We start from the raw sequence: 243793 nt of genomic DNA, 5'->3' as shown, positions 1-243793 counted from the left end.
TGAGACAATTGAGAGAGAATGGTGGGGAGTAGAAAGAGAGAGACTGGAAGAAACAGGCTGGGAAAACTGGCGGAGACTGGTGGGAATAAGATGGGGTATTGAGAGACTTGTAGGAACAGGGTGGAAGTTCAGAGAGAGACGGATGGGAAGAGGATGTGGGCGAGAGATAGGGGGACTGGGAAGAGACTGGTGGGAGGATTGTGAGAGACTGGTAGGATAGGGTGGGGGGATTGAGAGACTGGTGGGATTAGGATATGAGAGAGGGAGAGACTGGTAGGGACAGGGTGGGGGGATTGGGAGAGAGAGATTGGAAGGGATGAGGGCCACTCATTGGGACCCCCTTTGCTGAGGATCTTTGGTAAATTCTGATTCCACGAGTCTTGGTGCGTGAAAGGTTGGCCACGTCTGGTCTAGATAAGTGGTCATGGTGTGAGGCTCAAAGTGAGCAGATGTGGGAAATAGTTTGTGGACAGGCTACTTGTCCATAGGTAACTGGAAATCTGGTTGGTAGGTGGGAGATTGTTAGGAGAGAGGCACTCACAAGAGAATAAATCCATATGATGCAGGGATGTGGAGAAGCTCTGGAAGATTTATTTATAGGATATTATAAAATATTTAGGAAGTAAAACAATCCTCTAGGTCAGCGATTCTTCAGTTTTCCAGAGATATTTTTTTCTTTAATCTGACAGCAAATTACAGGACTGAGATGGGCTGGAGAGCTGTTTACATCTAGGAGTGCTGTAGACTGATTAGCACCAGCATCCAGAACCATCAGTTAACTAAGATCCCCCCTCAGTTTAATGTCTGACTGCGCCACGATTAATCAGAAAGTTCTGGTCCTGCTAACAAGATCAGATTTCTGCTTTCCTCTCGCTGCATTGTCTTGTGAGCAGAGAGCATGGGCTGTGCAGACATGGGAGTTACAGTCAGGGAGAGGCTGAGCTCAGACAGGAAAAGAGAGAAAAAAATGCAGTGCAGAGAGGATCAGGGGCGAGAGACAGACATTTCATGCATCATTCATTCTACCAGCAGTAAAGCCAATCCAAGGATGGGGAAATACTGTGAAGTGTAGGAAGTGTGTAATTAAGATGTCTGGTAGCAGAATCACACCCCCATCCTCTCTTTTCTTTATCCCCCCTTCCAAAGCCCCTTTCACTCCATTTTTTCACTTGCTCTTCCCCCTGATCCCCTTTCCAAAGCCCCCTTAACCCCCTCACCCTCTCTCCTTCACTTCTTCCCACCAACTAATTCCCTCACTCATCCTGGCTCCCCCCCCCCCATAAACCCCTTGGTCACTCAAATTATTTGCCCCTCCCAAGCCCCTCACTCACCCTGATACTCTCCATGGTTTATTCACTCTTCCCAAACCCCTCACTCCCCCTGATACATTAGCTTCCTCCCTTCTTCCACCACACAAACCCTTCACTACTCTCATCCCCAGTTCACCCCCCCATTTCTCTTGGTTCACTCCCCAATCAATCAGTTTGTTCTGTTCCCTCCAGCCCACAATCTCAGGTTAACACTCTACAAGACCTCCCCATGCCCATGGACCCCCTCACTCAGAGGGTAATATCGGCAAACCAGGAAGAGGAATAGGACAGTGACTCTGCAGTGTTCGTGATACATCCTCCCTCCTTTACTGCGCCTGAGCATCCTGCTTTGAACCAAGGGGGTCAAACTGCACCATTTAGGTCTCAGAGGAGGAGGGAGGAGGATGCACTGAAGGATCTGCAAGGCCTCAGTCCTCCTCCTCCTCCTCCTATTTCTCCGATAGGAGCCAGAGAGTGAGGAGATCCAGGGGAGGGGAGCGGGAAGATTGTGCTGTCCATTGCCACCAATATGTCTCTTTGGGGGCAGGCAAGTGGGCGAGTAAGGGGTTAATGCAGAGCTGGAGAGCACAGCCTGAGAGAGAGAGGGGCAGAGCTGGAGAGCAGAGCGTGAGAGAGAGAGGGGCAGAGCTGGAGAGCACAGTGTGAGAGAGAGGGGCAGAGATGGAGAGCACAGCATGAGAGAGAGAGGGGTAGAGCTGGAGAGCACAGCATGAGAGAGAGAGGGGCAGAGCTGGAGAGCACAGCATGAGAGAGAGGGGGGCAGAGCTGGAGAGCACAGCATGAGAGAGAGGGGCAGAGCTGGAGAGCACAATGTGAAAGACAGAGGGGCAGAGCTGGAGAGCACAGCCTGAGGGGGGAGGAGCTTGAGAGTGCAGAATGAGAGGGGAGGAATCAAGTTCCATACAGACAGAGCTGGAGACTACGAGGGAGGGGCGGAGTTCAGGGTTCACGCTGGTGATGCAGGCATGGGGCAACTTTCCTCTTTATTGTATTCAGATTATTTTAATTCATTTGTACTGAACTGAATTCAGTTGCTCCTCCTCTGCCACCTCTCCTCTCCCCTCACCATCAGCCTCACATGGTCTCTCCCCCCCTCTTGTGATGTTATGATGACAGGAGGTGACATAATAAAAGGCAAAGCTGCCAGGGTATCTGTTATGCAAAGGATGACAGTAAGCAGTGAGCATTTCTGCTGATTGGGGCTCTGGATAGCAAGAGACCAAAGGACCTGAAGCTCCTGGAAGTAAACCACAAGCAAGAGGAGAAAGGGAAGGAGCATTGACTCAACATGGAAAGGAACTACAAGCGAGAGGAGAAAGAGAAGGAGCATTGACTCAACATGGAAATGAACTACAAGCGAGAGGAGAAAGAGAAGGAGCATTGACTCAACATGGAAATGAACTACAAGCGAGAGGAGAAAGGGGAGGAGGATTGCAGCACAGAACAACTCTACCTGGAACTGAATATTGTAACAACTCCTCCCACCCCTCCTTCCAATGCTCCCTCTGCTCTCCCTCCTCCCTCCATATCTCCCCTCCTCCCTCTCTCATCAATCTCCCTGCCTTATCTCCTGCTCTCCCCTTTCCATCTTACTTTTTCTCCTTTGCTCTTTCCTCTCTGCCCATTTGCCTTTGCTGTTCTCTAGTTTTCCTTTCCTTTCTCTGTCTTGTTTATGATTTCCTTTTCCCTCTCTTCTCCTTTTAGCAAAACACTTTTAGTGGTTAATATTATTTCCCTCCCATGTAAAATTCCCTTTTATTACCATTAGAGTCATTGGTGCTGAGGGTCCCTGAGGGAGACAGCGCTGTGGGTTAATAGGGACAGACAGAGTTTGTAAAGCTAAGGAAGCGCAGCCAGTTGTACAGTCTGAGCTGATCTTATCAGCACCCTCAGAGCTGACTGAGACAGGTGCAGCATTCAGCTCTGCAAAAAGGTTCACTTAAAAACCAGTTGGAGTTACTGTGAAATTCCTTTTCTTCTTCCCCTGCTTGTAATGCAGTTTATTTAAAATCCTTTGGGTTCACTGTTCTGCCTTCATAACAAGCTCTGCCTATTAGCACTGTGGATCCTAGGTAAGTGAGGTTTTCAGTGATTCTTGTATTTTGTGGATGTACAGTCTTTATTTGTCTGGATTCTGTGAAACCCCAGGTTTAGGGAGTCACAATGTCCTCAGAAAACCCTCATGAAGGAGCAGGTGGTAGGGTACTTGGGAAACCCAGTTGGTGGGTGGGAGGTTGTCAGGAGAGAGGCACAAGTGCAGGAGCAGGCAAGGCCTCTGCAGTGCTTGCTAGGACCTTCAAGATCCAAGCAAGTGAGCAAGGGTTTAACTTCCAAGTGTCAACTGATGCAGCTTTTGCTTTACTTCAGCTATGAATGTTTATTCCAGGGAGGTAAAGGAATAGATGTGATGTGTGCTCTTCATTCCTGCCATGAATATTTAATTCTGGGTGGCTGGGGATGGGAGGCTGCAGGAAGGAGCCAAGGATGAGGCAGAAGCTCTTGTGCCACTCTCCAGTCCTTATGAACATTTAATTCAAGGAGAAGGTGGGGAGATGAACCAAAGCTGTGGCAGCAGATCCTGCTCGCTCCTGCCATGAACATTTGATTATGGGGGGGAGGGGGAAGAGTCATGAACCTCTGGTTTGGGGCTCTGGCAGTGGCTGCCTGGGACTGAGCTGTGGGTCTCATCTGGGTCTGGATGTTTCACAGCCTTGACCTAAATAATCAAAGTATGCAAGGTCTGGCCAATCCCATGTGAATTTTAACCTGGAGGTTTGCAGTGATAATGAATGCAACAGTACACATCTAGATTTGCTTTGTTTATTGCCCCCTCAAAAATACCCATGCCTGCTTTTTGTGAGGGCACGTTGTTAAAGGAAAACTCTGCATATAGTTTTCCCCCTGTCCTAACCCCAAACCAGAAATATTTACAAAACTACATGGGGAAAAGCCCAAGCCTTGATATCTGCTCCTACATTTACTTGTGTAGAGGATGGACAATAACCAAACAGCCCATTTCTGTGGATAAAAGAGCGCTTTACCCCCGGAAATGACTTTCATTATTGTCCTCCCTGTATATAATGGTGATGTGCGTTCAGCCTTACACATTTTAAAGCCTGAACCTTTCTTTAACAGATGAAGAAAAAAAGCAAGAATGAAGAAGACCGAATGACTGTACCCCCTCCCCTCCCCTCCCCTTGAGTGACTGCTCCCCCTCCCCTCCCATCCCCACACCTTGTTCTCCCCTTACCCTATTCCCACCCCTGTAACTCCCTCCCCTGCCCCCATTCCTCCTTCCCCGTGTGAATGTGCATGAATGTGTATGAATGTGTCCCCTCACCTTCCCCCCCCACCAACCTCCCACTCCCTTGCCCCTTCCATCCTTAACCCCCTTCCCCTTTCCCGTTTCCCACCATCAATCCCATTTCAGAACCCGGTAAGTTACAGCTACAGTCTGTCCGTTTTTTTAAAATTACCCATCTTCTCCCAAATATTCCTGAAAAGTATTGTCCTATCTCAAGTTTGCCTGTCTTGTCCAAAATGTTTAAAAAAGTAGTTCAAGGTCAACTCTGGGGCTTTCTAGAGAAGATGTTAGTGTTTCATGCTAAACCTGCAGGTTGCAGGAAGGGCTGCAGCATGCAGACAGCACTCACTGTCCCTTGATGCAGCCCTATAGGATTTCCCTCTTCTTTGTCAGCCCTGGTTATGTCTTTGTTACTAGTTTTAACAGGATGCATTCATTACGGCCATTTATTTATAGCAGGGAATTCTGTTTATTTTATTCTTTGTACACTGCATTGATTTCCTTTTGTGATTAATCAAGGTAATAAATCATAATCATAATTAAAAAGAAAACTTGACAAACAATCCAACAGGAAATCAGTAACAGAGAAATGAACAAAACTCAATCTCCAGAGCAAAATAAAAATAATCTGAGTGAAATTAAACTGTACAGGCTCTTTTAAAGAGCCAAGTTTTAAGGCTTTTCCTAGAAATCCTGAATTCTTTCTCACTATCAGGCCGATACAGTACAGTGCACTCCGACGGAGCGCACTGTTAGCCGGCATTTGGACGCACGGTTTGGACGCGCTAGCTTTACCCCTTATTCAGTAAGGGGTAACAGCGCGTCCAAAACACGCGTCCAACCTTCCCCCCAAACCTAATAGCGCCCACAACATGCAAATGCATGTTGTGGGCGCTATTAGGTATTCCCGCGCGATTCAGAAAGCACAATGTGCAGGCAAGGCGCACATTTTGCTTTCAGAAATTAGCGCCTACACAAAGGTAGGCGCTAGTTTCTGCCGGCACCGGGAAAGTGCACAGAAAAGCAGTAAAAACTGCTTTTCTGTGCGCCCTCTGACTTAATATTATGGCGATATTAAGTCAGAGGTCCCGAAAGTTTAAAAAAGTAAAAAAAAAAAAAAATTTAAAATGGGCCGGCGGCTGGCAGGTCGAAAACCAGACGCTCAATTTTGCCGGCGTCCGGTTTCCGAACCTGTGGCTGTCAGCGGGCTTGAGAACCGACGCCGGCAAAATTGAATGTCGGCTGTCAAACCCGCTGACAGCCGCCGCTTCCGTCAAAAAAGAGGCGCTAGGGACGCGCTAGTGTCCCTAGCGCCTCTTTTTACCGCCGGCCCTAATTAAAATAAATTAAAATACTGAATTGCGCGCACAGGAGAGGGGAGAACAAGGTTGGGGATTTTACTATATCGGCCCGTATGTAAAGACAGGAAGAGTATTCCAAAATACGCAGCTAAATAGGAAAACCCCCTCTTTCTTGCATGCTCCAGACAAATTTCTCTAGGAGAGGGAACTGGAAGTAATGCCAGCTGAGATTAACGTAATCACCTTGCAGGTTCATCAGGAAGTAAGAGAGGCCATGATAGCCTGCAAATTAGCCTAAGAAAATAAAAATAAATCTTTGTACTAGAAGGGAAGTGAGGAGCAAAACTTAATGAGTTATCAAACGTGAGTCCTAATGAAGTAACAGCATTTCTAAACTGAATAGAAGGAAGGAAGTGAATTTAATCTACATTTTTAGTAAAACAAATGCCCTCCGAGTTTCCTGGGTTTACCTTTATCTTCTTCTCCCCTATCAATCCCTGCCCCTTCCAGGTGGTGAGGGAGAGGAAGGTGAATAGAGACATTGATAATAATAATAATAATAATAATCTCCCTTGATCTTATAAGGCTTTTTTTAGACCAGAGTGTTACATTTTTTTCCTGTTAAATTTTTTTTTCTTTTGAATTTCTAACTTAGTTCTCTGTACCGCTACATGACGAAATTGATGTTAAATGTAAACCGGTATGATTTGTATCTCTACAAGAATGTCGGTATAGAAAAAATAAAAATAAATAAAATAAATAAATAAAGTATTTTTAATGCACCTAAATGGCAGATGAAATTTAATGAGGGCGAGCAATCCATTCCTTGGGATTCTGCTGACCTGGATTTGCCACTCGCAGACAGGATGCTGGGATTGATGGACCTTTGGTCTGATCCAGAATGGCATTTCTTATATTATTTATCTAGCTCCAGCAGCAGAGAGAGAATAACTGATGTTATTCCATTTATTGTTAAGTTCAGACACATTATCTAACCTTGCTGGCCTTTAGATGTAAAGTATTATGCAATTTACAAACTAGAGGCATCATCCTCTCACTGGCAGTGCGGGCCCGATTGATGGTGAGGGTGCACAGTCCGCATGGAGGGACATTCTTGTAAGATGGAGCAGTGAAATTGCTCTGTGGGAAGGAATTACCTGCTGGGGGATGCACGATGGCCAAGGTTTGTGCTCTATCACTGGCAGGTCATGGGTAATAACCACAGTGTATGTAAGCCCCATGGGAGGGGGATGGGGACATGCAGTCAAAGACTGGAGAAGAGGGGTGAGGTCAGGGATCATAAGGGTGGGCCTCTGGGGTTGGGAGGGGGTGAGGTCAGGGGTCATGGTAAGGGTGGGCTCTGGGGCTGGAGTAAGCTGTGGGGTCAGGAGAGGGGTGAGGTCATGGTAAGGGTGGGTTCTGGGGCTGGAGTAAGCTCTGGGGTCAGGGGAGGGGTGAGGTCAGGGGTCATGGTAAGGATGGGCTCTGGGGCTGCAGTAAGCTGTGGGGTCAGGAGAGGGGTGAGGTCAGGGGTCATAGTAAGGGTGGGCTCTGGGACTGGAGTAAGCTTTAGGGAGGGGTTAGGTCAGGGGTCATGGTAAGGGAGGGCTCTGGGGCTGGAGTAAGCTTTAGGGAGGGGTTATTAGGTCATGGGTCATGGTATGGGAGGGCTCTGGGGCTGGAGTAAGCTCTGGAGTCATGGGACAGGTGGGTATTTTTTTTAGATGAAGGGGCAGGTCCTTCAATGAAGGTAGATTCTCTGGAGCTGCTCAGGGTAAGTTTTCAGGAAGCTGCTCAGTGCTGAACCGGCTAAGCTAAATTTGGGAACATTTCCAGCCGCCATGCTGTGATTGAAAATGTATCCAATAAACGTAATTAACGCTTGTGGCCACTCAGCAGCTCTTCTGAAAACTTGCCCCTTACCTTGTATACAGAAATGGACACAATTAACTTTGTGATAACCAAGATCAATGCCTGTACCGCAGATGGAAAATAGGACATCAGGAAATGCTCACACATCTCCTTTCTTTCTCTTTCTGGTTCCGCTCGTCCTGCCAACTTCTGCACCGGTGCATTAGATTTTCCTTTGCCATCCCGTATCCCGTGTGTGTGTGGTGTGATTGCAGTGAAGACAAGGTAAGGAGCCTTTGCAAACATCACTTTGTGCCCTGTAATACTTTTAAAGGTCCGTGGTCAGCGGGCTTGTCCGGCTGAGTTTGGAATTTAGAAGGACAAACCGCAAAGTGTTAAAATTGTGGGCCAATGAATGGTTAACTTACCTGGATAAAAAGAGATGACCGGGTGTGGGGGTTATATTTAGCTGGGTAGCAGCCCTGAAGTTAGCTAGATACACTTACTCCACTGTCTTTGGATCTATCCAGCGGGAACTCGTACCTGGGTAAGTCCAGCTAACTTCCTGCTCTCGGCACCGCTGCATGGACCTATTAGTTTATAAATATAAATGAAGAAACGTTTTGTTGGTATTCAGGGACTTCACAGTGCTAATCAGTGATTTCTCAGAGACGAGGAGTCCCTCAGAGCACAGGGAACCGTCTGCCATCTATAGTTACTCCAGTGAGCCATAGCAAATGGTTTAGTCCACTCGCTACCCTAAACTAGGTCCTCCTCTGGGAGGAGCTTAGACCTTAGAAAAGGCACCCAGAAAAGACAAAATAATAAATATAACAACTGAGGAATCACTAAATAGCAGTCAGATGTTTATTTATTAGCACAATCTGTGGTCAGAAGACCTCATTGATTCAGATGCTGGTTGGTTACTCCAGCTCTACCTGACACAAAAACCTGAAAGAACTGTGTGAGACTTGGTGCAGGACCCTGCTGACACCCAGTACTAACTCACCTGTCACTAATCCTTCATAGAACCAGTGCTAATAAATGAATGTTTGTTATTATATACAAGAAAAGGATTTACAGTTAACGCAAAAGGCTTGAAAAACTGGAAACAGCAAAGAGGAAAAAAGAAAAAGGACAGTAACTGCTGGTACTTAACAGTTTGTCTGCAGAGTGAAATGCTGCATCCTTCCCAGTCAGATATGAGGGTCCTGTGCAACCTTTTCCTGTCACCCCACAGCTGTACTTCCCAGCTGAAACAGGTCTCTCTCTCTCTTTCTGCTAATTCCAACTCTCATTCTCTCAGCCCCTTCTGTCCCTTAACAGATCCTCAGCAGCAGTGCAATGTCTGCTGAAACGAGCATCTCTCTCTCAGTGTTACAGCCTCTCTCTCTCAGAGCCTTAGCAGCAGGGTGAAGACATCGGTCCTGGGATTCATCCCCTCAGCTCCAGCTCCTGGTGCCAGTGGAACACTGCGCTCTTATACTGCCGCCTGCTGACCGGCTGAAGATCATCTGAATAAAAAAAAAACATTCTCTCAATATACCAGGCAAATTATACTAACAATTACAACTCCTGCTCATCGCCAAGAATAATTTTCCAAGTGTGTGGCTCGACTTTTGTGCTGTATCCGAGGGACATTTGAATTTCTGCTGACTCCGCCCTTCCAGCTCTGCCTCAGCTCCATCCCTAAAACACCTCTGCTCGCTGGCTGTAAAAGACTATTGGTTAGAGCAGTGGGCTGGAAGCCAGGGTTTAAATCCCACTATCACCACTCTTTGTGGACCCAGGGTCAGATTGTGAGCCCATTAAGAATAGAGAAATAACTACAGTACCTGAATGTCATCCACTTTGAAGTGCTGAAAGTTGGAATATAAATAAAAAATTAAAAAAAAACCCTCAGGCTCCTGATTGATTTACCAAGTAACCTCTACAGTACTGATTCAATGACCCATTTCTTTTTTTTGTTGTTTAAACATTTTTATTGACAATGATAACAAATGAGGTTCATAACAGTAACTTTACAATTCAATACAAATAATGGAATACACAATTGTCAGCAATGAACTAGCATCCATAGCTAAGGTTTTATGATAATTATGATAGTACATTCCCCAGTCCCCTTCCCCCTCCCCCAGCTACCAGGTATACAACATTGGGGAAAAGAAAGAGAAATACATAGGAAAGGAATGGAGATTTACAATATCATGCTAATCAGTTGCATAAAGGGAGCATTCTGCTTATATGGAAAGAATATAAAAGTTATCCAACATACGTACATGACCAAACATATGGTAATGCCACCCACACAGGTAATATACACCAAGACCTGAATACATGCCGAGAATGCTATGTGGATACAGTTATGCCGATTGCTGAGCTTCCAACCACTGCAGATATGGATCCCAAACCTTATGAAAAGCCGGCAGGCGATCCAGGTGAACCGCTGTGAGGCGGCCTAGTTGATAGCATGCATGTAGTCTGTTTTGTATTTTAGCCAAACTGGGCAGTGTGCTGCTAATTCTGTACGAGCTGCAATAAAAATTTGTAATGCAAATCGTTGTGTCTCTTTATTCAGCCCCTGTATAGGTGCTCTCAGTAATACATGCCAAGGTTTAAACTCTAGTGGAGTGTGGAGTATCCGGGATATCCAATCTATAATCAATGGCCAGAAACAAGCCAACTTAGTGCATTTCCACCAGATATGATAATAACTTCCCCACACCCCCTCCAGCAGTACTGTGAGACTGCTGGACGAAATTTATGGAGAGTAACTAGCGTATAGTGCCAGCGATATAATAATTTATAGCAATTTTCCTACAACCCAGTGGAGATGGAACATTTACCAGCCGCTAGGTATATGGAGTTCCACTCCGTATCTGATAAGTGGTCGAAATCAGATTCCCACAAGGCACGATGTCTTAATGAGCTGGTCTTCTTACCATTAAGAAGAGTATACACTTTGGAAATCACATCACGTAACACTAACACATTTCTGCAATAATGCTCGAATAGATTACCCTATTTGAGAAAACTGGAACAATTGTGACTTAATACAAATACTATCCCAAAAAGAAAGTCACATGAAAAAAACACAGTTCATTGGTTTACCCTCATAGATGGGCTAATGTACACTTTCGCTAGTTTAGCGTTTATAACTTTTATGCCGAGAAATCTCTGGCTGCCCATTCAAAATTCAATCACAGGGTAACCGTTTTTTTGAACCGTGATTAACACTGCCGCTTATGTGCTGCCGTTTCTTTAAAGCAGAACTTTCAAAAAAAGATTTTTCACAATTGTTTTAGAAACATTTTTTTCTTTTTTTTCAAAAATCTCCAATTATATCCGTATTTCCCGTCAGATTAAATGATTGTACTTATCTCATTAATGTAGCAAAATTGCTGCAGTCCATTGAGCGTCTTTAACTCGCTCTGCTAATTTCTGGTTAGCCCAAGTCTATGGAGCGTACTGAGCTCGCTCTGTCGTGCAATCAAGACAGAGCGAGCTCAGTACGCTCCATAGACTTGGGCTAACCAGAAATTAGCAGAGCGAGTTAAAGACGCTCAATGGACTGCAGCAATTTTGCTACATTAATGAGATAAGTACAATCATTTAATCTGACGGGAAATACGGATATAATTGGAGATTTTTGAAAAAAAAGAAAAAAATGTTTCTAAAACAATTGTGAAAAATCTTTTTTTGAAAGTTCTGCTTTAAAGAAACGGCAGCACATAAGCGGCAGTGTTAATCACGGTTCAAAAAAACGGTTACCCTGTGATTGAATTTTGAATGGGCAGCCAGAGATTTCTCGGCATAAAAGTTATAAACGCTAAACTAGCGAAAGTGTACATTAGCCCATCTATGAGGGTAAACCAATGAACTGTGTTTTACATGTGACTTTCTTTTCCGAATAGATTATCCGTCAACCGCAAGGTGCCACTGCGTAAAGTGGAGTTTAGCGTATAGTAAAAGATCTACTGCATCTAAGGAGTAGTGACTTTGAAGCTGCGCACTGGTCATAAGAGTGCCCTGTGATTGCACATTTTCCCACTTAATAATCCCTGTCGCTTTCCATGCCAGTGAGACTTTATTATGATGGGAATGTGGTAAGAGAGTATTAGTAAATAAGTGGGTCGTGTTCGAGTATAGTTCCTTACCTACTAAGAGCTCTTTTCATTGACACCACACTCTAAGGGTGGTGCCCAGGGAGCTTGTTAGATAACCAATAGGACCCCAGGTAGATTGCGGTTGCCATGGGATTATCGATATCGGTAGCTCTCCTAACGGGCCTGCTCCAACATGACCCATTGTGGTATCTCTGCTGTTTGGTGTAGCACTACCAGTGCCCTTGGCTGTGCTGCACTAAAATACCATGCTAGATTTGGTAATTGTAGACCACCTCTGTTTTTGGGGAGGTACAGGGTAGTCCTGGCTACTCGAGGGGGTCACTTGCGCCAAATAGAACCGCATATCATTTGCTGCCACTTTTTGAGAAGAAAGGAAGGTATATAAATGGGGATGGTGGTGAAAAAGTATAACAAACGGGGTAAGATGTTCATTTTGATAATTGCCAATCTACTTAGCCAAGAGTGCGTGTGTTGTAGCCAACAGTCAATATTCCCTTGGATAGTACGGAGAAAAGGAGTGTAGTTGAGTGCGAACAATTGATCAGTATGTGGCCCGAAACGGGCTCCCAGTTATTTCACAGATGAGTTCACCCATTTAAATAGATATCTTTGTCATAAAAGTTTGACGACATCTTGAGGGAGCGTCAGGTTTAAGATTTCGATTTGTCATAGTTGACCTTCAATCCAGAGACTGAGATAAACTGAGCTAGTTCCTGCATTACTCCTGGTAGAGAGGAAGTTGGGTCCGTTAGTGTTAGCATAACATCATCAGCGAATAGCGATATTTTGAAGTGATTGGAACCCTTCTGGACTCCATGTATATTGATGGCCTGTCGAATCCACGTAATAAAGGGTTCTGAAAATAAAGCAAATAACAGAGCGGATAAGGGACATCCCTATCTAGTGCCACGTCTAATAGGACATGGATTCCCGTATCGACCATTAGCCTTCACCCTGGCATGAGGACACTCATAAAGTTTCATTAACCAATTAATAAATGGAGTACCAAAGGCCATATGCCGTAGTGTCTGAAAGAGAAAGGACCAGTGCACAAGGTCAAACACATTTTCCGCATCCAATGAAAGGCGGACAGCGGGAGTGCGCTCATGATGAACTAGATTTATAATGTCCACTATTCGCCTAACATTGTCCGCCACCAATTTTCCAGGGACAAATACTATCTGGTCAGAGTGCACTACGCCTGGTAGCACACTATTTAATCGTGCTGCAAGGACTCTAGCCAGAATTTTCAAATCAATATTAATGAGTGATATGGCCCTATAGGACCTGCATTGTGTTGGGTCCCTCCCCGGCTTGGCCAAAACTGATACCCGTTGTATTGGCCTCTTTAGAGATTAGGTCCTTTACCTCTTAGGGCATTGAACATATCTGTTAGTGGGCCAGCGATATTATGGGAAAACCGACGGTAGTACATACCAGTGGATCCATCCAACCCTGGTGCCTTTCCAGGTTTTAATTTTTTTATTGCCTGAAGACTTCGGATGGCTCTATGGATTTGTCTAAAAACTCCTTTTGAGAAACTAAGAGGGTTAGCAGTGATACTGATTCCAAATACTGATCAATTGCAGAGACGTAGATTGACATGTCTTGAGAGTATAACTGTTCATAAAACTCTGAAAGATTGTCTAATACCATCAGAGTACGTAACTGAACGACCCTGAACATTTTTAACCCCTGCCACCACTGTTTGTGCCCTAGCCGCCGGTAATTGATTCGCCAGATATCTTCCTGCCTTGTTGCCCCCTTCAAAAAATTGCTGTTTTAACATCATCATATGGTGGCTGTAGGCCATATTGTCAAGAGATCTTAATTCATCCTTAACCCGCAATAAATCGGTGATAAATGGGTTCAGACTGAGTGGCACTAAGTTGTTGTGACAGTGTCGCAAGGTCGGCTAGTAAGGAGGTTCATTTGCTCTCTCTCTCCTTATTGCAATGAGCAGCTCTAGCGATAACTAGCCTGCGGATCACCGCTTTGGAGCACTCCCATATAGTGAAAGGGGACATGTCATCAGTTTGATTTTCCCGGAAATAATCAGATATTTGATTTTCCAAGCGACACGCAAAAGTCTTATCTTTAAGTATGCCGTTAAGTCTCCGGGGGCGAAATCCTGGATTAGGGTCTTGTATGTGCAGGTCTGCCTAAACCGAAGCGTGGTCAAACCATGTTATATTAACAATTCCTACATTACCTATCATATTCTGAGAGTGAGCAGATATGAAAAGATAACTATGTGTGTGAGTGAAGTAGCATGTATGTGAATGATTGAGAGCCTGTATATGTGAAAGAGAGTATGTCTGTGATTGAGAGCCTGCCTGTGAGAGAGAGAGAGCATGAATGTAAGTGTATGATTGAGAATCTGTTTGTGTGAAAGAGTATGTGTGTATGATTGAGATCCTTTGTGTGTGAGAGAGATCATGTGTATGTATGATTAAGAGCCTGTGTGTATAAGTAAGAGAGACAGCATGTGTGTCTGTGTGTGATTGAAAGCTGGTTTAGGTGAGGGAGCATCTGAGTATGTGATTGAGAGCCTGTGTGTAAATGAGAGAACCAGAGAGCAAGTGAGTCTGTGTGTGATTGAGAGCTGGTTTAGTGAGGGAGCATGTGAGTATGTGATTGAGAGCCTGTGTGTAAATGTGTGTAAATGAGAGAAAGAGAGAAAGCGAGAGCATGTTTGTAAGCATGTGAATGAGAGTGTGTGTGAGAGAAAAAGACAGCATGTATGTGTGTGATTGAAAGCCTGTGTGTGTAAGCGTGAAAAGATAGCATGTGTGTAAATGTGTAATTAAGAGCCTATATAAGTGAGAGAAAAAGCATGTGTATATGTGAGTGAACAGGGTAACCGCGGCCATGCTTTACTGTATCAGCCCGATAGAGCCTAAATTTAGCTTCCAGAACCCCCCTCCTGCACCTTCCTATGTCATTGGTGCCCATATGTACTAAGATAGTGGGTCCTGTCCAACATTCTCTAAAATGTTATTGAGGTGGCACATGAGGTCCACTATCTTTTCACCAGGCAAGCAAGTAATAAAGCAATCCTCACACACACCAGCCAGCCAGGAAACTAACAAAGCATCTTTTCTAAGTATCTCCCTAAATAGAACAAATCAATAAACTTTATCATAAAATCAATCCACACTATTATTCTTGGAACACCCAATACTACTCACATTCACAGCATTAATCTCACACCAGGATTAGGTGATGGTCACTGTATGGCAAGAAGTGTGTGCATTTTATGTGCATCTTTGCTGCTTTCCTAGTGTTTGGCTATTGGAGTTAAACCAGACTCCTGGGCTTGGCTCACCTGCCTCTAGGGAGAGGCATGACCGAGTGACACTTAGAGCAGCGATTCTCAACTGGTGTGTCGCCAAGCACTGGCAGGTGTGTCACGTCTCTCGGTGGCCCACTGCCCCATTATACTTTCCTTCTCCCTTTTTCAGCCCCCGCTGGTCAATTGGAAGCCTCCTTTCTTCCTACCCCCACTGCCCAATGGTAAACCTCATTCATTCTGCCTGCCCCCGCGCAGGCCAATCGGAAGCCTCCTCCCTTCTACCTGCTGGTGGGAGTAGGAAGAAGGGAGGAAGCCTTTGATTGGCCGGTGAGGCAGGCATCGCATAGCCCAGGGGTGGGGTGGGAGGAATGGAAGTGTTGAATTCCAAAGCAAAGCCGCCACCCGACCCCGATGAAGCAAGGCCGCCACGGGAGCTCATCCCTGTAGCAGTGAAGAGGAAATCCGACCCCAACCGAGGCCACCACGGGAGCCCATCCCTGTAGTGGCGAAAAAAGAAAGCCCGCTGGAGTAAAGCTGCTGTGGAACTGGAGACCATCCCTGCAGTAAAGGAAGAAGAGGTTTTTCGTGAGAGTTTGTGTGTGGGTGTGAATGAGTGCCTGGGTGAGAGCTTGTGTGTATATGAGTGCCTGGGTGAGAGCTTGTGTGTGTGTGTATGACTGCCTGGGTGAGAGCTTGTGTGTGTGTGTGTGAATGGGTGCCTGGGTGAGAGCTTGTGTGTTTGTATGTGTGTGTGTGTGTGTGAATGGGTGCCTGGGTGAGAGCTTGTGTGTGTGTGTGTGTGTGAATGGGTACCTGGGTGAGAGCTTGTGTGTGTGAGTGTGAATGGGTGCCTGGGCAAGAGCTTATGTGTGTGGGTGTGAATGGGTGCCTGGGTGAGAGCTTGTGAGTGTGAATGGAAGCCTGGGTGAGAGATGGTGTGAATGGGTGCTTGGGTGAGAGCTTGTGTGTGTGTGTGTGAATGGAAGCCTGGTTGAGAGCTTGTGGGTGTGAATCGATGCCTGGATGAGAGCTGGTGTGAATGGGTATGAGAGCATTTGTGTGTGACTGAGAGCTTGTATATAAGAGATCATGTGTGTGATGAGAGAGACTGGTCAGGGAGGTGATGTGTTTCTGTGTGAGAGAGAGAGACTGGTCAGGAAGATGACTGGTGTAAGAGAGACCGAGACTGGTCGTGGGATCTAATAGGGGGTGTGGGTGTGTTTGTGTGTGAGTGGCTGGTTGTGGGTGCTAAGGAAGAGAGGACTGTGAGGACAGAGCTTCAGCAGCCCTTGCTGCTTCTGGTGAGTGCTATTGGCCTGGAAGGAAAAGGAGTAGGAGAGTTGAGGAGAGGGTAAGTAAAGGTGGCTTTTAAATTTTATTTTTCTTGATTGACTGCCATTTTAATTATTGGGTATTATGTTTTGAAATATTTTATTGATATTTGGACATGTTTTAATAATTTTTATGAGTTTTTTTGGGGTATCTCTGCTGTGTTCATGATTTAAACAAAAAACATTACAGCTTTTTTTTATCTGTTAGAATCTATCTCTTAGTTAGATTTAGTGTCACATATAATCTCTGTTTTGATAAGAACATTGGGACATAAAGAGCTGGCTATCAAATTAAAACAAAGGACCAACTAAATTCCAGAAAGGTCCGGTTGTACCTAGTTTGGGGTGTGGCTATCTCAGAACTAGAGAGAAGTTAACTGTGCAAACCAGTACCTCCATTGCAAGCAGTGCAAGCAGCGCACAGCTTGGAGACTGGCTATTGCCTGGGCAGATAAGTTTTTTCATGATTAATACTAAAATTATTATAGTAGGCTTCTGTGTATAATTGCTTCTGTGTATAATTGCTTTCTTTTCATTATAGTCAGATATAAAAAGTGTATATTAAGCTGTTTTTTGGGTATCTCTGCTGTGTTCAAGATTTAAACAAAAAAAAACATTACAGCTTTTTTTTATCTGTTACAATCTATCTCTTAGTTAGATTTAGTGTCACATATAATCTCTGTTTTGATAAGAACAATGGGGCATAAAGAGCTGGCTATCAAATTAAAACAAAGGACCAACTAAATTCCAGAAAGGTCCGGTTGTAACTAGCTTAACCAAGGTTTAACTGTTTAACACCCTCCAACCCTACCCCTCTACCTACCCACCCCTAGGTTTGTGTTTCTAATATAGTCTGCCTAAATTCATTGTTGGCAACAAGGTAAATTAGTATTTCCCTAATTGCTATCCATCAAACAAACCAAAATGAGGACTATCCAAGGCAACTGTTGTGGAGCCTTTATTTGAGGGTAATCATATGGAAACTTAAGGCTTGCCCCCATTTGTTCAGAACTCTCTACCTTGGAAAAGGAGCTGGCTGAAATTAAAGCTGAATTAGCTTCAATAAAGAAAGTCTCAGCCACTTTACATTATTCAGGAATTAATTTCCCATTACCACAGAATAACCAAAAGTCAAGGAAAAAGATATTTACTGTGGGCTCAAGTAGGATAAGACCTGTGACCCACAGACACCCATTATTGACAGCTGTGCAGCCCATAACTCTACCCCCCCCCCCCCCCCACTCACACAGGGCATTAAGGAACTTAAAAAAGTCTGGTAGAATTAGACCTGTGATCAGGAGACACACACTGTATCTAGTGCAACAAGTACAAAATGCCTTCTCTGTATTAAATACTGAAGAAGTTCTTGAGAAAAAGATTGAAGTGTTATCTGAAAAGAGAGAAGAAACTCAATGCATACAGAATTTCCAGATCAGAAACCAAAGAAAAAAGCTCACTGTGATGGATGACTCTGTCATCACAGGCACTAATACAAAGGGAAAAGTGGATAACAAAACTCAACTAAAGAGGTCACAAAAGGAGTCCAGGAACAGCAGTAACCTGAACGAAGAAAGCTGGAAAGCTATGAGCACAAATGCTCGTAGTTTGGGCAATAAAATCCCAGATCTGCAAGCCCTAATGGTGGAGGCGGACTTGGACATTGTTGCTGTCACGGAAATGTGGTTTACGGAATCTCATGACTGGGATACGGAAATACCAGGCAAAACTTGTTAAGGAAGGACAGAGAGGATAGGAAAGGGGGAGGAATGGCTCTTTATGTCAGAAACAATATCCAAGCATGTGAGCTGCAAGGAAGATGGGGCAATGAAGAAGCACTATGGGCCGACCTAAAAAAAGATGGGACATCCATTTTTATTGGAGTGGTTTACAGGCCTCTAAACCAAAAGGAAGAGCTGGACAGAGATCTGGTTGAAAACATCCAAAAGATAGGAAAGAAGGGAGAAGTGGTGATCGTTGGAGACTTTAATATGCCAGATGTAGACTGGAGAATCCCATCTGCAGAATCTAATAATAGTAGAGAAATAGTGGATGCCCTGCAAGTAGCTTTGTTCAAACAAATGGTTATGGAACCCACGAGAGAGGGGGCTATACTCGACTTAGTGCTCACTAATGGAGATAATGTCTCTGATGTCCAGGTAGGCGCCCACCTCAGCACCAGTGATCATCAAACGGTATGGTTTAATATCACAAAAAGGATACGGAAAAGAAGCACAAAGACCCAAGTTTTGCAGTTCAAAAACACGGACTTTGATGAAATGGGGAAGTACCTGGAGGAAGAACTAAAAGGCTGGGAGAACGAGAGAGATGTGGATCAACAGTGGACCAATCTAAAAGGAGCAATTACCAAGGCAACTAATCTATATCAGGCCGATACAGTAAAGTCCGCGGGAGAGCGCATGCCCGCTCTTCTGGCGCGTGCACCGGCCACTCTTCGGTGCGCGCGATTCAGTATTTAAATTAGGCCTGGTGGTAAAAACAGGCAAAAAGAGGTGCTAGGGATACTAGTGCGTCCCTAGCGCCTCCTTTTTGACAGGAGCGGCGGCTGTCAACGGTTGGACAGCCGACGCTCAATTTTGACGGCGTCTGTTCTCAAGCCTGCTGACAGCCTTGGGCTCGGAACCCGGACGCCGGCAAAATTGAGCGACGGGTTTTCGGCCCGATAGCCGCGGGCCGAATTAAAAAAATTTTTTTTTAACTTTTTTTTACTCTTCGGGACCTCCGATTTAATATCACTATGATATTAAGTCGGAGGGTGCACAGAAAAGCAGTTTTTACTGCTTTTCTGTGCACTTTCCCAGTGCCGGAAGAAATTAGCGCCTACCTTTGGGTCTGCGCTAATTTCTGAAAGTAAAATGTGCGGCTTGGCTGCACATTTTACTTTCTGTATCCCGCGCGCATACCTAATAGGGCCATCAACATGCATTTGCATGTTGAGGGCGCTATTAGGTGCCGCGGGTTGGACGCGCGTTTTCCTCCCCTTACTGAATAAGACGCGTCCAAGAGCAGGCTAACAGTGCGCTCCGTCGGAGCGCAGTGTACTGTATCAGCCTGTATGTTAGAAAAGCAAAGAAAAGCAAAAGAAAAATGAAACCTATCTGGTTCTCAAAGGAGGTGGCTGACAAAATAAAGGCTAAAAGAACAGCATTCAAGAAATATAAAAGATCCCAAAGGGAGGAGCACAAAGAAGAATATCTGGTAGAACTGAGGGAGACAAAGAAATTAATCAAGACATCAAAAAGTCAAGCGGAAAAGAGGATTGCCAAGGAGGTAAAGAGAGGTGACAAACATTTTTCAGATACATCAGTGAAAAGAGAAAAGTTCAAAGTGGTATAGTGAAATTGAAAGGTGGAAAGGATCAATGTGTGGAGAAAGACAAAGAAATGGTAGAAATATTAAACGAATACTTCAGTTCTGTGTTCACTAAAGAAGACCCTGGAGAAGGACCGCCACTAGTTAACAAGAAACTGGAGGGGAGTGGAGTAGATGTAACTCCATTTACAGTAGAAAATGTATGGGAAGAGCTGGAGAAACTGAAAGTGGACAAAGCCATGGGGCCTGATGAAGTTCATCCCAGGATACTGAGAGAGCTCAGAGATGTGCTGGCGGGTCAGCTGTGTGACCTGTTCAATAGATCCCTAGAAAAGGGAGTGGTGCCGAGTGATTGGAGAAGAGCTGTGGTGGTCCCGCTTCACAAGAGTGGGAACAGAGAAGAGGCTGGTAACTACAGACCAGTTAGCCTCACTTCGGTGGTGGGAAAAGTAATGGAGTCACTGTTGAAAGAGAGAATAGTGAACTATCTACAGTTGGGAGAATAGCTGGACCAGAGGCAGCATGGATTCACCAGGGGAAGATCCTGTCAGAAAAATCTGTTTTACTTTTTTGACTGGGTAACCAAGGAATTGGATCAAGGAAGAGCACTCGATGTCATCTACTTGGATTTCAGCAAAGCTTTTGATACGGTCCCGCACAGGAGACTGGTGAATAAAATGAGAAGCTTAGGAGTGAGTGCTGAGGTGGTGGCCTGGATTGCAAACTGGTTGACGGACAGAAGACAATGTGTGATGGTAAATGGAACTCTCTCTGAAGAGAGAGCGGTGTTAAGGGGTGTACCGCAAGGATCGGTGTTGGGACCAGTCCTGTTCAATATTTTTGTGAGCGACATTGCGGACGGGATAGAAGGTAAGGTTTGTCTTTTTGCGGACGACACTAAGATCTGCAACAGAGTGGACACACCGGAAGGAGTGGAGAGAATGAGGCAGGATTTAAAGAAGCTGGAAGAGTGGTCGAAGATATGGCAGCTGAGATTCAATGCCAAGAAGTGCAGAGTCATGCATATGGGGAGTGGAAATCTGAATGAACTGTATTCGATGGGGGGAGAAAGGCTGATGTTCACGGAGCAGGAGAGAGACCTTGGAGTGATAGTGTCTAATGATCTGAAGTCAGCGAAACAATGTGACAAGGTGATAGCTAAAGCCAGAAGAATGCTGGGCTGCATAGAGAGAGGAATATCGAGTAAGAAAAGGGAAGTGATTATCCCCTTATACAGGTCCTTGGTGAGGCCTCACCTGGAGTACTGTGTTCAGTTCTGGGGACCGTATCTCCAAAGAGACAGAGACAAGATGGAGGCGGTAAAGAGAAAGGCGACCATAAAGGTGGAAGGTCTTCATCGAATGACTTATGAGGAGAGATTGAAGAATCTAAATATGTACACACTGGAGGAAAGGAGGAGCAGAGGTGATATGATACAGACTTTCAGATACTTGAAAGGTTTTAATGATCCAAAGACAACGACAAACCTTTTCCGTCAGAAAAAAATCAGCAGAACCAGGGGTCACGATTTGAAGCTCCAGGGAGGAAGAGTCAAAACTAATGTCAGGAAGTATTTCTTCACGGAGAGGGTGGTGGATGCCTAGAATGCCCTTCCGGAGGAAGTGGTGAAGACCAGAACTGTGAAGAACTTCAAAGGGGCATGGGATAAACACTGTGGATTCATAAAGTCTAGAGGATGTGAATGAATGTGGAAAAAAGGATTTACATTCACAAAAAAACGGGGAGTAGCTTGCTTGATACGGCGGTTACTACCCCAAACCAAATAAGCCTGATACTTCACTTTCAATGCATAGCCAGCATAGCTCTGTGCTTCAACGGCAGGGGAGAAAGACTGATACTTCACTTTCAATGCATATCCAGCATAACTCTCTGCTTCAACGGCAGGGGGAATGAAGAAAAGTGGATCTATATACAGATAACAACCAACAAAGACTGAATTAAATTGTCTGGGTAAACAAATAAGCATGGGTGTAGCTTGCTTATTGCGGCGGTTACTACCCCTAACTAATTAAGCTAGATATTTCACTAAGATGCAGCTCCAACACTGCTCTCTGCATTAATGGTGGGAGTGGAAGGGAAATAGAACCAAAAGGTTACTAAGAGCCAAGAGTAACAGATAAGTATGAGAAAAAAAAAAAAACTGCGAAGCTTGCTGGGCAGACTAGATGGGCCGTTTGGTCTTCTTCTGCCATCATTTCTATGTTTCTATGAGTTTTTAATTGTTGGATATTATTCTGTTCAGCAGCTGTTTTGTAACATTTTTAATATAGCTTTACAATTATTTCTGTGTGAGGCTTTATAGCAGCTTGGCTTATTCTGTTTTCCCAATAGGAAATGTATTAGTGTTTAGGGCCTGGTTTAATAGTTTAATTTCTTAGATAGGGTTATTACTGTTGAGTGTGTTCCAAAATACAGGTGTAACTTTGTGCGGGTTAGTTTGTGTGCCTTATTGCAAATCCTGAGAGTCTGTTAGGTGCTATATTTCTCTTTCCATTTCTCCAGGTTCGCACTGCATGCAGAGTGGCTTTTTTGGTTTTCCATTCCAGTTTCTGTCTCCATATTTATAATTTGTGTTTTTTCTGTACTTGGTGAAGGTCAGTTCTGGGTGGGTGACCAAGGTGAGGTATTTTACTAGCATGTAATCATTTGTATCAATCTTATTTGTCGTGTTTTCTCAATAGGATATGCATTAATTACATTTAGCCCCGTGATGGTCACATGTTCAGTGTGTCACGCATGTGAGAACCATATGTCGGAAGTGTCCTGACCAAAAAAAGGTTGAGAACCACTGACTTAGAGGATGTATTTCATGTAACCTACTTGTATTGCACTGGGCCCATCTCAGCTCAGCTAATCTGTGCTATATTAGAGCCCTTCCAGCTCACTTAGGTCCGGTGCAGGATGCGTTATCAACTCAGATTACCTGAACTATTTTGCACCCTTTCCAGTTTGGATAATCCATACTGCATTCAATCTGTACACATTTTAGATAATCCATATTGTGTGCTTAGAATGGATGAGAAGCTTGAAAACAATTATAAATTCCATGCAAAGTTATGAAATAGAGCATTTTTTAAATTATCTGTTCTTCCAGCCTATGTGCTGTGTACTGTGCCAGAGCAACTATGATACAGAGAGCCCTATTCCATAATCTAACAGAACATAACATTCACAAGTACTGGAAAATTTAAAAAATAAGTTTATTATCTGATGTCAGTTCCAGGTAACAAGCTCAGGCTGACGTAGCAAGAGAATCAACTTTGAAGGTTCAGTTTTGCATTCATTATACAATCTAGCACAGGTATTTTACCAAGAAAAAAAATATGTGTCTTTATATTACAGCATTTAAATACATCATAAAGGGTTTCATGTACATGCAGAATTTCAGGAGTGGCACTATGTGATTTTTAAATAGAAAAATAATAAAAGGACACAGCATGTTCTGAAGAATACAGGTCCCCAACACAGGCCAAGTCTCACTGTACAGAGCAAGGGGCAGCAGGGACAGGCATTGCTACTTAAAGCAATGGAAATACAAAGTATTCAAGGGCAATTTATCAATGACTGGAGATATACTGCTAACAGCCCGCCTCGCTTTAGTGGCAGCTAGGCTAGCCCTGCTCTAATCACAATCGGGCCGATTCAGTATGGTGCGCTCGGCTGAGCGCACCTTTAGCCCCGGTTTGGCTGCGCGTTTTCGACGCGCTATTTTTACCCCCTATACAGTAAGGGGTAATAGCGCGTCAAACACGCAGCCAACCCCCCCCCAAAACTAATAGCGCCCGCAACATGCAAATGCATGTTGATGAGCCTATTAGTTATTCCCGCGTGATACAGAAAATAAAATGTGCAGCGAAGCCGCACATTTTACTTTCAGAAATTAACACCTGCCCAAAGGCAGAAGTTAATTTCGGCCAGCACAGGGAAAGTGTACAGAAAAGCAGAAAAAACTGCTTTTCTGTACACCCTCCGACTTAATATCATAGCGATATTAAGTTGGAGGCCCCAAAAATAAAAAGTAAAAATCAAAAAAATTAAAAATCTGCCTGCGGGTTGGAAGACAGACGCTCAATTTTGCCGGCGTCCGTTTTCCAAACCCGTGGCTGTCAGCCGGTTTGAGAACCGATGCTGGTAAAATACCATGGGCCCTAATTTGCATATCTTTTTTTACTGAATCGCGCGCCCAGGAGAGTGGGCGCTCGCCGGCTCTCCCGCGCGTCTTACTGTATCGGCCCGAATGTGAAAGGATGCTGTGCTATCCCTGCTATAATAGTATGAGGGGCTCCACGACTGGCTGTGGTGGTCCACTTCTACTGTAATTTAGTTACCGTTGTCTTCCAGAAAAGTGTGGGTGAGTAGCACTGCTCTAACACTCTGGGGTTGTGAAAGGACAGTTATATAAGTTAATACTCACAACAGTGATCCAGGAGCAGTAGTAGGTGAGGGTGATTTGGCTACATTGTCACTATGGTTTCTGATAATCTTATTATAGTGAACCACGTTTGATCAAAATGCCAATAAACGTACACCTTTAGCAACAACAACCCTCATACGTGTTTTTCAGAAAATATTTTCTGAAACTCGCCAAAATGCTGAGAGGAGTTCTATCCGCAGAGGAACATTTAAATTGAAGCCCGAGCCCCTGATGAGTTCTTTAAACGAAACACACGCTGTGTCGGGCGTTGGGGAGAAAGCAGTTTAAGGCTGAAATTGCGGTACACATTTGGGCGTTTTGGAGAGGGCACATGAAGTTAAAGTGCCTTTGCGATTCAACATCACGATAAGTGTTTTTTTTATTTTCTTCATCTGTGGATACACTTTGCAGTGAACAGATTATGTGGGGAAAAAAAGAATTAATTGAAAAAATTTTTTAAAAAGAAACCGTTAAGGTTCACATTTCATTTTGAAAAATACCTACTATAAGCTATCGCAACAAACCCGATGATTATATGATATTTATGATGAGCAATTTACTTTATAATGGGTTACAAATCCCATATTCATTTAAGTGAATAAAAAAAACACATGTCTCAAGTATAAAGATTGGGCTCCCATATGAGGGTTGTTGTTGCTATAGGTGTACGTTTATTGGCATTTTGAACAAACGTGGTTCACTATAATAAGATTGTCATATTACTACTACAGTTTATATCCAGTTGTTAAGAAACTATGGTTTCTGAAGCATATTGGGTAGGGCCAGTCACTGAGACCCAGAGTCCAGCTTGTATCTATTTCTGTGTGTCCTGCAGGGGTTCTGATGTCTGCTCCCATACCTGGGCTTCTACACGAAGTGCTGGCAGTACCCAAGAAACAGGCAGCTGCTTTGAACTGCACAAGATACAGTAGGAATACACTCTGACACCGTAAAACATGTAGGTGTTTCCAAAGTGTAAAAACAAAAAAAGCCTTAAGTTAATATCAAATAAAAAAGGATTCAAATAAACTCAGTAGTGACTCTTCTGTGATGAGTTAAAAATGAGAAGAAAACTGATAAACTCTGGAATTAGAATTGCCCAGAAATGGCAAGGAGATAGGTGTATATGATACATATTGCCTCTCTACTCTAGTATACACTGGGAAAAAAAACAAACTGAGTGTTTCCCTGCAGTGAAAGGAGACAAACAGTACTTGGATGTGCATTAAACTCCCTCACTGATGTGGATGTTCTAATGTAGTTGAAACTTTGATGGAGTTTTCTTATAGTTGCTGTTTTGTAAATTTGTTTTGACCTGGCGGTTGGTGGCCAAGAAACCCTGCAATGGTGGACCCTTTATCTGGCTACTAGGTGTCACTGTTGCATGATGACGATGACGCCTTTGCCCCCAGCCAAAGCCAACCCAGGGATCAGAGGACCTAAGCTTGGAATCAAACCTGTTGGCAGTGCACAGCACAGCCCCTGAACCAGCGCGCTGGCCCCCCTGTAGATAGCTGTGGTTGTACACAGTGCACCACCTGTGCACGCAGCAAGGCCTGGGCAGCAGTCACTCAGATGGGAATGTTTTCTTTTCAGCCGTCGTTGCATGCTGCAGCGGGCCGTACCCACAAAGGGGCGGGGTGCGGTTCCTCCATCTGCTGGAGAATGCTTTCCGGTCCTAGTTTGCATTAAAAATGTCTGTGTCTGTCTGAGACTTCTTGCAGCGAGGAGAGAGACAGTGCTGCCAAGCTCCCATTCTTTCCAGCTCCCCTCGCAATTGAGGTGCATGCTTTCTTAAACGCAATCAATAACTTTTAGAAATCCATTCATTAGAGTCTAGGTAATGTACGATAAATCTGGACTAAAGGGCATCCTCTTCAGGTTTCCCAAAGTTTCACAGGTGCCTTTGCTTTTCATTAATCACTTATGAGCTGGTTTTCCAAATCTTCCAGTCTGGCTGTAAGCTGAGCAAGTGTTTCTTGTTAAGGAAAGCCAAACTGCAATGAGGCTGGTAATAGGAAACCCAGGAGCCCTATCCAGCAGAATCCGTCCCATCCAGAGTGGAATTTCCAGAGGTATTCACGGACATAAAGCCCAGTTTTATGTATGTGAATGGCTTACTAAATTAGCCCAGGGTTGAATGCGTGTAACCCAGTTCCACATGTACTTCTTTCTTTTTTTGAGCACGCCATTCCAAGAGGTGGAGTTGGAGTGGAGAAGGTATTTACACACACAGTTTTCTATTTAAAGTATGCACTTAGGGCCAGATTTTCAAAGGGGTACGCGCGTAAGCTACACACGTACCCACCGAAAACCTGCGCATAAGTCCCAGGGCTTTCCTGGGGGGGGGGGGGGGGCGTGTTGCGGCAGGGGGCGGGGTCGCGGGCGTGGTTCCGGCCTGGGGGCAGTTTGGGGGTGTGGCCGAGGCCTCCGAAACGGCTCCCGGGCCTGGGAATCGCGCGCCGGCGACCGGCCCGGCGCTCGCAAGTTATGCCTGCCTGCGTAACTTGTGCAACAAAGGTAGGGCTGGGGGGGTGGGTTAGATAGGGGAAGGGAGGGGAATGTGCGGGGGGGGGGGGGGGGGGGTGGAGGGAACTGAGGCAGGCTGCGCAGCTCGGCGCGCGCAGGCTGCCGATTTTGCACAGCCTTGCGCGCGCTGATCACGGATTTTAACAGATATGCGCGGCTACGCGCATATCTATTAAAATCCCGTGTACTCTTGTTTGTGCCTGGTACGCAAACAAAAGTACGCGTGTGTGCAAATTTGTAAAATCTACCCCTTAGGGTACATGCATAAGTTACACTCTCCGCAGAGGAGATGTAACTTTGCGCGAGTGAATGTGAGCCCATACTCTGCCAATTTCCCGAGTGTTTTCAAAGCCAGCATATGCGGGTAAGTTTGCTTGGAAAATGTACATGCAGGCTGCTCTAAACTAAACTTACCTTCACAGATAGCAATTTTGAAAAGCATGTCTGCAATACAGAGGCTATTTGGAACTTGTCCCTTAAAAGCAACCCCTTATCCTAATCTGCTGCCTGGCTTTAGGAATCTGTACCCTGCCAGCCTACCCCGATATTAAGGATACTTTTGCACCCCATGCACATGGTTAGAAATATGTCCTCTATGACAGTGTGCGTACTTCTAGCCACAGCAGAGAGTGGCATGGCCAGGATGGAGAAAGTAAAGTACCCAGAATACTCTGGAAATTCCTGTGTGCACTCTAACCTGCATATTTTAATATAGATGCAAAGTACCTGCATTTCCCAGCAGCCATGAATTTTCCATGAGAAACTCTGCAGGTTAACCTGCAAGCTGCCTAGAGCATTTGAACATTTCCCCCATAATATATTATGGTATGCATTCATACACTGCCTGTATCTCAGTGCTGTCATATAGGAGGGATATGAATTGATACAGCATTGAGATACAGAAGGGATATGAATGGATACAGTAATATATTACAGATCCAAACTACAGGAGGAATATGAACGGATACTGTGATATATCTCGGTCCTTCTATTAATACTTCCCATAGAAGGCACGTTACCAGTGAGCTGATAATTTGTGCTTGTAGAGGAGTAACAGGCAGCAGATAGAAGGAATAGAACACCAGGCTGTCTTTATAGGGCACAGATTACAGGTCCACTATCAGACCATGCAGCTTCTACCCCAAAAGCCCTTCCTTCCATTTGCCCTAGCGCTAAAAAGAACTGCTGCCACCATCCAGGGAAGGATATGCTTTCCAGCCAAGTTCTCCAGCACTGTCAGGGTACTGCTCTGGAACTCAACAAGATTCTCACAGTCGCACAGATTCTTTACTTCCATCTCTCCTTTGCTCTCCTCTGCAAAAACAAATATTTAAACGTGGATTATATGCTTTAGCACGTGGCATAAGAAAACAGCATAATGGTATACAAGATGGAGTAGTAACTAGTGCATCGTGTACCCAGTATCTACAGTAGCAGTACAGCATTATATGATATAGAGTGGTTATTACTACTGTTACTTATTTTTAAAGTGAACTGATTAATTTCCTTGTTCAGCAGCTCTTTGAAAATCTACCCTCATGCTATGCAGTATAGAACAATAAATGCTATATACACTATGGTATAGAATATCGTATAATACACAGCATCTATATACTATGTACACAATATCTGATGATTGATTGATTTATTTATTTATTTATTTATTTATTTATTTACATTCTTTTAATATACCGATGCTCAAGACAAAGTCTTATCATACCGATTTACAGCAGAACCAGGGGAAACCATTTAATTAGAAGAAAGAAAGTTACAATCAACAGGGAGTACAATTCAGGACAATTAAGAGAGAAAGAATTAGTTTAACATAACGCTACTAAGGAGTAATGCAAAATAGCAAAAAACAGTTGATTAGCATGGGGTGCAGATTTAGCAGCTAATTTGAATATGCAGTTCGAGCATAACAGTTCCTTTAGATAAGGGGCAGGGGGAGCATCAGAAAGGGGCGAGGGGGGACAGGGGCCGGAAACGGGGCAGGGGCAGGGGATAGGTTATAGGATCCAGGAGAGGAGGGAAGGTGATAAGGGAGAGGTGTGAGGGTCATTGCTAGTTGGGGAGTGACCCTTCAGGGGAAGGCTTGAGAGAACAGCCATGTTTTCAGTTTCTTTCTAAAGGAGAGACGGCATTGTTCCTGGCGTAGATCTGGGGGTAGTGAATTCCATTGATGTGCTCCAGCGGTAGACAGTGCTCTTTTTTGAATGGCGTTGTGAATGGAGGATTTGTTTGGGGGAGCCTGGAGAGATCCTTTGTATGCGGATCTGATCGGTCTTGTGGAAGAATGGAGTTCGAGTGGGATTATGAGTTGGAGGGAGGATTGATGGTAGATGGTTTTGTGGATGATGGTCAAGGTCTTGAACAGTATTCTATAGTTGATGGGTAACCAGTGTAGGTTTTTAAGTATCGGAATGATGTGGTCCTTACGACGAGAATTTGTAAGGATCCTGGCTGCGGTGTTTTGTAGAATCTGCAGTGGTTTAGTTGTGGAGGAGGGGAGGCCGAGCAATAGCGCGTTGCAGTAGTCAATCTTTGAAAACAGTATGGCTTGAAGGACTGAACGGTAATCATGGAAGTGTAGGAGAGGTCTTAGCTGTTTTAGAACATGTAGCTTATAGAAGCATTCCGTTGTAATATTGTTAATGAACTTTTTGAAGTTCATTCTGGTCTCCAGAATGGCACCGAGGACTCTCACCTGGCTTACTAATGGTATGATTGGGTTGCTGACGAGGGGGTTATTATCATTGGGAGAGATGACGAGGAGTTCTGTTTTGGATGTATTAAGAACCAGATTGAGACTAGAGAGTAGGAGGTTGATGGAGTGAAGGCAGCTGTTCCAGAAGTTTAGGGTGCTGGAGGTGGGATCTGTGATGAGGATTAGGATCTGCACGTCGTCTGCATATATAAAGTGGGTAAGGTTGAGACTTTCTAGTAGCTGGCATAGGGGTAGCAGATAGATATTAAACATGTTAGGGGATAGTGAGGAACCCTGGGGTACTCCTTGATTGGACAGGACGAGGTGGGATTCTTTATCATTTATTCTAACTTTGTAGTGCCTGTTATTGAAGAAGGATTTGAACCAGATGAGTGCAGAGCCTGTGATGCCGATTTCCGCCAGGCGGTTGATGAGGATTGAATGGTTTACTGTGTCGAACGCTGCTGAAATGTCGAGAAGAGCCAGTAGGTAAGATTGGCCTTTTTCAAGACCCATCAGGATGTTGTCTGTTAACGAGAGTAAGAGTGATTCCGTGTTTAAGCGTTTCTGGAAACCGAATTGAGAAGGGTAGAGAATGTTGTGGGAGTCAAGGTAATCTGTGAGTCGGTTGTTGACCAGTTTTTCCATTAGTTTGGCGATAAATGGTAAGTTGGCAATGGGGCGGAAGTTTACGGGGTTGGCTGGATCCAGGTTGGGTTTTTTTAGTAAGGGTTTTAGAGAAGCAGTTTTTAATGAGTCCGGGACTGATTCTTGAGCGAGTGAGCAATTTATGATGTCTGCCAGTGGTTTGGCTATGGTGTTAGGGATGGTAAGTAAGAGTTTGGTAGGTATTTGGTCTGTTGGATGTGACAAAGGCTTCATTTTCTTGATTATAGATTCGATTTCCAGGGAGGATGTGAGTTCAATTGATTCTAGTATCGGTTTATGGATAGATGGGGAAGGGTTTTGGACAGGTGGAGGCTGGGTGTTTGATGTTGTCAGAGGTGCGAATAAATTTTTGATTTTGTTATCGAAGAATAAGGCCAATTCCATAGATTTGTTTTGGGCTTCTTCTTCTGGGATGATTGGAGGAATAGGAGTGGTGAGGGCTGCGACATATGAAAATAATGTTTTTGGGTCGAACAGAAAGCTATGTATTTTTTTGGCATAGAAATCTCTCTTAGTACGTAGTATGGTGATCCTGTAATGGTTCATAGTGGTTTTATAGGAAGCCTGAGAGGTAGGGGAGGGGTCCTTACGCCAGCGTTGTTCTTTGTGTTGAAGGTCTTGTGATAGATAGATAGTGATAGATGGGATGTGGGTTTGCCAAAGTCTATATTAATGTTGCCAGAGGGATAGATGGGATGTGGGAGTGATAGATGGGATGTGGGATGTTGTCCTGCAGTGATAGATGGAATGTGGGTTTGCCAAAGTCTATATTAATGTTGCCAGAGCTGAGATACAAAATTATGCTTCCAGCTTTGCTGTCAAACTAACAATTGCATTCCGATCCTGGTGGCCCTGGGGGTTTTCAGGGGTAGCAGGTGGGGCAGGAGGGTTCAGGTTTGGGTTGCAGAGGGGAGGAGGGAGGAGGCATAGAAGCTATATTCTGGCTCTCTCATACATGACATCACTTGATGCCCCATTTTAGCTTGAAAATCATCCTCACTGCTGCGCATTGCACAAACTGTAAAGCTCTCTACAGATACTTTGGGAAACCCACATCCAGTGCATAACAATAATCTATGATATTCAGGGCTAATGCCTCGACCACTACGTGAAAATCCATGGGGGCTAAATAACTGTGCAAAGGTTTCACCATATGGAGTTTATAAAATGCTGATGTAGTTATATTCTTGACCTGACTCCGGAATGATAACTTCCCATCTATCACTCTCCCCAGGTTCCTGGCTTCATCTGAAACACAGATCTCCAACTGACCAGGCACATTTATTGACTTCTAGGGATGCTCTCTCCTCCAGAGCCATAAAATAATAGTTTGGTTCTCATTTATTTATTTATTTAATATATTGTTTATGAATTTTAACAAATATTTTCAAGAAATACACATCTTGATTGAAATCAGAGATACATATCAAATCAAACAAGGAAATATATAGGAAATTAAACAGTATTCTCTGTACTAAATCAAAGTCCTCAATATGGGATCCAATACCTCAACCTCAGGTATTATTTTTTTTTTAGAGAGGAAAAGAAATCTGCTGTGCAAAGAACTAACACATTACTTATTATGGACCTAAATACCCAATTATCACTCAGTTACAATTGGAGAAGAGCTGGTTACTGGTACAATCTTATCTAACAGAAAAGAAGAAAGCTAGTCTGGCAGGAAAAAAATATAAGAACCTTGATATTTTACTATACATTTACAAGGAAATTTTAATAAGAATAGGGCTCCAATCTCGGAAACCCTAGTTCTCATTAATTTTTCTGAGTTATCCTTGACAAATCTGGAAAGATACTAATTTTATAGTCCATGAAGTTTTCTAAATGATGATTAGAATACATCCTTAATGTCCATTCCTTATCCACTTTAAGAAGGAACGACACAACCAAGGTAGCAGGAGTAATCAAATCCTTTTGAGTAGTTTCAAGAATTTCTATAAGGTTTAATTGTGGAGGCACAGTTGGTGTGAAAACTAGAGATGTGAATCGGAACTGGAATCGGTGCGGATTCCAGTTCCGATTCACATGTGGATTTTTTTCATCGGCCCGATCGCGGTTTTGTTTATCGGCTGTGCCTGAGCCGATAAACAAAAACCCACCCCAACCCTTTAAAACTAATCCCTTTGCTTCCTCCACCCTCCCGACCCCCCCAAAAACATTTTACAGGTACCTGGTGGTCCAGTGGGGGTCCCGGGAGTGATCTCCCGCTCTCGGGCCGTCGGCTGCCACTAATCAAAATGGCGCCGATGGCCTTTCCCCTTACCATGTGACAGGGTATCCGTGCCATTGGCCGGCCCCTGTCACATGGAGGGAGCCTGCCAATAGCACGGATACCCTGTCACATGGTAAGGGCAAAGGCCATCGGCGCCATTTTGATTAGTGGCAGCCGACGGCCCGGGAGCGGGAGATCACTCCCGGGACCCCCACTGGACCACCAGGTACCTGTAAAATGTTTTTGGGGGGGTCGGGAGGGTGGGGGAAGCAAAGGGATTAGTTTTAAAGGGTCGGGGTGGGTTTAGGGGTTATTTTTGTGTGCCATTTTTCCCGCCCTCCCCCAAAATGATAAGAGAACCCCCACGATCAATATCGTGGGGTTTTCCTATCGTTTCGGGGGAGCCCCCGATTTCTGACGATTTTGAAAATATCGACGATATTTTCAATCGTCCGAAGCCCGAGTCACATCCCTAGTGAAAACTTGAATTCCTTTCTGATCTTTAGAATCCTTTCTCTTAAAGGGAAGGATACAGTGAACTCTTGATGTTAGAGGTAATGTCTATGCTGGAACTTTTAGGATTTCAAGCATATATTTCTTCCACATAGCCTTTGCAGGGGTTAACCGATCCCTAGGGAAATATATGAACCATAAATTTTTCCCTTTCATAGAATTTTCCAAGTTTTCTAATCTTCCAGACAACTGGTTTTCCTTAAACAATGAAGCTTGAGATAATGATTTATTATTTACGTCCTGCTGCAAATAATTCGATAGTGTTCTTATGGGGCAACATTTCTTTTTCCACATTTCTTACACGCAGGCTGATACAGAAAATGTCACGGGCGAGCGCCCAGGCCACTCTCCTGGGCGCGCAATTCAGGAGGGTGGCCTTGCAAATTAGGGCCCGCGCGTCCCTAGCGCCTCTTTTTGGACAGGAGCGGCAGCTGTCAGCGGGTTTAACAGCCGACGCTCAATTTTGCCAGCGTCTGTTCTCAAACCCGCTGACAGCCACGGGTTTGGAAACTGGACACCGGCAAAATTGAGTGTCCGGTTTTCAAGCCGCGGGCCGATTTAACATTTTTAATTTTTTTAATTTTTGACTATTTTTAACTTTTGGGACCTCCGACTTAATATCGCCATGATATTAAGTTGGAGGGTGCACAGAAAAGCAGTTTTTACTGCTTTCCTGTGCACTTTCCCGGTGCCGGCAGAAATTAGCGCCTACCCAAAGGTAGGCGCTAATTTCTGAAAGTAAAATGTGCGGCTTGGCTGCACATTTTACTTTCTGTATCGCTCGGGAATGACTAATAGGGCCATCAACATGCATTTGCATGTTGCGGGCGCTATTAGTCTCGGGGAGGTTGGACGCACGTTTTCGACGCGCTATTACCCCTTACTAAATAAGGGGTAAAGCTAGCGCGTCGAAAACGCACATCCAAATGTGGGTTAACAGTGCGCTCCACCGGAGCGCACTGTTAACCGATACAGTACAGTGCGCTCCACCAGAGCCGATACCCGTCAGGCCGATACAGTACAGTGCGCTCCACCGGAGCGCACTGTACTGTATCGGCCTGACGGGTATCTATATTCCCCAAATAAGTATAGACCGGGGCCATTTGATTAAAGATATTTGAATTGAGAGTCTGAATAGCCCCCCATATTGAATCTAAGGAAATCACTGTTGGTCTTACCAGATCTGTTTTTGTAAATTCAGGCAATACCAGCGCTCCTCCAGCTGCTGGCTGAAACACAATGCTTCTGGGCTGTTCCCTGGCTTCCGATGTTAACAAGGAACGTTCAGAAGCTACCTCTGGTGTTCCTGCCTCATATTGCTCGCGCGAGGTCCGACCATCATCAGGTACTAAGGACACGCGGGACTGGGTGATAGGCCTCCCTTCTGCAGGATTAGTCGGGGCTATCCGTTCATACGGGGACAGAGTAGTACGTAGCTCAAGGGAGCTTTCGGGTAAAACTTCCTCCCGAAAACCTCCCCATGAGACCGCTCCCGGTTCTTCCATTCTCAGCGGGACATGGGCGTCCATTGGGCCAGAAATAGGAACAGAAGATGTCGGCAAGGCTTCTCTCTCTCTCTCTCTCTCTCTAGCCCGCCTCTTTCTTGCTGAATGAGGCATACTGGAGCAAAAAGGTAAAACGGCCCGCACGGAGCAACCTCACGCATAACCAACAGGTTTGGCCATCTTGGATCCTGTTTTGTTTTCATGTAGTAGCAATTGGTTATTTACAAACCATGTTTTAATGGTCTAACAGCATTTTATATATCTGGACTCCAGAAATACTCCTGATTGCTCACCGGGGATAAAATAATTGGACATCATCTGCCTAAATTTTGCATTTTAACTTAAGGTCCTTCATCAACACTCCCAAAGACTGTATAAATATATTAAAAGGGGGGGGGGGGGGGGCGGAAAGAGCCAACGCTTGTGGTACACCTGTTGGCAATTTGCACCAATCAGATTCTGTCCCTTTAAAAATAACTTTTTGCTGCATCTGACAAAAATGATGTAAACCATTGCAGAACCCGTCCCCCTATCCCAATCATTCTTAGTTTTTCTAATAACAGCACATGAGAAATCATGTCGTAAGCAGAGGACACATCTAATTGCACTAATATTTCTGTGCAAGCGCTATAAAGGTCCTTAAAGATTTCATCCAACAAGGAGACTAACAGGTTTCCATTCCTCGAAATTTCCTGAGCCCAAACTGCCCACTCCACTGTTTACCCTTTTCCACTGGGATTACCCTTTCATTGCTCCCCACTTCTATAACAAATACTATCCGATCAACACAACCAGGTAACAACAAGAGCCCCCAAATTAAGTACCAAAACATTTGGCTCACTGCCATACTCATGGCCGAGAAAGAGGCAGGCCCGCCTCTGGCCATCCCCTCTTATCTCCAGCATTGGACATCACCTGTCGTGGGCATGGGCGGGGTTTCTGCATGCGCTAGCGTACAGTCAGTTGGACAAGGTAAGACTTGTGGAAAGTACTTTAGAAAAAGTTTAAACCTTTATGAGCTCTTGATGACTGGTGTCCTGAATGTTGTTATTGCATTTACGGGCCGATACAGTAAGGGGCGGTAGAAAGAGGTGCGTTAGTGCCCGGCGCACCCGTGTTTGCGCACGCACAGTTCGGATCACCTACCGCTCGATACTGTATTTAAATGGCATGCAAATGCAAGCCGCGTCCAACCCGCGTCCAACGCGCGTCCATGAAGCGCAATCCATTTTACTGTATAGGCACTATACAGCACCTATAAGTATCCTGGGTGCGCTAGTACCTGTCACTTCAAATGTCATTTCAAATGACGTTTGAAATGACAGGTACCAGGAAGTGGATGGCTCTCCTACAGTCCCAAACCAACCCAATCCAAGCTCCAGCAGAGAGAGACGAAATTTAGCTGCCCAGTCCCAAACCAACCCAATCCACAGAAAAAAAATGATTTTCGCACTTAGCCACCCAGTCCCAAACCAAACCAACCCAATCCAAGCCCCAGCAGAGAGAGACGAAATTTAGCCGTCCAGTCCCAAACCAACCCAATCCACAGAAAAAAAATGCTTCTCGCACTTAGCCGCCCAGTCCCAAATCAAACCAACCCAATCCAAGCCCCAGCAGAGAAAGACAAAATTTCACAGTCCCAAACTTTCCCCCAGCCCTCGCTCACCTGCCCTGGCCACGGCCAAGCAAGCCCCCAGCAGCAGCAGTAGAAGGGCGGCGAGAGAGAGCGGCTTCAGCAGCCCCGCCGGCGAAGATGAATACGTGCACGCCTGTAGGTCCAATATGGACGCTCAAGGCAGCGAAGGCGCATGCGCACACGTTTGGGACTATGAAATTTCGTCTTTCTCTGCTGGGGCTTGGATTGGGTTGGTTTGCTTTGGGACTGGGCGGCTAAGTGCGAGAAGCAGTTTTTTTCTGTGGATTGGGTTGGTTTGGGACTGGACGGCTAAGTGCGAGAAGCATTTTTTTTTCTGTGGATTGGGTTGGTTTGGGACTGGGCAGCTTTTGGTGGTAGAATCAGATAATTACATTCTTGTGAATACAGACAGTGCAATGGAATGTATGGGATCATGCTGAGCCTTAAATACCAAGGTTAAAGCTTTAAATTGAATATGCTGAACAACCAGTGAACCACACTAACGCAAGGGTCAGGGTAGGCGGTAAATTAGTAGGTTAAAGACGCAGCAAGATAGCAGGTTAAAAAGGCGATAGTTGGGGCGCACTTTACTGTATGGGAGGGAATAGCTAATCGGATCGTTTACATACATATACATGTCGCGGGCGGAAAGGGATTCGTGTTGGGTTAAAGAAGCGGTAAGGATCGGTAAAAACAGATAGTGAATCGCGGGTTAGACTTACGCGGCGAAATTGTGAGTACACAGCTGGTTAGAAACGGGGTAACTGCGGCCGCGCTTTACTGTATCGGCCTGTTACTGTTTTTGAGGTGTGAGATGCAGGGCCATCTAAGTCTTGTACTAATGTTGCCCTGCAATCCAGTCTTTGACTGCCAACTAAAAAATGTTCTCTTGCATGAGTCGATACCTTGGTAGTCAGTTCACATGCTGTTCTCTCCTAGAGTCTGGGGCCTATATTTATATTTACATACACTGTTTTAAGTAATATTTTTACTTTAGAAAACTGTACTTTGAATGTCCTCATTCATGTAAAATCGGTTATTATAAATGCATACTTTTTAATTGTGTTTGGGGTGGCCAGGGGAAGGAAGTCAAGGTTGGGGCTAGAGGGAGGCATAAGGCTGAAGGTCTAACTAGAGTGCCTAATACCTTTGCATACAAATCATACTAGTGAGCTACAGTGATCAATTCAAAGGATAGAGTATCCTACATCCCAGAACAAATACGATTACAATAAGTGGTACAGTATTCTTCAATGAAACCCCAGGATCAGATGTCATGAGGCTTTAAACTATTGAAGAAACCTTGCCTGTGAGTGAGAGAAAAGACATGAAGTGGCGGAGCAGCCTCGAGGTTAAGGTAGCAATCTGCAAACTGGGGAGGCCAGGATTAAAAATCCCTCTTCTTTCAGTGATGCTCCCTCTACCCTTGAGCATGTAACTTCACACTTCATTGCTTCAGGTATGAACTTAGAGGCCAAGGCACCAACTAGGTTAGCAGACGATTTGCTTGTAATTTTGCTACAGATGCTAATTATTCTCGGCATCTGTAGGAAAATTGTGTGAGGCCTTTTTCACAGGTTCCCGGCTTTAGGAATGCTCGAAACACTGCAGGAATTGAAAGGAGCCTCACAGACTGTTCAGGGTCTTCTCCACCTCCCCCCAAATGCATTGAAAGTCCCAAGTGGCTTTATTGGCCCCACACCTAGACCCCTGTTCTCCTCACAGGCTGAAAGTGTAGGTTATACTTGTGGCAAGACCCCTTACCCACTCAACATCATACAAAACTCCAGTTCGGGGTCCATAACCCACACCCATTCTCTCATGCTCCCAGAGCGATGGGGGTTATTCTGGAGGAGGGAGCTATCCACACTCGCTTTTACTCTGCTGCCCCCACTTCCAAAATGGCACAAGCAGGCAGGGAGTTCCTTCGACACATGCAGGCAGAAGAAATAGTCCTAGGGTCTCTGTTTTACAATTTTTGTCTTGAGATCTCTACATGCATTATTACATTTTAATAGGGAGCATTAACAGTGTGAATGGTTGCCCAAGCTCTGGTGGGAGCTTCAATCTGGACAGAGCTGTAGTCCAGGGAGATGGTCTTCTAGGAGGAGATGGTAACTTAGGGATGCTACAGTGTCACTACTTACCAGGATGGGTAGAGAATGGCAATAATTATATCATTGTTACCAAAGTGTCTAAAAAGTACAACCAGATATCATCAAATGCATTACGGGTAACATGCAAACAATAAATTATATCATAGAATATGGACATTACTGACACAATTATGGTTCCAGGGTTTTAATATAAGATTACCATAGTTATTTCTAAAACACAAAATGCCAGGGCAGATGTGAATATACCTGGGCAGATGTTAATCTTTAGTTCTTCTGCAATGAAATTGATTGTAGCGAAATCTGTAGAGTAAAAAAAATGTTTCTCCACCGGCTCAGAGGCAATTTCTTTCAGCTCGTCTTCCACAGCCTTCCCAACGCCAACAGCATACATAACAATACCTAAAATGGACAGCAAATATGATATATGTATATTATTGTCTCTTCATTTTGTGGTAGATTTATATCTATAACAGTACTGGGAAAATACCAGAACATTCTCCACTGATGAAGAAAATGTGATATTCTCCCCGTCCCCTACATTTCTTGTCTACCCTTGCATTATCTTAATCACTCTGTGTATTTTCTCTCCCATCACTCACCTCACTCCCTACCATCCATTGCCCCACGCTGCATTCTCCTCTCTCTCATTCCTTATCTCACTCTTGCATTTATATTTGTAAGGCAGACTACCTAATCAAAAGTTCAAGGCAAGCTGCACAATACATACACACAACAATGATAAATAAACCAGCAAGCTTTCATCCTAGGTTTAGAATGTAGACATTTCCAGCCAGGGGAGCTTCCAGTGGGAGTAAAGTTTTCCTGTCTGATAGTTCAGTCCTTCCGCAAAAGGGTGAGCATTTGCTCTGTGGTTATAAAGAAGACTCCATGAGTCACCAGGAAATCATCAACCAGCAAGTGTTGTGCTACCTAGGACAGGAGAGGGAAGATTATCTTTCCTTTCCACATGAGAAGGTTAGAGGAAGCTCAGCAAGCAGAGCTCAGAAGTATTACTTTTCCAAGTTCAAAGGCAGAAGGAGCCTTATCTGGGGACTGAATGCAACCAACCAGGTACTGTGATACTAATTGTCTGTGGAAGAATCTCCTTGGGCCTCACAGCATGGAGCCATCCCCCACTGGAAGAATCCTGATCCAATTTTTCCCCTACTCTACAATATTTGAAGGAAGGCTCTTGCCTTCTACAAGGAGTGACCTGAGAAAGGGGATAACAGATACAATAATAAACATAAACAATAAAATCAAACCATATTAATAAAAAGCAATACAATCCTATTCTCCACCCCCAGCCTTCTCCTCCCTTCCATCCCTTATCTCATTTCCTGCTTTCTCATCTTGATGGTCCTTTCTCACTTTCCCCATTCCTCATTCATAACTTCCATTCTCTCTTCTCCCTTGTTCTTTTCTCACTTCTCTCCAGTTCTGCATTCTTTCTCCTAGCCCCTTCCCTCCCCCTTTATCTCAAGATTCCTCTCTTCAGTCCCTCCTACCCCCTTACCTTCCCCTTACCTTCCCTTCTCCCTCTATTTCCTTCCTTTCTCGTCTACCTCTCTCACAATTTGCAACTCATTCTCTCCTCCCTTCTGTTCCCGTCTATCACTTTTCCAATCCCTGCCCCCTCCCAGCACCTTTCCCCCAACCATCCCTTTGCTTTTTCCTCTGCTACCTGCTTCTTTAGCTTTCTTGGCCCACTCTGTGATATCGTCCTGGGAACGTCCATCAGTAAACACCAGTCCAATTCTGGGCACGTTTTTGCTGAGTGGCCGGGCCCCCTCTGCCTCTGAGAAGCTCTGCTCCACCATATGTTTTAGTGCCAGTCCTGTCATGGTCCCCTTTTCCATGTACTCAGTCTTCATCACTGCATTCTTGATCTCCTCTGCTGTGCTAAACTGGCTCAGAGGGAACTCTGTGCGCACACGACTGGAATACTGCACCAGCCCCACCTGTGTCCCACCGGGGGACACATCCAGGAAATCGACTATTTTGGTCACAAACTCCTTCACCAATTGAAAGTTCTGGGGCCGAACACTCTTGGAGCCGTCAATAACAAAAACCAAATCAACGTGTCTTGATTTACATCCTGAAATAAAAGATAAAGATCATTAAGGCAGGAGAATAATGTCCAGCAATGTAAGTGTAGTTCCTCCCTCCCTAACACCATGGTCAGAAAACTCTAGCAAGTGAGGGGTCTCTGCTCTTTATGATGTCAAAAGGATACTTTTTTCCTATGTTGAGGACAGCATCAAATAGAGGCTCAGTTTGGACTGGGAGTAACGTGATAGCCTGTGTAAAAGGCTGATGCAATATCATCACGTAAAATACGTGCATCTAAACTGGGCTCACGTTTTTTGAATGCGTGCACATCCACCTCTCCTGGGTGCTTGATGCAATAGGCAAATGAGCTGCCGTGCTACAAGGGATGTGCAATGGAAAGTTTGTGCATCCCTAGTGCTCTGCGTTGGGTGCCCAAGAGAGTTGGTAGGGCTGTTCCCGATTGGTCCTTTTCACTGACAATAGGCAGTAAATGAAGGAGTGAATAAATTCATATTAAGTGCCCAATACTTAATATTATTCACTCCTTCACTTACTGCTGGCAGGCGTTCCTGGACTGGAGGGGGGGAGGAGGATTTGGAGTCTGGCAAGGGCTGTTTTACCACAGGGAGTTCAGATGCGCCATTTCAGGTAAAAGACACCCAGGTCTGGCCCTGCTTGGCCTATTGGGCCAGACCTTGGGGATTCTGTTTTCTGTGGTTCCCCCTATGAGGAACCACAGAAAGCAGGATTTTGTTTGTTGTTGTTGAGCCCTTGAGCACGGCACAATTCTGCTTTCTTTGGTTCCTCCTACTTGGTATTATGTCAGTATTAATAGGAGAACTCACACAAAGCAGGATGTTTTGGTTTTTTTCCGGTGAGCCCTTGAGCATGGCATGCTTTAATGCCAGCTCCTGGGCAGGTGCTAAATTTGCCTTGGCCATGCTGCAATTTTTGACATTGCAGGGTATTAGCTAATAGCCTCATCTAAATGGAATTTGCATATGATGAGCACTATTAGCTGTGCGCTCGATTGGACACGTGTTTTGGATGCTCTAATCCCCATATTGCATCGGGGGTTATATTAGTGTTTCCAAAACTTTTGTCCAATAGAGTGTTACCCTGTGCGCTAGTCTGAGCGCACTATATTGCATCGGCCTGTAAGTTTTTTTTTTAGCAGAGGTGGTTTCTGGAGGTATTGCTATCCAGGGAAAAGATGCAGCGTGTCTCTGTTCATGATCGGGGCCGAGCTCTCCAATAGCCTGTGCTTGAGCTTGTGTGTTCACTATAATTAGTGAAGTGCAATTCTACTGTTACTACTATAATACATTTCTAGAACTCTACTACATATACACAGCACTGTACAAATATTCATAAGAGATAGTCCATGTTCTGTGGAGCTTACAATCAAATCACAACATATAGACAAAAGAAATCTGAGATTCAGGAAATGCATTTATTACAATTGAGAAGGTTAAGACCTGGAACAGCCAGGCTTTAACAAGAGGTAATAGCAACTTCAGAAAGGAGGGATTTTAGGTGAAATATGGCCAGAGAGAGTGACCCACCACCTTAGGAAGACTGTTCCAGGTATACAGTGTAGCATGGTGGAAAGCATGGAGTCAGGAGCTGATGACAGGAGAAGGGCACAGATTAGAGCAGTGTACCCGATGAACGGCAGACACAGGGAAGGGTGTAGGGATACTGATATTGCTGACCAACAAGAGATTCATATGCAGCAAGCTGGTGAGCGGGAAAGTTATCTGGGAAAAGTTACCCAGATAGCGTTTGCCAGATATTCAATGGAACTTGTCCAGAGAAGTGTTCTGATGAATACAGCTAGATGAAGTTATTCAAATAACTGCAGGACAGGTATTTGTCCACCAGACTTCCCCAGTTCCTTTGTCCAGGACGCTCTGAATATCAGCGCAGTACTGCAGTGAAACTGCAGCCAGGACTAGCCCCAGCGCCACCTCTTCTCATCAGATTACATTTTGTATGGGTAGCAAGTCGCCCAGGCAAAATCTAACCAGGGAGTGGGGGGAATAGTCAGATCTCAGATTTTGTCCGGCTGATTCCAAAGTTAGCTGGACAAACCCTTTGAATATTGACTTGTTCCTCTGTTTTATGTGAGTTAATGAAGTATGAAATTATGAGGTCTATATTCAGATACAATCCAGATAGCAAAATTAACCAGATAACTTTGCAAGCACATTCAATAGTGCAGCCACACTATTGAATGTTTCCGACTATAACTTTAGCACAGCTCTTTGACTCAACCTGATTTAGGGGGTTATTTCCCAACTGGCGTTATGGCCTTTTCACATCCGAAAAACGCCTTAACGCATGCAAAAAGCACCATAACGCACGGTGTGATGCTAATTTTGAAAAGGGGGAGGAGTTTTGTCAAAGTGGGCTGGGGCATTGAGCTGTGCAATGTGTGAGAGAGAGAGAGAACCTAGCTATAAGGCCCTTCAAGTAGTTAGGTATTTATATCTCTATAGGAGGCCCACCTAGTAACGTGAGGTGAGGTTTAAGTAGTAGTGTAGGGGTTAGGGGCCACTTTGACATATAGTGTGAGATGTCCGAACAGAACAGTGCACTCTTGTGAAGATTTGATGTCCTTCGGCTCTGGCATAGTTGCAATGCATAGATACTTTTTACATGCAAACCTTGTAGATAATTTTCAAAGAGAAACTTTGTACGTTTTTCCATTTGCATATTGTCTACAAAATCCATGGGTCAAACATACTCATGGACTTTGCACCTGCTTGTTGCCTGGGCAAAATTTTCATGCAAAAAACCATGCGTAGATTTGACTTTCAAATCTATGCAAGTTATTTGCTAGGAATGTGCATGAAAAAAATGTCATTTTGTGTTGCAATGTCATTTGGATTGTTTGCTGTTATGTCATTTCATTACAGTTTGTTGTTTATATAACATTTCCATTGGAATTAATGGGGGAAGAAATAAGCAAGCTATTTTTTGCCTATAACCAGTGCCCCTAACCTCCCTTGATTATTGGCAGTGGGAGAAACCACATAATAAGCTTGTTGCCACATAACTGACAACCTGCCACAGAATAAACATACCTGAAGCTTTTCTACCTCTTAATTCAATCTTTTGAAGAAAGCTACAACCCCTTCAGCCTCAGATCACTCTGCTCCTGCTCTAGACCTTCCCCACATAAACAGCCTGCAGGGAACAAGAGTGTGGGAGAGGCTAAGGCTGCAGTGCAGTGATATTCATTCCCAGTCCTTGAGGACCGCAAACAAGTCGGGTTTTCAGGATATCCCTAATGATTATGCATGAGATAGAGTTGCATGCACACTGTATGCAAATCTATCTGATGCATATTCATTAGGAATATTCTGAAAACCCAACCTGTTTATGGCCCTCAAGGGCTGGAAGTGAATATCATTGCACTAGCAGATGAAAGAAAAAGCACTCTGCTCGCTAATCCAGACTCTTTCCTTCTGTTGTTCCCTCTACCCCCTTCTTCTGTCCTGAAAGGAACAGGAATGGAAAGGTGAAGGTGAAGTCAGGAAGGGAAAGGTGAAGTTGAAGTCAGGAAGAGAAAGGTGAAGGTGAAGTCAGAGAAAGTAGTCAGAATGTTTGATCCCTTAAAGATCTCTTAAATCAAATCAAAGATTATTTTTATATAATTCCTGGATGGAGTGATTCCCCATTAGAAGAATTTCATCTTTATACAAAGGTTCTTGTATCTGCATATGTGATTAGTCTTATACAATTTATAAAGAATTGGATATATTTTTGGAAGTTTGCAGCTGCTGGTGTCTTACAGCTGGCAGACAGCATTAATTTCAAGTCATAGAAGCCTTGATGACGGACACTACTGCTGATACTTTTCAAAACTTGGGCTAATTCAACCTCTTTTTGTAACTGTTACCATGTGTCCAATATATGTGCACATATCTTTCTGTGAAATTAACAGCATGACGAACTGCTGATGTTAAGGGCATTTTTAGCATTCATAAGCTCATTATACTTGAAAGATGACAAATACTTTCTAAAAAAACCCCCACAAAAAGAATAGTTATATTATTTCAATTCAGAATACAAGTGACACTTTGTAACTTATTTGTCTTAACTTGATAAATTGTTCATTTTTGTACTTGGCACTTTTTATTTATTTATATATACTTTAAATATTGTTTAAAAGCAAACAACATAAATGATTTCAATAAAACAGTGACTTTTTTTTTTGTATAGTCAGTGGTGTGAATCTTTATGCAAAATTATACAAATTTGCCACATAATTACTGCAGAGATTTGAAAATTCTGCACAGAATTTGCTAGGGATGTGAATCGTTTTAGGACGATTAAAATTATCGTCCGATAATTTTAATATCGTCTTAAACCGTTATGGAACACAATACAATACAGATTCTAACGATTTATCGTTATAAATCGTTAGAATCGTGAGCCGGCACACTAAAACCCCCTAAAACCCACCCCCGACCCTTTAAATTAAATCCCCCACCCTCCCGAACCCCCCCCCCAAATAACTTAAATAACCTGCGGGTCCAGCGGCGGTCCGGAACGGCAGCGGTCCGGAACGGGCTCCTGCTCTGAATCTTGTCGTCTTCAGCCGGCGCCATTTTCCAAAATGGCGCCGAAAAATGGCGGCGGCCATAGACGAAAAAGATTGGACGGCAGGAGGTCCTTCCGGACCCCCGCTGGACTTTTGGCAAGTCTCGTGGGGGTCAGGAGGCCCCCCACAAGCTGGCCAAAAGTTCCTGGAGGTCCAGCGGGGGTCAGGGAGCGATTTCCCGCCGCGAATCGTTTTCGTACGGAAATGGCGCCGGCCATACGCGTATGGCCGGCGCCATTTTCCGTACGGAAAATGGCACCGGCAGGAGATCGACTGCAGGAGGTCGTTCAGCGAGGGTTCCGGCGCCTCGCTGAACGACCTCCTGCAGTCGATCTCCTGCCGGCGCCATTTTCCGTACGAAAACGATTCGCGGCGGGAAATCGCTCCCTGACCCCCGCTGGACCTCCAGGAACTTTTGGCCAGCTTGTGGGGGGCCTCCTGACCCCCACGAGACTTGCCAAAAGTCCAGCGGGGGTCCGGAAGGACCTCCTGCCATCCAATCTTTTTCGTCTATGGCCGCCGCCATTTTTCGGCGCCATTTTGGAAAATGGCGCCGGCTGAAGACGACAAGATTCAGAGCAGGAGCCCGTTCCGGACCGCTGCCGTTCCGGACCGCCGCTGGACCCGCAGATTATTTAAGTTATTTGGGGGGGGTTCGGGAGGGTGGGGGATTTAATTTAAAGGGTCGGGGGTGGGTTTTAGGGGGTTTTAATGTGCCGGTTTTTCGATTTTCGATTTTTCGATTTTTAATGATTTTTAACGATTTTTCACGATATTTTACCCCCCCAAACGGCAACAATACGATTCCCTCCCCCTCCCAGCCGAAATCGATCGTTAAGACGATCGAGGACACGATTCACATCCCTAGAATTTGCTAACTCTTGTTGCAGAAACTTGAAAAATCTGCTGCAGGAAATCAGGAGCTCTCTGCATATAACATTATGAGGAGAGGTAGGGGAGAGAGAAATAATAGGAAGAGAGTGGCTAGACTAAGGAACAGAGTAGCTGCTCTCTGCTCTGACCTGTCTATTCTAACCTCACCCCTCTCTTCCATTCTCTACACAGTATAGGACAGGAAGGGAGGGGCCAGGGGAAAACAACAGGTGGCAAGGGGCTGGATTAGGGAGCAGACTAGTTACACTGTCTGCTCCAGCCTCATCCCCTCTCATCCTGTTTTTTTTTTTTTTTTTTGCAGGCTGTCTATGCTTGGGGACATCCCTGCTTAATGATTGGTTCTGGCTCCTTCCCCCTCCCCCCTGACAGGCTCAACAAAAATAGTGAAAAATAAAAAAACCCCACATCTTGGAGAACTGGAAGTGAAGCAGCTCTGGAACAAAATGACATTACAGTGTGTCTTTACTTTGGATGGCAATTGATACAAAAAAAAAAAAACATAGCATATGCAGTTGATGTTTTTATGTCTTTTTAGAGCAATGGCACATCTGTACTAACACCCTCTCCCCAGCCGGGAAAGCCACCCCAACTCTGCCCAGCAAAAAAAAAGTATGCATGCTGTGAAGGCCTGTTCTATAATTTTAACCAGGCAGAGGGAGTCAACTTTGGATTTTTACCAGGGGTAATGGCTTTGAAAATTGTCCTCTCCCCTTTTCTCATTGTGCTGTATTGCAGGTGGAGCATGAGTTCGCTGTGCCTCTGACAGTGCGGTATCGTCCTATCATATATACTCACGGTTACACGTCTTTCCATCCACCTGCAGTTGCAGACCTGCCGGACAGTCGCAGTAATAGGATCCAGGGGTGCTGATACACTTGAATTCACAGCCATGGTCAATAACGTTGCAAATGTCATTAGCTGGAAACCATAAATAGCCTTTTCAAGTTTTGCAGAGAGCTACCTAGAGACCTAGAAGAAAAACTCGGATAACCTATAGCACAGTTCAAAGCTGAAAACTGTGTGTTGTCATGGTACACTCAAATCTGATTTAAAGGCTCAGCCTGGTGCCATGTGAAAGGTTCCCTGTTCTATCCCCGGGTTGGGTCTTCTGTTCCCTACATGGGCTGGAGATGCTGCGAATGCAGTGTTCATAGCCCCTGGAAATAGAGAGAAGGGGGTGATAGTCACAGCTCAAGGGTGATACCTAATAGCCAGATTCAGGCCCATGATTGCAGAGTTCCAGAAGAAGCCTTGCTGCATAGCCACTAGATGAGGAGTGTCGCTCCAATAACCAGACCACGTGTGTTAGGGGGAAGGAGAGAGATCATAAAATAGGGGGGAAATCCCATGGTAATTGTGATTGAAGGCTTATGGCGCCTGGATCCCAGCACTAGTTCTGAATGAGTTGAAAGCCCAAAGGAGCAGGAGGAAATTACAGGTTCAAAAAAAACCAAATTCAGATTTCCTGGTAAAACAGTCTTCATTTTGGCATAACAGATGCTGAAAGTGGGAGATAATTTGACCCAGGAGGCTGGATGTTACAATTTTCCAGCAGAGCACTCCAGAGGCAAGGCCCAGCTTCCTAGAAACATTTCCTAGCTGGGCTCACCAGTCTGCCATGAGACCAAATTATCACAGGATCATAGATCGTGGGCAGGGAGATATGGTGTTGTGCTTGGCCCTGAATTCTGCCTCCCAAAAGCATTAAGGCCACAATTAGCTGTGCAGCACACCACAACACAGGTATCCCTGCCCATGTTCTGCACTCTGAAGACTAAGGATGCTCCCTTACCCTGGGCATCCTGCTGCTCCTTTCCTGCTCTCCTTCATTGCATTTTCTTCCTCTAGACCTCCACGCTCCACAGCTCCTCTCATGCAGCTCTGCAGAGCTTTTCAGCTACCCGAGTCAGCTCTTCAGTCATTTCTTATTTGCTGAGGTCAACCTATTTCTAGAACCGTATATCAACCAATAACTCTCATACCTGTAAACCTTTGACACCTTTATATCCGTCCTTCATACTCTTTCTCCTACGTCATTCTCTTCCCCACCACACTCATGACTATTCTTCACCAAACCTTTCTTCTTTCCCCATACCATCCAACTCTTCCCCTGATCTTCAGCTTCCAGACCGTCATCTGCCATTCGTCTCTTGCTCTTCCTATATGATCTCCTTTTCATCTCCTCCTTTATCTCTTTCCTACGCTTATGTTCCTTCTCTCTGTAACTGATTCTGACTTCCTAAACAATCTTTCCTCTGCTCATCCACCTACTGCATCTCTTAACCCCACTTTCAGGGCGATGCAATGTCGGCTTGCATAAAACGCGCGCTCAGTCAACATGAGTGCCCTTTCTCCTAACATGAGCCCAGCCACCTCTCCTGGGCACACGATGCATTATTTAAAATGAGGGGATGCGCTAAAAAGGAGGCGCTAGGGAAAATTGTGCGTCTCTAGCACCTACTCCGCATTGGGCGCAGAAGAGAGGTGGCTGTCAGTGCAGGTTAGGAAAACGGATACTCAATCTGAGCGTCCCTCCCCTTGCTATCGGCACAAGATACACAGCCTGGACTGTCTATCTTGTGTGCCTATATTGGGCGCCCAGAATTTTTTTTCAACACATGTTTTTTTACTTCAATCTGTTTTCTCTGGTTCTTCCTACTTAGTATTGCAACGATACTTAAGTGGAGGAATCACGGAAACCAGGAATTTTTCTTTTTCCACTAAGCTCTTGAGCGTAGCATACCCTTTACTGCAGCCCTGGGCTGGCGTAAAATTTGCTGTTTGCAATGGGTTCATTGGCCATGCGGGAACTTTTTTGAATCGCAGGGATTAGCTAATATCCTCATCTACATGGAATTTACATGTGATGAGCGCTATTAGCTATGCGCTCGATTGGACGTGCGTTTTGGATGCACTAATCCTCGTATTGCATCGAGGGTTATGTATGCATGTCCAAAACGCGCATTAAGCCGTGCATTGGCTGCAGCATCACAGTATTGCATTGGACTATTTATCTCCTCCATTGCCCTTTAATCTCTTCTTTTCTTCTTGGTTTATACCAAGCTATCAGCTCTTCTGCGTGCCCGCTTCTTTTCCTTCCCCCTTCCCATTGGCCATTGTTTTCACCATCATGAAAAAACCCATCCTTAACCTTCTCTCCTTAGCCAGCTACTATCCAATCCCTCTGGCGCTGTTCTTTTCTAAAAATGCTCAGCTTTGCTGCCATTTACACTTTTTCCCTTATAGGTTCTGTCCAGTGTGACTTGACCATGCCATCCTACTGAGATGATTCTAATCTAACTTTTTTCCTCGTTTTTACTCATGTTTGTCTTGCATTTCCTGCTGCTGTTATGATGAATCATCCTACAGTTCACTCATCTCCCCAGTTCCTTGTGTACCTGATTCTTTCTTGTGTTTGTTTTCAGGAGGATTTTTTTTTAATCTAGAAGTTTCTGCTTTCTTTGGGCTTTCTGGCTCAATTAGAAGCAGCATCTCAGGAGATGAAGCCCCAATAATGTACATTCACAATGACTAGGGCCACAGACCATGGCTCACTCCAGACCCCTGTATGTGAGTAGCCTGAGTCTGAATATTAGGCGTCACTGTTGTGTGACTGCTGAGATACCCTTCCTTCCCCCAGCAGCCCCCCTCCCCCCGAATCACTGTGTACAGTGTCTCCTCAGTATCTCTAACCCCAATCAGCCCAGGGAGCAAACGCCAGGCTTGGGAATTGAGTCCCAATCTTCCATATGGTAGTGATGGCTCTGCTTCTATCACTTGTTGCTTATGATTACCTTGTTAGCAAGCTTTCTGCTTCCCAAATGATTACAAATGGGGTTCCTCATAGGCCCTTTTCATTCACTTGTATCTTTGGGTCTGCCATTTCTAGCTTTGGTAGGTATTACTTCTACTATTACTTATCATTTCTACAGCAGTACTCAACGTAAGTTCCTGAAGACGTCCATAAACTGCCATTAATCAAGCTGCCTTAGGGAATAGCCACTGCTATTACCGGCATTAGTAACATGGGATCTATTTATTGTTTGTGTACTTGCCACGTACTTGTAACCTACATTAGCCACTGTTGGAAATGGGATGCTGGACATAATAGACCCTCAGTCTGACCCAGTATGGCAACTTCTTATGTTCTTATGTACAAAAACACATAAGAGACAGTCCCTTCTCAGTGGAGCTTATAACCAACTTCTATGCAGATGATTTCCAACTTTACCTGTGCTTTCCATGTTTTTGATCACCTAGAAGAATCTATTAATGGAATCCTGTCATTTACAGAAGTGAAAGATGGAGCCTCTCTACTTGACCTCCTCTTCTTCTCTTTTTTCCCCACCTACTTCAGACACCTTGTACGCTAAACCCGCAGGATCCTCGATGCCAGCCTGGCATTTTGTTTGCATGCTACACAGATCCAGCTAATCCACAGCTACTAAATGCTAGATTTTCCTTACATTTGTCTATTAAATCACTATTAAACAGCATATACTGTACATGCCTTGGCCCTTCGCTCAGCTGAATTATGGAATTCTTTACTCCTTGGTCTCCTACAGTGTGCATGTTGCACTAGACTCATTTATGATATTCTGACAGAACCTCGTTGTTCCACAACCTTCACACCCAGTTTTGTATGCATTTTATCCTAACTCTTTGCCCTAAGGTTTTTCTTCCACTCTATGTTCACTCTTTTTTCTCTTTTTTTTGCTACCTCTCTTCTTTGTTTCCTCTGTTCTCCTGACCAGGTTCCCCTATACCAGGGGTTGTCAACACCGGTCCTCGAGAGCCACAAATAGGCCAGGTTTTCAGGATATCCACAATGAATATGCCTGAGATAGATATCCACACAATGGAGGGAGTGCATACAAATCTATCTCAGGCATATTCATTGTAGATATTCTGAAAACCTGACTTGTTTGTGGCTCTCGAGGACCGGAGTTGGCCACCCCTGTCCTATTCCATGAAGGAAGCAATAGCCATATACTTAGTAGCTCAATTTGCCCATCCATTTTGGGAATATGTGATGTCCTACATACCTTGGCATGTTTTTCCATCATCCTGAAGTGCATAACCCTCATTGCAGCGGCAGTAATAGCCATTCAGCACACTGACACACTCGTGTTGACAGCTGTGATTTCCAAAGGAGCAGTAATCAATCACTAGAAAGGGAGAATAACAAGTATATTCAGAGAAATAATAAGAATAACAAAGTGCGTACTGAATGCATCTTTCTCCCTCTCCTCTCTGCCCTCTTCCCACACACAGAGAGGCCCACCACCGAAAAGGTACAGTACAGGCAGGAACAGAGCAAGCTTCACACACACAGGCCCATCACAGAAAAGACACAGCACAGACGGTACAATTCTCAGTTTTATCCTGCCACACATATGCACACACACACACTGCTCATCATAGAACAAATACAACACAGGCAACAGCAGTGCAAGTTTCTCTCACACACATACATAGGTATTGCTCACAGACGAGAACAGGTACAGAACAATAGTAGCCCTTCAGACACTACTCTGTAAATGTGCCTCTCAGGGAAATAACTCTAAGGGTACAAATGGCACTCCATTTGCTTGACTCACTCACTGCTTGAACACGGCCAGCTCATGCATCAGTTATTTTAATGCTGCACAATGGGACGTGAACTGACAGTCTAGCTCATTTCCCATCTTTGCTGGGATGTGCATATATTTGTCTTGTAACTTGTTTTGCTGGCGGGGAGGGATCTTTATTAGCTGGTGTTACTGCTGTACTGTTGCATATTGTGATATTCTATACTGTTTCTTCTAAAACATTAAATATAAGATTAGAAAAATAAACAAAATAATGAAAAACTGTGTTTGTGCATAAACACAGCCTGTTAGAAACAGAATATAGTAGCACTGTAGTATTTAGTAATAGAAAGTGATCAGAGCTTTTCTTCTGTTGTACTTGAAGCACTTTTTTTCTTCCGTTTCAGTCCCTAGGAAATGACAAATGGAGAAGGGCCGGATTAGAGTGTTTCGTCCGTCGGTCGCAGACGGCTGAGACCGCTCTGCCTCACCTCTCTTCTACCCTTTTTCTCCTCCCTTGGAAGGATGGCTGCCTCCGCTGCTGGTTGCCGAAACCCTCGGCGTCTCCGAGACAGCATGGGCATCCCCGTCCGCCATGCTTCTTCCTGAAGCCTCCTAGGGCACACGCGCGCACGCTGTCTACGTTTTTGAATACGTCATGGCGGGAACCTTGGGGGCGGCCCCACCGCAAGACGTCAGTACTTCTGGGTATTTAAACCTCCGCTCCGCTCCAATACAACGAGTTAGCAAGGACTTTGGTGTTGCATCCGTTGGTCTCAGATGGCTTCGCCTGACATGCCTCACCTCTATTTCAGCCTTCTCCACCAGCCTCGGAAGAATGGCGTCCATAGCATCTCCTTGCTGCACCCTCCAGCTTCCCTGGAGCAGCTCTGGTGCGGTGTTCCGCCATGTTGACCTGAGGCCTCCTAGGACGTGCGTGCACACACGCCTCACATCTTGTAGCAGTGTTGGCGCGAACCTCAGGGGCGTCTCCCTCGAGTGACGTCACTGCTTCCGTATTCAAAAGGTTGCCCATTTGCTGACTCTTGCCGAGTTAGCAACAGATTGGATTCGCTCCGGTCTGAAGCTGCTCTGCCGCTTCTACTCTGCTGGAAGCCACCTTCACCCTCCGGGGTTCTACTAACCTGGGTACCCGCTCCTCGGGGGCCCTTTGCTTATTTCCAGGTGCCTATCCTATATACAGGTACTCGCTCCTCAAGGGCCTGTGTGTCTATCCTGGTGCCTGCTACCAACTCTTCAACCTGCTGGAACACTACCTATCAGCTACAGAGAGTGAGTACAACTTCTCCCAGTCTGTCCATCTACAGCTCCTCGCTGCTCAACTGCATCAGACCCTAAACCACCATTGTGGAACAGGTCTCCTCTGCCGAGGATTACAGAGTATTAATATCTAGCCTCTCTCTCCTGCTCATTGGGAACTCTATCTACTCAGCTACCAGGGAGTGTGTTATAACATCTGCCAGTCTGTCTCTCCTACAGTGCCTTACTGGACATCTGCTATGGGGCCTTACACCACCATTGTGGGACGGGTGTCCTACGCCAAGGATCACAGACTGTTGCTATCTACTCTCTACTGCCACCTCTGGTGGACCATGCTAGCTGTATAATAAGAGATACATTCTCTGTGTTTGTGCATCTGAGTCTAGCCTGGTGCTTCAGTTCCCTACGGGGCTCCTCCCCGTAGGAGATACCATCACTGTTGCCCCTGAGAATCCATCAAACACCTCGATATCATAACAGATTGCTAACTCCATGGATTCGGCTCAGCTCACCACATTGCAGGCCATTCCAGGCCTGGCCCAGCGAATCACTGAACAACAGAGCACGCTGGAAAGCTTGACTGTGGCCTTTAATCTACTGCACTCACAGATGAATGCTTCTACTACCTCAGGTAAAGAAGAAACACTGCTAGACGTGACGGTTAAAACAGTTGTACCCCTCTCCGCTCCTATTCGGTTCTCTGGAGAAGCCTGGAGATGCAGGGGATTCCTCAACCAATGCTGTATACATTTTGCACTTCAGCCTAACAATTTTCCAATAGCCTATGCCAAGACTACGTATACCCTGTCTTATCTGGACGGAAGAGCACTAACTTGGGCTTCTCCGCTGTGGGAGCGTGATGACCCCATCCTGAAGGACCTTGCTGGGTTTTTGGAACTGTTCAAATCCGTACTTGATGACCCAGCCAGGTACACAGTCACAGGATCCACATTGGTTCATCTACAGCAAGGTAATAAACCTTTACCAGACTTCGCCATCGAGTTTAAGACTTTGGCTTCAGAGTTGAACTGGGATTCGAGATGCCTGAAGACCCTTTTCTTTGAAGGCCTGAACCTCTGACTGAAAGATGAATTGGTGGCTCGAGAAATGCCTGAGACCTTAGAGGACATGATTTATAACATCTGCCAATCTGTCTCTCCTACAGTGCCTTACTGGACATCTGCTACGGGGCCTTACACCACCATTGTGGGACGGGTCTCCGACGCCAAGGATCACAGACTGTTGCTATCTACTCTCTACTGCCACTTCTGGTGGACCACACTAGCTGTATAATAAAGGATACATTCTCTGAGTTTGGCATCTGAGTCTAGCCCGGAGCTTCAGTTCCCTATGGGGCTCCTCCCCGTAGGAGATACCATAACTGTTGCCACTGAGAATCCACCAAACACCTCGATATCATAACATTCAGTTTTGCTACTCTGACCGCTTCTAAGCTGCTTGCTTGGATTCCTCTCTACCCTCCAGAGTATCTCTCTCCTACGGAAGCTCTGGGTACCCGCTCCTCGGGGGCCTCTCATTTCTACCTACCCTTCGGGGTTCAACTGCTTAACCTTAAGGACACCCGCTGCTCAGGGGTCCTGTCTGCTTTCTTTCAGGAACCCTCAGTGCTCCTAGGTACTCGCTCCTCAAGGGCCTATTCTGCTCAGGGTATCCTGCACCTCGGACCATGGGTCCTTCTCTTCATTCTACTACCGAAGGAAGTTTATCAGTACTGCCACTCTGTGAGTATCAATACGCTCCAGCTCTTCCTATTCCACCCTTCAGGTTCACGGCCTATCCCGTCCTGCGGAACACTACCGGACATTTGCTATATCTGGGTGATACCATCTACCACAGAGACTGAGCTTACTGTGATATCGCTGGACTACAGTACTGTCCATTCCTTGGGCAAGATTCAACCTTATCAACAGCAATATAATAAAGCTTTCTTTCCTTAGTGTCTGCTTACTAAGAGTCTAGCCAATCGTTGTGGTTCCCCACGGGGCCCCTCTCCGTGGGAGGAGTCATCGCCACTTCGACCGAGTCCACAAATATGCCATAAACCCAACATAGAGAGCAGAGTTGCTCTTCTCTTCTCTGACCTGTCTTCTCCAGCCTCACCGACCCTCCTTCTGTTCCCTAAAGCTGTCTAGCAGGGGATGGGTTGCAGCTGGAAGCAGAAGGCTGTTCTCCACCAGTGCCTCCAATCCCACTCAGCAGACAACAGCCCTCAGCCCCTTCCTCCCAGGTGTTGCTTTTTTACCTGGGGACAGGAAAGGAGGGGCTAGAGCAAGCACAGCAGTAGAGTAGCAACTTTCTGGGGATTCAGAACTCAGCTGCCAGAAGAGGGTGGCGGGGAACAAGGAAGTGAAGGCTGAAAGGGAATGAAGTGAGAAGGGTGAATGTTGAGAGAAGTGTGGAAGGAGAAATTTGTTCTTATCTGATAATTTAGTTTCTTTGAATCCTGCCAAACCAGTCCAATGAATGTGTTATGCTCACCAACAAACAGATGGCAACACAGACTAACATTAACTGATATCACCTCTTATAAGCTCCAGTGCTGACCTCAGCCTGCCAGTATTACCTGTAACAAGTTAATTCACCTAATTTTTCTTATCCCTCCAAACCAGGGGTTTCCAAGCAATATAAACGAAGAGGTCACTATTCAAAAGTCATTTAGACGGATAACTGAAAAGTTATCCGTCTAAATGGTAAAACAGCAATGTTCATCGACGTATGTGGCCATATTCTAGCCACACAAAATGTAGCCGCATGAATCGGGGGTGGGCAGGAGGCATTTCTGGGAGGAGCGGCGTTAACTGCATAAGTTATGCAGCTAACTCTGATCACACCGTAGGGCTGTCCTAAAGTTAGCCTGTTATATTTATCCAGCTAACTTTAAGATAGCTGGGTATATTCAGTGGCACTGCCACTCCGCTGAATATCCCAGTTAAGTTAGCCAGTTAGGTATATCCGGCTAACTTAACTAGCCGCTCCGTGGCTGAATATCACCCCCTAAAAGACAAACTACATATGGTACAACCTCAAAGAACAACTTCTTTTCTCTGTTAATGTATCCATATACATTTCTTCACCTAATCAATATTGCTACATTGAAAGAAACTTTTGGCAGAATAGGAAGGGCTCTGGACTGTTCTGACTGGATTCAAGGAAAGAAAATTATCAGGTAAGAACAAATTTCTCCTTCTTCTTCATCCAGCCAGACCAGTCCAGATAAATTAGATGTACCAAAGCTACTCCTGACATGGACAGGATACTGCCAAACGCATTCTTGGTACCTCCAAGACGAAGGAGGCCTCCTTCCTGACTCACACATCCATATGATAATGTTCTGAAAATGAGTGTAAAGAGGACCATGTTGCTGCTTTACAAATGCCCTGCAGTGAAACCAAGCAGAATTCTGCCTACAATGACGCCTGTGCTCTAGTGAAATACACTCTGATCTTCCTGCCCCTTGTAATGTGTGTCAACCCTTGTGGCTGTGTTGAGGTTGATGCAGCCTATTAGGCGAACTCCATAGGTCCTTACCGACAGCTGGTGGAGCTATGCTTTAAGAAATTGGACTAAGCCTTCATCTAACCAACCCCTTTCCCCTTGGATTGAGCCCTTGGGTTCCAGTGGCCAGCAGAACTTAGAAGAAAATCTCTGTGGGCAAGGTGTGGGTGGTGATCCAAGGTCAGGCAAGGGTCATAGGCAAGCGTCATATGAGAGTGGATAATGTCCAGGCAAAAGTCAGAGGCAGGCGGCAAAAAAGAGTAATTAATGTCCAAGCAAAGATCAGTACCAAGAGTCAGTCCAAAGGGGAGACAAGGAGATGAGAAGAAGAACCAAAGCAGTAGGATGGGCAGAAAGTCAAGGCGAGCTGGGCAAGATGAGGCTAGGTTGAGCTGGACAAGACAAGGCAGGCTGAAGAGACGATGCAAGGCTGGGCTGGAGAGACAAGGTAGGGCAGGCAGGAGAGACAAGGCAAGGTAGGCTGGAGAGATGAGGCAAGGCAGGAAGCGGGACACAGGAACCAGGAATGCAAGAGAAGCAACACGGACTGCACCAGGAATGCAGGAGATCCATTGCTGAGGCAAAGTAGGGACATTTGGAAAGCTCTTATATAGGGCTAACACTGTTGATGTCATCAATGAGTGCTGTGGCCTTTTCCCGCTGCGGGCCCTTTAAATATCATGATGATGGGTACACGCATGCCTAATGAGAAGAGCTAGAGGCAGTGGTCCCAATGTCATCCTGCCACATGTGAGAGGTCCAGTGGTGCCTTGCCATGGAAGGGAGGCCCAGTAGCTAGCAGCATCCGGGGGGGGGGGGGGGGGGGGGGGGGGGGATGGCAATTTGTGGGGATGTCCCGAAAGCCACTAAACGTAATACCCCTATCAATGGTACACTGCAGTATTCCTTGATCCAGTGAGATAAAGAAGCTTTGGTTTCTGCTTCTACAATTTTTGAACCACTGAACAAAGAAAAAGACTTCCTGAAAGGATGTGCATCCTTCACATACTGCAAGAGAAACCTTTTCACATCCAAATGAAGCTGTTTATACTCCTTTTCACCAGAATCTTTACTAAAAGATGGCACTTGGTTAAGATGAAAGGCTGAAACCGCCTTTGGAAGAAAGAAAGACACCAAACGAATATTAACCATGTCTCTCTCAAACACAAAATGGTTTTCTACAAGTGCCTGCAAATCTGAAATCCTTCTGGCCAAACAGATAGCCACTGCCTTCAGAATAAGAAGTTTCAGCAAAGTCTTCCTAATAGGCTCAAATGGAGAACCTGCTTAGAAAGACAACACCAAGTTTAAATCTCAAGCAGGAATGGGATCCCTCACCAGAGATCTAATATGTCCGACTCCTCTAAGAAAACGAAATACATGTGGATGGGATGATAAAGACCTCCCTGATACTTAACCCCTATAGCAAATCAACTTGAGCCTTCAGAGAATTTAAAGATAATCCCTTAGCCAGGTCTTCCTGTAAAATTCTAGAATGTAAGGAATTGATGTACCCCTAAATACTATTCGTTTATGTGAGCACCATCTTTCAATAATTTACCAAATTCTCACATATGCCAAGGAAATAGAAGTTTTTTCTAGCACTTAACAGAGTATCTACTACTTAGTGAGAACAACCCTTTCTAGTTAAACAAGATCTCTCAAGCACTAGGTCATGAGACAAAAATCAATCCAAATCTTTGTGAAGAAGTGAACCTTAAAATAATAGATTCCTGCACTGAGGCAGCCGTAACACTTCTCCATCCAGTAACCTGACACGATTAGCATACCAGGGGTGCCTCAGCCAATTTGGTATTACCAGAATTATGAGTCCCCGATGACCTGAGACTCTGCAAAATTCTGCCCACCAGAGGTCATGGAGGAAACACATATATTGCCTCTGATGGCCATTCCTGAATTAAGGCATTTATTTTTATTTAAAAAAAATTTCTAGCCCACACTCTACATTTTTTATGCAAGGCGGCTTAGAAAAATTAAAACATACATATTAACATTTTATTACATAAAGTAAGCAAAATAGTCAATTACAGGTATAGAATTGTACCATGGTTGTCGGTGCCTGGTATGATGGAAGTTAACTGTTATGCCTTAGCAAACAAAAAGGTTTTTATGGCCTTTTTAAACATTTTGGTGCAAGAGGTCTCACAAAGGGCATCAGGGATGGAATTTCACAAAAGTGGTCCTGTGATCGAGAATGCCCTTTTTTGGGTCATGTCTAGTCTGGCAATTTTCTGAGTTGAAATTTCTAAAAGATTTTTTGTTGTGGATCATAACAGTCTGGAAGGTTATAAATATGAAGGGCCACATTAAGCCATCCTGAAGAATCTTTGCGAATCTGATTATGAATAATGGCTAGTATTTTATATTGTATTCTGTATGGAATTGGTAGCCAATGAAGATTGAGCAGAACAGGAGTGACATGATCCCTAAGTCATGTTCCAGTTAGTATTCTCACTACAGCATTCTGAATTTTTATAGGGATCATAGGGTAGTTGCAGGAAGCCTGAGGTACAATGAATTGCAGAAGTCCAAATGATGCAATATAAGAGACTGCAGAACTGTTTGAAAATTTTGATGCTCAAGAAGTGGTTTTAGTTTTTTAAGCAGATGTAATTTGTATAGAGATGTGGAGACTACCTTAGAAATATGTTGATGCACTGATTAATTGGAATCCATCAAGAACCAAAGATTTCTTGCTTGATAAGCAATTAGAATAGAATTGCCCTGAAAGAGAATAGATGTTGGAACATTAATGAATGGAGGTTTTATTCCAGACAGGAGCAGGGTTTCGGTTTTACTGATGTTTAGTTTGAGCCAATTGTGGGTAAGCCAGCGGCTAACAGAATTCATGCACAGTAGAACCAAGTCTAGAGTGTTTGATCAGCTGACATTGTAAGGGATGAAAAATTATATGTCGTCCGCATACAATTTGTAATTTACCCCTAAACATGCCAAAATTTTGAAAAGTGGAACCATAGAGATGCTGAACAAAACTGATGATAAAGCAAATCCCTGTGGGCACCAGAGGAAATTTGTACTCAATCTGAACTTATGGAACCAATTCTGATTTGGTGTATGAAGAGAACCATTTCAATACCAATCCTTCTATACCTATTGAATTTAATCTGGATATGAGAATTAAGTGATCCAACTGAAAACCCTTTGTGTTTTTGCATTTTTTTACTGGTTGCTAGTAGGTCCATCAGAGGCTCCCCCTAACCTGCGCACAATCTGATTGAACATGTCTTGGGGTGGTGTCCATTCTCTGGGGTCCAGGCAATTGCGACTGAGAATGTTTGCCTAAACATTTTCCAAACTGGCTATGTGCAATGTAGAAATGACTTTTATTTTATTTTCTGCCCAACAGATTAGGAGCTCCATTCTCCTACAATACTTGAGAGCTCTTGTTGCCCCCTTGATGATTCATGTACGCTACTGCAGTTGTATTGGCTGATAAGATCCTGACTGCTTGATCTCTGAGAGAGGAAGTAAAATGCAAAAGAACTAACCAAATCGTCCTGGTCTCCAGATGACGGGTAGACTGGATGGGCCATTCAGTCTTTTTCTGTCACTATATTTCTATGATTGATAGACCATGTGGCCTCCTCTTCCAACCATACTTCTTGAATGGCCTGCCCGAGACAAAGTGTTCCCCAACCTAACAGGCTGGAATTCATTGTCACAGTTACCTAAGATGGAGACTCGAGATCTACTCCATTCTCCAAATTCCTGGTGTTCAGTCATCACCGCAAAATCACCTCATCTGCTGTGGAACAGGGAATCTCACCAAGTACTCCTGCAACTGAGGGTCCCAACTGGACAAAAGGCTTTCTGAAGAGGTCACATGTGTGCTCTTACTCATGGGACTAGATCCAAAGCTGCCACCCTAGAACCCAACAGCTGAAGATAACTCTGTACCATTCAGTTCCTGAATGTTGGTAAGAAATGAACCTCAACCTGCTGCTGCAATTTCTGAATTGTTTGCAGCATCAAATGAACACAACTTAACTTTGTGTCGAACAGAGCCCCTAGATATTCCAGGGACTGAGAGGGTAGTAAACTGCTCTTGGAAAATCTCACCACCCTCTCCAGATCCTGAAATAACTCATGTATCCTCCTGCTGGCTGACATACTCTCTCAGTCTGACTTTGCTCAAATCAACCAATTATCTTGATATGTGTGAACCAAAATTCCTTCTTGGTGCAGCACTGCTGCCACTTCAGCCTGAAACTGAAAATGACCCCCTAAGTGAAGAATAAAGAGGAAGGGATGAATGCTTGGGGAGTTGGCATGAGTTGAGAGAGGAAGAGAGATGAACCAAAGCCGGGAAAGAAAGAGAGAAAACCAAACATGGGAGGTGGAGAGGGGAGACAGAAAGGCACCAGTGTGTGTATGTTGTGGGGAGGAGGAGCAAGAGAAGTAATTGCATCAGTGGGAGAGGAGAGGACAGAGAGAGAGAAAAGCTATAGTAGTGCCTCTCTCTCCCCCTCCCCTTGCTTTTCTCCCTCCCCTTTCCACATTGCTGCTTTTTTATCACGCTCCCCCCACTGATACTTTTCTCCCTCTCTACCTTCCTTCCCCCAGTGGTGCTTTTTGTATGCATTATGGCAGCAGAGGAGGCACCAACAGACAAGAGCGCTGCTATTTTATGCCTTATGCCAGCGGGAGAGAGGAAGGAAAGAGGGAGGACTGCGCCAATGTCTGAGCTCGGTGGCCAGTTACAAGGGGTGGAGGTGAGGCTACCCCAAGACTATGAGGCTCCCCAAAGCTTGGTACCCCTGGGCAGTTGCCCTGATTTCCCCCTTGCCCCCTGCAACTAAATACTGGTACCTTTCTTTCTAGAAAAAAAAAAAACGCTGAAAGGAATAATAATTTAGCAATTAGTATTTATTTATATTCCACCAATCCACAGATCTCGATGGATTACAATAAAATGTGCATAATCATGAATCTACAGACAATCAAAAATATAGTAAACAGAACACACACTAAAATGACCCAGGATTTATAACTTTGGCACAAAATTAAAATAACACATACAATATCATAAGCATAAAAAAACCCTGCAAGTCTCTGGAGTGATTTTAATTGGAAATGCCATATGGAAAAAATAGGTAGTTAGACTTTTCCTAAAGCGAAGTAGATCTTTCTCTACCCTGATTTCTTCAGGCAAGTTATTCCAGAGGGTGGGACCTTCAATTTTAAACATCCAATTTCTAGATTCAGAACTTATGGAATTTCGAAGAGGTGTTGTTAAGATGAACGGAGAAGGCGCTTTGGCTGGTAAGTTTGAATTGCCAACCAGTTGTCAGATAGGGTCAGCTTTGCTTGGGCTTTAAGTAAGAAATGTAAAGCCTTAAATTTGATCCACCATGCAATTAGGAACCAAATTAGAGCTGTGAGGATGGCAATAATATGGACTTTTGGAGATGACCCATAAATTAAGCAGGTAGCGGAGTTCTGTATTAATTGCCACATATTATTTATTTATTTATTTATTTATTTTTGGTTTTTATATACCGGAAGTTCCTGTATAAAATACATATCACTCCGGTTCACAGGTAACTGAAATAACTACCGCCGTGTGGCGGTTTACATGGAACATATCAAACGATTTACATAGAACATTTCAAACGATTGCTATATAATAAGTCGAAAAAAACAAACTAAGTTCACCTATGAAACATATAAATAAGGCCAATAATAAATAGTGTAAAATAAACATTGCATTAATGCTATAGGACAGTAGGTTGATTATATCTTGTTCTTAGCTCTCTGGGAATGCTTGAAGGAAGAGCCAAGTCTTGAGTTTCACCTTAAAAGTGTTATGGCATGGCTCGAGGCGGAGGTCTGGAGGTAGTGAGTTCCAGAGTGACGGGCCCGCTGTGGATAAAGCGCGTTTTCTCAGGGAGGATTTTGCGGGTTGGGTGATCAATCTGTTTTGATATGCCCTTCTCGTCGGCTTTTTAGAAGTGTGTAGTTGGAGCTGGAATGTTAGGTTGAGTGGGGAGATGTTATGTAGGGCCTTATGAATCATCATGCTGGTTTTAAACTGTATCCTGTATTTGATGGGAAGCCAATGGAGGTGTTGGAGGATCGGGGTGATGTGGTCTTTTTTTTTTGGCATTGGTGAGAATTCTTGCTGTGGCATTTAAGACCATCTGTAGGGGTTTTGTGGAGCAGGCGGGAAGTCCCAGCAGGAGTGAATTGCAGTAGTCCAACTTCGGGAGAATGATGGCTTGGAGTACTGTGCGGAAATCTCTGTAGCGTAGAAGTGGCTTTAGTTTCTTTAAAACTTGTAATTTAAAGAAGCATTCTTTTGTGGTGTTGTTTACGAATTTACTGAGGCTGAGTCTGTTGTCTAGGAGTACACCCAGATCTCTGACTTGAGGTGAGGTGGTGTATCCTGATGTGTCTGGAGAGTTGCTGGAGCTAGGTGTAAATAGTTCCGGTGCTATTATTAGGATTTCCGTTTTGTTAGTATTTAGGACCAGGTTGAGGCTGGTTAGAAGCTCGTTGATGGTTGAGAGGCATTTATTCCAGTAGTTCATGGTCTTGTGTAGGGTGTCTGTTATGGGGATGAGAATTTGTATATCATCCGCGTATAGGAAGTGGGTAAGCTTGAGGTTGGTAAGAAGTTGACAGAGTGGGAGAAGATAAATGTTGAAGAGGGTGGGGGAGAGTGAGGAGCCCTGTGGTACCCCCATTTTGGCTTGAATGGGATGAGACTCTTCGTTGTTTATCTTGACTTTAAATGTTCTGTTCTCCAGGAAGGATTTAAACCAGTTGAAGGCTGCTCCTGTGATGCCGATGTCTGTTAGACGTTGTAGTAGGCTAGAGTGATTCACGGTGTCGAACGCTGCGGAAAGATCCAGAAGTGCGAGGAGGCAAGGTTGGCCTTTTTCAAGATTGAAGATAATGGTGTCCGCTAGTGTGGCTAATAGCGATTCGGTGTTCTTTTTCTTCCGGAATCCAAATTGGTTATTGGAGATGATATTGTTGTCTTCTAGGAATTCAGATAGTTGTCGGTTGACGACTTTCTCCATAATTTTAGCTAACATTGGAAGGTTTGCTATAGGTCTGTAGTTAGCGGGATCTGTGGTGGGAAGGTTGGGTTTTTTGAGGAGCGGTTTGAGTATTGCCAACTTGAGTTGGTTGGGAACTTGGCCTTGGGCGAGTGAACGGTTAATGATATCTGCCATTGGCTTGGCTATGGTGTCAGGGATGGAACTCAGCAGGTTTGATGGGATATGATCTAGAGGATGAGAAGATGGTTTTAGCTTCTTAAGGATGTTTGCTATTTCTAAGGTGGATGTGGGTTCCAGAGATTCGAGTTCTGCTGTATGTGTGTTGGGTTGAAGAACGGGTGCTATATATGTTTGCGAATTGTGGTTGCTTGTGAGGCTTGTGTGTGGAGATGTCCCTTTGAGAGGGGCTACGAGTGTGGTGATTTTGTTGTCAAAGAAGTTGGCTAGTTCATTGGCTTTTTTGAGAGCTTGGTCATCAGGGATGCTCTGTCCAGGAGGTTTAGTAAGGGCTGAGACATAGGCGAAGAGGGCTCTTGAGTCGAATGAGAAGTGGTGAATTTTTTGGAGAAGAATTCTTTCTTGGTTTTGTTGATTTCGTTTCTGTATGTGTTAAGGCATGATTTGTAGTTGAGGAGTGTTGTTGTAGTTGGGTTTTTTCGCCATTGGTTTTCCTTGCATCTAAGCTCCTGTTTGCGAGACTTCAGCTCTGTGGTGAACCAGGGTTTTCTGTTGTCTTTGTCCGGGTTGATGGATTTTGTTTTTTTTGGACACACTTGATCGGCGACCTTGTTAGAGATATTGATCCATGAGGATGTTGCTGAGTTGGTGTCCGTAAGGTCCAGGTTCCTTAGTTCCTTAGTCAGGTGTTTGCTGAGAAGATCTCCTGAGCATTGTTTTCTAACCGAAATGGTGATAGATTGATTTGTTTGGTGAGGCGGCTCATAGATCTCTATCATAGAAGAGATGATTCTGTGGTCGGACCAAGGTACCGCAGTGCAGGTAGGGGTGGAGTGAGATGACAAACCTTCGTTTATAAAGATAAGGTCTAAAGTATGACCCGCTTTGTGGGTGGGTTCTTTTACAATTTGTCTGAAGCCCATATGGTTGAGGGAGGAGAGAAGAGTATTGCAGTTGGGGGAAAGAGGTTGGACATCTACATGGAGGTTGAAGTCTCCCATCAGGATGGCTGGTTTTCCAGAGTTTAGGTGTTTTGCTGTTAGTTCTATGATAGGGGAGGGGTCTGATTCAAGAAGTCCGGGGGGAGCGTAGATTAGTGCAATGATCAAATGTTTAGAGTTGAAAAGTGCAAATTCAATATTTGCTATGGAGTTGGATGTCTGCAGTGTCAGACCTAGCAATTTCTTGGCTGCTAGAAGAAGGCCTCCTCCTCGTTTTTTATGTCTGGGTATGGACAGTATGTCGTAAGTCTGGATAGGCAGCTGGTTAATTAGGGCTATGTCGGTGGGTTTTAACCATGTTTCTGTGATGGCACAGATATCAGGTTTTGAGTCAGATAGGAAGTCATTGAGTAAGGTAGTTTTCTTAGATATGGATTGAGCGTTGAACAGTGTGATTGAGAAAAGTGCCAGGCCTAGACATTGGGTTATGGGTGTCAGCATGATGGGCCTGATTCTCTGTTGTCGGTTATGGTGGGGTGTGGGGAGCTTAGGTGCTCTCCACCTTTGGTTGTGAATGATGGGGATATTAAGTGGGAGCATTGTGGTGGAAGGATAAGCGGGCGTGTAGTCAGTGGACAGGGGGCCCTCAAGGCTAGAAGTATCAGGATAAGGGTGGAAGTATCAGCGAGGATCTGTGGCAGCTCACGTCAGGCAGCAAGAGGGATGAATCCGTTGATAGGGCGAGGTCTTCTCAGACTGAGGAGGCTGTGTTGGTCTTACCTTGTGGGCAGGCTGGGAAAGGGACCTGGCTTCTGGGCTGCTCTACTGGGCTGCCCGAAGGGGCGCACAAAGGGGCTAGCCCCTTTGTCGTGCTCCTTCGGCGTGCGACGCTCGGCGTGCGACGCCTAGATGCTGCGGTCACGGCTAGGTGCCTCGTGGTCGGCGCGGAGGGCTGCCGGGGGGAAGGGTGCGATCAAGGCCTTACCCCGGTGGGTCTCGGCGCCGGCTGCGCAGGCCTCGCACGGTCGGTCCCTCTGGAGCAGTTCGGTCCCGCAGGAGCAGGTAAGCAGAAGGGACTGTTTTTTCGTCGCCGCGGTGGATTTAAAGGGCTCCTGGCCCTGCTGTTATTGGCGGGTGGTTTCTCTCTTTTTATTGGCTGCTTCCAGCCCGGAGGAGGGCTGAGGGCGGCGCCTTGGGTCACGGCTAGGTGCCTCGTGGTCGGCGCGGAGGGCTGCCGGGGGGAAGGGTGCGATCAAGGCCTTACCCCGGTGGGTCTCGGCGCCGGCTGCGCAGGCCTCGCACGGTCGGTCCCTCTGGAGCAGTTCGGTCCCGCAGGAGCAGGTATGAGTTAGGTATGAGTTAGGTATGAGTTAGGTATGAGTTAGGTATGAGTTAGGAAAACCCCAAAAAAGAACATTGCAATAATCAAGTGTAGACAGAATTAGTGATTGTGTGACTAAACGGAAATCAGCCTGATCATGGAGGGTTTTCAATGAATGCAGTAAGCGCAATTTGTAATAGGACACTTGGATTAATGAACTAAAATGATGAGTCTTATTTGTGCCCCCAAATTCCGAGCCTGTTTCTTTTAGGTAATGGGGTCCCATTAAAGGAAACATTTAGGGGAGCTGTGTCAATCTCAGTACGTGATAAGAGAAGAACTTCCGTTTTTGACATTAACACTTACTGGTAATAGTAAACGTAGTAGCAATAGAAACTGTAATTGTAATAGCAGTAATTATTGATGAAACCATAAGGGATCACTAGATGGCGCTGTAGATATGGAAAAAGCATTGAGGCCTATTCTAACAATGGGACTTGAGGTTCAACATTAATTTTTTTTTTCTAGGAGAATTCATTCAGAGGGTTCCTATTGTTCATAATGGAATTTTTCCAGAACAGGAAGGGTACAAAATGGCCCAGTCCAAAAAGGGGAATGGATTAGGAGGGGGTATAGAATGTGCTCCCCATGTGGAGCTGAGAGGAAGCTGGCATGGGAAGAGATTAAAACAGATGGAGCATGTGTAGCAGGTTCCAGCCTCAGTGATGCCTCGCTGCCTGTGGGTGAATTCTGAGGAGTTTCCCGAAGCCCTCAAGGAGTGAGTAAGCTGGAAGAGTTTGCTGAGCAGTAGAGAAGAAGAAGTGAAGTCTGGATACTGGAGTTTGAAGGCCACAGGACCAAAGGTAAAAGGTGCCTGCAAGAGCTTCAGCACAGGGTGAAGGAACTGCACCTGCCGAGGGATGGGGTGTTTTGTCTGGATCCAATCTTGGTGGCTGTGCGTAACAGAGACTTTATTTCTAAGAGACTTTGAGCTAAATCCTGGAGCTGCAGAGGGTCTGGAGCAAGAAGCTTGGGACTACGTGACCTGTGAGAGTGACTCTGGACTACGTGACCTGTGAGAGTGACTCTGAACTGTTTTGTTTTTTTTAGGGGGGTGTCTAGTAAGCCCCTGTGAAGAACTGTAAATTTGAAAGCTTGAAGGAGTTGGGACCCACAGCAGATCTGAGAAAGAAGAGAGTGCAATGTTCTGGTGCATTGGGGAATTGTCTTACTGATTGTCATTTTTTAGCTAAAACCAGTGAATTTCTGCAGTTTGAACTGTTTGCTGATTTTTTTAGATTTTGACCACTGAACTGTGCACTTGTTTTGTCCATTTTTTGCTGAACAAATTAATTTACAGTAAAGATTTATTTTTTTGGAGAACAAGTGGATTGTATGAACAATGTGTTTTTTCAAGGTAACTATGACCCAGCTTGGTCCTGCAGAGGATTCTGCCCCCAGCTCATACCCTGTGAGAGAGAGAGTTCCCCACCCTGGAAGAGCTACCACAATGCTCCCCAGGGCTGAGAAGGTAGGGTTACATTCTTAACAGCAGTAACTACTAATTATAGTGGTAATTAGAAGAGGTCTTTTAGTGCACTGTGGTAGCTGAAGCCAGTGTTGCTCTATTCTTGGCAGATGGCTCATATACCACAGGTTAGGCTGGTGGTCAGGCACAAAAGGGAGGAAAGCAGAGACCTAGTTCAGAGAGGAGCAGAAGGGAGAGACCTCAATGAAAGCAAGTGGGAAAGGGAGAGCTGGCGCAAGGACGTTAGGCACTCTAGGCAAACCTTCAATCTTGCAGCCTCCCCCTTTCACACCTGCTTATCAATGGCAGCTCTGGCACAGCATCTCCCTTTACTCTCTAGCTATGCTCATCATCCATCCCTCGCTCTCCATCTCACCCTCTGCCAAGTCCTGCATCTCCTGCCCTTTGACCCCTGTCCACATTGCCCAGGCCAACAGAATCTGGCCTCACCAGCTCAGTAGTAAGATCTATCCCCATGTGTCTGGTGTCATCATGTAAGCTCCTCAGTATGCACCTCTGGACCTTCTGGGGCAATACTAGTTGTGTATTTGTGTTAGATGCAGGGTCTTGCGTGATTCAGTACATCAAGTCATCTCTCATCACTAGGCAATCCCATCTCTCGGCAACAGGGGAACATCTGAGTGTGGTGACACCACAGACATAGCTGGCCTGTGCTACTTCTCAACTCACCAGAGAGCCACAAGGCCAGGGTCAGATCTCTGAGCTTGTTGGAGATCAGATTTCCATAAAGAGGGGAAACCTTCTCCCTTCAAACTGGCAACTTTGCTTTAGGCCACTGGCAGGGCAGTGACGGAAACACCCAATGAAACAACTTCTTCTATGTTATCTGGGGGTTAACACGAGGCTTTTACATCATCCTTTGTATCCATTGGTTTGTGCCTCTCTCACTGTAGGCCCTTCATGACAGAGTATCAGCATAGGAGTTTTTGCTGGGACAATATTTTTAGTGGCGGAGTGACCTAGTGGTTAGAGCAGCGGGCTGGAAACTAGGGTTCAAATCCCACTGTCACTCTTTGTGACCTTAGGCAAGTCACTTTACCCTCCATTGCCGCAGGTACAAAAATTAGATTGAAAGCCCTGTGGGGTTAGGAAATACCTACAGTACCTGCATGTAATCCACTTTGCTGTGCACTTTGAAGTGCCGAAAAGCGGAATATAAAAAAATCTAAATAAATAAATAAGTCATATATGGCTAAAACGGCCAGCCATTGGTGTCCCATTGGTTATCCTCCTTGAACCAGATCTCTGACTTGCCAATTATATCTACCTCTTCATTCAGTGCTGTACATTTTAAGTCTCCCATCTTATATTTTAGACTTCTAGCATTTGTATATAGATATTTCAATGTTTTTTGTTTGTATTATCAGTTTACAGGGGTAATTTAGAATCTTTCTGCTCTGTCTGTTCTAGACTTAAAAGCATCTGGGCTACTTTAGCATTTATTGCAACCTCTCTAATCGGGATGCCCTAACTTACCTGATTTGGTAAATTCCACAGGGCAGACACCGTCCCTTATGTGTGCCTGTAAGATGCTGCATGCATCTATTAGTGCTATAGAAATAAGCTGTAGGAGGACAGAGAACAAGGCAGTAGGGAGAGAAAAGGTAGAGAGTGAGAAATATAGTAGAGATAAGGGAATAGAATATGAGGGAAGTATTCAAGGTGGGGGGAGGGAGCAGAGAGGAAGGGGGTGGGGGTAGATATATAATAGCAAGACAATGATGGGCAGGGGAAGTGCTGCTCACTTACTTGTGCACGTCTTCTTGTCCTGGTTGAGGTAATAACCAGAGCGACAGCGGCAGGAATATGAGGAGGAAGAACTGGCACAGATCTGCTCACAGTCATGTTTCTTCTCAGCACAAAAGTCGATGGCTGCAAAGTAAAGAACCCACATGTTACCCCTTGCCTTTTCTAGAGGTCAGCGCTATGCATCCCAGCAGCCGACGTCCTTCACTCTTCTCCTGTCTAACCCATGGGATGAGACCTGGGAAACTATTATTTGATCTGCCATTAATTTATTTGATGCTGACGGTCTTCCTCCAAGCCTTGACTCTCATCCTGGTGTGATTACAGATCCTTATCTTTTGCTCATTTACTGTGAGGGTTCCACACTCTTTGCAGTATTCCTCAGCATTAGAAATCCCTGGTTTTGAGCCTGTAACCATTTGCCTCTTAACCATGCTAGCGTAAATGCAAAATCTCATGAATGCTAATGAGGTAATGGGACATAAATGGATGCGTAGAGCCTGGCTAATCTTTTTTTCTGATTATCCTTCATGTGTCCCCTAAATGCTTTACAAAATGTGTTAAACACTGAAAGCCTGCATTCATAGGATTAAATGTGATGCAGCGGGACCGGACTTCTCTCTAATGAGGAGCAGGGCCGGTGCTAGCTTTGTTGCTGCCCTTTGCAATTACTTTGCTGCTCCCCCCCCCCCCCAATTCAATTAGTCTCTGTCCCAGGCCTGTCAAATAAAGCTCAGCTCCCTCCAGCAATCTATATTTTTAAAAACTGGCACACGTCCACTCCTCCACAGAACACATGATCAAGGGAAGGGCAGGGCTGGCCCATTCCAATAGGTGAACTAGGCAGTCGCTGCCGCCATTAGGGGGCAGCAAAGAGCAACCACATAGGGCCACGAGCGGCACCTCTGTATGTGTGTGTGTGTGTGTGTGTGTGTGTGCGTGAGTGAGAGGGACCGTGTGTGTACATGAGAGCAATGGTGTTAGTGAGAAAGCCTCGAGTGAAGCGTGAGTTTTTAAGTTTTTAAATTTTTTAATGGTCTTACAGGCAGGGTTCCGTAGTTGGGATGCAGAGCTGTATTCTACACCACTATACCGTTACTGGTCAGTCCGAGGTCTCTCCCTTAAAAATGAAAATTATCCGAGCCGGTGTCGCTGCTTCCTGCCGTTTTTCTATGTGAGCTCTGCAATTGGCAATTACTTAATTGCTGCATCCCAACTATGGAACCCTGCCTGTAAGATCATTAAAAAAATTTAAAAACTTAAAAACTAACGCTTCACTTGAGGATGGACCCTTCCCCAACACATGCGTATTGAAGTCTCTCTCACCTTCCCACTCTTCCCAACATCCACCTTTAAGGACTCTCTTTGCATGGGAGCTTTACCCATCACCTTCAAGATATGAACACCGATCTGTCCCCCTGACGCAGCCCTGATGCAAAACACAGCCGTGTCGGGGTTCTTTTTTCTGAATTATAAGAGGATATTGTATTAATCTGCTTATGTGCATGTGGTTTTGTTAACATAAAACAAAAAATAATAAAACAATTTTTGAGATGTATTGACCAGTGATTTCTGTCTAGCCACACATTCTTTATATTGCTTTTGTAAGGAGCACCAGGTTCCCTTGCTATTCATTATTGTCCTTTTAAGGCCAGGGCATTAGTGGAGTGAGTGAATAGTATGATAACAGTTCCAAGTACATCCCCATAGGAGGTGCCAGATTAGACTGTGCTAGTGTTCCAAAGAGTTCTGTCAGAATGGTGATTGCAGAGGTTCCCAAACCTGTCCTGGGGCGCTCCCACTCTGGGGCTGATGCAATATCATGCAGGTAAAAAGGTGCGTCCAAACTGGGTGCCCATTTTTTGCAACGCGTGCACATCCACCTCTGCTGGGCACCCGATGCTTTATTTAAATGAGCTGCTGCATTAAAAAGGATGCGCTAGGGAACACTTATGCGTCCCTAGCGCACAAAAGCATCGGGCGCCCAGGAGACATGGCTGTGCACACTCAGCATCGAGCACCCAGACCAGCACCAGTGACTGACCCGACCAGATTCCCTCCCCACCCCCCCGCAGGGTTGTTCTCGATTGGTCCTTTTCACTGACACTTGTCAGTGAAAGGACCAATCCTCTTTCAGGACTGCCTTCTCAAACAGGGTTGGTCCTTTCACTGGCATATGACAGTGAATGGACCAATCAGCCCTATGAAGGAGTGAATAAATGACTATTAAATACTGGCACCTTCCCTCTGACAGTCACTGGAGCCACTTGGGCTAGCACTGCCCAACCCTGCTACCCCGAGCTGGCCATAGGGTAGCATTTTGAGCATCAGGGCAGCCACCGAGCTGTTCACCCCAGCAGACATTTCACACACAACCTGCCACATCGCTGTTTATGGGCTGGGCTGCACACTTGGACTCTGGATCAGCTTATCACACGTGACATAAGAAATTGCCATGCTGGGTCAGACCAAGGGTCAATCAAGCCCAGCATCCTGTTTCCAACAGAGGCCAAACCAGTCCACAAGAACCTGGCAAGTACCCAAATACCAAGAAGATCCCATGTTATTGAATCCAGTAATAGTAGAGGCCATTCCCTAAGTCAACTTAATTAATAGCAGTTAATGGACTTCTCCTCCAAGAACCTATCCAATTTTTTTTTAAACCCAGCTATACTAGCTGCACTAACCACATCCTCTGGCAACAAATTCCAGAGCTTAATTGTGCATTTAGTAAAAAAGAATTTCCTCTGATTAGTCTTAAATGTGCTACTTGCTAACTTCATGGAGTGCCTCCTAATCCTTCTATTATCCGAAAGTGTACATAACCAATTCACATCTACTCGTTCAAGACCTCTCATTATTTTAAAGACCTCTATCATATCCCCCCTCAGTCGTCTCTTCTCCAAACTGAACAGCCCTAACCTCTTCAACCTTTCCACATAGGGGAGCTGTTCCATCCCCTTTATCATTTAGGTCGCCTTACCTGTTTCTAGTCTTTTAACCAATTTGTAATCCACGAAAGGACATCGCCACCTATCCCATGTCTTTTTACTTTTCTTAGAAGCCTCTCATGAAGAAATTTGTCAAATGCCTTCTGAAAATCCAAATACACTACATCTACCGATTCACCTTTATCTACATGTTTATTAACCCCTTCAAAAAAGTGAAGCAGATTTGTGTGGCAAGACTTGCCTTGGGTAATGCCATGCTGACTTTGTCCCATTAAACCATGTCTTTCTATTTGTTCTGTGATTTTGATCTTTAAAACACTTTCCACTATTTTTCCTGGCACTGAAGTCAGGCTAACTGGTCTGTAGTTTCCCAGATCGCCCCTGGAGCCCTTTTTAAATATTGGGGTTATATTAGTCACCTTCCAGTCTTCAGGTAAAATGGATGATTTTAATGATAGGTTACAAATTTTAACTAATAGATCTGAAATTTCATTTTTTAGTTCCTTCAGAACCCTGGGATGTATACCATCTGGTCCAGGTGATTTACTCTCTTCAGGTTGTCAATCAGGCCTACCACATCTTCTAGATTCACCGTGATTTGGTTCAGTTCATCTGAATCATTACCCATGAAAACCTTCTCCGGAATGAGTATCTCCCCAACATCCTCTTCAGTAAACACCAAAGCAAAGAAATCGTTTAATCTTTCTGCGATGGCCTTATCTTCCCTAAGTGCCCTTTTAATCCCGTGATCATCTAACGGTCCAACTGACTCCCTCGCAGGCTTTCTGCTTCGGATATATTTAAAAAAGGTTTTCTATGAGTTTTTGCCTCTACAGCCAACTTCTTTTCAAATTCTCTCTAAGCCTGTCTTATCATTGTCTTACGTTTAACTTGCCAACGCTTATGCTTTATTCTATTTTCTTCTGTTGGATCCTTCTTCAAATTTTTGAATGAAGATCTTTTGGCTAAAATAGTCTCTTTCACCTCATCTTACCATGCTGGTAATCGTTTTGCCTTCCTTCCACCTTTCTTAATGTGTGGAATACATCTGGACTGTGCTTCTAGAATGGTATTTTTTAACATTTTATCAAAGTTTCCCTTTTTCTATATTTTTTTTTTTTTAAATCCCAATCCAGGAATTTTCAGCGCTGAAAATTCCTGGATTGGGATTTTTTAAAAAATATATATATAAAAATTCAAGAAAAATTTTAAAAAAAAGGTGGATGATAGAGAAGACCGGCTGATTTTGATTATAAACACAGCGATTGGCTTGCTGACACCTTCATGGAGGCTATTTATAATATTGATATTTGCGTTCCCATTTTTTGATTACTAGATTATTGCTTGGGTAACCTAGCTGACTCTATTTTCTATTGTGGTAATTGAAATCTCCCATTATTACTGCACTACCAATTTGATTAGCTTCCCTAATACAAACACACTAAGTTCTGTTTATTAGCTGCCTTACTGACTATTTAAAACACAAACACACTAACTTCTGTTTATTAGCTGCCTTACTAACTATTTAAAACACAAACACATTAAATAATATACCACAATAGTTCACTTCTCCCCAATACTTTTAAAAAATTTCCCAAGCAGAACTTACTGATTCCTTTCAGCCACCAGCAAGGTGATCTTCTCCTCTCAGTGCTCCCACTGGATTGTGGGTCACTGAGCTCTTCACTTGCAATATATCTTGTGCTTCTAAGGTAAATTAGTACAAACAATCCCTTTGGAGAGTTACACTACAGTTAATTATCCTGATTAACAAATGATGGATTCTAACCAAATCAATCACACAACCTTAACATTTCAGTTAGTCAATCTGAGTGACTCACTGCTGACCTGATTAACAAATGTTTGTACCTAATCAAACCAAATCACACTACCTTAACACCTTTCCAAGGTGAGTAAGTGAACTTTTCAACCTTTTTACTTAGGTATACACTGGGCCGGATTTTAATACCTATGCGCGGGCGTAGATATGTGCGCGCAACCCGGCGCGCCCAAATCTATGCCTGATTTTATAACATGCATGTGCCGAGCCCTAGGGGAGCCCCGATGGCTTTCCCTCTTCCCTCTGAGGCTGCTCTGAAATTGGAGCGGCCTCAGAGGGAACTTTCCTTCCGCCCCCTCCCACTTTCCCCTCCCTTCCCCTACCTAACCCGCCCCCCCAGCCCTACCTAACCCCCCCTAACCTTTATTCCATAAGTTGCGCCTGCCTTCGGACAGAGGCCTCAGTCCCGCTCCCACCCTGCCCCTTTCACAAAGCCCCAGGACATACTCGCGTCCTGGGGCTTGAGCGCATTGCCGGGCCTATGCAAAATAGGCTCTGTGCGCGTAACCCCCCAACGCTTGTAAATCCAGCTGGATTTACATGCATAGGGCTTTTAAAATCTGCCCCATTGCTCCTAGCTTATTTCTAGCTTCTGGCTACTTTTATTTTTTTAATACAAACACACTAACTTCTGCTTATTAGCTGTCTTATTGATTATTTAAAACAGAATCACACTGAGCAGCTGCAGTGCCTGAAATGTGTAGCCCGGTGGCTCATTATGTATATATTTATTTTTTATTTCATTTGGAGTGGTCCCCCCTAAGAGCCAAAGAAGGCTGCGGTACTCGGCCTGATGTGGAGCTGCTTAAACAGGACTCTGGGTTTATATGTGTGTTTTTGGTCAGTGGCAACTGGGGACCGACCATATGTGCCAGCTCCTGGTTAAAACATGTGCATCGGACACATAGCAATTTTTTGCATCTGGGGGTAATAGCTAATAGTCTCATCTACATGCCATATACATGTGTTCAGCGCTATTAGCTATGTGTTTGTTTGGATGCGCTAATGCCCATATTGCATCGGGGGTTAGTCTAGCACGTCCAAAACGGGCATCCAACCAATCGTTAACCTGTGTGCCAGGCTGGACGCATTTTATTGCATCGGCCTATCTGTCAGGTCTTCAGGATATCCAGAGTGAATATGCATGAGATAGAATGGCATGCATTGTCTCCAGTGCATGAAAATTTATCTAATGCCTATTCATTGTGGATATCCTTTTTTTTTTTTTCCATTTATTTAATTTTCCATTTTCCATTGTTAGAATCCTTCCATATAAGATTGCATTACATAATATCACATATTAATTACTCATACAATCTTAAACACTAAAGAAATATTTATCTTTTATATAAAATCTCTATTAGAATAATCCCCAATAGCAAAACTTATAATGAGGATATGCAAATTACCATTAAAGATATCACCCTGGAGTGGCAAACAATATATATTTAACAGGAGCTCTGATGAAAAAATTTGAAAGAAATAGGCTTAACATAATACAAACACTGATATATTTGAATTTAACCTTCTATCTCTAGACATTTGGAGAGGAGGTTACTGGCCTACAGGCTTCAATAAACTGCTTTAACTGTTCAAGTTGGAAGAACACAAAAGTTTCATCACCTTTCTTTAGTAAGCATTTACAGGGATACCGCAATGAAAACACAAAACCTAATGAAATAACATCTTGTCTAAGTGAGAGAAATTCTTTCCTGCGATATTGAGTAATCGGGGTCATATCTGGGTATAGCCTAATTTCCTGATCGCAAAAATTCACAGGAAATTTCCTGAAATAATTTCGCATTACGTTCATAACATCTTGTGTTGTAATAAATGAGACTAAAAGGACTTTCCTCTCAATTATTTCCACATTGGATGATTCTAAAAACCCAGTCAAATTTGATGGTATTTCAACATTATTCTCATTTCTAGCAGTTGCCCTGTTTGTTATAAATCTGCAAAAATTAATAGAGGGAATATTTTGTTCAGAGAAACCCAGGCAAACTGTTAAAATTTTTTCTAAAGTAGTATATGGCATTTCCCCATAATATGGGGGAAATTTAGAATTCTCACATTTAACTTTCTCAGTCCATTTTCTAGTGATTCTAGGCGTCTCGAAGATGTTAACTGTTCCTTTATGATAGCAGAATTGACTTTAGCGTTAATTTGAACCTTGTTTTCAATCTCTGTTATCTTGTTTGTCAAAGTGGTTCCCTGTTCTTGAATCCCCAATATCTTCTGTTGTATATTATAATTAAGGGAGTCTACTTTCCTCTCCAATCTGGTTAGTGAGAGTCCCTGGCCTGCAACCAGGTCCCATATGGCTTTGAGTGTCACAGCCCCGGGCCTCGGTGACCCCAACGCTGACTCACCAACAGGGTCCGGGAGGATGATGTTCTCTCCAGCTACTAGAGCCTCCCCCTCCTCCACCGGGGACTCTCCCGATGCACCAGACCCCACTCCAACTATCTCAGGGTCCACCTGCACCCAGCCCGGCCTTTCTCCCTCCGCTGCTTCAGGGTTCTCTCACTCCAGCTCTAGCGCTCCGGATGCGTCATCCGATTGCGATTGAGCAGGAGCCCTGACGGGGTCGCGTTGCGCTGGAGGTGCGCGAAGGTCAGGACTGAGGGACGTCTCTGCCAGCGAAGCACTCCGCTCTCCTGCTGCAGGGCTCGCAATGGCTTCCTCGGCTCCCTCCAAACTCACTGTCTGGGTCAGGAAACGCACGATGTCAAGCTGGCTGGGTCCAGGTAAGGGTTCTGGAGGGAACACCCTCACCTTTCCCTTTCTCTTGGAAGGCATTATCAGGCAAAAGAAAGCTTTCAGAAGAGATTCAGAGATAGCTGGCGTTTCACTGATCCGTTATGCCGCCATCTTGGTTTGCCCTCCATTGTGGATATCCTTAAAACCCAACTGGAGGTGATGGTTTGGGAACCACTGATATAGTGCAGGAGGGACACCAGCAGTGTTGGATCTGTGTGTGTCTTGGGAATCGCCAAAATGAAAGGCTTGTAGACTTACTAAATCCATTTATTAGTTATTTTATTTGTCCTTTTACAGAAGCACCCATGAGGGGTATAAAATAATCATTAAAAAATACAATACATAAAACATTGAACAAAACAAACAGACATTCTCCCTGATTGTTGGAGAGTAAGCAGAAGGAAGTACAACTGAAGCTTTCTCAACTTATTTTTTATCTAAGTTTCAGGTCTTGGACTTGGAAGGAGTGGCAAGTTTCCCCAGGTTAGGGAAGATAGCTCTCACTCTTAGGGGTGAATTTTAAAAGAGTGGCTCACATTAAAAGGCCCATATTCACGAATATCTGTGCCAGGTGCAAGCAACTCATAATTTAAAATGGCCCAATTATGAGCATACATGTGCATGCATGACCCTTCTGCTTGGCTATCCTCACCTTGGCAATAGGTCTACTACTTTGTGTAGCGTGAGTTGCCCCAGTGGTTGTTCCTGTGTTCCCAGTCTTCGCCTTGTGGTCAGTTGTTGGTTCTTCTGTGTCTTCTGTTTCTGCAGGCCTGTGCTGCTCCTTGCCTCACTGCCTGCTGCCCCGCCTTGCCTTACCTCGGACAGATCTCTGGTTTTGACTTCAGCCTGTGATCTCGATTACATTTGAACTCCGCCTGACACTGACCACTGCCTAACTCTTAACCACGCTTGAACTCAGTCTTCCACCAAACACTGCGTGATGCCTGACCATGTCTGAACACAACCTGCCTTGACCGCTGCCTGTCTCCAACTATGCCTGAATCCAGCCTGACTTAGACCCTGGCCTTTGACAGTATCTTCTCCATGGACATCCAGCTCATCAGTAGAGGCCCCTGCCTAAGACCTTCCAGCCCCGGCACCCAAGGGCTCAACCTAAGGGGAACAAGGGCTGGTATAGGTAAAGCTCCAGTTGGGTCTCTGCCACAGCCAGCTCTGCCAACAGACAGTGGGGACCTGCAGGGCTCCTCCCTGCATGTTGGGCCAAGTCCACCTCGGTTCAATGGTCCACTCCCACAACAGATTGTCGAGGCTATGGACCTGGTGGACTTGTCAGCGTTATAGGCCATTCCTGGCCTATCCCAGAAATTACAGGCACTACACACAGCCTTGGAGCTCGTAGTCACAGACAAGAATATTCTTGCTGCTCAGTTGGACACCTTGTCCGTACCTGCTGCTCCACTTCCACTAGTAGTGGTACCAGCATCGACCTCAGTAACCAACCGGCTATTACTACAATTACCAGCTCTGCCCCGGTATGCCAGGGACCCCCAGAAATATCAGGCCTTCTTGAATCAATGACATATGCACTTTGCCCTGCAGGTGCCCCTATTTGCAGACGATTTGACTAAAACCACTATGTCCTCTCAATATTGGACGAAACCGCACTAGCATGGACCTCCCTCCTCTGGAAGTGTATAGACACTTTGCTGCATAATCTGCAGCAATTTGTTGACCAATTTAAGACAATCTTTGAGGAGCTTGGCTGGATGACTACCATAGGCTCTGATTTACTCCATTTCCTCCAGGGTTCCAGGATTCTGGCGGAGTATGCTATTGAGTTTAGGACTCTGGCCACAGAGCTGAATTGGCAAAGAGACAACTTGCTCATGATGTTTCTGGAGGGCATATCACCACAAATCAAAGATGAGCTTGCTGCCTGAGAGCTGCCTACTTCACTGGAGGTGCTCATTGACCTCATCAGGAAAACTGATAGACACCTTCATGAAAATGCTTGAGAAAACCGCTCGAAACACAAGGATATTTTGGACACCGCCTTTCCATCCTACACTCACCCATGACATAGCAACGCTGGTGCCCCATTCCCCAGAAGAACCCATGCAACTGGGCTGATGTCGCCTCTCTCCTGAGGAAAAGACCCGATGTAGACAATTAGGTCTGTATTTATATTGTGCGGCCCGAGATCATATCCTAGCTCAATGACCCAAGAGACTGAGAAGTGTACAATGCCTCAGTCAGTTGAATGCATGATCCTTGGGCTTATACCATTGTCGCCTCAGTTCACCGTGCCAGTCACTAAAAAACAGTCTCAAGTCTGCTTTGCCACCCGGGCCTTGATAGACTCCGATTCTGGGATTGAATTTCATACAAGACCTGATCAAGCAATTCCAAATTCCTACTGTGCCCATGCGTCCATCCTTGGAGATCTTGTCCACCTTTGGAGACCCCCTTCTGGGACAGGTGACCCAGTCCACAATGCCTCTCAAGTGCATATTGGGTCCACACACACGGAGCTCATGCTATCCAGAGCCATGAGCCTGGTTATCCTAGGCTTTCTGTGGCTGCAGAGACACCAGCCACAGAGTATTGGTCCATGTCAGAAATTACCTGCTGTGGACCTAGAAATACCAGATCCTGTATGGAAAAAGAAAACAATCTGATCATGAAAAAGCTTGAATCCCTTACCACTCAGAAAAATGAAGAGATTTTAATTCTGTAAACTTCGACTTTGAAAAGTAAAAGAAAGGAATTCTATACCTCTATCTCGTTCTATCTGTCCAGATTCTGAGAGGGAGGGAGATGTCTCCATCCTTGTGAGGGGTTCTGTACCCCGTCAAGACAATCCAGAAGAGATTATCCCATTGCTTGCGCCTCTGTTTCGGTCCCCATAATTGTAGGAACTAGGGGAAAAAAACAATTGTTTGGTTTAAGAAGCTACCTCCCAAGCCAAGAAATTCATAAGGGTGTGAAGGATTCCTAGCAGCCGACACCCCCGCAAACACAAGGCCTTGAGAGGGGTGCTTAAGTGGGGGGGGGGGGGGGTACTGTTACACTTGGCAGTTTGTGAGCTAACCCCACAGACCGTCGCTTTCACCTCTACCCCGGTCCAGTGCAGCTATCCGACAGGGCAGAACACCGCCGGCATTCGCAGCAGGGATGCCACCGACAATTCCTGGTACAGTGCATCCTCCTTAGGCACTCATGCGCCTCCTTTCTGAATTTAAAGGGATCATGGTGGGAAAAACTCTGCAGCCCCTCCTGATGAGGTCACAACCCATGGCCTTTAAAAAACCCTTTTGCCCAGCTATCCGTGCTTTGGCACTAGGTCCACTATCTTGTGTAGAGCAAGTTGCCTCAGCAGTTGTTCCTGTGTTCCCAGACTTTGCTCCTGTGTTCCCGGTCTTCATTCCTGTGTTCCTGCTCTTTGTTTCTGCGTTCCTGGTCTTCATTCCTGCATTCCTCATCTTCATCACCTGCCTGTGGTCTGTCTTCAGTTCTTTGTCAGGTCTTCATCTTGTGGTCAGTCTTTGGTTCTTCTGGGTCTTCTGTGTCTGCCCCGCCTGTACTGCTCCTCGCCTCCCTGCTTGCTTCCCTGCCTTGCCTTTCCTCAGACAGATCTCTAGTTTTGAATTCAGCCTGTGATCTCGCTACGCTTGAACTCCGCCTGCCACCAACCACTGCCTGAAACATCTGAACGCTACCTGCCTTGACCGCCACCTGTCTCCGATTATGCCTGAACCTAGCCTGCTTTGTACCCTGGCCTGTGACTCCATGGACATCCAGCTCGTTAGCAGAGGCCCCTGCCTAAGATCTGCTGGCCCTGAACCCGAGGGCTCAACCTGAGGGGGAATGAGGGCTGGTATAGGTGAAGCTCCAGTTGGGCTTCTGCCACAGCCGGCTCCACCAGTCGACAGTGGGGACCTGCAGGGCTCCTCCCTGCATGTTTCGCCAACTCCACCTCGGTCCAAGTGTCCATGCTCTTAACAAAAATGGGACAGAGTTAGGGCATGTCAGGGGCATTCCGGGGGGGCCAATATTATGCACATAAATTCTGAATTTGAAACCATCGAATGCAGCGCGCATTGGGGTGTTACCTGTACATATTTACTTTCGCTCTTGTTCAGGTGTAAGTCTGAAAAAAACTTGTTATAGCCAAAAACTGACCAAGTGAGGGGTCCAAGGATGAACTGGGGGGAGTGCAGGCTGAAGAATCAGAGGGTCTGGATGACCTAGAGATAGACTGGGCCAGCTGGTGGACTAATTGGTCAAATTGGCTCTTTCCTTCATGCGCACATGTTTTAAAATTTGCTTAGCTGAACCTGTTAAAGCCGACAAATTCCTAAGAAAGATATGTGGGGCACACATACACGTGATAGGTGTATTTTAATCATATGTACCTGCACAGATGATTTAAAATTCCTGCATATGTGCGCATGCGTGCACTCATTTTAAAGTTACCAATCCTGAATTCATCTTCAGGGTGGAGTAGATTATTTAGTTTATTTTTTGAGTCTCCAAAAAGAATTTCAGGAACCTGTGGCAATCCAGTATATTTTTGGGGGTGGAGAAGGAGTTTTTCATTAACTATTTGAGCTAGTGTGCATGCACCAATCTGACCCTACAAGGAAGAGAGAAAGGACAGTCCATCCAGTACAGCTAAAGCAGAGAGAAGATGGAAACTGCCCATCCAGTACTAATTCCAAGGGCACAGGAGGAGTCTGTTTTGCAGTGCAACAGATCGGAGTCAATGGACTACAGGTACCCAGGGATGTCCTAGGAAGAGGAGCAATCCCTAGAGCCAGCCTCATAAGAGATCACAAGTCACCATTCTGTAGGGGGTTTATTAACTGATGACTCAAAGATTTCAAACATTTAGTGGGAAACTAGACATTCAGAAGCTGCTGGGCAGTCCAGGTCCTGTGGTATCATTTGTGGGTTATTTCAATTCACTTGTACCTCCTGGGATGACGTTTTTACAACTTGGGAGGTTCTGGCTCAAATTACAAAGAGGCAGTGTGTCCTAGCGAGCATCTGAGTACCAAGCCAAGAATCCCGCAGAGCAGCACCTTCATCAGGTTATTTACCTTGGGCAGGATTTGTTTCCATATTAATGCTTTCTCTAAGCGCAGCACTTTTTTTTTTTTTTTTTATACAAGTATGACTTTTAAGCGTGTGCTTAATGTTGCTCAATTACTCTTGAGCTTCTTGAATGAGAAGCTCATCATTTCTCATGTACATTCACATCCAGGATGAGGGGATCTGGCCCTAACCTGATTCACATGGTACACGGACTCCAAGAAAAGGGGGGGAAAGGTCAGATTTGGAATTTCTACGTGGAAGCATAACAGCAAAGTATTCTACCAGCTTCCCAGGGTAGTGTCATTATTTGGGCGGCGGGGGTGAGGTTTTGGGGAAAGAGATTGCTGATTAGATGACAGTCGAAGAGGGCTCCATCCTGGAAGGTCGAACCTCCCCCTAAAATCAGTAGGTCCTGCTGGAAGACTGTGTAATAATGGTCTCTGTATTTAAATTATTACATAATCCAAGCACTTCCATACATTCTGCAAGACTGGAAATAGACAATACTTGAGTGGCTAGCTGTAAAAGAATAATCCCCATGCTGCAGTCTTCAGAGGACCTCCACTGTTCATGCAGGGTCCGCTGGTAAGGCAGCATAGCTGGGGGTCTTCCTTCCAGCTTAGAGTGTCACTGCTGTGATGGACCAGGCTCCCTTCCAGAGAAAAAGCAGCACTGGGGACTTCCCTCGCAGAACATCAGGAGCCTGCCTCCTTTCCAGTCTCCTGGAGATCAAAGTCAGGGTTGGTTTTTCCTTTTCCCCTTGGCACAGCAGCATTACCAGGGCTGGCTTTTTCCTCCCTCTTGCCCTTAGAGCCGGCTCTTCCTCCGGCCTCCTGAGCAGCATCGGCAGCACTTCAACTGGATGGGGAGGAAGGGAAGAGAGAATCAGCAGCAGGGCCACATCATGCCCGCTCCAGATCTAAGGAAGCACAGCTAATCTGCTGCCCGAGCTACTTTCTCCCCCTTTTCTACCCTCCGATCCCTTGAAGGTATCTGCTCTGGATAGGAAGCATGCTCCAGGGCGGGGAAAAAGGAGCAGTTGTGGGAATGACATGAGCCTCACTGTCCCCATGCTGGCTTTACTGGTTCCACCGCTGCCAGGAGGTGGGAACAGGGATAGAGGTGTAGCCCTGTCCCAGTCAGTTCTTTAGAACAGGAGCATACATAAGGCTCACAGATTAGGCAAGGCCCCATGACCTCCCAGGGTTTCCGCTCAGGGAGGAAAGAAATGGTCTTTCAAAGCCCTTAGGGTTTTCTCTTCTGCTCACCAACCCAATCATTCCAAGAATCACTAAACTGGTTCAAAAATAAAATGTCTTTACTGACATTGATGAGCAGGTACAATCAAAGTTCAAAAGCTCGAGCACACCAGGTAATAAAGCACCACACTGCAGCACGTGTCCAAAATTTAAAAAAAATAAACTCAGTCTCCTTCAGAAAATCCACCCATCTCCTTCAGATCCGCTCCCTGGGGAAGGGGCCCTTCCTCCCCTGGGTCTCTCCTCAGTACCCATTTGGTGAGGAAATCTATCCTCTTTCCTTTCCACAGCATCTGTTACTTGGCTGAGCTTTGTTGTTGGACTTTTTCTGTGCCAGGAAGCCTCCTTTTCCAAGAGCTCCCACGGAAGACCAGACCTCCTCAAACACACTTCACAGCCAGGGATGAGGTATCTTCCTTCCCCTCCCCTCCCAAGCCTTCTCTTTAGCTGCACGCACTGGAATCCCAGACTCTCCCTCCTCCTGGACTCCTAGTCTCTTTCCTCTCAGTAAGGCCAGACATAATCCCGTCCCAGAGTCCCAGCCACCTTCTCTGGACAGGAACAGCTTCACTTTCTGTCTCCTGGAATCTTCCCTGTGAAGGGATCAGGCCCACTCGCACCCCTCTGTGAAGAGATGGATACCCTGGAGAACTCCAGCTCCTGCTGTGCATCATATGGGTCCAGATCCTTTTATTCAGTCTCACCGGGGAGTGGCACAACTCTTCAGTACACCTACGTACTCTAATATCACTACAGGGGCAGGATCTTGAGATCTCTGACACCTGTTGCTGGCAAGCAGGCCTGTGGACGCCACTGCTGCCATATCAGTAAAGGACATCACTGCTAGTAAGGGGCAGAATTTGGCACCCCCCTTACAGAGGAATAAAGAGGAGAATGAAAGGAGAATAAGAAGAGCTGGGAGACTCAGAGGGGATAGCAGACAGGAGGAAGGGATAAATGATGGAGATAGGCTGAGGCAGAAGGAAGCTGGGTGGTAGGAGAAAGATGGAAAGGGGAAATGAGGGAAAGATGGGAAGGGACTGAGAAATTGGAAAGAAAGGAGCTGGGGCTGGTAGATAGTGAGGAGGAGGATTAGGAGGTAGGAAAGGCACAAAGAAAGAAGATGGGGTGAGAGATGGTGATGTTGAGACTGGAGAGAGACAGTGGTTAAAGTGGCCCTGGTTATCAGTGTGGCACCAGCAACAAGAGACAAAGTCATTACAGGACCTGTGAGCCAGCAAACACTCACAGGCCCTGCAGTGGTTCTGCCCCTCACAGAGGTTTCCTAGGTGACAGGAAGACTGCGCGGGAGAAGGGAATTAGGTTGCGCGCGTGCCAGCTCACAGGCCCCGCGCTGATTTTGTTTCAGGCTGCTGCAGCTACCTCTCCTGCTGCTGCTGCTGCAGAAAGATGTGAAAATCTGGGGAGCCTAGTAGGGAGGAGGGAGAGAGAGAGGCTGCTGCTGGGCAGGGTGCTGACAGAGGGGGCTTCTGTTTCTGAGCAGAGGATTGAGGGAGAAAGGCTGCTGCTGCTTCTGCTAGGGAAAGGGAGGAGGGGGCTGGGGTTGCTGGTCAGGGGGTTTGGGGAAGAAGGGGCTTCTATTGCTGAGCAGTGGGTTGGAGAGAAAGAGAAGCTGCTGGGCAAGGGGTGAGGGAGGGAGAAGAGGGAAAGCTGCTGGACAAGGAATGGAAGGGGAGAAAGTGGGGGATGCAGGGCAAGGAATGGAGTGGGGAAGGAAAAGGGGGGATGCAGGGAAAATACGGAGGGGGAGAGAAAAGGGGATGCTGTGCAAAGAGTGGGGGAAGAGAAAGAGGCAGGAAATGAGGGCGAGAGGGAGGTGCTGTGCTTCAGCCGCCACCACCAGAGGAGAGAGTGCTGGATTAGAGTAGTCACTATGAGACGAGTGGGGGAGGGAATAATTCTGAACGTCTGCCCCGGGCACAGAAAAAGCTGGTCCCAGCGCTGCCCCATCCCACCCAAACACCCCCACTCCTCTCACCACACAGCCCTTAGCATCCCTGGGCCTCACACAGACCCTCCTGACCACCAAACCCCATGCAGCTCACCGCCTCTCCCCAATCCTCCACCTCCACAGAGCAACTGCAAGAGCAACGGCGACACGCACACACGCGTTTGATGAGATGGCATGCGGGGCCGAGCTCACTTGATTGTTTTATGTTTGTTCTGAAAGTTTATTCTGAAATAAATGTCTGACAAGGTTTGATGTTTGCTAACAGTGATATGTTGTATTAGTGGAATAGAAATGTCAATAAAAAATAAATAATAATAAACAGATAATGGAATCATAAAATGTGCTCTTTTTAAGTTTCCATGCAATTCTTGACTTGTTACACTTCGGTTTTAGTTGAAAATTTTGTTTATGGATATCCTTATTTTTTGTTTTTTCTCTTTTCTTTTTTTTTTTAACAAGTAATTAATCAGTAAGAGCACCCCACGAGGTTCCTGTTGACCTCATGTGACATGGCTGTGGAAAAGCTGGTCAGATGCCAGTGACGCACCATACTAGGTAGAAAGACTGTTGACTCCACTGTATACACCTGAGTCTGAGCAATGGCTGCCTCTGCTGGTCTTTGATTCTAAAAAACATTTCCAATTACATATATTGTAATACTTTTATTTCATACCAAACAACCCATATAGTTTATGAATAATTTTATGGCACTTATAGGACCTTTGTTCAAAGTAATTAATGGATATAATACAGCAAATCCCCATTATCCAGCTTGCATGGGGAACAGTCCGTGTGTTAAATGAATGTGCAGCTATCTGAGAGTCCCCTGCTTCCTGCTCCAGGCAACAGCCAGCAGGCAATAGGAGGAGAGTGGGGGGTAATACACAAATGTACAGAGCAGAGAAAAACCACTCTGCTCTCTCATCCAACTCCTCCCCTCTTGTCGGGAACAAGAGGGGAGGGGGTGATGAAGGAGTAGAGAAAGCACAGAGCAGAGTAGAGCACAGCTACTCTGCTCTCTTGTGTTGATCAGCATTCTGAAAAAGGAATCCTGGATTTACCCATCTTGGTTCATGTTTGTGCAAATATTCACAAATCTGAATTATTCAGGAGGCAAATTTCAAACTAACAAAGTAAGTACCCATGAACTTTGCACCTGCTTTATGTACAGTAGATTTTGTTTGGAAAACAATGTGCATAGATTTCAAAATACAATCTACTTGCCTTATTTTCCAATCCCACCAAACTATGCCCCAGGGAATGCCTCCTTTAAATACTGCTAAAAGTCCACATGTACTTTCAGCCATATGGAGGGAAGGACATTTTCAGACTGTCAACTGTGTTTATATTGCAATTTACCAAAATAAATGGCTTTGAAAATTGTCTTCCTTGTGTATTGGAACAATTCATCAAATATCCAGATCCAAAGCAGGTCAAAATACTCTAAACCAGGTGCATGTGGCGACTCCTGTGAGCCAGTGAATGGCTTGGGTTTCCCGTAGCTGAATGATGAATCCAAACCCATTCCAAACTGGGGATGTTCACTCGGAACCAGTTCTCCTATTTCTCATTTAACCTCTGAACTTTGCTTTACCAGATCTGTCTTGGGCAGTCCCTCTGCTTATAGGCCTTTTCATGAAATGAATAAAACAAGACACATTTCACTGGATATTAGTATTGTTATCCTAAGAGAATCTTCCTTTATAGCTTGGGTTAGTGGTCCATGCTGGGGTAGTAACGACATTTATAATGTTTTCCTCTTACGTGAGCATGTTTTCCCATCCTCGTTGAGCTTGTGGCCCAGGTTACACTTGCAATAATAAGAGCCAGGGACGCTGACACAGGTGTGCTGACAGCCGTGGTCCATTTCTGTGCACATGTCAACACCTGAGAGATAGAATATTGCATGGACAGTGCATTCTATTGCTTCACAATTTCATTATTCCAATTAAATGCTTCCAAGTCTATGTAGTTCCAGTGGGTTTCCATTAAATCTAAGGGCTTAGGATTTTTTCCTCTGTTTAGTTATAATACTCCTTGTGTGCATTTGATAGGTCTCTCCCCACCCTGCCCCAAATTTGAGAATTTGTGATAAATTGAAAGGGAGGGTTCTCTTTTTCCTTTTTAGTATGGCGACTCTCTAGTCGACTACTAAATGGCCCTAGATCCCTACCCATTGACTTCCCAGCTTAGTAGGGACACCATGCTTACACAGCCCCTCCTCTTGAGGCTGGCTGTGATTGGTAGTCTTAGTCTACTTGTGGGGGCTAGGAGTAGGAGCAGTGTGGACTTTTTTTTAGTTAGTTTTTGGAGAGTGAGGAGCTGATTTTTGTTTTCCCTACTGGGTTGGGCCTACTTCCCCAACCTGAAATATTTGCATTTATTTTTTTGCTTTCTTTGTTAACTGGTTCCCCCTAGTTTATTGTAAACCGGTACGATAAGACCTTGTCTTGAGTATCGGTATATTAAAAGAATTTAAATAAATAAATAAATAAATATTTAGAGGAGACTCCCCTTCAGTACAATCCTTGCCTGACAGGGTCTGCCTCCATTTTGAAAGACAGACTTGATTAAGATTTTTGGATATTTAGTTACTGGTGTGAAACCAGGAACCCTTATGGTGAAGATAGTCCCCGGATCCAGAGGACAAGAGTTGAAGACCTGTGAGCCCTCCTTCTAGGTCAGAGGAGAGGCAAGATTAATGACAGCATCACCCCAGCCAGAGAGACGTTTTTGGAATTGCAGAAGGTTTCCCCTTTTTGTTGTGAAAAGGATCCTGTTCCACTCCTACTCACAGGGAAGCTGATCTAGTGTAGCTGGTTTCTGTGTGTATCAGAATTTTCCCTCAGAGAAGTCACACCTATTGGAAGTTCGAGAAGGAAGAACATCAGGAGACCCTCACTAGGATCTCCACCCTAAAGGACAAGGGCACAAGCTGTGGGCAAGAGACAGAACGTTGAACTAAGGTAGGATTTTTCAGGGATTCAGGGGATTCCCCACAATAGGATTTCCCTAACGCACTGGGACCGTTTATTCATTAAGAATAAAGTCCCTCATGAGAGGCTTCTAAGTAAACTAAAAAGTCATGGGATAGGAGGCGATGTCCTTTTGTGGACTGCAAACTGGTTAAAAGACAGGAAACAGAGAGTAGAATTAAATGTTCTGTTTTCACAGTGGAAAAAGGTAAACAGTGGAGTGCCTCAGGGATCTGTACCTGGACCGGAGCTTTTTAATATATTTATAAATGATCTGGAAAGGGGTTCGACAAGTGAGGTGATCAAATTTGTGGATGAAAAAAAATTATGCAGAGTAGTTAAATCTCTAGCAGACTGTGATAAATTGCAGGAGGACATTGTGAAACTGGAAGATTGGGCTTCCAAATGGCAGATGAAATTTAATGTGGACAAGTGCAAGGTGATGCATATAGGGAAAAATAACCCTTGCTATAGTTACATGATGTTAGATTCTATCTTAGGAGTTATCACCCAGGAAAGAGAGCTAGGAGTCATAGTGGATAATACATTGAAACTCTTGGCTGAAGAGTAACCTAATGGTTAGGGCAGTGGTCTATGACCCAGGGAAACCAGCATTCAAATCCCTCTGTCACTCCTTGTGACCTTGGATAAGTCACTTTACCCTCTGTTGCCTCAGGTACAAAATTAGGTTGTAGACCCTGTAGGGATAGGGAAATACCTAAAGCACCTGAATGTAATCTGCTTTGATGTACACTTTGAAGTGCCAAAAAGTGGAATATAAAAAAATAAAAATGTACTGTGGCGGACAAAAAAGCAAACAATGTGAGGAATTATTAGGAAGAGAATGGCAAATAAAATGGTAGATGCTATAATGACTCTGTATTGCTCCATGGTGAGACCACCCCTTAAATACTGTATGCAATTCTGGTTACCACATCTCAAAAAAGATTTAGTTGCACTGGAAAAAGTACAGAGAAGGGTGACCAAAATGATACGGGGCATGGAATGGCTCCCCTATGAGGAAAGGCTAAAAAGGTTAGGGCTGTTCAGTTAGAAGAGTCAACTGAGGGGGGATATGATAGAGGTCTACAAAATCATGAAAGGACTTGAACAGGTTAATGTAAATTGGTTATTTACTCTCTCAGATAATGGAAGGACTAGGGGGAACTCCATGAAGTTAGCAAGTAGCTCATTTAAAACAAATCGAAGAAAATTCTTTTCACTCAGTGCATATTTAAGCTCTGGAATTCATTGCCAGAGGATGTTGTTTGGCAGTTAGTGTAACTGGGTTTAAAAAAAAAGTTTGGATTAGCTCCTGGAGGAAAAATCCATAAACTGCTATTAATTAATAAGCAATAGTAGCTTGAGATCTATTTAATGTTTGGGTATTTGCCAGGCACTTGTGACTTGGATTGGCCACTGTTGGAAACAGGATACTGGGCTTGATGGACCTTTGGTCTGACCCAGTATGGCATATCTTATGTTCTTATGTAAGAAGCTGAGATAAGGACACAAGCCCAGAATCAGGAAGACTGTAAATATTCCCATTGTACAGTTTAATTTGTGGAGGCTGTAATGGACATTGATGGACGTTTTTTACATAATTAGTAAATTTTATGTGAACATTCAGTCTGTGATCAGCCTGTTTGTCCCTGCTGTAACTATCGAAAGAGAAAGGTTAAAGATACACTCACACTCATTCCACTGCCTGGGCCAAGAAGGACTGCCTTCACCCCCATAGAAAGAATCCACCCCTTGGGATCTGCAGTGAGGGGAATTATGCCTGAGAAGACAGCCCCAGAGAATACTTTTATGGCCCTAGGGGAAATAGCAAACAGCCAAACCCTGAATAAAGGGTTACATTAGTATTTTCTTACTGGCCAGTATTTGACTATTATTTGTATTTCCCAAAATATCTTTCCATAAGTATATTTGGTCTTCATTCACTTTGTTGATAATTAATAAATAGAATTTTAAAAAGCCTTATTCACAGTAACATAAGAAAGGGTGAATGATCTGCCTTGATGCCTAGGTGGCCTGTATCTGGGTTTGAAAGGTGGGGAGGTTTTCAGGTTTCTGCTGTACATTAGCAAGGGACCAGTTCCTTCCTGACATGGTAACATTTGGGATTCTGTGCCTCAACAGATGCTGCCTTCCCTCCTGGGTGCGTTTCTTATCACCTTTTGTTCATATGTTTTCCTCTGACTCTGCACTGGACTAAAACATTTTGGGAAGTTGCAAAATACAAGATATGTAATAAATAAACTGTATCACCGTGGCATGTGTCCACCACCCATGCTGCACCTGAACTATCTGCCACTCACCACATAGCTTGCCCTGGAACTGTTTGCCAAACCGGTGAATGAGGTCAAAGGATTCCACCAGGAAGACATGTTCTTCCAGCGGGTAGGAGGCCATGGCACGCAAGGAGGTCATCTCTGCTCTCTGAACACCCACAGCGTAAATCTCAATGCCAGCCTGACGGGCCTGTGCTGCCACTTCTGTCACGCGGTCTTGAGGCCTCCCATCTGTTACAATGACCGCCACGCGAGGAATCCTCTTGGCCAACGGCCTGGCCCCTTCCTGCTCAGTGAAAGCAAAGTTCATGGCATACTGGATGGCCAGGCCAGTCATGGTGCCCTGTGCCAGGGGGATGATGCTGCTGATGGCTTTCTCCATGTCTGCCCTCTTGGAGAATGACTTGAGCGAGAAGACGTTCTGCACCTGACTGGAATACTGCACCACGCTCACTCTTGTAGCATTGAAGCCAACCTCCAGAGAATGGATAATTTCAATCATGAACTTCTTCATGGTCTCAAACTCAAAGGGACGGACGCTGCGAGAGCTGTCAATGATGAACACCAGGTCCATGGGACCAGTTTTGCATTTTTGTCCTGGAAGAGATAAAATATGTTTATGTTAGATTCCTGGTATGAGATGCTTCTTGTATGCTGATAAATAAATAAATAATAATTTAAAAAACCCTATTGCTTCCTTTCAAAACTTCTAACTCCTTAAAGCAATGTTGATCGGAATCCACATTAATGGGCATTGCCAGCCAGACAGAGAGCAATATGGAGAGTGTGATAACCTGGATCAGATACGTGGCCACTGATAGACCACTAAAGTCTGTACTGTATGTACAATGGAGAGTATTCCTAGGAAGGGGAGGTGTGTGTCTAGTCACTGAGTGAAACCCTAGGGTCCTGGGAAGTTTATAAAAGTGCCTCTCATGAGGCCTGAGAAGGATTTCAGAGACTGAGGAGCTTCCAGTCTTCGAAGTTATCCCTTAAGGACTTATAGGCTTAGGATCTGCTGAGGTAATTTGCTTGAGGAGCAGTAGAGAGCTCCTTCCAGTATGGCTGAAGACCATCCAGGATTATAAGGACCCCAAAACCTTTGGGGACACCAGTTCTGCCTGGGGAAGCTCACAACTGAAGAAGTATTGTAAGAAGACAAGTGTTTCCTTGTCTTAAGCAAAAGAAAGACCTTGTGGGGAGCCTGAGAGGGAAGAATCATTTGGCACTCTAACTAAATATTGGGCAAAGAGAAACTGGGATTAATAACTGTGTGGGTTATCTGTGATTTGACTGGGAAGATGTTTCTAATTTTTCCTATTTTTTTTGGAATGCCACTCTGTGTGCACCTTCTGGTTTTGGTGTGTGAATCCCCACCTCCTTGGGCCCCAGAGCTATTTCCCTTCTGGAAGATCCTTGGTTCCGAGACTGCAGATAGCTTTTTCCCACCCCTACAAAGCCTGAAAGTGATCTGGGTCACAGACGTAACAGGGATCCAGATTGGATAGTGAGTCTTAGGCTCCAATTGAATGACAGCAACATCTTCTAAGAGACTTTACAATATAACATAATTATTCTATGTAAATATTCTATGTAAATATTCAATCCTAAACTGCTCTGTTATCTTGCTCTAATTTCTTTCCCTCAGTTAGATTAATCCTGTTTTATGTAACTTTATGACCTTTGCACTTGTTTAATGTTCTGTTTTTTGATTCACACCCCCTGTTATCTGTAAACCAGCATGATGTGATTACTAATCACGAATGCCGGTATAGAAAAATGCTAAATAAATAAATAAATAAATCAATCAATCAATCTATCCACGCTCCCACATGGCTGCACGTGCTCTGCAATGCTCTCACCTGCAGCCTGTGGTCTGGCTCCCAGCCTGCTTAAGCAGAGCAGAAGTACAGCTGCACAGAGAATGGCCTTCATCCTGTAGTTCCCTGGTCCTGTCTGAAGCCAGCAACAATTCACTGCATGAATAAGAGGAGGAAGAGATTTCTTACTCGGCGATCAAATTATAGAACATTTTGTAAGCAGCATTTATGACAAGATCTCAAAAGTCAGTTTTTAGAGAATAAAGTATTGGTGGTGGTGATGATGATGAAATAGCTGTACAGCAGGATAAAATGTTATTTCAGTGGTTTTGAGCTGATCACACATTTGGGAATAATTTTCATTATTGCAGGATTGGCTACAGATATACAGTGTTTCTTCCCCTCCCCTGGATTATTCATAGAGAGCGGTTAGGCAATCAAAGAATGTTGCGAGTTGATGGAAACCTGGTCTGTTTCAACCTAAATGTACCGAGGTTGATATTCAGTGCTATTTAGCCATATAAGTGGCCTCCACTTCGCAGGATAACTATCCAACTAAATAGTTATCCGACACTAAGTGGTGGGCAGGATGGGGGTATTCCAGGGCATAGCTTCTTATCCGGTTAACTTGGTCAGATAAGTGCCGATATTCAGCCTTATCTGGCTAAATTTGCTGGACAAGTTAGACCTGCTATTGAACAGGCTAAAGTTAGCCAGATAAACTTATTTGGTTATCTTTTAGATAGTATATTCATTGGTGTGGCCGCACGGATGAATATCCCATCTGCCTTTCTCTTCACTTTCCTGCCCCTAAGGATCCTCTGTGCTCACCTGTTTGAATTCTGATGGGAAACCATTCCAAACACTGTACCATGAAAAAGCAGTAGCTGAGATGGGGAGTATCTGAGTATGGGATGCCTTCTCAACAGACACACCTTCAGAATTCTGAATTATCAACAGAGAGAAAAATAAAGTGGAAGAGACACAGAGAAAGGTGAAGAAACAGAGTCAGCTGGAGAGATATGAAAAGACAGGATGAGCGAGAAAAAGACAAAGGGAGATGGAATTTGTCATTTTAAATACTTGTATCATATCTGCCCTCACTCATCTCTTTACCAAGTGGAAGAGTCCTGGGGGGGCTCGGTTTCTTCTCATACGGAATTTGTTCCATACTCTTGATCCTCCTCTTTACCTGTTCTAGGTGTACTATATTCTTTTAGAGATGGGTTGATCTGAGCTGAGGTCAGGCGAGAAGCTCGCTGCCTATAAGATCTCAGATACAAGTCGATTGTACCTGGCACATCTCTTACAATACAATTAAACAAAAAAAACCCAACCAAAATCCTTAAATATCCCAAAGTGTGCCGCATCGGATCAGTACATCAAGCTATCTCCGCACACTCCTACAGCGTACGAGCTAAGTTTTGGATTTTCTGTATTTAATTTTTGGTTCAGTGTAAAGAACTGTTTTGGTGTTAATCTCATCACGACACAAATCATCACAATGAAGGAGGGTTCATGGTTACAATTGAAGGGAGGAGAACTATCAAACAAACATGCATGGCAGCAGATACACGCGTAAATAGCTGCGAGCAGATATCTGCAAGTATTTTGTAACCCATGCGTACGATATACATGTGTATGTAGGCTTACGCATGAATACATGCAACGCATTGAAACCATGTATATCAATGCATGTACTTTTCCTACCTATTTTTAAAATATACGTGCATATGTTTTACACGTGAAAGTAAAACAGGACTTACTTGTGTAAATCGGCCAGTTTTAAAATATGCGTGTGGGTGGACAAATTTAATCAGTTTACCAATTAATCCCATCCCTTCTCCAGGTCATCGAGGTCTCTCCTGGGTCTTCAGCCTGAACTCCTCCCAGTTCACCCAGACCTCCCACCCAATCAGTGCTACACAATAAACACGTTTAAGATCACTTACGCTAGATAATTAACAGGTGTAAATATATGTAAGCTGGCAGGTGCACGTATGCATGCACGCGTCTTTTAAAACAGCAGCTTACATGAGTGTTGGCCTTGCCCCATTTTTTACACGTGGATATGGGTGTGCAAAAGTGAAAATACTGGTGTATTTTCAACTTTTATAAAATACAGAATAGGCGATTTGATGCTACCTTACGTGGCTCTATGCTAATTTTTCCGTGAGTAGAGTTTTGAAAATTCACTCCTAAGAGTGTAACATGTCTGCACTATGTCATATAAAGTCTTTTCTTCCTCTTCACCACCCACATTGGGATATTTAAACATCTGGATGGGTTTTTTGTTTAATTGTCTTAGACTATAAACCCAGCTGCCTCTTTTTTTTGTTTAGAATAACATCTCTTACGATACCATGATGATATCCAGAATGAATATGCATGAGACAGATCTGCATGCAATGGAAGCAGGGCATAGAAATTTTTCATGCATTCATTCTGGATTATCCTAAAACCCAGATTTACTAGGCTGTCCCTGAGGACTGGGTTGAGAAAGTGTTCTAAAACATGCAGATGAATTCGAAACACTGAGCCGTATTGGGTTTACAACATTTGAACTTGGGAAGTATCAAACTTCATGTATTATTTGAAAATTAAAACATTTATAAAAATGTTTTTGGACTGTTGGGACCAATATGGGAGACACGGCTAAGTGATAATATCCTTATGTATGAAAATCCCTAAACTTTATGTACACATTATTGTAGCCCCCATCCCAGTCAGCTTTTGGGACAGGGGCACACGAGTCATGCAAAGCCCCTTGATCTCCTGCACAGGGGGAGAAAAGACAGTCTTTTTAAGGCCCTTAGGGTTTTCTTCCACTTTGGGATTATTCTGCACACCAGTTCAGCCATACCAAAAATCACACTCCACTCCAAAAGTTTTGTTCAGAATAAAAGCTTCTATGGAAAACTGGTAGGAGGGAAAAACCCCCCAAAATCCCAAACTCTGGAGACTCCAGCAGCAATGCTCAATATGGTAAAACAAATTCCACAAAACACGACAAAAGCAGCAACAATCTCTTGTCACACACTCCACAAATCTTTCCCCAAAGGTAAGCTCTTATGGGCAGGCACTCTTCTGCCCTGGGCCTTCCAGTACCTTTTAGGGGGCAGATCGTCTTCTCCTGTCTGTTTCTCTCACTTCTGTTTCTCTCTCTAAAACCTTGGTCAGTCTGCAACTCTATGGATTTTCCCAAACAGGTCGTCTCCCTCTGAAACCTCCCCAGTCCCCTCATCCAGCAGTCTCCTGAATTTTCCTTGTGAGACTCCTCAGACTCTTCTCTCCAGTTCAACCTGGTCTCCCAGGAATACTAAATTTCTTCCTCTCTCCAAGCACTCCTTTGAGCAAAAGAGCTCACGCCTGATCCTATCACTGTAGGGGGATAGGCCCATCAAGTATTCTCTGCACGAAGAGACGCTCACTCTCTCAACCTTATAGTTGATGTTCCAGTTCTTACCCGTACAAGCAAGCGCGTCTCAAGTGAGACCGCGCAGAACAAAAAAGAACATAGAAGCCAAAAAATAAAGAGCTGAATCACAAAGGATGTTCTTGGACGGTTGCCGTGCAGATACTGAAGTATATCCCCTGAGGCAGGACTCTGTCCGAAACACGATCGTGTCGGGATTGGAACCATCACTGGATGAGTATTAAATTTCTTCTTGTATCTTGCAATATGGTGAGCCAAAGTTGGTGACTAAGAATTAGGTGCTCCAGCAGTACGTTGGACATAAGGATTTTATTAAATGGACAAAAAAATTTAAAAAATTCGTTGTAATAAAAAGCAAGGTGACCCTATACCATATTAGAGTCTGTGTTTAAATACAGACCCTTAGAGTAAGGGGTCTACATATGCAGTTTGGCTAGAGAATTATGTTAAAGTGTCATTGACTAGTTGAACCACTGTTGAGAGTTGTAGATACACATTGAGGTAACTGGAATACATTGGTGTTGGGGTAAGATTTGTGATCTAGTTCTTACCCGTGCCACATGGGCATAGGAGTTCTGTTTCCTTAACAGACCCTTCTACACCTCACTACACTGACATCACACATAGGGGCAAGGTTCTAGTGAGACTTCTGACTTACACTGCTGGCAATGCAAACAAACAGAACCCGCGAAAGTGAAAAAAACACTACTACAGACCAAAAAATATCACTCTTCAAGAACAATATACTCCTGTCATTATTTCAGAAAAGACTACTTTGCATGAAGCAGACCTCATAAACAAGGGCACCAACCCTGCACCGTGTTTCCCTGGTGCCTTATTTGCTCCTATGCAAATATGTAGTGCCATTTGATTTATAATCATCAGTCTGGATAGAATATAATTTCTGCAGATTCCTTGGTTATATTGCTTTAGACAATTTTTTTAAAATTGCAAGTAAAACATGACCTTGGTCAAAAGGTTATTCTGAATCGAGGTATTTATATTGTTTTTGTAGAGTGAGATTTTTTGGTCTGTTACGCTCCTGGCAAACAGACCTACTGAGACTGCTGCCGCCATAAAGGTAAAGGGAAACATTGTTAGTAAGGGGCAGATTTTGGCACCACCTTACATTATAATAGCAATGTCTTCAGTGAGAGAAGGCTGTTTATTTCAATGGTTGTAAGAAATGAGTGGATAATGTGATGCTGCTTTGGATGGATGCTTTGTTGCCCCAGCGACTTCAGATTGTGGGACTTTTGAGTTCTAGAAAACTGACAAAATAACATAAACTAATGCTGGCCGAAAGCGCTGCTCTGCATGGGAAAAACTCTCTATAACAGAAGGAGGAAGATTCCTGGCTCTTCCTGGATTTGTCTCCATTAAACAGAATCAGGCCATTCCAAGGAAGATGGAGGTCTTCTGTATCAGGCTCAGATGGCTTGCAGAGTGAATCTTATTCTTTGCTGCTCTCACAATTCCACGCAATAATGTCCTATCTCGAAATCAAGCAATAAAGCAAGCCCTACTGGATGTCTGCTGAGAAGACCATACCATTAGATTAGGTAGAGATATAAATAAATAAATTAATGACGTGTTCATAACTCCCCCATGTGGGCTGCTGTGTTGGTTGCTTCCTACTGATATTGAAGAGGAAAACAGCTAGCAAGGGTGTGGATTCTGAGTTTCATAAGAACATAAGAAAATGCCATACTGGGTCAGACCAAGGGTCCATCAAGCCCAGCATCCTGTTTCCAACAGTGGCCAATCCAGGTCATAAGAACCTGGCAGTACCCAAAAACTAAGTCTATTCCATGTTACCATTGCTAATGGCAGTGGCTATTCTCTAAGTGAACTTAATAGCAGGTAATGGACTTCTCCTCCAAGAACTTATCCAATCCTTTTTTAAACACAGCTATACTAACTGCACTAACCACATCCTCTGGCAACAAATTCCAGAGTTTAATTGTGCGTTGAGTAAAAAAGAACTTTCTCCGATTAGTTTTAAATGTGCCCCATGCTAACTTCATGGAGTGCCCCCTAGTCTTTCTATTATCCGAAAGAGTAAATAACCGATTCACATCTACCCGTTCTAGACCTCTCATGATTTTAAACATCTCTATCATATCCCCCCCGAAGTCACGGCATTCGCTCATGCGCCTTCGCAGCTTGAGCGCCCAAATTGGACGTGCGTTCATGCACCTTCGCCGGTGTTTGGGCGCTCAAGGGTCAGGGGTGACGTCACAAGCTGCAAGATAGCGCTGGGGAAGCAGTGAGCGACGGAATGGAGGGAGGCAGGCAGGCAGGCGAGCCGGAGCTGCCCTGCATGCAGGTAAGGTAGTGGAGCCGCCGCCCCGCCCCCTCCCGCAAACCTCCCCCTGGCCCTGGCTCTGCCGCTCTGGCAATCTTCCAGTTGCCTGCCGGTGTAATTTTTTTGGCATGATGAACTCGCACCGCCTGTATGTCCCATTTGGGCGCTCAAGCCAGCGAAGGTGCCTTGAGCACCCAAATTGGACGTGCGTTCATGCACTTTCGCCGGCGGGGCTGCTGGAAGCCGCTTTCGCCGCCGGCTGCCCCCGGGAGGCAGGGGAGCCGTGGTGGGCACCTTGGGAGGAGGGGAGAGAGGACTGGGGCTGCTGGAAGCATGCAGTAAGTTTACTTTAGTTACAATTTCTATTTTCTTAATAACATGTTGAGTCGATTTTCGCCCTGCGCCTTGCTTCGGGAAGGGGGGAGAGAGGACTGGCAATCTCCGATGCCCGAGCGTAGGAGAACCATCCACTTCCTGGTACCTGCATTTCAAATGTCATTTGAAATGACAGGTACCAGCGCACCCATTTTACTGTATAGGCACTGTATAGTGCTCTATACAGTAAAATGGATTGCGCTTCATGGATGCTTCTTGGACATGCTTTGGACGCGGCTTGCATTTGCATGCCATTTAAATACTGTATCGAGCGGTATGTGATCCGAACTGTGCGCGAGGCAAACGAGGGTGCGCCCGGCACTACCGCACTCTTTCTACCGCGTCCTTACTGTATCGGCCTGCCAGAGAGTTCCAGTGACTCTTGAGAGGTTGGGTAAGGAATGCATTCCTGGAAGGAGGAGAGAACAGGAAGAAAGGAGAACTGTGTTAACCACTACATTATCATGAGGCTCTGGGAGGAGTTTGGATAAGAAGCGAGAAGCCTTTTCTTGACATCTGGATTAAGTTATGAAAAATGAGTCTTTGAATTATGCCATTTAGACTAATTCAAGTATCATGCCCAGCAATTTGGGAGGAAGCTCCAAACCTGCCCCTGAAATTGAGACCGGATGTGGAAACAAAAGATCAAATTAAACCATTAGTAAGAGTCACAGATTTATTGGAAAAATGAGAAGGTAATGGACTGTCTTGAATAAGGGCTTGTAACTAGTTAGTCATTTCACCTTACAATCAGTAAAGTAATGTTGGAACCACATTCATGGCTCAGCAAAGCCTCTTCCCTGACAGGGAAACCTGGACAGCAGTGGGACTATGAAACGTATAGGAAGTTTGAACATCCTAATCCCTGGACTTTGAAATCCTAGTGGAGGACCTCAGCCCAGGGGTTACACATTGAATGGTGTGTAAAGATATGCTTAGTACATTTTAGTTCCAGTACTAACCTCAAATACAAATGGAGCAGCTATATTTATTTAAGGAAACTTTATTCTAACCTGGTATACTAAGATCCCAATATTCAAAAGCCCTCCGCGCCTTAATACCTGACCTGAACAGTGAAGCACTTAGACTTTTGAATTGAAACATTTTACTCTGCTCAATGCCTAAAGTTAGACTTTAAATCACGGGGCTCTTAAATGTAGGTGCCTTACAAGGGTCGTGGGCAGGGACAGGGAGAGGACAGGTTACAAATGTAGGGACACTGAGGTTCATCTTCAAAAGAATTTAGCCGGCTAAATGAATATTTGGGCACTTAGGATATATTCTAGCAGGCTAGTAAGATAGCTGGCTAGAATATATCTGGATAAGTTAGGGGCATACCGAGGGAGTAACTGGGAGGAGTTGAGTTAGCTGGCTAACTAAATTATTCAGCTAGCCAGATAACCTAGCCAGCTAACAGGATCATTTATCAAATCGTGTTAGGGCCCTAACACCCAAGATAACGCCCTAATGCATGTGATAAATACTGCATCGTGAAATGCATATGCAAATTTGAGAACTTTATTCAAGTGGGAGGAGTTTGAGCAGAGTAAATGGAAATGAGGGCTGGTTAACGTTGTGTGCGATAATGTAACGCACACTATCGCAGGATTTAACGCTGGAAATAACTATACCTTTTTCCTGAGTATTATGCCTTCGATAGTTGTGTGTTACGGTCAGAATAGGATTTATTGCAAATCTCATTTCTGAAGGGGGGGAGGGGGGAGGGAGAGAAAAAGAGAACCTCGGAGGAGGCACACTTAAATCTGAACTTTTTATACCACTATAAGAGGGGGCATTATAACTAGGGCTGAGGTTTGTTGGGTGAGTTGGGTTTTAGGGTGCAGTACATGCACAGTCATACGTACCATCAGTGAAGATTTAATGTGATTTGGAGGGATGAAAGGTGACAGAAGAGTAGATTTGTACCAAGTTCTCTCTACCTAGCTTGATTGCAGATAGATGGAGAATGCAAAAAAAAAAAAAAAAAAATCTTCACTGATGGTAACTGTGCTGTTCATACAGATGACTGTGCATGTTAAACTGCCCCCCAAAACCCAATTCACCATCCAAACGTCACCCTGAGCTATTAGTGCCCCCTCTTTCAGTGGTATAAATAGTTAATTTTTGGTGAGTCTCTCTCTCTCTCTCTCTCTCCCTCTCCCTCTCCCTCCCCCTCCCCCTCCCCAGCAGCCCAAAATGTGATAACAGCTGACCTTATCATGGGTGCTATATAGCAAAATGATGAAGTTCAAGTCAATAGTATGGCTGCATTATTGAATATACCTCCAAGGTTAGTCAGATAAGTTTATCCAGCTAGCGTTGCTATTCAGACTGTGTCTGAATATGGATCTCCCCATGCCTAAACTTGGAGAGTCAATATCATGTCTAAGTAAGTTTAGAAGCCTTAACACCATTTAAGTACCTATATTCAGCTGCTTTAAGGGTTTTAGTTAGGAGCCTTATTTAGGTGCTTTTGTTTCAGCCATGTAAGGTGCCTTAAATAAGGCACTGAGTGCTCTTTGCATATCAGGCGCTAAATGCTGAGGCATCCCCTGCTTTTCAGTGTCACATTGTTTGGATCAGAGTAAGTGGAATTAGAGAAAGACTTTTCATCTTGCTGCTGTGAAAGAAAAGTTGGGAATGATTCCAGGGAAAGCTTTGGATAAGGTGATAGCTATTTTCAGCATTTCACATTGAAACTCGAGCTAACTCCCAAGCTGAATGGACAATAGTGCCCTTGTTGCTGTGTGTATACAGAGAGCACTGCACATTACCTGCATCTGTTCCATGTTATTTCTGGATTTGACAGGGGGGGATAGGGGAGTGTGGGAAACCGAGTTATAGGGGGAGGATAAATTTCCCTGCTGCATGGCTATGGATCTGTTAATAAATCCAGCAGTATTAATTATAATTGCTGCCTTATGCATAACCTCCCCATCCACCTTGTAGGATCTCTTTGCTTGGCTTAGTTACTGTATTTATTTTATTTATTTACAATTTTTTATATACCACTTATACTGGTTTTCCATACTAAGTGATACACAACTGAATAAGCATGCATAATAAAACGTCATAAAACATAAAATCCTAAACTACAGAAACAGTGCATCAAACTAAAATATTACCTTCAATAAAAATACAGAATAATTGATGGAAAAGCCAACTGAAAGCAAGAAGCTTTCAGCTTCTTCCTAAATAGCTTATAGTCATTGAGTTCACAAAGCTCTCATTCCACCGTGTAGGTTTTAGCAACTATCAGGCTCAGGCTGGTCTTGAACCTACAGCTTATGGGTACTAAGGCACCATTGTCTATGACAAGCCATGGGATTACTCTGCTGCAGTCCACTTACTGCTATCTGTGCATCTGTACCATTTTCCTATCTTCTAATTGTCCCAATAGGGGGGTCATCCTAGAATGGCCCCTATTGGCCAAGGTATTTCTTCTGCACCTTGGGTTATGTTCCCTGCTGGTTCACTGACTGATGGCGGTTGCTTATTTCATTTATTTATTTATTTATTTATTTGCAGTTTTTATATACCGACATTTGTTTAGTAACCTCACATCGGTTTACATTCAACAAAAAGTTGCAGCAGTACTAAATAACAGGAGGTTAGCACCAGTGCATTACAATTAATGAATAAACATTTCATGGTTGCTCTGTTGGGATGCTTGTCTCTGGACTTCCTGGAGTCCTGCACCAAACCTTGTTTGCCATGCAGTCCTGTGCCTTATTTCTTGTACCTTGTGATTCTTCTTGAACTCTGATCCTTGACCTTGCCTGCCTGGTTTTTACCCAGGACTGCTCACCTTAAAGGTACAGCAAAGAATAAACTAACCTTGTTCAGTTCCTTCCTGCTAGTTGGATCCCTTTCCATGATGGCTGCCTGTGTCTCAAGCCAGTGGTTTCCTGACAACATGATAAAGTAAATGTAAGGCACACTTTATAGGTGAAATATTTTAAGGGCTCCTCTGGGTTTCCTTATAAGAGCATTATAGGAAACCTTGTGGATGCCCAACAGAGTAGGATGGTGAGGGGGAACCCTTGTCAGATTTCCTTTGCTCGCTTAGGCCTCAAGTCTGCAAACTGCCTGAAATGGCTGAAGATGCTGAGCTCATGACGCTTTTTCTCACACGGCTGGGAGATGTTTGGTTATGTCTTGTGAAGATTTTGAAATATCGTCACAGCACTGAGGCCTTTGATTTGTGTAAGTGTGCGTTCTCAGGAAATGTGAAAGCGAGCCTGTGCAAGGCGGGGTCGGCCTCCTCCTTATCATGGGCTTGCCTGAGAGCTGTGGGAACAGCGCACCTGCAGCGCGGGCCAGGCAAGGAGAGCAAACAGCGGAAAAAAAAAAGGAAATAGTCTGGAGACCTTGGAGACCCAACCTCAGGTATCGCCTGGCAGCTGAAAGCTGATGACAGACCGTGCCATACACGTAGTCCTTGTCAGCCACCCTCAGAGCCTAAGCACGGCTCTTCTCCTCACTGAGGAGCACCCTGAGGGCCTCACTTGGGCAGAACGTTAAGCTTTACCAGCTCATTTTTTTACTTCCCATATCTGAAAAATATAATCTTTCTTCCTAAAATAAAACTAACAAAAAAATGATGCATGAGCAGAGGCAGGAAGGGTAGATGGGACACAGAGGCCTTCTAAAGGAAAAGAGGCCGAAGACTGAAGAACTGAATGCAGTCATCCCAGCCTTACATTGCGGACTGCCTGCTCTGGTACCCTGCAGATATCGCTGCAGACTCTCTGCTCAGGTACCCTGTGGATATCGCTGACTGAAGCACTGCTGCAGACTGTTTGCTCCGCTCCCCTGTGGACATCGCTGAGAGAAGCACCATTGCAGACAGCTTGCTCTGGAGTCTCACAGTATGGAGCAGACAGAGCCAGAGCAGGAGAAACAGCGTAAGTACAGTTCATAACATGCAATAGCAGCTGCTAATCACTTGTAATTGTTTCCTGAAAGAAATATGTAAGAATCAAAAAGTCTTGCTTCGCTCTGGACTGTGTACTGTCTCAGCACACAGCCTACATATTTATGATGATTGTTTTTAGTGCAGAATGTATGGAATACAAGTTATTAGAAAACCAGTTTTTAATGTAACAAAGTCTCCTCCTGTGAAAGGTGGCAAATGGACACCATCACAGATTGAACTCCATTTATCTACAGTGTAGGTAGCAGCAGTGCAAATTTCCCTCACACACACACACACACACACATACACTGCCCCATCACAAAACTGGTACAACTCGGTCAGCAGCAGTGCAAGCTTTCCTGACATATTCTGCCCCACCAAAAAAACAGGTATAGAACAGGCATTGTCAGTTCCAGCTTCCCTCACACAAACTGTCCCATCACAGAGCCAGTACAAAACAGGCTGCAGCAGTGTCAGCCAGCTTCCCTTACCATACTGCCCCACAGCAAGGGCAGCAGCTGTGGGGCAGTATGGTCCCATCACAGAACAGGTACAGCACAGGCAGCAGCAGTGCATGCTTCCCCCTCATCCTGCCCCACCAGAAAACAGTTACAGCACAGGCAGAAGCAGTAGCAGCTTCTGTCATACACACACACACACACGGCCCCACCTCAGGACAGGTACAGCACAGGCAGCAGCAGTGCAAGCTTCCTTTATACACATACACAGGGCCAGATATAACAGTTTGGCACTAAATTTAGAATTACCCACTAAAATAAACAACATATTATATGTATTTACATGAATAAAATATATGTAATTTATCATTTCCAACTTGTATTACAAATTTAAAAGGCAGCATTAGTCCTCTACTTCTTACACGCAATCCCTTCTCCTCCATGGCCCCTTCTCAGGTCCTGTCCACGCCCATCTCCAGCCAACCTCGCATCTCATTTCGCCAGTCATGGGCCTGGCAAAAATCTTCAGACAGAGGTGGCAACATGAAGGGGTCTGTCAGGGAGCCCTGTAGTAGTCCAGCCTCTTGCCTGGTTTCCACGGTAACAGGACGCGCCAGTGGGAGGAAGGGGTAAGCCTGCTGTAGGGGACCCCCCCTGACTTTTTTTTATCCTACTGATGCTGCAGCACACCCTGAAGATCTCTGATGCTCAGGGCTGTGGCCTAAAGCGCCACAGGTGTGGGGGTGGCAGCGGCAATGACCTGTCCTCCTTCCTGCCCCTACAGTCCATGTTACACGCTTCCTCTTCTGGAGTGCAGGGGCGGGAAGAAGGAGCGATCATGCCACAGCTGACAGAAGCAGCAGCAGCAGCAGCAGTACTGGCCCTGTGTCTGCGTGGCACTCAGGAGCAGGGGTAGTGTGGCCGGGACTCGGGAGAAGAAGGAGGCGCCGCTTCAGCTCCATGTCTGCGCGGCACAAGAAGCATTAGGAAGATCCACACCCCCGGCTGCAGGAGGAAGCACCATTGGCCCTGGTCTGTGCAGCATTCAAGAAGAGGAGCAGTGTGGCCTGGGGCCCGGAAGGAGGACGAGCAGCAGCAGTATTTGCCCTGGGTCCACGTGGTGCTCTGGAGCAGGAACAGCATGGCCTGGGGCCCGGAAGGAGGAGCAGCAGCAGCTCCGGGTCCAAGCAGCACTCAGGAGCAGAAACAGCGCAGCCTGGGGCTAGAAGAAGCAGGAGGAGCAGTATCTGCATGGACTGTCAAAAGCAGAAGGCACAGCGGCATCAGTTACAGCAGCCCAAGAAAAAAGAAGGGTCTAGTGGGCCGCCAGGGCTGAAGGAATCTGCTGCTGCTGCTTAGGTGTCCAAAAAGTGGGAAAAAGTGAGTGAATGAAAGGGCATGCATGTTCTTGTGACTGAGCATGTGTATGTGTGCATGTGAGATCATGTTCCTATGAGTGAGCATATATGTGTGTGTGTGAGTATGTTCTTAAGACTTAGTGTGTGTGTGTGTGAGAGAGTCCATGTTCCTGGGAGAGAGCATGTGTGTGTGAGAGAGAGAGAGAGGGGAGAAAGTTAATGTGAGTAGCAAACCCCACTCCTTTCCCCCTGCTAATCTACCACAATCTCAGGGCATCTGAAAATCTAGAGTTCCCAGGTATAGAAAGTTGGGGATTTAAAAAAATCCTTATTAGTTTTAAATATTGCGTGTTGTTTGATGTGTCTGCTATTTTTAAATATTTTATTGGTGTTTGGAAAGTTTTATATGAGTTTTTAATTATTGAATGTTCCATTTGTCAGCTGTTTTGAAATATTTGTTCTTTTTTTTATTAGTATGGTTTTACCAGGGCCGGTGGAAAGGTGTCCAGCCGCCCTAGGAGATGACGGCATCACCTCATCCCTCTCGCTTTCATTCTCGCTGTCATCACAGTCAGCCTACCCACCGACCTCCCTTTACATACGCAAACTCCTCTGCGCCGCCTCTCCAGTCTCTTTCGAGTTAAAAACTGCTGCCCTCTCGTTGTGCTATGGTGCCTCACCCACCTCCGGCGCCCTAGGCGACCACTTAACCTGCTTAATGGTCATGGGTCATGGGTCATGGGTTTTACTATTATGTTTTGTATTTCTTGATTTTATTATTTGACATTAAATGAGGAATTGTAATATTTTCTCTTTTTCTACTGTTGCATTGCATACAGAGTCTGGTTTGTTGCAGTTTCTAGTTCTCTTTTTGTCTGCATGTTTTTATTAATACCTTATGGTCTCTTTATTCTATATTTAGTGATGGTCTGTCTGTTTCCTGCACATATCACTGAGGTAAGGAATACTGCTAGCGTGTAGCAGCCTGGCTTGTTCTGTTTCCTAATAGGAAGTATATTGGTGTTGTAGGGCCTAATGTAATATTGGCAGTGTTGCCTTTTGATAGATAGGGTTGATATGTTTGAACGCTGGCAGTTAGTGCTGTTTTGATATGGGAGATTTACTATATTATTATTGTAATTTAGTTTAGTCATGTTTTTCTGAGGTCCAAGCCCACATCCAACACATGTTACAACAGGCCCAGTTCCATATTGGTTCCAAGTGTCTTTTTTTAGCAGGGTTTTCTGCTCGGCACCTCAGCAGTGCATGTAAATTGAATATACATGTAGTAAGTGATATTTTTACCTCAGAAAACTGTACTTTGAATGGCCTTTTTCATGTAAAATCTATTATTATAAATACATAATTTTGTGTGTGGTGAGAGCGCAACTGGGGGGGGAAGGGGGTGAAAGGCTGTGAGGTTCACCTAAGGCACATGCCCCGGCTCTGCTTTTGCTGGCAAGCCAGGCCTAGGACCAGACCATGTTTCTTTTAGCTTTGAGGTAAATTTTCAGATACTGGGTCTCCAATGTATGCAGATTTATCTCATGAGAACATAAGAAATTGCCATACTAGTTTAGATCAAGGTTCCATCAAGTCCAGCATCCTGTTTCCAGCAGTGGCCAATCCAGGCTACAAGTACCTGGCAAATACCCAAACACTAAGTACTACTTTGTAAGCAGATCCCATGATACTGATGCCAGTAATAGTGGTGGCTATTCCCTAAGTCAACGTGATTAATAGCAGTTAATGGACTTCACCTCCAAGAACTTATCCAAACCTTTTTTAAACCCAGTTACACTAACTGCACTAACCACATCCTCTGGCAACAAATTCCAGTGCTTAATTGTGCTTTGAGTGAAAAAGAATTTTCTCTGGTTTTAAATGTGCTACTTGCCAACTTCATGGAGTGCCCCCTAATCCTTCCACTATCTGAAAGAGTAAACAACCAATTCACCTTTACCCATTCTAGACCTCTCATGATTCTAAAGACCTCTATCATAACCCCCCTCAGCAATCTCTTCTCCAAGCCGATCAGCCCCAACCTCTTCTCATAGGGGAGCTGTTCTATCCCCTTTATCATTTTGGTCACCCTTCTCTGTACCTTCTGCAGTGCAACTATATCTTTTTTGAGATGCGGCAATCAGAATTATACTCAGTATTCAAAGTGCGGTCTCACCATGGAGCGAAACAGAAGCAATATGACATTTTCCGTTTTATTCACCATTCCCTTCCTAATCATTCTTAACACTATTTGCTTTTTTGACTGCCGCAGCACACTGAGCCGACGATTTCAATGTATTATCCACTATGATGCCTAGCTCTTTTTCCTGGGTGGTAACTCCTAATATGGAACCTAATATCGTGTAACTACAGCATGGATTATTTTTCCCTATATGCAACACCATTCCTTTCCATAACATTTATAAATACATTGAAAAGCACTGGTCCAAGTACAGATCCTTTAAGAGGAGTGAAGAGGCATGCGCCCACGCCTAGAGGAACCCCGGAGGCTGGGAGGCAGAGCCAAGTCATGTAGCGGCGTCCTGCCACATGGAGGAGGAGAAGGCAGGCCTGAGATGGTTCCTGCCGCAGGAGGAGTCCCGAGGCCGTGCTCGGCCACGTAGGCGGAGGGAATCCCGGTGGGGACTTCCCCGCTGAAGACGGAGTCAGCGGCGTGGCTCCCAGCCGCAAGGAAGAAAGAAGGCACGGCTTGGTGGTGTGGCTCCAGCCGCGCAGGAGGGAAGCAGCAACAGGCCATTCTGAAGGACGCCGGCGGCTTCCATAGCTGCGAAGAGCTGCAGCAGCTCCGGCGACGGCAGCGGAGGAGGGTGAGAGCCTGTCCGCGGGATGGGGTCCACGGACAGGATCGTAACACTCATGAGGGACTTTGTCAAACACCTTCTGAAAATCCAAATACACTAGATCTCTGGTTCACCTTTATCCACGTTTATTAACCCCTTTAAAAAAATGAAGCAGATCTGTGAGGCAAGACTTCCCTTGGGTAAATCCATGCTGACTGTATTTCATTATAGCTTGTCTTTCTATATGCTCTGTGATTTTGATCTTTAGAAGAGTTTCTACTATTTTTCATGGCACTGAAGTCAGGCTCACTGGTCTATAGTTTCCCGGATCACCGCGGAGCCCTTTTTAAATATTGGGGTTATATTGGCCACCCTCAAGCTTTCAGGTACAATGGATGATTTTAATGGTAGGTTACAAATTTTAACTAATAGATCTGAAATTTCATTTTTGAGTTCCTTCAGAACCCTGGGATGCATACCATCTGGTCCAGATGATTTGCTACTCTTTAGTTTGTCAATCTATCTACTACATTGTCCAGGTTCACATTGATTTGGTTCAGTTCATCTGACTCATCACCCTTGAAAACAATTTCTGAAACTGGTAGCTCCCCAACATTCTCGTTAGTAAACACAGAAGCAAAGAATTAATTTAGTCTTTCTGCAATGGACTTATCTTCCCTAAGAGCCCCTTTAATGGTCCAACTGACTCCCTAACAGGTTTCTTGCTTTGTTATTGTGGATATTCTGAAACCCAACTGCCCTGAGGTGCAACATAGGCAGCAGCAGTGTGAATTTTCCCTCACCCCACCTCCTCACTACAGAACAGGTACAGCATGAGAAGCAGCAGTGCCAGCTTCCCTCACACACAAACACACTGCCCCACCACAGAACAGGTATAGTACAGGCAGAACTAGTGTGGACAGACTGGATGGACCATTCTGGTATTTTTCTGCTGACATTTACTATGTTACTCTGTTAAAATAGTTCACATGAGAGGGATTATCCTGGCCTTGAATCTTTAGATATGGGATTATTATTTTTGTTGTGTTATTTTATATTATCTATGTGTTTTATATCTGCATTTGTTGTCCCTAGCCTATGTTGCTATTTGTAGTTAGTGAGAGGTGACAAAGGGTACTGGTAAATGGAGTTAACTATGAGGAGAGGGACATTACTAATGGTGTGCCTGAAGGATTAGTCTTTGGACCAGGTCTTTTCAAAACTTTTGTGAATGACATAATGGGAGGATTGTCAGGAAAGGCTTGTCTTTTTGCTGATGATACCAAAATCTGCAACAGGATGACAACCAGGAAGAGATGGAAAATATGTGAGATCTAGCAAAGCTCGAGGAATAGGCTAGGGTCTGTTAGCTAAGATTTAATGCTAAAAAATGCATAACAATGCATTTAGGATGCAAAAACCTAAGGGAGAGGTAAAGTATTGGAGGTGAAATTCTTATAAGCATGTAAGAACGGGATCTGTGGGTGATTATATCTGATGATCTTAAGGTGGCCAAATAGGTGGTTAAAGGAACAGCAAAAGCCACAAAGATGCTTGGCTGCATAGGGAGAGGAATAGTCAACAGAAAAAGGAAGGTGATATTGCCCCTTATAGGTCCCAGGGGAGACCTCACTTGGAATACTGTGTACAGTTCTGGAAACCGCACCTTCAAAGGGATAAAAACAGGATGGAGTCGGTCCAGAGGGTGGCTACTAAAATGGTCAGTGGTCTTCGTTTTAAAACATATAGGAATAGACTCAAAGATCTAAACATGCATACCCTAGAGGAAAGGTGAGATGGGGGAGACATTTAAATATCTCCAAGGTTCCATGGGCAGGAGGCAACCTCTTTCAATGGAAAGGAGGCTCTAAAATGAGGGGTCATGGGATAAGGATGAAAGGGGATAGACTCAGTAGTAATCTTAGGAAATATTTCTTTACAGAGAGGATGGTGGATGCATGGAATAGTCTCCCAGTGGAGGCGGTGGAGACAAAAATGGTATTTGGATTCAAGAAAGCATGGGATAAATACAGGGGATCCCTGCGGGAGAGATGGGAACTGTAAAGCTAAATTAGTTGGGTGGTTGGTCAGACTAGGTAGGCCATATGGTCTTTTTCTGTGTTGTGTTTTGGACATCGAGTTGTGGACCCTTGGTCTCTACAAGAGATGACACCTCCCACAGGGCAGAGCCCTGCGGGGACTTGTAGAGATAGGCTAGCACTTAGGCAGAGATGGACACAGAGAATGTAGTCTTTACATAAAGGCAGAATGTTGCGATGGGCGCAACATTCTGCCTTTATATTTCTAGGCAAGCTATAAATTAATAATGAAAGGAGTAAGTGATGGATCAGTTATGAGGAACTGCATATGGACTCCTGTGAGATTCCTGATCAGAGGACGCTTATCCCAGGTTTCTTGATCTTTATGGAAGTTAGTCAGATCTGTGTGTTTTGTAGGAATGTGAAGATGCATCGGATCAGAACAGGGTCCAAAGTGTTTGTGACTGAAGGGGTTCTATTACCAAGGACAGTGGTCAGCAGGAGCTTCTACAGACAAGTCCTTCTAGTAAAATTTCATATTAGAGCCACAAGACTGAAGAGGATTTAATTTGTGTCCAGTGTGCCCTACCTTAGACATTCAGAGATTTCAAGAGAGGATTCATCAAAAGTACTCCGATACCAATAAGAGGATTCCTTAAGGCCTTGGAAGTTCCCTGGGAGCAACCTGAAGGGGTTTTGGAGTTCAAGGGGCAGATCCAAACTGTTTAGATGACTTAATTTGGATTTTTATTTTTGTGGACATCATCATATTCATCAAGGCTTTTCAGTAAACTCTTTAATTTTTGGAACAACATATTCTGGTTGGAAGCATTTTTATTTTTAGAACATAAGAATCACTAGCCCTAACAGATATTAAGCAAATCATCCCCCTTTCCTGGAGGATCGCCATGGAAATCCATGGCTTCCATGATGGCCCAGAAGCTGCCAGATGTGCCTCCTTTTTTGGTCCAAAAAACTTCTCTAAGGAAAAACTGTCTTTCAGTCTTCTTCAAGTGATTCTGCAAGTCTTAAAAATCTCATGTTGAAAAAATAGATTAGACCATTTATCGGATGAAAAATGGGCGAATATGATGAAACAGTCTGATCTGGATCAACTTCAGAACTCCAGTGAAGCAATGCTCTGATAGCACCACTGGAAGAAATATTGGGGGACTCAGAGATCTTTGGGATGGGTAGCAGGGGGTTGGACCATGAGACCATAAGAACATAAGAAATTGCCATGCTGGGTCAGACCAAGGGTCCATCAAGCCCAGCATCCTCTTTCCAACAGAGGCCAAACCAGGCCACAAGAACCTGGCAATTACCCAAACACTAAGAAGATCCCATGCTACTGATGCAATTAATAGCAGTGGCTATTCCCTAAGTCGACTTGATTAATAGCCATTAATGGACTTCTCCTCCAAGAACTTATCCAGGCCTTCTCCAGAGTTGTTTTTTTCCCTCATAATCACTGCTTAACCAGTGATATTCTTTGGGCGGTTGTGGCTTGGGAAACAGCCAGTGGGACAAAGGTGGCAGACTCTGGCTATTTTCTTACGTGCAATTGTACTTACAGTGAAAAGCAAAACAAAATATAATGTAGCTCAGTTCTGGTAGCACTCACACATTAAACATAGCAGGTCTTCGCATACATTTGGTTCCCGCCTGTTCCCCAGGGCCTCTCTAACCTTTCTGGGCCCTGACTTCTTACAGTAGGGTGAGGGGGGTGGGGGGAGGGGGCATCCCTTTACCCAGAATCTCTTGCAGTGCTGATCATTAAAGAGCACCGGGCCCAGGGGCGGCTCAAGGCAATCTGCAGCCTGAGGTGAGGGATGATATGGTGACCCCCCTCTTCCCTCAAGGCACAGGACAGGTCAAATCATCAAGAGGGGCAGGGGCTCTCTTTGTAGTTTGGCCCTTTCGGTGATTTCAAATGCTGCAGAAGGGGGACAACAGGGGGTCAGAGTTCCCAGAGGAGTGGCAGATGGGGTGTCAGTGATAATGTTTCTAGGAAGCTGGCAACCCTGCCATACTCCCAGGAACCCTAAGAACTGCCTCCCGCCTTTTCCCCAGTATTTTCCCCTGGAGAAGTGGGAGATGGGTGAATGGTGGGGGTCTTTGTGTGGCACATTATTTCCAGGCCTGTGCAAGGACATTAGGTACCATTGGTGAGCTTTGCAGCCTTGTGCCTGTGCCCCCCTCCCCAGCTTTTATCACACACAATTAAAAATTCTGCATTTATAATAATCAATTTTACATGAAAAAGGACATTGAGAGTATGGTCTTCTGAGATAAAAATATCACAGCCCTACAAAAAACACACTTGGAATGCATATGGTATTAGGCTTATAGTAATGCAGGTTGGGTGCGGGCTTTACACTCAGAAAGCCCAGAATACACTGAATTACGATTACAATATTTGTAAACCTCCCATATTAAAAGAGCACTAACTGCCAGCCCTCAAATAGTAAAAATCCTAACTATGAAAAGGCAATGTTGCAAACATTTCATCAGACTCTAAACATCAATACACCTCCCATTAAGAAAACAGAACAAGCCAAGTTGCTATAGATCCCTACACAGAAACCACGTGGCAGCAGAATGCCTCACCTCATTCATACATGCAGAACACAGACAGACCCTCCCCAAATACAAAATAAAGAGACCATAAAGTAAAAACAAAAATGCACTGGAAACCTCAACAAGCCAGACTCTATGTGGAGCAATAATGGAAAAATAGAAATGCCATTTCTCAAAACAATAAAACGTAAATTATAATAGTAAAAACATACTAATTAAAAATATTTCGAAACAGCTGATGAATAGAATAACAGCCAATAATTAAAAACTCATAAAAATAGAACAATTTCCCAAACATCAATAATATTTCAAAATTGCAGACATCAAATAACATCCAATATTTAAAACCAATAAGGATAAAAAAAAATCCCTGCTTTACATAAGTGGGAACTTTTGATTTCCAGTCACTCTGAGATTTCCATGGATTATTACAGGTACGGTGCAAGAGTGGGAGAAGAGGGCAGGGAGGGTGAACTTTCTCCTTTTATATACACACACACACGTTCATGCTCTCTCTCAGGCACACATATACATCCTCTTTCACATGCACATAGATGCTCTCATACAGACACAGATGCTCTCACATATACTCTCTCTCACATACAGATGCTCTTACATATGCTCTCACACACACTAATAGATTCTCTCACACATGCACTTTCACACACACACGGATTCTCACACGCATTTTCATACACACAGATGATCTCACGCATGCTCTCACACATGAACACAGATGCTTTCACACATGCTCAGTCACACACTCACATATGCTCTCATACATGCTCTCTCACATACTCATAGAGATGCTCCCATACATGCTCTCTTTCACACCGCTCTCTCTCACAAACATACACAGATGCTCACATGTTCTTTCAAACACACAACTCATGCTCTCTCACCCACACGCACATGCTTTCTCTCATACACACCCATGCATATGCTCTCTTACAAGCTCACAGTCCTGGTCAAAGAGGTGCTGTCTCTGCTTTCCTGCCAGCATTTAACACTGCATTATCCCAAACATGCCTTCCCAACACACTTTCACATTTTCTCTTATCACTAATGCTGAAGCCATTTATTACTTTCACCTACAGCTGCTACCTCACCCTCAGGTCAACCCAACAGGCTGAGACATTTCTGATTTTCCCTATTACATGGACTTGTAGCTCTAATTTTCTTAGAGTGAATTATATTCCGCTCTTTTCAAGTGTACAGAAATCCATGCGGGAATAAAAATACCAGAACTACAAATCTGTGCACGGAAAGGGGACGTAGAGCCAGGACTGGATCTCTTAGGTTAACTAACCTGGGGGTGAGATGGCAAATCCTACCTCCAACTCATCCCAATTTCAGGTGCAGGAAATCCCTGCCCCCTCCAGCAGAAAGCAAGGGGACAGGAGGGAGCTAGAGCGAGAGGTTCAACATCAGACTGCAGAAATCTGAGCAGCCCCGGCCCACCACCCACCCTACGCTCCAATGTTTGCTGCTCAATTTAGGCCACTAGACCAGATGCACAAAAAGGAGGGGGGGGGCCCTCTCCCCCACCCCTCCATGCTGCCTATGTAAAAGAATAAATCAGACTTTAACCTTTCGGGTTCTGCACTTGGATGTCACTGATCTGCCTGATCAGCTACTCCTGCTGAAAACAAGTCCCACTGGCTGCCTACCATGTATGAGAAGGGAGGGGTGGACAGGGAGCTCCAGATGGAGGGGCTGCTCACAGGAGGCATGGAGTTGCTGCGCAGACTCCAGTCCAGAGCGTGCGGACAGGCAGGCATGGAAATAAGGGAGGAGGGTGGCGATTGGGAGGAAGAATCCTCTCTTGCCTCTTAGACCACTGGCATGTTGTGCTCCGTCAGCAGCGTGCAGGGCCTCCTCTTCTTCTGCTGCTGCTGGCAGCGGGTTGGTCTCTGCCAGTGGTGAGCAGTAGGGATGTGAATCGTTTTTTGACGATTTAAAATATCGTCCGATATATTTTAAATCGTCAAAAATCGTTAGAGCCGCGATACAATAACAATTCCCCGATTTATCGTCAAAAAATCGTAAATCGGGGGAAGGGGGAGGGGAAAGGGGAGGGCGGGAAAACCGGCACACTAAAAAAACCCTAAAACCCACCCCGACCCTTTAAAAAAAATCCCCCACCCTCCTGAACCCTCCCGACCCCCCCCAAAATGCCTTAAATTACCTGGGGTCCAGAGGAAGGGTCCTGCTGTGATCTTCCACTCTCGGACCTCCGGTGCTTGTAGAAATGGCGCCGGCGCTACCTTTGGTTTTTCCGTACGGAAAAACGATTCGCGGCAGGAGATCGCTCCCGGACCCCCGCTGGACCCCCAGGGACTTTTGGTCAGCTTGGGGGAGCCTCCTGACCCCCACAAGACTTGCCAAAAGTCCAGCGGGGGTCTGGAACGACCTCCTGCAGTAGAATCGTGTTGTCTACGGCCGGCGCCATTTTGCACAAGGCGATGCAAAATGGCGCCGGCCATAGACAACACGATTCGACTGCAGGAGGTCGTTCTGGACCCCCGCTGGACTTTTGGCAAGTCTTGTGGGGGTCAGGAGGCTCCCCCAAGCTGGCCAAAAGTCCCTGGGGGTCCAGCGGGGGTCCGGGAGCGATCTCCTGCCGCGAATCGTTTTTCCGTACGGAAAATGGTGCCAGCCATACGCCGTATGGCCGGTGCCATTTTCCGTACGGAAAAACCAAAGGTAGCGCCGGCGCCATTTCTACAAGCACCGGAGGTCCGAGAGTGGAAGATCACAGCGGGACCCTTCCTCTGGACCCCAGGTAATTTAAGGCATTTTGGGGGGGTTCGGGAGGGTGGGGGATTTATTTTAAAGGGTCGGGGTGGGTTTTAGGGATGTTTTAGTGTGCCGGTTTTCGATTTTCACGATTTTCACGATATTTAAAAAACCCAAACGGCGACGATCCGATTCCCTCCCCCTCCCAGCCGAAATCGATCGTTAAGACGATCGATCACACGATTCACATCTCTAGTGAGCAGGGCTCTCTGTCCTTCTTCTGCCACTGGTGGGTTGGGCTAAGCCGGCGGCGTGCAGGGCCTCCTCTCCTTCTTCTGCCCCCCAGTAAGTTGAGCTCTGCAGCACGGGGCCGCCTCCATTTTCAGAAGAGGAGAAAAAGCTAGCCAGGGTCCCTTCCCCAAAGTACTTATAAAATAACTTTATTTCCCCCTCCGTAACTGACTCGTACACTAAGGAAGGGTTACATAATAGCTTTCTCTCCTCTTCCCATCCCAAGGTGTAGGTCCTTTGGACTAGGCGTGGAAAGGAGTCCTCTCCGGTACCAGTAAGGGGTGGCTGGCGTGTTTAGCTGTTTTCCCCTCATTGTACTGTGAGCTGTGCATTGTGTGCCAAACAAACCACACTCGGACCACATAGGCAGTGTCCAAAATAAATCTTTACTGATACGGTTTTGTTGAATGGCACAGTTAAGAATGGCAAATCACACACCACAGACTCTACTGCACTTTTTCCCAATTACAGCTCCTTTCTCCTCTAGCTGTGCCCTTAGACTTTATTAAGCCAGGAATCCATCCACACTTCTGGATTAGATTGTGCAAGTGGTCCCTCGGGGTACGGGCCCCTTGGCTGGATGGCACAAAAATCTATTTTGGCACAGAATTCAATGTCTCTATTCCTCAGGGCTCTGGTAGATGCCGGACGGGTGTCCTCCCTTTAATGTGGATCTTTTACTCACAGTTAGTAGATTCGTCTTCTGGTGGGATACCTGGTGGTAGGAATCCTTGGTGGATTGCAGGGTTTGCCAGTCCCCTTGATGGGCAGGAAGAGGGGCAGAACACACTTCCTCCCAGATGTTGCAAAAACAAATCTTCTTTCCCCAACTTCGTTAATCAGGAAATCCTCTGCAGCGGGTCACCACCTTTGTTGGGCAGATCTTCCCTAAACACTGGGCGACTTCAGCTCGGGGTTCCCCAGTCCCTGGCTTCAGAAAGGCCCAGGCCTCCAGCAGGGCTCCTCTAAGTAAACGGTCAAAAGCCCCACTTAGTCCCAGAGCAGCCACACTGCACCTCGTGAGGAGAGTACAGCAGCGGAGTCCTTTGGCCTGTCCTGGAGGGGTCCCGAAGGGTTTCTGAGGCTCCAGGTAAGCCCAAATCCACCTTAGAAAAGATACAATCTCTGACTTCCAAATAATACTGCCCCAGAGCCTATTGCAGAGCTCTGCTTTATAACTTCAGGACCAAAGGTATCCCATTACAGCTCCGCCAGCAGGAGGGCTCTCCATGAATGGATACTCCCCTAATTATTTCTCTAACAAGACCTATTAGTAACCCAAAAATGGGAGAAAATCAGTGGGAAAAAGACAATTCATTTTTCTCCACTGATTTTCTCCCATTTTTGTTTGCTATAATAAAGACTGAGAAATTCCTAGGAAAATTAAAATAAAAACTAAAAATGAAGCTCCCTAGGGATATGGAACGTGCTGAAGGGAATCAGCACAGCAGAAAAGGGGAATTGTGAAAGCTGGGCAGGAGTGAGTACGTCCCCACCACTTACCGGCCACTGTGCTTCTCCACCCATCCCTTGCTTCCTACTGCTGCTAATCCTGCAGGTACGGAGCAGAGCTGCCAGCTCCTTTAGCCCACCATCTAGCTGTATTCAGGAACTCTCGGGGTTTGACTCAAAGATTCCAGAATTCTAAATCAAATTGCCGAGTTTCTGGGCAAACTCCGGGAGGCAGCTGAGAAGGCCTGCATGGGCCCCAAAAGAGGACGTTCTGTAGCATGGGCCTATATGGGCAGGAAGAAAGAAGAGCAATCACTGCGTCTGTTTAGTGCGGCGGCAGGAGTGGAGGAGTCATTCCCAGGTCTGGCCCAAGGAGCTGCAGTGTGCCTAGAAGAAAGAGGAGAGCTCCTATTAGCTGCACTGGTCCAAAGGATGAGGCTGCTGCTCCTGGGTGGGGGGGAGGGGGCAATAGAAAATGAGTTTGTGTGTATGAGCATGTGTGTGAGAGTGAACCTGTGAGTGTTAGAGTGTATGTGTGTGTGTATATATATATATATATATATATATATATATATATATATATATATATAGGAAAAAGAGGAGTGTGTGAAAATGAGCTGGTGTGGCAGAGAGAGAAGTGAGAGTGAGCATGTGAGTTGGGGAGACAGAGAGTGTGTGTGTGTGGGGGGGGGAATAAGAAGAGTGAGAGTGTTAGTGAGCATGTGTGTAAGGGAGAGTAAGCATGTGACTTTATTAAGAGTGTATATATGATGGAGCCTCTACCCTCCACCCCCGGCTAAGCCATGACAGTCTAAAGATCATCAGAAATCAAAATTTCCCAGGTATGCCTCTAGCTCCCCGGTGCACGTGCAGAAAGTCAACGAGAGGAGAAGAGGACCTGCTGGGGCTGTGTACGACACAGAATTCTATGGGGACCAGAGGAACCTGAGAAATGAATTTGGACAGACCTGTAATTTAAGGGGGCTGACGTGCTAACTGTAAACTTTGTTTCACAGGCAGTGGAATGGGGTGGATCCCCGGGGCCATGGCCCTACTAAGTTCTTATCCCACATGGTATCAGCAAGTAGGGCACTTGAGGGGAACAGGGGCAGACATTTTTCCACTGCCCCTGCTGTATTAGAGCTAGTTAGGAACTGCCATCGTTAACAGGCAGAGGAGCCTGAAGCTCTGCAGGTGGATGGCGGACTCTCCACAGGAGAGGTTCCTGCACCCTTATAGGGAAACCCAAGCTGGGGGGAGGGGAGGAACACCCCAATGAAGAGGCTAGAGGGGGCCAGCCCAGTAGCAAGACCAGGAGGGACAGCTGTACCCAGGAAGTACCAATGGTCTCTGCCAGTGCTCCAGCGCAGCCACAAGTAAATCGGTGTGTCATGGAACAGCTGGATGGAGCCAGCATCCCCACAGCTGTGGGTAATGCAGCACCGAGAAACCAAACCACCCTGTGTTTTTGGGGAGAGACAGAACCTAGACCGAGTCTCAGACTCTGTCTGCAGTGTTCCTGCTTGGTGTGAATTGTGCATATGTTGGACCCTTGCTGCATGAACCTGCCTTTGTTGCATGCCATTGAACCCACAGCCTCAGGGGCAGAAGGGAGAGAGGAAACCCAAACGTGTGACAATATGCCTTCCTCATAAATGGAATATGGCACTCAAAGGCAGGTCTGTTCTGGGAGGCAGCACAGAAGAGGGATTCTTACAGGAGGGAGCAGCCTCAGGAACAGAGCACTGAATGAAATCCTTATGGCACTCCTGATTACAATCTGCTGGAGCACACAGTAAGTTAATTGAATGCAGATGTTAAACCCTGCTACTGTTTGGCAGGGGTCTGAAAAGAAATGTTGCGCCTGAGAAAACTGCCTCGGAGCATTAATCCCAGCTACCATAAAGTCCACACTTAGCCGGCTTAGTGGTGCTGAATAGCGGGCCCTATATTATTATATTCTAAGAATTTATTCTCCCTTAAACTTTCTCTAAGATTTACTTGTGAGGGCAGCTCTGCTGCAAGATCCATTCTGCTATGAACAATAAAACCTATGGTGGTTTCCTATTTCAAATTTTTGCTGTTGGTGCAATCTAATATTCCACACCATTTTTGGGTGATGAGGATGGGATTCTGCTGCTGCCGGCAGCAGAGGAGCAGTTCTTGATTGGTAAATCTAGAACCATCAGCCAACACTCAGAAAGCAACACATTCACCTGCAACTATGGCCACTGTTGATCACATTCAGGAATTTGATGAGGGACAACCTAATGTGGGAGGCTCTTTTGCAGATTGCCATTCTATTTGGAAGAAAATAAGATCTTTGAAAAAAAAAAACATTTCTCTTGACAATGTGGGGGGAAAAACCATACTCATCATATGCCTGCTGGTCTCACCAGCCTGGCTGAATACTAAGACATATGAGAAGATCGTATACTCTGCCATTGCACCACATTTCCCATGCTCAGTTTTAAACAGATAGCATAACTCAGTCTTTAACTCGCAGAGGAGGCAGCTTTTTCAACTCAAAACTTTATTAGCAAGCAACCAGAGTCTTATCAAAACTTTATACACGTAAATAGAGTCTTATTGTAAATAAACTGGAGAAAACAGCAATCAAAGCAATCTGGATCTTAGAAAATAAAGGCAGGCGAAAAGAGGATTCTCATCTGAAGAGAGAGGGCAGAACAGCAGCTGACCCACACAAACAGAGCTGAGCTGACCGGACACACAAGGAAAAGCTCCCAGGTTTCCCTGCTTCCAAGTCAGAGGTCAACACATTTGAGCCAACTACACTAAATACAACAGAAACAGTAAACCTGCAGACCACCCACCAGTTGGCAGTATAATAGTAAACAATTAAACTTTATGTAGAAGGACAACATTAGCAAACAGAGAGCCGGAGAAACAGGACAATAAATGATAAAATGAGGAAAATTGTTAGAAAAAAACTGAAAGGTGCAGCTGCAAAGGTTAAAAGTGTTCAACAGGCTTGGACATTGTTTAAAAATACAAACCTAGAGGTGCAGTCCAGATGTATTCCATGCATTAAGAAAGGTGGAAGGAAGGCAAAACGATTACCGTCATGGTTAAAAGGTGAGGTGAAAGAGGCTATTTTAGCCAAAAACCATCCTTAAAAAATTGGAAGAAGGATCCATCTGAAGAAAATAGGATAAAACATAAGCATTGTCAAGTGAAGTGTAAAACATTGATAAGACAGGCGAAGAGAGAATTTGAAATGAAGTTGGCCGTAGAGGCAAAAACTCATAATAAAAACTTTTTAAAATATATCCGAAGCAAGAAACCTGTGAGGGAGTCGGTTGGACCATTAGATGACCAAGGGATTAAAGGGGCTCTTAGGGAAGATAAGGCCATTGCAGAAAGACTAAATGAATTCTTTGCATCCGTGTTTACTAATGAGGATGTTGGGGAGATACCAGTTCTGGAGATGGTTTTCAAGGGTGATGAGTCAGACAAGCTGAACTGTGAACCTGGAAGATGTAGTAGGCCAGATTGTCAAACTAAAGAGTAGCAAATCACCTGGACTAGATGGTATGCATCCTAGGATTCTGAAGGAATTAAAAAATGAAATTTCTGATCTATTAGTTAAAATTTGTAACCTATCATTAAAATTATCCATTGTACCTGAAGACTGGAGGGTGGCCAATGTAACCTCAATATTTAAAAAGGGCTCCAGGGGCGATCCGGGAAACTATAGACCAATGAGCCTGACTTCAGTACCGGGAAAAATAGTGGAAACTATTCTAAAAATCAAAATCGTAGAGCATATAGAAAGACATGGTTTAATGGAACACAGTCAACATGGATTTACCCAAGGGAAGTCTTGCCTAACAAATCTGCTTCTTTTTTTGAAGGGATTAATAAACATGTGGATAAAGGTGAAACGTTAGATGTAGTGTATTTGGAGTTTTAGAAGGCATTTGACAAAGTCCCTCATGAGAGGCTTCTAAGAAAACTAAAAAGTCATGGGACAGGCGGCGATGTCCTTTCGTGGATTACAAACTGGTTAAAAGACAGGAAACAGAGAGTAGGATTAAATGGTCAGTTTTCTCAGTGGAAAAGGGTAAACAGTGGAGTTCCTCAGGGATCTGTACTTGGACTGGTGCTTTTCAATATATATATAAATGATCTGGAAAGGGATACGACGAGTGAGGTATTCAAATTTGCAGATGATACAAAATTATTCAGATTTAAATCACAAGCGGATTGTGATACATTACAGGAGGACATTGCAAGACTGGAAGACTGGGCATCCAAATGGCAGATGTAATTTAATGTGGACAAGTGCAAGGTGTTGCATATAGGGAAAAATAACCCTTGCTGTAGTTACACGATGTTAGGTTCCATATTAGGAACTACCACCCAGGAAAAAGATCTAAGCATCATAGTGGATAATACTTTAAAATCGTCGGCTTAGTGTGCTGCAGCAGTCAAAAAAGCAAACAGAATGTTAGGAATTATTAGGAAGAGAATGGTTAATAAAACGGAAAATGTCATAATGCCTCTGTTTTGCTCCATGGTGAGACCGCACCTTGAATACTGTGTACAATTCTGGTCGCCGCATCTTAAAAAAGATATAGTTGCATTGGAGAAGGTACAGAGAAGGGCAACCAAAATGATAAAGGGGATGGAACAGCTCCCCTATGAGGAAAGGCTGAAGAGGTTAGGGCTGTTCAGCTTGGAGAAGAGACGGCTGAGGGGGGATATGATAGAAGTCTTTAAGATTATGAGAGGTCTTGAACGAGTAGATGTGAATCGGTGATTTACACTTTCTGATAATAGAAGGACTAGGGGGCATTCCATGAAGTTAGCAAGTAGCACATTTAAGACTAATTGGAGAAAATTATTTTTCACTCAACGCACAATTAAGCTCTAGAATTTGTTGCCAGAGGATGTGGTTAGTGCAGTTAGTGTAGCTGGGTTTAAAAAAGGTTTGGATAAGTTCTTGGAGGAGAAGTCCATTAACTGCTATTAATCAAGTTTACTTAGGGAATAGCCACTGCTATTAATTGCATCAGTAGCATGGGATCTTCTTAGTGTTTGGGTAATTGCCAGGTTCTTGTGGTCTGGTTTGGCCTTTGTTGGAAGCAGGATGCTGGGCTTGATGGACACTTGGTCTGACCCAGCATGGCAATTTCTTATGTTCTTATGACACTGTGAAAGCAGGACAACAGCAAACAAATAGGAGATCACCTGTGGAGAAAGGACACATAGGATGCTGAAAGCTTATTTCTCACCTATTCCATCCATCACTGCGCAGAGGTTTTAGCTTCACAAGTGAATTAAAGTTGTAGTGAGAGCATTGCCACTTCTATGGCTGAGCTGCGCAAAATCACGGAACATTGCAAATTCTTAAATGACATCTGGTCTGCCAGGGCCAGAAAGAAGCAGTCCGGTGCTGTTTCCTTGCCGAGTGAAACCTGATCCTTGCACCAGCACAAGGAAAAGGCTTTGACAGCTGAAAAGGTGCTTTAGCACATTACAAAAATCCAGGTCACAGCAACTGATGTGGACATTGCCAGGCACAATGAGACAGTCACTCAGGAGCCAGCCCAAGGGGCGCTGCTTCAAAATTCCTGTTTTAGCTATGGAGGATAGCATGGACACTTTGTATGCAGATTTAAAGGAGCAGAAAGTTGTTGTTTTTTCCAATAAGAAAGGCTACACCAACTTTACCAGTGCTAAAGCAAAATGGAGATTTGCAGATCTGTGGAGATTAGGGGGATGAATTTCAAGGCTGTTTCCGGGCAAAAAAACTCAGTTTTATGTGTGTAAAGGGCTGTACTATAATAGCCTAGGGCTCTGTGCCATATAAATACAGTATGTGTGTAAGCCTGTTAACATGAACTACAGAGAGGCATTCCAGGGGGCAGAGTTGGTACTCGCGTGCATATGTTTGATTTTATTGCAAGCTACCCCACATAAATTATGCCTGCAGGTGTAACTTTATGCAAGGTAATGCGTGCATGTACTCAGCCAATTACCTGAGGATTTCCAAAGCCAACTGAGCACATAAGTTTACTTTGAAAATATTTGGCAGTCTGAATGGACAACGTACGTGCAGACTTTACTGCTATGCATGCTGTTTGAAAATTACCCTCTGTAAGTACACTGTTAAGGCGCTTAAAGATCACCTGCACCCTCTGTCTTCTGTTAACCAACTCTTTGCCATATTTGCTAGAAGGAAAGTGTTTGCAAAAATTGGCCTTGCACACACCTACCAACAACTAACATGGATGAAGGAGCTACGGATTCCGATATAATCATTACTCAACATGGAGCTTTTGGAGTCAAACATCTCCAATTCTGAGTCTATTACCCCAGGCATCTTTCAATGCTTCATATAAACATTATTAGTTGGAAGTCAAGATGGTGCATGCCATCTTGGTTATGGGAGCATCAGAGGCCAAACTCTCTGTGCAACTTAGGGAAATTCTACATGAATTTTCTGTATTTTTCTTGCTTTGCTTTTGGGTGTTACGGTTAATCACTCAATCCCCACAAATAAATGCCTTTTTGTTACCGAATACTAATGGCACCACCTATGTAATGTACGACCCATTTTTTATATAGGTGCCCTATTGTAAACCGTTATGATGGTGAATAACTTAATGACGGTATATAAAAACTCTTAAATAAAATAAATAAATAAATAAATAAATTTGATTATTTCTGATTTAATTATTTTTATCCTTGTGTGTTTATGTATTGTTTTATATGTTGTATTTTGTGTTTATGGTTGTAGTTTTATGAGTATTCATTTTATTATTGGTTTCCCTTATGGGGGGTTTTAAACTCATGTTTTAATTACTGTTTATTTTTATTGTATTGTTATATTATTGATTATACCTCTCTAGAGGTGCTTTATATATGTCTAATAAATGAAATGAAATCAGGCATTTGAGTGAAGAAAGATAAATATGAAATTGGGACTACTAGACATTTTAGAGAAGACAAAGTAAAGAAAATCCATGATGTCTCTAAACTGACTTCTACAGATGAGCTTAGCTCATTTTTGGGAATGCTCATTTTCTATCATAAGTTTCTTCGGCTAAAGTCAACACTCCCTGAACTGCTGCACAGCCTTCTTCATAAAGGGGTGCCAGATGCTTTGCAGAATGTTAAACTCCTAAAATCAGACTGTGTGCTCATTCACTATGATGAACAGAGGCCTCTCATAGTCACCAGCGATGGCTTCAGCAAATGGTGTTGGGGCTGTGCTGACCCATGGTTGCCAGATTGTGTGGAGGCACCAATTACCTACTATTTTTAAACCTAGTTATCACCTGATAGATGCTCGCTTTGATAGCTAGTGTTAAAAAGTTCCTACATTACATGTACAGATGGACTTTTGAAATTCCTACAGACCACAATCCTCGGGCATATTTTCCAAAGATAAGCCTACACCCCTAGTGTTGTCATCATGGATGCAATGTTGGAGTATCATGCTGAATGCATGCCTATGACTATTCCTTGATGTACAAGTCTGGCAAAGCCATTGCCCATGTTTATGCCTTGAGCTGTCTGCCCTGAGGAGTACCAAACTTTCTTCCACCTATGGCTAAGGTTTTGATGCTAGAATTCTTCCTGATGCCCCTTTCCAGGTTGACCAGATAGCTAAGCTGACTGCAAAGGACCCTGTCCTGGCTCATTATCTCAATTGGGCATGGAGGGAATAATCAAGTGGTAAACTGCCTGAAGAGTTCAGACTATTTTCTAGCTGGCAGTATGAGCTATCAGCCCATAAGGGATGTCTCCTTTGGGGAAACTGTGTTGCTCCAAGAAAAGATCGCTCTAGTCATATTACATGATGCCTGACCTGGAATTTTGCATATGAAGGTGCTGGCCAGGAACTATATCTGGTGGCACATGCCAGTTGTTTAGGTACAAGCAAACCAAAAGACTCAACCTTCCCTTGGGAAATGACTAAGAAACCATAATCAAGGAACCCCATTGACTATGCAGGCCTATTCCAAGGGAAGAACTTCCTTGTGGGATAGATTCTTACTCAAGATGTGTAGAATCTTAGAAGGACTATCTTGGCATGTTTGTGCTTTTAAGCTGTCAAGCTAAATTGCTTTGCGCTGGCCCTTTTAGAATTAGCCAGAAATTATATTTGTGCTGTGAACTGTAATGACTGTAAAGAGGATGTTGGGGAGGTACCCGTAATGGAGAAGGTTTTCATGGGTAATGATTCAGATGGACTGAATCAAATCATGGTGAACCTAGAAGATGTGGTAGGCCTGATTGACAAACTGAAGAGTAGTAAATCACCTGGACCGGATGGTATACACCCCAGAGTTCTGAAGGAACTAAAAAATGAAATTTCAGACCTATTAGTAAACATTTGTAACTTATCATTAAAATCATCCATTGTACCTGAAGACTGGAGGATAGCAATGTAACCCCAATATTTAAAAAGGGCTCCAGGGGCGATCCGGGAAACTACAGACCGGTTAGACTGACTTCAGTGCCAGGAAAAATAGTGGAAAGTGTTCTAAACATCAAAATCACAGAACATATAGAAAGACATGGTTTAATGGAACAAAGTCAGCATGGCTTTACCCAGGGCAAGTCTTGCCTTACAAATCTGCTTCACTTTTTTGAAGGAGTTAATAAACATGTGGAAAAAGGTGAACCGGTAGATATAGTATACTTGGATTTTCAGAAGGCGTTTGACAAAGTTCCTCATGAGAGGCTTCTAGGAAAAGTAAAAAGTCATGGGATAGGTGGCGATGTCCTTTCGTGGATTGCAAACTGGCTAAAAGACAGGAAACATAGAGTAGGATTAAATGGGCAATTTTCTCAGTGGAAGGGAGTGGACAGTGGAGTGCCTCAGGGATCTGTATTGGGACCCTTACTGTTCAATATATTTATAAATGATCTGGAAAGAAATACGACGAGTGAGATAATCAAATTTGCAGATGACACAAAATTGTTCAGAGTAGTTAAATCACAAGCAGATTGTGATAAATTGCAGGAAGACCTTGTGAGACTGGAAAATTGGGCATCCAAATGGCAGATGAAATTTAATGTGGATAAGTGCAAGGTGATGCATATAGGGAAAAATAACCCATGCTATAATTACACAATGTTGGGTTCCATATTAGGTGCTACAACCCAAGAAAGAGATCTAGGTCTCATAGTGGATAACACATTGAAATTGTCAGTACAGTGTGCTGCGGCAGTCAAAAAAGCAAACAGGATGTTGGGAATTATTAGAAAAGGAATGGTGAATAAAACGGAAAATGTCATAATGCCTCTGTATCGCTCCATGGTGAGACCGCACCTTGAATACTGTGTACAATTCTGGTCGCCGCATCTCAAAAAAGATATAATTGCGATGGAGAAGGTACAGAGAAGGGCTACCAAAATGATAAGGGGAATGGAACAACTCCCCTATGAGGAAAGACTAAAGAAGTTAGGACTTTTCAGCTTGGAGAAGAGACGACTGAGGGGGGATATGATAGAGGTGTTTAAAATCATGAGAGGTCTAGAACGGGTAGATGTGAATCGGTTATTTACTCTTTCGGATAGTAGAAAGACTAGGGGGCACTCCATGAAGTTAGCATGGGGCACATTTAAAACTAATCGGAGAAAGTTCTTTTTTACTCAACGCACAATTAAACTCTGGAATTTGTTCCAGAGAATGTGGTTAGTGCAGTTAGTATAGCTGTGTTTAAAAAAGGATTGGATAAGTTCTTGGAGGAGAAGTCCATTACCTGCTATTAAGTTCACTTAGAGAATAGCCACTGCCATTAGCAATGGTTACATGGAATAGACTTAGTTTTTGGGTACTTGCCAGGTTCTTATGGCCTGGATTGGCCACTGTTGGAAACAGGATGCTGGGCTTGATGGACCCTTGGTCTGACCCAGTATGGCATTTTCTTATGTTCTTATGTTCTTATGTAACCCTGAGGCACACCAGTCGATACTGGAATGGACCTCCTGCACTCGAATCGTGTTGCCGTACGGCCGGCGCCATTTTGCAAAATGTTGCCGGCCATATGGCCATTTTGCAATACGGCAACACGATTCGAGTGCAGGAGGTCGTTCCCGGACCCCCGCTGTACTTTTGGCAAGTCTTGTGGGGGTCAGGAGGCCCCCCCAAGCTGGCCAAAAGTCCCTGGGGGTCCAGTGGGGGTCCGGGAACGACCTCCTGCACTCGAATCGTGTTGCAGTACGGCTGGTGCCATTTTGCAAAATGGCGCCGGCCATATGGCCATTTTGCAATACGGCAACACGATTCGAGTGCAGGAGGTCGTTCCCAGACCCCCGCTGGACTTTTGGCAAGTCTTGTGGGGGTCAGGAGACCTCCCCAAGCTGGCCAAAAGTCCCTGGGGGTCCAGCGGGGGTCCGGGAGCGATCTCCTACGCTCGTGACGTCGGGGGACAGGAACCAAAATGGCGCCGGCGCCATTTCTATCAACGCACCCGTGGCCCGAGAGTGGAACATCACACCGGGACCCCCCCACTGGACCCCAGGTAATTTAAGACATTTTGGGGGGGTTCGGGAGGGTGGGGGATTTATTTTAAAGGGTCGGGGTGGGTTTTAGGGTTGTTTTAGTGTGCCGGTTTTCCCGCCCTCCCCCGATTTACGATTTACACGATATTTAAAAAAACAAAACTGCAACGATCCGATTCCCTCCCCCCCAGCCGAAATCGATCGTTAAGACGATCGATCACACGATTCACATCTCTATTAGGTTCTATCTTAAGAGTTACCACCCAGGAAAGAAATCTAGGAGTCATTGTGGATAATACATTAAAATCGTTGGCTCAGTGTGCTTTGGCAGTCAAAAAAGCAAACAGAATTTTAGGAATTATTAGGAAGGGAATGGTGAATAAAACTGAGAATGTTATAATGCCTCTGTATTGTTCAATGGTGAGACCGCATCTTGAATACTATGTACAATTCTGGTCACTTCATCTCAAATAAATATATAGTTGCACTGGAGAAAGTACGGAGAAGGGTGACCAAAATGATAAGGGGCAAAGAGAAGAGATGACTGAGGGGGGATATGATAGAGGTCTACAAAAATCATGGAAGGACTTGATCAAGTTAATGTAAATCAGTTATTTACTCTCTCAGATAATAGAAGGACTGGGGGCACTCCATGAAGTTAGCAAGTAGCTCATTTAAAACAAATTGAAGGAAATTCTTTTTTACTCAGTGCATAGTTAAGCTCTGGAATTCATTGCCAGAGAATGTGGTTACAGCAGTCAGTGTAACTAGGTTTAAAAAAGGTTTAGATAAGTTCTTAGACGAAAAATCCATAAACTGCTATTAATTAATGAGCAGTATTTATTTATTTATTTAGACATTTTATATACCGATGTTCCTTGTAAAAGATCACAACAGTTTACAAAAGTAACATTCATAGCTATAAATCAACAAGTAATGACGGGTAACAGAGGTAGTTTTCATAAATAGGCATTGACATCTATCAAACGAATTGTTCTGATACATTTGACTCAAGGTTTAGGACATGGTCGAGGGTTAAAGAAAATTAGAATAGAATAAAATAAAATAATATAACGGATTTCACATTTTAGTCATTGCATTGTATGGATTCTTTCATTCTCTTCATGATTCAATTACCGGTAGTATTTTTTGACCTTCTTGTTATTGTTTCTTTCTACATTCAGCTGTTTTAAGTTAGGTTATATATATTTTTTAATAACCATGTTTTTAGCTCACATTTAAATATCTTTCTGTCTGGTATTACCCATTTCATCTCAGGTAGGGAGTTCCATAGCTTTGGATCCGCAATGGAAAATGCACAAGCTCTTACTTGCATCAGGTGTGTTCTCCTATTGTGGGAACAGTCAATAGTCCTTTATTTTGAGATCTTAGTAGCTTGAGATCTATTTAATGTGTGGGCACTTGCTAAGTGCTTGCGACTGCTGGAGACACTGCTGTCTCCAGCCACTGCTGGAGACAGGATGCTGGGCTTGATGGACCCTTGGTCTGACCCAGTATGGCATGTTCTTATGCCCCAGCATCTAATTGCTTCCCAAAAGCGCCACAGTCCTATCTAAGGACACACACATACACACAATGGCACCTTCCAAGCTGCTCTCTCCTCCCTTCCTGGTCCTCTGGTTGTAACAAGTGGAACTTATAATGTTGCAACATGTGGAAAACATATAGAACCTTGGCATATACTCATTATGGAATGTGAAGAACCCCCATCACCCCTTTCTTAAAATGTATGTTGAAAAGCATTCCCAAAACATGCACCTGCAAGCTTTCCCCATTCGTTTCTGTGCAATCTGTTCCCTTCCAGAAATTGCAGAAAATGAAATCCATGGGCAAAAGATGCACCATTTCAGAAACTTGCAAGCACACTGATTTACGGACATTTTGCACTTTGTTTTGTCTTTCTTTTCCCTGTACCAAGATTTGTGTTATTTTGTAAAAGATTTTCCAAGCACAGTATGGCATATCTTATGTTCTTAACCCAACAACTTGTGCTTGGAAAATCCTGCTACAGTACCTGCTTGGTTCCTGCCTGCTTGCTACAGTACCTGCTTGGTTCCTGCTTGCCCGCTATAGTACCTGCTTGGTTCCTGCCTGCTCCCTATAGTACCTGCTTGGTTCTTGCCTGCTTGCTACAGTTCCTGCCTGGTTTCAGTGCCTGTACCCAGTTACAGTATCACTACTGTCCTAGTCTGGTTCCAGTTACCTGTCCTGATCCACAACCCGCCTAAGTCCCAGCGGTTCGGCTCCTACGGGCTCCTCCCGGGGGAGCACCAGCTTCCAAGGTGAAGAGCATCTACGTTCCGCCTGAACATCTGCCTCCCGGCCCGCTGTTCATCAGAGACATTGTCCATCTTTTCCTAGTCTCCAGCAGGTCGGCCCAAGGGTCCACTAAACTGAGACTCCCACAACATCACTTACATTTTTTCCAACATTCCTTATGTTGGTAAAACATAAAAACTGCAAGTAAAACCTTGGCTATGAAGCACTGGGGACATTTTCCCTTTCAGGTAAAAGCTCCAGCTCTTGTTGCAGGAGATTTCACATGTACGATTTTTTTTCCCCCTTCTAGAAGTTGCAGAAAATTAAATTTTGGGGCAAATGATGTGCTGTTTCAAAATTCTACTAGCAAATTGATTTGCAGACTTTCTGCATGCTTTTGCTCCAAACTTATATATGGCTCTCAGTCTTTATTGCAAATCTTGTGCCTTTGAGAAAACCCTAAACATATCGAACATAAACACAAACCCTACCTCAAGATCCAAGAAATAAATCACACATCTCAGGATGCCTATTTTAGCCTCACAATAAGAACATTTGATATTATCACATTCCTACAAAAATAATATAGTCAAAAGCAGCAAGAATCTTGTCTGCAATACAGAAATTCTTGGCTACTTTCAACCTGCCCATTAATATTGAAGCTATTACTGGTAAGTAGCTCCCTAAATCATTTATGCTATATGGGAGTGAAATCTGGAATCTGTACAGGATGAGACAGACCTCCAATAAAAACCTTGTATCTTCAGCTCTACAGACACATGAACACCTCCAACAATGGGTAAAGAGCAGATTGAGAATGTGTCCCCTTATAACTCATTATAGTAATGAATATTCAGATTCTGATATCACAAAATAATGGTGGAATTATCAGGCACAAGCCATTATTTAAAAAGGGAGACTACCATAAAATGAGGAAATGAATTAGAAATAAACTAAAGGGAATTGATACAATAGTTAAAAGTTTACAGGAGGTCTGAACATTGCTTAAAATTACTATATTGGAAGCAAAGATAAAATGTATTCCACACAATAAAGAGTCAAAGGAAGACCAAATGACTGCCAGCATGGTTAAATGATGAAGTGAAAGAGGCAGTTAAGGACATCTTTCAGAAAATGAAAAGCAGACCCAAATGAAGAAAATAGGCAAGAGCATAAGCACAGGCAAATTAGATGTAAAACATTAATAAGGCAGATCTAGAGAGAATTAGAAAAGGAAAAAAAGGGAGGGATGTGGGAGCTGTGAGGATGTTCACTGTCACTCTGTGTGTGTGTGAGAGAGAGGGGAACTCTTAGGTGTGCGTTGTCACTCTTTGTGAGGGATGTGGGAGCTGTGAGGATGTTCACTGTCACTCTGTGTGTGTGTGTGAGAGAGGGGAACTCTTAGGGTGTGCATTGTCACTCTTTGTGAGGGACGGGGGAACTGTGAAGGTATGCACTATTACCTGTGTGTGCGTGAAGGATGGGGGACCTTTGTGTGCACTGTCACCTCTGTGTGTGTGTGTGTGCATGTGTGAGGGATGGGGGATCTGAAAGGGTGTGCACCATCACCCTATCTCAAAGCATGAGGAATGGGGGAGCTCTGAAAGTATATACTATTAAAGCTATCTGTGTGTGTGTGTGAGGGATAAGGAAACTGTGAATGTGTGTACTGTTTCACTGTCCATATATGTGATGGCTGAGTGAGCTCTGAGGGTGTTCACTGTTACACTATCTTTGTGTGTAAGTGATGAGGATGCTCTATGCTCTGAAAATATGCAGTAATCCATGAATATGCGTGCATGTGTGTGTCTGTGGCATGAGGGAGCTATGAGGGTCTGCAGAGTCACTCTGTGTGAGGAATGGGGATGCTCTGAGAGTCTGTGTGTGTGTGTGTGTGTGTGAATGCCAGGGATGGGGATTCTCTAAGGTTGTGCACTAACACAGTCTCTATGTGTGATGGATGGGCAAGATCTGAGGACTTGCACTGTTACCTTATCTCTGTGTGTGATGGATGGGGGAAAATTAAGCATGGGCACTGTCAGTTTGTCACTGGACCAGATTTACAAAGGCTTTTTTTCTCATTCTGTGTGGGGGGATAAAAGCTTAATAAATCAAGCGTTATGTGAGAGTTGGGGATGTGCCTAGTCTAACTCTTTGAAGCTCCTCTCTCAGCTCCCTTTTCCCCTGTCCAGGATTACTGCTTGATGAATTTGCCCTGTCTCAGGATCCTCTCACTCTCCCCACCCCCGGTTATTGGTAATTATGGAATTCCCTGACCTAAAGATTTTCTCTCTCCCACCTTCCGCAGGTTGCTGTTTGGGTTAATTTCCGCTCTATCTCTCTCCTGAGCCCCCTCCCGGATTGCTGAATGTGATGAATTTCTCCGGTCTCATGATCGTCTCTCTCACCCTTCTCTCTGGGTTCCTATAATGTGATGAGATCTCCCAGTCTCAGACACCTCTCTCCTGCACCCTCCCCAACTTTCTTCCTCCGCCCTGGGTTGCTTTATCTGATGATGAGTTTCTTAGATCTCAGTCTCTTCTCTCCCTGGCTTTCCTCCTTGCCTGATCCTAAGCGCTTCTTTCCGTCTCTCACCCGGGGAAGCTGCGTGCAATGACTTTACCCAGTCTCAGGTTCACCTCTCTTTCTCTCCGCAGTGGTGCAGCTCCTGGCTTCGGATGCTCCCTGCGCCCCGGCCTCGCTGCTCTGCTCCCGGGGCTCCCTCACTCACCTCGGCCAGCTGCAGAGCTCCGATGACTGGCTGAGGATCGGCTCCTCCTGCTGCTTCAGGTACAGTTACGGCCAGATGTCCCGGGGAGAAGCTGCGGCTCCGGTTCTGCGCCGCGCGATGAGCTGCGCGAATTGGTGCAGGAGTTTTCGGCTCCGGTCCTGCCCGGGTTGTGCCCCCTCGCTGCCCGCCCCCGAGTGCAGAGCTGGCACGTGCCGCAGGCTTTAACTCCCGGGGACACGCCCCCCCCCCCTACCCCTACCCCTCGCCCACCGCCCACTCAGGCCCCGGCCGCCGCGGTTTCTCGCTGATTGCACTCATTCCAGAGCAGAGCGGCTTCAAGTCCCGGAGTTCCTTGTTCTTTTCATCCTAAATCCAAAGGTTGATTGAGTAAACTTCCAAATCCCTACAAAAGATGTTGGGCCTTGGACTAGTGTCCATGGCAGTGCGGCACCGAAAGGGCCAGGAGAGTTGAGCCTGAATGTAAGGAGAGGGAGAAGATAAGAAGTGCCATGCTGGGTCAGACCAAGGCTCATCCTGTCTCCAACAGTGGCCGATTCAGGTAGCAAGTGCCTGGCAGACCCCATAAAGCAGAGCGATTTCCTGGTTATTGGCTCTCGGTGATTGTAATGGATTCAGATTCACTTTATTGGCATGACAATTTTACAAGTGCCGGCAAAGTAATATAGATAATGATTAAAGCAAAAGATTATGGGAAAAGAAGGGAGAAATTACAAAACAGTAATAAGTCGGGTAGAGGCACAGGTTAGGGGAAACTACAGCATCAGAGATATGTTTCCGGTTTTGGTGCTGGTCTGTACTGTCCCTATAGTAATAGCTTTCTTTAGTCTACTTGGCTAATAATGTTTTATGGACTTTCCCTCCAGGAACTTGTCCAGACCTCACTATGCTAGTCTCCTTGACCATGTCCTCTGGCAACAGAGGACACGTTGATGGAAAGGAAAGAGCAATGTTAGACCTAGAAAAATGTGCCATCGACCCACAGACTAACACAGAGGCAGCCCCCAGAGAGCTGGAGGAACCAAGGGAGGACAGGAAGGTCCTGATGAGGGAAAGGCATCTTGTCTCTGACCTGTATGAGTGTGAGGCTGGGGGCCAATGCCATGAATCACAAGACATTGACCATGACTGATTTTCTGGACATCCATTTCCAGCCACTGGGCAACTGGCAAAGTTAGCCAGATAAACTTAGCCAGCTAACTTAGGGGGTCATTTTCCAAGTGTGCGAAAGGTGCGAAACGTCCCTTATCGCGTGCAATACCAAGATTGGGGCGGAGTCGGGGCAGCACCGGGGCCGACGCCACGAAGACTTCGCCGACAGCGAAAGGTACGCACCTTTATCGCTGCCAGTTTCGCGCCGAATAACTACACCTTTTATGGTGTAGTTATTCGGCACGACGCCGGCAGCGATCACACCGTGGAGGTACGATCACTGCCGGCTAGCGCAGGACCGCCCCCCCCACTTCGCGCCCCCCGTTACCGCGGGATTGAAAGAGCCCGGCGGTATTAGTAAATCCAGCCTTTAGCGAGGAAGGTCAGTGGCATGGGCATGCCACTGAATATACCCAGCTACCTAAAAGGTAGCTAAATAAGTTTATCTGGCTAACTGTAAGACAGCTTTCAGGTAGTCCCTAAGATCTGGCTAACTTAGCTTCATAACGCATCCCAAGACTGCCCCTGACACAGCCGGATAACTGTCTAGTCCCAAAAAAATTAATCTGGCTATGTCAAGGATGGGAAATCCAGCAGGATTTTCAAATCCTGGCTTTTGCCCAGGTAAGTGCCAGACTTAGCTGGACAAAGGCACTGAATATGACTGAATCTCTTAGATTTTAGAGTGTCTAAGACACATTTGTTCTCACAGGCTTTTGATTCATTTTATGTTCTATTTCCATAAATCTTCTGCACATTTGTGACTTTTATTTTTTTTGTCTGAGTTTTACAGTTGATCTGATAACTAACTTTTGTCGTTTGGTTTCATATTTACAGTAGTTTTTGCGGTGTTTTACTGTGGATACTCCTTTTGGAAGGTTCTTGTTTTTCATTACTAGTATCCCTTTCTGGCTTGCCTTTCTTATTTTTAAATGTTGTCATTTATATTGTATTGTTATATTACTGGTTGTATCTTACTAGGAATGCTTTTATATACTGCTAAGTAACAAGTTTATAAAATGAAAATGATATGAAATGAAATTGCATTGTTGATGGGAGTGTCTTTTAAGAAAGGCTGAATCTGAAAAGAGCTGTATTGTAATAATTATTTGAGACATTAAGAATTTAAAAGTAAGGTTTCTTTTTTGTCAATTATAAGCACTTTGCAAGACAGTCAGGGCCTGGGGGAGGGGAGCATCTTGTAATTAGCAACTCAAAAAAGACTTGAACACACCAGACTAAGGTGCTCACTGTAATTCCCTCCCACCCTCCCCCTCTACCCACCCAGCCACCCCAGGGCTTGTTCTTCCAATATAGTCCACCTGGATTAAGAATTGGAAACTTGTTAATTTAGTAATTTAACAATTCCTTAGGTGTTCTCCATCAAATAAATTGATCAAAATGAGGACTATCCAATGTAACAACTGTGGAGCCTTTATTTTGAGGCAAATCATCTGGAAACTTAAGGCTTGCCCCACTTGTTCAGACCTCACTTCCATGAAAGAGGAATTGGCTCACCTTAAAGCTGAATTAGCTGCAATAAAGAAAATATCAGAAACTAACAAGAAATCCACACCCACTCTACAGTATAATTCAGGAATCATTTCACCATTACCAAGGAGAACCGAAAAGCCCATGAAAAAGTGTTTTACAGTGGGCACAGGTAGGGCAAGACATGTGACCCAAAGACACCCATTCAGGATCAAATGGATTACTATGGGCTCTGGTACAGTAAGATATGTGATGAGGAGACACACACCCTCTCAAGTGACACAAATACAAAATGCCTTCTGTGTATTACATAATGTAGAAGCTAAAGCAACGGAGATTGAAGAGGCATCTGAAAAGAAAGAAGAAACCCAATGCACGCAAAAATTCCAGAATAGAAACAATAATCATCAGACCAAGCTCATTGTGCTGGGTGACTCAGTCATCAGAGGCACTAATTTGGGAACTCTTTTCGAGGGGAACACTATAGTTAAAAGCTTTCCAGGATCATTGGCCGGTAGAAACATTATTCAAATAGTCAATGCGATCAAAGAAGAAAGCGAGGACTCTGAAACTGATATTATCATCCATCTGGGAACCAACAACCATGCTGGAAGATTGGGCATCCAAATGGCAGATGAAATTTAATGTGGACAAGTGCAAGGTGTTACATATAGGGAAAAATAACCCTTGCTGTAGTTACACGATGTTAGGTTCCATATTAGGAGCTACCACACAGGAAAAAGATCTAGGCATCATAGTGGATAATACTTTAAAATTGTCAGCTCAGTGTGCTGCAGCAGTCAAAAAAGCAAATAGAATGTTAGGAATTATTAGGAAGGGAATGGTTAATAGAACGGAAAATGTCATAATGCCTCTGTATTGCTCCATGGTGAGACCGCACCTTGAATACTGTGTACAATTCTGGTCGCCGCGTCTCAAAAAAGATATAGTTGCGATGGAGAAGGTACAGAGAAGGGCAACCAAAATGATAAAGGGGATGGAACAGCTCCCCTATGAGGAAAGGCTGAAAAGGTTAGGGCTGTTCAGCTTGGAGAAGAGACGGCTGAGGGGGGATATGATAGAGGTCTTTAAGATCATGAGAGGTCTTGAACAAGTAGATGTGACTCGGTTATTTACACTTTCGAATAATAGAAGGACTAGGGGGCATTCCATGAAGTTAGCAAGTAACACATTTAAGACTAATCGGAGAAAATTCTTTTTCACTCAACGCACAATAAAGCTCTGGAATTTGCTGCCAGAGGATGTGGTTAGTGCAGTTAGTGTAGCTGGGTTCAAAAAAGGTTTGGATAAGTTCATGGAGGAGAAGTCCATTAATGGCTATTAATCAATTTTACTTAGGGAATAGCCACTGCTATTAATTGCAACAGTAGCATGGGTTCTTCTTAGTGTTTGGGTAATTGCTAGGTTCCTGTGGCCTGGTTTTGGCCTCTGTTGGAAACAGGATGCTGGACTTGATGGACCTTGGGTCTGACCCAGCATGGCAATTTCTTATGTTCTTATGGAAACAGCATCCAAGTGGTACAGAGAGGTTTCCGCTCTCTGGCGAAGCAGATTAGTCACATGGCGAAGACTATTGCCTTTTCATAAGTCTTACCTGGTCATGGAAAGGGGAAAGAGAGACTAAGCCATATATATATAAATTCAATACATGGCTCAAAACCTGGTGTAAAGAACAAAGTTTTGGATATATTGGAGGCTGGGGCAATTTATGGAACAGAAAAGGACTCCATGTCAAAGATGGCTTACATCGGTCTGTGGCAGGAAAAAGGATACTAAGGGTAAGTTCAAATCCTATGCCATAAGGCATTTAAACTAAATGACGAGGGTGGCAGAAAGACATCGGAATGTCACCCACTACAACAACAACAAAAACAAATACAAAAACAAAGGAAAAGGAAAAGGGTGAAGGGGATAACAAAAGTGAGCTGAATAAGGCAAAAACCAAGTCTAAGAAAAGCAGTAAACGGAACGAGAGACACTGGAAAACTATGAGCACAAATGCTTGTAGTTTGGGCAATACAATCCCAGACCTGCAAGCCCTAATGGTTGAGGCAGACTTGGACATTGTTGCTGTCACGGAGACGTGGTTCATGGAGTCTCATGATTGGGATATGGCAATACCGGGATATAATTTGTTAAGGAAGGTCAGAGAGGACAGAAAAGGAGGAGGAGTAGCTCTTTATGTCAAAAACAATATCCAGGCAACTGAACAGCAAGGAATAGGGGGAAGAGAAGAAGCATTATGGGCAGTCCTAAAATAAGAGGATGTGCATCCATTTTTACTGGAATGGTTAACAGGCCTCTGACTCAAACAGAAGAACTAGACAGAGAGCTGATTGAAGACATCCAAAAGGTGGGAAGGTAGGGAGATCTGTTGATTGTTGGAGATTTTAATCTGGAGGATCCTTTCTGCGGAATCTAACAGAAGTAGAGAAATAGTGGATGCCCTGCAAGGGGCTCCATTCAAACAAATGGTAATGGAACCTATGAGGGAGGGAGTTATTCAGTTATTCTTGACTTAGTGCTCACAAACGGGGATAGCGTCTCAAATGTCCAGGTGGGGGCCCACCTTAGCACCAGTGATCATCAAACGGTATGGTTTGATATTGCAAATTAGGATATGGAGAAGTTACACGAAGACCCAAGTTTTGAACTTCAAAAATACGGTCTTTGCTGAAATGGGAAAATTCCTGGAGATGGAACTTGAAGACTGGGAGAAAATGGGAGAGGTGGAACAACAGTGGGTGAAACTAAAAGGAGCAATTACAAAGGCAACTAATCTATATGTTAGAAAAGTTAACAAAAGCAAGAGAAATAAGAAACCGATCTGGTTCTCAAAGGAGTGGCTGATAAAAATAAAAAGAACAGCATTGGAGAAATATAATGGATCCCAAAAAGAGGAACGCAGGGAAGAATATCTGGTTAAGCTGAGAGAAACAAAGAAAGTAATCAGGAAAGCAAAAAGCCTGGCGGGAAAAAAGGATTGCCAAAGAGGTAAAGAGACTAAGAGGTGACAAAACTTTTTCAGATATATCAGAGAAAGGAGAAAGGTCCGAAGTGGTATAGTGAAACTGAAAGGTGAAAAGGATCAATGTGTGGAAAGAGATGAAGAAAAGGCAGAAATATTAAACAAATACTTCAATTCAGTGTTCACTAAGGAAGACCTTGGAGAAGGACCATCGCTGGTTTACAAGGCTGTGGATGGGGGCGGATTTGATAAAACCCTGTTTACAGAAGAGAATGTATGGGAAGAGCTAGAAAAACTGAAAGTGGACAAAGCCATGGGGCCTGATAAGATTCATCCTAGGATACTGAGGGAGCTCAGAGATGTCCTGGTGGGTCCACTGAGTGACCTATTCAATAGATCCATGGAAACGGGAGTGGTGCCAAGCGACTGGAGAAGAGCGGTGGTGGTCCCGCTTCACAAAAGTGGGAGCAGAGAAGAAGTGTTATGAACACTGCCCACGGAGCTAATCCCCGCGAGCAGGCACTCACCTTCCCCTCATGCTGTTCCCGACGTGGCCGGACGCCGCCGAAGTCGGGCCTTCCCGTGTGGCTGGAGCCGCGGACCTGCCTTCATCATGCAGCCCGGAGGCCGCTCACTTTGCCTTCTTCACCGCGGCCAGAGCCGCAGACTTCTCTGCCTTTCTTCGTGGCTGGAAGCTGACGCTGTCATCATCTTCGCGGCAGGAGGCCGCATCCCCGAGCTGGATTAGCGGCTGGAGCCGCCCCTGGGGTCTCCTGCAGGGGCTGGAGCCGCTGCCGTCATTGGGGCCTGCTTCCCAGGCCCAGCCCTGCATCTGCGTCTTGGACATCGGTGCAGGACCGCTGTCCACGGTCCTGCACAGCTTCCTTCCTGCTTCCTCTAGGCGCACGGCCGCGTCTCTCTTCTGTATTTAAAGGGCCCACGGCCGGATATGCCCTGGGCCCCACCTAGTGACCTTTTCCTGTTGCAGCCTTATAAAAGGTCTGGTCTTGCCATTGTTCTTTGCCTTTCATCGGAGTGACTTCAGTCTGGAGACTCCTGCCTGCCAGAGCTCCGTCAGGTCTTCTGTCTTCTTCGTGGAGCTCCTCGTCTCGTCGTCTTGTCATCTCTTCATGCCATGTCTTGATTGCCTGAGGTCTCCGTCCAGGTGTCCTGGTGTCTCATCTCCTGATGTCTCGCTTCCTGGTGTTCTAGCCCTCCTTGGTGTTTGTTCTCGCTCCGGAGCCTTCTGTTCTGCCGGCCGTGGATCTCCGGGTGATGCAACTTCGTCATGGGAGATGCCGGCAGTGGACTGGTGTCCTGTGCTCCTGAGCCGTCTTGTCCTGCCAGCTCTTGTGGAGCTTTGGATGACATCTGGCTCCGTCGTCGAAGTTCTGCCTTGGCTGGATTCTTCCCTGCACTTGTCCTGCTCTCCTCGTGGTCCATGACCAGCCTCCTTGGGCTGTGTAGGGCGCGTAGTGGGACAGGATGGTCCGCGACCAGCCCATTGGGTCCGCCCGTGAAGGTGGGCTGAGTAGGGTGCCCTGAGAGACAGTGCCAATGTCTACCTGCCCAGCTTCTCGTCTCGTCTGGACTTCATCAAGTTCCTCGTCTTGCCTCTGATGCCGTTGCATCAGCCTTGGTGTCATGTCTTCAACAGCCCTGGTGTCATGTCTTCAATAGACTTGGTGTCAAGTCTTTGCTTCAACCCTGGTTTGTGATGCCGTCGCAACCTTGGTATCATGTCTTCGTGTCAAGGCCTCCATCTGCCCTCATCCTCAGGCCGGCCTGCTGCTCCATGCTGATCCAAGCGGTAGGTCCGAAAGGGCTCAGAATGGTCAGAGGACCGTTCTCCTACCAACATCATCATGTTGTTGGCGCTGGGAGCTTGCAGGCCCAGCAGAGGGTAAGACCGTGTCTCTGCCATCCTGGGACACGTTGCCAACCCTTGGTTCGGTCCTGGATCCGTCTGGGGTCGAGCTGAGGCCCAAGGGCACATGAAAACACCCACAACCTGCTATATAACAAGAAGCTGGAAATTACAAGCCAGTTAGCTTCACATCGGTGGTGGGAAAATTAATGGAGACTCTGCTGAAAGAAAGGATAGTTAACTACCTACAATCTGGTGGGTTTCTTGATCCAAGTCAGCACAGATTCAACAGGGAAAGGTCCTGTCAAATGAATCTGATTGATTTCTTTGATTGGGTGACTAGAGAATTGGATCAGGGAAGTGCGCTCAATGTGATTTACTTGGATTTTAGTAAAACCTTTGATGTGGTTCCCTATAGAAGACTCATGAACAAAATGAGAAGCTTACAAACTGGTTGACGGATAGAAGACAGCGGGTGATGGTAAATGGAACCTACTCTGAAGAGTTAAGTGGAGTGCCGCAAGATTCGGTGTTTGGATTGGTTCTGTTCAATGTCTTTGTGAGCAACATTGTGGAAGAGATAGAAAGTAAAATTTGTCTATTTGCGAATGATACTAAGATTTGCAACAGAATGGACACGCCGGAAGGAGTGGAAAGAATGAGACATGATTTAAGGAAGCTTGAAGATTGGTCAAAGATATGGCAACTGGGATTCAATGCCAAGAAGTGTAGAGTCATGCATCTGGGATGCGGTAATCTGATAGAACTGTATGCGATGGGGGGTAAAGCGCTGCTGTGCATGGAGCAGGAGAGGGCCCTTAGGGTGATAGAATCTAGCAATCTAAAGATGGCAAAGCAATGTGACAAAGCAATAGCTAAAGCTAGAAGAATGTGGGGCTGCATTGAGAGAGAGGAATATCTAGTAAGAAAAAGGAAGTGATAATCCCCTTGCACAGGTCCTTGTGAGGCTTCACCTGGAGTACTGTGTTCAGTTCTGGAGACCCTATTTCAAAAGGGACAGAGACAGGATGGAAGCGGTCCAGAGAAGGGCGACCAAAATGGTGGGGGGGTCTCCATCAAATGAGTTATAAGGAGAGGTTGAAGGATCTAAATATGTATACCCTGGAGGAGAGGAGGAGCAGAGGAGCTATGATACAGACCTTCAGATACTTGAAAGGTTTTAATGATGCACGATCAACAACAAACCTTTTCCGCTGGAAAGAAACCAATAGAACTAGGGGTCACAAAATGAAACTCCAGGGAGGATGACTCAGAACTAATGTCAGGAATTATTTCTTCACGGAGAGGTGGACGCCTGGAATGCCCTTCTGGAGTAGGTGGTGAAGACAAAAACAGTGAAAGGTTTCAAAAGGGCATGGGATAAACACTGTGGATCCCTAAAGACAAGGGGGGGGGTGGGATTGTAGTAAGAAGCATGGGGGTAACTTGCTGGTGTGGGGGATACTACCTTTAACAAATAAGACTTCATATTGTTGATACAACTCCATTATTGCTCGCTGCTTCAATGGCAGGGGGAAAAGAGGAATTGGATTCAGACAACAACCAACAAGGACATTGAACTGTACAGTCTAGGAAAATAAATAAGCAAGGGGGAAACATGCTTGATGCGACGGTTACTACCCTTAACCAAAAAGCCTGATACTACATTTCTGATGCAATTCCAACATTGCTCTCTGCTTCAACAGCAGGGGGCGAAAGGAAATTTGACTCAAACAGAAACCAACGAGAGCTCTGACCTTGGCGGTCTGAATAACTGATAAGTATGGGAAAGTGATAACTATGGGAGCTTGCTGGGCAGACTGGATGGGCCAGTAGGTCCTTTTCTGCCATCACTTCTATGTTTCTATGTTTCTGTGAAACCAAGAGGATCAACTTGAGTTATTGCATTTACATCCTGTGAAATACAGCCTTCTATTCATATCTAAATCTCTATCTATATCTGTAAGGGTGTCCCAGACGTGTCCCTTACTATAAAAGGATTTAATGTCATCACAGACTGATGTCTAGAGGCAGGCCTCGATTTAGACACAGGCAATATAGGCAACTGCTTAGGGCACCAAATTTTGAAGTCGCCAAATACCCAGGCCTAAGAGATGCTTTCTTCCATTTATTTTAGGGCCTTGTACCATTGCCACTTCTGGCCAAACAGCCCTCCCCTGCTTTGCAATCTCTGGTGGTGAAATCCCCACTGTCCAAGCTCCTAGGGGGTGGGTTACTCTATCCTTTCCCTACGGTGCTGCCTGTAGGCACCAAATTCCTAAATCCTGCCCTGTCTAGAGGTGTGTTTTGGTGTTAAAGACTGTTTCTACTGGCACTGGTGTTAAAGAGAAGGAGTAGGTTTCTGCACAGCACAGGAGTCCAGAAGATTCTTTGTTCTTTCCTTCTGCTCTCCTCTGGGGAATGAGGCTGGGGCTGGAGGCTGGAATGCCCATGCCTTCGAGAAGAGGGAGGAGAGCTTGGAGTCCAGGTGGATTCTGAGTGAAAGCATCAAGAGGTGATCCTTAGGTCCATGAGGTCCATAATGAAAGCCTAGCTGGCTAGCTAAAGGGGGCCGTTTACTAAAGGTTTTCTCCCATTTTGTGACTATGGGGAAAATGCTTAGTAAATACAGCCCTATGTTAGCTAACTTAGGCCTAGATTTATCATTTATTATAGCGAAATGATCGCCCGTGGCCAAAAAAGGGGCGAGGGGGTGAAAATGTGCAGCCGGGTGCATTGCGGCAGTACGGTATCACACACCGAGTTTGCAGCTGCGCTAAACACTTTCGCCCCCGTAGCACCAGTAGAAAAGGTGTAGGTATTTCTGATGCTACTGCCGGCGATAATGTGTGAAACATTATAGCCCGCAGCACTACTGGCCCCTCATTTTACTAAACCCCGCCCAAACTCCTCCCCTTTCCCTTATTTACATTCTAACATCACGATGCAGTAGTTATCGCCATGATAATGGCCCATCGAGATTTGAAAAATGACCCTCTTAACTGGGATATTCAATATACCTAGAAAAACTTCAAAGTTAGCTGGATAAGCATAGCCAGCTAACTTATCTGGCAAGTGTAATTGGATAAGTCTCAATATTGGGTTGTTTTTTTTTTATATTCTGCTTTTCACACTTCTTAGCAGATTACATTCAGGTACTGTAGGTTTTTCCCTATCCTCAGAGGGCTTATAATCTAAGTTTGTACCTGAGGTAGTGGAAGGTAAAGTGACTTGCCTAAGATCACAAGGAGAAGCAGTGGGATTTGAACTCTGGTCTCCTGCTTCATAGCCCACTGCTCTAATCACTAGGCTACTCCTCCAGTCCACTAAGCTAATTTAACTGGATAAGTAGCTTTTCCGGCTCCACCCATTCCACCCACTACTTAGCTGGCTAACTACTTAACTAATAAGCAGTTATATGTCTAAGTGGTGCAGAATATCTACCTCCTTGTTTCCAGAGGAGATTATCTTGTCTGTTTTAAGAGGCAATTTGCAGGTTTGTGGATTTACCTGTTACATCCGTCGGTCTCAGAAGGCTTCGACCATTGTGCCTCACCTTATTCTTGGCTCTCCCCACTAGCCTTGGGAAGATGGCCACCGCCCCCGTCTGTAAGCCGCATTCTCCGGCATCCCCGGAACAGCTATGGCAAAGCCTCATGCCATGTTTCTCTTAAGGGCCTCCTAGGATGCGTGCGCATACGCCACCCACGTCTTTATCCACGTCATGGCAGGAACCTCGGGGGCGTCCCCCTCGAGTGATGTCACGCCATCCGGGTATTTAGCCTGCCCTTGTTTGCTAGCTCATTGAGTTTGCAAGGATCGTGAATAGATGGAAAGCCTCCGGTCTGAGCTACTCTGCCGCTTCCTTGCTGCCGCTAGAAGCTCTCTCTGCCCTTCAGGGTATTTCACTAACCTGGGTACCCACTCCTCGGGGGCCCTTTACTTTCTTTCATGTGCCATACTGAAATCAGGTACTCGCTCCTCGAGGGCCTGCTCTTCCTGCCTTGGCACTTGCTACCATCTTCTTCTGCCTGCTGGGATCGCTACCTATACAGCTACCAACTTACGCGCTCAAAACTTGCGTCTAAAGCGGGTTAAAAACCGCACAACCATGGCCGCGCTTTACTGTATCAGCCCGTTAGTGAGTAATCTATCTTGCCAGTCTGTCTCATCTACAGCTCTGCTGCACTGGGAACCTGCTACCGGACCTCCCTATTCTATCTCTGTGAGACGGGTCTCCTCTGCCGAGGATCCCTGGACTGCTACCTCTGGATCTACTCACTATTGCCACCTCTGGTGGAACACATCAGCTATCTCTGTATTTGTGCGTCCTGAGTTTAGTCTAGTGCTGTGGGCGCTATCATCACCACAGCACCCAAGAATCCACTCAAACACCTCATAACCATAACATTACCCCAGAAGTTTCTGCTTCCAAAAGTAGAAGCAGAGGCTGCCAGCATGTGGTGTTTCAGAGGATTACCTACATTGAAAAACCCTGGACAAGAGAAGGATTTCATTTTCAACCAGGAGAAATTTCATGTTCCTGCTTGGAGAGAAAAATAATCTGCAGACATTTTCAGATAGCAACACAGGAAAAGTCCTAGTGGTGGGAGCATTTCTGAAGAATACTCTGCTAGAAGTGGGATGTGATTTATTACCTGCCTTTATGAAAAATGTTTTATTTTAAAACCAGACAGACAACAATGTTAAAACATATCACAAAGGAGCAAACTTAAAGGAATAGAGTCAAGGAGCAGTTAAAGGGGCTTCTTTACAAATAAGATACCCTATGCATTGCCTGCCTTTTGGAATAAGAAATTCACCCAAGGTAGGGTACATACAGTCAGTGACCCATGGTGTAGCAGCTTCACAACTCTAGTCTGAAGAAGTATTCAATAAGGACTAAGTTGAATAAATTAACAGCAGGATAAACTAGATAAAAATTTTTTGAAGGACTGGCCTTGAAATCAGTCAATCAGTAGTAACAGGCCTAAGCTAGATAAAAATACAAAACAATAGGTTGCAGGATCATGTTGAAGGCCCTCAATCAATAGAAAACACCTTCATACACAGTACATTGTAGCAGCACACGAGAGGCATTCATATAAGTTGCCAAGCAGATTTAGTAGTGAGTTTAGCTTTACTATATGTAGGGAGTAGGTTTCATTTGCTTCCAAGATGGAGGAAATTTTGAGATTGGTATTAAAAACCTGGTGGAAGAGCCAGCTTGATCATGCTTCCTGAAGTGATAGCAGTTATGCGTTTGGCGGAGCTCTTCTGGGAGAGACTTCGATAGGGCAGGTGCTGCTCCCAAGAAAGTTCATCTATGGGTATCTATTCTTTTGATTTCTTTTATCATCAGAGTCGTTATGGAGGCTCCATGTGAGGATCTGAGAAGTTTGACAAGCTTGTAGAGAAAGACAACATTTCTCTCAGGTAACTAGGTTCATTTCCTTAAAAATCAGCTTCAGGATTTTGAATTTGGTTCTATAGGGAATTGGTAGCCAATGACATTTTTGTAGGACATGTATGATATGATCACATGGCTTGGATCTCTCTATGAGCTGTGCAGTGGAATTTTGATTTAGTTGGAGTTTATGATGGGCCTTAGCTGTTAAACCTTCATACTATGTGTTGAAGTAATCTAACTGTGAAGTTACCGTGGCAATGGACTACAGTGACTAGGTTCTTCCTCTCAATAAGAAGATAAATCTTTGCAGTGTGCATATTTCAAAGAGGAGCTTGATTGGTTTTGGGTCCAACAGGACTCCTAGACTTTTAACTTGCATTTTTAGGGTGAGCTCAAGCATTACAAATGGGATTTTCAGATCAGAGATCTGCTTGTTTGTGTCATATATCCAGAGAATCTCTATTTTATTAGGATTCAGATGGAGTTCATTGCTTTAGTTTGCTCTTGAATGACTGTGAAACAATTTGCTTTTTCATTACTGTTGGTGAGTCTTGGTCCATTGGTAGTACAAGCTGCACGTCATCAAGCTGCACGTCATCAGCATAGTATAAACTTTGTGAGACCCACAAGTTAAGGCTCAAGGTCTTGATGAGTTATCAGCAAAATGTACAGATTGTTGCCTAGCCAACAGACAGGAGTTAAGCCAGGTTACAGACCTTGCCACCTAAATCGGCCTCAACTCATCATGATAGCATGATATTATGGTTTACAGTGTGAAAAGCTGCTGAGAAGTCCACTGTAGTATGTGAGGAGATCATCCAATAGAGCAACAAGGTCTGTCTTTGTTCCATGGCCTTGTCTGAATCCGAATTGGTAAATGTCCAACCATTTCTTTAGTTGAGTTTGCACTATTTGTTCTACTAGTTTCCCCAGGAAGGGAATGCTTGATACTTGCCAATAATTTTCCAATTTGGATCCAGGGTGGCCTTTTTTAAACAGAGGATTTATCATGGCTTTTTTCAGATCTGTAGGTAGCAGTCCCTCTGAATGGCAGGTGTTTACAATTTTGGCTGCCCAGGTTATGAGGCCCCCACTTGCCAGCTTCACTAACTTGAATGGATAAAGGTTAAGAGTGTAGGAGTCCCTTAAGTCTAATGATCCAGAGATTATCTTCATGTCCGCAAGGGAGATTGTCTTAAGAGTTACAATGGAGGCTCTTGATTTTGTTCTCAAAGAAGGCAAAGTTGTTTACTGTTGAGATGGGGGTTGTAGAAGGCCGTTCACAATTTTAAATAGTTGCTTGGTTGAGTCTGGAGATTGTTCAATATTTTAAGCTAAGTATTTTTTTGGCCTTTTATGGTTCTGTGGTATGCTGTCATTTGTAGTTTGCATTTTTGTCTGTCTTCTTCGAGGAGTATTTTGCTCCTCAGTTCCTAGCTGTGCCCCTAAGTCAAGAGAAAAGCTAGACTAGACGTTATATATCTATCAACAAGTAGATACATTTTGTTCTAGTTTCCATAAGGAAAATGACCTTTTGAGATCATTGAGGTCCACATTCAGCCACTGTGCACGTCAGCAAGTTAGCCGGATAAATTTATCTGGCTAACTTAGCTTATATATTTAGTGGTGCTGTTGCACCGCTGATTATATCCAATTATCCTAAAGTTAGCTGGGTAAGTCTAGCCAACTAACTTTAGGACAGGTCTATGGCAGTGTTTCCCAACTCTCTCCTGGAGACACATCTAGCCATTCGGGTTTTCAGGATTACCACAATGAATATGCATAAGGTACATTTGCATACACTGGTTCTCTAATGTAGGCCAATCTATTTCATGCATACATTACAGAAATGACTCTTTAGAAAATTTGTTTATGGTGCTTAAAATTATATGCACACACAAATTGCATTCCAGGGGTGGAGTCTGGGTGGGTTTGGGACTCGCAAGCATGTTATAAAATAGCCTGGCCACATGCACATGTGCCCCAAATTTTAAGTGGGCACGTGCAAGTGCATGCAAATGCTGCTTCTACCGCCAATGCCATTTCCAGTTTTACCAGTTCATTCCTAGTTCACCCAGTTAAGAGATAGGTCTTCCAAACCCCCCTGGTTTAATAGCCTTCACTCCTCCCAGTTATTCCTGACCCTTAAAACCCCGATGATCTGCCTATTTATCTTTATTTTATACCTTAAACGGCATTCATAGCAGAAGTAAAGTGAGGTGGCAGGGGGCCTCAGCACATGTCAGATTGCGTAAGTATTTACGTGCACATCTCAGGTTCATGCCCTGAAATGCCAATGCCCTGCCCATACCATGCCCATGCTTTGCCCCTTTTTGAAAACCTTTGAGATATGCACACAGTGGCATTTACACTTTTAAAATCTGCTCAGCGCACAGAAGCCCGACATATTCGCACATCCCCTAATCAATGCGCATGTTGGGCTTTTATAATTCACTTTTAAAAGTGTAAATTCTCTCAGCAAAATTACGTGTATTTAATAGCAGGTGTAACTGTGTGTGTGTGTGTAGTTTTGCTGGGATATTTTTCTAAGCACAATTCCACTTTGAAATATAGTGTAATTTTTGCATATGTTTGCCAGATAACTTGTATGCAGTGTTACAAAATATCCTGTAAAGGCCAAAACTGCTATCACACAACTATAATCAAACAAAAAAGTGGAAGCAAACAATTATGCACTATTCTTCAGAAAACAATACTAATTCTAATTATCAATTTTCACAATCTTAAATGTACTGTGGGCCTGATTTTCAAAGCATTTACATGCTTCAAACTGGATTTAACATGTGTAAATACACTTTACTCATGTAAGTGGGCTTTTGAAAATTGATACAATATAGGGCATTAAAATGTCCACAGGTTTTACCTGCGTTAAGTGCACTTAACATGAGTAAATGGCTTTTGAAAATTGCTATGATAGTATGTTTCATTTACATATGTCACTTTTGAAAATTCACCTGTTAATGTTTAATCTTGGTGCACCATGTATTTTTTTTTTAATTATAGTGAAACACAGTGAGTAGATGATTAGACTTGAAATGAAATATTTAGACTTGAAACATATACAATAGCCCTTATGGAACTACATGTTCTTTCTACAGATACCCATTTTAATATTTCATATTTCATATTGTGAAAACTGATAACTGTTTTAGGAAGAATACTGCATCATTGTTTTCTTCTGCTATTTCATTTGTTTGTTCATTTAACATGCACTAAACAGGAAGTGGCGCCAGGAATGTGTGTTGCTAGGGCAACAGTCATGCAGGCAGTAATCTCTAAGTAAGAAGTCCCTGCTCCCGCACGCCCAAGGAACACCCCCCACCCATTTCCACATTTCCCCTTATACAGTGAGAATGTTGAATGAAAGCCAAGGTATTGGGCCAGGGGGGAGGGAGGGCACTGTGCCAGCTCCCTTCCTCCACTCCCCCCCTACTGCCCAGACCTTCTTTCTCCCCCCCTTCCCTGTCCAGCCTTCACGCAGGGATGAGGTAGGCAGTGGTCTCCTTCAGCGGCTGGTGGGATGAGCTCTGGATGGGTGGACAGTGGCCTGTTACCTTTGGCTGGAACCACGAGTATTTTTTAAACTCATGGGCTAGTTGCTGGCATTTCCTGGCTGCTGCCTTCACAAGATCAGCAGCCACAAAGTGCCGGTGGCCTGCCCCTGGAGTTTCAAAAATGCTGGCAGTGCCTTAAGCACGTGACATGTTTCTCCTGTCTCTGGAGCCTTGAACCGTGGCAAATACATGAAAAGTGGGGCAGAAGCTACTGGAGATCACTTCTGCCTTTGAAGGGGACCCAAGACCTTCAATTTAGGGTAAGGATGGCAGGAATGGGTTTGCCATTGGAGATGTGCAAAAGTTTGGACTTGTTGGGTGGGGTCAGAAAAGGGTGGGGCTTAACTTTGGGCATTTCTTGTGGAAAAGAGGGGAAGGGACTGAGGGCCATTTACTGTAAAAGGGAGCTTGTGGGAGAGAAGAGGGATTTTCTTACTGGCGGGTTATTTGCCTTTTAACCAGCAAGGCTAAATGATAGCCTTGCTGGTTGCTTTTTTTTTTGTATGGTTTGGAATAGGAGATAGCACAAAACGAAACAACGCCATTGACATGTTAAATGTCATGTTTAAATGACAACATATCCCTATCATTCTGCTTGTTCTGGACTTAACAACTCCCAGAATAACTGTCTGTGCACTTGGAACCAACCGGGAGTCTCTATATATTTAAAGTCAATTATAACCGAGCATTTTTCACTCTGATAGGTATGTTCGATTCAAACATATACCGTATTACTGAGAATGTGCACACAATCATCCAAACCCAAAACAGAGGAACGTTCACAGGAAAACTAGCCAGTTGATTTCACTATTCAATCCATTGGGGGTAACTGAATGTAGAGTGTAAACCCATCTCTTTTCTTGCTGTAACAAAAGCTGATAAAATTATTTTCCCTACCCCACTTCGCAGGTTACGTCTCCCCAATCCACACACATAGATGAGTATGATCATTCCAGAGTTAGATTTCAATCTCTCGATACAGTATAACAAGGCAATACAACTTTGATCTGGAATAACTGTATGTTCCTTTCTTTTCAGATCCAGCTCTGATCGGATGGATCCAATGAGGGATGGTGTGTACAGGTACCTACAGTTTCCAGCTGACCAGACTGTCCTGATTTTGCATGCAAAGGTTGCACAGAAATCATACGGGAATGAAAAAAGGTCAGAATTATACTCCGTGCCAGTTTCTGGAGTTTTGCCATCCTAATGAACCTGTGCTTTACTAGCCCTGTCTACAATGGGGAAACCTAGACTATGCTCTATATTCCAGATATTGCTCTACCAGGACTTTTCTTAGTTCTGTGGAAATGACAGCAGAATTATAGAACCTCTATGGATCCTAAAGAAAGCTGAATCCTTTGCATATAATGACACAGAAGAATTAGTAACCTTTCTGATCTCAAAGCTCATGCGCATTCATATCTTTGGATAATTCCTATGTTGCTTCAGTAAAAGATATCACAGCCTACAAATAATCCAGAAGACAGAGAAATATTCCATTATATAATAGAAATGATACTGATATTATACACTTGGATTTTGTCATAGAAGGTAACACTATGGGCTTGTCAAAATGATTAGGTAGACAGGAATATGTGGGGGAAAATATTCAAATGGGGTAAAATTGGGTTGACATTTTGCTAATCTATTATACTTGTTTTCTTGAATTTGTCATTCACTTTCAACACCATCGACCATTAAATTCTCATACCTACATTGCCATCTCTGACTCAGTCTTCGACTGGTTTTCTTCCTGTCTGCCCAATTGCAAATTTAGGGAGTCATTTTCAAATAAGCCTCTATCGCACGCGAAAAGTCCCTTTTCGCGTGCGATAGCATGCTGGGGGCAGAGTCGGGGTGGCGAGGGGAGGAGTTGGGGTGGCGAGGGGAGGAGTCGGGGTGGCGAGGGGGCAGACTCGGCGATGTCTTCGCTGGCGGGATAAGGTTAATAACCTTAGCGTCGCCAGTAACGCGCCGAATAGCACCACCTTTCATGGTGGTGCGATTCGGTGCGAAAGCCGGCAGCAAAGACACCGCGGTGGTGCGAAGACTGCCGGCTTTCGCAGGCCCACCCCTCTATTTTCTTACATTTGTTCTTTGCGGGCCCTTATTTCTTCTTTACATTTGTTACACACTTTTGCTAATGGCATATGGAGCTTTCTTTTTATATTATTAATTTGTATTGATTTTAATATAAGCAAAACATAATTTCCCCCCCCCCCAAAAAAAAATGTATGGCCTTAAGGATCCGCTATTAAATTATTAGGTGCTGCTACCATCCAAAAAGGTAGAATCAAAAATGGAAGGGGATAGTAAGAATGTTAACATAAAAAGAAAGAAGGGAGGCCGAGGGAAGGCTGCCATTTTGAAGTGCTCAAGAATTACTTGAGAAAGGCGTCCGCATCTCTTCAGAAGTGGTGAGGACACTCTCATAGGCAGCTGTGGGCATCATTTCTTTGAGCCAGCCTGCCAGCGAAGATATTTCTTGCAATATCCAAATTCTCAACATCAAGACCAGAGCTACAGATAGTCATCTTTTCTGAGAACTATTGATAGCTTGGAAACCTGAAAAGTCTTGCAAAATATTAACTGCAAGGTCTAAAGAGAGAGGTTGATTTAGGACACCAGTGATGCACCATTGCACATCAGCACGGTATATGTACCAGAGATTCACCTGCTTGTTGGCATCTCCAGCAACTTGCAGGGTCTTTCAGTCCTGCTTTGTGCAATGGTTTTCATTGTCTAGTACTAAAGATTATTTATTTTAAATTGTATTAACATCGCTTTGGTTTCTCTAATCCCTTAAAGTGAGCTTGTGAGTTGTCTCATTGATCTTCTGAAATGATATTGCCAATGTCCTCTGCCCACCCTTCCCTCAATCATACTTGAGCACTTCACAATGGAATATTGTCCAGGAGCAGTTTGTAGAAAACAGAGAGCAGTTGTTTTGTGAGGCTTTAATTTCTTCAAGAACTATATGAATGGAAAACTGATCAAAGGACTTCTCTCAAGATTTAAGTGCTTGATTATTACATCTTTCAGTTGAAAATTCTTATAAAATTGGTTGAGCTGTAATTGAGAAACCGTGTTGTTCTGAAAAAATAGAGCATGCGTCTCTTTTTAAGTATTAAATGCCTCAGTGTATCTCCCTCTCTGCCCAGGCTGAACACTTTATAGATTTGCTGCCAGTCTTTTATGTTGGAATTTTCTCATATCAGAGTGTTGCTCACCTTCTTTGGGTCAGTTTCCATCATCTTGTGGATTCTATTCCAAATGTTTCTATTTAGAATCCAAATTGGGTTTTCCTCTGAAGATTTTTTTCAGCATTCAAGTGTATCTAATTAGTTTACAACTCCATACTTCTTTTTCCAACTTGATGCATCATTTTTTTATTCCCCACTTCATCCAAGATGTCTCAAAGGGCTATTAATGAATTTACCCACTTATATAGTTCAAAGTTTGAGCATTTGAGACCTGTTCTATTAATAGGGGTTTGAAATCTAGGCTCTGAGCTCCCTCATATAAATTGTGGAGTCTGTGAAAAATTGCTTGTGGAGTCTGTGAAAAATTATTGTGTAAAGGTACCCGGATTAGTAATTAAGTGGTGGCAGAATCATCATCTTAAGTAGTTGAACCTTCTCCCAGAAGGAGATCTGTATTTTATTCCATAAGCTCAATTTTTACTGACTCCTGTCTATTAAAGAAAACAAGTTATCCTATACTAGATTCCTTAATCTTGGGCTTAGCCAAATGCCAAGATATTTCATTTTATTAGGTTGCCAAGTAAGCTGACACCACTGCAGCGTGAACTAGGATGGTATGGAGAAAACATCAGGACTGTGCTTTTACTACAGTTTATTTTGTATCCCAAAACAGCCAAACCTTGTTTAATAACATTCATTAGTTCTTTCACAGAGTTATCTGGATTGGAGATCCAGCACCCTGGGTGAGCGGAAAATCCTTAGGGTAGGTGTGAAATGTGCCAGAGTTCTCCCTAGGGTTACAGAAGGGAAAAATAAGCGATAAGAAATGAAGTACCCTCTACATATGCTACTAGTAATGTGTCCGTTTACCTTGGTCCAACTTTGGTTATAATAGGATTATGGTGTTACAGAAAAGGATGGCACTGTTTTTGCCTAGCGGGTTCTTGAGGATCCCTGTGGGCCTGCTGGCTCTTTCAGTTCAACAGAGCCCTCGGTCACCATGGATACTGGTCTGCCAAGGGAATGCTCTTAAGCACATGCCAAGAGGCACCTGGGAAGAAGGATGGACTTTACATACTTTACGGGAAATCCTGTGGCTTCCTCTGAATATTGCCTTCCGTAAAGAATTCAGAGATGGGATGTGAGTACTGCTGAGCATATGGAGGGAGAATGACTATGCACCAAGGGTTTTTGGAGCAAGAGAGAAAGATCTAAATGTACTGCTAGAGAAAGAGGAAGAGGAAATTCCGTTTATTTAGTGGATGTTGTTTCTGCTGCGGAATCCTGTGACTCATCATGATTTTAATTATTGATTGACTGCTGGTACCCCAGAAGAATAAAAGTCTTTTTTTTACAATTTTGAAATAAATTCTAAAGACTGTGGATATGAAGTTTTGGGTCTGCTAAAGACAGGTAAAGATTATTGTGCAGGGGTGCAGTCTGATGGTCCTAGAGGGGAAAAGTGGATTTGGTATTTTTCCCTGTTGCCCTTAAACCTCTTAGCCAGGTCCAGTCCAACTATCTGTCATTGTATTTTTCTGAAACAATAGAGCTGGTGCCAGGGCTACAAAAACCCATCAGATCTCTTTTTTGTGCCCCAGTCTGGGGTTATAAGTGCATATTCAATATCCTCTTCTTTAATGCCCTTGCCCTCCCCTTGCCTTTTCCTTTGATGCAGTTGAAACTCAACCAATCTAATCCCATTGTATGGTGCTCTGGCCATCCGACCACTGTGTAAAGCCTGTATATTTTTGATGAATAGATCTCCCTGTAACCCCCTGTACTGGGGACCTCTCATAGAACATTCTCAGCACTGAGGCTATTCTGCTCTTCAATTTTCATACTCTCCCAATAGCCACAGGCTTGCAGGACACTTGACTTCCCTGGGGTGGGGGATAACCTCCTGGATCCGAGGCATTTTGTTACAGTCTTTAGAGTAGATAGTAAAAATCACACTGGAAACATGCAGGTGTTCCAGCAAAACTTTACTAAAAGGTTTTCTTAAAAATGATGCGTGGTAATTTTTACAAGTATCTTTCCTTTTTGCAAAATACATAAAACAAAGTTACATTTGGTAAATGTGTCTGGATTTTTCTTCAATAATAAAATCTCAAACTGATCCCTCTCTACCCAGGTGGTAGTTGGGGGCTCCTTTCAGGAAGATCTTTACAGTTGGGATAGCTGAACACTATTTAACCTCACATGTACCATACCTTCACTCAAACATCCTGGTATGAACTCCTTACACTTGGTATATCTGAAGGGTATGTTTTACTCTAATCCCTGGATATCAGATAGCTATTTACAATGGTTATGCACTGGATGGGTGTCCTGACTCCCCCCCCCCCATACTTGATTTTGATTCAAAAGCCCCTCCTGACCTGATTCCCACCCCCCACTTCAGTAGAAAGTGCAGGGTTGCAATTCCCCACCCTGACTCCCATCTACATCATTCTTACCTCCTAAAACTCGGCCCCACTTGCAGCTGGCAGGAGAAATCGCTTTTCACTTCTGCAGCTTTGCTTTGTTAGCTACCTTATTTACTATGCAGCTATTCATTTCACTTGGTGAGGTAGCCCAGTGTTTCCCAGCCCTCTCCTGGAGGCACACCTAACCAGTTGGATTTTCAGGATATCCATAATGAATATGCATGAGATAGATTTGCATACATGGATACAGGGATATCAATATTTTCTCAGAAAATATTGATATCCCTCTAAAATGTTACTAATAATCCTCTGAAATGTTGTTAATAAGTTAGTACGGTTAACATAGTTACTCTTCTTCTCTCCTTCTACTGCCATTCCATTTCCTACTCGCTCATGCTGACCACCTCTCTCCCTTTCTTGCCTGCTCCCCTTCCCTTGCTCCCTGTTCGATGTAACTTTCTACTTCCGTGAGTTGATTGTAAACCGGCATGATGTGCCATACGATTGTCGGTATATTAAAAGTGATCAAATAAATAAATAAATAAATACATTGGAGACCCAAAGTATGCAAATCTATCTTATACATATTCATTGTGGCAATTCTGAAAATCTGACTGGCTACATGTGCCTCCAGGAGAGGGCTGGGAAACGCTGCGGTAGCCAATCCCCGTTAACAACTAAATTCAGAACAGGGCTTGTCCCCTTCACTGACAGGGCTTGTTATTGGCTATTTCTCATGTTGCAGAGCCTAGGAACCAAGGTTTCTCAATTTCCTGTGTATTTGCTTAGTGTGACATATTGTTGCAAAGTGGCACTTATTAATTTTTGCCTGAGGCTGGGCATGCATTCATGAACAGATTATCTCTACTGGCTAATGGTGTCCCAGATAAAAATCATTTAATGTTGCCCCCCTCTTCTCCTCCTCTCACACACATACACTCACACATATACATTCATTCTTTCTTTCTCTTTCACATATACACAAACACACACAGGCTCTCATAGCTCCCACTCCACACATACACACACAGGCTTTCACATACCCCTTCACACACACATACATAAGCTCTTTATCACACACACCCTCTCTCACACATACACACAAATGCTCTCATATACAAACATTCTTTCTTGCTCCCTCACATGTTCACACATTGCTTTTATTCCTTTACATACCATTTTTCTCTCTGTTTCATACACATCCACACAGACTCTCTTGCTTTCATTCACACATACACACACACTAAGGGTTTCCTTCTGGGCTGAGACCCTGTCTGCTGGGTCTCACTCTTTGGCCACCATGGGATGGAGTCCATGTCTGCCTACCAGGCTCTTCTCTTTTGCTGCTGAGGGATGGTCCTCAGTGGCCCACTGGGCCTCTCTCTCTTCAACTAATGTTGATTGGGGTCCGCGGTGGCTGTGCCAGACCTCTCTTTTTGGCTGCTGTGGGATGGGGTCCATAGCAGGCCCACTGTCTCTCTCTCTTTCTTTCTTTGGCAGAACAACTTCAGCTATTGGGTCTTCTGTGGCGCCCCTAGTCTCCTGGCACCCTGGGCGACTACCAGTTCATCCTATCCTAAAGCAAACCCTAATCACTCCCTCCCAAAGACAATTCTATCTCCTCATCGCATCTCTCAGTCCCTACTCTCCTCCCTCTTGAATCCCAGAGTCCTGATCTAGAAGGCTATGTCTCCAGCCTCTTGGAGGCTTCTCTGTTTCATGTCCCTTTCCAGTCAGCATGAGAGTGGGTCAGATGCTTTGGCATGTCTAGCTGCTCCTGCAGCCACTGGCTTCTTTCTCTTCTGTGCCGGTCAGATCAGTTGATTCACTGATGTTAGATGGAGAAGGAGCAGCAACAGGAGCGAGTTAGAAGTGATGGATCTACTGGCCTAGTCTTCTGCTGGCTGGCTGATACAAAAGATAGTGTTGCCTCTTGGCTCCAGTTTGGCAGGGAAGAACAATGAATAACATTTCTTTGGTCCCTCATGTGCTGGATCATATGGGGGATGGGGGCAGTGGCAACTGGCTTATTATGTGACCCCAGCCAAATAGGAGGCATGGCCTAAAAATATCACATCAGAGGCTGGGCTACCATAGTGGCTCAGAGCCTCTAAAAGCACAGGGCCCAGGATTGCTGCACCGATTGGCTCCCTTCCAAGATACCTATGCACTTCCTCTATGTTCTATGTACTTGGAGACTGGTTCTGTGCTTTAACCAATTCATAGGGCCTAGTCATCTCTTTGGCTGTGGATAGCATCAGGTATTTCTTCATTTGCAGTTTCAGTGAGATACCTGTGTCCTGAATTCCAGTCACCAAGCTGTCCCAGATTTGGTCCTCCTTAGTAGCTCCAAAGACAGTGTTCACTCTGCTCATACAGCTACTTCCGAGGTGGCCAACTCTGGTCCTCGAGAGCCACAAACAGGCCAGGTTTTCAGGATATCCACAATGAATATGCATGAGATAGATTTGCATGCACTGTCACCATTGTATGCAAATGTGTCTCATGCATAATCATTGTGGATAGCCTGGAAACCTAGCCTGTTTGTGGCTCTTGAGGGCTGTAGTTGACCATCTCTGAGCTACCTAATGAAAGCTTCCCCTTCCCCTCAAGCTGTCATTGTTGATGGAAAACTTGCTCTCATAGACTTTTATTGTGTTTGGGGATAAAGTACTCTTCATACTTTTCCAGGACCTTCTCAGGGCCCTAAAAGCACAGCTGTATTCTGTACACCATACAACGACATGGTACAGGTACCATTTTCCACCCAAAGCCAGTGAGGCAGGAGAAACTGTGAGGAACTCAAGCCCCTTTCTTCATCAAGCCCCTTTCTTCCCATGAAGAGATAAGTCTGGTCCAGGTGAGTGGAAGGTTTACGGGAAGGTGGCAATTTTGTCAAACAAAATTCAATGAAAAAAAACACATTTTTGGGGGGGTTCCTTTTAATTTACTTTTTAAACAAAATGTGTTTCATAGCTTTTTTCATTTGGTTTAAAAATGAATGCACACCTTTACTGTTTATTTAGTTATGGTAAAGCTCCATCACAGAGAATTTTGGCCCTACAGTTTGAACAGGAACAGTGAACTTCTTTATTTATTTCTCAGCATGCCTTCTGGCTCCCCATAACGTCATTATTACTGTTTTTTAAAGTTTTATATTTACTAATAACTTTATTAACACAGCATCTGGCTGAACATTACACATGTTGATCTACTGAACAATATACTTCCAATCACACACAAGGCAATTGGATCAGATGGGGATACATCATAGGATATTAAGGGAGCTTAGAAATTCGGAATACTCCACTGTTCATTTGTTTTTGGGAAAGATGAATTGTTCCACGAATTGCCTTGTCCACTTTCTGTTTTGTTAGTTCCATGCAAACAATCTCCTCTGTCAATTCTGTGATTTCTACCCTTCTACCATTTGTACCCCCAATGTGGTGATATTTTAAGTTAGTGACATAAGAACATTTATTAAATTGTTTTTTTACTTGCCTAGCTAAGGTCATTGGTAATTTAGGTGACAAAGGAGATGTCTCTGGGCCATTACTTTGAAGTCAGGAAACTTAGAACAGCTAGGGGAAAACAAATGTCTTTTTGAAAGACACCAGAAGAGCAATCAACTCTTGTTTTTGATGGGCACTTGAGAGTTGTATTTTCCTTTGAAAAGTTAGTACATGGTGGGGAGTAGTATCTTATAACTGTAAATTAAGAAGTATGTGATCCTATTGTCTAGAAGCCATTTGTTGGTCAACAGTGACACCATGTGGACTTTGCATCAGAGTTTAGTTAAGCAGTACATTACATAATCATATCCATCTAGCCAATAAGCTAGATGGACTAATGAGACTTTTTAACTAATTACATATAAAAAGTGGGCCTTTGTTTCAGAGACAGATAAAGGCAGAGAGGGATGGGGTACAGGTTCCTACAGTTTCCAGAAATCATACAGGAATTAAAAAGGTCAGAATTATACTGAGAGCTAGTGCCTGGAGTTTTGCCATTCTAATGAACCTTCTCACCTCTTATTGTACATTATATAATGAAAATGATACTGCTATTATATACTTGGATTTTCTCATAGAATTTAACACTATGGACTTGTCAAAATGCTTAGACAGACAAGAATTTGTAGGGAAAATATTAAAATGGGGTAAAACTGGTTTGACATTTTGCTAATCTTGTCTTCTTGGATTTGCCATTCACTTTCAATACCTTTGACCACTAAATTCTCTTACCTACATTGGCATCTCTGTCTCAATCTACAACTGGGTTTTTTTTCCTGTCTGCCCAGTTGTTCCTTTAGAGCTTGATTCCTCAAAGTATTTTCCCATAGATACTGAATAAAAGAAAAGCCTCACTAAATCAGGCCCTTCATGTCTTCTTTAATAATAGCATAATCCTCATATCCTATTAATATTAGGCAAACTTAGTTTTAGGGAATAATCGGAAGATTTGTCATGATTTTATTTAGAATAAAGAGGAAATATTTTACTTCATTTTGTGAGGGTTTGGACATTATGTCCATGAGGCAAGTTTGATTGCCTGATCCATGTGCAGGGCCATATTTAGACAAAGGCTACATAGGCACATGCCTACGGTGCCAAATCCTGAAGGTGCCCAAAAAACTGGGACTCCTCCTCCTGCTGCTGTCTGATTTCCAGGGAAGAAACCCACCACCCCAGTCTTCTGCCTATGGACTTGATAATCTTAAATCCCCTTGGAGTGCTGGAAGTCATCATGGATTCCCCAGTCATCCTGCAACTGGATTGTTGAGAAATTCATCCAAGGCATTATTAATCGCGTGGGGTTGATCTGACAAATCATATGCTATAGTCTGGCTAGAATTTAGATGGCGATTTTGGGGACTCAGTCTTAATTTTCTTGAACTGAGAATTGAGGGAAAGGGCAGGGTTTGTATTTTTTTCTGTTTCTAATTTACAAAAAGCTAATTTTTCTATCCTTTTCAATACTAATAAACTTTGCTTTACTATAATGCTATGGGTTTCTGTCTGCTATAGAGTGTAAGAGTCTACATGTGTTATGTAAATATGCATGCACTGATTTTGATTATATTACTTGTAATAGTAATGTTTTGCATTTTTTATTTTATATTTTTTCTGCTCCAGCCTTTACTCCCCGTCCCTTTAGTTCTGTGGGCATGTTGCACATGCCCTTTATAAAGCTCACAGCTGAGAGGTGGAGTTATTTATGTGGTCCTTCCCATAGTTGAGGGTTCACAATGTCTATATCTCTATCATTTGTATCTCTGCAGCTTTTTATACATGCAAAGAGTATAGTTGTTGCCAGGACCAATATTAGAGGTATGCAACTTGTAAAGTAAACAGTTATTTTTTGCTTGGTGGTTAGTTTCTTGGTAAGAATTAAAAGTGAATCTTTGTATTTCTTAATTGACCATCTCCTGATATAAGGAACTATGCTTATATATTTTCTAACTTACATAAATAGATAAACATCCAGCATTTACATGGCAGGAAATATAATTCCCTCTTCTGCTGCACATTCAGCACTGATATTCTCTTCTATATGTGTCGTTATGAATTGGGTACATTCATGGTGACACAAAGACTATGGAAACCCAAATAGAACGGTAACAGAGCCTCCATATTTTAGGTTTAAATTTATTTGCTTAAGGTACAGAACCTGGCCTTGAATGTAAACCTTACTCAAGGCTGACCCCCCTGACAGTTCTGCATTCCTCTGGGGAAAGGAAAGAATCTGGGGTTTTTAGCTCTCCTGCAAGTGACTTACACATGCACAGCATGAAAGAGATGTGCTTTAGGTCTGATATCTGAGGATTAGGAATCAGAAATGTCATGGTTGCTAATTCTCACTCTGCTACTGACTGTGTCACCTTGGGTGAGTCACTAGGAGGGCAATATTCAGAGCCATTTCTGCACGTATAAAAGTATATGGCTACAAACCTTGGTTTGCTGAATTTTGAAAGGGAAACTTTATAGGGAGTTTCCCTTTTGAAAATTAGATTGCAGGCCTGATAAGCATATAAAATCATATTTTGATGATTGTCTCCCCTGTGTGAGTAAAAGTATGCATATTCTTTACAAACAAAATGGGGGCAGAGACAAATCGGGAGAGGCAAATTGTCCACATTTATGCAAAGCCCACATGTACTTTTTACCTGTGGTCCTTGCACCAGTTTTCAAAGTCAATATACACGCATATTTTTACTTTGAGAATTGCCCCAGGAAAGGTACCCACAGAGATGTGCACCAACCAAAATTATTGGTGTAGTTCTTTGTCGATAAGCAGAACTGAAATAGCCATGACATATGGCTGATTTCAATCAACGGTGCCAAACAGGCCCATCTTTCAAAGCTCAGTAAAAGTCTTATTGAGCACGGGTGGAGGTTACCACAAACACACTGCCTTGTAAGCCCCACCGTCTGATTTTCTCCAAGCTTCCAGATGGGCTTATGATCCTTTCCCTCATAGTTTCCTTAATTTTCTTCTGCCTCATAGCAGATCAGTTTTTTGTTTTATCACTGCCTCAGCAGCCTCTCAACAGCACTTTTAAGTGCTACTAAAAAAGTAAGATCATTTTTCCAGTATATTCGGAGAGGGGCCTAAGAAGAAATCAGCCATCAGCAGCTTCAAGATTTGTGTCTGTGAGAATCAGATATCAATTATGAATACCCATGAGGAATGCTACAAGTGTTTGGGGCCTGACCATGACATGGCTAATTGCTATAACTGCGGTCATATGTCCCCCAGGGCTCAACAATATTGGATCTGGAAAATGAGGAATCTCTGGAACACGCGCAATGGATAAGCAGACCCATGAGTCTGGGCATTAGAGCTATTCGTCCTCCTGGATCTGGAAGTCCTCTGGTTCTCATCGTGCCAGATCGAGTATGTGCTCCTTGTATATCCCCTCGACAGATAACGCTTACTTCCTCCTCTCCCCTGAGGCTCAGGGCTCCGGATCTGCCTGAGGTCTGAGGTCAAGCAAAAGCACAGAACCACTTGGCGACAGATAAAGCGTGGAAGACAATACCTGAGCAGGGCTCATTCTCGAGGTAGATTCCTTCAGAGCAGAGGAGTAAGACACCTCATTAGCCCCCAAGCCAGTGGAAGTGTCTTCTTTTATGGCACATAAAGTCACTACAGTGCCGAGCAATCTTTTTTTATCCAGAATCTGGTGCCTCCAAGGCACCATTGGTGGTAATGCCGGCTAGTGCTATCAGCATTGCTAGGTCAGCAATGCTGGAAGTATAAGCTACCAGCATTACTGTGCTGCTGACATAGCAATGCTAAAAGCGCTGGCCGGGATCGTGGTAGCATGACCCGCAAATCCAGCTGAAGATAATCATTGGAAAATGTACTGGGAGGGTGAGGGTTAGGGTAAGAGGTGGGGGTGGGAGGCCAGTTCTGGCCCTTCAAATTTTGCTTTGAAGGGGTTGGTAATAAATCAACCAAATGAGACAAAACCCACTGAATCCCAATAAATCCACGTTGATGAGGAAACAACTACTCAAAAAATTGAAACTCACATATAAAAAATATGTGAAGATGGACAGTGGTTGTTTTAGAGGTTCCCAATCAGGTTACTCAATGTGCTTGAATAATCATTAACAAACCACCAACCACCTGATAATTTTAACAAATGCAGTACCCCCAAAAAGCGAGAGTGAATTCTTAAAAACAAAATCTCTTAATGTGTTTTATTCAAAAAAAGTTACATCACCGTTTTTCCGTTAGAAATGATGTTGCTGTACATAAACTCCAGATGTCCAAAAAATTATTTAAGTCTGAATAGTTCTTATTAAGCTTGAAAAAGTTCTCCGTGCCATGCGCCCAGAAAATGTGAGTATAGTCTTTATGTATAGGATTTAAAATCTTCCACACATCTACAACTTTCAACTGATTACCCAAAAAAGAAATGCCCTTATTCATCCCCATAGGTAGAGGAGCAGAAGCAGGAAATTTATCTAGACCTGGATCAACCACACAATTGAAATCTCCACCAAGAATGACTGGAGCCTCTCCAAGGGACAAAATCAGGAGACTAATTTGACAAAAAAACCCCCAAAACATGAGCATTTTATTGGGTCCATAAATTGAGGATAAAATTATTAATGTCCCAAAACGTTTACCTGTAGTAATAATAAACCATCTATCTGGGTCTGAAATAGAATTTTCTAATTAAAAAGCCACTCTTTATGCAATATTATGGCAACACCACTACTTTCAGTTGTTTCTGAGGCAAAAAAGATTTGAGAAACCTATCGATGCTTTAACTTTGCATGTTCCATATCAGTAAGATATGTTTCTTGTAAAACAGCTATGTGCACTTGCAATCTTCCTAAATGAGATAATACCTTCTCTGTCTTAATCGGAGTATTAAGGCCAGCCAAATTCCAGATCCCGTATTTAAGGTGGTACACGATAAAATACCAGTGAGAACATTATCAAATGACATTTCACTTAGCTGCACTGGCTGCCGCCTCCTAGCCTAAGCTGCAGCAAATACGTAAAATGTATTCGTTTTAAAAATGTATATTCCGTTGATCCATAAATCTCAGCGAATTCCAATATAACACACATAGGCAAAAATAACAATACAATCTTTTCAAATCAATTGGAACAAACAAATACATTCAAAAATACATTTAAAAATGTCTTAATTAAAGAACTGAGGTTCTTACTAAATTACACGGTGTAACTGCTAACTAACCCTAAGAGACTGAACGCCAACGCATATGGGTTTTTAATAGCTTCCTGAAATGAAGCAAATTCTTCTCAGTCTTTCCTTATCACGTCAGGTAGCTTGTTCCATAAGAAAGGAGTGGCTGCACTGAATATTCTCTCTCTGTCTGATATGGCACAGGATCTATTCTTAAGCACTCTGAGATGGGCTCGTCAGAAAGCTGTGTTTCCCTGTCAAGGCAGATAGTCGCAGCTTTTGGTGGGGGGGGGGGGGGGGGGGTCCAGGCAAGCCAGTCATGGGCTGCCCAGGCCCTGTGGTGGGAATACCTGAGCCTTAGGAGGGTTTGCCCATGTGTGGGGATTTGCGTGACAAAGTTGTGACCTCACTGACTCTGTTTGGGACTGTCTTGTCGTCAGGGTCAGAATGGCCTTGGTGTGGTGACAGACTGGATGTCCTTGTGAGAACAAAGGCAGTCTCCTTGCTTGCAGTGGTGGACGGACCAGGAACGCCCATCTGAGGTGAATCTTGGAAGGACATTTCTTGCCAGTGGTAGCTCTGATGGTCCAGAAGCAATTTGTTGGATGCTATCTGATCTTCACCTTTGCCATTCAGATATTACCTTGTTGTAGTCTGGGTACTTAGGTTCTGATTTTATTATTGCCAATTTAAAAAATCATTGCCCTGGGTGATTTTTTTTAAATCAGGGAGGCGGGTAATAAATATATTAAAATAAACAAATAAATAATGTACTAATCCAATACAGCTGTGGCCGTCCTTATTCCATCATTATATCATCCCTGAGTGTGTGGACTGAATTTAATATCAATGGTGAATGCATCTGCTTATCCCTGCCTAGATTAATATGAGTTTGATGTATAAATCAGACATTTTCTAATTATCATTTAAGAAACCTCAGATCAGCAGCAGCCATTAATTTTGTAGTCATGCAAAATTTGTCAATCATAGTTTAGAAAACCTCTTAGCCAAAAATCATGAGGTTAATATTCAGCAGCACGGCAAGCGATCAGTTTTTGTGGCTAAGGTTAGCTGGATAAATTGTCATGAAAGTGATGTGCTGCCAATTAGGTGATCCACTGAATGTAGACTGATAAAGTCCTCGTTAGCTGGATAAACCTTATTGGCAAACTTTATGACTGCTCTCTGGAAAAACAGAATTAGCCGGATAAATTATCCGGTTAATGTAACTCCGCCCTGGAATGCTTCCAACTTGTCTGGCTGGAAATTTATAACTTTCGATTTGTCCGGCCAAATCTCATACTTAACTGAACAAACCATCTGAATATTGACCCCCATACTTTTTAAATGCAATAATAACAAGTACTAGATGAGACCACATCACTGAAATGATATGCTGTATCTTTCATTAGTTGGAAACATTATCTCAGCAAAGAGATTATGCTTGATAATACTTTACATATTACAACATGACTTAAGGTAGTATTGCAGAGCTGGCCAACTCCAGACCTCAAGAGCCCCAACAGACCTGATTTTAAGGAAATCCATAATGAATATGCATGTGATAGATTTACATACAGTGGAGAGAGTCCATGGAAATCTCTCTCATGCTTATTCATTGTGGATATCCTGAAAATCAGACTTATTTATGGCTCTTGAGGATTGGAGTTGGCCATCCCTGTGGTACTGGATGCCATGAAAGTTCAGCACTGGTCTGGAAGAATCCATCCTCTAATAAAATGCACCCAGACTTCACCATCCATATTCACAAAGTCATCTGCTTCTATCAAAAGAAGACAGCTATTTCTGCAGCTTATAATGCAAATGTAAATGTTTTACTATATGAGAGATTAAATTGATCTATTAAGCCGGGCACTTAACAGTTCTGCATAGCAGATGATATATTCATGGAGAGGCTCCATACATAGAAAGCAGAGCTGTAAGTTCATGCTTACAGTGGGATAGAGCCAGGGCTGAATAGGCTCACTGTAGACAAATGGAAACAACCAGGGGAATTTTGTAACATTGTGTACTTATGTGCATAGGTTCACTTTGAAAATTATCCCACCAAATCTACTTATGCACATATCTGCTGTTTAGTGCGTGCAAATGTTTTGGAAAAAATTTCTGTACACACATTTGGATTTCCAAGCGTATGCATGTAAGTTCCAACCTCTCTCTAACTCCACCCCCAGAAACACTTCCGCTCAGTCCAGGTAAATCTACACATGAAGAGGACATGTAACTTTATCCATGGCCAATTGAAAGAATGCCCATTTCTGACAGTAAAACACTGTGGAAGTGCTTTTAAAAATTACCCTCCCTAAGATGAAAGAGCAATATGCTCGCAGCGATATAAACTATTTTTCTTACATGCAATAGAGACATTATATAGTAACACTTTCCTCTTTGGATTTGACCTTGTCTGTTAGAGATTCATTGGAAGATGTTTTTCCAATATGGGGTGCGAGGGAAGTTAACCTTACCACACATTCATAAGGCACTTGAAAAGCTGAGTAAGGAGGATTGTTTCGATTTAACTCTTCGCACTCACACCAGACTTACTAAAGTCTGGCTTCAAGCATCTACCTGAGTTATCTTCTAGTGTATACATAAGGGAGATGCAGTACAAAATTTTTGAGATGGGCTTTTGTATCTCAGTCTCTGGCATGTAAAGCCAAACTGGAGGAGACTGAGATATGTGAGAAATGTAAATCGGCAGTGGGTTCCTTATCTCATGGTTTTTGGTGTTGTCCTTTAATTCAACACTTTTGGGCTAAACCTATAGCCTATTTGGCGAGGGTCGTGGGTTATGACATTCCTGCAATCCCTATCTCTCTGCTCTTTGATTGTTTCCCTTGTCTGATTTATTTAAATGCAAGGGAGATTGATTTTTTCGTCCGGAAAGCACGAGTCATAGGCAAAAAAATACCGATTTTGCTGCATTGGAAAGAAGCTACTGCACCTTCTTTTTTGGCAATGGCGCAATTCGTTCCATGAAATGAAGCAAACAGAAAGTAAAGCCTCTACATCTTCCTTTAAGCGCCGACAGTTATTTTTAGTGACTTGGGAGAAATGTGTTCAAAGCTTGTCTCCTAGAGTTAGGAGTGTGACCCTGAATAGTTAATTTTGGAAGGTTTGAGAGTGTCTGGGAATGGGTTCTAAGTTAGAAGGGTAAAAAAGGGGGGTGGGAAGGGATGGGGAATTTAAGTAGATGGAATATGAGCTATGTTTACGATCTTTGCTGTTCTTGTGAATAAGTGGTTGCCTTGTAGTACAGGACAATGGGAGGGTAATGGGGGAGGTGACAAAAATGAAAATGTATATTGTTCAATCATTCATAAGAGTCAATGTACTTCAGAGCCCAGTTTGTATACTTTATTGCCTAATAAAAACATTTTGAACTAAAAATTGTCCTCCCTGAGGTCCATATGGTCACTGTCCGGACAGCAAAGTTAGCCGGATCAACTTATTTGGCTAACTTTGGAGGTATATGCAGTAATGCAGTCACACTATTGAATATAGCTGGCTATCTTAAAGTTAGCTGGCTCACTTTAGGAAAGCTCTTTGACCTAACCAGACTTCGCTGGCTACATTACCTAGCTAACTCTGAATATCAGAGTTAGCCGGTTAACTCAACTCCTCCCAGTTACATACCTGGAGCACCCATAACTTAGCTGGCTAAATTCTAGTCATCTAACTTATTAGCCTGCTGGAATATAACAGGATAAGTGCCAAATATTCCTCTAGATCAGTGGTTCTCAACCCTGTCCTGGGGGACCCCCCCCCCCCCCAGCCAGTCGGGTTTTCAGGATATCCACAATGAATATGCATGAGAGAAAATTTGCATGCACTGCCTCCATAACATGCAAGTTTTCTCTCATGCATATTCATTGTGGATATCCTGAAAACCCGACTGGCTGGGGGGGGGGGTCCCCCAGGACAGGGTTGAGAACCACTGCTTTAGATAGAGACTTTCTGATTTATCCAGCTAAATGCTTTTGAAAATGGACCTCCCTGTGACCCTACACGAATAAAGAGAATCTGAGAACATTGCTTTGAGTCTGAGAAATATATATTTTTCCTTACAGGTTCTTCTGTCCCCCTCCTTGCATTTACCTCAGTGGCTCAGGATGGAAACTGAAGCAGGAACAGTTTAAAGGTGAGACCGGAGACAGCAAGACACTAACCTAATTACTCAGCTTAAGATTTCACAGCAGCTAAATATAGATCTTCCCTGATCAAATCTTTACTGTATAACTGGCAAAAGGGTTGATAGGGATTGCAATTTTATAATTGTTTGTGGTGCGATAGAGTCTGCACAGATGTTACACCAAATTTTCAAAGCAAGAGTATGCGCTTACTTTTGCTCTGAAAATTTGTGCGTAAATGCCCAAGAGCACAAACAGATTAACTCTCATAAAGTTATACCTCCCCTTAAAATAAAAAAATATGCATGTAAGTCTCAACTCCACCCCTGGAATGCCTTTCTGCAGTTTGTGTAAAAGGATGTGCGTAATTGGGTTACATACATACTTTACCCGCATTGAGCCTCAGACGGTTTTATAATAGCCATTTGTGCATATAAAACGGAGTCTTTTTCCTGTTTGGTGAATACTAGTTTTTCCCCTTGGATTTTTCTGCCCCAAATGCATGATTTTGCATCTTTGTGTATAAAATTTGGTTTCCAAGCTAGAGAACAGTCTTCCAATTTGTTCAGTAATCTTTCTAATTGTTAAAGCCATCTACTCTCCAGCACGTCCACCGTGTTGCCGAGTTTCATATCATCTTCTTGCTCTTCCACATTGTCACTTTTAAAGACTTTGAAGAGTATTGGGCCTAAAACGGATTCCTATGGCACCCTACTAGTCCCTTTCCCATCACAAGAGTGGACCCTATTGATTACCAGTGATTGTATCTCTGAAGGATGTTACCTGTGGGCCAATTGAAATAAATGCCAGTCTGGAAAAAACCCATAATCCAGAAGGGGTATGGACTGAGTGGAGACCTATTGTCTGACTGCGAGATGCCTATCAAGTAGCTCTTCCTTGTGGCTCCTGTTCAGTCTACTCACCATCATCCTGGTGATTTTGCTCCTTGATGGATCTTGCTTCTGGGTGGTAAGAATAAACACCAGCCCAGTGAAGACACATTATTCAGATCATGTGAATATCTCACTGTTGCCTGAAAGAGGCCAATCAAGCAGTTCTTCTCTGCTGCTCCTGATCTGCCATCCTGCTGTTGTCCCAGGGACTTCAATCCCTGAAGGGACAAAGGATGGTTGACACCATTTTGGAAAATAGCATTGACCAGCCTAGAGCTGGGTGGCACTCCAGGATAATGCTAGATACCAGGGCTTTTCTTTTAGGTATGGGATCCAGGGGCACCCCTAGACCACCAGAGTCTTTGCTCCATGTAAGGTGGAGGGGCCCGTTAGACACCAGGGATTATGGTGGATGTTGGGATGGAGTCTGGGAGGCTTGCTACAGAGGGGGATATTTTTGATATGGGTGGTCTTTGGCTGGGACAGGATAATTTTTAACAAAGAGAAAGGGTTTGTGAGGGGGCAGGACGTCACTGTGAGTAATTTTTCTATTTTTTTAAACTTTTTAAAAGTTGCCCTGCCTCTAGAGGCAGCAGGAGTCTCGCAAGACTTCTGGTGGGCTTTGGCTCATTGCAGGGAGGTTGATTTGGGGCCATTTGGCCCTTTAAGAAACATCCCAGGGACAGTGGGATCTGCTCCCTCTGGAAAGACGCTAAGTGTGTGTAAAAGTATGCATGAAACCGAATTATGTACATACTTTTACACACATTAAGTTGGGTCAATTTTATGGGCATAAGCTCACTTAGAAAATTTGTATGTAAGTGGCCAAGTATGAGCACAAGCCCAACCGCACAAAGTTACACCTCTATTGGTGGCATTGGCACTTTTTAAAATAAAAAAGTTTGCACATTGGTCGCACTCTTGCCGCAGTCGCACCCCTCAATCATCTTTTCTCAATTCACATAAAAAAATACCCAGGAAATTGACTTGTGTGCATTCTTTTACATGCATTGGGCTCTGACTAATTTTCAAAATGCTACTTATGTGCATAAAACAGCGGGGTTTTTTTGCCATCTAACCCAAAATTAATAGAACTATAGGTTTGATTAATTAGGTTTGATTAATGATGCAATGAAGATGCTACTTTGAGGATAATATTTTTTTGCAAATGCTGAGATGAACATGGATGATCTCTGAAGGAGCTGTAGGGATTGTAGAGATGAGCCATATGGCCTTTTTTTTTTTAATTCTTTATTTATTAATTTTAATTTTACAAATATACAGTAATAAATTATTTCCATAACATAATTCACACATAAGAAAAAAGAAAAGTTTCCCAAAATTCACATTTGTATATTCAAAAATCTAAATCATTTAATCATAGAAAATATCTAGAGGCTTTTAAGGGGACAATAATATTTTATAAGGAGATATATTGAAGAAATATACCAAAGACCATACTTTACATAGCTAACCAACTGGTATTACATAATAGTTATAGCCTAAAGATTGTAGCCTACTCACTAGCAGGCAATGGAGATGAAATAAGAGGTTGTTGAGCTTCCAAAAACTGTTGGAGCTGATCTATCTGAAAGAAAACGTAAACATGTTCCCCTTTCTTAATCTTACATGGGCATGGATATCGCAAAAAAAAAAAAGGTAAATTCCATATGGCCTTTTTCTGCTGTCATGTTTCTAGCATTATATTTTATGTATCCCATTATATTCCACAGACTTGTCTAATTTCGATTATGCCAGTATCTTGAATATTAACTTTCCAGTAATTGGCAATATGTTCACCCCATAGTCCCATATGCTCCTGCTTTTGCCTTTGGTCTATTGCCCTCTCCTACCGTAGAATGAGCAAATGCATTTAAGGTATCTGCTCTCTTCTGATCCTTATCCTCATCCTCTCCTTTAATTCTTACTAATCCCCTTTTAGTCTCCCTCTTTTCATTTATAAATCTTCAGAAAGTTTTACCTACTACTTCCCTGACTGGGCAATATACTCCTCTGTCTGAACCTTTGCCTGTCCAACTGCACTTCCTACCTTCCTTTGTTTCTTCTGTAACTTTGCCTGTCCTCCTCTTTCTGTGTCTGTTTGTATTCCCTAAATGCTATTCCTTTTGAGGTCCATGTTGAGCACCATGTGTCTGGCTAAATTTAGACTCAGTTACACAAAAGGCACTGTTTCACTATCCAGCTGTGCTCAATGCCCAGGACATAGCTGGCTAACTTTTTAGCCAGTAAGTCAGTGGTAGGGAGAGGGATTCCAGGGTGAAGTCAGCTATTCAACTAATTTAGGCCTAAGTTTACTAAAACATGATATGGTTACAATGCGCATTAAACAGTGATAGGGGCAAGGTTAAGTTGACATCGTTTTGGAAAATGGCATTGACTGGGCTCGAAACAAGGGGACACTCCAGGCCCCCATTGACCATCGGTGCTTCCAGTTTGAGGTATGGGGGAAGAGGGGGAAGGGTACCCCTCCAGACCATCAAGGTCTTTTTTTATGACTGGGGCTAATGGGGCCATTAGACCCGAGGGATATTTTCTTATTTGGATTGTGGGGAGAGGGGGGAATGGAATGAGGGATGCTGGGGGAAGGCTTTGGAAGGGGGGATTTGAATGCAAGGGGGGGACACAAGTTTTTTTCATATATGGGGTAGGTTTAGGGAAGGGGTGAGCCATCGCCACACAGTTGGACTAGCGATTTTTTTTATTTTGGGGGGCAGAGCTACCTCAGAAGGTGGCCGGGGACTGGTGGAGATCTCCAAAGACCCCCGGGGAGATTTGAGAATGTTTGGTAGAGGGATTGTATTTTGGTCCACTGGCCTTTTAACATGATGATGGCCCTGGCTGAGCTACCATTGCGTGATTAGGCCCAGTATCGTAGTGTGATCTTTTGTTACACATTTGAGCAGTGATAAAAATCATGCCACGTTACTGTCACAATATTTTGTCAGGGAAGAGCTCAATATTTTGAGCACATGACCCATGAAATTGGGCCCCTCCCACAATAAAACATCTTGGGCCCAATATTGAGTGCTGGCCGGTTAAGTAACATAGCCGGATATGAATTATACAGCTAAGTTACAAGGGATATTCAGCGGCATGGCCACTGAATAGCCGAAGTCAAGGCATAACTTAGCCAGATAAGTTAAATCCGGCTATGTCAGATCAGCTCTATAGCCGGATAAGTCCTACTTATCTGACTATTGCGTGTTGAATGCATTTTCAATATCGGGACCCTCAGCTTTGTAAATCTCCCCCCCAAGCCAGATAATCGTGAATATTCAGCATTATCTGGCTAAAGGAGCCAATTTAAACAAACCCCCCACCCTCCTGACCCCCCCCAAGACTTACCAAAACTCCCTGGTGGTCCAGCGGGGGGTCCAGGAGCCATCCCCTGCACTCACACCCTCGGCTGCCGGTTTCAAAATGGTGCCGATAGCCTTTGCCCTTACTATGTCACAGGGGCTACCGGTGCCATTGGTCAGCCCCTGTCACATGGTAGGAGCACAAGATGGCACCGATGGTCATGTGACAGGGGCTGACCAATGGCACCGGTAGCCCCTGTGACATAGTAGGTCAAAGGCTATCGGCGCCATTTTGAAACCGGCAGCCGAGGGTGTGAGTGCAGGGGATGGCTCCTAGACCTCCCGCTAGACCATCAGGGAGTTTTGGTAAGTCTTGGGGGGGTCAGGAAGGTGGGGGGTTGTAGTTAATTTAATTTTAGCGGGGAAACGAATAGGAATTAACGTATAAACGTATCGGGGTGCAGGGCCGGTGCAAGGGTATTAGGCGCCCTAGGCGAAACTTCAGCTATGCCGCCCCCCCCCCCCCCCCGTCTCCACACACAATTAACTTACATTGTGCATTAATGAAAATAACGAAGTCTGTATTTATAACAGAACACTTATTTGACATTTTTATGCCATGTAAACCATTGAGATGATTTGTCTTATCGACGGTATAGAAACTCTTTTATAAATAAATAAATAAAAATAAATAAAATAAACATAAACCAAAGCTATACTTGTTGCTCAAACAAAAAAAGCAGACACATCACATAATATTAAGTAATTAAAATGGCAGTCAATCAAGAAAAATAAACTTAAAAAGCCATCTTTACTTACCCCCTCCAGCAGCTCTCCTACTCTTCTTCCATGCAGGCTGTAGTACATACCAGAAGCAGCAGTAGTGGCTAAGCTCTATACTCATGGTCCTCTTCCTTAAGGCCCATGTCTCTCACACACACACCATATCAGTCATGCCCCCATGACCAGTTTCTGTCTCTCACACACCAATCATCTCCCAAACAGTCTTTGACAAACACACCAGTCACCTTCCTGAACAGTTTCTCTCATGCCATACACACACACAGGCTTCCCACTCCCGTGTTCTACTTACATATATGGGCTTCTCACTCTCATAATCACTTTCTCACACACACTCACCAGTCTCTCACTCCCATGCTTGTTCTCTCCACATGCACAGGCTTTTCATTCCCATAATCACTTTCTTTCTCTCACACACATACACAAACACACACACCAGTCACCTGATCTCTCTCATGCATACACACACACAGGCTTCCCACTCCCAAGTTTTCTTTCAGATATACAGGCTTCTCACTCCCATGCTGTATCTCACACACTCCCAGCTTTCTCACTCCCATGCTCACTCTTCACATGCACAGGCTTCTCATTCCCAAAATCACTTTCTTTCTCTCTCTCACATACACACAAACACACACCAGTCACCTGTTCTGTCTTACATATACAGGCTTCTCCCTCCCATGCTGTGTCTCACACACACCCAGGTTCTCACTCCCATGCTCACTCTTCACATGCACAGGCTTCTCATTCCCATAATCACTTTCTTTCTCTCTCTCACATACACACAAACACACACCAGTCACCTGTTCTGTCTTACATATACAGGCTTCTCCCTCCCATGCTGTGTCTCACACACACCCAGGTTCTCACTCCCATGCTCACTCTCTTCACATGCACAGACTTCTCATTCCCATAATCACTTTCTCTCTGTTACACACACACACACACACACACCAGTCTCTCTCTCATTTCCATGCTCGCTCTCCACTGCACAGGCTTCTCATTCCCTGAATCACATTCTTTCTCTCATATTCACACACACCAGTCTCTTTCTCTCATACACACTGTCACCTTACTAACCAGTCTCTCTCTCATACATGCACACACACACAGGCTTCCCACTCCCATGCTCTCTCTCACATAATCAGGCTTCTCACTCCCATGCTTTCTTTCACATACACCCCCACAACACCAGGCTTCTTACTCCCATGCTTTCTCACATACCCAGAGTTCTCACTTCCATGCTTTTTCTCTTTCACACACACACACACACACACACACACACATCAGTCACATCCCTGACTGTCTCACACTCTCACACATCAGTCATCTCCTTGAGCAGTCACTTTCATTGTCTCTCACATATACACATACATCAGCTCTCTGACCAGTTTCTCTCAATCACACACACATGCTCTTGATCAAATACATTCTCTCACTTACACACACGCTGAGGCTCTCACTTACACACAGGCAGGCTGGCTGCTTCTCTCTCTCTCTCACTCACTTCCTCTCTCCCCCCCTAGCACAAATGGTAGCTGCAGCAGTCTCCTCCTCCTCCAGCCCCCGCAGGCCAAGAAGGAAGAATCCCATCGGCCGCGGGAGGCTCATGCTGCTGACTCCTTTCCCGATTACCGGCTGCTTCAATTGCTCGGGGGCCGATGCTGCAGCGGCCGCTGCTACTTTATCACGCGGCACTGCTCTTTCTTCTTCCCGCGCACGGCATATCACTTCCTGTTCCGGGTCACGGGGGGGGGGGGGGGGGTCAAGCGCGCGGGAAGAAGAAAAGGACAGCCACAAGTGCCACAGCTTTTTAGCACTGCTGCCGTTCCCACTGGGCTTGAATGTGCTGATAGCCCGGCGGCAACGGCAGCAGGGAAGAAAGAGCAGCGGGAGAGACCGGGAGCACACGACACACTGGTTGAGAACCGCTGGGGGAGGTCAGATGGGTCTTTTGGGGCGGGCTGCCAGCAGCAGCTCTTTTATTTTTATCGGGGGGGGCGGCGGCTTAATGCAGCTCTTTTAATTTTATCGGGGCAGCGGCTGAGCGCGGCTCTCTTAATTTTACCGGGGCAGTGCTGCCCCCGGGAAGCTGGCACCCTAGGCGACCGCCTAGTTCGCCTAGTGCTTCCGCCGGCCCTGTCGGGGTGCCCCCTTGTCCATGCTTTCTTTCACATACACCCCCACAACACCAGGCTTCTTACTCCCATGCTTTCTCACATACCCAGTATCTGGCCCCCGACAAATACGAATCCGAATGCAACGTATGGTGTCCCTCTGCACATCGCTAGCAGTTTCTACCCTCAATAGAAACATGGGGGTAATCTTCACAGAGCAGCAGTTACTACCCTTAACAGAAACATGGGGGTAACCTGCACAGAGTGGCAGTTACTACCCTCAATAGAAACATGGGGGTAATCTTCACAGAGCAGCAGTTACTACCCTTAACAGAAACATGGGGGTAACCTGCACAGAGTGGCAGTTACTACCCTCAATAGAAACATGGGGGTAATTTTCACAGAGCAGCAGTTACTACCCTTAACAGAAACATAGGGGTAACCTGCACAGAGCAGCAGTTACTACCCTCAATAGAAACATGGGGGTAATCTTCACAGAGCAGCAGTTACTATCCTTAACAGAAACATGGGGGTAACCTTCACAGAGCAGCAGTTACTATCCTTAACAGAAACATGGGGGTAACCTGCACAGAGCGGCAGTTACTACCCTTAACAGAAACATGGGGGGTAACCTGCACAGAGCGGCAGTTACTACCCTTAACAGAAACATGCGGGGTAACCTTCACAGAGCAGCAGTTACTATCCTTAACAGAAACATGGGGGTAAGCTGTATGAACAGCAGTTATTACCATAAGAAACTTTCTGGGTAGACTGGATGGACTAATTGGTCTTTTTATGCCCTAATTACTAAACCCTTGTTATTTTCTGGCTTTCACTTCACTTCATTGTAACTAAGGATTCTCTGTGCTTATTCTGTGCTTTCTAGAATTGTATTACCTGGAAGAAGGGAGACTGTGAGGAAATACTATATTGAGAGGGTAGAAGATCCCTGGAATAGCCAACCAGCAAACATGGTTGCAACCAAAACTATGGCAGAATTCAAGTATGCTTAGAATAGACAAATAAGGCAAGGGAAGTTGATGACAGGAAATCAAGTAGGGTCTGTGGTGCCACGGTAGGTATGGGGAAGTGGGCATACTGAATAGACCTAAATGTTACTTTGCAGTTCTTTGGAGATAATTAATAGATGGGGTCAGCAATTGATCCTGATTTGTAGATAGAAGTTTAGAATTTTCACCTGTCATTTCATTTATTTTTATTTTTTTCAGCACAAGGACTGGCAGAACCTGGGTTTAAGGTGTTGGGATATATGGGACTGGATGGCATAAGTACCAGCCACACTGAAACACAGAAATTGAGTTTTGAAGAGCAGGCAGACTGCAAGGTAAATCAATGACCTGCATTGATCTGGGTGTTATTTCTCGGCTGTACCCCCTAATCATGCAAGTTAGTGCCAGAGGGCTGTTCTCTGTCTGTACATCATCATATGTTACTGTAGGCAACATAGAATATTCTAGATGTTGTGATATCTTGAAATGAATCAAGGAAAAAATTGTAACTAAGGGGCATATATGCAAAAAACTTTATCATGCACAGTAAAGCCCCTTTGTGCATGCTAAAAATAGTGAGGTATGCATACGCAGGAAGCCTTGCTGAGCAAGTTAAAGGGGTCCATGAAAGATGTTAACATAAGTATGCGAAATATGTGTCTGCGCATGCAAATTAAGGAACATCATATGTAAATGAGGGGTTACGGAGCTCACATTAATTGTATGTTGACCCTCTATGCTATTTAGCAAACGCTTGCTAAATGAACACTATTTAATACCTACATAGAAACAGAGAAAAGTGATAGCAGAAAAAGACCATATGATTTATTTAGTCTGCCCATCCACACCAACTGCTCAGCTTTACAATCTCTACCTTTCCCTCAGAGATTCCCTGTACTTATCACATGATTTCTTGAATTCAGATACTGCCCTTGTATGTCTACCACCTACATTGGAAAGCCTCCACCACTCTATCTGTAAAGAACGATTCCCTACTTCCTTAAACCATACAAGAAGACCTTGTTTTATGCTTACACGTTCATCAACTCTAGTACAATCTTATGTTATTTAAATTGTTTTATTTCATTTCAAAGTTTCTCACTGCAACTAATTTCACATACTTAAATGAATTCATTCATACCTCATTCACACCATACTTATAATACCCCCCAAACAACTCCCTTAAACCTCCCCTAAAAGTACATCCATTTTATTCACACAAAGATATAAAAACATCCAAATTTATGTCGCACCGGTGGGCTTTCTACATGTGCATCTAATAAAGTTTTTCACTTAGAACGTCCCATATATATTTCAAACCTCCTCGTCATGTATGAATTCACATATCTTCCTGGCTTGTTGTCTGTAGCCTTTCACATGCCCAAAATGGCCAGTAACTCACTGTGTAAATGTCCACACGCTATTTCAAAGGCCCGGTAGCCAATAACTCACTGTGTGGACATTAACTCACTGTGTGGACAGAGTTTGCAAAAGTACACCCCCCCCCCCCCTTACGCACGCTGCACGCATGGATTACAAAATCTGGCGTGCATATGCGCATGTCCATGTGTGCGCGCTGGGAACCGCGCACGCCCGCCCGTTATAAAATCTACCCCATAGCCAATAAAAGGTGCCATGATCTGCAGAACAGTTCATATTCTCAAAGTCCTTGTTTGGATGCAAACTGTGCGTATCTGAAATTGTGAAAAAAGGACCGCGACTTCTTTTAGATAGGGATAACTTGTCGGCAGTGGCCCTGCCTGTTACTGTAACTGCACTCTTTCTACAAAGCCATCATGCAGCTTCAGGTGACAGGGAAACAGAGGTGGCTGGGTGGCACTCCCTCGGAAATCCTGCCAGCCACAATATTCCAGACTCTCAAAGCTCCAGTTGTTGGACCATTTATTTCCCTTCACTGACTGGAAGCATTAGACAGATTGAGAAGCCCAGTGTGTCCTGCCCTCAGCACAGAGCTCTACTGTTGGACAGAGAAAGCGTCTGCGAGCAGGCTGAGCTCATGAATTGAATTATTATCGCCACACAAGCCCATGATCTCTCTACGAGCAGAAGCCTGATGTTCCCCGAGCCCTGTAAGAAATGAAAATGCTGAGCTTTGAAATGACAGACAAGAAGCAGAGTAATTAATTACACAGTGGTTTTCTTTAGAAGATGATGGTATTTTTTTTTTTTTGTATTTGTATTTATACCCCGTCCTTTTCCAGAAAAGGAGCCAGAGTGGCTAATGACAATGATGAAGACAATATTAATTACAATATTAATTACATATGTTACTCCCTCTTTGTGGACCTTCTGGACTGCAGAGGCTCACTGTTGTCCCCAGGGCCACTTTCTCCCAACTCTCTCTTTTCTCACATCAACCAGTCCATGTGCCCTGGGATGCCAGGGTTCTTTCCAGTGGGATCTAAAGTGAAAAATGATTTTAATAAATGTGAAACAATTCTAAAACAAATTAATGAGGAGGGGGCACTTGAAGTACTTACAAAAAGTATTAAGTGCACTCATTCTAAGAGTATGCATGTGGGAATGGCATTCTCTCCCGCCTCGGATCAACACATTGACCTCCCGTTTATCTCTTCCATCAGTCCATTTCTCTTCCCTTGCCACCAAGTCTCTGCCGCTGTGCAGTCCAGGTCCTCTCTTTTGTTTTGCCACTGTCTCTTTCGGTATCCTGAACAGCCCTGGTCTAATGAATGTAGGTACACAAAAACAGACTTTTGAAATTTGCTTAGGCGTTTATGTCTGAAAGTTAGGCATCTCAGTCCCAAGAAAGCTTTAACTGTAGCTAGCATTGCCACATGAGCTACTCTGGTCCTGATTGTGCTTCACTGCATGCATAGATTTGTATTTCTGATATCCTCATTAGTTTTCCTAAGAAAACCAGAACTGCAGATCCAAGCATGCAGCGGATCAAAGCAGGATTTGATCAGCCTATTTGGGTGACATGGGTGAGGCAGTAACCCTAACTGAAGCCGATAGCGCGTAAGTGAAAGGCTTCTGACAAAGGCTCACTTTTCTGAATACTGACACAATTGGTCTTCATTTTCTGTTGCAGAAATTCAGTTGTGCGAAAGCCTTATACATTTCTGATGCTGACAAGAGGAAACATTTCCAACTGATTCTGAAACTTTACTTCAGCAATGGACAAGAAATTGGCACTTTTTATAGCAAAATGATTAAAGTGATTTCCAAACCGTCTCAGAAAAAGCAATCCTTGAAGAATGCCGACTGTAAGTTACAATACCCTGGTACTCAGACACTATTGACTATACACATACAATGGGCTCCAACTATATTATGCACACGGTAGATTGCTGACTGTGAGTTAAGCACTTTAGTTTGATTTAATTTTGTAGTTGTTTTATTTTTTATATGTCTATGCACATAATCCCTTTTGAGAATTACTCCCATAAGTATCAAACAAAATAAAATATAAAATATATAGTGTTAATATAATCATAAATTGAAAAAAGGTGAAAGGAAAATCCTCAACTGGTTCTCTATAAAAAATGACAATGTTTTGTATGATCCCTGCATTAGGGGTCAACCTTATCTATCTGTTTAGAAATATAACAATCTGACAAGACAGCAATGAAACGATAAAATCAAACTCATCGGGAAATGTTAAAAAACTTACAAAGGAACTGTCCTATTAATCCTCTGGAATTCCTTCCCGATGGAAATTTGGTTGTGTGACTCGGTTAAAACATTCAGAGGACTTTTACAGACTTTTCTTTTTAGATTAGCCTATATGTAATTTTATATAGCTGTTTTACTGTATCTTATTGTATATTATTTTAACATTGTAATTTTGTTATATTGTCAAATTTTATGCATGTTTTACTGTACATCGCCTAGACCTATTAGATCAACAAATGCTAATAAAATAAAATAAATATAAAATGCACAGAACTCTGTCCAAAATGTTGTGTCAGTCCAGAAAAGCTTCACATTTCATTTCCCGGTAGTGCTGTGAAGCTCCATTAATGTGCTATCAAACTTAGTAGTTCAAGAAAACTTCTCAGCCATTACTTAATGGTAGTCAGTGCGCTGAGGGAAAACCTCCAAAAGGAATGTGTATGTGGAGCCTGAGAAAACATGTACGTTGAAAAGTCTTATGGTCCCCTTTCCTCCTAGGCATATTTCAGTGTCACTAATTGTAACTTTTCCTCTGGCACTAATTCAGAGGACTGGGAAGCAGAGCTATGTTGCTGCAGTGTGCATCTGTAGCTATGATGAGCATCCCATATGCCGCTTCTCATCCTGTATTTCATATGTCTGTTTCTTTTGCAGTGTGCATTTCTTCTGGATCCAAGGTTTCCCTATTCAACCGCCTGCGTTCTCAGACCGTGAGCACACGCTACCTTTCTGTGGAGGGAGGGGCATTTATAGCCAGTGCCAGGCAATGGGCTTCTTTCCTGCTGCATCAGGGTGAGACTTTTTCTCTTTCCGCTGTGTACTGGTGACCAGAAGCAGCAGAATCAGCCACAGTGTCTGTGTAACTAGTCACGTTATTTTTGTTATTATTTGGGAATTTATCTACTGTCCAACTTCAGGGTTCTTTACCACAAATTGTATACAAGTATGAGTTCCTAGTCATACAGCTTACAGTCTAAGTGAATACTACAGACAATAAAGTGGCTTGCAAAAGGTTATAATAAGTTTCAGTGGTAGATGCAAAAGATGAAATCAGGTTTCCTGGTTCCTAGTGATGGAAACACAATGGCAGATAAAGACCATATGACTTGTCTATTCTGCTCATCCACACTAACTACTCAGCTTTACAATCCTTGCCACTCCCTGAGAGAACCTCTATGGAGACATGGACTGTATCTGAATTCAAGAAAGTACACGATAAGCATAGGTGATCTCTGAGAGAGTGGTAGGGATTGTAATGCTGAGTAGTTGGGTGGATGGGAGACTAGACAGGCCTTTATCCTGTTATTCCTCTAGGGTGTACATGTTTAGATCTTTAAGTCTGTCCCCATATGTTTTAGAACAAAGACCACTGATCATTTGAGAGGCCACCCTCGGGACTGACTCCAACCAATTTATATCCTTTTGAAAGTGCAATCTCCAGAATTGTAAACAGTATTCCAAATGAGGTTTCTACCAGGACAATATAGAGGCAATATTGCCTTCTTTGTTCTACTGACCATTCCTCTCCCTATGCAACCAAGCATCTTTCTGGCTTTTACCTTTGCCTTATCCACTTGACTGGCCATTTTAAAATGAATTTGTAAATTCTCCCGTTACTTTAGATTGAAGAATCCCGTTACTTTAGATTGAAGAATCGCTTCCTATTTGTGCACATAAAATCATAAGAGCAACATATGAGCAAACATAAAATGAATTATTATCATCAATAGTATACATACTGATTTATTTAAAAAATGTGTATGCCACATATAAATCTTGTAAAGGTTTTTGTACAGTTAGATAAGCTGTTCAGGCAAAGAATTCCAAAGAGTTGGACTTGTGATCGAAAATGCTTTTTCACACGTCTCTACAAGACGGACTTGGCACAGGAAGGGTACATCCGGTAGACCTCATTGCAATGACTTAAGAGACTGAGTGGGATTGTAAATATGCAACATTGCATTCATCCATGGCAAAGTGCTTTCACCAAGCATTTTATGTACCATCAATGCTGTTTTGTATTTAATGCGCCATACTACTGCAGCCAATGCAGCTGATATAATACAGGTGTAATGTGTGCCCGCAAACCTTGGCCGTAAATAATCTAAGCTGTTGCACTCTCTAAGATCAAGTGCATTAAGTATGTTAGCCGATGGCCCTAAAAAAACTAATTACAGTAATCCATACCAGAGAACAACATGGTTTGAAGCACCAAGCAAAACTTAGGGGGATTAAGGAAAGGTTTTAGCTGGTGCATAAATCTCAACTTGATAAACAATTGATTTCATGTGTTCTTGCAAAGTTAACTTTGAACCCAACATCACACCTAAAATTTTTACCTATGAAGAAATAGGAATCACAGTATCCTCAAACATGAATGAGGTGGGAACAGATAAGTCAGCAGAATGACACGAGACGATTACTTCAGTGTTACTTAAATTCAGGACAAGTCTGCTGTGAGAAAGTCATTGATTCACAGCTGATAAACAGATCGAAAGTATGTTAAAAGCGGTGGAGCAAGTTGCTTGAACAGATATTTAAAAATTGAACCTCAGCATATAGATGATATCTTAAACAAAGCCCAGCCAGTAACCTATAGATCAGGGCCAAATAGATATTAAAGTGGCTGGTAAGGCAGATCCCTAAGGCACTCTGGTAGTTAAGCTGTGCCAATCAGAAATAACAAGGACCAATTTTAACTTGCTGGGCTGTTCAGACAAATAGGATCTAAACTAATCAAGCACTGTGCTGACAATTCCACACTCCCTTAAGCGGTAAATCTAGGCCTATCACTTATATCAATTCTCCTTTTCAATGCCCAGTCCTTGCAAAAGAAAACTCACATCCTCTATGACCTCCTAACTGACTACAACCCAGAAATCTGTGCAGTTACTGAAACCTGGCTCAGACCCCATGACACCCCCCTCATAAATCAACTACCCACCGATACATATGATCTCATTTCCATTCCACGTAAGAACAAAAGAGGAGGTGGCTTACTCCTAGCTGCAAAAAAAGACCTTAAGCTTACACCCTATACCTGCAACCTCCCCAACCAATACGAAATTGGTCTCTTTAAATCCAAATCCCTCCAAATCTGCATTATCTACACCCCCCCTGGACTGCTAGAAAAAGACTCCTCTCCTCTGATCGAATTCTTTGTTAACTCTCTATCTCCAGACCTTCCCACTATCCTCCTAGGAGATTTTAATCTACATGTTGATGCCACCCCCCAATCTCCGGCATGCCAAGCCTTCATCTCCTCTCTCGAAGCAATGGGCTTTACCCAAAGCATACATGCACCCACACACAAAGCCGGACATACTCTTGATCTTATCTTTACAAACTCACCCATCAAAACCATCCACTCTCCTACATGTCTTCCTGTACCCTGATCTGACCACTCTATCATCCGTACCACTCTTGCACTTCCCCCACCCACTCCTATTTCCCCCTCCTTGCCCCTATCACTCAAATACCGTAAAACATGCTCCTTAGATTCCCTCTCTCAAGCCTGCTCTTCCCTCACCAACCAACTCGACATCTCATCTCCAGACAATGCCTTTTCATCCTGGAACAACCTTACCCTAAACATTGCCAATACTCTCTGCCCCATCATGACAAAAACTATCAAAGCTACCCATCCAAATAAAAAACCCTGGTTCTCATCTGAACTTAGAAACCTCAAGTCCCGCCATAGAAAGGCCGAACGATGCTGGCGCAAACTCCCCTCCCCAGCACACAAGAGAACCTACTACCAGCTTATGCATGAATACAGAAACACCATTCTTGTCACTAAACGAGAATACTATTCCAAAAAAATACATGGTTTCCAACACAACCCCAGAGTCCTCTTTTCATTGATCTCGAACCTTACCAACTCTTCCTCTGCACATACCCAAATCCCCATCTCTAAGAACCGCTGCAACAATCTGGCTCTGTTCTTTAAAAACAAAGTCTCCTCCCTCACCGCACAATTCTCACCTAACCCCAATAATCTGAACCTACCCCTCCTCAACTCGTTCCCATCTACCTTGTCTACCTTTGAATCATCCTCCACCCTGGAAATAGAAAACATCCTAAAAAAAAATGAAACCATCCTCTCATCCCGCTGAAACCATCCCCTCTAAACTCCTTCTTTCCATTCCGAAAACTTTTTCCAAACCCCTTTCTATCCTACTGAACTGCTCACTAGAACAAGGCATTGTTCCCAACCCACTCAAGCATGCAGTAGTTAAACCTATCCTTAAAAAACCCAATCTTGACACCACCACCCTCTCTAATTTCAGACCCATCTCCAACCTTCCCCTCCTCGCTAAAACCCTAGAAAAGCTTGTTAACTCTCGCCTTTCTGACTACATTGAACAACAAAACATTCTTCCCCCTACACAACATGGTTTTCGAAAGCATCTGAGCACCGAAACTTTACTCCTCTCTCTTACTGACACCATTATCAAGGGAACTGACTCTGGTACCTCCTACCTCCTTGCTATGTTAGACATCTCTGCAGCTTTCGATACTGTTAACCACACCATCCTCCTTAACATCCTAAACAGTATCGGTATCACTGGAGTTGCACTCTCCTGGCTTAAATCATATCTACAAAATCGCCAATTTACAGTTCTCCTAGACAACCACGAATCTGATGCCATTAAACTGGATCAGGGTGTTCCCCAGGGCTCCTCTCTCTCCTCTACCTTATTTAACATTTACATGCTTCCTCTCACCACCCTCCTCACTAATCTTGGCATCAAAAACTTCATCTACGCAGATGATGTGCAAATCCTCTTCCCTTTCTCTGACTCTCTTAACTCAGCCCTCCAAAACTGGGAATCATGCCTTACCGCCATCAACAAACTACTCACTGACATGCACCTTGCTCTCAACCCCCAAAAGACCGAACTCCTCATCATTTCCACTAAACTAACCCTCCCTTCCCCTCCTCCATCCTACTCCTCCACCACCTTCCACCCACACATCCGCAACCTTGGTGTTCGTCTTGATAATCAACTCTCCTTCAAACCCCAAATCAAAGCTATCATAAGTGACTGCTATTTTAAACTACAAACCATCAGAAAACTCAGACCCCTCCTGTATTTCTCAGATTTTCGCACATTACTCCAATCTATCATCCTCTCCAAGATCGATTACTGTAATGCTCTCCTACTCGGCCTCCCTTCCAGCCACACCAAACCTTTACAACTCCTACAAAACGCTGCTGCACGTATCCTTACCAACACTAGAAAAAGAGATCATATCACTCCTACCCTCTTTGATCTCCACTGGCTACCAATCCAATCTCGTATCCTGTTCAAAACTCTTTCCCTGATTCACAAAAGTATCGCCAATGAAAACTACAATTGGCTCTGCCCCCCACTCCTTCCTCGCACATCAACCAGATCCACACGTCCTGCCCTCCAAGGAACACTCCGCTCCCCCTCTATCAAACCCTACAAGCTAAAATATACTATGAATAGAGCTTTCTCCCTCGCCGCCCCCACTCTCTGGAACTCTCTCTCTCCAGATCTCCGCATGGAAACATCCACCCCAAAATTTAAAAAAAACCTAAAAACTCTGCTCTTCCAACAAGCCTACCCTCCCGCTACTCCATCCACATAATGTATAAAACATTTTTTCCACAAGACTGTTTGATTTCCCTTGTAAATATCTTGTACATATAGTTCATAACTATTATAAAACCTGTTTTTTCTGTATTCTTTTGAAATACCTCTATCTCTAATTTTATAGCTACTGTTCTAGGAATTGCCCTGCCTACCATTTTGTTTCCTGTAAGTCTTCCAGTTATACCTTTTTAATTCAAATTTTATAGTTAATGTTCCATGTAAAGGCTCTGCCTACCTGTTTTGAGTTTCATTGTACACCGATACGATGTGCAAACGATTGTCGGTATATAAAAAATGTTAAATAAATAAAAAATAAAATAAATAAATAAATCAGTATCTGATGATCAAGGGTGTCAAAGGCAGAGGAGATGTCAAGTAGTACCAACACAAAACTCTGGCCACTATCGAACCCTCTTCTAAATACATCTAAACTGGACAATAGTAATGTCTTGGTGACTTAAGCTCTTTCAAAAACCAAATTGGTATTGGTCAAGAATGTTATGTTCCTCAGTGAAAGTATTTGATTGCTTCAAAACAGCTGATTCAATGATTTTAGAAAGCAAAGTCAAAGAAGAAATTGGACGATAATTTGACAACTCTTGATTGATTGAGACCTGATTTTTTAACTATAGTCTAATTGATGCCTGGGATAAATTCACAGTTGTTGCAATATATGGGCAGATAACATCCTTAAATGCCTTCGACAGACCAGTAGCGCATGGGTTTAGAGGGAAAAAGAGAAATTCATTGATGCAACCAACTGAATCATTTCAACTTGTGAGATCATGAAGAAGTGATTGCATTTAACCTGAATGGGATCTGCTAAATTTAGCAACCAAGCTGAAGCTACTGAAAAAATGCGCATATTTTAAGAATCTTGTTTGCAAAGGATGCCATAAAATCATTACAAAGAGGAGTTGAAAGATAACTGATGCTTGTTCTTACTTTATCCAAAGTTCGAATTTATTTATTTATTTATTTATTTAGTCTTTTATATACCGAGCATAGTCTATAGCAAGCTGTCTTCACTCCGGTTTACATTTTAACAACTTGTTACAGAAAGAAACAGTAAAAACCGAGCAACTTGTTACCTTAATGCAATTAGAACCATTCTATATATAGGCGAATACAAACAGTGTACGATTAGATCGATTATAAAAGATCCCAAGGGTTCTAGACTTGATAAAACAAATGTTTGTCCTATATTGAATTTGTGTTCTCTAGCCAAATTGTTGGAAAAATGGATGATAGAATAGCTAAATGATTATTTAGTAGATTATCACTTACTGGCTAAAGAACAGTTTGATTTTAGGCAGGGTAGGGATACTGAAACCCTATTACTATCATTTTTAGATGATATTTATCAGAGTTTGGATAAACAGGGAACAGGACTTACTATTTGTCATGTCAAGTTAATAGAGAAATGAAGACTGATAGGAAGTGAAGGCACTGGTTTATATTGGTTTCAATCTTTTTTAAAACATTGGATACAGCAAGTTTGTGTATATGGAGATGGTTCTAAATGGTATATAATACAAACAGTCTAACTTCAGTTAGTCAGCCTGAGTGACTCACTGCTCCCTTGATTAACAAATGTTGGTCCCTATTCAAACCCAATCACACTACCTCAACACCTTTCCAAGGTGAGTAACTGAGCTGAACTATTCAACTTTTTTACTTTGGTATATACTGCTCCTAGCTTATTTCTAGCTTCTGGCTACTTTTTTGTGGGTTTTTTGTGGTTTTTTTTTTCAATACAATGCACTCAGTTAGTATTAAAAACAAACACTCAGCTCTTTAAAAGTCTGGAGAACACTCAGTTCTGCAGACTTTTAAAAATAAACACACTACTTACTGCTACCTTATTGACTGACTAAAAATACAAACAGTCTAACTTGTGTATTCACTGCCTACCTACTGCTACCTTATTGACTGACTAAAAATACAAACAGTCTAACTTGTTTATTCACTGCCTACCTACTGCTACCTTATTGACTGACTAAAAATACAAACAGTCTAACTTGTTTATTCACTGCCTACCTACTGCTACCTTATTGACTGACTAAAAATACAAACAGTCTAACTTGTGTATTCACTGCCTACCTGGGAGGACCCCACACACATTGGGGTCCTCCCAGAGCGACCTTTTGGAAATTGACATCCATCTGGCTGAATCCCATGAAAGGATGTCTTCAGTTGCGGGACCTGCCCTTTGGAATTCCTTGCTCAAAATGCTACATTTAATATCTTGTACAAAATCATTTAAGAAAATGTTGAAAGCATTTTTATTCCAACAAGTCTTTGCTGACTGAACTGGTGATCAATTTTGTACCGAGCTGGCAGATATCCATTATGTTTGTGCCGTTTTGCAATTTTATTTGTTTTATTCTCTAGTTTAAGCTATGAATTTATTCTCTAGCTTTAAGCTATGAATATTAATTTGTAAACCATCTCAAGCTGTGTGATTTACAGCATATAAATCTTAGAAATAATACAAAAATGATTCCAGTATCGGGAGGTACTTGTCTCCTCTTCCTATTCTTCCATGCTTTCCTTTCTCCATTCCCCCTGCCTTTTATTCTTTCCTGTTTCCTCCTTTCCTTCCTCTTCCATTGTCTCCCTGGATTACTCCCCCTACCTCCACAGTACAGGGTTCTCTCTCTCTCACCTCAACATTATACCTTTCTCACTCCCACCATTCCCCAGTCTTCTCTCTCTCTCTCTTCCACAAACCAATAGCCAGTGTTTTATTCCATTCCTTCCATCCTACTTCGTATACTGGATCTCCTCTCCTTCAGTTCTCCCTCTCTCTCTGTTTCCCTGCCCCCATCCTTTACTAGTCCTCCCCATCCCAAATTCTCTCAACCCTCCTCCTCTGTCTTCACCCCTTCTCCTTTTCTCTCTGATCCTCTCTCTTCCCCTCCTGCGAGACTAGCCGCATAGGAAACTGACACGCTATTAAGTGCCAATTCTGCTTCCTGGTTGCTGGCCAAAGGGGAGAGAAAGAGGATCAGGAGAACCATACCATGCCATACTACGTTTCAGGCAGAAGATTGGGCTGCCTGGGGTGGAGTTTGGGAGATAGCCCACAAAAGCAAGTGTTCCTGCTGATTGCAGGAGACGTGACAGGTCTGCACCATGTGGGGCAAAACACTGCTCGAGTCATTGACCAGATGGCCCATTCCATTCTGTAATCTGTGATTATTTAGATTTTGATAATCTCCTTTATCAGTGAATAATTGCAGTGGGAGGAAAATGAAGTGTTATTACTCTGCCATTTTTTTCAGTGGATGAGTGTGGTTCCAGTGGTGAGTTTCCCCGACGGGAGGGCTACATTCGCTATGGCTCAGTGGTACAGCTGGTGTGCACAGTTACTGGTGTGGCACTGCCTCCCATGGTAAGCAGCATGAGATAGGCTTTCAGAAAAGTAGAGAAGAGCAGGGGGCATTTCACGACTGCAGTGGCATAAGAATTAAAATATGTGATAATTCCTCCTCCCCCTGTTCATCTTACATCCAGGCAGGGCATTAAGAGCTATGGACCCTATCTAGAAGGAATTATCAGTATTAGACATTACGGGCCCAATAATCAAAGTACATTCAGTGCTATTTAGCTGGATAAGCAGAACTTATGTGGCTAAGTAGCGGCCGCTGAATATGCTTCTAAGTCCCTTATACAGCTAAAAGCTACATGCACAAAAAGTAGGCATGTACTGGGCAGATCAGTAACTATCAATATTCGGAGGTTGCCGCATAAGTATACGTGTAAGTTTAGAAGCGCCATAGAGCAGGTCTAAACATAGTCGGGTATTATTTCAGCTAAATGCATATATATACACATATGTTCAGCGGCTTTGCAGTGCCACTGAATATAAATCATAATTTAGCCGGATAAGCTCTAACCGGCTAAGTTACTTACACAGTCAGCTTTGAATACTGACCACTACAATGTAGCATTGCGCCTTTAGTAGGTGAAATTTGTAGCTTTTCCAAAACACAGAAATTGGATAGTTTCTTGTTTCTTTTTTTTAACTTGAAATTTTTATTTAAACCACCACAATGAAAAACAAATCTTAATAGCAAGAGATAGCCACATATAAGTTTAGTTTAGTTTATTTACTTGATTAATCACTATTTCTTACATTAAGTAAAAAAAAAAGACTAACGAGGCGGTGACATATATAGAGAATCCCGTCCTGAACCCCCCGCCCCCCCCCTCTTCCTATCCCACTCAGTTACTCAAATTGAGAGAAGGAATTATACAAGATGTACGAACTGTGATTGTTTGAAAGTTCAAGTATATAGACTCAAGCTAAGAGCCCTCACACTGACACTAGCTCAGCACTCTCTCCGCCAGCAGACAACCCAACAACTCCTTCCTATGTATCACCCTCCTGGGTATCCTGGAAACCAGAACTTCTGCACTGTTTTACAAACGCTAATATTTTCAAACATAGATTACTGCATCTCCCTATTACTAGGACTACTCTCCGGACTACTAAAACCACTACAGTTACTGCAAAATGCCTCAGCCAGACTCCTACTAGGGACAAGGAAATGTGACCACATCACCCCCTCGCTGATGGCACTGCACTGGCTTCCTGTACAATCCAGAATTCATTATAAAGTATTAACTCTAATTTTTAATATCATCAATAACATTAAACCATGCTTTAACAGGCATGACACTTCAACCATACACTCCGTAGAGAGCCCTAAGATCAAAAAACAAAAGACTTCTAAAGGGGCCTACAACACAGAGCACACACTTAACACAAATAAGAGACCGAATGTTCTCCATAGTGGGTCCCAAGTTGTGGAACTCTCTTCCAGAGTCACTAAGTCAAATAACAGAAAGAAAGAGTTGGGTTTTTTTAAATGAACAATTTTTTTTATTGAAAATCAGTGCAAACATCACAATGCAAATGAAAAAACAAAAACCAGTAACTGACAATCCGAGTACTTCCCCTGAAAATAACCCTCGCCCCACCCCATCTTCCCTTAACCAACAAGCCCTCCCCTCAATTCTGTTCACAATTTTCATCTAATACATCAGTTGCTATTATAAGTTGGCATAGGGATTCATAGGCAGAAAAAGAAATACACTTTAAGTGTATTGATCTAGGCATATCTAGGGAAAGAAAATAAACTCCTCCATGATAAATAAAGTATGTATATGTGTGTGTGTGTGTAGGTATATATATATATATATATATATATATATATATATATATAATATACAACACGCAGCCTCATTGCTACTCTCCCCTTAATATCACTGCCGGTAATTAATACAAAACATCTGAAGGGAGAGGGATAGTATAAAAGTAAACCCAACCCTTACAAGATGGGTCCCCATTAGATCTATCGGCCTCTCATTTTATGAATGATGACCACATTTTCTGAAATAACAATTTTTGATGAAGTCCGGAGGCAGTGATAGCAGCCATTCGATAATAAAATCTTACTTTTCTAACTACAGCCTGCAGAGGGGTTCGGACTTTTCCAGTGAAGTGCTAATTCACACCTAGAGGCTATGAATACTTGTTAGGCAAAACGTTACTAGTATTTATTCAATTGTGGAGAAGGTACCCCAATTAGAGCAGTCTCCGCGGCTTCCTTAACTTGAATTCCCAGGGCTAACCTGCGTCCAAAAGGAGGATACCCCCTGGCAATCCCACCATATATGAAAGACGGTGCCCACCGCACCACAGTTCCTGCAGCACTTTTCATTGACAGTAGGGTAATCTGGCGGGGGGTGAGATACCAACGTGTTAGCATTTTATAGCAGTTCTCCTGCAGGCGTGCTGAGATGGAACATTTACTCGCTGCTTGAAATACTGGCTGGCGGATGGTGCGTAGGGACAGGGGACTTAGTCCAAAGACTGGATTGTTGTCTGCTGCTCTAAATATGTCCCACATCAACGTTTTCAAATATCAGCACCTCTTTGATTAAATGAGATTCTCATGTATGAGATACAAGAGCACTTTGAGAAACACTATATTAAGGGGTGTGGTTAGACCCCCCCCCCCCCCAAAAAAAAATTGACTTTCTTTTTGGGTTCTAGGAGCACAAGACACTTTGGATGGGGGAGACTCTGCACTCAGAATGTTTGACTTTGCTGATAACTGTTTTTACTTGTTTTCTGTTGCATTAACTCAAAGTGACCACAGGATGACCATTTTCTAGAGCAGAAATTGTTTATGGGATGCTGTGATTTTGGGGGAAAAATGGTGTGCGTTCCCTTAAATGTGTGGGTTTCTCTGACTAGGGAGCAATGGTTGGTGGGAGGTATAAAAGTGAGAAGTTTTTGGCAGGTTTTGCTCTTTTGCTTTCTGCCCTTCTTAGGGTGGGGTATGTGAAAGAGGCCTCCAGGGATGTAGCTGCCTGGAGCAGCCAGCCTGCGGGCTGGTGGGCCCAGGGACCCTCCCAGCTTGAGTGAGATCTTGCTGTTACTGGAAGCTGAGGGGAGAAGGGGAGGAACGGCAGCACAGCTCCCTCAGGACTCCAGCTCCTCCCGCGGATCTGAGACCGGCAGTGGACCCCTTGCTATGTGCTGAGGGGAAGGTACAGGGGAGGGAGGGAAAAGAGAAACAGGAGAGGGAGAGGAGAGAGTTAGTGGAAGGCACAGTGGACAGAGGGTAGAGATAGACAGGAGCACAGGGGAGAGAAAGGAGGGCACATGTGAGGGATGAGAGAGAGACAGTAAGGGCAGTAGGAACAGAGAGAGGGGGGTGGGGCAGAAGAGGCTACTGGGGTGGAGGAGGTGAATGAACGAAGGAGCATGGGAGGCAGGGAATGACAAATTAGGCACAAAGGGAACAGGACAGAGTGAGTATGAAGAGAGGACCAGAGGAAGCACAAGGCAGGTAGACAGATGGAGGCTTGGGAGGCATTATGGGAAAGCAGTGGGAGAGAGTCGTAGGAATAGGGTTCCCAACTGCCTGCTAGACATTCATTTTGTTTTAGGTTTTGATACGGTGTCCAGCTATGGCAGTAACTAAACAATGTAATCTCTGGTCAAGCCAGTGCTGGGATGAGGGCAGGGAAAGGGGCTCCTGCGTGTCTGCTGTGGTGCAGGCACGGAAGAGTCGAAGATAGGAGACCATCCCGGTCTGTCAAATGCGGGCGTGCGGTCCTGGTTCTAGCGTCTCAGGTCTGCTGCCAAAAGAGGGAAGGGAGGAGAAGCGCACTGGAGCCCGAGGGAAGGATGGAGGAGCAGGCGCGCGCGCTGGAGCTCAGAGCCACTGCCGGTAGGAACTGGAGGGGGCAGCGAGCGCAGCAGGGAGGGGGGGCAATCGTATAGGAAGAGAGGTCAATCCGCTGGGGTGAGGTTTGGCACTCATTTATGGTCTGAGTAAAAATGAAAGGGGGATAAAAGGTCCACAAAAAGGAGGGAGGGCGGGGGATGCCAAAACTACTCTTCTTAATGCCCCTGCTCTTTGCTCCATTACCTGAAGCGCGCAGTGAATTTTGAACAGAGACAATAGAGAGAGGAGAAGAGACATCAAATGGGATACGAGTTAGGAGAGCTGACGGCGAATGCCCATATCCCCTGGCCTCCTCCTCCTGGTTAGTGCTCTGCCGCTTTCTGGCAGTGCATTGCTGCACTTGTGGCACTGATTGTAAGGGAAAAGAGAGACGAAGCAGCTGGAGGGTGGAGTGGGAAGAGACAGCAGGGAACATGGATGGGGTTGAAGGGCAATGAGCGAGAGAGGGGAGGGATAGAAGATGCAAGGTGATGAGTTGGGAATAGGAAGCGATGGATGGCGAGAGATCAGGCAGAAAAGCGTGCTTGACCTGGCCCCCAGATCTTTCTGCCTTACTGCTTTGCCAAGTCACTGAGGGCCTGCCCCTCCGGCTGGCCAGGTTGTATAAAATTGTGCCAGCCTGAGCGAGGACTGCGAGAGTCAGGAAATAACCGTTCTATGCTCTGTGTCCTCCCAGGTCATCCGAAAGGTGAATAAACAGTATGTGCTGCTGGGAGTGGATGAGCCCGTTTCCCAGCTTCATAAATGTGCTTTCCAGCTGCAGGGCAGTCACAGGATGTACCTCTGTCTGTCCAATGAGAAGGTCATTCAGTTCCAGGTAACAATGTCCCTCGGTCAGCCCTCCCCCCCCCCCCCATCCCCGACGCGCCTCACTAACTGCATTGCGGTTAAAGCCCAATGGGTGTAGCTCATCCAGTGCTAGGGGGGCTGGTTTTGACCTTAAGGCTTTCCTTAACTTTTCTCCATAGTTTTCTCTTGCTCTTTCCATGCCTCATCTTTTATTCTATCTACCAAACTAATCTTTACAGTTTTCATGTATGGGGCTAGCCCGGTGGCTTATTCACAGCGCTTCCATCATAGCAGCCCAGCAACACCAGAAGCGCTGGGGCCGTGATCGCAGTAGAATGCTGCTGTGATCTGGGCTGCATCAAAACTCAAATTCAAAGTACAGGGGCTGGGAGGGATAGGGTTAGGATGGAGGGTGGGGCCCCTGGAGAGAAAAATATTCGCAAAAAAAAAAGATGGGAACTGGGAGCGGGGATAGGGCAGGGTATGACACCAGCACCGATCCTCAGCCATAATATTTTTATCACATTAAGAAGGGGCCACTTTGAGAAGGGGGTGGCAGGCTTTGGAGCTTGTGTGAACGAGAGAAGAGGGTCTGGTTAGGGCCTATAGGCCCATGATCTTTTTTTTTTTTTTTTTAATATATTCTTTTGAATATAGCTGGTTATGTGGAAAGTTATTCGGCCACAAGTGGAGCAGGTCTAACGTTATCTAGCTGGATAGACCCACTATGTGGCAAAGTTAGCCAGATATCTCAGCCCCTCCCTCAGAACGCCCCCTTTGTAGTCAGCTAAATTATGGCTGGATAACTACTTATCCGGCAGTAATTTAGACAGATAAGTGGCAGAATGTGCCAAATTTCCCATTTAGTGGATAACTTGAATTATCCTTCTAAATGGCTTTTGAATATGGACACAGAACTCACAATGCTTCCACAAATCTAGACAATAGTAAAGATTCACCTCCTTCAATTATGTAAGTTACAAAGGCTGCACCTTCTCATTAAAAAGACATACTTAATCACAATATTCTATGTTATGGTAACCTCAGAGCTGGACTACTGTAATGCACTGTATAAGGATTTACTACAAAAATATATAAGCAAGCACCTCAATTTCTGCCAATCAAATAAACAAAAACAAAGGTGCAATAATTACATTAGGACTGGTTTTGCCAATTATTATTTGAAAAAGTGATATCAGAATCTACAGTGCTTCAATTAATCTTCAGTCTCTTGTCCTCAATGAGCCTCAGACAGTATCATTAAGGAACACCAATCTTGAAATCATTCACCACTTCTTTAAAAATACACCCAGTGCAACAAACTAAGTGAAAACAACATACTTGTGAATGCTCAAAACAACGCAGTGTGAACGTTCAAAGCAACTCTAAACAGTTACTTATCAAATATGAATGCTCTTTATCTTCAAATCCTTTGTAATTGCTTGAAAATGGAATGCTCCTGTTGTAACCCAACATGGCCAATGTTTCGGCATCTATTGCCTTCTTCAGGGATAACAACAGTTGTATTCCTAGAGAAGAGAGTAATTCAAAAGTGAAAACACAATTTAAACTGATAACCCTACTTACAAATTTGCATACCGGAAAAGGGAAGCAAAGTCCCATTAAGAGCACTTGAAACTTGTCTTCAGCCAATCAAAAAGCAATCTACACATTGGACAAAACCCCTCCCCTGATGCCATCATATGTCTTTTTGTCAATCTCAAATAAATCCCTCCCCTGTGGATCAAACTGTCAATCAACGTTATGCTACACATTTTTTATCACGTAGAAGCATATAAGAGGCAATTTTTTTTTTTAAAGACAGACAAGACCAAGCCAAGACCTCTTTATTTAAACCATTAGGTTCCATTGTATGTAATCTATATATCCACCTTTGTTCATTTCTCAAAAGCATAGTGAAATAAATCCCTCCCCAGGTACTAACTTGAGGTTTGTCTAGCAGTGAAAACCACAACTGTTTCAAAAGTGTGTGCAGCTTGCAAACAATGAGCTACCAAAGAGACTTCTAATGCTTGGTGGCGGAGAGCAGTCTGATGTTCGATAATCCGTGCTTTTCAAGATCTTTTAGTTTTGCTGACATAAATCAAGTTGCAAGGGCAGCGAGTTAGTGTACAATGCTGCTGGTGTTACGGGAGGTGTTAGTTTTTAGACAGAATGACTCCGGTTGTAAAGGGAGTTTGTCTCCTTCATAAGCTAGCAGACACACTGAACACTGTCCCATCGGATGCCCTGTATGAGGCTCCATGTTCTCTGTGAGATCCTCTGTCTGTACATCAACAGAAAACACTGAATGTACTGCTCGGTCCTGTTACGTTCTGGCCCCTCTGTAAGGCAAAAATGGGTGAGGAAGGGAAAAAAAGGAATGCATTTGTAAAACTGCCCAATGCTTACGAATACTTCTCTGAACTTGCAGGATCATAGGTGAATAGGGAAAACAAAAATATGAAGAATGAGATGAAGGATTTAAAAGCAGATTGCAGTTTGCCCAAATGCCCTTTTATATACCTGATGAATGGTTGATAAAGGAAGCACTATAATTATTGCACTTCTGAATAAGGATTTAACAGATAAGGCCCTCCATAAACTCCAGCTAATACAAAACTCCCCTCATAATTCATAGAAGGATGCAAGTTGCATGACCACATCACACCTGACCCTACAGAGCCAAATTAAAGAACTGATTTTCAAAGCTCTAATAGTAGATGGACCTATTTACACGAGAGAGAGGTTTTTCTCATACATGTCCTCCAGACCACTAAGATCCTCACTTGGGGCATTCATAACAACTCCATCGACAGCACCTGCCTATGAACTGCTTCCAAGAAAAGCTCGGCCAAATTCAGGACGCCAGGACGCCAGTAAAAGCCCTGACCACCCTGCAGCTGAGCCCTCCTGGCAGCATTCTGAGGGCCTCGAACATGCTGATTTATTGTTGCGAGGTTTTCTTTTTCATTGTATTTTAAGTTTAGTCATTAGATTTGTCTTATTTCTGGTTCAGCCCTTGCAGTGCCCCTGCTTCTATTTAATGTTTGGCCATTGCCTTTAGTCCAGCCCTTCCTCAGATCAGAAATGTCCAACAACTACTGTTAAGCTGCTGTTTTAAATCTGGGCATAATGTAATTTATTTCAAGTTTAGCCTTTGTGTGCACCCTTTTAGACCTAAATTGTTAAGCTGCTACTAACCTCTAATGTTTGTTGCTATTTTAAATTTATGTACCCCATTTTGAGTGGACTTCTTCCTCAAAACACCGGGTTATAAATCCAAATACATAAGCTAACAAAATTAGTGCAGTATAAAAAGTGCAAGCTACATAAATTTAGGCAAGTAAAAAAGAGGATGGGCCAGAGATATTGCAGGGGCGGGCTCTGGGATTTAGCTGGTTAGCGCTATGTTTAGCAATAGCCAGGTACACCTAGCTAGGCGATTCCAGCCATGCAAACAGCTGGATGTTCAGCCACACAAACAGCTGGGTAGGTGCGGCTGAATATCCATGCAAAGAAACCTGGGTGAATCTACTTGGTTATCCTACGTACTCAGCAGGTGTTTGAATATTGAGCCTTTCATTACTGTGTTCACTGACCCATTCCAGCATTTGCAGTAACCCTGGAAATGTTTTTATTTTAGGCTTCTCCCTGTCCAAAGGACTCAAACCGTGAGCTGCTGAATGACGGCTCGTGCTGGACAATTATTGGGACAGAGGCGGTGGAGTACACATTCAGTGACAGCCTGGCAGAGTCTGGGGACCCCGTCACACCTGTCCCTGTTATTACCAGCCTGGAGGTGAGAGACAAAATTGCAGCAGATGCTTTAGTTATGTAACTTCTGCTCCTTGTGAACAATTCTCTATAATGTGACATCCAGTGACCTCATTAACAGCAAGGTAACTGTCAGAAAGGCAGGACAAACCGTTTTGCATTGGCATTATATACTATATGACGTCAGTAATCCAGCACTGAACCTGTAAGCTATGCTCTCAGGTCTCGAGCTATGAGACGCTTCTCTCCCCATGCAGAGTACATGCACATAGAAACATAGAAATGACGGCAGAAAAGGACCCAATCATCCATCCAATCTGCCCGGTAAGCTTATGGTAGTATCTGCTGGGCTGGGTAGGTTACTCCATGCTTAACAGTTTCTCAGACCATAAAAGTCAGGGTCCTCATTGGTTGCTGTTTAAATCCAATTCCCAGTTACCCCCGTGCTTATCAGTTTCCCACTCCTTGATTGCTGTTGAATGCAAATCCCCGTTATGCCTTGCTGTTGAAGCAGAGAGCAATGTTGGAGTTGCATCAAAGTATCAGTCTTATTGGTTAAGGCCCGGGTAGAAATCGTAACATTAGCAAGTTACCCCCCATACTTGTTTCCCCAGATCGTAAAAGTCGGGGCCCTAGGTTGCTGAATGAATTCAATTCCCCTTTTCCCTCCTGCCACTGAAGCAGGGAGCGATGATGGAGTTGCATCAACAGTATCAAGGCTTATTGGTTAAGGGGAATAACTGCTGCACCAGCAAGTTACTCCATGCACTCTTTTCTTCATTTCCATCCCAAAAGGCTAAAGGATGTTTCTGTGTTTCTAGATGCATGGGGAGAGAAGCATCTCAGAGCTTGAGACCTGAGAGCATAGCTTACAGGTTCAGTGCTGGATTAATGACTTTGTATTTACTTATTTATCGTACTTATTATGTGCCTCTCCAAGGTTTGGAGCGGGGTACAATTTTCATACAGAATAAAAACAATAAACAACATAGTACATACGAACAACATCAGTCACATAAAATAACCAGCTTTGCCGTGACACGACTACAGGAAGCTGCTGCTGCAAAGGTTTCTTCCTGCTTGCACGTTTGCAAGTGGCCCTTAATGTTTGTATGGATTTTTGTTTGCTTCTGCAGGAGTGGGAGCTTTTCCTTTCACCCCTTCATTTTTATAGTATAGGCCCAAAGCCTTGGCTGAGGAGCCTTAGAAAGTAAGGAGATGCATTTCAACTCACATTCTGTGGTGGGCAAGTTTCTCTCGCAGTGATTTTTGAGTGATTTTACCCTTTAAGTGATTTTTGGTTTGGGAGGAAGCTTTTAACCACCCTTCCTACCCCAGAGAGAGAAATATTTGTTTCTCTTTGAGTCATTTGACATCTTTGAGTCCAAGCACATTATCTGCCAGTCCAGCAATTAGTATTATTTAACATCTATATGGCACACATTTGTAAATTTCTTGCTGGGCTTGGTGATAGATACTGCATTTATCTGAAAGATATCCAGTCTTTTATACCAAACTCCACTAGCTGGTCTAAGATACTAGTGGAAATCCATTTTCAGATAAGTGTGTTTATTTGTAATACAGATAATTCTGAAAAGAAAGTTATTTATGACATAGAAGAATTTGAACTCCATATTGATGACCCATGATTATAATATCAGATGCTACAGTTATAAATAAGTCACATAATACACATGCAATTTGCATCTAGAGTACGATAGTCATATAAACTTATTGATAAGATTGATTTTTCACTCAAGCTTTGGGGTGACCTTTTGCTGCTATTGTTTATATCTGTTTCACTCTTACGGTCCTTTTTTTATTTAGTATTCTAACCAATAGGATCAGATACATTGAGACAAACTGCAGGCCCACAGTTACTTCCTACTCATGGGTTCACAAGCTTATTTTCAAAGGGAAACCCCCCACTGGGTTTCCCTTTGGACAGTTTGTGCCCAGCGAGGACCACTGTTGCAAAAGCACCTGCAGATTTTACTTCCCTGTCAGGAAGTATATGCAGGGGTTTTAAAAACATGGTGGGGTCAGGAGTGGGTCAGGTCAGGGGGAGAAATTTAAGAGCTTAGTGCTGATTTTCAGTGCCAGGTGCCTAACTGAGGTACCCAAATGTAGGCAAATAAAGAAGGCCTAAATTTAGATGCCTCAGTTTTAGGTCCCTAAATGTAAGGAGATTTTCAGCCAAATTTATGTATCTAAACTTTAGGGAGAACATTTATTTAAATTTAGGAACCTGAAATGTAGGACTGCAATTTATTTGCCTAGATTTAAGTGCCCGATGTTGAAAATCAGTGTGTGAGCTGATATTTAAAAACCCCAAAACTGAGTTGCACCTAAGTTAGATGCCTATCAAATTTTCAGATGAAAATTCAACTAAATTTTGGAGTCTGAAACCTTAGACCCTATTTTAGGGCTGTTGTTCGCTTGCCTATATTTAAGCTCCTAAATTTGGTGTCTAGCACTGAAAATCAGTGCAAGGCACCTACCATTTTTACCGTGCCCTTGTAGTTGCCCACTTTTTCAGCCCTAAACTTAGGAGCCTAGTGAAACAATGAGCCTAAATTTGGAATTCAATTCTAGTAAATTTCTAAAAGGGCCACATTAGGATCCTATGCCAAAGTTAGACACCTAAGCCCTTAGAAAACTAACATTTTCCCCCTGCTGTACCTCTGCCCCCATAGTCCCCCACTTTTTAGATGCCTAAATTTAGGTACCTAATGAAAATAGGTTCCTAAATGTGGGTGCTCAGCCCTAGTCCTTTTCAAAAGGGCCAATCTGCCCAAAGTTAGGCACCTAAACCCTTTGAAAATTGAGCCCATGGTGAATATTCCTGTTTGTTTTCACCATACGTTTGATGGTTGTATATACCTCTATCATCTCTCACCTGTGCACATCTATTTCCGCATTGAATTTTGATCTTTCCTTTTATGGAAGTCGTCCCATACCCATGATCATGTCCTTCTCTGTACCCGTTCTAGATGTCCTGGGCCCTTTCTAAGATGGGGTGACCAGAACTGCACATGGTATTCAAGATGTGCGCACTCCCTGGATTTCTATAATGGAATAATGCCTTCTGTTTTGCTTATAAATCCTTTCTTCATAAGTCATAATGTTCTGTTAGGCATTGTGACATCCACTGAACATTGGGTTGAGTTCTTTGTACCTGTGTTTATTCCCTCATCCCATCTTTAAAAGGATCAGTAGCATCCCTGTTATCTTTCCATGTCTCTATATATCCTAATCACACTGAACTGCTGAGTTTTGCTTTTCTGATGACAGCTGAATGGTGGTGGTGATGTAGCGATGCTGGAGGTGCACGGAGACTACTTTAATCCCTGTCTGAAGGTCTGGTTTGGAGACGTGGAAGCAGAAACAATGTACAGGTAAATAATGGGAGAGAGCTTATGCAGCAGACTTTGGAGTGGGTTTCACAGGGTTATGTAGTCCAGAGAAAGATACCAAAGTGGTGTAGAGTCTGCACTAAAAGCTCCACAAGTTGAGAGCTAGAGATTTACATATGTCTATCCTACGGGAGAGGGGATAAAGGATGGATATAACAGAGACAGTCAAATACCTCAAAGGTATAAATAAATAATGCACAAGATGCAAATCTTATTCAGTACAAAGGAAGTTTTGTAACAAGGATTTATGATAGCAGGGAAGATTTTACAGTTTTAATTTGCTACACAACACTGATTTTGTATCAAGCATGATGTAGAATGATTAAGGAGTCCATTTTCAGTTGCTGTGTGGCTTGGCTAGTTAGCTAGATAATGTTATTCAGCTATCTAGCAGAGAATATTCAGCAATGCAGTTGCACTGCTGATTATACCCAGCTATCTTAAAAATAGCCGGATAAGGTTATCTGGCTATCTATAGGACAGGTCTGTGGCCCGACCAGCATTACCAGATAACGCTTATCAGCACTTATCCAACAAAGTTAACTGGATAAGTAGCTTCTCCCCAGTCTGCCCACACCCTGCCAACCACTATCCAGATTACTATTTAGCCAAATAAGTACTTATCCAGCTAAGTGGTGACCATTGATCGCAGCCGTATATTTAGCCACTGCCAATTAACTGGATAAGTCTCTACTTAGATGGCTAAGTATCACTGAATATCGGCCTCCCTGTCTTCTTAATGTCATCCAGATGTCAATCCAGAAAACCAAGGCCCTTCCCTAGAAAAAACAAACCAATCTGAAGCAAAAAAGGACATGCTACCCCGGGAGGGTTCAACCAAAAAGATGGTGGCAAAGGTTTATATAATCTAAGAGCTTATCATCTCAGACTCCTACATGGGAGAGCTAACATCCTTACTAATGCTATTTTCACCTATTAAGTTGGACCATGCACCTTAGTAGATATCCTTTAGATTCTCTACACTTCTCTTGAAATTTTTGTCTTTTTGCTAGTTTACTGTATCCTGTCATCCTACTCACCTTTCCCAAACCAAGCCACCTCTTTTCCACAGTCTTTGTTTCTCCTCCTCTTTCTCTCTTATACCTCTGCAGACGTTTCTCTCCAGATGTCTCCCTCAGCTTGTGCTTTCTCTTCACCCTTTCCTCTGCAACCTCTGCTACATCACCTCTCTTGCCCCTCTCATTAACCCTTAATAAGTCTCTTTCTTTTCTTTGGCTTTTCTACTAATCATTCTCCTCTCTCATTCTTTCCCCTTCAGTTATCTCCTTTCTGGCTTTTTCACCTAATCTCAATCTCTTTGGATCACTTCTTTCCCTAACAATCATCCTTCTCTTTTTTACCACAATCTCCCCTTTGTGGATCCCTCCCCACCCCAATCTGCCCTCTATCTCTTTTCACACACATGCCCCTCCCCCATTGTTGTCCTCTCTATCTCTTCTCTATGAGTTATCTCCCCAATTGGCTCTCTCCAACTCTCTCTCCCACTATACACCCTCCACTTCCAATTCTCTCCCCCTAAATCTCTCCCCCCCCCCAGTTCTCTTCTTTCTCCTTTCCTCAAGCTTTCTCCACCTGCACAGATTATCTCCTCTAAATCTCCCTTCTCTGACTTTCTGCTTCCCTTCCTCCAGTATCTCATCTCCAACTCCTCTCCCTCCTTCATGATTGCAGACTTAGGTTTCCTCGTCCCCATTGCTCCCCCAGTCTCTTTCAACCCCTCCTCCCACCATTACAGTATCTTTCAGCCTCCTTCCCCTAGCTTATCCCCTCTACACCCTCTCCCCCAGCTCATCCACATCACTTGACTCCTCAGCTTCCCCTCTTTTCTCCCCTTCATTCTTTCCATCTCTTCTTTTTCATGCCTTTTCTCCCCACTTTCTTCTCATACTTTCTTCCTCTTTCCCCCTCTCTCTTTTCCATGCAATCCTTAGTTTGGCCTTCATCCACCTCCCTTCCTCCCTGGCGATCAGACTGTGTGGATTATTAGAAAGACTGGTGCTAATACATGAAGGGGGCTGGATTTAGTGTGTGTTGGATTAAGTTTTATAAGAATCAATGAGGAAGATAACAAGACCTGAAGTGGCCCTACCAGTGGAGGTGGTGGAGGCCAATACCTTAACAGGTTATGGGCAGGTGTGGGACTGATATGAAGGGCAGTGGTAGGAAAAGGGTCAAAGGATCAGGCAAATGGCATGAGGTTTTGGGGGGAACTGGTGTTGGGTTGTTTATGGGTGTGGTCTGCGTTTCTATCCAAAGTGGAAGAATCCCAACTGAGCAGATTGGATGCTTCAATTTGGTCTTTTTCTGCAGTCATTTCTGATGAGGTCACTTTTCAAAGGGATCTAGTTCACTAACAGCCCCCTGGGTCCCTCCCTCCCGAATGCTGACCTTCCTCCCGCTCCGCAACTAAAAAATAACCCCTCTTCCTGACTCTGGTGTGCCCCACCCCCAGGAACCACCAAAGATTAAGCTCAGGTCCATCGGATAGGAGGACTTACCTTTCCTCTTGCCTCTCGACATCCAGCGTTGCTCTGACTACTGCTATCAAAGCAGTGCTGGCTGTTGTTTCCAGCTCCCGCATGCAGTAAGGGGTTTCTAGTCCTGCTGTCCGGTCTGAACCCCGTGATACATGCTTGAAAAAAATGGTCACCCTGAAATCTGTCCTCCGCTCCCATGCAATACCACGGTCCCCGGAGTAAGGCAGCAGGGTGTAGGCAGACTCCTCCCATTTAGCTTTAGGAATATGGTACTTATAGAAACATTCAGATAAGGACTATAGGGCTCATCTACTCTCTCCATTTTGTCTCCTGTTGAAATATGCCATACAGACTACAGTTACTTTGCTGGCTTTCCCTTTATTTCATCATAACTAGGGACCCTCTCTGCTCATCCAAGGATTTCCTAAATTCTGTTACTGTGTTTGCCTTTACCACTTCCATTGGAGGCTGTTCTAGGGATCCACTGTGAAGAAATATTTTCTGATGTTACTTTTCATTTAATGATCCCTTGTTCTCAAATGTTCTTTCCACTGAAAGAATGTTTGCCTCTTGTGCTCTATTTATATCTTTGAGGTATTTGAATGGCTCTGTCATATCCCCACCTCTCTCCTTTTCTCTAGGGTTCCTAGGATATTTAGTTCTTTTAGTCTCCTTGAATAGGGCTTTAGTGCAGATTGTGCATTATTTTGCTATCTCTTCTCTGGATTGCTTCTACTCCAGAACTGGATACAATTCAGCGAGCAATATAATCTACACCTGCAGAGTAGTTTTCAGTGGTATTTCCAGTCTCGTAAATCTGGAACTCCAGCATGGACCATGCACAGCAGCTGACAAGGACATAAGCTGCTATCATTTCTTTATGCTGACCCCCAGGGCAGTTTGGGGCTTGTCTGCCTCAGGGCTAGACAACTCCGATCCTCGAGGGTCCTAATCAATCGGGTTTTCATAATATCCCTAATGAATATGCATGAGATTTTCATGCACATTGCCTTAATAGTATGCAAATCAATTTCATGCATATTCACTAGGGTTATCCTTGAAACCTGGTGGATTAGGGACCTGGAAGACCAGAGTTGCCCACCTTTACTTATCTTTCGATTGTACTGGGCTCATACACTCATTCCCAGATCTGTACTGGGCTCATACCTTTGTAATTACTTGATACCAAGGCCCCATTTAGACATGGGCAATATGTGTATGAGCCTAGGGTGTTAAAATCTGAAGATGCCCCAAAACTGGGATTCCCTGCTGAGCTCTGATTTCTGGGGGTGAAAGCATCCATCCTCAGTCCTCTGCCTATAGGCGATGTAATCTTCAGTCTGGCCCTTCTTGATACTCACTCCCACTGTAACTCTGCTTTACACTCGCTCCCAGAGCTATAAGGGTCTCAAGTCTCAGCAAAACCTTCTGCATATTTTGTGGTTTTGTGGCCAAAGGCACACTGACAGGATAGATTTCAAGCTTGGCACTTCTCCCTGCCAGGAATTCTTTCACTTCCCAGAAATAGCCTTGAACTCCAGGAGTCTGGCTTACACTACAAACATTAATAAATCTGGAACATTCAGACAAGTGCAGAGAGCATCAATATTCTGCTCCTGACCACCCTGCACTGATGCAGGCAATCCACAGAGACGGGTACACAGAGTAACTCTAGGGGAGATGGGCAGCACAGTGCAAGCATTGTACAAAGTAGCCAGTGCTATAATGAAAACCTATAAACCACTGTGCACTTCCTTCTTCTTGTTGTTTCCAGGAATCCCAAGTCCATGGTGTGTGTGGTACCTGACGTATCAGCATTTGGTAGTGACTGGAGGTGGCTGCGGTACCCTGTCACTGTGCCTCTCTCTCTGATCAGGAAGGATGGGCTGATCTATGCCAGCAGCTTCTCCTTCACATACACCCCAGAGCAGACCTGCCTCCCCAGTCAGCACCTGCCCCCAAATCCCACCCAGGACTCGGACACCCTGCTGGACAGCATCCACCAAGAATTCACTAGGACTAATTTTCACCTCTTCATGCAGAACTAATTTTCCTGGAGCCTCTGCGTTACCGCCTGACCTGGGTTGATCCAGTTCTAGTTTTGCCCCATTGCCTCTTAGAGAAATTGGAACTACCCATGCAATAGGGCCAAAATCTAAACTGGATCAGCCTGTCAGAACTGAGCATCTCAGCAAAGTCCAAAAATAAACAGCTTTTCTGGGTATTCCCGTCTGTGTCCTTTCAATGTTCCTGAAACAGTGGGATCCGTTTCACACCACACATGCTGTACAGCTCGCTGGGTTACTGAATATACTTCCCAGGTGGCTGGGCTCTGCATTACATGAGAAGCATGCGAGGCAAGCTGGAATACTCACTTCGAGCAATTGCAGATCTCACAAAGTCATTAGGTCTGTCTTTTAACTGGGAGCATTTGTGTTAGATGAGTCACAAATGATATAACACATGATGGTATCTGATTGGCTTTTGCAGCGCATGTGATGTCACTGGCATTTTGGTAATTGTAGTACTGATTTCGTATGACAGAACTGAACTGGAAATCCCACAATGCACTGGAATATAAGTTCAAATACCAGGGCTGGGCTAAGTTTCCTTGCAGGATCCATGGCATGTGGCAGTTGCACAAGCATGACTAGAGGTACATAACCTTTAGAGTTTCCAAGTGGCCGGACTTCTCATAGACAGCACATAGCCAGGCTGCCATCTTTGTTTGTGCAGTAACAAATAAAAATTGAAAAAAATAAAACATAGTTCAAGCCACCCAGTTGCAAATCTAAGAGGCTGTGCTTTCTGTAACTTTTGTCAAATGAATAAAGTGATCCTTGTATTCTATTTTAGCATTATGACAGCTTTTTCTAAACAGGTGTCAAGGGTCAGTTAGCAAGAAAAAGTTAGAAATTAAAACTGCTATGGTTTAAACTAGGATCATTTGTGATGGGTGAAACAAAGCCCTGGGATAAGTGAAATATTAAACGCGTGTCTACAAATGAGAAAGAAGAGCAAAATCTGGAAAGCTATGTGTACTAGTGCCAAGGGCAGTGAAACTCCTTTTGGGCTGGGGAGGCCAACCGAGCTCTGCCCATAGCTCCTCCCCCAGTTCTGCCTCCACTGCCAGTTTCTTTATGTTTACAGTTAATGTCAATCTTTCTTATGTACATTCTTTGCATAAATCATAGATTAGAATCATCCATTCCCAGACCTACCAATAAAATATTTGATGCTTCATTCTGCTTGCGGGAAGGGATGGCCTGCCCCTGAGAAAAATAGCATTACTAATAGAAAAGTCAGTATTAAACGACTATTCTGTACTGTGTATGGAGAGAGATCATTGAGTACCAAGAGATGTAATCAGAAACCAAAAAAATGCGGCCTACAGATATTGAAACGGTCCTGATTATTTGGGCACCATTCACCTGCTTCAAAAGATCATCCGAGCTCACCTTGATCTGTCACCCCCTGGAGAAATGGTAGATGATGAATGGTGGGGGCTTGTGTGTGCTGAACTCTCTCAGGATCGGTGCAAGGGTATTAAGCACCCTAGGAGAATCTTTCAGCCTTGTGCCCCCCCCCACAACACACACAATAATTATGCATTTATAATAACAGATTTTACATGAAAAAGGACATTCAAAGTACAGTCTTCTGAGGTAAAATTATCACCTACAACAACATGTATATTATATTTTTACATACACTGCTGTGGTGCCAATGAGGAAACCCCACAAAAGACACTTGGAACCCATATGGTATCAGGCCTATTGTAAAGTGGGTTGCGTTTGGCGCTTGGACCTCAGAAAGCCATAAGTAAACTGAACTACAATTACCAAAACAACACTAACTGCAGGAATTCAAACAATAAGAACCCTACCCTTGAAAATGCACCACTGCAATATTACTCCAGTCCTTAAAACACCAATACACAGCCTATTAGGAAAACAGAACAAGTCAGGTTGCTATAAATCGCTTCTCAGAAACTACACAGTAGGGGGCGGATTTTCAGAGCCCTGCTCGCGTAAATCCGCCCAAAACCGGGCGGATTTACGCGAGCAGGGCCCTGCGCGCCGGGAAGCCTATTTTACATAGGCCTACCGGCGCGCGCAGAGCCCCGGGACTCGCGTAAGTCCCGGGGTTTTCGGAGGGGGCGTGTCGGGGGGCGTGTCGGGGGCGGGCCCGAACCGCGCGGCGTTTTCGGGGCGTGTCGGGAGCGTTCCGGGGGCGTGGCTACGGCCCGGGGCGGCCCGGGGGCGTGGCCGCGCCCTCCGGACCCGCCCCCAGGTCGCGTCCCGGCGCGCAGGAGGCCCGCTGACGCGCGGGGATTTACGCCTCCCTTCGGGAGGCGTAAATCCCCCGACAAAGGTAAGGGGGGGGTTTAGACAGGGCCGGGCGGGTGGGTTAGGTAGGGGAAGGGAGGGGAAGGTGAGGGGAGGGCAAAGGAAAGTTCCCTCCGAGGCTGCTCCGATTTCGGAGCGGCCTTGGAGGGAACGGGGGTAGGCTGCGCGGCTCGGCGCGCGCCAGCTATACGAAATTGATAGCCTTGCGCGCGCCGATCCAGGATTTTAGCGGATACGCGCGGCTCCGCGCGTATCTACTAAAATCCAGTGTACTTTTGTTTGCGCCTGGAGCGCAAACAAAAGTAGGCTATTCGCGCTCGTTTTAAAATCCGCCCCTTGTAGAATAGGCCACTTCGGTCACTCATGCAGAGCACAAACAAACCCTTACCAAATACAGAATAAAGAGATCATAAAGTACAAACAGAAACGTGCAAACAAAAACTGAACCAGAAACCACAACAAGCTAGACTCGGTTTGCAGTGCAACAATGGAAAAACAGAAACATCACCAATCTACATAAAACATCAAACAATAGAAGCCTGATGGAAATCTAGAATGGCAGGGGGGAACTGTCATTGCCTGTGGCCCCCCCTTTCTGCCACCTATGATTAATGCTTATAGCATGGGAGATAAAGTCCTGGATCTACAGGCAGTTATGGAAGAGACTGACTTGGTTCTAGTGGCTGCCATGGAGACGTATACACAAATTCACGACTGGGATATATTTATACCCACAATCTACAATCTATCCAAGAAAGACAGGATAGGAAAAAAGGGAGGAGGAGTGGCACTATATATAAAAATATAATATTGAAGCAACAGAACTTTGATTATGAGGTAAGAGGAGGCACCTTGAGTTAATCTGGAAAGAGTCTGGAAGGTAACATTTAATGCTAAAAAAAAATGCCAAGAGAGCAGTAACTGAATGTAATCTGCTTTGAAGTGTTGAAAAGCAGAATATAAATTAAAAAAAAAATGTAGGGGTGAAATTCTTCTGTACATGAAAGAAGAGTGGGATCTGAGGGTGATTGAATCTGATGTTCTTAAGGTGGTCAAACAGGTGGATAAGGCAACAGCAAAAGTCAGAAAGATGCTTGGCTGCATATGGAGAGGAATAGTCAGCAGAAAAAAGAAGGTGATAATGTATCCTTATAAATCCATAAAAAAGACCTAATTTGGAATATTGTGTACAGTTCTGGAGACCGCACCTTGAAAAGGATATAAACCAGATGGAGTCAGTGGTCATTATAAAGCACATAGGAACAGACTAAAGATATAAACGTGTATACCCTAGAAGAAAAGCAGGATAGGGGAAATATGAGAGAGACATTTAAATACCTCAAAGGTATCAAAGCCCAGGAGGCTCTGGATCAAAGGGTTATGGGATGAGGGTAAAAGGAAGTAGATTGAAGAGTAATCTAAGGAAATATTTATTTGCATGAAACGTCTTTTCCAATGGAGGTAGTAGAGATGAGGACAGTATTGGAATTCAAGAAGCATGGGACTAGCCCAGGGGATCTCTGAAGGAGTGGTAGAGATTGTAGAGCTGAGCAGTTGTGTGGATAGGCAGCCTGGCTAGGCTGTATGGTTTCTGCTGTTATGTTTCTATGTTTATTTTTTAAATTAAATCACTGCAGCCATGTGAAATGGACTTTCAGCTACCTTTCTGTATTCTCTTGAACACTGAGTAACTACTGATCCATAACATTGTGCAGCATAAGCGTTTGCTCCCGCAGGGAGAATTGTCAGAGGAAGCCTGCATTGTGCGTCAAGTTCCCCCAGAAGCTTTCCCCAGATAGGATTGTCGCACTGACCCTGCCCTTTAAGGTATGCACCCTCCTGCAGCTTCTCCCTTGGAACCTCTCGTCGCTGGAATGTTGTTCACAATTACGCTTTCTGGAGAGAGAACTGCACAGGGTTTAAAAGAGATTGAGTCAAGTTCCTGGAGGAAAAGTCCAGACAGAGTAGAGAAAGCCATTATTATTTCTGGGCGTGAGTAACATGAAATACATCTACTTTTTGGGATCTGCCGGGTACTTGTGATCTAGTCTGGCTATTGTCAGAGTCAGGATGAACTTGGTGGACCTTGATCTGACCCAGAATGGCATATTTTATGTGCTTATGCTCCTCTTAAGTACTGCTGAGTAAAGCAAACATTCACAATTTACAAACAGGCCTGGAGACGGAGATTGGGCTGCAGCCAAATATTAAACAAATTTGAAATCTTATCTGTTTTGGCTGAGAAATTTGGTAAATCTAAACCCTAGCTCATAGGAGGTGCTCTGCACCCTCAGAGGGTATACCTTACTGATTTTCTGCCTCTATGCCCATAGGGGGTGTAACACCCCCCCACCCCCCCCTTCATGGGGTGCTTCACATTTAGGAGGTCACAAAGTTCCCTAGGCAGTTTTTCTACAACTCGAACCTTTCCTCCTCCTCGTGCATTCCTCACAAGAGCTCCTGAGTACACCGGGGATCATCCAATGGGGAAGAGGTTTTACCTCCTGGACCCCTGGTTCAGCTGTGGATGCGGTCATCAAAAGTCACACTCACCCTGGTCTCTGGTCAGTGGGAATCTTCCTCTTGGGATGCAGATAGCAATAAACCACGAAATCTGAGGATGGTGTTCAAATAAAAATGTACTTAAAGTTCGAAAAGTAGGATCCAGGCTAGTATGGCAAAAGTGAAAAATAGCATCAGGAAAATCATAATCAAGAAAGCTAGAGTCTCTTTATCCATGGTACATCTCCAAGTTGTTATTCTCCCAAATGAACCAATGTTCAAATCAAAAATACCTTCCCTTGAAGAGCAGGCATCCAACAAGGGTAAGATAACAAAACCCCTTGATTCAAGAAAAAAATTCAAAATAGATAATTCCAATGATCTCTCAGAAACATTATCTTCAACACAGCAATAAGTCCCCAGGTCTGTTACCTGGGCATAAACCTCTAATACTCAGCTCTTCAAGATACCAAGGGGTTTCCCTTCTGTCAAGAAACTGGTCCAAAATGTCCAAAACTCTTCCAAAAACTCCTCTTTCAAAACACTCCACTGTCCTTGAGTACAATCTATCAGGGAAGCAATCCACCAGATCCCTGATCCCTCTGGATCAGTCCTCTTAGAGAGAGGCAATGACCCTGGTCACCTGCTCGGGGGGGGGGGGGGGGAATTATACCTGAGTCACAACCCATTAAAAAACATGGGGATTTACCTAAATAATTCATCAATCCTATAGGGGCAAGCAGTTATCCTCACCTACAGCTATGGGATTTCTGTCAGCAAGAGATGCGTGTCCCCTACCTGGGAAGGAACTGCACTTGGCTTCTCAAGCTCTGAAGCCTATTATTAAAACTGCACCTGCAGGGATATTTTTAGGTGCTTAGGACTGAATGGAGATAATTAGATAGGCAGTCCAAGTGTTACAATGTTCCAAACGGGTGTCCCTACTTCCCTGAGCTTGCCCCGTTTCCTGATTTTTAGACAGGGGCTGAGGTTACTGTGCAGTCAGAGAACTGGATTGTGGCAGTGAGTCTTTGAATGCCATCTGATTCCCCAAGCAGGTAATACAGGAACATGGAGAGCAGCTGACCGGGGAGTCTCAGCAGCACGTGACAGACTGTGAGCCATTTCCTGAACTAATGAGCCATAGGGAAGGTGCAGGCAGCCAGTGTCTCATGCCTAGAGAAAACAAGCCAATAGAGTCTGGCTCCCAGGAGCTGATTGCATAGACAGAGCATGGACTGATGGGATGCCTAGCAAAGGAGGCTATATATATTGGATTGTGACTTTGGTGCCAGAAAAACAGTCTAGGGTAGCCCTCGGGTGGTCCATGCTCCAGCTTTTGGAAAGGAAGAGGAGATCCAAAGGAAATACCCTTGTGGAGCAGGCCCCAAAAGCAAGGTATTCCAGCTAGGAGGAGTGCTGCAAGAGCTTATGAGAGACTGGTGTAATGGAAGAATCAGGAATCCAGCTTGCCACTCAAACAGCGAGAGAAAGAGAGAGAGGTAAAATTCCCAAGGCTTGGTAGTGGTGAGTTACCCAATGTACTGTTGGTTCTTTTTGTGATTCAACACTACAGGGAAATGCCAGGACTCACAGGTAGATACAGTGGAGTGTTATTGGAACAGAGGTTTACATATTATACCTTCAAGCCTTCAGTAGAAATGATATTGAACAAAGTAAGCTGCACATTGAGTAGTATCAAGCCAATGAATCCCTGGGCCCCATGTTCCAGCTAGCTACGCGTGGTACCAAGCTAAAGGAAATTTTATTTCTTATTTGTGCCAGACTGAACTTTGTTTCCTTTTTGGAGTAAGACACATGAAGGGAGTTTGCTCCCAGGCATTGCTTTTGGGGTTTTACATTGATGGTTGATTACTAATATTGTTTTCTGTTATCTCTCTGCCTATTGATATTCTCTATGAACGTGCATTTCTGGTGTATTTTTCCTGCCTTGGTACCCTGTGGTTTTGTGTTTGGGGGGATACTCTGGACTGGGGAGTGGAGTATGGAGATTCATCTATCCCTGATTCTATCTAATAACTTGCACTCCTTAACCATTGCTCCCTTTAAGTTGGGCCAGGTGGAGTTTTCTTCGGTTATAGCTTCCCCTTTCATTGCCAACAGTTCCTCTGTTTAATATAAAATCATAATTTCCATACTGGGTCAGACTGAGGGTCCATCAAGCCCAGTATCCTTTTTCCAACAGTGGCCGATCCAAGTCACACTTATCCAACATAGTAATGGGGAAAGAAAAAGACCAAATGACCAATCCAGTCTGTCCAGCAAGCTTCTTATGATAGTAAATGCTGCTCTGCACAGATTACCCCCATGTTTCTGTTAAGGGTAGTAACTGCTGCTCTGTGCAGTTATCCCCAAGCCTTATGATAACCCATAAAAAATTATTGTTAGCATCATTTTTACTGGGTGATGAGCCTCCTTGAAAACTCAGATAGTGCATACGGGCTGTAGTTTGCAATAGTTTTATGCAAAGAGCATGCTTGCACTGGGTCCAGCACTTGCAGGCAAAGGAGTCTACATCAGCATTTGCAGCAAATCAGGCTAAACATTTGGAGGCGGTATTAGCATATGTGGCAGATGTCTTATATGACCTAATCAGAACATCATCTGGTCAGCCAGGCGACTGCTTTGGCTGAGAAACTGATCGGCTGATGTATGGTCCAAGTCTCAGCTAGGAGCCTTGCCATTCAAGGGCAAGCTCTTGTTCGAGGAGGAATTAGAGCAGCTGGTGAAACATCTAGAAGAGTCCATGGACGGCAAAAGGGAGGCAAGTGGCCTTGTCCCACCTGTTCACGCTTTCTGGATCATAAGCAATTTCTAGGTATACAAAAAATGAAAGATAAAAATATTCTTCCTCATATATCAACAAACAAATCCACTAATAGAGGGAGAATAAAGAATATACAACAATCATGTACAAAATTTTTACAAAATCAATTTTCACAAAGTTTAATCTGTCATAAGACTTAAAAGGATACAATCATGTATAAATATAATCATATTACAATAACACTGGAAAAATAAACCCCCATGTCTCCAAATTCTAAAATCTCACAATTACCCACATACACGCATACTCACTCCTCCCAAACCCTTCTCAAAAGTAAAATGCAAAAGTACAAAGAAGGTGCAAGAGGAAGAGAGGAAATCACCCATTTTATCAAGTTTCTAATGGAGATGTTCTTAATCACATCTTTAAAGTCTTTAACAACTAGTATCAAAAAATGTATGTAGGTGACATCACTTGAATGAAGATAACGTTATTCCACAACTTCTTCCTTCCTCCTTCTCATACTGCACAATCCATGTACTCAATTGTGCCCGACAAAGAATTCTTTGTTTCACCCTCAAACATAGGGCATATCCAAACCTTTAAACAACAACATACATGATTCAATGATATATAATGAACAACCACCCTTTGATTATACACCAAAAACTTCCTACATACTTATTTAGTGAGAAGACTATCCCAACTTACATGATCCACTTATTGTTATTTATATGTCCTTGATTCTAAATCCATGCCATAAAGTAAACCGCTTCACATCCAGCGATATATTTTCTTAAACTGCAAATATCAATAAGAATACAAAATAATCAAAACAATAATCACAGAACAGTTAATATAATACAAAATCCATGGAAACCTACTCCGAGCTTCAGAAAAAAGAAATTATATTACAACTCACAGTGCAGTTAGTATAGCTGTGTTTAAAAAAAGGATTGGATAAGTTCTTGGAGGAGAAGTCAATTACCTGCTATTAAGTTCACTTAGAGAATAGCCACTGCCATTAGCAATGGTAATGGCATTGTTCCACCACATGGAATAGACTTAGTTTTTGGGTATTTGCCAGGTTCTTGTGGCCTGGATTGGCCACTGTTGGAAACAGGATGCTGGGCTTGATGGACCCTTGTTCTGACCCAGTATGGCATTTTCTTATGTTCTTATGTTCTTAATGCTGACCTCCACCAAAAACACATCAGTGGTCCAATGTGATACAACAAAAGTATGATGACAAATGCCTATTACATAGGTATGCTGCCCACACTAATACATTCTAATTCAATAATCAAATAAATTATAAAAAGGCAGACCACTCAATTTGATTATTTAACCCTGCCGGACTAATAATGGGTCATGAAAAAATAAATCATTGTTCCAATCTTAGTAATGTCTGCGAAATATCACCCCCCTTACTAAGCTTAACCTGGCGTATATTAAAAATGTTTAAATCATCTATAGTATGAGCCCTGGGCACCCAATGATCCACCAATGGAGCATTTTCCTTCTTGGACCTAATACAGCTCCTATGTTCAATTATTCTCAGCCTAATTTGTCTCTTAGTCTGTCCAACATAAACCAAATTACATGGACAAACGATTGCATGTAGAAATGTATATACATATATTGTCTAATAAACCTGTCTATATTTGTACAGACTGCCAGCCTTGTTCACAGTCCCATTTGTTTTCCTGGTGTGAAAGGAGGGAAATCCTACCCACTAACACCTTCTTCCCCAGGTGGAGGCATCAGGTGTCAAGAATGTGAGGATCGACAGAGTCTGCTCTACGGAAGGCTCCTGCCAGGTCGGTCCTGGACCCAGGAATGCCCCACGAGTGGGCATTACAATGAGGTGACCTGTCCAGGAACAAAGACGTAGCGGAACCAGCACCAAAACACTTCTAGTGACATGGGGAGAGAACTTGATGGCAACTCACATCTAACATCATGCCTATTGGTTCTTTTGCCACCCAAAGTGGACTGGCTGTTATGATTGGCCCATGATGCCCAATAGCAAAACAGGATTGGGAATTCTCTCAGGGAGACCTCCTAAAATGAGAGATTTAAACATGCTGGGTATTTTGAAGACATCTCAAGAGAGGACCTGGAGTCAATATTTGAGCTACTCGGCACATGCTTACAACTATACTTACAATGGCCCGACAGAGTTTTCACCCTGTTTTCTATTGCTATGGAAAGGAGCTTGGTTGCCTATGGGTTTGTGATTTTGGATTGCAGCAGATGAGATATTATACCAGACTTTTCAGAATTATGTAAAAAACCTAAGGGGTTGATTTTAAAAGGAGCGCATGGCCTTCCATGGGCGTGCAGTTCCTGGCACGTGCATGTTATAAAATCCAATGGCTGTGTGCGTAGAGGGGGCAACTTTTCGGTAAATACTTGCAGTGAAGCAATCGGGCCTCCCCCCAGTTCCCTCTCAGTCCTCTCCAATTAAGGAGTGGATTGGGAGGGAACTTCCCTACCCCCCTACCTAGCCTTCCTCCCTCTTCCCCTCTCCTCCCCGACCTCTATCCCCTTCCTATCTACTTACATTTTTTTTGTTTCATTATGTACTGCTCCTCTATGCAGAAGTAATTTGTGTGCGCCGGCCCACTGCCGACGCATGCTTCCCCGGGACAGCGTAGAATGGCGCTGTCCCGGCCTGCCCCTATGGAGAGGCCCGGCACTTGTGTGTGTACCGGGGTTTATGCATGTGGCAGGGCCTGTTTTAAAATGCGCGTGGCACGCACGAGGCCCAGCCACGCGCATAAACCCCGGTTTTTACGTGCGTGGGCCTTTGAAAATCCGGTCTGGGTTGGGCTGCATAGATTGGCTGCAGAGTCTGCCTCCAACCTGAGTCAAAGAAACAAGCACTGATATGACCAGAGAGTGAGGCAGAATGACTTGATAGCAGGAGACAGAGTTCTGTATCGACATCAACTTCATTGTTTTACTTATGGCACGCCTTTCTACCAAGAGAGTTCAAAATGATTTACAAACAGTTAAGCAATGGTCAGATACAATGGGTCACATAAAGACAAGGATCGGTAGAGTTCATTGGAATTTAAATGCAGAGTCGGTTGAGGTGGTATAACTGTTATGTGGCTGCCTAGATTTCATTGAAGGTTCAGCATTAATGGCAGGATCCAAAAGCATCATCAAACAGCCAGGTGTTTGCCAGTTTTTAGGAGGTCAGGGGTAATCTTATGTGAGGGGGAAGGGAGATCTATGGGGTTGGGTCAGAGCCTGCGAAAATTCTTTCTCTAGTGAGAATTGGGGGCTGTCTGTGAGACCCCACATTGTTAACTGCTGGGGGTCAATCCCCTTTGATTTTGAATAAAAATTGAATAATTTCTGGCAGTTTACTGGGTAAGACCTGAGAGAGAGGACAAGGCCTGTAAAAACTACACAGAAATCACCTCTTACCTGTTTCCACTTAGAGGAACCCCCAGGTAGAACAGAATGCCATCAGCCCTGGCCCCTAAGAAGAGAGATAGCGAGCCCTGAGACCTTATCGTCTTAGGGAACTGAAAGTAATGCCAGTCAGGGCCTGAGAGAAACACATGGGGACCCACAGGAAGAAGGACAAGGTGCAAGGTAGCCATGGCGTTTACAAATTACCCCCTCATTTTTCAAAATGCTTAAGATGTCTGCACCGAACAAAATGAAATTTAGATTTAAAATCCTTTAGCAAGATTTGAAGTACACAAAGGCAGAAAGAAAAAATGTTGGCAAGCGGGAAAAAAATAGTTTTTCATGCTTATCTAGCTGCAAAAGGTTCTTTAATTAGTGTTTCTAAGATTTTGCAGGTTGGCTGCGATTGGGTCTCCAACCCTTTCTATCAAATTTCATTTCAAAAAATAGCTTTCTAGAAGACTGCTGAATGGTAAGGCTTTGTGTTGCCATGTGGGGAATTTGATTCCTGAGCCAGAACTTGCTCTTCAGGTCAGGATTAGGGATGTTAAGGAGGCAGCATTCACAGTGAAGGGGGAGGGATTGAGGACGAGGAAAGAGTTCCAACCATTGTTCAACAGCGACACCCAGTGGCCATAATGAGGGTCTATGTTGCTGTGTTCTGGGGAAAGCCAAGGACAGTAGGAAATACTGTAACAAACTCAGAAGTGAAATAAAATATAATACCAAAAACAGAACAAATTTCACTCTATGTAATGCACAAAAAAGAATATGAAGGGAAGAGAAAAATGTTTATATTATAATGACCATCACAAACATGCTAAAGGACTGCATTAATATCTTTAATGACGTGTGTCTCAACTGGCATGTAGGGTTTAATCATCGGTCAATAAAATGAATTGTCTTCAAGCATGATATCTTATAAATGATACCACTATGATATATTTTTAGATTTTTTCGAATGCACATAATATCACTTTATAAAAATTGAAACACTTACTTGGTCGAATGAAGGAGAAGATGATTTCCAAGCCCCCAAGTGCTAAGGGTGGCTTCTGTGTGTCCTTTAACTTTTCCTTGGGGCAACCAATGTACGTCTGTCCCACAGTGTGCTGGGTGTGCCAATTCTTTACTGAGGAAATTGATGAAACATGGCTCAATCTTAATCCACAGCAGCACAATGATTCCTCTTGTCACAGTTTCCTCCTCATTCTGTGCAGGAAGGTCAAACGCTAGCCAGGAGAATTCCTACCCTCCAGGGCTTGGAAAAAATAGGGTCCCCAGGTGGGCAGGGTGTCCTTTTTGATGGGCAGAACCACCCTGTCTAACTGGCAAGGATATTTTTTTGCAGTCTCTGCTCAGAGAGATAAACTCTTTCTCTCCCCAGGGTTTAGAAGCACCAGATGAGTAACTTCTCGGATGTCAGGCTTTGCCTTTACTTAACGTTTGTTGGATTACTCTTGGTTACAGGTGCAGCCTTTGTTATTTCTTTCAGGTCCCTGATAGGAGGAATCCCTTGGAGCAGGAAGGAAGGGCAGTCATAGCCTCCTCTTGGATCTTGAAATTAGGTTTACCAAACTCAGAAAACACTGGGGAGGCTCACAGCAGGGCACTGACACCCCCTTCCTCTCTGAGGCTGATGGAGGGCAGGTCTTCCCTACCCTGCCTAGGCCCAGGCCCAGGGTTCCCCGTTCCCTGAGCCAAAAAATGACCCAGAGGGGAATAGCCCAGAGCAGCCAGTGAGTGGACTGGACAGGAAAATCCCCTCTGACCCTGGCCAGGAGCGCCAAGCAGGACTTGCTTGGCTAAAACCAGCTGGGCCTGTAAAATAACAAAATCTAACCTTGTGTACTCAGTACTTAACCCAAAGGACTGCCTCCTCAGCTGTAGCTAGGGAGCTGTTTATACAGTATTATCAGAGTAGGGCAATCCCACAGAAGAAGGGGCTGCATCTGCATGGTCCTCCCAAATCCATCCTGCTGTCAGCTGACAGTGAAAGGGCCAATCCCCTGTCAACTGACGGTGGAGTGACCAATCAGCAGACAATGGAGGCGTGACTAGGAGCTGTTATTGATTGCAGCCCGTCTGAGGAGGTAAGGGTCTTCTAGGGTTGGGATTCCCTGGGGGTGGGGAGGATTTGAAATTTAGGTGGCCCAACTTAATATTTTTTGGGTGGTTGGGAGGGAAGGAGCTTGGCCTGACTGATTTTTTAAGGTGGGAACGAAGCACGGGATTCAGTTCACTCAATTTTCAAACGTGGATGTTTTTTCTTTTAGCATGGATTTTCTCATAATGGCATGCAAAATGGCCGATGAGTGAAAAAAGCTGTTTAGTGCACTTTTTAAACTCCTGATCTATTTGCATGTCATTTGCTTCCTGCATCCTGCGGGGCCCCCTTATTTTTACCTCATGCGTTAAATGAAACCAGCACTATAATTTAACTCCGATTGTAGTGCAGGTTTTATTACATCCTCCTCCAAGTGCATTAAGAAGAGTTTTAGGAGCTTGGTTATTCCTGTACAAAGCAGAATCTTCGGAGGCTGTGAAACCATTAATAAAGGACCAAAGAAAGATGTCTCAGTACATGCCACTGCCCGTCTCACTATGCCTTGGACTGTTCGGGCCGTGCTTTGTGCTGCTTTGCCCTTCTCACAGTACTTTGGGGTCCTGACGCCACTGTTTGTGATGCGTTGCCCATCTCATGGTGCCTTGGGGTGTTCATGCCTCTGTGATTGCTGACCTTCGCCCCTCTCTTTGCCCGAGGGTGATCATGCCGCTGCTTGCGCTGCTTTTCCTGTGGTGCGTTAGGGTGGTGCTTTTATCTCAGCTCCTCGCTCAATGCCTTGGAATAATAATGCCACAGCTGCTGACTCCTTGGCCCTCAGAGACTTGGCATGTTGATACCATTATTCCTACTACCCTACTCCTCCTCCAGTGCTTTCGAGGGAGTCTGGCAGTCTGGGGACACCATCCCCCACTACAAGATTCATCTTCAGCAAAGGCACAGCAGAGAGGGAGTCAGTCCTGCTCATCCTTGGGGAAAGCGAAATTGCTTTCTTGGAATACGGTGGGTGTTCTCAGAGGTCAGCAGGTTACCAGTCATCACACACCCACCTGTCTTCTCAAGGAATTGGGTTCTATTCCAGTAGCCAATATGTAGAACTGAGGAGTGATCCATGCTATCATGATGATGTAGGATATCCTGTCCATGCTCCAAAAAGCATGCATGAATGCTTTGGTTGTTTTAGTCTTATCTCTGTCCAGGCTTGGTCCAATGACCGTCATCTATGTGCTGTCCTCTGAGAACACCTAGTGTACAGGTAAGCAATTATGCTGAATTGCACGTGGGGAGGGCTGACCTCTTACCCCTTCAAAGCCATTGAGCTAATTAAATAGAAATTTATCCAGGTACGTTTGCCTGTCAGAAAATTGCCATCCAGCTAAAAATAAACGCGATCTTCTGGGTGGTGGAGAAAAATAGTACATGTACGTGGCATTTTCACAAGAATGCAAGTACCGTATATACTTGTGTATAAGTCGAGAAATGTATGCTGGAAAATAGGTTCGAAAAAAGCCGGTTTGACTTATGCACGCATACTGTCCATTTTTCCACATTTACTATAAAGTCCCCGAGTATGCGCATACATATTCGCGAACCGCCAAAACGGAGCAGCTTAGCCGATTAACATATGCGTCTACCTCTGGTTGTGCTGCTGACCTGTCCTAAAGTTAACGCGCTGAGTGACATTTTTTAATTCAGTCATGGCTTTTCTTGAATTCTTATCTTCCTGATAGATCACGCATTTTACACCTTGACTTATACATGGGTCAGTGCATTTCAATGGATTTTGGTCTTAAAATCGCCTATTGATAGACACATATAAACAAGTATATACAGTATTTTCCCCGTTGCAGCCGCCTGTACAAAAGAGCAGATGCAACGTACTCAGCTGCTCTGAATGGGCTCAGTTTTCAAAGCCATTTCCTGGCCTTATGTGGGTTAGTGGCTGTACTAAAATAGCCTGGGGCTCGGCTCATGTGAAAACCAGGTTTTACACGTACTTTTATACAAACTGGCAAGAGGTGTTCCAGGGAAGGGGGAGACTGGAGTTTGGGCAGAGTTCGAGCTTCCTCACCCACTGTCTTATTTTAAAAAGTATGTGCACACGTTCGCTTAGAAAATCCAGGGTGAAGTTTGTGCATAAAAGGAACCTTGCACCGTTATGAAATATTTCTCTGGGCACATACTTTGCACCAGTTTTAAAAAGAGAATCATTGAGACTTAGTGTACGGTATGTGCCTGTGTTAAAAGCACTCTCATACTTTACAGCTATTCCGGCTCGTTGAAGCTTGCCCCCTGCCTGAGCAGCCTGAGGAAGAAGGCCCTGCTTCCAGCCGCTGGAGTTTGTCTTCAGGAAGCCCCCTCCCCCCCCCAGGCATAAGGAGCTCGACTACAACTCACTGCCCTCTGGGGCTTCTGGCTTCACCCCTCATCCTGATCCTGGCTGCTACAGATCAGCCGTGACCTTCCCAGCTGCACAAATTTAGCCAAGTAGAAAAAGGGCCAGCCTGGAAGCATTCATGGGTCGGGCTATTAGACTTAGCTCATTAGTGTTATATTCAGTGCTAACCAACTAAATTTAGCCAGTTAATCTCGGCCATGTAAGTAGCAGGCCTGAATCTACCTGCTCAGATCTTGAGCAGGCAGGTTTAGCTGAGTAAGGTGAGCTGTAGGAAGATAACCAGGTAAATGTACCCAGTTGTTTTACCAGCTCAGTGATTTCTTATTTTAAGTGCAAATCTTTAATTAAAAAAACAAAGTAAAGAAAATAACATTTGCCTCTGCTGAGCAATGTAAATAGGCATCAGTCAACCACAGTATTTAATATCCATAAGGCAAAGTTTAAGAACTGAATAGCTATTCGACAGCATACTATGGGTCTGGTGTGCTAAAGACTGAAGATAACTGCCCCAGACGTCCAAGAAAGTTCTCATCTTCTTCAGAGATTCATATTTGCCTGCATACAGCATGTTTCCATTATACATAGCGTTCCTCTACCGTCGGAAGGAGGGGGTGGGGATCTGATGATCTACAATTCAGTACAATAGATTGTTTAGCTAGCAAATAGACTTTTTAAATATCAATCCCCTATGCAACTATTTAGGAAATACACTTACAGATCCCTGCTCCAATGAGCAGGCACAGAGTGATTGTAACGGATAAACTTCATGAGGTCAGGAATGTGAATTAATGAGTCCTCTGAGACAGGGAAGTGTAACACAGTAGCATGCACCATTGATATGCTGAAAGATTTCCAACTGTCCAGTCAATGCTTATTTGTCTGGGTTCAGATGGTGCAACTATTACTGGAAAGACCTTGTGTGTTTTGAGGGGACAGATGACTTGGCACTTTGCAGCTCTCCCACCATTTGAAAGCTGATAGTTTCTCATTCACTGTGGCTAGGAAAGAGTTTCTCTGAAAGGGAGCAAAAGGAACATAAAATAAGCATTGAATGTGAGCTCTATGAGCAGGAACAAGGGGGATCAGTGTGCAAGATAGCCCAAGTATTGCGGCACACTGCCAGTGATTTACCCCGGGAGTCGGAGCGGGACTGGACGCTGGTGGGACCGGCTTGTGCAGGTATTCCTCTGCCTGTATTGGCCACCTTCCCCTTCGGTTGCACCTTCAAGCGCTGAAGAACACCCACTAAGGCAAGGAATTGAAAGGCACCCACAAAATAAACAAGATTGGGGACAAACGGACAAAGCAGCAGGATCTTCAAGCCATAGAAAGCACAGTACATGGCTCACTGAGGGACCCTGCTGGTGGGAGACGTGCACTGTCCACAGACCCAGAGACCAAGGTCCTGCCACAGAAGCACCTTATTCTGCGCTCAGGTCTTCACATGGGATGAACAAACAAGTCATATGACCCTATGTTTTATTGTCTCCATACTAATAAGCAATGGTATCTTTGTAAAGAGAAGGACTTCAAGGTTTGGCAGCGATTGTTGCTACAGCCACTGGATGCGAATGCTTAGTACGAGGAGTTCAAATAGGGGTTTGGCTTCTTTATGGGAAGTTTGTACAGGTGTATTGAAGGGACTGGGTGATCAAATTCTAGCCAAACTGAATTGGGAGGCTTGAAAGTCTTAGCAGAACCCACATGACTCAGGGAAATGCCTCTTTGGTTCTTTGTAATGATAGTGGAGGTCTGTTAGAGATCAGCGGGGACAGACAATGAAATTTACAAAAGAAACTGAGAATGTCAGCGATGGGCACCTAACTGTTTCCCCTGCCCTGAGGACACCTCCAGGGTTGCCCATTTATTCAGCAACTAAATGTAGCCACTGAGGGGGGGGGGGGGGGGGGGAGAGTTTTCCATCAGTGGGATCAAGTCACTTGATTCTACTGAAAATACACCCGTAAGGTCTGTAAGAAACTCGGCAGTTAGCTGGACAAACGTATGTCATGGGAGGTCTGGGGCATTCCTGGGTGGAGTGCCATTGTCCAGCTAAGGAAACCGGATAATTTTAGGTCTGCTGAAGAGCAGTTCTAAAATTATCTGGCTAAACTTATGTGGCTAATTTTAAGATAACTGGGTATATCTAGCAGAGCGCCCATGCCACCAAATATCCTTGCTAAGTTAACCAGAGAATTTTATCTGACTAACTTTTCTAGCCAGCCAGTAGCTGAAAATGGACCTCATTGGTCTTACCTAAAATCACTCCCTCCTTTTTTCCTCACATCAGGTAGCACTATAGAAATGACAAACAGTATGAGGTCCTTAACTGCACAAACCCTGACTGGGAGTAGTAATAAGGGCAGTGAATGTGGTAACTTTCTCAGAAATAGCTACTATCAGGCCGATACAGAATGGTGCGCTTGGCCGAGTGCACCATTTAGCCCCCGTTTGGCCACGCGTTTTTGACATGGAAAACACGTGGCCAATCCCCCTGAAACTAATAGCACTCATCACATGCAAATGCATGTTGATGAGCCTATTAGTTAATCACCCTAAATACAGAAAGTAAAATGTGCAGCCAAGCCACACATTTTACTCTCAGAAATTAACGCCTGCCCAAAGGCAGGCGTTAATTTCAGACGGCACCGGGCAAGTGTACAGAAAAGCAGAAAAAACTGCTTTTCTGTACACCTTCCGACTTAATATCATAGTGATATTAAGTCTGAGGCCCCAAAAATTAAAAAAAAAATTTTGCCGGCGTCCGTTTTCCGATCCTGTGGCTGTCAGCGGGTTTGACCACCGACGCCGGTAAAATTAAGCGTTGGTTGTCAGACCCACTGACAGCCGCCGCCTCCTTATTAGTGCTGGCACTAATTTAAATAAAGAATCGCACACCCAGGAGAGGTGCCTGGGCACACGTCGGGAGAGAGTGCTTGCCTCGGAGCGCCGGCTCTCCCGCAGTTTTTTTTTTTTATCGGCCTGTATAATAGGGGCCCCACCCTTGTTTCTATAAATCCCTCTTGCTTCAGTTACAGGAAATGAGGTGACTAAGACCCACACTATAAACAATTCAGTTTGGGACAGAGGATGTTAGCAATGTAGTTACAATTGCTATTCTGGGCTTTTTAAACTGGTATTAAACGCCCGGCTCCACCTATCTGACTGTGTTGTCTTTGCCTACCAACATACCTGGGAACTTCTGATTTCCAGTCTTCCTGAGATTACTGTGGAATAGTAGGAAGGGGGAGGTGGAATGGGATGCTCATAGACTTACTCTCATACACACACCCTAACACAGTAATATGTTCAAACACATATATGCTCCTTCTCCCTCCCTGTTCTCTCACACATTCTCACTTGCTCACTTGCACCTTTACTCCTCTCATGCTCCCACATACACACATGCTCACTTCTCTCCCTCTTCCACGCACACATGCCCACATGCTGTCATACATATGATCCCTCCCATGCCAACATCTCTTCCACATGCACACACTCTGCAATAAAGGGGGGCTTTATGTCAAACAGGGACCAGCCTTGTTTAACTGAAACCTAATATTAGTTTCCCACCCAAAAGTACCTTCCTGGGGAATCCTACCTCATAGAAGATTTTCCTCAGCTTGCTCATTATAACCTTGGCTGTTATCTCTTTGGCGGGGGGGCAGCATCCAAACTTGCATAATCAATTAGGACCAGAATATATTGGTGTCCTTTAGCGCTGTTATCAGCTCAACAATGTCCATCACCACACTGGAGAAAGGCTCCTCTATAAAAGGGAGCATCATTAGAGGAGACTTGTTAGTTGGTATTCAGGATAGGATCTACAGAAATTCTGAACCTATTGATTTATACCAGGTCAGAAAAACTGAGAATAAATTCTGTCTATTGTGCGTTTAGCTCCTGTGTGACCAGCAAGGGAGTGAGAGTGTGCTATTGGTAGGACTGCGTTCTACAATACCCAAGGTATCAGATTCACCAACAGCCTAATCGTCTGCCCCCTTCTCTACCCTTTGGTAACCCAGTATAACAGACCTCACCCTACTCTGAAATAGGGATAACATACATGTTGATCTTCATCCCATCCCGTACAGCTGCAGGGTCAGCTAGTTCCCAGAGGTGCTTGTTCCTCCCTAATGTGGCAGCAGAACGCTTGCTCACCCAGCGTTCCCCTTTCAACTGAAGGGCCCTCAGTCAGCTCCCTTTGTGTTTGAGGGGTAATAGGGATGTGTATTCATTCTATTTCATATTTATGCATGTACCCAAGCATGCATAAGTAACAAAATGAACAAAACAACATTTTAAAACACAACCAAAAAACCCTATAAAAAATGAAATGAAATAAAACAAATACAATTTTTCCTGTGCATACCTCCAAGGGGTATTCCTGCAGAGTCCCTTTGCTTCTGCTTTCTCCGTGAACGTAACTTCCGTTCCTTCCTGGTACTGTCAAAGAGAATACCTGTCCCACTCGCAACTGCTTCTGTCTCACAGTCTGCATGACTTTTTTTGCATCCACCCAAGTGGTTGCAAAAGAAGTTAACTCTGTGACTCTGTAGTGCAAGCCTAACACGCCAGCCTCCCCCACAGCCAAGGTCTGCAAACCTCTCACTTCTCTTGGCCTGAGTGGGTGCTGAGGGTTGACTGCAACACTATTGGTTATGAAAGGAAGGGGAAGCTGATGGGTAGAATTCACACAGCCCTACAGAGGGAAGGACCAGCAGCTCCTTCTCTGACGTCAAAGAATAGTTGAGTTCTCTGTTTTGGCAAGGCCTGAAGTAGAGACCATAGTGGTTCCGAAAGTCTACATCCTTCATCTTTCATTGATTTTATAAAAGATATCACCTCTGTTCAACCACTTTTAACTAATGTAAATTTTATTAACAGTAGGCTTAAGGGTGCCTTTTTTTTGCTTCTAATTGTTTTCAAAAGGATTTCTCTCATCGAGTTTCTGTGATGAAACTCTTCTGGAAACAGTGACTTTATTGACTTGGGCTGGAAGTGCAGGCCTGGCAGGTCCTTACATTTTCTTCTGGGTTTGATCCATTAGTTGATTTTGGAAAAGGAAATATTTGAAATGAGCAGTTTCAAGTTTGCCCTTGGCTTTTTAATTTTATTTGATTACAAACTTGAATCAGTTCTCTGATTTGTCCATTTCCTGTTTCCCTGTTAGCAGGTGAAAATCTTCAGAGTATACAGCTTGCCAGAAAGATGGAGAAGACAGAGTATTAGTGTTGTGGAAGATGAAAGATGAAAAAGTGTGACTCTGCCAACCAGGGAAACCTTTGGACTGGAGATATAGGGAAGCAAAGAAGGAAATCTGAGAAGGAGAAACCACAGAATTTCAGTTAATGTAAACCCAAGCTATTGACATTACGATCCACCATCCCATATTTTGCTGAAACCTTCTGGAATTATTGTAAAATTTTCTGTGGCAGACGGGAGGGAAACCTTGACATAAAGAGTATGAGAGAACATTGGTACCTGGTATATTTGTGGTCACATTATACAAGCTTATCTAAAGGGGTCATTTATTATGCTGTGATATTTTACTGTGGGTGGGGTGAAATATCGGGGGGGGGGGGGGGGGGGTGTTCCTGCAATACTTGGCCCCTCTCTGGTGAAATATTGCTACTGTTTCCACGGGATATTTTTTTTATCATGGAAATAAACCCGCTCGGGAGAATGGTGCATTCTTGATGAACAACATAGAAATGTATGGCTATACATCAAGATAGCACCGGCATCACTTTGGTGCCATCCTCCAAGTGGATGGTGTCATTTTTCAAGCACCGGGACCCAGGCAGAGTAGCTGGAGACCCCAGCCTGGGCCTAGGCCTCAGCACATATGGTCTGGTCAGCTTTTTGACGTGGAAAAGCTTAGACGGACTGGTGAAGGCCCCCTTTTTTTTTTTTTTATCGGTTCATTTTTTTTTGTTTTTATTTTAGGGTTTTTGTTTGGTTTGGCAAATGAACTGAACCAAAAAAAAAACCAAACCAAATAAAAAAAAAACAAAAAACATGAAAAAATGAAACAATCCAAAAATTGTGATGCCGTAATAGAAAGATCTGCTGCTTCAAGAGCCTTTAGCCTTATTCTATTTATAGTACGTTTCCTGGTGCAGTTGTTACTTTGGGAGTGTACTTGCAATGGAGAGCTGTGCAGCTTCCAACAGACACAAATTCGAAGAAATCTCCTTCTTACCAAAATCAGCCGCCATACTCGATGCAACTGTACTTTCATCTCTTATCTCATCAGAAGCCTTGGGTTCAACATCCTAGCAATTTGAACAAAGACAGAAAGAATGAGTGAATCCACAGTACTTCCAGCATACTTCCTTGCAATGTCCTCTTTCAGCAGGCAACTCCTCTACAAAATCTTTGGATTCTGGAGTAAGAAACATCATAAGTTTCCCTTTGTAATTTGGGGAAAACTTTGGCTGGGTATTGTAACTAGAATTTTATAACCTTCTTGAAAAGTTTAGCGTCATGGGATTAAAGTACAAATAGATAGGCCGATACAATAAAAATTGCGGGAGAGTGGGCGAGCGGGCGAACTCGCTGACAGCCACGGTTTCGGAAACTTGAGCATCCGGTTTTCAAGCCGCGGGCCGATTTTACTTTTTTTTTTTTTTTTTTTTTAAATTATTTTTAACTTTTGGGACCTCCGACTTATTATCGCCATGATATTAAGGCAGTGGGTGCACAGTTTTTACTGCTTTTCTGTGCACTTTCCCAGCGCCGGCAGAAATTAACGCCTACCTTTGGGTAGGCGCTAATTTCTGAAAGTAAAATGTGCGGCTTGGCTGCACATTTTACTTAGTGAATCGCATGGGAATAACTAATAGGGCCATTAACATGCATTTGCATGTTGCGGGTGCTATTAATTTTGGGTGGGGGGGGGATGTTGGATGCGCATTTTCGACGTGCTATTACCCCTTACTGAATAAGGGATAAAGCTAGCGCGTCCAAATGCGGGATAACAGTGCGCTCCACCAAGTGGTCAAGCCAACATACTTTGGTAAAGATAGGTGTACAATTTAATAATATGCTTATTTACCCTCTAGATCATCTGACATGAGTGCAACCAGTAGATGTGTAGCATTCATTCCGACCTGTGGATCCCAGCCTGTGTGAGCAGGCACCCTTTCATGTCAAGTATCAACCTAATCAGTTTTAAGAGGCTGGTACCTCCTGTTGGTTTAATTCCTCCTCCTGTTCGCTAGCTACAAAACTCGTACTCTCACACCACTTCACACATATTTTGTATTACTGGAAGCTGGGATCACAGAGTGTGAGCCCTACCACTGTCGTGGGATTGGCTGCCTAGCTAGTGATCTAGTTGGGCTCCCACCGACAGTAGGCAGACTCACTCGAAGTGGGACAGGAGCTAAGCTTCACGTGTACCAGCCTCTTCCCCGCAGGTTGAGCCCTTGGGTTCTGAGGCTGGCAGGACTTAAGCAAGGGTCCCTAGGAGAGCAGACAAGCAGAGGCAATAAGCAGGCCAAGGTGAAGGCAGGTGGAGATCATGCAGTATCAGTATCCAGGCAGAAGGTCAGGGCAAACGGAGATCATGCAGCTTTGGAATCCAGGCAATGGTCAAATCCAAGAGGCGGTCCGAGATGGAAGGCAGGGTGGATAGTGATAGGCCAAGGAAGGATGGAGCAAGGCAGGGCTAGAGAGGAACAAGGCAGTCAGGAGCAGGACTGGAGGAGAGGCAAAGCAAGGCAAGGCTGGAACCCGACAGGCTAGGCTGGACTGGAGGAAAGCAGGAACAATTAGACAGGCTGGATTGGGATCAGGATCTGACAACATGTACTACAGGCAGGTAAGCATGGCAGGAGGACCTATTGCTGAGGTGCTGGCTGGGAGCATGGCCTGGGTTTAAGTACCCAGCGGGTGCTGATGTCATCACTGTGCACCTCTGCCAATTTCCCACTGCGGGGCCTTTAAGTGCCAGCAAGGAGCGTGTGCGGGCGCCCAAGTTGGGCCACAGTGAGGCTGATAGCTTTGGAGAGGGTGCATAGGCAGTGTGCAGCAGACTTTGTGGTATGGAGTGAGTGAGGCCGGCCATGGGGCATCTCGCGGATGGCCAAATGTTAGAACTGGACACTTTTATTTTCATTTATTTTCTCCCCAGAATGTTTCTTTATCTATTGTTCACAAAGTATATGACCTTTGTCTTCTACAGTTTTGACTATCTAATGACTAATATCCGGTCCAGCAATAATCCACTATCCCAAAATACCTTTAATGGCATGTTGTGATTTTCTTATGTTCTAAGATAAAACACATGCACATCTACCTGACAAAACATGTCCTACAGATTACTATCTGCCTTTTAATTTACATTGTGTTCCAATTTGCTGTTGTCTCTCTCAGCATCTGCCTCTAAACCCAGGCCTGGTCCAATTTTATCCGCTATAACACTTTCCAGATTCAGCTCTACTATATTAATACTTCTCGAGCTGACATACCCTTGCACCTTCAGCCACCTTTCCAGAAATTCCTGTCCCCCTTATGCACTGATTCACTCTATGATGGACACTGAGTTGGCGTATTGGATTACCTCGCTCAGTAGTGGCTGTCCTACCTAAGACATGAGGTTTGGACTCCTAATAGAACTTGTTTACCTCTATGGTTATGGAGGACAGGAGAACCTGCTTGAATTAGGAGGATACATATTATTAGAGGCAGGCATCACCTCCGTAACTTGAACAAGAGTCTCCTGTGACATAATGCATTGCACTGCATCTAAGTCATGGACCCAGCTCACGGCTTCTCCTGTCATATAATCACTAATAAGTGATTATATGTATGTATTATCGGTATTATTCTGGTATATTGCCTCCTTGTTTTATTTGTAGTTACTTCAGTACAACGATGTCTGTGAAATACCTATAGAGTTCATAGAATAATTAAATCTCCTGTCAAGCGTCATTTTTCTAATGTACCTAGCTGCAGTTTAGACAGCATTCAGTATGAGGGCAATAATTAGAAGTTTTCACACGTAAAAGCAGAGTTTGAATATTGCCTTCTCCTCCATGCAGGTAAAAATTAACAGCATGCCTACTTTAACCTACAGGTGGAGCTTTCATTTCCAAATCTCTGCATATCCTATGTACGGGTGCTTTGCACCTGTTTCCATGCTTGAACCTCTTCTCCGCTTTGGGTAGGATTTTTCTTGAAACAGCAGATAAATCCAATAAATGTCTAAAATATGAGGGTAGAAAGGTAGCCACGTTGTGCGCACCAGCCGCATTCCATAAGCAGTTTCCCTTTGAAAATGAGCTTGCTGTTTGTACCTGGCGGACTGCTAGCTCTATGGGCAGTTTAATACTTGCCCTGTATATGGAAGCCCCTCCTTCCTCTATTGGCCCTTTGAACTTTTTTCAGCATTTAGTTGGGTGCCTGAAACTGAACCCATATTTCAAAAAGAATCTGGCAAATGGGGTAAAGAGATCCTTACTCTTTACCCCCATCCAACGTATGTCAACAGATATCCTCATTCCCAGTTTGCTATCAAGTAATACACCCAGGTCTTTTTCCTGGCTAATGTATTTTTTATTTTATTTGATTTATATTCCAATTTCAGCACTTCAAAGGGATTACATTCAAATACAGTAGGTATTTCCCTGTCCCCAGACGGCCTTAGGACCCCCTAACACAGGTCCTAAGGCTCCCACATTACATTTATAAGGGCCTGGAACAAAACACAAAAGCTGCAGGACCCCCACCCCATCCCCCCTCCAAAGGTTAACGTAAAAGTCATTGGGAGTTCAGGGACCAAATCCCAGGCAACCCCCAAACCTTTAAAAATAGCTGAAGGTCCCACGATAGAGCCAGGGTGCCCCCCAGCACCCCTATGACAGGGGCAAGGTCAGAATGGCACCAGTTTGAAAAAAGTCATTGACTGGGTAGGTGGTGGGAGGGGGGGGTACACTATACCCCAACAAGTTTAAGTGTCTTTTGGGGTGGAGGGGGTACCCCTGAACCCCCATTGACTTTTATGTTAAACTTTGGAGGGGAGATGGGCCATTGCTACTTGTGATTGTGAATTTTAAACATTTTTTTGTTTTACATGGAGGAGTTGGGGCCACCTCGAGTAGTGGCCCTGGGTTGAGCCGGGGGTCAATCCTAACCCCCGGCTCAACTTTCCCTTTTACTGTGGCTTTTGTATTTTTGTTTTGTTTCAGGCCCTTTAAATGTAACATGGGAACCTTAAGACCCCCGTTAGGGTCAGGGGCTCCCATGTTACATTTAACACTTTCCCAGGAGGTGTTATTTTACTGTGGCTGACCATGTTCTTGGTCGGCTGTGAGAAAATATTAATCTTAGATTGCCTATTAGTGACCTCCTTTGCATATTGATGCATACACATCAGATCATTGTAATAGGGGAGACAACCTGGGCAGGGCCATGCATACTATCACACCATATATGCTGTTTAATGCACTACCACAGCTTGGTGCATCACCCAGTAACTTTGTACCTGAGGTCATGGAGGGTAAAGTGACTTGCCCGAGGTCACAAAGAGTAGCAATGAGATTCAAACTCTGGTTTCGCAGTCCACTGCTTTAACCACTAGGCTCTTCCTCCACTCCATGTAATATGGTAACAGATTTGTCAAGATACAATTGTATATAGCTTCAAAGGCAAGAATCTATACAAATTTGATATTTTTTCCAAAGTGAGTCATTTCTCTTATTTTCTTGACATTTTCAGGACTAACTTATTTACGTGAGGAAAATGTCCAAAAAACTTCAGGCAGCGTGATGCAAAAATATACTTATTCTATTATGTCTCATTGTGGATCTTTGCAGCATCTCAAAGCTTCATTGTGTCCTTGCCATGTTGCTCCAAAAGCTGAAATGTCATCACGGTATTTTAAAGCATTTTTTACAGGACTAATATCTCTCAAATGACCCATTGAAATACCATTGCAGTCAACACTCCAAAAGATAGGTGCTTCTAAATTATTAAGCTGATGTGCACGGAAAATATGATGATAGATCAGAAGGGTTGGTTAAGTGCCAGTGGATTATATTCTTTGTTAAAGTCAAGTTTTCAAAAATGTCCAGTTTCATTAACTTGTATCATATCACTCCTGGAGGATTTGATATGTTGCTGCCAATTGATTGCTACATTTGGACAGTATACAATTATACTAATGTGTATTGCTTCTTTCTCCCGTGCTTTTGGATTTACAACTAGGGACACATCCATGTACTTTCTGCATTAGGTCTTGATTCTCTAATGTATGTAAATCATTTTCTATTTGTTTTAGATAGGAAAAGAAATATATCAGTGCTGTAGGACTACAGGTATCTCTGTATCACGTATATACGAACAAGTGTGATAAACTCATGTCAGTGGCCAAAGTAATGAATTTATTTGCTATTACCTTTGAGACCTAAAATGTAGGTGCTGGCACAGCAAAGCAGGTGTTCGTAAAGTCCATGAGTGATATGATGCACTACTGCTGTGTTAACTCATACTTTGATATATGGAAAAGGAGCAAGCTATAGCAATTCTGAGACTAGGGGTGATATCCTACAAGTGGTCAAGCTTTTATGGCTTGCAACTAGAATATATCCTTGCAGTGTGGGCAGGAATAACAGGGCAGGCTGGCTGGCCCAGTTGGTTTTTTCCTGTCATCATCTACTATGTTACTATATATATTTATAAAAGATCCTAGTAATATAGATTTCTTATTGCCGTATGCAATGATGTTCACATTTGCAAGTATCAAGATGATTTTATTCGGTGTTTAGTTGTAATGCTTCCTATCAGCAATTTTATGTTTAAATCTGTTTATTGAAAAAGACATATTAAAATACAACAAACGAGAGCACCGAGCAGGCACAGCAATCCTCCAGAGTCAGTCTAAAAGCATGTGTCTGTATTTATTGACCACTGAATTGTTTTAACTTTCTGCATGTCCAACTTGAACAATAAACACACAAGTTTCTTCTGGTTTTTCTTTTGAACTGTCCTGGTTCAAATCTGTACAAGATATCCTATAGCAGACTCATGTGAATGTGTCTTTGAGCAACTGATTATTTTGGTTTATAAAGAAAGCCAGATGCTGGAGTTTTAGGACTTTGCAAGAATGTAAGAAATTCGGTGTCTGCTTCTCTGTCACTCTCCTCTTTTCCTCACCAACAACAGTTCTTGTTCTGGACAGAATAAGCACAGCCAGATTTGTCTTAACATAGGCAAACAAGCAGTCCAGTCACTGTCATGCTGAGACTGTGATGACTGTGTTATTGCTTGGGTAAGCCATTTACGCAGGTAATTAGAGATTTATGCATCTGAATTGACTTTGTTCCTGCTCAAAGTGGCTGAAAGCACAGGCCACTATTGAATATTTTAGAGTCAATATTAAAAGACCCACTGAGTGGGAAAGAATGACTGAGTACATTTACATGGATATTCAATTGCTTTTACCCGGCTAATTGTGCAGCGGAATATCTGGCTAATTCTACCCATTCGGATTTTGAATATTGACCCTTTGCATCTTCTGAGCAGTTCATGAGAACAGGACGAGATGTGCAAACTGGCAGGGCCCTGGAGGAGGAAGGCTGACTGATGTCAGTCAAGTCCCCAGTCATCATCTGAAAGGAGGGACATGTCTCACAGCGACAACTTGATTGGAGTTTGCTTTCTCTTGGACCATAATATTTCCATCTTTGTCAGGCAGTTTAATCACAGCGTTCTCAGTCCTGGCTAATTCCATGGGTAGTTACACATAAACAAAGTTATGTAGAGCAGAAATGACTGGATGTTTGCTGGTTCTACTTTTGATAGCGTAGATAAAATAAGCCATGGCCAGAGGCTTTTCCCTATGCTATCAATTAATTCTGTCAAAAATAGACCTTTTCCTGTGATCTCAATAGCATAGAGCCAGGCATCTCGTGGATTTATCTTCATATGCAAGATGACGGAAGCAGCAGGGGGTACACATGAAATAAAGTTTAGTTTTATGTTATTTTGTTTTCTTTGCCATGTTGTGTCGATTTGTTCATATTTCCTAAGCGATGTCATTTTTGTTTGTCCTAAATCAAATCCACATGTACAGAGAGAAAATGAGGAGATGCTTTGCAAGAAATCCGGCATCTTAAGAAGTTTGACCAAACTAGGGTGAATATTGAATCAGTTGAAAAAGAATTGGAGAATGGTGGCCATTGATCTTTAGATACGCGATAATAAATTCCCTGACAAAAAGCCCATGAAGGTTGGTGCCGTGTCGGGTCCCCTGAAGAAGGAGTTCTTTCTGAAACTCGGCGCTGTTGGGAGTCATATAAGAGGGGTTAAGTACATTATTCTGCATAATGGTGTAGTTTGCCTCATTCACACACACAAAAAAAAGTAGTGAACATCATTGTTACTGCTTAGAGGTTTTTTTTTTGTCCTGTCCTTTCATTAAAGTCTATGGGAGAAATAATGCATCCTAGTTTGGATTCTCAACATTTGAGGTTTTCAAATAAAGTTTTATGAAATTTGCAGGCAGGCATCAGCAACAGAGGAAGCAGCACCCAAAGACACCAAGGGAGGGGCAAACTGGTACAACGAGAGTGTGAACACCCCACAGCATCACAAGAGGGCAAAATGGCCAAATGGTCAAATAAACAACTGAAGGAACTGAAAGGTACAACAGTGATATGAAAGGGCACCAACAACAGTGGCACCAAAAGAGGGGCCAAGCAGCATCAATGGTGGCACTGCCAAGACATCGAAACAGGGGCAAGGGTACCAACCAGAGTGGCATGAAAAAAGCACCAAAAGAGAGACAGAGGCAACCAACAGAGCAGCTTTTAAATTAGGCCATGGGGGTTAAATTAGGCCATGGGGGTTGTTAGAAGTGCATGGCATCTTCCAAGAATGCTTGTATAACAGGGAGTTTAGATTACTCCAGTCGAGAGGTTGTGTTTAAAGCAAATGTAAACGAAGAGCACACTGATGTGAGCACCTCTAAACTGCCTGCATCGCCCACTGATAAGTAGATTGTGAATAGAAATACACATAAACAGTATACTTTAAAATATCTGTATGCAAATGCAAGAAGACTGAAGAGTAATATTGCAGAGTTAGAATGCATGGCATGATACGAGGCTGAGGCCATTATAGGCATCTCAGAGATATGGTGGAAAGAGGATAACAATTGGGACACTGCGATACCAGGGTAGAAATTATATCAACATGACAGGGCTATTCAAATTGGATGGCATAGAATCAGGCAGGATAAAAATGCTACAGGAAACAAAATGCAGCATGTGATAGGTAAGAGTATACTACTTATTTATTTAAAAATTTTTCTATACCGTCATTAAGTTATTTACCATCATAACGGTTTACAAAAAGGCACATATAGTAATAAATAGCTTAAACTTTACAAAAGGTGCCATTAATAACCGGTAACAAATAATTCATTATAGACTATTTGATTTCTGATTTAAATTGTCCTTTTATACATGTCTCTTGGGTGATTACATGTGGTTCATTCTCAGTATTTAATTGTTATTTATGTATTCATTGGGATAAAGATAATTTCCAGGTAGTCACTTGGAGATTATGTGCTGGGTGCTCTGTGCCGTCTTATCCTTACATAATTTCACCATTCTCTTTGTAAAAAGCCTGTTTGAAAAGCCAAGTTTTGTTGGCTTTTCATGATCTTATGGTTACTACTGTTCACCTGGCAACACAATAATAATGGGAGATTTCAATTACATTAGTATTGATTGGGTCAGTGTCTCATCAAGACATGCTTGAGAGGTTAACTTTCCAGATGCCATAAATGACTGTTCCATGGAGCAACTAATCCTAAAAATGACAGGAGAGGCAAGTACTTTAGACATAATCCTCAGTGGAATGCACAACCTGATGCAAGATGTTACTGTGCTGGGCCCATTTAACAACAGTGATCATTATGCAATCAAATTTTACATAATCACTGAAGGGAGGACATTAAGCAAAACTACTGCAGTTGCACATAACTTTAAAAGAGAGACTATGAAAAATTGAGAAAATTAGTTAGAAATAACTAAAAGGAATGGTCACAAAAGTTAAAAGTTTGCATGTGAAATGGACATTGTTTAAAATTCCATTTTGGAAAGCCAGATAAAATGTATTCCATACATTAAAAAAGGTTGAAGAAAGACCAAATGACTGCCAGCATGGTTTAATGGAGAGGTGAAAGAGGCAGTTTAAGCCAAAAAGGCATCATTCAAAAAATGAAAAGCAGACCAAAATGAAGAAAATAGGCAAGGGTAAAGGACTAGTAAGTTAGATGTAAAACAGTAATAAGACAGGCCAAGAAAGAATTTGAAAATAAGTTTGCCAGTGATGCAAAAACTTATAAAACATTTTCAAGTATATTAAAAACAGAAAGACTGTGAAGGAGTCAGTTGGGCTGCTAAATGCTCAGGGAGAACAAGGAAATAGCAGAAAAACTGAATTAATTCTTTGCCTGGGTCTTTACTGCAGAGGATGAAAGCGTATGCATGCCTATACTAGAAACATTCTTTGATAGTGATTCTGAGCAACTAAAACAAATCTTTGTGATACAGGAGGACATAATAGATCAAATTGATGAACTAAAGAGTAACAAATCACCAGTACCAGATGATATCCACCCCAGATTTCTGAAAGAGCTGAAACAGGAAATTGCATATCTGTTACTAGTTACTATGATTTAAAACAGCCACAATACATGAAGACTGGAGAATGGCCAATATAATGCCAATTTTTAAAAAAGGTTACGGAGTGATCCAAGAAATTAAACACTGGTAAACTTGACAAGAGTGCTGAAAAAATCAAAGAACAAAATTATTGAACATTGTTAATGGGACACAGACAATGTAGATTTAACTAATGAAAGATTTTTCCTAACCAATCTGCTATATTTTTTGAAGAGGTTAATAAATGTGAATAATGGTGAGCTAGTAGATATAGTGTATCTGAATTTTTGGAAGGCATTTGACATAGTCCCTTCTGAGAAAATGAAAAAATCATGGGATAGGAGGCAACGGTGCTGCGCACCCCGTCCACACCCGGCCCGCGCACGGGCCTGCTCATCTCACTAGCTCCTCTGCAGGTCACGGATTAGCCTCCCCCCGGCAGCTGCGAGCTCCTTAGGCCTCGGCGTCCTGCAGCGGCGGTCGCTGGGCCTTCCACTGCGCACCAGACCTCACGCCAGAGTTCGGCGTCACCAGTGGTGTTGGCTATGCCCCTACGCACGCTCGGACCGCCTGGCCTCTTGTAGGGCAAGGGGCGGGTCCTAGCTCCGCGGCGCATCCTGATTGAACGTACGATATAAGGAAGTCCCTGCCTGCACTTCCTTGCCTTGGCAATCGGGTACTAGTTTGCCTCTGCGTTCACAGTCTTATTCCAGTCTTGTTCCAGCCTTGTCCAGCGTCCTTCTGTTCCAGCATCTGTCTGTCCTGTCTCCCAGGTAGTACCCTTGGACTGTCTCTCTGGTACTGACCCCAGCCTGCTCCTTAACCATTCTGTTCGCTGCCTGGATCCTGACCTCTGCCTGCCTTGTGACCTCGTCTGACCTCTGGAACCTGATCCCTGCTTCACTGACTACTCCTCAGACTGATCCTCGGTTTCTGACCCCGGCTGCCATTGACCACGTCTCCTGATTCTGGCTTGTCCCTTGCCTTGTCATCACCTATACTGGCCTTCCTTGCTCCTCCAGACCTACAGCCTAGTGTCCGACCACGCTCCCTTGCTGTTCATGGGCACCCCTCTCTACTACCTCTCTGGGAGACCCTGCGAGGCCCACCTAAGTCCAAGCGGCCCAGGTCCCTATGGGCTCCACCCGGGGGGACTGCGGGCTTCCAGTGGTGAAGCTCATCCTAGCCTCTGTCTCCTCCTTTGCTCTGCCCCCTGGAGGCAGGTGCTTCCTGGTCACTACCAGGGTGCTGTTTTCCACTGCACCAGGACAAGGGTCCACCTCCAAGTGCATCAAACGGATAGGATTGCGAACAGGTTAAAAGATAGGAAACAGAGTAGGAATGCATATCCAGCATAGCTCCCTGCTTCAACGGCAGGGGAGAAGAAAAACTAATACTTCACGCATATCCAGCATTGCTCTCTGCTTCAACGGCAGAGAGCTATGCTGCCGCTTACCCAACTAATCAAACTTAATATTTCACTTGGAAGCAGCTCCATCACTGCTCTCTACATTAATAATGGGGGTGAAAGGGAAATAGAACCTAATGGTTACTAAGAGCCAAGAGAAACAGATAAGTATGAGAAAAAAGAAGTGTGAGGCTTGCTGGGCAGACTGGATGGACCGATTGGTCTTCTTCTGCTGTCATTTCTATGTTTCTATGTTTCTATGAATACATGGTCCATTTTCTCAATGGAGGAACATAATGAGTGAAGTGCCCCAAGGATATGTACTGTGAATAGTGAGTGAGATGATGAAATTTTCAGACAACATAAAATTACTCCAAGTTGTTAAACCACAGATTGTGAGAAATTGTAGGTGGACCTTGCAAGACTGAGAGACTGAGCATGCAAATGGCAGATGAACTTTAATGTGGACAAGTGCAAAGTGAGGCACATAAAAAAATAATACAAACTGTATTTACTTGATGTTAGGTTCTATATTAAGAGTTGCCACCCAGGAAGAGGATCTGAGTGTCATCATAGACAATATGTTGAAATCCTCAGCTTAGTGTGCAGTGGCAGTCAAGAAAGCAAACAAAATGTTAAGAATTATTAGGAAAATAATGAAGAATAAAATGAAGCCTATCATAATATCTTAGTATTGCTCCATGGTGCAACTGAACTTAGAGTACTGTGCAGTTTTGGTCACAGCATCTCAAAAAAGATATAGCAGAATTAGAAAAGGTACAGAGAAGGGGAAACAAAATGATAAAAGGGATGGAACGGCTCCCCACTGAGGAAAGGCTATACAGATTAGGGCTCTTCTGCTTGGAGAAGAGATGGCTGAGGGGAGATATGATACAGATCTATAAAATCATGAGCGGAGTGGAATGGTTAAAAGCAAATTGATTGTTTACTCTTTCAAAAAATACAAGGAGTAGGAGTATCATGAAGTTACTAAGTAGCACATTTAAAACAAATTGGAGAAACTATTATTTCACTCAATATACCAATTAGGTTCTGGAATTCATTGCCAGAGGATGTGGTAAAGACAGTTAGCATAGCTGAGTTTAAAAAGGTTCCTGGAGGAAAAGACCATATTCAATTATTAACCAATGAGTAAAGCCATTGTATATCTCTGGGCATAAGCAGCATAGAATCTATCTACTATTTGGGATCCTGCCAAGTACTTGTGACCTGAATTGGCCACAGTTGGAAACAGTTGGATACTGGGCTTAATGGATCCAGTATAGCAGTTCATATGTTCTGTGACTTCTATCATAACTTATGCTAACTACTGAATAAACAAAGATGAAAGCTGGAGAACTGCTAAGGAGTAACTAGAGTTACCAGTTCATTATTTAACTCCCCCATCTGGTCAGTAAGAAAAGCAGATGGTGAATATAAATCAAATCAAATTATAGAGTAAAGGCATATCCAAGAAATTACAGTTAGTATCAGATACTCAGGTGTAACAGTCAAAATCTCCAGTCTTTTGCTTGCAATGGGCTGTAGACTATATTAGACACAACACCAAATTTCAAATCATTTACCACCCAAAATAATGTGCAATCCAAAACTAACTTAATTATGTGTCAATTATATAAAGATACTTATTAAATGTTATCAGTGGTTAAAGCTCGAATCATATACAGGAATGCAAGTATACTTATCAGATGTTGCTGATGGTATCAACATTTCATCAAAAAAGGAATTAAAGGCAAGCCCAAGTTTTGGCAGGAAATGCCTGCATCAGGGGATCTCCAAACCTCATAAGTGGAAAAAAAAAGCCAAAAGAAATTAAGTGTCAAAAATTCTGTTAAACCTGCTATGTTATGAAAAATCTCTCTAAAAATACTAATACAAGACTCTCACAATTCACAATGGACATAGAATCTCTCAGTGTTCAAACATAAAGATGGCCTCTCATCCCTTTATAAACAAAATACTGTGCTGGGCTTATACGTGGGCTAGATGGGCCAATAGTTCTCTTTTATTACAACCACAAATGCAACATACGTCTTTAAGACTAGTGTGTGCAGTACCTTACTCTCCGCATATTTATGTGATCCAAGGTAGTATTCGCACACGCTGGACTTCATTACAGTTGTCTTCTGTTTTTTGCTTCACAATCTCTATTTGCTTTGAAAAAGGGGCGCAACATTCATCAAGATATTGTGGTACATTCTCTGTTTAAATCGAATAATGAGAAAGACATTGACCACATTGGTCGTAGAGTCTGCTCATTTTGTCCACAATCTCATGCTGGTAATTCTTTTACCTTTTAGGGGCATTAGTAGACCTTTTGGTTTAAATCTTATACACCTTGTGCATCTAAAAGTGTTGTATATCTTTTGTGGTGTTCCTGCCCTCTTTTATATGTGGGGAAGAGAAAGAGAGCGTTGCGTTCTAGGTTAATGGAACACTGAGATCTGAAGCTCCACTTATGGGTCATGGTTTGGCAGTAGGATACTGCTTTGAGGACTTAGATTTGTTGTCCTGGACAAGCCCAGAATAAATCCATGGGAGGGAGGGATTATGATCTGCAATTGAGATAGCATGAACAAAAATGGATATTGTACATCCGGCTGGGCTGAATCAAGAGTCCGATTGGTCAATTTTTTTATTGCTTCTGATTCATTGGCCCTTTTTTTCTGGGACTTGAGAAAGTGGCAGGGGGCCTGGGGAGGCCCTTTTTGTGTTTTTATTTTGTGTTATACTTTTTAAATAGTTAGGAGGTAATTTTCATAGCAGATACACGCATAAATGTAACTTTCTATCATAGCAATTTTCAAAAGCCTTTTACTCAAGTAAAGTGCATTTACACATACAAAACCCAATTTTAAGCATGCAAATGCTTTATAAAATTAGGCCCAGTGTTTATTTTGGTTTGGCAAACAAACCAAGCTGCAATAAACATTATAAAAATCAAAAAATGAATACACTCGAAACAAAAAAATGAATTGAAACAAAAATATTTGATGTGCAAATCTATGTCCTTTTGGAACTACAGCTACAGTTCCAAAACTGAACTCAGTCTTCACCTGTACAGAGGCACTATCATCTCTTTAACATGATATAACCCAGATAGTGTTTTAAACCTTCTTTACCAATAAAGTATGTGCAGTTTCTCTATCCTATTATTATTCTAATCAAATCATTCAGAACCACCCAACCAGAGAGAAGAGGTTACAGAGCAGGCACCAGGAAGCAAAATAGATACATAAAAAAGTTCCAAGCAACCTCTTTTGAGACTTGTGGGTTTTGTGATACAAGCCCCTAGCATTTAGGTTTTCCCCTAGAAAGGGAAATATGAATTCCATGCACAGTCCCAGGTCATGTTAGTGCCTAAGCTAGAATTACACACGCACGCACGCACACACACAGACATGGAAGAGCTGTAGCACATGACAGTAGTCAGCAAATTTATAATTAAATCTCGTATGAATGTTTGTTTTAATAAAAAAGATTAAAAAAAAACTCAACCACTTTGAAAAAGTTTGAAAAAAAAAGTAATTCTGTGCTGGAATTTATTACAAAGGCAGATTTTGCAACAATTTGAAATAGTTACTGCTGTCTAGACTGAAAAACCTCAGCGTATTTGTGGACATTCAGCCAGAGCTTTAGCTCTGGCAAAAAGAAGGAATTTCAGAGAGAAAGAGAGATATGTTGACCTGTTTTATGCTGTGTTCTGTGGAGTTCTGGGAGGGCGTTTGTGTTCCATGGCTGTCTGTGGGTGTCCTGAGGCGTGCTGCTCTGCATTGAACTGTGCCTTATGGGGGCAGTGTAGGGTTGTCAGCTGACCTCAGCTTGATTTAATGTGGATAAGTGCAAGGTGTTGCATATAGGGAAAAATAACCCTTGCTGTAGTTACATGATGTTAGGTTCCATATTAGGAAGTACCACCCAGGAAAAAGATCTAGGCATCATAGTGGATAATACTTTAATATCGTCGGCTCAGTGTGCTGCAGCAGTCAAAAAAGCAAACAGAATGTTAGGAATTATTAGGAAGGGAATGGTTAATAAAATGGAAAATGTCATAATGCCTCTATATTGCTCCATGGTGAGACCACACCTTGAATACTGTATACAATTCTGGTCGCCGCATCTCAAAAAAGATATAGTTGCGATGGAGAAGGTACAGAGAAGGGCAACCAAAATGATAAAGGGGATGGAACAGCTCCCCTATGAGGAAAGGCTGAAGAGGTTAGGGCTATTCAGCTTGGAGAAGAGACGGATGAGGGGGGATATGATAGAGGTCTTTAAGATCATGAGAGGTCTTGAACGAGTAGATGTGACTCGGTTATTTACACTTTCGAATAATAGAAGGACTAGGGGGCATTCCATGAAGTTAGCAAGTAGCACATTTAAGACTAATTGGAGAAAATTCTTTTTCACTCAATGCACAATAAAGCTCTGGAATTTGTTGCCAGAGGATGTGGTTAGTGCAGTTAGTGTAGCTGGGTTCACAAAAGGTTTGGATAAGTTCTTGGAGGAGAAGTCTATTAACAACTATTAATCAAGTTTACTTAGGGAATAGCCATTGCTATTAATTGCATCAGTAGCATGGGATCTTCTTAGTGTTTGGGTACTTGCCAGGTTCTTGTGGCCTGGTTTGGCCTCTGTTGGAAACAGGATGCTGGGCTTGATGGACCCTTGGTCTGACCCAGCATGGCAATTTCTTATGTTCGTATTGAACAGGCTGATCCAGGCCTGGCTTTACCCCATTGCAGGCATAGATTTGTAGTTCTGATAGGCCCATTAACCCCTAGATTCATCAAAATGCTATAATTTTCACATGGATAACACCCAAGATAAGAAAAGGGGGGTGGCTATGATAATTTTAGAATTATTACACCATGTTAGTGCTTTCATAGGTAGCTTATTGTGGGGTATGTTAAAGCTTTCATGCCCTACTATGAGAGTAAGAGAGAGAGAGCATCTTTGTAAGGCATTGATACTTGATAGTAGTCAACTATTTATATCACTATAGGAGGCCCAGCTAGTAACTCAAGGTGAGGTTTTGATGGTGGTGTAGGGTTTTGGGGCCAGTTTTACATGTAGAATGAGACGTATGAACAGCACAGTACACCTCTGAAGATTTTACATCATTTTGGAGTGAGGAAAGTCACACAAAGATGAGATTTCTACAATGTTCTCTCACCCTAGCTTGATTTATTTATTTATTTATTTATAACTTTTCTATACCGAAGTTCAAATAACAGAGTTAATTATCACTCCGGTTTACATTGCAACATTCAACAAACGGTGACAAAAGAAACTGTCTTACATAGAACAGGAGGAGAAAACTTGGATACAACTTAAACAGGGGGAAAATGGACGCTCTAGCAGGATACTGTCATGCTAGGGCGAGAGAACATTGAAGAAATCTCATCTTTGCGTGCCTTTCCTCACTCCAAATGACATCAAATCTTCACTGAGGTGTACTGTGCTATCTCACTCTGCATGTAAAACTGGGCCCCAAACCCTACACCACGAGCAAAACCTCACTTCGAGTTACTAGCTGGCCCTCCTACAGTGATATAAATAGTTGACTACTATGTGTCTCTCACTTGCTCACTCTCTCTCGCTCTTTACCTCGATATTTTATTATCCTGCTCAATTTTAGCAGGATAACTTAGGAGTGTTTCAGGGAGGATTTATGTTAGCTAGATATGTTATTCTGATATAGCTAAGTCTGGTATGCTGTAGAGTTGTCCTAAAGTTAGCTGGATAAATTTATTTGGCTAACTTTGTTATCCAGACTGTGACAGAATATGGACCTTTACAAGACCATGCATGCAAGGGAAAAAAACCAGGACCGAATCAGCCTCTTTGGTTGACCTGTGGTCAGTTGGCAACCCTGGTGCAGTGAGACATGCCAGTCTGTATGGTGATGTTTTCTGTGGAGCTCAGCGACTGTATTGAGGTTTATCAGCCTGCACTGTGCTGTGCTCTGTGGGTGTAATGAGGTGTGCTGCTCTTTATTGTGTTGTAGGAATGTGCACACAACAAATCTTTGCTGCAATTAGGGTTTATCCCAGCATGTACAATCGCCTGCACATTTGGCGTGAAATTGTTTGGACCTTATTTTTCCTTTAGAAAACTATGCTCCGCTAAATGAGTCAATTTTGATTTCACCCTTGTCTTGGTCTGATCATATTTTGTAGTTTTGGGGGTTTTTTTTGTTTAAATGCTGTTGATCACCTAGAGGAATCTCCACGATATCATTATGAATGATTTGGTAGCTAAGCTTTTCAGAATTCCCCAAGTAATTTTGCACAGAGTTCTTTTCATTTGCAGGTTGAGACTTGGAATGCTGTTTTGGAGGCTGCCTTGGATGAGGTGTCCCGTCTCAAGCAAATCATTTCATCAAGCCAACTTCAAATCTAATCTTTTGAAAGGAAATGGCAGGAGAATAAAAAGCAGTACAATCTTGTGTTGTGCAAAATAATATTTCTAGCTATAGATATGCTATTCATATCATTTGTGAGTGGCATACGATTATCCTAGGCCGCTTTTTAAAATTATCTCAAATTTATCAAACAAAAAGAAGATCTATTTGAAGGTGATTCAAATGGTTTACCAGCAGATCTGTTTACACGTAATTTAAATTAGTTGATTTTGCTGACTCATTATTTATGAGTAAATTGTTTATATTTATAAATAAATACAATTTTTAAGATATGGAACATTTTTATCAACTATTGGCTCCTCTCTCTCTCCATTAGATCCCCTTCCCTCCAGGCTGGTTAAGAATCAGAACCTGGTCTTGCTTGGTATCTTTGCTCTATGATCAATACCAGCTTGGGACAGGGTCTAGTACCATCTCCTAAAAGCAGCACAGGTCCACCTTTTGTTAAAGAGAGAGGTTTTAGATTCTGCAAATATGGACCGTTAT

The 243793-nt window shown here is 43.8% G+C and overlaps 2 protein-coding genes and 2 long non-coding RNA genes across 5 annotated transcripts; 2 read left to right on the top strand and 2 right to left on the bottom strand.

Annotated features, from left to right (window-relative positions):
- Positions 1 to 4359: 4359 nt before the first annotated feature.
- On the top strand, positions 4360 to 9638 carry LOC115098068. Its single transcript, XR_003858408.1, has 3 exons — positions 4360 to 4767; positions 8015 to 8072; positions 9185 to 9638. It is a non-coding gene; the product is annotated as an uncharacterized LOC115098068 (long non-coding RNA).
- A 14392-nt stretch (positions 9639 to 24030) lies between these two features.
- Positions 24031 to 132251, bottom strand: MATN4 (matrilin 4). The gene is made up of 11 exons (XM_029613443.1): positions 132109 to 132251; positions 91897 to 92010; positions 90062 to 90631; positions 86527 to 86649; positions 68923 to 69045; positions 50815 to 50937; positions 46565 to 46687; positions 39896 to 40309; positions 38458 to 38610; positions 28044 to 28148; positions 24031 to 26277 (listed from the first exon to the last, which is right to left on the bottom strand). The coding sequence occupies exons 2-11, from the start codon at positions 91967 to 91969 to the stop codon at positions 26222 to 26224; spliced, it is 1863 nt and encodes a 620-aa protein (XP_029469303.1). The 5' UTR covers positions 91970 to 92010; positions 132109 to 132251; the 3' UTR covers positions 24031 to 26221.
- RBPJL (recombination signal binding protein for immunoglobulin kappa J region like) lies at positions 131910 to 204464 on the top strand. 2 transcript variants are annotated; one of them, XM_029613445.1, is made up of 11 exons: positions 131910 to 132167; positions 149649 to 149693; positions 167008 to 167078; positions 175428 to 175543; positions 178282 to 178456; positions 179520 to 179657; positions 187777 to 187886; positions 192437 to 192577; positions 196196 to 196351; positions 199621 to 199724; positions 204015 to 204464. In XM_029613445.1, the coding sequence occupies exons 2-11, from the start codon at positions 149665 to 149667 to the stop codon at positions 204286 to 204288; spliced, it is 1314 nt and encodes a 437-aa protein (XP_029469305.1). In that variant the 5' UTR covers positions 131910 to 132167; positions 149649 to 149664; the 3' UTR covers positions 204289 to 204464. The 2 variants fall into 2 exon arrangements, with proteins under 2 accessions (XP_029469305.1, XP_029469304.1); XM_029613444.1 differs by having other exon boundaries at positions 149649 to 149774.
- A 7653-nt stretch (positions 204465 to 212117) lies between these two features.
- On the bottom strand, positions 212118 to 221022 carry LOC115098358. The gene is made up of 3 exons (XR_003858475.1): positions 220903 to 221022; positions 212591 to 212680; positions 212118 to 212479 (listed from the first exon to the last, which is right to left on the bottom strand). It is a non-coding gene; the product is annotated as an uncharacterized LOC115098358 (long non-coding RNA).
- Positions 221023 to 243793: the final 22771 nt, after the last annotated feature.

This window comes from Rhinatrema bivittatum, chromosome 8 (genome assembly GCF_901001135.1).
Source record: "Rhinatrema bivittatum chromosome 8, aRhiBiv1.1, whole genome shotgun sequence".
NCBI lineage: Eukaryota > Metazoa > Chordata > Amphibia > Gymnophiona > Rhinatrematidae > Rhinatrema > Rhinatrema bivittatum.
This window is presented reverse-complemented; position numbering and strand designations above follow the sequence as displayed.

What these genes read in the sequence shown, in the direction of transcription:
- MATN4 (XM_029613443.1), bottom strand. Translation starts at nt 91,969, where the DNA reads ATGAAGGCCATTCTCTGTGCAGCTGTACTTCTGCTCTGCTTAAGCAGG. An exon ending in GGATGGAAAGACGTGTAACC is followed by an intron (nt 40,310 to 46,564) that starts GTGAGTATATAT and finishes CTTTTATTTCAG; the next exon opens with GATGTAAATCAAGACACGTT. An exon ending in CAAGAAAGCTAAAGAAGCAG is followed by an intron (nt 38,611 to 39,895) that starts GTAGCAGAGGAA and finishes TGTCCATTTTAG; the next exon opens with GTATTGTTATGTATGCTGTT.
- RBPJL (XM_029613444.1), top strand. Translation starts at nt 149,665, where the DNA reads ATGGATCCAATGAGGGATGGTGTGTACAGGTACCTACAGTTTCCAGCT. An exon ending in TTCTTTCCTGCTGCATCAGG is followed by an intron (nt 179,658 to 187,776) that starts GTGAGACTTTTT and finishes CATTTTTTTCAG; the next exon opens with TGGATGAGTGTGGTTCCAGT. An exon ending in CTGTTATTACCAGCCTGGAG is followed by an intron (nt 196,352 to 199,620) that starts GTGAGAGACAAA and finishes TTCTGATGACAG; the next exon opens with CTGAATGGTGGTGGTGATGT.